Source organism: Schistocerca cancellata, chromosome 9 (assembly GCF_023864275.1).
Source record: "Schistocerca cancellata isolate TAMUIC-IGC-003103 chromosome 9, iqSchCanc2.1, whole genome shotgun sequence".
In the NCBI taxonomy this organism is placed as follows: Eukaryota; Metazoa; Arthropoda; class Insecta; order Orthoptera; family Acrididae; genus Schistocerca; species Schistocerca cancellata.
The window spans coordinates 514908546-515196903 of NC_064634.1; the positions used below are offsets into that span (position 1 = coordinate 514908546).

The 288358-nt window shown below is 43.0% G+C and overlaps 1 protein-coding gene and 1 non-coding gene across 4 annotated transcripts; one reads left to right on the top strand and one right to left on the bottom strand.

The window, feature by feature from the left end:
- Positions 1-1847: 1847 nt before the first annotated feature.
- Positions 1848-227068, top strand: LOC126100698 (putative fatty acyl-CoA reductase CG8306). 3 transcript variants are annotated; one of them, XM_049911314.1, is made up of 9 exons: positions 1848-1939; positions 135357-135609; positions 141233-141484; positions 145103-145248; positions 145369-145478; positions 167277-167469; positions 183553-183792; positions 205797-206054; positions 226545-227068. In XM_049911314.1, exons 2-9 carry the CDS (start codon positions 135406-135408, stop codon positions 226681-226683), a joined length of 1542 nt encoding a protein of 513 aa, XP_049767271.1. In that variant the 5' UTR covers positions 1848-1939; positions 135357-135405; the 3' UTR covers positions 226684-227068. The 3 variants fall into 3 exon arrangements, with proteins under 3 accessions (XP_049767271.1, XP_049767270.1, XP_049767272.1); XM_049911313.1 differs by lacking the exon at positions 1848-1939 and adding an exon at positions 134489-134643; XM_049911315.1 differs by lacking the exon at positions 1848-1939 and adding an exon at positions 134777-134906.
- Positions 227069-236964: 9896 nt separating this feature from the next.
- Positions 236965-237038, bottom strand: Trnat-ugu (transfer RNA threonine (anticodon UGU)). The gene has a single exon. It is a non-coding gene; the product is annotated as a tRNA-Thr (tRNA).
- Between the last annotated feature and the right edge of the window lie 51320 nt (positions 237039-288358).

The window sequence follows — 288358 nt, forward strand, 5'->3', positions numbered from 1 at the left end:
GTTTGAATACAATATATGCTCCAAAACCCTACTGCAAACCGACGTCAATGATATAGGTCTGTAGTTAGATGGATTACTCCTACTACCCTTATTAAACACTGGTGCGACCTGCGCAATTTTCCAATCTGTAGGTAGAAATCTGTCGGTGAGCGAGCGGTTGTATATGATTGGTAAGTAGGGAGCTATTGTATCAGCGTAATCTGAAAGGAACCTAATCGGTATACAATCTGGACCTGAAGACTTGCCCGTATCAATCGATTTGAGTAGCTTCGCAACCCCTAAGGTATCTACTTCTAAGAAACTCATGCTAGCAGCTGTTCGTGTTTCAAATTCTGGAATATTCCATTCGTCTTCCCTAGTGAAGGAATTTAGGAAAACTGCGTTCAATAACTCCGCTTTAGCGGCACAGTCGTCGGTAACAGTACCATCGGCACTGCGCAGCGAAGGTATTGACTGCGTCTTGCCGCTCGTGTACTTTACATACGACGAGAATTTCTGCGGATTTTCTACCAAATTTCGAGACAATGTTTCGTTGTGGAACCTATTAAAGGCATCTCGCATTGAAGTCCGTGCCAAATTTCGCGCGTCTGTAAATTTTAGCCAGTCTTTGGGATTTCGCGTCCTTCTGAACTTCTCATGCTTTTTCCGCTGCCTCTGCAACAGCGTTCGGACCTGTTTTGTGTACCATGGGGGATCAGTTCCATCTCTTACCAGTTTATGAGGTATGAATCTCTCAATTTCTGTTGCTACTATATCTTTGAATTTGAGCCACATCTCGTCTACATTTGCATAGTCAGTTCGGAAGGAATGGAGATTGTCTCTTAGAAAGGCTTCTAGTGACAATTTATCCTCTTTTTTAAATAAAATTATTTTGCGTTTGTTTCTGGTGGATTTGGAAGAAACGGTATTGAGCCTAGCTACAACGACCTTGTGATCACTAATCACTGTATCAGTCATGATGCTCTCTATTAGCTCTGGATTGTTTGTGGCTAAGAGGTCAAGTGTGTTTTCGGAACCATTTACAATTCGCGTGGGTTCGTGGACTAACTGCTCGGAAGATGTTTTCTGCCTACCACCGGTAAATATTTTTGCCAACATATCAAGGGAATGTTGAAGTTCCCACCAACTATAACCGTATGAGGGGGGATTTATTTATTACGAGACTCAAATTTTCTCTGAACTGTTAAGCAACTATACCTTATTTAAATTATTCAGGACAGCCAAAAGTCGTTCTTTCATTGGTCGGTTTCGCTCTTTAATTTAACAAAAACATCATCAGAAACTACGCAATTTCAAGTTTAAAGTACAGTAGTTGACTATCAAATTAAAGAGTGAGGACCAAACAGCGAGGTCATCGGTCCCATCGGGTTGGGGAAGTATGGGGAAGGTAATCGGCCGCACCCTTTCAAAGGAACCCTTGGCTGACGCATTTTAAGGACATCACGGTAAACCTAAGTCAGGATGGCCGGATGCGTGTTCGAACTGTCATCCTCCCGAGTGCGAATCCAGTGTGCTGTGCCACCCACTGCGCCACCTCGCTCCGTGGGTCGAGGCTCTGTCGTTCGTTGGCCTGGTATGTACGCTCCTTTAGCCGTATCTGAACAGCGTTTTCTCCCGCACGCAGTGACAGAAGACGAGCTGAAACATTCTTTTACGGACATGGTGCACTGTGTGCAGGCGATGTGGGTTTGAGCACGCTTGTAGGAGTCGCTCGTGGAGACTGGACGCTCGTGGTCGACCCAGACCAGCAGGCCAGGCCGCCACCTGCCCCGCCCTCCCTCCCCCTACCGCAGCCCCCCTCCCCCCGCACGTGCTCACCCATCGCGTTTCCCGGCAACTAACGCAGTCGCTGAGCGGTCGCAGCACGCATCGGCATTCCGCCGCAGGTCACGCCACACAGCGCGCTACGGTACGCCACGCCTTCGAGCCACTGCCGCAGGTGAGTCCGAACTTTCCACAAGTTTTCCATTTTCAAAAGCCTAAGGCGCACACAAACAAGGAGCATCGTTAAAGTTCATCACGTAACAGAACCCAGAGCGTTGACCTCGATGGGGAGTGCTCATCAGAGACAAGGGTATAGGAGTGACCCAGGCAAGTGACAGCCATTGTTTTCTACTTACGTAAACGATCTTGCGGACAGGATGGGCAACAGTCTGCGGCTGTTTGCTGAATCTTCTGTGGTTTGTGGGATGGTGTCGCGTCGAGTGGCTGTCGGAAGACGCAAGGTGAACAATACAAGGAAAAGATAGATTGCTACGCACCGTAAAGACGACACGCTGAGTTGCAAACGGGCACAATGAAAGGACACTTACATATTAGGTTTCGTCAAAAGCCTTCTTCAGAGAAGAAAACATACACACACTCATTCACACAAGCAAGCACACCTCACGCACACACAACCACCATCTCCGGCAGCTCGGACGAAAAGTGCAGGTAGAAGAGAATGAAACAAATAACCCTAGTGAACGTATGTCCGGAAACCAATGGTTTCCCCGGTAAGATGTCTTACGACTGTGTTCGTGAGCACCTTATAACAGATCATATTCGATTTGTTCGACACGTTCGACAGTGCAATCGTTATACGGCGAGAAGTTGAAACACGCAATGCACCGAGGAACCGTGTGGTACATTATCGTTTCGGTGGTATAGGTGTGGGGAAGTATAAACTTGTACTGACCTCTAAACCTCTGAACACGGCACACTCCGGCCAACGCCACTGTTACCCTCTGTTCCTTCCCCCAAGCGTCTTTTGAGGGGTGAATTCGGAACTCATTTGTACTCCGAATCTGGTGAGGTATCAAGCGGCAGAGCTGTTCTCGGCGCTTCAGTCCGGAACCGCGCAACTGCTACGGTCGCAGGTTCGAATCCTGCCTCTGTCATGGATGTGTCTGATGTCCTTAGGTTAGTTAGGTTTAAGTACTTCTAAGTTCTAGGGGACTGATGACCTCCGATGTTAAGTCCCATAGTGCTCAGAGCCATTTCAACTATTTTTTTTTTTGAGGTATCAGACTGACATTTATGTCACATGCTAAGGTCTAAGTCCCTCGGCGCCGTGAAAAATTTAACCTCATAAGTCAACGCAATCGAAAGATAAAACCGTAGGTGGCACATATTTTGATACTCGCTAAATCAGCCTTCAAAATCTATACGCGAAATGTATCTACAGATGTCAGGGGGGCTGTAAGACTGGAGGTTAAGCGCTTGCCTAAAAACAGACAAGTCGAGGCATCGAATCCCTCTCGGACAACGGAGTTTTCATTCCTCGCTTTGACTAACGTTAAACTCTCAAGGACGTTAGGTGTCGCCGGAAACAACACGCAGTTGAACTGTGGGTCCCTCTTCCCCGGCTGCAGAACTGTTGCAAGTTAGCGACACGTAAGCCGCCGGTGTGGTGTCCAGTAGAAAGACTTGCAACGGCTCGTTGAGCCACGTGAAATTATTACCACCTGTGTACGTAATTGTCTTAAGCACATCTCCAGGTTTGATGGATGACAATGCGCGATCGTATCTAAGGGCGCAGGTGTAGGAGCCCTTGGAAAAAAGAGGGATATTCGGAGAATGAATGGCCTGCCCTTTCTCACGACGTAAAGCACATCGAGCACGTGTAGAATGGGTTGGGGAGCAGTATTGCAGCACGTTCACGTGCGTCGAAATCCGTCGATCACTTCTCAACCGCGCTGGTGGAAGAACGGAACGCCCCACCGCTAGAACTCGTTACAAACCTTATGGCCATGCGCTCACAGACCCCGTTACGAAGCATTCACCACCTTTTGTAATGTGCAAGTGACCGTCATAAATTGCAGTGCCTTCAGAGTAATTATTGTCTCGAATAAGTTATTTCTCTCAATCTCATTGCACATTTCTTTCAGTTACTTTTTATATTTCACTGTAGCAGTATTTTCTATATACGACCCGAATTTCGTCTAGCTATGTGACTTGGCAGCGACAAATTATGCGAGAGTTGCTTTCGTCCTTACGTTTTGCACACCAGTGTCTTATTTATGAAACGACTACTCGCTTTATTAAAGCTGTTGAGTTTCACGTAGAATGATTTTACACTTATTAAGCTGACAGTGTAAATGTCCAGAGCTGGGTCTCCCAAACTCTGTTCCGCAGAACACTGTCTCCGAGAAAAACTATCAGTAACGTGGGGTCTCTTCTCCGACATTTTGACGACACTAATTAATGATACACAAATCGTGATATCCTTTTAAAAATCATGATTTCTGGGTCATTAGTTAAGTATTAAAATTGAAGTAATCAGTGAATAAAACAAGTTGTCTCATTTAAATTTTGTTAACCCTCAAAATAAACAAAGTGTTCCATCAGAGTACCGGAATTCTCAAAGTGTTCCGCCACAGGAGAGGTTTGGGAACCCCTGGTCTGTGATCCCAGCTACACTCAAAATCACTGTCACTCCATATCATCTCACTCTCCCTCACGCAATTTATGGCAGGAGTTACACTAACCGGCAGTGCTGCTATTGACAACGTTTCTGTAGGCACATCGAGAACGCAAAACCAGTACATAAATACTTGCAGTTAAACTGGAAGACTAGGAACGAAGGAGGAATTGGTGACTAATAAATGAAAAACGAAGTGTATTAGCACATTGGAAAGATGTACACATCCCACTTGGCGTCTTTAAAAATTGTAATGTATTCAGTAAAGTAACCTGCCCCTAAACAAATTACTGGCTGAAACTTCTCGGTAAATCGATCGTGTGTCGCACGGTCGAGGCGAGCGACCGATTGCAGGCGGTGTCGACCTTCGGAACTCGACACTCGGCGGTCAGCTGGTTTACACGCGAGCACGTGACACAGACGCACGACGCGTCGTCGTTTTTGACACGAAAGTCGCTCTCGTGAAACCGGTCGAAGGCGGCGATCTGGAACTCTGCCAGCTCTGCGTTTGAGTCACATCATTATCGATCTAAGCTTCCAGCAAACACTCTTATTGGTACAGCTAATCCTGTTTCATCAGAATGAAAGGCAGTAAGAGCAATAATCATCCTAGTGGAAAATTCGTGGCGAGGTTCGGTTTCATAATGCTTTCACGTTGTTGCAGTGCCAGAGTTGATATCTCCTGAAGATTACATCACTCTTAATTCCCTGCTACTGCATCTCTTTACAGTTCCGGTATTCATACTGAAATACGCATAATTTCCGGCAAAAATTACATGGCTGTTCTTTATAGATGTTGTGTTATATTTTCCGCTATCTTTATTAAAAATCAAATGCACGTGTTAGAAAGAGATATTCACAAAATGTCTGTACTCTTATGACAGCTACTACCTCAAATTCTGGCGGCCTACCAATGAAGAGGAAGAATTATAAACGTAATGACTTCCTGCGATAACAGTTCAATATGTGCATGGATGTATCGATAATTTAATGTTAATTTCACGATGATTTTTTTATTAAACTGCCGGTACACCTCACCACTGACATACCGCTATGATTGTTATTCTTCTTATTCCTCTTCTTCTCCTTTTACTGCCTCGTTGGACCACTTCAATCATTTTCCGGTCGTCTTGTTCAATAGATTTTCTTTTCGAACTGCCGAGTATTCGTTCCGATATTTGTTGTCGTTCCTCATCTGTAAATACCCATTTTATTGTTTGTCTATTTTCGGTTCAAGTCTTATTTTTATGTTTTTCAATTTCCTTGAACTTGCTGTTTGTTTTGCAAATCTTCCAGGGTTAATTCTTGCTCCTTTATATTCTCCCTGGATTTATTTATCCGGTCTACATGCTGGTTTTATTTTTCTTGGTAATCTGGTTTCTGATGTCTTCGTAATGTTAACAAAAAGTGATGTTATTTTTGTGTATAGTGACTGTAATGGACACTGGTTCACCGTACACCACTTCATTTCGAACTATCTGCCTTTGTCCATCTTTTTGACATTTCTGCATGTTCTAGCTGTTCTTCTCTCTACGTTTAGGATTTTGACGGTTCTGTTTTTCTGGGTGACACTGAAAAGTTTCACTTCCGCATGTCACCTCTGATTAAATCACCATCTTATAACGTTGTAATTTTGTTTTCATTGATAGACATTTTTTATTGTTTGTAGACCATGTTAATTTTTGAGCATTTTTATTTTGTTAGTTCTTTCTTGCTATGCAGGTTTCTACTCCAAATTGTATGTTATAATTTCTCATAGGTATTAAAATTGCTTCACTATTTTTACTTTCCTGTTATTTACTGTTATGTAGTTGATTACTGATATATCTGCTTCCATTATCTCAGTCTTTTCGAATAATATCCGGAGTCCTATTTTTATGCTACATTTTGTAGGCTAGTTATTTGATTTCTAGCTTCTTGAATGTTATTACCTAGTAACACTAAGTCATCAACGAATCCCAAGCAGTTGAAGTTTATTTGGTTTCTTTGTTACAATTCTTAGGCTTTTAGGATTTTCCATGTACCATTTCCTCATCTCGTACTCCAGAGGAAAGTTGAAAAGTAATGGCGATAAACCATCTCCCTGTCTTAGCTCTGTTTTAATCGTAAATGGCTCAGAAATTTCACCTCTAAACTTTACTTTAGATTTTATGTTTGTTAGAGTTTTTTAAATTTATAATTTTTATTAATTTGTGATGGAGCGTCTTCATCATTGAAGATCCGTGGATACAACCATAAGGTCTAAAAATGGTTCAAATGGCTCTGAGCACTATGGGACTCAACATCTTAGGTCATAAGTCCCCTAGAACTTAGAACTACTTAAACCTAACTAACCTAAGGACATCACACACACCCATGCCCGAGGCAGGATTCGAACCTGCGACCGTAGCAGTCCCGCGGTTCCGGACTGCAGCGCCAGAACCGCATGGCCACCGCGGCCGGCCAACCATAGGGTCATTTTGAAGACTACGAAGGTTATGACTCCTTATTTTTGTCTTTTTTTTGTACTAATTCATTACCAATTTCAAGATGATTATCTGCTCTGGGTAGCTTGTCCAGGGTCTAAATCCTCCTTGGTATTCTCGTAGTTGCACTTCAAGCTGATCTTTACGACGATTGTATAGAATTCTTGACATGACTTCATATGTGATATCCAAAATGGAAATTCCTCTATAGTTGACTAAATTTGATTTGTTGCCTTTTAAGCGTTCTACGCCTTTATTCCATATTTTCACTATCCATTGGTGTAATGATGTCTTCACTGGTTCTGCTGCATATTTCCAGTGTTCCGAAGTTTGACCTTACCCACTTGATTTGTAGTTTTTGAGCTCTTTCAGAGCTTTGTAGACTTCATGGATTGCCGGTGGGTTTATATTTTCTGCTGGTGTTTTAATAGAGGTATCTGTGTTTATTTGAAGTAGATCTGAGCGATCTTGTAAATTTAGTAATACGGTAAATGTTTCCGCTGAAATTCCTGTATTTCACTACTATTGTGGGCCATCTTATTCTTTTTATCATTTAACACAAATGTTGCAGGATCATATCTTTATAATTGTCTACTAAATATTTTGTAGTAATTCCCTAAGTCTGTTTTCTCGCTATTTGTTTCTATCATTAGAAGTATATCTTTTTGACAGAACGACAGAACGAAAACACCGTCACGAATTGTGAAGCACCTACGGACAATATGGCCGCACAAATGAAGACTATCTTTTTGATATTGGTGCTTAATGCTGCTTATTATTTTTGTGTAATCTTTCTGTGTGCTGTGAGTTCCAAATGCGATTTTTCTGTTTCATAACTCTGATACCTTAACCAGGCTTGGTGTCGGTGTGCCACTGTTTTAGCACGCGCTTCGTTTCACCACTGGTGTTTTTTCCCTGGGTTTGTTGAGGCCGTCTCTTCAACTATTTCCTCTAGACCATGTGCCATTTTTATATTCCTTGTTTCTTGTTCGTATTCCTTGTTACTTATGAATTTATGAGAGTCGTAGGTTCTCTTCTTTTTGGGGTGCGAGTTTTTCTTTGTCAGTGGGGTGAATTCAGCTTTTATTTCTGTAATGATCTGATCCAGTATCTCTCCCTTTCAGAACTTTCGCGTTGTAGATTTCCATATGGTAATTTTTATCCATACAGACATGATCCAGTTGCCATTCCCCCTTTTTTACGATTATCATTATTATTGATTACATTCCTGACCGAGAAATCCTGATACGTTATGTAAGACTAGGAAATAAAAATGACATGACTCGAATCCGGTATGGGCTGAAGTGTAGTTTGCCGCACTAAGATAGAGTCACATTCGGTGGAACACAAGGAAAGTTAAAAACATTCCACAGTGCATTATAGCGGTGGCATCCACACAGCCTGTCGACGGAACGGTACGCGACTTCAGTCGTCAACGCTTCTCGAGAGAAAGTTTTGTCGTTTGCGTTGGAGGGCGAGTGAGGGTGGGGGGTGGCGGCGGACAGAGCTGGGGAGGAGCGGTATCGCCTTCCGGAAAGTTAAACTACTCCCGCAGTGCTCACTCAAGTTACACCAATCGATCTCGTGCTTTTGCACTTTCTTCGCGTTTATTTTATTACTAGCTGAGGACCCAACGTTGCTCGGGTATGTATTTATTCCAATTCTTTTAGTCTATCTCCTCCTTCCCCACTCTTTGACCTCCTCCAGTCTCTCCCTGTCCATTCCCCACTCTCAATCTCCTCCTCTTTCCTTTCTCTCTCCATCTCCTCCTGCACCTCTCTCTGTCTCTCTCTTCTTCCCTTTCTCTGTACATTTCCCCCTTCACCTCTCTCTGTCTTCCTCTTCTTCCCTTTCTCTGTACAGTTCTCCCTCCCGCTCTCTCTGTCCATCTGCTCCTCCCTCATTTGCGCGTCCATCTCCTTCTCCCTCTCTGTATATTCATCTCCCCTCCCTCCTATTTCAGTAGGAGGTTGCTGGCTCTTACCCCAACAGTATTTCTTTCTGCGTTTGGTTGAAATCGATCCAGCGGTTTAGAGGGATTTTTTTCCCGTGGCTTTTCCCTCATACATATATATTTAACTTATTTCACTCATATTGATACACATATTTCCCCTGTATTTCTAACGAACTTGGCCCGGCAGTTTCGTTTCCATGCTTTATGACGTCATACCTCCTGACCTAGTGTCATACAATGATATAATTTTGCAGGTATATCCAGTGGTATACGTTGACACTGTTTTCGAAATGTGTTGCAAATAGAGTTAGTAGTGAGTAAGTAATAAATTAAAAGGTCATGTCTGGTGCGGCAGTTTTACTGCACGAACAGCGAAAATGTAGTAAGTGATAAACTTTTCTCCTTTCATCATTTTGTGGGTGGTGTGTGAGAGAAAAGGCCTCGTAAAGGTTTGAAATTACTTGTAAAGCTTGTTGTAGTTCAGTAAGCGCTCTCATTCTCAAACAGGGAATAAAAAATAAAGTCCGGCTATTCGCGCCTCGTGACCTGCGCTCACTTTTCACTCCCACCCGTTTGAGAGGTTGATTGTTCCTACCCCAGAGTGGTTCTTTCCAGACGGTAAATGAGGTGTTTACCAAATTTGGTTGAAATCAATCCAGTGGTTTCTGCTGTAAAACATACATGTGGTGTTAATGTTAGACCCCACGCTAGAGGTTGCGATAATCGATAGCGGTCCAGCACTTGCAGCCTCTCTGAACTCGCTGGCGCCTGTCACGGAGACAGACTTGCAGATCGCTCCGGCCGAGTCAGCTACAGGTCGTGAGCGACGTCAGATTAGAATAGCGTTCAGCTCGCTAGGTTCTCAGCCTCGAGTTCGCGCATGTACTACGCACATAATACCAGAATTGTGTTATCTTGCTTGTTGTATAATACAGTTAATGTTTGTTAATGAGTCATTCGTATTCAAGAAAGATAGTTGTTATTAGTCATGTTCCTGGAGTGCAGTAACAGGACAAAGTTAAGTAAAAGTTATTTACCAAAGTATTCCACTACTAATTATTATAGAATGTTCCAGATTCCTACAACCACCCCACTCGTGTTAGCCTCTATCATCCCTCTGCAAATCCCAGGGGTACCGATCGAAAAGCATCCTGCATTTGTGTGACGTCATGACATGCTGCCATCGACCTTCACATCAATACATAGTTTCATTTTTATAATATTTATATGTTTAGTTTCATTTTCCATGAAGACTGCGATATTTTTCCCAAGGGTGCTCTTTCACAAAAGAACGTAGATATTTCAAAGCGAAAATGATTTAGGTTTTGTAAAAATATAGACAAAGACTGCACTGTGCATAAATAATAACATCAACTGGTGAAAGAGTTGTTATTAAATAACCTTTTCTTTAACTGTGAGAAAGTAACCTTTCTTGAAGAAGGAAGTTGTCGTGACGTTATTTAGTACTTGTAAATAAAAAACACGCTCCACCGACGAGGGAGTGCTGAAAAGTAATGCATCCGAATATTAAATTAAAGTTTTTGAATAACACAAACGTTATTAACATTCTAATCTTTATTACTCGTGTCTACACATTTATTTCTCAATCTAATCACCAAGGCGACGAACTCATTTCACCCAAGGAGAGACCAGTCATTATAGAATGTTTATTGACGGAGCCACAATCTCATTTCTGCTTGCACTGCTTCACCACTATCGAGGTGAAGTCCTCGAAGGTGTTCTTAAAGTTTTGGAAACAGAAGAATATCGGATGGGGATGATTCGGGACAATGGACTCAAGACGTCGGACTGTTGCTAGTGTCGCAGCGCTCGCGTGTGCTCTGACGTTGTCGTGCTCCACGTGTGGACCAACTGTTTGAATTCGAAACTCGATTACAGCTCGCTGTACGCTACACACCGCCATGTTGCACGCTGCAATTCGGAGCCATCGAGCGGCACACGACTGCAAATATGTAGATATGAAGAATAAAGATGTAGAATGCTAATAATGTTGGTTTTATTTAAAAAGCTTTAAATGTTTTCACATAAAAAATTTGCAGGCATGAGTTTTCAGCACGCTCTCTTTTTCCTTTCTAAATATTGTTGGATGAGCTTCTATGTAATAAATGGCGATGTTTCAAAATCTTTGTACGATACTTTTCCGATTACTTCACTTCTCCTCAGCTTACCGTAGAAACACTGTCAAGATTAACCATTTTGAGGTTTGCTATGGATATCAATAAACTTTATCGTTGTGAGTTGCTTAATGCTGATGCTATATTTCGACTTTTTTGCAGGACACATGATATCTCATAACGTCACTTATACCATAAATTCGTTTTCAGTTAGTTCTGCCGTGAGTAAGCACAATTTTTCCTTCTTCTCCACCCAGACGTGTGGCGCGGCAGTTCAGCGTCATCAACGCTTTTCTTTTTTTTTAAAAAAAAAATATTTGAGCGGAGTGAAAATAAGTACTACATTATTACTGAATGGATTCTTGTACAATTTTTGGTAGCCAAACGAAGAGTGGAAGATGGACAACTGAGATGTTAAATGGACCAGCGTGAGGACTAATTTTAGCAAATGATATTTAATTGCTTGAAACTAATCAGGATAATTACCAAAATATTAATTAGTGATTTGAGAGAAAACTGAAAAATTTAACGATCAGTTGCTGCTCTCAAAGGCCTAGCTATTTTGCACCTAAAAGTTACATTGGTGTGTATTGGTGACATAAAGGCTTCCTTCGAATCAAATACTAAATTTAGCATGTGTCGAAAGCAGGAGACACTAAGAACACGAATGAGGAGTCGAAAAGTTTATTTAATCAAGGCAGAGCTATTTTGCGCACAGCCAGATAAGAGTTACATTTAACTGTCAAAATGGTTAGTTGATACCAAGTACTAAATTCAGGACACTAAGAAAAGAAAAGAAATGGTTCAAATGGCTCTGAGCACTATGGGACTTAACATATATGGTCATCAGTCCCCTAGAACTTAGAACTACTTAAACCTAACTAACCTAAGGACAGCACACAACACCCAGCCATCACGAGGCAGAGAAAATCTCTGACCCAGCCGGGAATCGAACCCGGGAACCCGGGCGGGGGAAGCGAGAACGCTACCGCACGACCACGAGATGCGGGCCAAAAGAAAAGACCGTAGGAAAAGAAATGAAGTGTCAAGATCAGGCTTTCTGATAAAAACCCTGAAAATTAAAAAGAATGTTGAAAACAATGGGTCAAATGTTTTGTGTAGACTAGAGAAATATTTCACGTGCATTTGAATGATGCTAGAAATCTTATACAGGAACTGGGGTGCGTCAAAATTTCCTCTAATCTTTTTTTATTCCTTACTTTTAGACAAATCATTTCAGACAGCATTTGATGGATATTTTCAAAAACGTTTGTTAACTCGTGTTGTGGTTTTGTGGCACAACATGTGTTAACACGAAAAGAAGTAAATCTACTACTGAGGATGCTGTAACTTCAGCTTAACGTGTCTGGCATAAAAGAAGGGAAAAAATGTTTGTTCAAGGCGGAACGTATCCAAAAACAAACTGACACAAGTGAGCTTCAGCGTCAGGGTGACTATCACTTTCAGCGTTTGCTATTGGACTAAGCGATGTGTTGTCGTTCGGTCGAGTGTGAATTCAGCGCCGTTTGACGGCGAGGTCGCCTTCCAGTTCTGTGAACTGTGTGTTCTCGGTTGCGCTAGCGCCGCTCCCCGACGCCTAACACCGCCCTGTGGTACACAACAGGCTGGTCAAACTTTGAACGTCGATTTGCTTCTGAAACGCGAGAGCAGCATTCTTTGTATGTGAGTATGCGCTACATTCGTGCAGAAATCGAGCACTATCGGTGTCCCGTTGTATTTATGCTTCCCCTGCGGGAATTAACACCATATCTGCCAGTCGCTTATTTTAGTTTTCCAGTCCCCGAAGAATTTTCACGAGGTGAGTGTACATCTTCAGCGGGGTTATGTAGTATTCGCATTTGACGTGACATACAGTTCCTTTATTCCATTAATCGTAAAAGGATTAAATAAAGGTCTTGCCGACGACGGCGTCATCAGGGATGAAACACAAGGGGCGGAAGTACATCGACTGCCTCCTTGCCAATGGAACCATCCCGGATTTCAGCTGTACACACTAACTAAAAAAATCACAACAGCAAGAAAGAGTTGTGCAACATAAACGAAAATTGGTAGGCATTTTATAAAAATGACTTTTTTTATAATATGAATATTTATATATGTGTTTGGAGAGAGAGAGAGAGATAGATTGATTTTTGATTGAGATTTTTACTTTAAGTCGTAACTGGTACCTGAATTTTGGTTGCTGCCTCCTTAAATGATCAGCTTCTGCACCAGTTGGTGATGTATTACAATTTGGAGGAAGTTATTGTTCTTTAAGGTTTAAAATACGACTCTGTTAGTTACTTGGCCGTATTGCGGATAGCCTTGAGCCCAAGTTTTCGTAGCTTTTCATACTTAAGGGACCACTGTTGTAAGTAAATAAGATCAAACAACTATCTGCTTTTCGTGAGAAAAGGAGATTGCTCGACACACAAACTTCCTTCAAAGTACACGTCCTGGTACATCAAAATTGGTCAGTGGAGTTCAGCACCATACTATTGTACAAGAACATAATCCAGTTACTGTAATTAAGAAATTATGAGAGCTTGTTACTTATTGAATGAAAACTGTAGAGGATGCATTTCTTTTCCTGTGTTTTAGTGAACTTTGTACAGTTACAATTCAGTCGATTGATAGACGGCGACGACAATGAAGTTGACATCCTTTTCCAAAAACAAGATATTTCTATTCTTCACTTCCAGAAAATTTGTATACATAAATGTTTGGCAACTCTTACGCATACTTTACTCGGTTTTATCACTAAAATATCAATTTTCATTAAATGTAACAATACGTTCTGAGCGACGGCCTAGCAACACGTCCTCTTTCCACAAGATACAAATGAACAGCTGTCCTTTTTTTAATAAATTAATTGTCTTTTTTTTTAGAGTCCATACTCAAAGATTCATAACTACTATCGTTGCAGGGATTGCGTGCTAAAGAGTTTGTTGCTGTCCAGCTCCGCTTCACTTCAAGTACTTTTTGAATCAAATTTACATTTACGGTATTTACATACATTACTGAGCTTCTCAGAATAAAATCAGACAGAAATTAGTTTAAAAAAAGCAGTGAGGCACACATAACATTACAGCATGTTTATACATGTGAAAGATGATGTCTTTCCAAATTTCCCGCCAGTTGCATAAGAGTGGTGATAGTAGCAACAATATACGGATACAAATCAGGTTTGTTTTACGTACGTACTATAACGGTCGTGAACGTTAGTTACCGTTGAGATTGTGCGTGGTGAGTTGATGTTACTCAAGAATGCCTTTACGGCGACAAAGACGCCGTTATCAACACCTCACTGAGGTCGTGTAATAAGGCTACAAAAGTTGGTTTTTCCATCTGCGATACTGGAGAAAGCTATGACAGGAAGATTGCTCGCAGCGGTGGTCACAGGAACGTACGGTTGCCAGAAGATCCGAGCGAGGTGGCGCAGTGGTAGCACACTGGACTCGCATTCGGGAGGACGACGGTTCACTCCAGCGTCCGGCCATCCTGATTTAGGTTTTCCGTGATTTCCCTAAATCGCTCCAGGCAAATGTTGGGATGGTTCCTTTGAAAGGGCACGGCCGATTTCCTTCCCCATCCTTCCCTAATCCGATGAGACCGATGACCTCGCTGTTTGGTCTCTTCCCCCAAACAACCCAACCCAACCAACTCGCTAGAAGACCGCGGCGCTACTGAGGGGAAGACCACCGCGCGCGGCATATAGTTCTGTCGCCTCGTATTGCATCTGCAGCAGCACTCTGAGCAGCATTTGGCAGCGACTGACTCCAAACCACTGCCATATAGGACTTCAGTGGTGTCATTCGAGAAAGAGTGGAAGTCAGTTGTGTTTTTCTGACAAAAGCTGGTTCTGTCTCAGTGCCAGGGGGAGGCCCCTGGAGGACCTGCAACTATCCTGTCTGCTACTAGCCACACTGGACCTACACTTAGAGTTATGGTCTGGTGTGCGACTTCGTGTGACGGCAGGAGCACTCTCGCGGTTATCGCACGCACTCTAACTGTAAAATTGTAGGTCGGTGTGGTGCTTCGACCTATTGTGCCCTCATTCGTGAAGAAAATTTCAGGGAATGTTTCCAACACGATAACACTCGCCCTCAAGCCGATGTTGTAGCCCGACACGCTGTACAGAGTGTTGACATGTTGCCTTGGTCGGCTCGTCCACCAGACCCGCCTCCATCATCGGATGAAAACTCCAACGCCATCCACAGGGCGTTAACTTTCCCTGTGTTGACCGACCAATTGGAACGAGCGTGGAACTTCATCCCAGAAACTGACATCCGGAACATGTACAACAAAATGCATGCCCTTTTGCACGCTTGCACTGAATATTCTGCTGGTTATAGCGGTTATTCAAAAGTTCAAATGTGTGTGAAATCTTATGGGACTTAACTGCTAAGGTCATCAGTCCCTAAGCTTACACACTACTTAACCTAAATTATCCTAAGGATAAACACACACACCCACGCCCGAGGAATGTCTCGAACCTCCGCCGGGACCAGCCGCACAGTCCATGACTGCAGCGCCTGAGACCGCTCGGCTAATCCCGCGCGGCACAGCGGTTATTAATGTACCAGCTTTTCACATTTGCAATGACTAATCTCGCGCATATATATTAACCTCTGATTTTACAATACATATCACTGAAATATGTTAGGTAGACAAATGTACTCTCGAAATTTCATTACTCTACATTATTTTTTGGCGTTTCAGTTCTTTTTTCTGGCGCTGTATGTTTAAGGAACCCAAATGCGGTGGCCTGAAAATGTCTCCTCCACTGGCGGGGCCAACTCGTATTTCGTTTTTTGGCTTTTATCCTGGTCTATAGTCGTTGTTGGGGTACTACTGGATAGGGCATGTTAATAAAAATGGCAGAGAGTGGTTCCAATGTTAAGTGATATATTTTGGGCCTCTTTAGTTTTAAGTCTTTTAAACACACGCATCTCAAGCTATTTTCGCAGGATCGCTAATAACCCCGCTGTTGCACACACGCATGCACGCACGCGCGTACACCTCGCTATGCAGTTCCGTGCAGGGTATAAATAGACGAACCTGAGAGTGGAAGAAATGCGCACGCATCTCAAGATTGTCTAATTTTCTCGCAAATAAACAGGCCAAATATACTCACATCGCGCCATCGTTTTTTTCTGCTGCTGCAAGGAATAAACAAACCTCCCATCAGAAACAGCGTTTCCGCCTATTTTAAGATCTAATTTAGTTCTGCGCAAAGTAAGATCCTCAAAAGGAAACAGCGGATATAGCTCCGGATGAAAAAAAAAAAAAAACTTGAGACATTCGTATCGACACTGTAGTGGGTGCTACAAACCCTAGATTTACTTCTGGAGGAGGTCCAACGGATACTATTAGTACACGAAAAATATTATATCACTGAAACACCGGTTGAGCAATATAAGAATAGTTAACCTGGAAACAGTCCATGTCAACAGGAATGTCACCATGTATTAATTGCTGTCGCTGAACACTACAGAGCCGTTATCACTTGATATCTCAATGGACACCTGACTATAAACTCTGGTATATAGATGTCAGGTCGCAGTGGGGTTTGACTGAAAACAATGCTGTCATCGTAGGCGGTGATTGTAGAGAGGGCAGAGCAGCGCTACGCTCTGACGTAAGTAGTCTTCCGGCAGCGGCGGCGTATGGAACCTCTCTCATTCACTGCTACCTCAGGCAGCGACTGTCCTTACCTGTGGCTGCGTCGTGAGGTACCAACTCTCTGACATGGGGCCTCGTTCTTAGGACGACACCACAGTGAATATCAGTTGTCGTGTATACGATGTGCGATATTTCGCGACTACATTCGTGACAGACATGAACAGAAACACCCATTTTCACATCTGTGCATATTGTTAGCGTCTCTTCCGTTTCGTCTCGTCAGGGCAAATTGGATTGGTGTGTGGTAGAGGGCACTATTCGCGCCAAAGTCATATTCCCCCCTCCCCCCTTTCTGATCCATTCGCGGATCGCGTGAGGGAAACACGACTGTCAGAACGTCTCAGTACGAGCGCTAATTTCCCTCATCTTTGAATGATGATCATTGCGTGATATGAAAGATGGTGGTAATAGTATATGCTCTACATCCTCGGCGATTTGGAAGTTATATCAGCACCCCCTTCGGTTTAGCGCGTCATCTATCTGCAAGTGTGTCCCATTTCAAACTTTCTGTGAGATTTGTAAAGCTCTCACGATGGTTAAATGTACCAATCACGAATCTTGCCGTTCTTCTCTGAACCTTCTCAATCTCTTCAATCAGACCCAGATGGTAAGGGCCCCCATACAGATGAACAATATTCTAAGACCAATAGGATGCCACGAAAAAAAAAGAAACGACACTATACATGTGAAGAATACCGATTTAATTAATTTGCATAAATTTTTTATATCAGTGTGGTGTTAGCGGTACAGTAGTTAATGGGAGGGAGTGCGTGAATGGGTGACGTGAAGCATAACAGCAAGTTATGTGCAGAACACTACGTTAATTTGCGTAATTTTTATGTAAAATGCAGTACAATAGCTTATGGGGGTGGGTGACAAAGAAGAATGCGCCAAAAATGGCGTTGAAAGCATGTGAAATTCGCAAAGTGCACCAGAAAATGGTGGGAGGACATAACTGATTACTTAATTTGGTATCAAAGGCGGTACGATAGTTTAAGTGCAGTGACATGGAAAACCACTTAACAGAACATTACGTTAAGTGTCGACAAAGGATTCGAAAAGTGTACCAGAAATTGGTGGGAGGACATAACTAATTACGTAATTTGGTACCAAAGGTGGTAAAATGGTTTAAGGAAATGGGGGTGACATGGAAAACCACTTAACAGTACAATAGGTTAAGTGCCGACAAAGGCCCAAACATTAGGTTAAGACACCCAGAGTACAGTGCCGAACATTAGGTTATGCAACATGTTTGCCCCCTGTAACTACTTCTTGCAAGACCTGCATGTCTCCAAACAGCAGAGAATGATGAGCAAGAGAAATGCAACACCTACTAATTTAATATTTTATAAATAAACAATATATCATTTCCATATATGCCATACACTGCCTTGAATCCTCTAAAACAATATTCCATACACACCAATCGATTTCCCTCCAAATGACCTATCAACTGAGTCTTTTTCCCGCCAATTTCCTGGAGGAAGGCATAGCGGTTGGGGATGGGGGTTTACCAGAGGGTGAAAGGTTAATTAATTGATCAATTTAATTAAGTAGTCAATCAAATTGGTAAGAGTGAGAGAGGGGCCTATTCCAATAACTCAGAGCTGAAAGTGTACCTGTAACAGCGAGGGGTGGGGAGTTCCTGAGGGGGGAGGGGAGTGGGAGAGGGTGGGGGGGGACAATAGGTAAAGTGCAGCGACATGGAAAACCAGTTAACAGAACAATAGGCTAAGGACCTGTCAATCAAAGGAGAACAATAGGTTTGCCCCTGAGTGCATACCTGCCCCTGATGTAGGCAACCCACACTAAAAAAATGGAGTCGTTCTTTCCTAGCCCCACTACTCATGTGGAGTGTCGTGAGAATTGTCCACACTGTGGTCAACAGTATGGGGAGTTTTGCGGTGTATTTTACACCAGTACTGGTACAAGATACAGACAATGCAGCAGCAGCTGAATCCTCATGATCCGCAGCAACGTTCTAGATTTGCTCTTTGGTTTCTGGCAAGGATCGAAGTTGACAACGTGTAATTCGGTAATGTTCTGTTGAATGAAGAGGCACATTCTACACTGAATGGTGCTGTCGATACGTGTAACTGTCAAATTCGGGGTGCTGCTAAGCCGCGTGTTGTGTATGAACAGCCATTGCACTCGCCGTATGTGACTGAGTGGTGTCAATTTTTAAGTACCTTTATTTTCGGTCCGTTATTCTTGGAAGATAGTGCAGACAGAGAGCCTGTCAGGTGTAGCGTGACAACTGCAAGTTGTCCAGATCTCACGTACAGTATGCGATTCCTGCTTTGGAAGCCTGGAAACCCCGGTTTTCATGCAAGAGGGGGCAGCACCTCATGTCGCTCGCCCAGTGAAAGATCTGCTCAATGCAACCTTCCACGAGCATGTTATCTCCAGAGGTTTTCCATATGCATGACCTGCAGGACCACCTGATCTGAATCCATGCTACTTTTGGCTCTCACGATACTTAAGAGAAAGCTTTTACCAGGAACACACTCGCTCTATACCTGACCTGAAGACCAGTATACAGAAAAACGTTGCTCAGATTCCACCGGAACTGCTGCAAGTAGCCGCAAATCACGCCGTTTCACGGATGGAGCATGTTTGTGTGGAATCGGACAGAACGTTGTCCGAGACAAAACAGATAGCATAAAAAAATTGTTCGATTTTTGTTTTTAACAGCAAAGATGGATGAAAATAAGATGAAGGTACCCATAGAAAAAGTCAGAGGCCATGCAATGGGAAACCATTATTGTCACGTCAGCATTAGAGTAATTGAGCTTAACAGGCGTTTGAAGCTAGCACTGATATTAATTAATTTTGACTACAATTTAATTAGGAATTTTACGAGTGTTGTTAGGGAGAGTGGGAGGCACCAAGTACACAATAATTATGCTCCTGTTGAAGGTATTTTCCATATTTTTTCCAGTATCATCATCATCATCACTGGGTTGTCCGCCTTGCGGCAGGTTTTGACTACACAGCCCTTCATGCTTCTGTCTTCTGCGTTCCTCCTCATTCTTTGGTACTCTCCTTGTGGCCGGCTGACGTCATCCGGCATCTGTAACCTTCTTCTGCCCTTCCTTCTCTTTCCCGGAACTGGCCTATCCAGTTTAGTTTCCTGTTCTTCGCCGTCAGCAGCATCCTCCGTTTATCTGCAACTCTCTACTTATTAATTTTAATTTTAATGACCAACAGCCTCAGTTGCAATGTTTACCTAGATCTACCTAGGTTTCAGTCGGGATAACCCAACCTCCTTCAGAATAACAGGAACTACCGTTAGTCCATAGTGGACATCGTCAAGCTAAAACTACAAATCCATAAAGTATCGTCAGAGTGTAAAAACGTGTCTGAAACTGCCTCGGCACCACTTCGCGACCGCGATGCGGCAGCCACGAGTGCTGTACTGGAACTGACCGCAGCGCCATGAGGCTCGCCGAGGCGGACACAATACCTTGCACCTGCGCGTAAACTGTGTGATAGTTACTTGTTGGGACGACAATTTACTAGTAAAGTGTAATAATGATGGCAGTGTTCCACACGCACTCTTTACAGTACGTGTGTGGATCACTTCCATGAAGGCAAATTGAGTACCTCATTACCTCCACATTATCCCCTACTTTAGTGTTTACTGTAACTCATAACCATAACTTCGTCATGAAGCTCAATCAGGCACGTGCATTAGTTTTTGACTTGATTGTAGACCATTTCAGGTTAAATATACTAATGTTGAATAATGACCATCTATTTTATATGGCCCGTATTGCCGGATGTTACAGAATAGATATAGACTTGTTCGTAAGTTCAATCATGACCATTTGTGTGCTAAGTCAATGGGATGTTCATGCGTTGTAACCATACCTAAGCAAGTGCTTAACATTTACGTCTCAAAAATGTTTAGACCTAGTCATAATAATGACGATGTTGGCTTTATATTATCCATCCCACTCCTAAGTTCTTTTTAGGTGATTAAACTTCGTGCTTAAGCACAAAATTTTCCTAGACAGGCCATACGTTGTAAGCACGTGATGTCTTCCTCATATCATGACCAACGAATACTTGATATATGTTAAGTCAGTCGATCTAAGCACGTTCTGCACAGGATAACATACACGCCCTTTTCCTCAGCTGTACCTTCATTTCACTTTAATAGTAAATTCACGGTTAGGAGTTAAGTTCGCGTCTTGTCACAACAAGTAACTATCACACAGTTTATGCGCAGGCGCAAGGTATTGTGTCCGCCTAGGCGGCCCTCACGACGCTACGGTCAGTTCCAGTACAGCACTCGTGGCCGCCGCATCGCGGTCACGAAGTGGGGTCGAGGCAGTTCCAGATAAATTTTTACAGTCTCACGATAATCTATGGATTTGTAGTTTTAGCTTGACGATGTCCACTATAGACAAACGGTAGTTACTTTTATTCTGAAGAAATATGATGTTCAAAAGCGTGTTGCTGACTACCAATAAGTATTCCTTACAAAATCTGACCATTGTAGCACCTCTTTCGTTTCTGTTACCCAATCCAAACTTTCCAACCACATCTCCGTCATTCCTTTCGCCAACCACCGCGTTCCAATCTCCCATTACTATGATGCATGTCTTTGTCTTCAAAAAAATTGGTTGAAATGGCTCTGAGCACTATGGGACTCAACATCTTAGGTCATAAGTCCCCTAGAACTTAGAACTACTTAAACCTAACTAACCTAAGGACATCACACACACCCATGCCCGAGGCAGGATTCGAACCTGCGACCGTAGCAGTCCCGCGGTTCCGGACTGCAGCGCCAGAACCGCACGGCCACCGCGGCCGGCTCTTTGTCTTCTCTCTCTCTTTCCACCAGTGATTCAGTTCTGCTGCAGCATTCTTCAATCCCATTGTCGCAGTGTTGGCTCATTGGTATGTAGACCTGTATCAGAACTACATCTTTCTTGTGACCTTTCAACCTCAGCATTATCAATCTGCTATTTACGTATTCCACCTACATTATCATGGTTTTTACCTTCTTCTTTACCGTGATAAGTCCGTAGCTCGTGCTCTCGCGGTAGCGTTCTCGCTTCCCGAGCGCGGGGTCCCGGCTTCGATTCCCGGCGGGGTCAGAGATTTTCATCTGCCTCGAGGTGACTGCGTGTTGTTGTGTCGTCCTCATCATCATCATTCATTCCCATTACGGTCGGAAGAAGGCAATGGCAAATCACCTCCGCTAGGACCTTGCCTAGTACGGCGGTGGGGGGTCTCCCGCATCGTTCCCCTACGCTCTGTCAAGGAGTATGTGACATCGTCATTCTGTTTTTTTCCTCGCCTGAATAAAATAGTTTATGGTCATCAGTCTGTAACACACCATTGCCTCCCCATTGCACCTCGCACATTCCGAGAATGTCTGTATTGCAGTGCTCCATCTCTTTTTTCGCATTTTCCAATTTGCCAGATTGTAAGAGGGTGCGAACGCTCCATGTACCAATCCGTAGCTTTTCCTCTTTCCTTTTCTTTATCTTTACACTTTCCATTAGCCTCGAAGTACTCCCCTCCCGGAGATCTGATTGAGGGGATATTTTACCTCCAGAATCATTATTTTCACATAGAGAGCCATGCCAAGTGTGCCTTGGGAATAGTAATGTGGTAGCTTCCCGTTGTTTTCCACATACGATACCAGCCGGCCACCCTGGGTCAGCCGCTGTTTGAAGTCGCTCACTCAGAGACTGCAGCTGCCTGTTGGTCCGCGCGAGTATACGGGCAGTTAATTCAGAAGTTAATCATTTTCACCAAGACGGAGTTTCCCACTGTAATTAGAGTTGTAAAACTACCATAGGCCACGGTCGGCTGTGAGCAGTAGGCATATACCACAGCAGTTCTCCTAGCATCCTTGGTCGCTTAAGATTCTAACTGAGTCACCTACGTGTTAGGTGTGTTGCGTGCCTATCAAACGTTACCTCGTTTCCATCGCTTTGTTTGTGCATTCGATCAGTAACCTATAAGATTCCCCTAGAAGCCGGAAGTGGTGAATCATCTAGAAACTGAGTGAGGATAGTAAAAGGGCTGCATATCTACATAGTCATCCTGCTACCTGTTATTTAAAAATAAACAGTATTTATAGCAAAATTGAAATTTTCAGTGTTTAATTCAGTTTTTATTAGAAAACAGTTGATTTGTAACGTGAAACAGAGGGACGTTGTAGTAAAAATTTAAAAACAATAGCAAAACGAAGCACTGTTTCCTCAATATAAAGGTAACATTTAAAAAAAAACGCGAAACAAAAATATATCAAAGATCGCTTCAATACGTCGTCGAGCTTATATAAAACTTGTTTCTGTATTTCACATTTATCACACTATCAGGAGAAACGAAACTGGCGTTCTACGGATCGGAGCGAGGAATGTCGGATCCCTTAATAGCGCAGGTAGGTTAGAACATTTAAAAAGGGAAATGGATAGGTAAAAGTTAGATGTCGAGAATTAGTGACGTTCAGTGGCAGGAGGAAGGAGACTTTTGGTTTGGTGAATACAGGGTTATAAATACAAAGTCAGATAACGGTAATGCAGGAGTAGGATTAATAACGAATAAAAAAAATAGGAACGCGCATAAGCTACTACGAACAGCATAGTGAAGGCATCATTGTAGTCATGATAGACACGAAGATGACGCCTACCACAGTACTACAAGTTTATATGACAACTAGCTCCGCAGATGATGAAGCGATTGAAGAAATGTATGATGCGATAAAATAAATTATTCAGGCAATTAAGGGAGACTAAATTTTAATAGTCGTGAGGAACTGGAATTCGATTGTAGGAAAGGGAAGAGAAGAAAACCTAGTAGGTGAATATGGACAGAGGGCAAGGAATGAAGGAGGAAGCCGCCTGGTAGAATTTTGGACAGAGCATAACTTAATCATAGCCAACACTTGGTTCAAGAATCATGAAAGAAGGTTGTATACGTGGAAGAGGCCTGGGGACACTGGAAGATTTCAGATAGATTATATGATGGTGAGACAGAGATTTAGGAACCAGGTTTTAAACTGTAAGACATTTCCAGGGGCAGATGAGGACTCTGATCACAATTTATTGGTTGTGAATTGTAGATTAAAACTGAAGAAACTGCAGAAAGGTAGGAATTTAATGCGATGGCACCTGGATAAACAGAAAGAATCAGGGGTTGTAGAGCAATTCAGAGAGAGCATTAGGGAACTTTTGACAAGAATGGGGGAAAGAAATACAGTACAAGAAGAATGGGTAGCTTTGTGAGATGAAATAGTGAAGGCAGCAGAAGATAAGGTAGGTAAAAAGACGAAGGCTGGTAGGAATCCTTGGGTAACAGAAGAGATATTGAATTTAATTGCTGAAACGAGAAAATATAAAAACGCAGTAAATTAAGCAGGCTAAAAGGAATACAAATAACTCAATAATGTGATCGAAAGGAACTGCAAAATGACTAAACGGGGATGGCTAGAGGACAGATGTAAGGATTAGAAGCATATATCAATAGGGGTAAGATAGATACCGCCTACAGGAAAATTAAAGAGACCTTTGGAGAAAAGAGAACCACTTGCATGAATATCAAGAGCTCAAACGGAAAACCAGTCCTAAGCAAAGAAGGGAAAGAAGAAAGATGGAAGGAGTATATAGAGGGTCTATACGAGGGCGCGATGTACTTAAGGGCAATATCATGGAAATGGAAGAGGACGTAGATGAAGATGAAACGGGAGATATGATACTGCGTGATGAATTTGAGAGAGCATTGAAAGACCAAAGTTGAAACAAGGCCCTGCGAGTAGATAATATTCCATTATGTAGCCTTGGGAGAGACAGAGACAAGCGAAATACCTTCAGACTTCAAGAAAAATTTAATAATTCCAAAGAAGGCAACTGTTGATGGCTGTGAAAATTACCGAACTATCAGTTTAATAAGTCATGATTGCAAAATACTAACACGAATTCCTCACTCACTGGTAGAAGCCGATCTCGGGGAAGATCAGTTTGGATTGCCCAGAAATGTTGGAATACGCGAGGCAGAACTGATTCTACGACTTGTCATCGAAGATAGGTCAAGGAAAGGCAAACCTACATTTATAGCATTTGTAGACGCAGAGAAAGCTATAGACGACGTTCACTGGAATACTCTCTTCAAATTCTGAAGGTGGCAGGTGTAAAATATAGGAAGCGAAAGGTAATTTACAATCTGTACAGAAACCAGGTGGCAGTTATAAGAGTCGAGGGGCATGAAAGGGAAGCAGTGGTTGAGAAGGGAGTGAGACAGGGTTGTAGCCTCCCCCCGATGTTATTCAATCTGTATATTGAGCAAGCAGTAAAGGAAACAAAAGAAAAATTCGAAGTAGGTATTAAAGTCCATGGAGAAGAAATAAAAACTTTGAGGTTCGCCGATGACATTGTAATTCTGTCAGAGACAGCAAAGGACTTGGAAGAGCAGTTGAACGGAATGGACAGTGTCTTGAAGGGAGGGTATAAGATGGACATCAACAAAAGAAAGACGAGTATAATGGAATGTAGTCGAATTAAATAGGGTGATACTGAGGGGATTAGATTAGGAAATGAGACACGTAAAGTAGTAAAGGAGTTTTGCTATTTGGGGAGGAAAATAACAGATGATGTTCGAAGTAGAGATGATAAAAAGTAGACTTGCTATGGTAAGGAAAGCGTTTCTGAAGAAGAGAAATTTGTGAACATCGAGTACAGATTTAAGTGTTAGGAAGTCTTTCCTGAAAGTATTTGTATGGAGTGTAGGCATGTATGGAAGTGAAGCAGTATAGACAAGAAGAGAGTAGAAGCTTTCGAAATATGGTGCTACAGAAGAATGCCGAAGATTATATGGTAGATCACGTAACTAATTAGGAGATACTGGATAGAATTGGGGAGAAGAGGAATTTGTGGCACAACTTGACTAAAAGATGGGATCGGTTGGTAGTACACGTTATGAGGCATCAAGAAATCAGTAATTGAATATTGGAGGGCAGTGTGGAGGGTAAAAATCGCAGAGGGAGACCAAGAGATGAATACACTAAGCAGATTCAGAAGGATGTAGGTTGCAGTAGTTATTCGGAGATGAAGAGGCTTGTACAGGATACAGTAGCATGGATAAGCGGCATCTGACCAGTCTCTGGGCTGAAGACCACAACAATATAAGGAAACTCTTATCTCTCATCATGACGAAAAACAGTCTATTGAGAGAAAATAAAAACAATAATTATATAGATTTTTTAAAATGTTTGTGCATGTAAACTGTACTTGTATAAGAAGTAATTGCTTTATTAGATAAAAGCGTAGAAGTTACACTATCAACTAATTTTTATTACTTATGAAATACAAATTATATTCTGTAAGGATGTAAAATACACAATGGACTAACACTGAACGAAGTGTGGTCCTAATTATGTGCAAAACAAACAAACAAACAAAGAGAAGTTGTTGGCTCCCATTTCTTCTCTCACACATTCATTCATGTTTCTTCCTCTACCAGTGCTTCACATAATACAGGCAATCCTTCCATTTACTTTGTCAGTTATTAGTGTATCTGTTGTGTACATAGTTCCGCGTAGTCAGCGCGAACACAACTTTCCCACTAGAGCGCGCCCCGCTAAGCACAACAACGCAGGCGCTGCACTCGTCCATCTCTGCACTACGAGATGGCGCTGCCTTAGAGACGGACCAAATTCTGCTTCCGCCGATCCGCGTATTAATATGTAACGGAGCCAATGAGATTGCTGCTAACGTAGAACCTTTTCTCCTCGCGGATCACACTCGCGCAGTGATACCTGAACGCTCGAGGTATTATAACAAGTGTACAGACCTCCGATTAGTCAGTCTGCATTAGTCTGCATTTGTTTGCACCAGTCTGTACCAGTCTACATTAGTCGGTAGTCAAGTTTCAGTTTGCGCCTAATAAGATTATCATATTCCTGTACATAGCCATGAAGAGAAATGAATAGAGTCAAGTATCAGAGATATGTGAGAATAAGATTAACGTACCAAGACCAAAGGAACCTGAGAATGTCAATTGTAAATAGCATCCAGAACCAAGTTAAATTATTTTTATGCTTTTTATTTATTTTAATAAATGTGTGTGGAAATTAATCAAGTTCTGTTTAAAGTTGGTCACCGTCAATCTGCTACTCTAAGCGTGCAAGTGGCATTTCTATGGTTTGACCTAACGGCAGAGGATAAAGACGCCACGATAAGACCACGAGACATATTGCTGACACTCGCCTACTTCGTTAGAGCGACAAGTCAGATAATCTGATGGTGTGTGTACCGAAGGTCTTTCAGTACGCACACCACAGTATCAAAACTATGGAACGGTAGTTTTTATAGAACGCTCCTCTAATTGTAGTGTAGCCTTTGTCCTAAGTCTGAATAATCGTTTGCGCAGGAACACACCAGAGGCCTAGAAAAGCGATTCCGACCTTTGAAAGAACTCGCTGTCCGCCGACCTAACTAAGTTAAGCAACTTGCTCAGAATCGCGCACATGAGCACAGTTTGGATGACCTACAATCGCACCAAAAAGTATTGGCACAGTTACATTTTAGTGGTTGTAGGTTAAACGAAACATATATTTCAGAACAGAACCCATACATGTGACACCTTACATTACATAGTTTACAAATATGTCAAAATCACCTGTCCTTAAAGTAACATACAGTGTCATGAAAAAAAACATCGCTCTTCTGCACCCAAAAAAGTATTGGCACACGCATATGAATCGGACAGTGTGTTCGTTTTCTTCATTGATGTTCACCATCTAATAGCTAGTGTGCATCCCTTTAGCATCTATAACAGCACGTAAACGCCTAGGAATGCTTTGTATTAAATTCCGGGTGATATCAGGGGTAATTTTCGACCATTCCTCCAGGAGCACTTTCTCCAAGTCGTTTTTACCGGACGGACGCCTTTTTCTGACTTGTGTGTCAAGATGAGCCCACAGGTTCTCAATGGGGTTCAAATCAGGGCTCTGAGGTGGTGTTAGAACCCTTCTGGGGGCATTGTACAGTAACCACTCCCGGGTTTTCATGGCGGTATGTTTTGGGTCGTTGTCTTGCTGGAACTGAAACACCCCAGTAAGGCCCAATTTCTGTGCACTAGCGTGTAAATTACCTCGCAACACGTCAATGTATCTCATATGATCCATTGTGCCGTGAATTACAGCTAGATTTCCAACGCCGGAAGCCGCCATACAGCCCCAGACCATGATACCGCCCCCACCGTGTTTGACTGTGGGATGCATGTGTTTGATGTCGAGGTGCGTATTCGGCTTGCGCCAAATTTTCTTTCTTGCATCAAATCCGAACACATTGAACTTCGATTCGTCGCTAAATATCACAGTGTTCCAAAACTCCATCGGCTTGCTGATGTAGTCCTTGGCAAACTGCAGGCGTTTCTGCCGGTTAATTTCCGAAATGTATGGCTTCTTCCTGGGAGAACGTCCATGCATGTCAGCCTCATTCAACACATTTCGTATAGTCTGAACACTAACCGTCTTGTCGGACGTTGTCTGAACAATCTCAGCAATAGTTGCTGCACTTGTAGCAGGTTCCTTCCGAGCAAGTGCGATGATATGGCGACGCTCTCGGGTTGTAAGCACTTTTGGACGTCCAGGACGACACTTATTCACTGTTGTTCCAGTCTCTTTATATTTCTGAATGATGGCTCTTACCGTGGTGTAGCTCACAGACACCTCTGCTCCGATTTGTCGATAGCTTCTCCCTTGTGAATGGAGCAATACCACTCTCTCACGCAACGCCACTGAATGTTCCTTCTTCTTCGGCCCCATGCTGACCACTATCGCGCACTACAGCAACATACTGGCGACCGGGCCGTCAACAACACGCAGTGTCTAATGTGTCAGCAGATGGCGTTCCGGTACCTGAAAACCCAGCAATATACCGAGATGCCATGCTCTGTGCCAATACTTTTTGTGTGCAGAGGAGATACGTGTTTGCCCATAACACTGCATTTCTTTGTTAATGGTAGGCACTATGGGCAGAATTGTAATGTCTGGTATGTGAGGTAGCACGTACATGTACTGTGTACCGGAAAGTGCGGCGTTTGTAACCAGCAACGATAAATACGCACGTGTGCCAATACTTTTTGGTGCGATTGTAGGAGAGTAAAGCCCTCAGCGCAGGCGGGAGTTTTGTTAGAAGCCCGGGCTGTTAAGTAAACCCTGCAGCAGGGGCTCTGTCTCCCTGGGCCCCCGAGTTGTACAGTCAAGACGCGTTTCTGTCGCTGGTGGGGGTCGCGCACAATTGCACAGTAAGCTACACTTCACAAGACTTTGTGCAAACGCGACGTCATTTTGACGTCATACACACGTATCCAAGGCCGCAGGAACTGCTATCGACTTTCGTTATCATGTGTGCTTGGGAAACATCATGTTTGATTCAGTAATTTCGTATGGTAACTTGCGTGTTATGAAAGTATGCAGTTTCAAGGCAATGGCACATTGAAGGTTAATGAAAACACGTCATTCTTGTACGATTTTCTGTAGTTAAAAGTTGCATAATGACGCATTGGCGTTAAAGCCTTCGTGAGATATAAGTTACAGTAAAAAGAAGCAAGCCCCAAAAGTGCACACGTCGTGCAGGACCAGCTGTTTGGCCCGCCAGATCTCCAGATATGAACCCCTGCACTTCTCACTTTGGGGTGTATGGTGTTGCGACTGAAGATGAAACACAACTACAGCAGCGAACTGAAAATGGTTGTGCGACTGTGCAGAATGAAATGAACGGAACCTGCAACATCCGGAGAGCGGTAAGGCGTCGAGCACGTCACTACCTTCGTCTGCACAGACACAGTATGTAGTTAAGTTGAATTTCAGGTCCCTTCGTGTCGTTGCTTCCTGGGAAGAATTAATTTTGTGTTGATTGTGTTGCACTTGTCATTCCTATTATGCTGCAAAACTCTGAAATAAAGCGATTTAAGATAAAACTTTATTTCACGTTCTGCTTTTACTTTGATGCGTACATTACACTCATGAAATGTGTGCAGTTACTTTTGAATCACCCTGTAGAGCAGTTTTCATCTTCACGTTTCTACAAGGTTCTGGGGCTACCTTATTAAGTTATCAGATCTCTCTCTCTCTCTGTGTCTCTCTAAGGAGTGAATTTGTACTATCAATGCCTTACAAATTAAGCATGAAACATGCAAAACCGAATAAATATTCAAAACACGTTCATCATCTGATGAAGAAACTCAATACCGACACGCTTTCGAGAGATCCTCAATGTATTGGTAGAGTATTTATTCATCGGACGTAAGAGAAATGATGTGCTGCTTTAAGACGTCCCTTCTAATCACAGACCAACTCCTGAAACTAGTTTACGGAATTTCTAAAAATTAGCTTATCTTGTTGAAACATCTTAATGAACGCGGTTGAACGTATACGTTATTGGATTCAATGCTAGCTGGCTTCAGGTTTTTTTTCCTTGTAAATCAGTAAGTCGTCTCACTTTCTGAGTTGGTAAAAGCATATTAGGAAAAAAACAGTACAACTTTTTCAGTAAGTTTCGACGTTAATTCTAGCTATTATTTCAATCTCTTCCTTATTCCCAGCGCAGTCCATACGAATGCAGAACTTCGCACATTTATAAACGACGTAACTTCGACATTAACGTACCGTGCAGTAAAGAAAAAGCGTAATCACCAGTTCACTCTACGTGGGGTGAATGTTATTGTTTTGAACGTCATGTTCGCCTCGCGTGCACTGAACCGAACTCAAGAGTCGACGATTGGCTCTTTTCGTCTCCGATGCAGCACGTGACGCCAAAATGACGTCATGTTTGCACGAAGTCTTTGTCAGCTGTAGGTTACCCACAATAACGTCGTAAAGGACGGAAGATAGTCAAAGAAATCATCGAACGTGTCTACTTATGCCATCGAGTTTAAGGATTCTCTTAAGTCATCTATCACAGTACTGTATTCTGCGAACAATGTTTCAGTACAACCTTCACAAAATACTATAATTTCGAAAAAGTTTGCCTGTCCGAGAATACCGGAGCTTGTCGCAAGGCATGCGGTTTAAGGCGACGCGACACAATCTCGTTATGCAGACAAGTTGTGGTGGCTGTGCACCCTGCTGCATTTAAAATAATAACACCAGCCACGCTTTAAAGACATAATTTTTAATAATTTCTGGTTTGCAGTGCCCGTTTCTGGGACACTGAAAAGGCCGTCAGGCCTTTCGTTCCTAATAAAGAGTCCAGTTTCTCACAGCTGGTCCGATCAAGGTTTCCGAGATGTTTCCCTTGGCTGTAGCGCAGTTCCAGAACTGGAAATTCCTACCGGAATATTCCTAGTCGCCCCACTCCTGAATCCAGGAGAAGAGGGGAGAGTGCGGGCAGGGGGGGGGGGGAGGGGAGGGAGAGAGGTTCGACAGTTCCTTACTTGCTCCTCTCCCACATCCTGCCCCAATGTAATTTGCTTTCGCCATTAATTTTAACGTTCCGTACCACAGATGCCTACGATATTAATAATAACAACAATAAAACATACAAAACGTTTTAATATAATAGTAATAATTTGTTTCCGTTAGTGCTTGGTATATTTGCTTTTGGCTTAATCTGCAAGAGGTTGGAAATCAGAAAAACATGGGCTGAGGTGACAAAAGTCGTGGAATACCTGCTAATACCGTTTCGGACGTCCTTTTCCCTGACGTAGAGCAGCAACTCGACGCGGCGTGGACTCAGCCGCTGGAAGTCCGCTGCAGACTTATTGAACCGTGCTGCATCTATGGGTTCGAAAGTGCTGCCAGTGTAGGATTTTGTGCACGGACTCATCTCTCGATTAGGTCCCATAAATGTTCGTTGGGATTTACGGCGGGCGATATGGGTGACCAAATCATTCGCCCGAGTTGTCCAGAATGTTCTTCCAACCAGTCGCGAGCAGTTGTGGCCCGATGACTTAGCGCATTGGTATCCATAACGTGAAGTCCATGAATAACTGTAAATAATCTGAACGTAGCCGAAGATAACCATTTCGTCAATGATCGATTCAGTTGGGCCAGAGGACCCAGACATTTCCAGGTACACACAACGGACATCATCGTGGGGCCATCACCAGTTTGCACAGTGCCTTGTCGAAAAATCCGTGGCCACATCCAAACCCTACCATCAGCCCTTACTAGCTAAAATCAGAACTCATCTGTCCAGGCCACGTTTTCCATTCGTCTAGTGTCCAAGCGACATGGTCACGAGGCGTTGCAAGCGATATCGTGCCGTCAAACAAAGGCACTCGCGCCATTCGTCTGGTGCCGTAGCCCATTAACGCCAAATTTCGCCACACTATTCTAATGTATACGTCCGTCGTACATACCACACCGATTTCTGCCGTTATTTCACGCACTGTTGCTTTTCTGTTAGCACTGGCAACTCGACGCAAACACCCCTGCTCTCGGTCGTTAAGTAAAGGAAGTTGGACGCTGCGTTCCCCGTGATGGCAGATAATGCCTGAAACTTAGTATTCTCAGCACACTCTTTACTCAGTGGTTCTCGGAATACAGAGTTCCCTTACGATTTCCGAAATGGAATATCCCATGCGTCTAGCTCCAGCTGCCATTCCGCATTCAAAGTCTGTTAACTAAGTACAAATGACTGCTCCGCCAATGCACTTCATACTTTGTATACGCGATACTACCGCCATCTGAATACGAGGTGTGGCTAGAAAAAAACCGGACTAGTACTTCTTCTTCTTCATGTGCCGTCTCCTCTAAGAAGGTTGGCTGTCATCATGGCAATTTCTGATCTTGATTTGGCTGATCTAAGGAGTTCTGACGTTGAGCAGTTGTACCATTTTTTTAAATTGTCAATCCAGGATGTCCGTCTTCTACCCCTCGTTCTCTTCCCACAAATTTTCCCTTCTAGTATTATTTGCAATATTTTGTAATTTACTCCCCTAATAACATGGCCTAAATATTGTAGCTTCCTTACTTTAATAGTTTTAATTAATTCTTTTTCCTTTCCCATTCTTCTTAGGACATCTTGATTAGTAATCCTCGACACCCAACTAATTCTAAGTATTCTTCTATATGCCCACATTTCAAAAGCTTCTAAACTGTTCATGTCCTTCTTTTTCAATGTCCACGCTTCCATTCTGTATAGTAATTTTGAGAATACATAGCATCTTAGCAACCTCATTTTTGTGTTTAAACAAATGTCTCTCGAACAGAATGCATTTTTCATCTTATTAAAGATACTTCTGGCCTGTCCTATTCTCGATTTAATTTCTTCTGAGCTTTCAATCTCCTCATTTACAATTGTTCCGAGATATTTAAATTTACGTACTTGATCGACTCTTTCCCTATTGATTGTAAGATTTTCTTGTTGGTGTGTTTTAGATATCACCATGAACTTAGTCTTGCTTACGTTAAGAGTCAAGCCAAATTCTTCACTTTTTTCTGCGACTTTGTCAAGAAGTAATTGTAGATCTTTGAGGTTTCCAGCTAGTAGTGCAGTGTCATCAGCAAACCTAACATTGTTAATGTTTAGCCCATTCACTTTAATGCCAGCTATTTCATCTGATAGAGCTGCCTGGAATATGTCTTCTGAATACATATTAAACAATAAGGGTGAGAGAACGCAACCTTGTCTCACACCCCTCTTTATTTCTATATCATTCGATAACTCATTTTCTACCTTCACGGTTGCGGTTTGATTGTAGTAGAGGTTATATATAATGCGGATGTCTTTCTTATCAAGTGTTTTCTTTTCTAACAATTCTATGAGATGATCATGACGAACTTTGTCAAATGCTTTATTATAATCCAGGAAGCACACATATAGTGGCTGATTAACCTCCATACATCGTTGCGCTAATATGTTAAAAGCAAACAATGCTTCTCTTGTACCAAGGGAACTTCTAAAACCGAATTGTGTTTCACTTATACCTTCTTCTACTTTTTTGTATATTCGTTGGTGTATAACTTTTAGAAATATCTTTAAGGTGTGACTCATTAAGCTTATTGTACGGTGATCATTACAAGTTTTGGCATTAGCCTTTTTGGGTAATGTAACAAAGGTAGATGTCAACCAATCCCTAGGAATAATTCCCGAATTATAAATATCATTAAACAATTGTACAAATATATCTATATGGTCTATTCCTATGAGTTTCAGGATGTCATTTGGTATCTTATCCGGTCCAGGGGCTTTTCCTGTCTTTGATTTGTTGATAACATGTAATATTTCTTCTTTCGATATGCTTGGTCCTCGTTCTCCGATCATGTTATCATAAAATTTTTGATCTTTTCTTGTATCTTCAAATAGTTCTTTGACATATTCTGTCCACCTGTCCAGTTTACCTTTAACATCAGGAATTATTTTGTCATTTTTATCTAACAATAAACCTGTACTTTTCTTTTTATTAAGTCCAGCTAAATCTTTAACTTTTTTGTGTAAGTTGAAACTATCATGTCTTGTTTCATAACTCTCAATTTCAGAGCATTGTTCCTTGTACCATTCTTCTTTTGCTCGCCGTGTTTCTTTTCGTATTTCTGCATGTAATCTTTTATACTCACTTTCATCTCTATTTTTAAGTATTCTTCTTTGTTCCATCAATTGTAATATCTTCTCTGTCATCCACTTCTTTTTCATGTTGTCGTGTTTGGTCGCCATTGTGTTTTTACATGCATTATTTAATGTGTCTTTTATAAGTTCCCATTTGCCATCAATGTCTTCTGTTTGATTATTCTTTATCCTAACTAATTCCTTATTAATCTCTTCAGAAGTCTTTTGTTTAGTCAAGGGGTCTCTTAGAATAGTTGTATTTATATAGTCCTTCTTTTGTTTCTTTTGTATGGCTCTCAGTTTCACATGGAACTTTGCTACTAAAGGGTTATGATCAGAAAATATATCAGCTCCTGGATATGTTTTCACACCATGAATAGAATTTTTGTACCTCTTGTTTATAAGTATGAAATCGATTTGATTTCTGCAAACTTCTTCATTACAGTCTCTTGGTGATTTCCAAGTATAAAGTCTTCGTTTAGGGAGTTTAAAAAATGTGTTTGTAATAGACAGATTGTTTTCCTGGCAAAATTGTGACAGCAAATCTCCTCTTTCATTTCTTGTTCCTAAACCAAAAGGTCCAATAAGATCACCTTCACTTCCTTCACCTATTTTGGCATTAAAATCTCCCATGATGATAATAATGTCTCTGCTTTTTGAGGTTCCTATTGCTTGTGTTAATTCTTCATAAAATTTTCCTATTTCTTCTTGGTCTTTGTCGGCTGTTGGAGCATAGATTTGGATTAAATTAATATTTGTTTGTTTCGTTTGTAAATGTAGACTGATTACTCTATCTGAGATTGGTAAAATGCTTTTGACAGATTTACTAGCATACTCATCTAAAATTATTCCTACCCCATTCGTGTGCTGGCTATCAGAATTTCCCGAGTAATATACTTTCATGTTGTCAATGGTCATTTCTCCTGAGTCAGGCCATCTTGTTTCACTTACACCCAAAATGTTAATTTTTAGGCGTTTCATTTCTTGTATAACATTATTTACTTTGCCTGGTTGGTATAATGATCATACATTCCAAGTTGCTATTGTTGCATTATTTTTGTATTTACTTGTGGCATTGTTCAAGGCTCTCCCCCCCGGAGATCCAAGTGGGGGAGTTGAAACTCCGGATAATTTGACATTGAACCCTGCCATGATGAGTTTTCCTGGGGATATCCATTGGATCTTTAATGCTGTGGTTTCCCACACCTTACCCCCCGGACTAGTACTGGTGAAACAATAAAACGAATGCAATAAGGCTGAAAGTCGCGTGGCCTGTCACGTGACTCTCGCTCCGCCTACTGCTCGAGTTTCATCTGCCTCCTGCACTCAGTCTGCCCGTGGCGTCTGTTTTAAGTAGTTGACGTTTTGTCTGTGCGTCGGAAAATGTTGAGTGTACAGAAAGAACAGTGTGTTAACATCAAATTTTGTTTCAAACTAGGAAAATCTGCAAGTGAAACGTTTGTAATGTTACAACAAGTGTACGGCAATGATTGTTTATCGCGAACACAAGTGTTTGAGTGGTTTAAACGATTTAAAGATGGCCGCGAAGACACCAGTGATGACACTCGCACACTTTGTTCATGTTGAAACTTTCATGAAGAATCTGCCGAACACTTTCCTTGTCAACTCCTGTTAACTCAGACACTGCTCTGATTGCTAAACGGCGATCTTGTCGAACAAGTATACCGATTTTTTCAATGTTTGCATCAGTTTCTGCTGACAATGGTCTGCCAGTGCGAGTGTCATCACTGGTGTCTTCGCGGCCATCTTTAAATCGTTTAAACCACTCAAACACTTGTGTTCGCGATAAACAATCATCGCCGTACACTTGTTGTAACATTACAAACGTTTCACTTGCAGATTTTCCTAGTTTGAAACAAAATTTGATGTTAACACGCTGTTCTTTCTGTACACTCAACATTTTCCGATGCACAGACAAAACGTCAACTACTTAAAACAGACACCACGGGCAGACTGAGTGCAGGAGGCAGATGAAACTCGAGCAGTAGGCGGAGCGAGAGTCACGTGACAGGCCACGCGACTTTCACCCTTATTGCATTCGTTTTATTGTTTCACCAGTACTAGTCCGGTTTTTTTCTAGCCACACCTCGTAGTGCATATCACTAACCCATGACTTTTGTCACCTCAGTGTGTATCATTTTAAAAGCATTTGTCCAAAAATTTGCGAAATTCCTGTGTCACTCTATTGCTTTAAGAAGTTTGATAAAAATACTCTCTCACAACTCTGGCAAAGTCCTGATGCGGGATCACTATAACCAAATTTCCCTCAGCGGTACGAGGGGTGACCACAGGTCTCCACACTATGGCTACATGAATGTGTCAATGAGAGCGCTGCCGTTTCACTCAGACATCTTTGGCGGTGTTCGAGAAGTCAGTCCTGGCTTTTCCCCCTGTCTCGTTACATTTACAGTCAAACTCCGCAAGCCATCTTATGGTGTTTGGCGGAGCGTACTTTGTGTACTACGATAATTTCCCCCCTTTCCTGTTCCAGCCGCAAATGGTTCTAGTAGAAAGCGATTGCTGGTAAGTCGCCTTGGGACCTGGAATCTTTCTACTTTTTCTCAATGATCTTTTCGCGAGCGAGGGTTTCGTAGGCTACATCCCTTATGGGAGGACTACATTTCCTGACGATTGTTCCAGTGAATCTGTCTGACACGGCCCAAACCTGTGAAATCAAATGATCGTATGGGATTAGTGGCAGGGAGTTCAAAAGAGAAGTTAATGAATGTTATTTAAAATATTAAATTTATAGACACCTCTAAAAAACAGCCCGAGAATGTACTAAATCAGCAATATGGATGTAGCAAGAACTCTTTTTAGTCCTTGTTCAAACACCTCCTTCGAGACTGACACCCTACTTTCTCACTGTTTTAAGATGGTGGATCAATAAATTAGTCGCACACTGGGATAAAGACGTCAGAGCTACGTGTACCTGTACCAGCCTGAAATTTATTTTTCCTTTCAACCTACACCCTTGTAAATTTAAGCACGTATCACATCGCTCGACAACGTTTTAGTTCCTGCAGCATAGAATTCTTGTAGCAGGGTTCGCATCTAACGAGTGACCTCTCGGGATATAATAAGTTGACGTTGGTTTCTTAAACTGCTGCAGTCCACAGCACCGATGCGTCCCGGGGGTAGCGAAACACCCCTAGAAGGGGAAAGAGCTTGCCGCTACTGTGTAACCACGACAGCCAAGACGCTCCTTGTTAATAATTTTTTCCTTGTTCTTTGCTGTATTCCTGTATCCAACTCAACACAAATTTCCAAGACATACAGTCCTAACCACGTACGGGACGAATGTCGCTATGGGTGTGCTCTGCGGATAGTCCCTGGACTCACAAAAATCGCCCACAGGGTTCTGCATTCAGTTTCAGACTCTTTCTCATCGCCATGGGCTCTCTCCCATGGCTTGCAGTTTTCTCCCTCCAAAACGCGGGTTTTGCATGTTTGCCGTAGACCTACAGTATACCCCGATGTAGATCTTTATTTAGGCGACCAGCTCGTCGATGCTGTGGCGCAGTTCCGTTTTTTGGGATTTCTTCTTGATAAAACGCTGACGTCGCTGTCCCATATTCGCCATCAGAAGACTCCCTGCTTTCGGAAGCTTAATGCTCTTCGCCTCCTGGGCCACACGTCTTGGTGTGAAGACTGTGCCGCTCTACTCCATCTTTACCGTGCTCTGGTTCTGTCCAGACTAGATTATGGTTGTCATGTTTATGGCTCGGCGGGTCCTTCCACTCTGTAACTACTTGACCGTGTTCATAATTGAGGCGTGCGTCTGGCTGTCGTTGCCTTTCGCACTAGTTCTGTCGACAGCCTCCTTGCAGAAGCGGGGTTTCCCCTCTACAATGCAACGCAGCCAATTCCTGGTTTCGTATGCAATCGCCATTCGACTATCCCTGACCATCCCTTGTACACCGTCCTCTTCGCAAACGAGGGATGTCACCTCACTGATGCCCGCCATCAGGTGGGATTCCCTATTGGAATACGTCTCACTTCATTATGTCGGCATCTCCATCTCCAGTCACTGGAATGTGTCCCGTGTATTTCCTCCCACCCCCACCCCTTCCCTCCACGCCCCTCTTGGATGGTGTCTCGACCACAGATTAGGACCAACTGGGGTCCTAAGGTTTCTGTTACCTCTGTGACATACTAGTGTCTTGCACTCCCCAACCTTCCAGGGTACTCCCATATTCTACAGTGATGGTTCCAAACCGATAGATAAGGTAGGATACGCTTCCACGTCTCAAACTGAAATGGAACACCATTTACTGCCGGGACCATGTAGTGTGTTCACAGCTAACCTAACCTAACCTAACCTAACCTGCTATCCATTAACAGGGCCCTCAGTTTTATTACTCAGGCTTCCCTCCAAAGTGTTTTAATATGTACCGACTCAGCCTATAGACGGATGCTACTCTCGTCTTCCTTTGCTCTGTGTTATCCACGACCTTCTCTCTGCCCTTGGCCGTGCCGCCTAATCAGTTGTCTTTCTCTGGGTCCCAAGTCATGTGGGCATCCCAGGGAATGAACCGGCTGACCGTTTGGCTAGAGAGGCAGACTTACCCTCCCCCCTCCTCCCTCTCCATTAGCTTTTATGATTCCAGGTGCTGATATGCGGATTCACGTCAAATCTCTTTTTTCCCAAAAATGGAATGACATCTGGTGCGCTACTGCTCTCAGTAATAAACGCCACACAATGAAGCAGATTACTGCAGTTTGCCGCTCTTCCTTCCGTTCGTCTCTGAAGGAGTCCACTGTCTTATACCTCATCGGTCATGCTAAGCTCACTCATTGTTTCCTCTTGCGTAACGAGCCACCCCCACAGTGTAGCTGTGGACCCAGACTGACTGTATCCAATGTACTGGTGGAATGTTCCCTTCCTTTGGCCCTTTGTACTAAGTACGGTCTGCCAGCCTCTAATATTAGCGGACGATTCACGTGTGGCTTAACTGGCCCTCAGTTTCCTCGGTGAAAGTGGTTTTTATTTTCAGTTGTAATGTTTTGCTTTGCTCCTGGAGGAGGGGCAGAATGCTTATGGTCGGGACCTTTCTTCGTGTTTTCTGCTTTCAAGTTTTTAGATGTGACCTACCCTTATATGCCTTCTACTGTGTATGTATTTAGCTTCCTCGCTTTATTGTTTGATTCCTCTGACAGAATCCATCCACTTTTCACCGAGACCTCTTACGCACGTACTTTTGAATTGCGGGACTGATGACCTGCCTGTTTAGTCCGATAACCACACTCACACAGTCAATGACAAGAATCGCGGTGCTCTAGTCGGGAAAATACTCATAGTACGCCTACTACCTCGGCCTGACCGCAGATCATTAAGCATGGCCGCGGAATACTGTGATATCGGGTACCTTCCACGCGCTGTGCGCTGCCACCTTCTTCATACAGACAGGCGCGAAATTTAAAACGGTGTGCGGTATTCTGGCGCCTGCGACTTATTTATTGACTCACTCTCATAGATCCGTGGCTGTCGTACACGTTTCATCTTTTTCTATCTGCCATTGTATCCATTCTATCGCACAGTCAGCGTATACGTGACACGTTTTCCAACATTAACGTACGTTATGTATTCCCCACTTCAACACATTAGGCACACCAGCCGTTGCCGAGCAACGCTCTGCAGCCAGTCGCTGCGGTGGTCACGTAGCATCCACGGAGACTTCACTGGCTGGTCGGCAGCATAGAAGTAACTCGCGTGACTCAGGCCTACGTGGACAGGTAGGGCAGGCTGTAAGTAGGCTGTTTATATTTTCTTATTGGCAACGTTACGTAGCGCTCTCTGTATGAAAATCACTGGCTGTGCTGTGTGCAGTCTGTGGCTAGTTTGCATTGTTGTCTGCCATTGTAGTGTTGGGCAGCTGGATGTGAACAGCGCGTAGCATTGCGCAGTTGGAGGTGAGCCGCCAGCAGTGGTGGATGTGGGGAGAGAAATGGCGGAGGTTTGATATTTGTAAGACTGGATGTCATGAACTGCTGTATACATTATGACTGTTAAGGTAAATACATTGTTTGTTCCCTATCAAAATCTTTCATTTGCTAATTATGCCTATCAGTAGTTAGTGCCTTCCGTAGTTTGAATCTTTTATTTAGCTGGCAGTAGTGGCGCTCGCTGTATTGCAGTAGTTCGAGTAACCAAGATTTTTGTGGGGTAGGTGATTTGTGAAACGTATAGGTTAATGTTAGTCAGGGCCATTCTTTTGTACGGATTTTTGAAAGTCAGACTGCGTTGCGCTAAAAATATTGTGTGTCAGTTTAAGCACAGTCGTATATAATTTTTTCTAAGGGGACGTTTCATAAGGCGTGGCGTAGCGTACTCCAGGGCGGCATTCGCCATCTGTACGATCAAGTGGATGGCAAACTCTGCGTCTGTATTGCCGCCCGTGGACGCTACACCACGTACTAATATGGGTGTTTCAGCACGGGTCGATACCCCGTACCTCAGAACCCTTCTGTTATTCATCTGCAAATGTAATCATTTCATGTACTCGACGTGCACTGTTGCAGCGGTGAATCTTGAATGAATTGGAAACCTCTGAAAGGGCACACTGACCTTCCCGACAGTGTATGTACGAGGTGTGGCTAGAAAAAAACCGGAGTAGTACTGGTGAAACAATAAAACGAATGCAATAAGACTGAAAGTCGCATGGCCTGTCACGTGACTCTCGCTCCGCCTACTGCTCGAGTTTCATCTTCTGCCTCCTGCACTCAGTCTGCCCGTGGCGTCTGTTGACGTTTTGTCTGTGCATCGGAAAATGTTGAGTGTACAGAAAGAACAGCGTGTTAACATCAAATTTTGTTTCAAACTAGGAAAATCTGCAAGTGAAACGTTTGTAATGTTACAACAAGTGTACGGCGATGATTGTTTATCGCGAACACAAGTGTTTGAGTGGTTTAAACGATTTAAAGATGGCCGCGAAGACACCATCTACATTTATACTCCGCAAGCCACCCAACGGCAGACCATTGTCAGCAAAAACTGATGCAAACATTGAAAAAATCGGTAAACTTGTTCGACAAGATCGCCGTTTAACAATCAGAGCAGTGTCTGAGTTAACAGGAGTTGACAAGGAAAGTGTTAGGCAGATTCTTCATGAAAGTTTCAACATGAACAAAGTGTGCGAGTGTCATCACTGGTGTCTTCGCGGCCATCTTTAAATCGTTTAAACCACTCAAACACTTGTGTTCGCGATAAACAATCATTGCCGTACACTTGTTGTAACATTACAAACGTTTCACTTGCAGATTTTCCTAGTTTGAAACAAAATTTGATGTTAACACGCTGTTCTTTCTGTACACTCAACATTTTCCGACGCACAGACAAAACGTCAACTACTTAAAACAGACGCCACCGGCAGACTGAGTGCAGGAGGCAGATGAAACTCGAGCAGTAGGCGGAGCGAGAGTCACGTGACAGGCCACGCGACTTTCAGCCTTATTGCATTCGTTTTATTGTTTCACCAGTACTAGTCCGGTTTTTTTCTAGCCACACCTCGTATGAGGATCACCCGCAAAGCAATGCCCCACTCTTTTGTTTCTCAGCAGACAACAATATTCCGAAAGCGAAATATTTGGTGTGAATTCTTTGTAGTTTCCCGAGCAGGCCTCCAGAATTTCTGTTTCGTTCGGCAGATAAAGTAGCTGCAGCAGTGCTTCAAAATAGCGCTAGTAAGTGATGTAAGTTGGGGTAGGCGATCAGGAGGCAGGTGAGCGGAAATACACGATTTGAAGCGAGCGGAGGGACCGTCCACGGCTGTCACATGTCGCGCGCTGCGAGGGAGCTGACCTTCCGACGCATTACGTCCCAGTAGCTGGCTCTGCTACGATCATCAGCGAAAAAAGTCTAGGTGCAAATTACAGGAGAGTTGCGGTCATTACACAGCGCCTCCGTGAGAATCGCTTCTTACCGGATAATCATTGACTATCAACACACATCCTAGCGATATTTCCATCGAAACGGCGTCTCTAGAACTACCACTGTTTCTATCGGTGTTGTTCAGCGAGTCTACAACTGTTTCTATTAGTATTTCAAAATATTTCATGAATTTGTAGCAAGGCTGTCAAATACTTGTATAATTTGTTTCAACAGTCACATCTGTGTAATGTTGTACATACAATTGTCCCGTAATTTTAACATTTTATTCACAAGTTACAATTTTTTACGTAAGTTAGATTGCCACTGACGTAATTCAGCAGATGCGTGCACCTTGGCACTCTACTTAACCCGTGGCAGAACAGCCACTAGGAGCAGTTCCCACGCATCCGTTCAAAATGTTTCAAATGGCTCTGAGCACTATGGGACTCAACTGCTGAGGTCATTAGTCCCCTAGAACTTAGAACTAGTTAAACCTAACTAACCTAAGGACATCACACACATTCATGCCCGAGGCAGGATTCGAATCTGCGAGCGTAGCGGTCACGTGGTTCCTGACTGAAGCGCCTAGAACCCACGCATCTATTCCAGTGATTGAACACAACGCTGTAGTACTTCCAGTGTTTTGTATAGTTTATGTAAAGCTCCAGCCAAATATCATGCTGTTATGTAAAGGCTGTATCCCACCTTCATATCTTCACAGTGAAGATGGCCGTTTAAACGTGCCGAAACCGGTCATTTTAATAAATGAGAGATTCTGCGATTCTGATTGTTTTCTTTATAAAGAACAGATCGCTGTCACCCCTTTACAATGTTGGTTAAAATGGCAAACTGTGAAGACACGTGCAGCTATATACAGATTTCCACCGGCTGGCACCACGCAGTGGTCTGGTGGGAGAACTGAGGCGAGGCTCGGTCCTGCCGCATTCTGATGCAGCTGTCGGCTAACAGATACCGGTTCACTGTTGAAGAGAAGGAAGGCAACCGGGATGTGCCGAGAGGGAAGCTACGCCGATAAAACCAGTGAAGCCTTTAGTCTCCTCTTGAATCGGGAATGGATTTGTTTAAGACGCAGGCTGACGTAGTCCATGTTGCATCTGCGGGGATCTTCTAGAATTTTGTAAGTCGCGAGTTACAGACCAGTTTATTCCAGTGTAGTTGGCCTGAAGTGGTGAAGAAGATGAGAAAGATCCAGTGTTATGCAAAGGCACAGCGAAAATGTTGGTCGTAACCGGTGTGGTGTTGCAGATCTGAAAAGATGACGGGTACTTGATGCGTGAGGAGAGCTATGGGAGACACCAGCGACTTAGAAGCAGACGCAGTGTGTGGAGGCGACGTCGCCCGTGTGGCCGCGTCCCGCCGAGAAGGGGGCTTCGCCACAGGCAGGACCGCCGTCACGCGGGTCCAACCGGTCAGCGTGATTCCGGACTCTCCAGCGGCTCTTGTCGGCTCCAGTTGACGCGAAAACCACGTAGGTTGCCACGAAAATCGACACGCCTTAAAATTCCTACCTTAGCTCTATTAAAACGCACATTCCCTCCCGTGCCACTATGCTAGTCGTGTTGTCCTGTCTGTATTACAGCCGGCCGAAGTGGCCGTGCGGTTAAAGGCGCTGCAGTCTGGAACTGTAAGACCGCTACGGTCGCAGGTTCGAATCCTGCCTCGGGCATGGATGTTTGTGATGTCCTTAGGTTAGTTAGGTTTAACTAGTTTTAAGTTCTAGGGGACTAATGACCTCAGCAGTTGAGTCCCATAGTGCTCAGAGCTATTTGAACCATTTCTGTATTACATACAAATAAAAACTTCAAACGTTTTTTATTCCAGTCTTTGACCACAATATCAATTCTTTTGACGATGACCTGTTTCAGTCCGTGATGACCATCCTCAGATCTTTTCTACACCATGTCCTAAAGCGATAAGGCCATAATGCCATCGTCAAAACATATAAAGATAGTCAACACAGCATCGTCACATAGATCTAAAATGAGGTGTAGAGCAGGCCACATCGTCCACACAGTCATTACTGCTGCTGCCCACTACACATGATTATAGATCTATGTGACGATGCTGTGCTGACTATATTTATGTTTTGACGATGGCATTATGGCCTTATCACTTTAGGACATGGTGTAGAAAAGATCTGAGGATGGTCATCACGGACTGAAGCCGGTCATTGTGAAAAAAATTGATATTGTGATCAAACACTGGAATAAAAAACATTTGACAGTATTGGATCACTGTTGGCATACGCGATTATGTCGCAGCTGGTGAAATAAAAACTTCAACATTCATGACCACGTAGTAAGACATAAAAGATAAATGTCTAGCCAGTAAGGAGATCAGCTTATAAAATTTCACAAAATTGAAACGATTCATTCCTGACAGAGGGCGCACTTATGTTTACATTACATCAAATATTACAGGAAATATTTCTATTAATTTAATAAGGAAGTACCACAGTCCCCTAGAAAAGACGAAGATAAAAAAAAAAGCGAATACGGCCGTACACTAAAGTTTCGCAGTGTGCGAGCTTGTATTTTATGCCACAGTCTTCTGAAGGCTTTTATATCCGATATGCTATTAACTGACATATAATTGCAATGTAACTTCCTGGGAGATAAAAACTGTGTGCGGGACCGAGACTCGAACTCGGGACCTTTGCCTTTCGCGGGCAAGTGCTCTACCAAATGAGCTACCCAAGCACGACTCACGCCCCGTCCTCACAGCTTTACTTCTGCCAGTACCTCGTCTCCTACCTTCCAAACTTTGCAGAAGCTCGCCTGCGAACCTTACAGAACTAGCACTCCTGGAAGAAACGATATTGCGGAGACATGGCTTAGCCACAGCCTAGAGGATGTTTCCAGAATGAGATTTTCACTCTGCAGCGGAGTGTGCGCTGATATGAAACTTCCTGGCAGATTAAAAATGTGTGTGCCGGACCGAGACTCGAACTCGGCACACAGTTTTAATCTGCCAGGAAGTTTCATATCAGTGCACACTCCACTGCAGAGTGAAAATCTCATTCTGAATATAATTACAATAATTCCTTCCAAGAAGGACACGTTTGCGATGAATCTTCAGCGTGCCGGTGCCTTAAAACGGCGTACTTTCATAACACGCGAACTTAGTCTGTCCAGTCACATCAACGTGACCTCCTGTCAAAAGCCTGAATAACCACCTCTAGTCTAGCACAGCGGACCGCTGGGAAGAGTCAGTGCAGCTGTGGAAGGTACCGACACCACTTTGGAGCCGTGCCGACTCCACTGCTGCGGCCAGATGTGCTGTTGGAGATTTCACGGGTGAAGGTCCACGACGCGCACAGCTCGAAAGAGGTGGCCCTGCAGATTCTCGACACTGTTTTAATCCGGGGAGTTTGGTGGCCAGTGGAGTACAGTAACCTCACGTTGGTGCTTTTCGAACCACGCACTTACTCTGCGAGCTGTGTGACACGCTGCATTGTCTTCCTGGGAGAGCCATCGTGCTGTGGAGAAACTATCTGCATATAGGAGAGGCTCTACATCTACGTGATTACTCTGCTATTCACAATAAAGTACCTGGCAGAGGGTTCAGTGAACTACCTTCAAGCTGTCTCTGCACCGTTCCACTCTCGAAAGGTTCTCGGGAAAAACGAGCACTTAAATTTTCTCTTATTTTATCGTGCTGATCATTTCTCCCTATGCAGGTAGGTGCCAACAGAATGTTCTCGCAATCGGAGGAGAAACTGGTAATTGAAATAGCACGAGAAGATCCCGCCGCAACGAAAAACGCCTTCATTTTAATGATTGCCACTCCAGTTTCCATATCATGTCTGTGGCACTATCTCCCCTATTTCGGGATAGTACAAAACGAGCCGCGCATCTTTGAACTTTTTCGATGACATCCATCAGTCTCAGCTGATGCGGATCCCACACCGCACTTCAGTACTCCAGAATATGGCGGACAAGCGTGGTGTAAGCAGTCTCTTTAGTAGACTTGTTGCACCTTTTAAGTGTTCTGCCAGTAAATCGCAGTCTTTGGTTGGTTCTACCCACAACATTAGCTATGTGATCTTTCCAATTTAGGTTATTTGTAATTGTAATCCCTAAGTATTTAGTTGAATTTACAGCCCTCAGATTTGTGTGACTTATCGCGTAATCGGAATTTAGCTGATTTCTTTCAGTACACATGTGAATAACTTCACACTTTTCTTTATTCAGGGTCAGTTGCCACTTTTCGCACCATACGAATATCTTACTAAATCATTTGCAATTCTTTTTGGTAATTTCATGACTCCACAAGTCGCTAAATGACAGCATCGTGCAAACAATCTGACAGCTACTCAGATTGTCTCCTACGTCGTTAACATAGATCAGGGACAATAGAGGGCCTACAACACTTCCTTGCGATACGCCGGATATTACTTCTGTTGTACTCGATGACTTTCCTTCTATTACTACGAACTGTGCCGATAGGAAATCACTAATCCAGTCGCACAACTGAGGCGATATTCCATAGGCACGCAGTTTGGTTAGAAAATGCTTCTGAGGAACGGTGTTGAAACCCTTCTGGAAATCTAAAAATATGGTATCAGTTCCTTGTCGATAGCACTCATAACTTCATGAATTTAAAGAGCTAGTTGTGTTTCACAAGAACGATGTTTCCTGAATCCGTGCTGACTGTGTGTCAATAAAGCGTTTTCTTCGAGGTACTTCATAGTGTTCGAATGCAGTATATGTTCCAAAACCCTACTGCAAATCGACGTTAGTGATATGGCCCTGTAATTGAGCAGATTACTCCTACTTCCCTTTTTTGGTGTCGGTGGGCATACAGAAGAGGATGTGTCCTCAAAGAACGATGCATACTTGTGTAGATCCATTGCGCCGTCAGAATGGCGAGGTCACCCAGGAAATGCCACGAAAACATTCCCGAGACCACAACGCCCCCTCTTCCAGCCTGGACCCGGGCGTTTTACGCCTTGTATGCCAGAGAATAAAACGCGATTCGCCTAGGAAGGCCACCTGCCGCCAGTCAGTTCCAGCCTCCGTCGCCGATGAGCGGCGCTCAACCTTGATGCAAGTACCGGCCACCTGCTGCAGAGGCCCGTACGCAAACAACATTCTCTGAACGGTCGTCGCGAAGACACTGCTGTCAGCTTCACGGTTCATCTGGGCGGTCACTTGCTCAACAGTCACTCGGCCGTACACACCTTGGCAGCCGCCGTTGTCCGCTGTCCTCTACGGCCCGTGGTGCACCGAAGTTACTTCGGCGCCGGTTTCGGATAGTGCCATTTTGCCATGCGGGGTGTACTTTAAACACGGCCGCACGTGAACGGTTTACAGGCTCGACCGTTTCCAAAACGCTTCCACCCTCGGCCCGAAAGTCAATGACCTTGTCCTTTTGGACGTGAGATAAGTCGCTCCGTTTCCGCATTACGACGGTGACTGCACCATATTTCTCGTCTCCTCCACACGTTTTATATGCCCACTACCGCTAGTGCTGCCACCCATCATCTGTGAGTGATGATCGCACGTTGACGTCGAACAGAGGCGGTAGTCACACTCATGTCACTGGCCAACACAAAAATAACTAAATACGAAAATTCTTTAACCACCAATATGACGTTTCCTCTCATTTAGTGACAACAAATCGTTCCAGCAGCGATGCGTTCTCGAGAGATCCTCAATGTGCTAGTGCTTAGAAGCAGCGTATATTCATTGGCTGTAAGCTACAACATAAAACCCACCAAATATGGGCTTGAACTAAACACGTCGAATACAGTTTGGCGTCTCTCAATTTCTGGTTCTCATTGGTTCTAATTCACGTGGCACGTGGCCGAAATATCGCAGAACTTATTTTGTGTTCATTCTGTGATAGGAGCCCGAACAACAGGGAACTGACGTACTAGAACACGTATTAAAAATCGGAAATACTACAATGATAATGGCTAGTTACTAGCCGAAATCTAGATTTGCTTTAATAAAGACTGAAAGGAAAGGATTACTGATCGCTGTGTTCCATCAAAGCCGTATCACAGTACTTGCGTGCATTCCGTATTCCTGATGGAAGGTAACTTATTTTGTGTTTCACGTCGCGAAATGCTTCCTCAATGTGAAATAACAGGAAGTGACGTCTCGGGACTCGCAGAACGCCACACCAACGTCAGCTAATTCACACCTTGTGACGAAACCTTAACGATGCATAGCTCGGAGTGGCGTGAGAAATAATCCTATGTTATAAACGTATCTTACCCAAGCATTGCTAGCTAGCTGAAGTCGTCTGAAGTTATCGCCATATTTTGTCCCGTGTTTCATTACGTCACAAAAGTAAAGATTTGGCCGGTCTAAGTTTTGTTTAATATCATGTCGAAATATTTTTCAACATTTTTGGACTGCGCGAAGGCAAGAGATTTCCTGCGTGCTGTGACTTTCTTCTTCCAATATAACGCCGATATCTTTTAATGTTTTCTTCGATACCACGAAGGATTATCGAAGGAACTATTTTACGAAAATATACACTGATCAGCTTTCGATGCAAAATGAACATAACCTATGACTCCTTAAGGTTTAGTTTAAAATCAGTGTTTTTCTCTGTATGACATGTAATTCACGACATTGCGTTTCAATACTCGACGCAAGGTCTGTTGTATTTCAGTCTCGATTATTTCACGGCTAGGGAGGCGTTGAAAACATTTATTTATGAATCAATGGAGGCTTGGTGGCCATAGTGCTAAAGCTTTATCTCAAATGTCCAATTTGGCATTTGTGTTTTGGTGTTCACCCCTGAGGACTTGCCCTTTCTTGTAGCTTGTGAATGGCAAAGTAAACATTTTGACTGTTTGACCTCTGCAAACACCTTGGGTTTGCTCTTAGTGTTCACAGGAACGGCTGGCTCTCACCAAGTTTTGCAGGCTATACATAACTCTTACAAAGCAGCCGATTTTCATCTCTACGGAAGACACCGAAATCTCGCTCAACACCTCGCAGTATCCCGTATTCTATTTTTTGAACATAATCGCCTTTGCAGTATTGCAATATCTTGAAAATACTTTCTGTCGCCTTTTCTTTTCTCTTCTCTTCGAAGAATTGCGATATTAAATGTGGAAGGGATATATAGAAGGGCTACACGAGGGAGATCAACATGAAAAGAATAGTATTAGAAAGAGTAAGTAGGTGAGGATGATACATAAGATGTGATACTCGGAGAGCGCTGAAAAACCGAAGTCGAAGAAAAGCCACTGGAGTAGACGATATAGCCTCAGAATTATTTAGATGTTAGGAGAGACAGAAAAGCCACAGCTGCAAAATACTAACACGAATTCTTTACAGACGAATAGAAAAACATGTAGAAGCCGACCTCGGGGAAGATCAGTTTGGATTCCGTAGAAATACTGGAACACGTGAGGCAATACTGACCTTACGACTTATCTTAGAAGAAAGATTAAGGAAAGGCAAACCTACGTTTCTAGCATTTGTAGACTTAGAGAAAGCTTTTGACAATGTTGACTGGAATACTCTCTTTCAAATTCTAGAGGTGGCAGGGGTAAAATACAGGGAGCGAAAGGCTATTTACAATTTGTACAGAAATTTACAATTTGTACAGAAACCAGATGGCAGTTATAAGAGTCGAGGGACATGAAAGGGAAGCAGTGGTTGGGAAGGGAGTAAGACAGGGTTGTAGCCTCTCCCCGATGTTATTCAATCTGTATATTGAGCAAGCAGTAAAGGAAACAAAAGAAAAATTCGGAGAAGGTATTAAAATCCATGGAGAAGAAATAAAAACTTTGAGGTTCGCCGATGACATTGTAATTCTGTCAGAGACAGCAAAGGACTTGGAAGAGCAGTTGAATGGAATGGATGGTGTCTTGAAGGGAGGATATAAGATGAACATCAACAAAAGCAAAACGAGGATAATGGAATGTAGTCTAATTAAGTCGGGTGATGTTGAAGGTATTAGATTAGGAAATGAGACACTTCAAGTAGTAAAGGAGTTTTGCTATTTGGGGAGCAAAATAACTGATGATGGTCGAAGTAGAGAGGATATAAAATGTAGACTGGCAATGGCAAGGAAAGCGTTTCTGAAGAAGAGAAAATTGTTAACATCGAGTATAGATTTAAGTGTCAGGAAGTCACTTCTGAAAGTATTTGTATGGAGTGTAGCCTTGTATGGAAGTGAAACGTGGACGGTAAATAGTTTGGACAAGAAGAGAATAGAAGCTTTCGAAATGTGGTGCTACAGGAGAATGCTGAAGATTAGATGGGTAGATCACGTAACTAATGAGGAGGTATTGAATAGGATTGGGGAGAAGAGACGTTTGTGGCACAACTTGACCAGAAGAAGGGATCGGTTGGTAGGACATGTTCTGAGGCATCAAGGGATCACCAATTTAGTATTGGAGGGCAGCGTGGAGGGTAAAAATCGTAGGGGGAGACCAAGAGATGAATACACTAAGCAGATTCAGAAGGATGTAGGTTGCAGTAGGTACTGGGAGATGAAGAAACTTGCACAGGATAGAGTAGCATGGAGAGCTGCATCAAACCAGTCTCAGGACTGAAGACCACAACAACAACAAGGAGAGACAGAACTATTGCACATGGTTCAGGAAATGAGACGTGCGTTCAATAAGTAATGCGATGCATTTTTGTCGGCTAATTTTGGTTGCAAACGAGGCAGAATTCGTTGTGGGACATGATGGAATATTCTCGCTTCATCGCCTGTAGTTTCATGAAGTTCCGATAGATGGCGGCGCTATAAGTAGCCTTCAAAATGGCTTCTGTAACGGACGTGCATTCCAAACAGATAGCTGCCATCGAGTTTCTTTTGGCGGGAAACCAGAGCACTGTAGGTACTCGTAAGCGCTTGCAGAATGTCTACGGAGACCTGGCGGCGAGTCGTTGGGCGACGCGTCTGTCACCATGGCAACAACGTCCTGCAGGCAGGTCTGATCTCCCGCACACAGCTGTGGTGTTGGAACGTGCGGACACTCTCATTCGAGGTAATCGACGGATCACAAGCAGAGCCCTCGCTGCGCAACTGGACATCTCTGCTGACACACTCGTCCAGCTGGGGTACTCGAAGGTGTGTGTCCGCAGGATTCCTCACCACAGAGTGCACTGAAGCTGTGCACTCCGGGGGAGGCAGTACGTGGATGATCGGGAGAATATTGATGCAGCAAGGCGTTGGCTCTGAAGTTGACCAGTAGAGTGGTACCGTGCAGGCATACAGTCTCTCTCAGTAAAGTGGCTGTCGCATTGAACGGAGATTATGTTTCAGAGTAGGGTTTCGTAGCCGAAAGAATTGGGAATAATGTGGTGTATTGGAATCCAGAATAAAACCAAGCTGCTCAAAAAAAATGTTGCATTAGTTATAGAAAGCCCCTCGTATACATGACAAGTGACATACCCACAGATTGCAAGAAAAATGTGTAATAATTCCGATGAAGGAAAAAAAAAGAGAGAAAAAGAAAGGCCAGGCGCTGGCAGGAGCGAATATTACCGACCTACCAGTTTAATAGGTCATGGTTGAAAAGTACTCACATGATTTGTTTACAGAAGTATAGAAAAAAAATGGTAGAAACCGACCTCGGGGAAGATAAGTTTGGGTCTCAGAGAAATGGACGAATACACAGGGCAGTACTGATCGTACGACTTACCTTAGAAGATAAATAAACCTATTGTAAATATCATTTGTAGATTTATAGAACGCTTTTATAAACGTTCACCAAATTACACTCTTGGAAATTCTCAACATATCATGGATAAAATATTGGCAGTGAAAGGATATTTACAGTAGCTGTAGAATACCAGATTGCAGGTACTAGAGGCGAAGCTCATAAAAGGGAAGCAGTAGATGAGAAGAGATGGAGACACCTACGTCCACATAGAGACTCCGCTAGCCACCTGACAGGGTGGTTCTGGTACCACTAACTGACCTGCTCTGCCTGTTCCACTCGCAAGTGGCGCGTGGACGGCACGACTGTCGCCAGACCTCTCTAGTTTCTCCAAGTTTCTCGTCGCGGTCGCTTCGCGAGACGTACGTGGGAGGAAGCAATATGTTGTCCGACTTTTCCCGGAAAGTGTTCTCTCGAAATTTCGGTAGCGCACCCCTCCGTGATGCACTAAGCCTCTCTGTTGTAGCTACCTGTACTACCACTGCAGTTCTTTGAACTCGGTAACGCTCTTGCGGCGAGCAAACGATTCCGTGACGAAACACTCCGCTCTTCGTCGGGTCGTATCTAGATCTTCTACGAGTCGCACCTGGTAAGGATCCCAGACTGATGAACAACGCTCAATAATCGGTCGAACAAGCACCATGTAAGCCACTTCTTTCGTGGATGAGTTCCATTTCCGGTAGATTCTTGCTGTGAATCTCAGTCAGGCATCTGTTTTTCCTACTATTCTTTTACGTGGTTTCTAGCGTCTCCCCGATTTATTAAATCATTTAGCAAACAGTAAAGGAACTCAAGGAGACAACTGCAAAAGGGGAGAAAAATAAAAGTTTGGGGTTTGCCGATAAGGACAGTGTAATACCCTCAGAGGTGGCAAATAACTAGGAGGGGTAGTTAAACGGAATCGATAGATTCTTGAAAAGAGGTTTTAAGGAAAACATCGAAAAAAATTAAACAAACAAGGGCAATGGAATGTACTGAAATTAAATCAGGCTATACTGATGGAATGAAATTCGCAAATGAGACATTAAAGGCAGCCTATATAGGCAGAAAACTGACGATGGGCAAAGAACCGGGGAAACAACTTGCAGACTGGGAACAGCAAAAGAAGCATTTTCGACAAAGAGGAATCTGTTGACATCGAAAATAAATTTCAGTATTAGAAACTCTTTCCTTAAAGTATTTGTCTGCAGTGTAGCCTATTACGAAGTGAAATGTGGGTGATAAGCAGTTCAGACAAGAAGAGAATAGAAGCTTTTGAAATGTGGTGCTGCAGAAGATTGCTGAAGATTAGATGGGTGGAACTGATAACTAACGAGGATATTAACTAAAACTCCGTCCGAACAGGCCATGAAGGCCCAACAGTACCGACCGGCCGCCGTGTCATCCTCAGCCCGCAGGCGTCACTGGATGCGGATATGGTGGGGCGTGTGGTCAGCACACCGCTCTCCCGGCCGTATGTCGCTTTACGAGACCGGAGCCGCTACTCCTCAATCAAGTAGCTCCTCAGTTTGCCTCACAGGGGCTGAGTGCACCCTGCTTGCCGACGCGCTCGGCGGACCGGATGATCACCCATCCAAGTGATGATGATGATGTTTGGTTTGTGGGGCGCTCAACTGCGTGGTTATCAGCGCCCGTACAATTATCCAACCTTTTCTCAGTCCAATTTCGCCACTTTCCTGGATGATGATGAAATGATGAGGACAACACAAACACCCAGTCATCTCGAGGCAGGTGAAAATCCCTGACCCCGCCCGGAATCGAACCCGGAACCCCGTGCTCGGGAAGCGAGAACGCTACCGCGAGACCACGAGCGGCGGACTGACCCATCCAAGTGGTAACCCAGCACGAGAGCGCTTAACTTCGGTGATCTGACGGGAACCGGTGTTACCACTGCGGCGAGGCCGTTGGCAACTAACGAGAATATACTGAATCTAAACGAGAAAAAAAGAAATTTGTGGGGCAGCCTCACTAAAAAACGGAGTCGGTTAATAGGACACGTATTGAAGCGTCGAGACATCGTCATTTTGGTAATGGAAGGAGGTGTGGAAGGCAGGAATTGTAGATGGAGACCTAGCCTTGAATCATAAGCAGGTTCAAATGGATGCAGGTTGCAATAGCCTTGAATAGAAGAGGTTAGCGCAAGACAGACTACATCTACATCTACATCTACGTGATTACTCTGCAATCTACAGTTAAGTGCCTAGCAGAGAGTTCACCAAGCTATTTCTCTACCTTTCCACACTCGAACAGCGCCCGGAAAAGGCGACCACTTACATCTTTCCGTGCGAGTTCACATTGCTCTTATTTTATTATGATGAGCCCTATGTAGCCGACGGCCAACAAAATATTTTCACACGTTGAGAAGAAAGTTGGTGCCTGAAATTTCGTGAGAAGGTCCTGACGCAGCGAAAAACGCCTTTGTTTTAATGACTGCCGTCCCAATTCGCGTATAATATCGGTGGAACTCTCTTCCCTACTTCGCGATGATACACAATGAGCTGCCCTTCTTTGAACTTTTTGGATGTCCTTCGTCAATCTTATCTGATGTAGATCCCACGCCGCACAACAATACTACGGAAGAGGGCGGACGAGCGTAGTGTAACCAGTCTCTTTAATAGACCAGTTACAGTTTCTACGTTTTCTACCAGTAAATCGCAGTCTTTCCCCACAACGTTATCTATGTGATCATTCCAATTTATGTTATTCGTAGTTGTAATCCCTAAGTATTTAGTCGAGTTTACAGCCTTTAGATTTGTGTAAGTTATCATGTAACCGAAATTTACCGGATTCCTTCTAGTACTCGTGTGGATGGCTTGACATTTTTCATTATTTCATGTCAATTACCGCTTTTAGCACCATACAGATATCTTGTTTAAATCATTTTGCATTTCGTTTTGATCATCTAAATGGTTCAAATGGCTCTGAGCACTATGGGACTTAACTTCTGAGGTCATCAGTGTCCTAGAACTTAGAACTACTTAAACCTGACTAACGTAAGGACATAACACACATCTACGCCCGAGGCAGGATTCGAACCTGCGACAGTAGCGGTCACGCGGTTCCAGACTGAAGCGCCCGGAACCGCATGGCCACACCGGCCGGCATTTGATCATCTGACGATCAGTACCTTCACTGGGCAGTAACAATGCTGATGCTGTTGCTGAAGTACCACTATAGGAGAATTACTGAACACAATTTTCCGAAATTCGCAATTTTCCGAAATTGCTTCACAAAAGAAGACGAAGTAAATATTTCAGAATTAGAATCAAGAACACCTGCCAACACGAGTTACTTATAAATGGATATCCTCGGTGTAGTGAAGCTTAGAACACTCAATAAAGCAAGGGCTCTGGTCCAACCAGGTTCCTTTCAGGGTATGCTCATGCAATAGCTCTATGCTTAGCAACCGTATACGAGCGATCGCTCATTGGAAGGTCCGTACGCAAAGACTGGAAAGCTGCACGCGTCACACCAATGCCTATGAAAGAAAACAGGAGTAACTCGCCGAATTACAGATCCATATCACTAACGTCGTTTTGCAGTAGTATTTTGTAGGATATATTCTGCGCTAACATTACGAATTACCTCGAGGAAAACGATTTATAGACAAACAGCCAACACGGATTCAGAAAACACAATTCTCGTGAAACACAATTAGTGCTACGACATGGGGCGTTGTAGTATCCGATTTCCAGAAGGCTTCTGACACCGTTCCTCACAAACGAGTTCTCCTAATCAAATTGCACGCTTATGGTATATCGTCTCAATTGTGTGACAGGATTCGTGATTTCCTGTCCGAAAGATCACAGTTCGTAATAAGTGACGGAAAATCGTCAGCAGACAATGTGAGCGGCCCTCGTAGATTGTTCGCAGATGATGCTGTCGTTTACCCACCCGCCGCACTGGGAAACAGCCCTCTGTCGTCCACGGATCTAAAGGCAGGAGTTCGCAGCTCGCGGCTGTAGCTACCCGACGGGTTGTACTTCCTGGCAACGAACGCAAGTGTGACGATTGTAAAGTAATCGGCGGAGGAAAGGCAGTGATCTGTTTGTCGGAACCGTGAACAAGACTGTGCAACGCGAGCGTACGAGAGGTAACTCACAGTTGTGCAGATGATCAGAGGGTACGCGGACATTTGCCACGCCGGACATTTGCCATGCCGGACATTTGCCACATTTGCCCCTTCGCCAGGTAGCGATCCCTCAGGTAAGGGACGCCCTTCCCCGCACTACCTCTGTCCGCTTTCAAACCGCTGTCTCCACATCTTACTCGATACAACCAATACGTAAGGGACCTTCTTCTTCGACATCTTGCCGAAATACAGAGCTTCTTTTCCGAAATCGAAATATTTATAACTTTTGGGAAACGAAAGCAATTCCGACGATTACGTCGGTATGTAATTAGTTCTGCCAAGTATAAATATAGAGCCCTCTGTCTCTACAGTAACTTCCTTTCAAGCTTACTGATTGCGATAGAAACAGTCCATCGCCATGGGAGCAACAAGAAAGGAACAATGTAAAGAGAATGCGAATGTACGCTAATCATTTCTTTTTGATCACTGCATTTGTGCTTACTTTAAGTACAACAGCTGCATGCCCAAAAGACAATAAGGACAGAAGAAATGGGAATGTGAATGTTTGAAAAGAAGAACGACATACTTCATATTAATTTACTCTCTAAAATCCGATGTCCCTTGCGGCGAAGCATTAGTTAATAAATTGTAGCGGGACAACGTTCGAAACATGACAGAAAATACGTTCACTAAACAGAGATAAGAACATCAAAGATTGACATGTCACCTAAAGTCGACGCACAATTTTGAAATGTTAGAAATAAGAAGTATTTACAGGGTCACAGAGAAAGCATCCTTGGTTTTGGAGGGAAAAGCCGTAATTGTAATGATCTGCACTACAAGAGAAACAAGAAGTACAGCTTAAGGAAAAATAATGTAATGTGTGTTTCAGCTCACAGCGACATTGAAGCAGATAGTTCCTGTGACTTAGTATGGGCAGAGGTTATATTCGACAACCGAAATAAACTAATAATTGGCTCCTTTTACCGACCCCCGGTCTCAGATGAAACAGTTGCTGAACAGTTCAAAGAAAAGTTGAGTTTTATAACAAATAGGTATGCTACTCACACAATTATAGTTGGCAGTGACTTCAATCTACCTTCCGTATGTTGACAAAAATACATTTTCAGACCCTATTCTAAATAGAAAACAACTTCCGTAACAAAGAAATTCAGCAAAACTAAACGCGAAATATATCTATTTATAAAAGCAGCTAAAAATTCGGTTGACGTCTTTCTAAGAGACAGTCTCCAATCCTTCCAAACTGTGTAAGTGAAGACCATATGTGGCTTAAGTTCAAAGAAATAGTATCAACAGCACTCGAGAGATTCATACCAAATAAATTTATAAGAGACGGAACTGATCCCCCACGGTACACAAAACACGACAGAAAGCTCCTGCAGGAGCACCGAAACAGGCACGTATAATGTAGACGGACGCAAAATCTCCAAGATTGGCGAAGTTTTAGTGAGGCTCGAAATTTGGTGCGGATTTCAATGCGAGATGCATTTAATAGTTTCCACTACGAAAGTCTCTCTAGAAATGTGGCAGAAAATCCAAAGTGATTCTGGTCCTATGTTAAGTAAACGAGCGGAAAGGCTCAGTAAGTACCGACGAGGAGGAGGAGGAGGAGGGAGAGACAAGGGGCCCAACCCTTTGGAGCAGGTGAAATCGTGGCAAATGTCCGGCATTCGATCAGAGAGAGCCAGGAAGAGGCGCGCGCCCGAGTCGGTCTTCTCGCCCGCTGGCGGCCGCGCAGTTCCGGGAAAGGCGAAGAGCAAACACTTGTCTAGCGCGGCGCGCACACAGCCCTCCCACTCCACTGCGGCCGGCTAGGGAGCCTCCCGAGGTCGCGCGCGAACAGCTCCTGCCGCAGGACGGGTTTCGTTTACAGCTAAAAGGAAATCCCGCTTCCGTCTCCCGCACTGCGAGAATCACAGGCCGTCCTGTACTCGCAGAGCGTGGAAGTAGAGAGGCTTTCCGCGTGGCGAAGAACCGAAGGGCGTATGTCCGGACCCCCCCCCCCCCCCCCCCAGTCAGGAACCGCGGGACTGCTGCGGTCGCAGGTTCGAATCCTGCCTCGGGCATGGGTGTGTGTGGTGTCCTTAGGTTAGTTAGGTTTAAGTAGTTCTAAGTTCTAGGGGACTTATGACCTAAGATGTTGAGTCCGATAGTGCTCAGAGCCATTTGAACCATTTGAACCTCCCCCCAGCCCCCCCTCCCCCCCCCCCCCCCGCACTCTTGGATACCTTCAGCGTCTAGCACAGCACCAGTTACCGCTGTTTCCTCTGTGTTTGCTTGTTTACTCATTACCTCATCTAGTCTCTCTATCGGGTGTGCTTCAGATAACTTGCTCATTTTACAACTGCCGACGGCAGAACGTGGAACTGAAGTCTGTTCACATACAGACTGAGCCAAACGCGTCCGACGGTACCCCACATTACACGACTGACGCACGTGTCTCGACGTTGTACAGCCACGTTATGGTCATAGCACGTTACTACTTTTGTGTATTCTTAGCGTCTTCTGAAGTGGATAGTCATCCCGCAAACATACATTATCGAACAGTACGCTTAGATGGAAAAATGATAATAACGTAGTTCCGTTCTGTCTAGGAAAGAAAAAAGAAAGGTCTACTTCGTTTTAAAAACTGTAAAAATAGAATATACATAAAGGATTTGGCTGACAGGGTGGGCGGCAATCAGCGGTTTTTTGCTGATGAAGCCATAGTGTACCATAAGGTTTCGAATTTGAGTGACTGTAGGAAGGCACAAGACAACTTAGACAAGGTTTCCAGTTGGTGTGACGAATGGCAGTTAGTCCTAAACGTAAAAATGCGGATGAATAGAAAGGTCAAACCTGTAATGTTACGATACAGTATAGCTAGTGTCCCGCTTGACACAGTCAAGTCTTTTAAATATCTGGGCATAACGTTGAAAACCATATGAAATGCAACGAGCATGTGAGAACTGTGGCAGAGAAGGCTAATGGACGACTTGAGTTTATTGGGAGAGTCTCAGGAAAGAGTGGTTCACCTGTAAAGGAGACCGCCTATAGGACGCCTGGTGCGACCTGTTCTTGAGTACTGCTCAAGTGTTTGGGATCCGTACCAGTTCGGACTGAAGGAAGCAGTTCAGGCTGCTAGATTTGTTACCCGTGGGTTAGAACAACACGTAAGTGCTACGGAGATGCTTCGCAAACTCAAATGGGAATCCCTGGAGGGAAGGCGACGTTCTTTTCGAGAAACACTGTTGAGGAAATTTAGGGAACCGACATATGAAGTTGACTGCCGAATGATTCCACTCCCTCCAACATACGAGGGTAATTCCAAAAGTAAGGTCTCCTATTTTTTTATAAGTACACAGACCTGTTTATTTCTACAATGGTTTACATCAGTTTAAAGCTTGAACATTTAGCTATTTTTGACATAATCACCATTTCTGTCGATGTATTTTTGTAGTCGCTGTGGCAATTTTTGTATGCCCATGTCATACCACCTTGCCACCATGCTGCTCACAAAGATACGAACCTCTTCCTTCTCCTCGCCGTCGGAGCTGAATCGCTGGGAACACAATTAACGCTGACAGGTGCCATGAGAGTCTGAAAATACTCAAACGGTCAATTCAGCACCGGAGAAGAGGAATGTTGAGCAAGGGCGTACACATTCTCCATGACAGCGCTCGCCCACAGATCGCTCGGCAAACCGTTCCTCTCCTGCAACAGTTTCAGTACAACATAATCACCCATACACCCTATAGTCCTGACTTGACGCACAGTGACTATCACCTGTTTCCTAGGTTAAAACAATATTTGGCCGCAAAGCGTCTACAAAAATGCATCGACAGGTTCAAGCCGTAAACTGGTGTAAACCATTGTAGAAATAAACAGGTCTATGTACTTATAAAAAAATAGGTGACCTTACTTTTGGGATTGCCCTCGTACATTTCGCGCAAGGAACACGAAGATGAAATACGAGAAATTAGGGCTCATACGGAGGCATACAGACAGCCGTTCTTCCCTCGCTTTATTTACGACTGGAACAGGAAAAGAAATGACAAGTGGTGGTGCAGCGTAACCTCCGTTCCGCATCATACGGTGCGGATTGTCTCTGTAGATGTACATGTAGATGTAGAATATTTCTGGTTAAGAGGGAAGACATTGTAGCATGGCATGCGCACAGTCTTAGAACAAAGAGAGAAAACGAGAAAGGTGCAAATAAACCTAAAACTGTGTTCTGAACTGCAGCTCTAGTTATTAGAATTTTAATTTTAATTTCGGGCGCTTCTATCTAGAAGAATGTATCAGTATCAATTGTATTTCATGTTCATTTTAGTTATTAGACAGTAACACGTGTTTTTTTTTCATTTCCTACGCTTTGACGTAGAATGTATTGAAAACGAAAGTACTATTGTCTCCTAAATACCCAGCTGCCTGTTCACGTTTTATTTCCCTACTGTTCATTTCGATTGTTTTTCTGTAGACATGCGATAACAGATTGTGTGTTTGCTCTACATGGTGCAGTTATGCCAGGTACAGTTCAGGAATCATGTCACATTTTGACAGAGCGCAATTATATCGCGACACGCGGAGTGGCCGCGTGATTTGAGGCGCCATGTCACAGATTGCGCGGCCGCTCCCGCCGGAGGTTCGAGCCCTGCCTCGGGCATGGGTGTGTGTGTGTGTGTTGTTCTTAGCGTAAGTTAGTTTAAGTAGTTTAAACGTCTAGGGACCGATGACCTCAGCAGTTTGGTCTCTTGGGAATTGACACACAATTGTATCCCATGTGCGTCATTCAAAACAGCCGTAGCAGAAAATTTCAACAGTTCGCAGCGCGCTTAGTTTAAACGGCAATTTTAAAGTGAGCAGAGAATCTTCAATATATCTCATGTATTTTCTCGGGAATGGAGGTATCACTCTCCTTCACCGTTAAAAATAATTCCGATATGGTAGCTACATTTCGTACGCAGTAATCTATGTACAAAAAACCCACCAAACGTAATTTGGCCAGCGACTACATTCTCACTGCACACTTCTCAGAATATGTGCCGTATTGTACTTTACTTCCAAGTATCACAATAACTATGCGCCCTAACGAAAAGAAAAAAAACGTTCATTATCAAGCTGCAATGTGCGGCTATAAGAAGTGCAAAAATAATATTTTCTTTTCCGAATAGTTTCCTCAAAATCGAATAAGAAAGACTGCATAGCCGAAAAAACGCGCGAATCCAAAACTATATTTCTTATTTTTTTATACATAAACTAAAAGCTTTACTGAGTAACTACTGTGACAGATGTAGCTTTCTTAATCTACGTAAAACAATTTTTTGAGGCAAATCGAATGACTTGAAATTATACTCCCGGTGCGTTGTGCGGTACGTGTTGTGTGGAGGGACCAGCAGTTCAGTGGTTGTGGCTACCCAGAAGGAGAAGCAAGCTTGACATTTCTGTGCTCTATGCCCGTATCACAGCCGTCGTCAAACCGAAGGTTTGTTTGAACTGCGTTTCATCGGCCCTACTGGTTTAATGACTTACCCGACAGCTCTGCCCGAAACGCAAATAACCAATAGCATTTTAGTACAGCGAGAGCCAATAAGATGGCTTCGTTTCGGATTAGTTTGTGTGCAGAATGGCCGAGACATTTTTATCTCTGGTGTTCTGTGAGCACTGTGGCAGACATAACGAAAGCTCAATGTTTACATGTGAAATATTTCGGGGATAATTTGTCCGCGAATGATTCTCAGAATGAGCCTTACTAGAGACCGAACTTGCGAACTCGCACTCGAGGGGTTCGTTATTATTAGTTTATCTCTGCGCTGTAGCCGTGCGGAATGCTTTGTAAACTGATATAGTTTTCCTGTGAAGAAAACGATGGATAATTGTTATTAAATATTCGTGTGAATTATTCACTTAACCTCGTCACTGAAATATTTAAGTCAGGAAAGGGATAATCTGGAAAAAGTTAAATAGACCTAAATTTCATGTGCAGCTCCGTCATCTTGTCTGGAAGACAGAATTACATAGCCGTTAGAGACCTGCTACACGTATCGGTTATTAAGGCCCACAATAATTGCAACATTTACCAATGAGAATCGCCCTGAGGTAAGACGGGTGTGATTGCCGTACTTAATATCAGCACTCAGAAGGAAAGCACAGGTTTCGCTACTCCGCTGGTACGTGAAACGTGGCAAGCGCTATTATAGCTCTCTGCTGTTCCTAATCCATATAAACCTTAAATTTTTTGCAGATGAAGATGTCACTTAGTGTCTAGGAAAGTTGTCACGTATTGAGGACGAATTGACTTGTACACTGTTACGCTGACGTCTGAATTGCAGACGCTCCGTACAGCTGTCCCAGGGCAGGAGTTTCGCTTCGGAGAAGTGGTTGGTACCTTCGTGCACCGCCCAGACGCTGTTGTAAGGCGTCACCGCGGAAGAGGGTTACAAGAAGGCGCGTCTCAGCAGAGGCAGCGGTCTCGATAGCTGCCCTGAGAATCGCATCGTCAGTGGCTTTACACAGGTTAGGGTGCTGCTTCATTCACGAGGGGCCTTAGGGCGGGGCCAGGTGACGTAAAACGCTGTTGTTGCTAGGCACAATAGGAAAGACAGCGGCGTTTAGCTTTCAGCTGAGCGCTCTTGCTACCAAACGTGAAGTTTGTTAATGTTGAGTCCAGAAACATCCCAACCTACAGACTAGAAGGAGGGAAAGGACATAAACGTCGTTGGCCAGTGGCATCAGCGAAGAGGCGAACCTCAAATTAGATCGTCTGAAGCCTGTAATGAGCCGGTAGATTGGTGGGCCGACTAGAGAAAGCGAGAAATAGTGCGCGGCCACAGCGCTTTAACGCTCGATGTTTTTGTATTCAGACAGAGTTCTCAGATGTTTGGGGCGCCAACTCTACGTCCCTCTTCGCCGGCATCGGGTGAACTCCGACAAGTCTGTCTTTCTCTCTCGGTGTGCTACGCTCAAAGTTCGTGCATTACGATGCTGCTAGTGTCTGCTATTGTGTGAGGTCTCGCCGCACGCACTCACTGGCTTCTGTTGTGCAACCTTTGCCTCCTTTGCTTTTACTAATATTAAGAATTAGGTTTCAGAGTCATAGCTAGTGTGACCGGAAATAAACAGTGTTAATCAGACCCCTCAGTACCTTCGACGAGTCTCCTACTGCGCATCCAAAAGTCAGTGCCACTCGTACATGCCCTGTGACATAGCTTGGCTCTAGTACGAGCAATTCATCTTTCACTGGACGCTTGTCTTTTTAGGACACGACAAAGTGATAAGAAGATCAAAAACAATTGCAAAAATGATTTAGACAAGATATCTGTAAGGTGTGAAAAGTAACAATTGACATTATTATGAAACGTGTGAAGTGATCCATACGAGTACTAAACAAAATTTCGTTAAATTTCAGTTATTCGATAAAACGTTCAAACCTAAACGTTCTCGATTCACATAACTACCTATATAATGTTATGGGAATGCAAACCAAGACTGTGATTTTTTGGCAGAACAGAACATGCAGCAAGTCTACTAAAGAGGCTGCATACACTACTCTTGTCTGTCCTCTTCCGAAGTTCTGCTGCGCAGTATGGAATCCTTACCGGATGGGATCGACGGAGGACACCGGAAAACTTCAAAGAAGGGTAGCACCTTTTGTATTATCGCAGTAGAGAAACGTACACGATAAGCGACCTGGGCTGGCAATCACTGAAAAAAGAGTTTCGTTGCGGTGAGATATAATGGTGACATTTCAGTCACCAGTTTCCTCCTCCGAATGCCATAACGTTTTTTTTTACTCCCACGTATGTAGAGAGAAACGGCCATCCTGATAAGGAGATATTAAAGCTCGGACGGGAAGGTGTAGGCGTCCGTTTTTCCTACGCTCTAGTCGAGAGTGGGACGATCGACAAATAGCCTGAAAGCTGTTCTATGAACCTTCTGCCGAGCGGTTGCGGTTGAATTGGAGAGTAGTTACGCAGCTGTAGGTACCAGTGTTTATGTCAGAGCATCGCTCTGAACCACGCATTGTAACGACCGAACGAGGTGGCGCAGCGGTTGGCACACCTGGACGCACACTCGGGAGGATGGCGGTTGGAAACCACGTCCCGCGATCCATATTTAGGTTCTCCGTGATTTCCCTAAATCACTCCGTGCAAATGGCGCGATGGTTTCTTTGGAAGTGCACCGCCTTTGAAACCCTCTGAGGCTGCGCTCTGTCTTCAATAACCTCGATATCGACAGGACACTAAACTCTAACATTCCTTCGCTCCTTTTTCCAATAACGAAACGATCGCAGCTTCGACATTCCTGATTGAGTTTATTTCGCTAATTCGTGAGGTTCCGGGCGTAACATACAAAGAATCAAAAGTGATGCCTAGCTTGTCAGAAGCCGTGACGGCAGTTGCGAGTCCAAGCACATGAAAGGGAGGCAGTGCTTGAGAAGAGGGTGAGACAGGGTCGAAGCCTCACACGGTGTTGTCCAATCTATACGTTGAGCAGCAAATGTAACCAAGCGGAAATGTGGAAACGGAAGTTAGGTTCAGCGCGAAAAAAATGAGAACTTTGGGGTTTCCCTACGACGCGGTGATTCCCACAGAGTCGGCAAAGGACGTGGAAGAGCAGTTGAATGGAATGAATAGTCTCTTGAAAAGATGTTATAAGAAGAAAGGTAACAAAAGTAGGACAAGGATAATGGACTGTAGTCGAATTAAATAAGCCGGTGAGTTGGGATTTAAATTAGGAAATGAGATACTTAAAGTGGTAGATGACTGCTATTTGGACAGAAAAATAACTGATGATGGAATAAAAATTAAAACACCTACAGCCTTTTCTTTCGCATTTAATTTATTTACACAACCAATTTCGATATTTCATTATGTTATCTTCAGGTCCCCCGACCGACGCAAACTGGGAGGTACGAAATCTCATATGCGGTCGCAACAGGAATCAGTATTACATAAATGCTGTCCGTAGATCTCCGGTTTATACAAAAAAAAAAATGGTTCAAATGGCTCTGAGCACTATGGGATTCAATTGCTGTGGTCACAAGTCCCCTAGAACTTAAAACTACTTAAACTTAACTAACCTAAGGACATCACACACATCCATGCCCGAGGCAGGATTCGAACCTGCGACCGTAGCCGTCGTGCGGTTCCAGACTGTAGCGCCTTTAACCGCTCGGCCACTACGGTCGGCGTTTATACAACACTATCCCGTCGTTCAACCGACGACTCTCAGGACAATATTGTCCTGAAAGTCGTCGGATTGCGTTCCCTACTCATCTGAATTTTCCTGTTCCATTCGAATAAAACTGCGAAACGAATCTCGACCTCGAAATGTATGTTATGAACTCCAATGCAACATCGAAAATATGGGCGTAATACTTTATTCTAAAACCGAAAATGTTGCGGAACTTCGACTTAGTTAACGAATAATGTCTATTAGTACGTATTTCTGATCGTCGTGCAGCGTACGAGCAGTTCGCTGTTGAAGCTCTCGACGAGTCCATAATCCTCTTCGTGATTTTCTCCGCCTTTCTCTTTCGGTAGAGCGCCAGATGCAACCAAATCACGGTAAAGAGCTCGTTATGTTCCGTGAGACGCAGCGGGTCGTTTCAGAGCGCGCAGCGACCACGACGGGCAGCACGTCTCGCGTTACTTCGCGATGAGAAACTCGTCCCGTCTGGGAACTTCGACCATAGATACTAGTAGACTGGCCTTGCTGTGCAGAAGCTATAGGGCTGGTGTGGCTCCAACATAAACCACGTGACTGTTGGCAAAACGTGGCGGGATTTCAAATGAGCGGTCTGCCATCCTGTGTTTGTATCGTATTTTACCCACATTTCTCAATCGACTGCCAAACGCTTGCAACAAAAATTACTTTTTTATTTGCGAAAAATTATGTCAGAACTACATTTGACCTGGATTTGTTCACAGTACCATTTATAAAATCTAAAAAATATATCGAAGGCCCCTCTGGTGGGCAGCAGGACTAAATTACTATAAACTATCAGTTAAAGTAAAATGTCGTAAAAATTCTTTTAAACAGTAAGAGTGGGCTCGTGTCAAAACTTTTAATATTGGATTCGCCGCGTTTTGAGCTCTAGTCACTTATAAAAGAAAATGGGATATGGGAATTATGTCAACTATAGGTCCCAAAATTGTCGACTTTAGGAGCAGGTCTATTTTAGAGTATCAATTTTAGGTGCACTTCAAAGGTTCAGTTCCTACTATTTTTGCAAAAGTTTGAACTATCAGTTTAAAAAAAATGATATTTTAGATGAAAGGTGAGACTCTGAAGTTTCAGAAAATAATTTTGGAACCTACATTTATTTAATAGTATTAGAAGGTAGAAAAAAATGCTCTTCATGTGTCAACTATAGGTGCTCTTACCTTACTATAATCTCACTTGTATATACAAAAAGGCGCGTATGTGCAGATGGCTTAAAGTTTTTCCGTTTCAGGGTCTGTATCCAAAGCTGTCTTCGGTTTTCATCCTTAGGGAACCTATGAGTGGGAACGAGAAACACTTATACTTACTTCTGTAACCGAATTATCACAGATACTTTCCAAAATGTAATATGAGTCTGACTTTACAGGCATCACTTTCAACACTTTAATTTACGTGATACTCTATTTCAAGTGTAAAAAACATATAAAAGTCACTTCAGCAGATTTCAATAAACGTATCTGCATTATCATAGAAACACACGTGAAATGTAATGCCATTTCCCCCGACAAAACGCTGAGTACAGCCATAAGCGCAACACGAAACAACCATGTTTTGGCAACATTCACGTGACTTTAGCCCAGAGATATTGGAGCCACGGAAATGACGTCAGGGCCACTCTATTATATTTATGGTCGAAGTCTGGGAACGACGGACTTGCTGGTATCGCAGGCCGCGAACCTCACACTGTGACTGCGTGAAGGCCGCGAGTTCAAAAGTAACGTGCAGTGAGACAAGTCAGTATTCCGAATGTGGATCCTCTGGCCGCAGTGCCACCTAGAATGGGCTCAAAGGAACTAACAAGGCGAGGCCACCACGCTGGGATCGCGGATTCACTTCAGACTTTGTAGTCCTCTAGTAGGCTATTAAGACAGCAGAATGTGCGAGTTGTCAGCTCCACTACTCTGGTAATTCCGAGAAAATCGCGAGAGAGTTTCTATAAGTATCTATTATGTAACTGATGTATCTGTGCGGAGGGTTTCCTGTGAGAAGTCGTTGTGGTTAGCGTTCGAACTGTGCAAGAGTATGCCGGACGAAGTGACAGAATTCTGCAAGCACTTATTTTGTAATCTACACTTTCTTCGACACTGGTCACATCATTTACTTAATACGACATTTGCGAGGCGATATAATGAAAGAAACCCACGCACATTTTCATCAAGTTTTAGTGAATTTCCTAATTTATTTGACTACTTACTGTTTTAATTAAATTTTCAAGGACAAGGGAAGGGCCTGGAAAGCCCAAGTCGAAGCTCAATAAGTAATGATGCTAATGACGTTATTGGCTAATACAGTAAGTCACAATGTGCCGGACTACAAGAGCCATGTACAATTACTCGTCGGATGTGCTACCGAGCGAGGTGGCGCAGTGGTCAGCACACTGGACTCGCATTCGGAAGGACGACGGTTCAATCCCGCGTCCGGCCATCCTGATTTAGGTTTTCCGTGATTACCCTAGATCACTTCAGGCAAATGCCGGGATGGTTCCTTTGAAAGGGCACGGCCGATTTCCTTCCCCATCCTTCCCTAAGCCGAGCTTGTGCTCCGTCTCTAATGACCTCGTTGTCGACGGGACGTTAAACACTACTCTCCCCCTCCTCGGATGTGCTCTCGACGTCATACGTTGCAGCACGGTATTTGCTACAGAGAAATGGAAAACGCAAATTCAGAACGCATCTAGCACATTGAATGAATGCATTGTTCCCGCATTTACAGGGAATGTTCAGAGTCCCTAAGGGAAACACACATCGTTGACATTTAGAAAAAATTAAGTCGGAGCGGTAGCCAAGCTGTCACCTCACACACGTTCGTTTTACGAAGCTCGAACACTATAACCACCACCAACCCCATAGTGTGGCACCTACTCACAGATACATCAGTTACACAACAGACGCGTAAAACTTCTCTCGTGATTTTCTCGGAATTGCCAGAGTAGTGCACGTTACAATTCTCGCGTTATGTTGTTTTAACGGCCCGCTAAATATGCACAAAGTCTGAAGGAAACCTGTGACCCCCGACGTCGTGGCTCCCCCTTGTAACTTGTACAAGAGCCCGATCTGTTTTTCTGGAGGAATGACAGACGAATTAATGGGAAAAAAGTGCAGTGGCAAGTCGCGCTCTCTAAGCCATCTGATCATCAATGAGCAGCCTGTGCTCGGTATCAAGTTCCTGGAGAAATTTATTGAGTGTCTTCCTCGCCAAGCTGCGGCCATTATCAAGGCGACACAGGCGTGTTGTCTGTTTGCAGTGATTAACTTTTTGTGCGCTTTCATTATCGTCGTTAGAAGAGATCCGCGTGGAAATGGGTGGAACTCTTACGAAACGCTGCAACAGCAAGGCCTGTGCAAGTACTGACGTCAACATCAGAGCTCCCGCGGAAAATCACAGACGGCCGTCAGCCGTGTTGTGCGCGACCGAGGACAGCCGCAGCGCTCGCGCCTCTTCGTGAAGGCAGCGGGCGCCCCGGAGTGAAGCCAGGCGTCCGCAGACGTGCCCGGCAGACTCTCGGAGGCCTGCAGTCGCCGCCGCCCGTCCGTCGGTCGGTTCCGCTACTCCGGCGCTGCTCGCAAAGCCGTGCTTACACGGGACCAGCTGGTCAGCGTGACCTGCGCCCACAGCGCTCTCCAGCGGCCGTCGTCGCCGTCACTTGGCTCTCTAACCGTACACTTTCTTTCCCACAACTCACCACACCAGCAGAGATCCGTACAATTATCCGGAAGACTCGGAATAATGCGCCGGGCAACGACTCCATAAGCAATACCGACTTGAAACAGTTGCCCAGGAAGCCAACTGTTCTCCTTACCCGAATTCTCAACAGCTGCCTTCTGCAAGGATATTTTCCTACGGCATGGAAGACGGCTCGAGTAGTTCCAATACCCAAGCCAGGTAAAGACCCAGCAGAACCCAACAGTTACCGGCCCATTAGCCTCTTGCCGACCCTTGGCAAGGTGCTCGAGAGAGTGCTGTTGCAGAGGCTCCATGACACGCTTACAGCGCATGATGTTATACGACCCGAACAATTCGGTTTCAAGGACAAGTTATCTGCCGAACTTCAACTTCTACGGATCACCGAACGGATACAAGAAGGATACAACAAGCAGCACTTCACGATTGGTGTCTTCCTTGACATCGAAAAAGCTTACGATAAGGTGTGGCGGCCCAACCTTATCGTCAAACTGCATCGCACTACCCCTATTGCGGATTGTTACATTACACTCATAGACAGCTTTCTGCAGGACAGAAAACTGTATGTCCGAGTCGACGATAAAAACTCCGAAATGAAACTGATCTCCGCAGGAATTCCGCAGGGCTCTGTCATTTCGCCTCTACTTTTCAACTTATATATAAATGACATCCCAACAGTCCCCCTTGTTACGGCGAGTTTTTATGCGGACGATACGGCCTTTCTGACAACTGGACGACACTTGGACCAGCTCATCGCTAGGATGCAACGGCAACTTCCTGTAATGGAATGCTGGGCGCTGCAAAATAAGATAACGATCAACCCGACGAAGACGGCAGCAGTTCCGTTCACACGGAGGAAACCAGTTCTGAACGACAGACTCCAAATAGCTGACCAATTTATCCCACGGTCACCGGGAGTGAAGTATCTCGGCGTCTACCTTGACAGAAAATTACTCTCTACGCAGCATATTGACGACAAGAAGACGGCAGCCCAGAAGATGACTAGGTCGTTGATTCCGTTCCTGAAGAGTAAGGATCTCAACCCTAAGAATAAACTCCAATTGTATAAGGCAACGGTGGAACCCACAATGTTGTATGGCTCCACCTCGTGGGGAACTACGTGCGTCTCCAACTACAACAAACTCCAAGCGCTGCACAACATCTGCTATCGATGGATCACAGGAGCTCCATGGTGGACAAGAAACGTCGACATCCGCACCGCACTCCACGAGACCACTATACAAGAGAAGGTCCATGACAAGGCTCTACGAGTTTTTGACAAGATCGATGCCCTTAGGGACGAAGTTCGACAATTACAATCGGTAGGAACGGTAAACCCCGCAAGATGGCACAAGTATCGCGTACCGAAGTCAATAACGTTTCACCCCCCATAGGCAATCTGTCATAACACGAGGAAGCAGTCACACATAACAGCCTTGACACATTTCACCCTCCACAGGAGATAGACATCACCAAAGACAGCAGGCTAACGGACCCATTGCGTGCCCAAGCCTAACTGAATGCGTAATAAATAAAGTGTTTCCTTTTATCCTTACATCCCATCCTAGAAGAATAAGTCATCAAGGATGATCTCTTCAGTCCACACTACACACACATTATTTAAAAAAAAAAAAACACTTTCTTCACGAAACTACGAATTGTCGAAGAAGAGCGGAGAAAATGTCAAGGAATATTCTTGACTCGTCGACGGCTCGAACAGCTAGTTTCTGGTGGAGGAGCATTACGTAGTGCTGTACAATGATCTGAGAGACATACCAGTAGAAGTCATACTTTAACTGAGTTGAATTTTCAACCCACTTCCGGTTTTCAATCAAATATTGCTACTGGATATTGTCTAACGTCAGCCAGCGAGTGCACGATATGCACATTCTTAATGTTCCATTTACTACCAACACTCTGAAATAACGTACTACCTTACATAGATTTGTAGATCGAGATTCGTATCGTAATTTCATTCGAGTGGAAAAGGAGATTTTTTCGAAGCTGCTCACCATAATTGAAAAAGATATTTACTGACAAGATGCAAACATGAACCAATCCAAGAGATTATATGTTTCACAGAAAGTTTCATAATAGCAAAAACTTCCATGGAGTAGCTTACGTTTACTTTTAGCCACAGACAGGCAATCGCTGTAAGATGTCTGGACACTGGGGAAATATTCCCGTCGTAGGTCTGTGCAACAACAACCGCAGCAAATACATTATTTATAATAAATAACATTTACTTTCGAAATAGTACATTAAATGAATAAGAATGACCTAAAATCTCTTAGAAAACAAAGGGTTAAAAAATTGGTAGAAGGCAAAGAAAACCTGATACCATGCTCCACACAACCCACAGCCCACGACGCTGTCAATAACGCTACAACTTTGACATCACATCCAAACCTCCCTATATAGCGTACAGCCAGTGTGAGAACATGGGAGGACATGAACACCCTAATTTTTGGCACCTTGCGGATTTATTGGTTATTATTCTTTGAATGTTCTTAAACGTAACGTGGATGCGGTGTTCTGAAACACACGACCCTAAATCTACCGCGCTATGCCACATCGCTACTCCTCTAGACTCCGTGAAACTTAGCATCACGTTCGCGAGCACATCTTCAGTTGTGCAAGTTTTAAGGACCTTCTGAGCATGCGCAACTGGCATTATGTAATTGTCTTGCCCGCCAAATGTATACGGATTTGATAAACAACGTACACAGTTTTCGGCATGCACACTAGCTCTTACCACTCAGCGACAAGTATACATCAATGCTAACAGCTGGTAGCACAACGAAGCAGACTTTTATCCCCATTCGCTTGGCATAAATCCCGCTAGATATGCCATTTCACTCATTATATGGTAAAATTCGATCGGGCGTCAGTATATGCTAGAGTCATACAGATAGGAAAACCTATTTTGTGGGATTCTGAATGAGATATAGTACAATTAAGTTCTGGATTTTATCATTCAGTAATCCATTTGAGACGCTGAGAACGATAATGCACATCAACATCAATTGTAAGTCTGTAGCATTTATCCACGATAATCTTACGCAAGTTTGTCTGTGGTGCACGCAACCAGATATTGTATATACGAACATTCACAAAAAGCAGTCTCACTGGTTTCTTTGATATTCACTCCCTGCCGCCGTTGGATAAGCAGCTGCAGCAGCAAGTCGTATACTCCTAGCTCACTCATTTGTTACATAGTTTAATTCTTAATTTCTTTGCGTGTTTTTGGTACTTGCATTGTTTAATTCATAAATTTCGGGCGTATTATAGTATTTGAGAGTTGTAGCATTGCGTTTTAGTACATGAATAATGTAAATTCGCGTAGTCGTCTGTCATCTGTTTTTGTTTTGAACGGCCAGTGTCGGTTGGTCACAGTGAGTGTGCTCCCTGCCGCCGTTGGATAAGCAGCTGCAGCAGCAAGTCGTATACTCCTAGCTCACTCATTTGTTACATAGTTTAATTCTTAATTTCTTTGCGTGTTTTTGGCACTTGCATTGTTTAATTCATAAATTTCGGGCGTATTATAGTATTTGAGAGTTGTAGCATCGCTTTTTAGTACTTGAATAGTGTTAAATCGCATAGTCTCCTTCCGCCGCCGAGCAGTGTGTCAGCAGTGCACAAGTGGCAGCATTACTGCATTTACTAGGCAATCTTGTATTTTAATAACCGTTTCAATTTTGTGTCGTTTTGTTTGCGCTCTCTGTAGATTAGTTCAGACGTTCTTTGCACAACAGTTTTTAGCATGGACAGGGACTGCAACTGCTGTGTTCGGATGCAGGCTGAGTTGGCATCCCTTCGCTCCCAGCTTCAGGCAGTGTTGGCTTCGGTCACACAGCTTGAGGCTGTTGCCAATGGGCATCACTGTGGGGGTCCGGATGGGGGTTTGTCGGGGACGGCCAGCTCGTCCCACGCATCCCCCGATCGGACTACGACTGTGGTTGCCCGGGATACTGCCCGCATTGAGGCTGATCCCTCACCTGTGGTAGAGTGGGAGGTCGTCTCAAGGTGTGGCAGGGGGCGAAAGACATTCCAGAGGGCTGAACGGAAGGCCTCTCCAGTTTGTCTGACGAACCGGTTTCAGGCTCTGTCTCAGGCTGATACTGATCTTCGGCCTGACATGGCTGCTTGTCCTGTTCCAGAGGTTGCCCCTCAGTCTGTAAGATCCGGGCAGTCGTAGAGGGTGGGCTTACTGGTAGTTGGGAGCTCCAACGTCAGGCGCGTAATGGGGCCCCTTAGGGATATGGCAGCAAGGGAGGGGAAGAAAACCAAAGTGCACTCCGTGTGCATACCGGGGCGAGTCATTCCAGATGTGGAAAGGGTCCTTCCGGATGCCATGAAGGGTACAGGGTGCACCCATCTGCAGGTGGTCGCTCATGTCGGCACCAATGATGTGTGTCGCTATGGATCGGAGGAAATCCTCTCTGGCTTCCGGCGGCTATCTGATTTGGTGAAGACTGCCAGTCTCGCTAGCGGGATGAAAGCAGAGCTCACCATCTGCAGCATCGTCGACAGGACTGACTGCGGACCTTTGGTACAGAGCCGAGTGGAGGGTCTGAATCAGAGGCTGAGACGGTTCTGCGACCGTGTGGGCTGCAGATTCCTCGACTTGCGCCATAGGGTGGTGGGGTTTCGGGTTCCGCTGGATAGGTCAGGAGTCCACTACACGCAACAAGCGGCTACACGGGTAGCAGGGGTTGTGTGGCGTGGGCTGGGCGGTTTTTTAGGTTAGATGGCCTCGGGCAAGTGCAGAAAGGGCAACAGCCTCAACAGGTGCGGGGCAAAGTCAGGACATGCGGGGACCAAGCAGCAATCGGTATTGTAATTGTAAACTGTCGAAGCTGCGTTGGTAAAGTACCGGAACTTCAAGCGCTGATAGAAAGCACCGAAGCTGAAATCGTTATAGGTACAGAAAGCTGGCTGAAGCCAGAGATAAATTCTGCCGAAATTTTTACAAAGGTACAGACGGTGTTTAGAAAGGATAGATTGCATGCAACCGGTGGTGGAGTGTTCGTCGCTGTTAGTAGTAGTTTATCCTGTAGTGAAGTAGAAGTGGATAGTTCCTGTGAATTATTATGGGTGGAGGTTACACTCAACAACCGAGCTAGGTTAATAATTGGCTCCTTTTACCGACCCCCCAACTCAGCAGCATTAGTGGCAGAACAACTGAGAGAAAATTTGGAATACATTTCACATAAATTTTCTCAGCATGTTATGGTCTTAGGTGGAGATTTCAATTTACCAGATATAGACTGGGACACTCAGATGTTTAGGACGTGTGGTAGGGACAGAGCATCGAGTGACATTATACTGAGTGCACTATCCGAAAATTACCTCGAGCAATTAAACAGAGAACCGACTCGTGGAGATAACATCTTAGACCTACTGATAACAAACAGACCCGAATTTTTCGACTCTGTAAGTGCAGAACAGGGAATCAGTGATCATAAGGCCGTTGCAGCATCCCTGAATATGGAAGTTAATAGGAATATAAAAAAAGGGAGGAAGGTTTATCTGTTTAGCAAGAGTAATAGAAGGCAGATTTCAGACTACGTAACAGATCAAAACGAAAATTTCTGTTCCTACACTGACAATGTTGAGTGTTTATGGAAAAAGTTCAAGGCAATCGTAAAATGCGTTTTAGACAGGTACGTGCCGAGTAAAACTGTGAGGGACGGGAAAAACCCACCGTGGTACAACAACAAAGTTAGGAAACTACTGCGAAAGCAAAGAGAGCTTCACTCCAAGTTTAAACGCAGCCAAAACCTCTCAGACAAACAGAAGCTAAACGATGTCAAAGTTAGCGTAAGGAGGGCTATGCGTGAAGCGTTCAGTGAATTCGAAAGTAAAATACTAGGTACCGACTTGACAGAAAATCCTAGGAAGTTCTGGTCTTACGTTAAATCAGTAAGTGGCTCGAAACATCATGTCCAGACACTCCGGGATGATGATGACATTGAAACAGAGGATGACAAGCGTAAAGCTGAAATACTAAACACCTTTTTCCAAAGCTGTTTTACAGAGGAAGACCGCACTGCAGTTCCTTCTCTAAATCCTCGCACCAACGAAAAAATGGCTGACATCGAAATAAGTGTCCAAGGAATAGAAAAGCAACTGGAATCACTCAACAGAGGAAAGTCCACTGGACCTGACGGGATACCAATTCGATTCTACACAGAGTACGCGAAAGAACTTGCCCCCCTTCTAACAGCCGTGTACCACAAGTCTCTAGAGGAACAGAAGGTTCCAAATGATTGAAAAAGAGCACAGGTAGTCCCAGTCTTCAAGAAGGGTCGTCGAGCAGATGCGCAAAACTATAGACCTATATCTCTGACGTCGATCTGTTGTAGAATTTTAGAACATGTGTTTTGCTCGAGTATCCTGTCGTTTTTGGAAACTCAGAATCTACTATGTAGGAATCAACATGGATTCCGGAAACAGCGATCGTGTGAAACCCAACTCACTTTATTTGTTCATGAGACCCAGAAAATATTAGATACAGGCTCCCAGGTAGATGCTATTTTTCTTGACTTCCGGAAGGCGTTCGATACAGTTCCGCACTGTCGCCTGATAAACAAAGTAAGAGCTTACGGAATATCAGACCAGCTGTGTGGCTGGATTGAAGAGTTTTTAGCAAACAGAACACAGCATGTTGTTATCAACGGAGAGACGTCTACAGACATTAAAGTAACCTCTGGCGTGCCACAGGGGAGTGTTATGGGACCATTGCTTTTCACAATATATATAAATGACCTAGTAGATAGATAGTGTCGGAAGTTCCATGCGGCTTTTCGCGGATGATGCTGTAGTATACAGAGAAGTTGCAGCATTAGAAAATTGTAGCGAAATGCAGGAAGATCTGCAGCGGATAGGCACTTGGTGCAGGGAGTGGCAACTGACCCTTAACATAGACAAATGTAATGTATTGCGAATACATAGAAAGAAGGATCCTTTATTGTATGATTATATGATAGCGGAACAAACACTGGTAGCAGTTACTTCTGTAAAATATCTGGGAGTATGCGTGCGGAACGATTTGAAGTGGAATGATCATATAAAATTAATTGTTGGTAAGGCGGGTACCAGGTTGAGATTCATTGGGAGAGTCCTTAGAAAATGTAGTCCATAAACAAAGGAGGTGGCTTACAAAACACTCGTTCGACCTATACTTGAGTATTGCTCATCAGTGTGGGATCCGTACCAGATCGGGTTGACGGAGGAGATAGAGAAGATCCAAAGAAGAGCGGCGCGTTTCGTCACAGGGTTATTTGGTAACCGTGATAGCGTTACGGAGATGTTTAACAAACTCAAGTGGCAGACTCTGCAAGAGAGGCGCTCTGCATCGCGGTGTAGCTTGCTCGCCAGGCTTCGAGAGGGTGAGTTTCTGGATGAGGTATCGAATATATTGCTTCCCCCTACTTATACCTCCCGAGGAGATCACGAATGTAAAATTAGAGAGATTAGAGCGCGCACAGAGGCTTTCAGACAGTCGTTCTTCCCGCGAACCATACGCGACTGGAACAGGAAAGGGAGATAATGACAGTGGCACGTAAAGTGCCCTCCGCCACACACCGTTGGGTGGCTTGCGGAGTATAAATGTAGATGTAGATGTAGATCGACAACTGTGTGCTTTCCGACCTTCTGATCCTCAGCGCCTCATTTCTATTCCAGTCCAGTGACCATGTTGGTAGATAGTCCTACTAGAATTTAATATTTTCCACGAACGGCCGTTTTTGTTTGGAGGTGGTTGTTCACGGTGCAGGAATTGGCTTTCGTGTGCAGTGTCAACGTGAACACTCACAGAAAAGAAAATTACTAGGAAAAGCTAGCTGCAGAGGACCTAGGGCCTCCCAGATCAGATCCGTTGACCGACAGAGTGACAGTCAAATAACCGTGCCTGCAAGCGAACATTTAACGAAGACGTGTATAATAGGCGTAGGTTGTCTGGGTGCAACGTGACGATGTCTCACTTTCAGTGCGGAAGTTAATTCACTGTCAATAATAATAATAATAATAATGATATGTGTAACTTGTCTGAAAAAAGAAAGAACTGTTTTTGTGGAATTCTGTTGTTTTATACATAATTACGTACAGTTTAGGGCAAGAACGAATTAATTTTTAAGCTTTCAATACGCTCTGTTTCGCATTTTTCTATATATGGAAGTTTTCATGCTTATATATACATATAGAAAACAACAAAATTCCACAAAAACAGTCCTTTCTTTTTCAGATAAGTTACACACATCATTATTATTATTATTATTATTATTATTATTACCGTTATTATTGTTGTCAGTGGCTCTCACATTTATATGAATCTAAAAATTTGTGAACACCCGGAATGTACGAGGGTTGGCCAGAAAGTAATGCATCGCATTTTTTTTTCTCAGCTGGAAAAAATGCTACGAATGCGAAACGTTACGTATGTATTATTTGAAGCCTCCTGAGAGAGCGCGGCAAGTTTGCATCACTTCCGACAGATAGCGTAGCTGCAGGACAGTTTCAAAATGGCGTCTGTAGGTGATGTACGTTACAGGCAACGTGCCGTCATTGAATCTTTCACTGCAGAGAAAGAAACTGCGGGGAATATTCACAAACGCTTGTGCAACGTCTATGGAGCGACTGCTATTGATAGAAGTACAGTTGGGTGCTGGGCACGGAGGGTGAGGTCATCAGAAGGCGGTTCGGCGGAGCTCCACTATTTGCAGCGGTCGGGGAGACAGACCATCCACGGCTGTCACACCCGACGTGTTGCAGCGAGCTGATGTCATTCGCGAGGACAGACGCATTCGTGGAAGACATTTTGGGGACCACGAAGAGGTGATTCACACAGCGAAGCACACGCTCAGCCACCAGGACAAGAAATGGTAACGACAGGCCACACTGGCCCTTGTTTCGCGCTGGAGGAAGGCCATAGAACGGGATGGAGAATGCGTGGAAAAATATGATGTGTAGACAAAAAACCATTTTTTCGTGTGTAGTTCTCATTATGTTCAATAAAGAATTGTTAAAGAAAAAAATGAGGTGCATTACTTTCTGGGCAACACTCGTATACTCACGGTCCGCCAATGCCTACGACGTCTAAAGACGATATCTACAAATGTCATTATTTGATATTTAATATGCAAGACGCGTTTTTAGTAGATCATCATCGTGCCGTAGGACTGAAACGGTATACTTTCGTAGTGCACAAGTTATAACAGTAAAAACGTCAACTAGAGAATGTACCTACCCATATGTAGTTTCCTGCTATTTTATTATAACAAATCGCAGCTAAAACGACGTGTTTTCGAGAGATCCTCAATTTCCTGATGGTTTGAAACAGCTTATATTCATACCGCGCACTCCTTGAGAAAGAAGATCCACTAAATACGATGTTTAACGCCATACAATATGGTGGTTCCTATGTTATGTTTGTAACGTAAAACGTTGTCGCGTCTCTTTCGGCACGCCTCTCTCCAGGAATGAAAATCTGACAACCCGATTCTTTATTTCACGTTCCGCATTGCAGTGGGACGTGGAATTCAACGTTTTGACTTCACCAGCTCCTCACCCGCGTGCGTTTTCAGGTACCGTGAGAGGACGGCTTAAGACTTGAACCTCGATTTGTGGGAGACGCTCGAGCAGCGCATCGCACTAGTGCAGCATTCGATAGACGTAAGTACGTACTAGAATCGCGTGAAAGGTAAATCCTGCGAGCCGTTTGGAGTATACTTCCCTCGCGAGCATTCGCCGCGCCGCAGCTGGGACTCACAAGGCTGGAGTATTCGTTCCGCTGCGAGTCGGCCCATAATCACAGCGCACGCCGTCAGCTAAGGGAGCGCGGTGTGGTAACAGCGGGCAATTACCGTGCCCGACGGCGCTGCGGGGGAATGTATGCGGTGTAGCGGGAGGGGGGGGGGGGCGAAGGAAACGTAAACAACGGGACCAAAACGGGACGGGAGTGGGGACGGACCGGCAACAGACGCGTTAACGAGATGTTGTGACGGCGATGCGTAGTGTGGGAGCTTTGTGTGACAGGGATGGGCTAATCTGTTATGGTAAACCTGCCTAACTTCGTGATATTATCGATTGTAAATGAAAAAGCAAAACAAATTTTCAGTCTAGGAATTGTATGTTTTACATGTAAGAGACATGATAAACAACATTTAAGAAATGAAAAACGCTTGAAGTTATAAAATGTAGTAACCAAAGTGGGCATGCTAGCCAACTTCGTCACAGTTTACGTAATACTGTGATACGAATTACTCAATTTCTTTATAATGTGCTTAATTCCATGATAATTTTCTTTTGCATTGTTAAAGTTCACTTAACGCTCGTTTCACTCACTTTCAACATCGCTGTCAGTGTCACTAACGTTTGTACAGATATTACACTTGAGTACCATAGCTTCTGCTGAATAACGTCAACTGACAACTTCCGTGGGCCCATCGCAGGGAAAAGCTGCACTCACTCTGAGCACTATTACACTTCCTACAGCTGTAGCTCTCTTTACAAGTGACACATACGTCATCATTTCTTTGTTCTTTGAGTTATGCTTTCTCTTAGACATTGATTTCACTGTGCTACAATGGTTAACGGATTATTCGGTTAACGTTCAGGACGAACCCTGTTTCTTGCATTTGTGTTATGACATTAACTAACTTCACTTCATTCGTAACGGTAAACGCTCTACCCATTTTGCCAATGTCTTTGTCACCATCACTGCAGTCTCATAGTCCTTTAAGAGACTCCATGGAATGGAGAAACGTTTAGCAGCTGTGTAGACTGTTGAGCGAAAACATTACGACCACCTGCTTAATAGCTCGTTTGTTCGCCTTTGGAACGAAATTCATGACTCAGTCTGCATATCAGGGATCCGGCAGTTTGTTGGTAGGTTTGTTGAGGCATGTAACTCAAATAAATGGTTCAAATGGCTCTGAGCACTATGGGACTTAACATCTGAGCTCACCAGTCCCCTAGACTTAGAACTACTTAAACCCAACTAACCTAAGGACATCACACACATCCATACCCGAGGCAGGACTCGAACCTGCGACCGTAGCAGCAGCGCGGTTCCAGACTGAAGCGTCTAGAACCGCTCGGTCACATCGGAGGTGTGTAGCATTGGATGTCATATACTTCGCGTAACCAATGGACCGCCGATTTCCGTACACGGTGATGGCGCCCGATAACGACCCAGATGGGTTCCATAGGATATAGAACACACGAAGTTGGTAGCCGAGAAAATGGTTCAAATGTCTCTGAGCACTATGGGACTCAACTGCTGTGGTCATAAGTCCCCTAGAACTTACAACTACTTAAACCTAACTAACCTAAGGGCAGCACACAACACCCAGCCATCACTAGGCAGAGAAAATCCCTGACCCCGCCGGGAATCGAACCCGGGCGTGGGAAGCGAGAACGCTACCGCACGACCACGAGATGCGGGCGGTCGCCGAGACATCAGCGTGACGTGAGTTCACTATGTTGCTCCTCAAAGAGACATACCCGCCAATTGCTGAATAAGGACAGTCAGTCGAGTAATGACTTTCACATTCAGCCTTTTCTCTAATAAAATAAAAAAATAAAAATGACCCTTCTGCTCTGTTTTCGTGATGTCACAAACATTTTTAACAATCACGTGTTTTTGCGCCCAGCAACTAGCCTCGCATCAGAGATTTTCGGAAAATAAATAAACAGCACCCGAGGCTAGGCTGCTAATTTTCCCGCAAGCCGTGTTTCTGTGGGAAAACATAAGAGTGCCACCTGCTGAAGGCACGGGAAGGCACTGGCCCCCCGCTGATGCCGCTGCTTCCCCGGCCTCCGCCCGGCCGCGTCCCGTGGAGGCCGACACCCCGGGCTGGCTGCCAGACCCAGCACTCTGCCCTCTTCCCACGCACTCGCAAGAGAGGACCCGCACCATGTCAAACGTAGTTAAGCTTTGAAGTTAGTTACAAGTCACTATGAACAGTCAGAAATGGCTCTGAGCACTATGGGACTCAACTTCTGAGGTCATTAGTCCCCTAGAACTTAGAACTAGTTAAACCTAACTAACCTAAGGACATCACACACATCCGTGCCCGAGGCAGGACTCGAACATGCGACCGTAGCGGTATCGCAGTTCCAGACTGCAGCGCCTAGAACCGCACGGTCACTTCGGCCGGCACTATGTACAGTCACTGCAGTCCAGTTCGCTTTTATAAACATTACGATCATATTGTGTCCCCCTCACCATACAGTGTAGTATTACTTCCACATTAAACTAAAAGAGACACAACAGAGGGCTTACCGATTTTTTATCCTGCTTTTCCTCCTTTTGTGATGCTTTCTAAGCCCTCTTAAAGTATTAATATAAAATTTTATAAAGTTCATATATCTTCCACTTGGCAACACCGATAATGATGTGGAGAATGATGATCAACATCGTTTTCACATTTTAATGTCATATCAAGAGGAAGTGTGCATGCAAGTGCTACGAGCGGAAGCTGAATCTCGTACATCTTTGTCACGTACGCGCAGAGTCCTAGCCTTTTAGTTGCTATGACGAAACAGGAGGAAAGGAAGTGTAGACTTTGACGTCCCATGGGCAGCGCAGTCTTTATAGATGGAGTGCAAGCTCAGGCAACGAAAGGATGGGGAACGAAATCGGGCATATCCTTTTCAAAGGAACTATCCCAACATTTGCCCGTAGTGATTTAAGAAAATCGTGGAGAACCTAAATCTTTATGGCCAGACGGGGATACGAACTGTTGTCCTCCCTAATGCGAGTCCATTGTGCTATTGAAGCACCCTCTAGCTCACTCAGTGCGCCATAGTGTCTTGTCTATGTCACATATGCTGATATATTGATATGAAGATCTTTTTTGAAACTGCGCCCAACAAGAAATTTTATGAAAGAAGCGATAGGATACTCACTGAGGCAGTGAGCAATCGTGAGCTGATAACTGAAGTAACTGTGGGGACAGTGGAGGTAGACAAGGGCTTGAATATTGTAAGCAAGTTTAAACGATCGTAGGTTTTATTACTTATGTGGACATGAATAGACTTGCATAAAATTGACAGACACGGAGAGCTGCATTAATGTTGCCTTCGGACTAAAAACGACAACAACAGCACGTGAGAATGAGTCTTTCTTAAGCATGAAATGAACGAAATATATTGTTCTTCGAAATTAGGAACGCTAATCGGACCAGGTCAACGTATGTAATGGAAGGTTTTTCACCGACAAACGGTTGTCTCCAAAAATTACTTGAAAGCTAGGAAGTTGTATAAATAATAGGTTGATTAACATCTAGCTAAGGTGCAGAAGTGAAGTAACTGAATACGGTGCCATCAAACATTTACCACATAACACGTGGAACGTGCCCAGGTGAGGCACCACGAGGCTCCACTAACTGTAGACGGTTGGGAAAGTCGTCTCCGTCAGTAGCAAAACACTGTGTAAGACCCCTTGTGTCTTCTACTGTTGCTCTTGTTGTGGAGGTGGATTAGTGGACCATTGCTGCTCAGAGATCTCACTGACTGCAATTCACAGGACACCATATAAACTGCGCTCGTCCTGTGCTGACGACGTGTACAGGGTGAACCAGAACTCCACCGACATAATTTCGGAGGTTCTCCAGGGATGTACCCTGAGTATTTTGGTGTACGTCCTGTTGTCTCCAGTGGCTCGTAATTGCGTTTCGTCTCATTCCTTCCCCCGACCATCTATTTTACCTGTATTGCACTGTAAGTATCTACATAACGCGCCAAATGTCGACGGTGAGCAGTGTGTGTCTTGTTTGCAAACACTTGTTCCACTCACTCAAGTCACTTGCTTTTGACAACAGTAAAGCCCACTCTAGTCGTCGACCTAAAGATTGCAAGCAGTTCCATGCTTTGTTGTACATTCCCGAAAAGTAAAATACGCTGCTCAGGTGTGGTTTTCTGCGTTGCTCTGTGTTTCGGCGCCTAACGGGCACACAGGGTACCAAAAATCAATTTTTTACAGACAGTTTCATGAAGAAAAGGTCTTGAAATTAGCATACAGTTTTTAGAGAGATCGGATAGTTTACCTTTACGAGTTCTTCAAGATCAGGAACCAGTTACTTATCACCCAAACGTGGACGCCTGTCATCTTTCAATTGATCACGCCTTCCATTGAACTGCCGGGCCCGTCTCCTTATTGCTGAATCACTTGCCGCATTTCTTCGATAACGTAACTACCGCACGTGCGCTGAACTGCAATTGTAGCGCTGATTTGGAAAGAAATACTAACGGATTTAGCGCTGTATTTGGCCTCAACATATACACAGCACTCTAAATTTTTTTCGGAGTTTCAACACGTAGTTGTTTGCTCTCATACTTTGGAGTTTTGTCAGCAAACACTGTCCGTTGAAGAAGTTCCGAAAGTGATTTTACTTGTGGCGTATAAGCGACGTCAGCGCACTCGCTACGATGGCAGCTTGAACTCGTAGCTGCAAACAACAGACGTGCATTCGACCAGTTTCGACCACTGTTAAGTAGTGGATGTGCGGCTGTAGTGTGTCAGTACTGTTGTGTCACAAATCGCAATAGAGCAACATGTTTAAATCAAGTTTTCAAGACATCCTCCAGGCTGTTTTTAAGAAGAAGAAAGTGTGTGCAAAGTTTGTCCCGCACACCTTGACTGACGAACGAAAACGACAAGTGGACACCTTGCACGACTTGAGTGAACGCAAAACGCGGACGTCGCATTATCATCGCGAACCTACGACAAAACCACGAAGTGCAAACATTCACATCAATGGTGAACACTTTGACGACATAACCAACATTCAAGGCAAATATAATCGCCATCCAAAAAAGGATATTTCTGGCAGTTTCGTACTTTTGCATGAACGTTCTGCGCTTTGTACTCAAGTGAGTGGAGGCTATGTAGAAAAACTGAAGCGTTAAAACCTTCTTAACTTCTATTTCTTTATTAATCCAGTCTCGCAACTCTTTGGACTTATGGGATTATGAACACGAATCTTTCCTATGTTCAAAAATCAAAGCGATACTGATTTCTTTGCGAGCGCGTATGTGTATGTATGTGTGTGTGTTCGGCTTCCCTGTCGTTGCCTGTTTGTGGATGTATGAGCGCAGCTGGCGGCGTCAGTCGGGTTTGCTGTAACATAGGGGTTCACCGGTACTACTCGTACAGTCTGTCTGCTTAGTTTCAGCTTGCTATAGGTGGCTAGAAACCCCTAAGGAAAAGCGTTGTGATTCCACCTAGCGTTATGATCGTGGTTCCCAGGTTTACGATAAAGGGTTTGATCGAGTGTCTAGAACTGCTGTGCGATCATGGAGAGAGTTTTTTGAATGTTTGCACGCGACTCACGAGGCGGAACTCATAGTACTTGTCCGCGAGGCGTGTGCGTCGTGGATACTAGAACTTTGTTCTGTGTGACCTGCGGACAGCGCAGACGGGTCTCAATTGCTTAACCCCAGATTGGCGCAGCGTACGTCATCACTGGTCTACTAAGTGGCGTGTAGACGGACCTCAGCAACATCGTGTTTACTTTGCCTGTTAAAAGTTGAATAGAGTTGTTTTTTTACCTCGTCTATACTTTATTAGCGACATACACTGAAAAGCCACAGAAACTGCTTCACCTGACTAATATCGTGTAGGGCCCCCCGCGAGCACGCAGAAGTGCCGCAACACGACGTGGCGTGGACTCGAGTAACGTCTGAAGCAGTGCCAAAGGAAATTGACACCATGAATCTTGCAGATATGTCCCTAAATCCGTAGGATTACGAGGGGGTGGAGATCTCTTTTGAACAGCACGTTGCAAAGCGTCCCACAAATGCTCAACAATGTTCATGTCTGCGGAGTTGGTGGGCAGTGGAAGTGTTTAAACTCATACGAGTGCTTCTGGACCCACTCTATAGCAATTCTGGAGGTGCTGGGTGTCGCATTGTCCTGCTGGAATTGGCCAAGTCAGTCAGGATGCACAATGGACATGAATGGGTGCCGGTGGTCAGACAGAAAGCTTACGTATGAGTCACTTGTCAGAGTCGTATCTGGAAGTATCAGTGGTCCTATATCACTCCAACAGCACACGCCCCACACTATTACAGAGCCTCCACCAGCTTGATTAGTCCCCTGCTGACATGCAGGGTCCATGGATTGATTAGGTTGTCTCCATATCCGTAGACGTCCATCCGCTCGATATAATTTGAAACCAGGCTCCTTCGACCAGGCACAAGTTTGCAGTCACCAACAGTCCAATGTCGGTGTTGACGGGCCCAAGCGAGGCGTAAAGCTTTGTCTCGTGCAGTCATCAAGAGTACACGATTGGGCATTCGGCTCCGAAAGCCCATATCGATGATGCTTCGTTGAACGGTTCGCACGCTGACATTTGTTGATGGCGCAGCATTGAAATCTGCAGCAATTCGCGGAAGGGTTAAACGGTTCTCTTTACTCATCGTTGGTCCCGTTCTTGCAGGATCTTTTCCCGGCCGCAGCGATGTCGGACATTTGATGTTTTACCGGATTTCTGATATTCACGCTACACTCGTGAAATGGTCGCACGAGAAAATCCCCATTTCATCGCTACCTCGAAGATGTTGTGTCTCGTCGCTCGTGCGCCGACTGTAACACCACGTTCAAACTCACTTAAGTCTTGATAACCTGCCACTGTAGCAGCAATACCGATCTAAGGACTGCGCCAGACACTTGCCGTCTTACATAGGCGTTGCCGACCGCAGCGCCGTATTCTGTCTGTTTACATGCCTCTGCATTTGAATATGCATGCCTAAACTCGTTTCTTCGGTGCTTAAGTGTGTTTGTATGTGGTCCCCCAAAGTCAGTTTGCGGTCGATCCAGACACCGAGGCGCCTGACTGCCTCAGGTAAACGCATTGGGGGTTGACTCGCCCCGCACGTTTACTCTAATGCGCCGTTTCTCCAGCCCAGGCTCCACAGTTCTGAGTGTCAATGTCTGCACCACGTTGGCCCTCTCTTTAGTGTAGATGACTACCCTCGTATTGCGTATTGGCCTACCGTTAATATTAGACACTACCTTGGGGCAGTCCGACTTTTGTATCATTTTGTATTGAATCCTTTCCCTTCAATGTGAGTGTTGGATTAAGTTAGCATTTACTTTATAGCAGTTCGTGCCGTTTCGCGTCAAATTCCCAGTGATGTCCAATCAAACGCAGGATGCTTTAGTTGGAAAAAATCACTCAGGACTTGTAAAATGACGCTTGACAGCATTTTGAAAGTTTGAAGTGCGCTCCGTTTCGTCGTAAGGCGATTTTTCAAAATGGTGTTGTTGAAGGTTAGTATCAGAAAATTTCCCAAGACACGGGGTATGAACGATAACTGTTACAATGTACCACAGTCATTTAGATGAAGTCGAGACGAACAGTTTGATGCAGGGCACTTGTGGTCTATCAAGTGGGGCAAATAACCACAAATTGTTCTAATAAAGCACATAAACTACAACGAATGCGCGGTGACAGAGATTTTCAATATTCTCTCGCTTTCTGTGCGCAAACTACTGGCCAGAGAGAAAAAAAGCATGGCTTTTTATGGAGGAAATTTAATTTTGTGTTGGAATACGTAACCGCTATAGGACGTAGTTGACGAGTTACACCAGAAACACGTACAAATGTGACCTTCAAACGCAGTGCCAACCGCACTCTTACCCCCCACCACTCAGGATGTCTAATATGCTTTTAATGGAACTCCCTCATACCACCGTACAAGAGAGCTTCACTGCAAGTCTAAAACGCAGCCAAAACCTCTCAGACAAACAGAAGCTAAACGATGTCAAAGTTAGCGTAAGGAGGGCTATGCGTGAAGCGTTCAGTGAATTAGAAAGTAAAATTCTATGTACCGACTTGACACAAAATCCTAGGAAGTTCTGATCTTACGTTAAATCAGTAAGTGGCTCGAAACAGCATATCCAGACACTGAAACAGAGGATGACGCGCGTAAAGCTGAAATGCTAAACACTTTTTTCCAAAGCTGTTTCACAGAGGAAGACCGCACTGCAGTTCCTTCTCTAAATCCTCGCACAAACGAAAAAAATGGCTGACATCGAAATAAGTGTCCAAGGAATAGAAAAGCAACTGGAAATACTCAACAGAGGAAAGTCCACTGGACCTGACGGGATACCAATTCGATTCTACACAGAGTACGCGAAAGAACTTGCCTCCCTTCTAACAGCCGTGTACCGAAAGTCTCTAGAGGAGCGGAAGCTTCAAAATGATTAAAAAATAGCACAGGTAGTCCCAGTCTTCAAGAAGGGTCGTCGAGCAGATGCGCAAAACTATAGACCTATATCTCTGACGTCGATTTTCAGAATTTTAGAACATGTTTTTTGGTCGTGTATCCTGTCGTTTCTGGAAACCCAGAATCTACTCTGTAGGAATCAACATGGATTCCGGAAACAGCAATCATGTGAGGCCCAACTCGCTTTATTTGTTCATGAGACCCAGAAAATATTAGATACAGGCTCCCAGGTAGAATGCTATTTTCCTTCACTTCCGGAAGGCGTTCGATACACTTCCGCACTGTCGCCTGATAAACAAAGTAAGAGCCTACGGAATATCAGACCAGCTGTGTGGTTGGATTGAAGAGTTTTTAACAAACAGAACACATGTTGTTCTCAATGGAGAGACGTTTACAGACGTTAAAGTAACCTCTGACGTTCCACAAGGGAGTGTTATGGGCCCATTGCTTTTCACAATATATATAAATGACCTAGTAGATAGATAGTGTCGGAAGTTCCATGCGGCTTTTCGCGGATGATGCTGTAGTATACAGAGAAGTTGCAGCATTAGAAAATTGTAGCGAAATGCAGGAAGATCTGCAGCGGATAGGCACTTGGTGCAAGGAGTGGCAACTGACCCTTAACATAGACAAATGTAATGTATTGCGAATACATAGAAAGAAGGATCCTTTATTGTATGATTATATGATAGCGGAACAAACACTGGTAGCAGTTACTTCTGTAAAATATCTGGGAGTATGCGTGCGGAACGATTTGATTGTTGGTAAGGCGGGTACCAGGTTGAGATTCATTGGGAGAGTCCTTAGAAAATGTAGTCCATCAACAAAGGAGGTTGCTTACGAAACACTCGTTCGCCCAATACTCGAGTATTGCTCATCAGTGTGGGATCCGTACCAGATCGGGTTGACAGAGGAGATAGAGAAGATCCAAAGAAGAGCGGCGCGTTTCGTCACTGGGTTATTTGGTAAGCGTGATAGCGTTACGGAGATGTTTAGCAAACTCAAGTGGCAGACTCTGCAAGAGAGGCGCTCTGCATCGCGGTGTAGCTTGCTCGCCAGGCTTCGAGAGGGTGAGTTTCTGGATGAGGTATCGAATATATTGCTTCCCCCTACTTATACCTCCCGAGGAGACCACGAATACAAAATTAGAGAGATTCGAGCGCGCACGAAGGCTTTCCGGCAGTCGTTCTTCCCGCGAACCATACGCGACTGGAACAGAAAAGGGAGGTAATGACAGTGGCACGTAAAGTGCCCTCCGCCACACACTGTTGGGTGGCTTGCGGAGTATAAATGTAGATGTAGAGATGTAGATGTAGAAATAGCTGTGACTACGCGAATTATTTTCCGTATTCGACCTTTATCTTCACTGAATGGGTAATTACTCCACTGCCTTACTCGACTATTTTGTTAATATCATTAACTTTAACTTACCTGTGATGGTATTGAAATAAACAAGACTTTCGTAAACATCATCAAAAAGTTAACTACGTTTGCTATTCGATAACGTAATCCTTGCTAGCACAGTATTTTCGTTATAAAAAGGCCAGATGAACAAAACGAAGTAATTGTTAATTTTGTACTGTCAAAATTCACAAAATTGTGAGGTAAAATTTACACAAACGTCAGCTTTACAATTTGTAAGCGCTCGACTAAGCCGCTCACTTGCTAATAGCACTGCCAATGAAGACCAAAAAAGGTCAAGTATGGGAAATTATTCGTATAGTTGCAAATTTTTGTATAGTGATACGAGGGAGTGGCATTAACAACATACTAAAGCTCCTGCCTGTGCGTGTGTGTGTGTGTGTGTGTGTGTGTGTGTGTGTGTGTGTGTGTATTGGGGGGGGGGGGGGGGGGTGCAGTCCGTTTGAAGGCCAGTTTTGTAGGTTTTACTTGAATACATCGAAAACAACGCCTCTAGCAATACCATATACCAACACAAAATTAAACTGTATTAAATTTCCTACAAGAAAAAAGGTCCAATTCCTTTTTTCTCTAGGACCAATAGTCTGAGTGCAGGGAGCGAGAGAAAGTTGGAAGCCTCGCGCGACGCACATGCGTTATAGTTTAGGTGTGGAGATTTGCGGACTCGGTGGACAAGTCGTGATACGTTGAAGACAATTGTCATTATCGCCCTGTATTGTTCCTAAATAAAGCGCAGGTGACAAAAGTCATGCGATATGGTCATGCTCACATGGACATGGCGGTGCTATGGCGTACACACGGTATAATACGGCACCGCATTGACGGAGCTCTCGTTTGTTCTCACCGTGATTAAAGTGAAAACGTTTCCGACGTGATTATCACCGGGCGAGGGAATTAACAGACTTTGAACGCTGGAGCTAGATGCATGGGTCATTCGGAGATGCTTAGTGTCAAGTGTGTGTCCAGAACAGGCGCGGCTCGTAATTAAAGGCTCTGAGGCGGAGCCACCCCAAAATATATGTTAAAGTAAATTTCGCAAGAACATATTACATAATTTAAATTATCAGGACGAATTTCGCACATTTCCCATTCCGATTAAAATAACGACGGTCAACGTTTTTGGAACTGTTTGTATCGATAGATGTTTTCCGAACGGTTAGTAGTGTTTAGGCTGCGCCTAGGAACGTCCGTAAGCTGCATGTAGTAGCGGTTTGGGGGCGTGGCTTCTACATAGTACAGCTGTTTATGGGCGACCCGAAGGCTCAGAGGTTGCAGCCTAAGGGTGTCATACCAACCACCACACGTTTTTCACGTTCCACTATCTATGTAATGAAGGAATGCAGAGTGGCCGAAACTTCGCTATCCAATCTCTGTCTCTGCACATCTCTACTACGCTTCGATGCGTCATTAATCGACGTTTAGTATTATTGTTTTGATAATGTTTTACATAGTTGTTTTGTTTCTACCATTGGCTATTTTATCCACATTTAGAATAAGTTTGCAATTATCCCGCCAGAGTGCACTAGACTACCGTAACTACAGGCTCTCTAACCATAACAACAGTACTGCCATCTAGCGAGAGTTTCATAAGTGATTAGAGGACAAAGCGCGCGAAATTTGTCCCGTGACTTTACTTTCCTTGCTTGCTGATGCTGACTGCTTTTGTTGATATCGTGTGATATTAGCAAGTTTCTTTTTCGGAGTGTATTTTGCAAGGTTTTAGTGAGTTTTATTTGCTTGTGAATATCTGCGACATACCGCGAGTGTGAAACCAGCGCAATATGAATTCAGTGTGCAATTTAATACGTAAAAACTTGGAACACGGCCATAGGATGCAAGTGAAAGAACTTGGTGCACCCAGACCCGATCTAACGATCAATCAAGAACAAAAACAGTGCAAATCTAGGCAAGGATACAAACGCAGTTTTAATAGAGCAATGTACGATGCAGCTGAGTGGTTGTGAAGTGAAAAATGCATTTTTCTGTTTCACCTGTCTTCGTACAAATAGTACTGATAGTGCCTGGACTGAAACTGGTATCACTGACTTAAAGAGTTTTCACGCAAAGGTGAAAATACATAATTCCAGCTAAAAACATTTAACTTCGAGCTTTGGAGGTAAACTACAATAAACGCCTTAAATTTAGAACTGAAAACACCAAAAATATTAAGCAGCTGCAAAGTTAACATTCATCGCATTAAAGACCTCTCCGAAACGCGTCTTTTCATATGATTTTCTGCAAAGTGTCAAAAAATGTAATGATGACGTATAAAAACACTAACCAAAGATTTTAACTCAAAGTTAGCTTCTAATGATATTTAATAAATACCTGATTATAGAAGACACAGTACGTAAAATTATGGGTAGAGAGTGATCTGCCCACCCCCCTCCCCCTGAATTCTTAGTTGTTTGTCAGACTAATCTGTAACGTAACCAGAGGTCTATATTGGCTCCGATTGATAAATGCCGCAGCCTTCCCCAGTATAGAAACCACGAGCCGCGCCTGGTCCAGAATATCAAATTTCAGGCATTATCTCTCACCATGGACAGCGTAGTGGCCGACGGCCTTCACTTAACGAGCGGGAGCAACGGCGTTGTCAGTGCTGACAGGCAAGCAACACAGCGTGGGACGTGCGACGGACGTATCCGCTGGGACAGTGGAGCGAAGTTTGGCGTTAATGAACTACGGCAGCAGCCATTGCTAACAGCACCACATCGCCCTCGACGTCTGTTCTGGGCTCCTGGCCATATCCTTTCGACCCCAGACGGCTGGAATACCGCGGCCTCTTTATCAGATTTCTTTCCCTAAGAGCTGACGGCAGGGTTCGAGTGTGGCGTAGACCCCAGGAAGCCATCGACCCGAGCTGTCAACAAGGTACAGCCCATAATGTTGCGGGCTGTGTTTACACGTAACGGACTGGTCCAACTCAACCGATCATTCACTGTATGAAACGTCCCCTTAGAACAAATTATAGATTTTTATATTGGTAATGCCACGTAGCGCTCTGTATGAAAATCACTGGCTGTGCTGTGTGCAGCCTGTGGCTAGTTTGCATTGTTGTCTGCCATTGTAGTGTTAGGCAGCGGCAGCTGGATGTGAACAGCGCGTAGCGTTGCACAGTTGGAGGTGAGCCGCCAGCAGTGGTGGATGTGGAGAGAGAGATGGCGAAGTTTTGTAATTTGTGATGAACTGCTACATATATTATGACTATTAAGGTAAATACATTGTTTGTTCTCTATTAAAATCTTTCATTTGATAACTATCCCTATCAGTAGTTAGTGCCTTCAGTAGTTTGAATCTTCTATTTAGCTGGCAGTAGTGGCGCTCGCTGTATTGCAGTAGTTCCAGTAAAGAAGATTTTTGTGAGGTAAGTGATTTGTGAAAGGTATAGGTTAAAGTTAGTCAGGGCCACTGTTTTGTAGGGATTATTGAAAGTCAGACTGCGTTGCGCTAAAAACATTGTGTGTCAGGTTAAGCACAGTCTTGTATAAGTTGTTCAAAGGGGACGTTTCAACTGGAGGTAGTTACGTTCGGCTTCGTGGAGATTGTGTGCAGACATTCGCGGACTTCGTGTACCCAAACAACGATGCAATTATGCGAATGCACCATTTCACTGGGCTACAATAGTTCGCTACCGGTTTGAAGAGCGTTCTGGACATTTCGCGGGAACGGTCTGGCCACCCATATCGCCCGACTCGAAACATTTATCGGACATAATGCAGAGGTCAGTTCGTGCACATAATCCTGCAGCGGCAACACTTTAGCCATTATGGACGGTTATAGAGGCAGCTTGGGTCAGTACCCTTCCAACGACTTGTTGAGTGCATGCCACACAGAGCTGCTGGCACGACGCCTGGCGTATGGAGGGCCGACACGGTACTGGGCGGTATCCCAGGACTTTTGTCAGCGCGGTGTGTCCTGGCGGCGAGAGCAGCACAGCGCCGGCAGTCGCGTCACGTCGCGCGCCTTTCTCAGCCGCTCACGCGGCGACTTCCGCTTCCTGCTGAACACACACGGCTATCCTTCTGCCGCCCGCGCGGCGCACCAGCGGCGCCCCGCCACCTTGTTCTTTTTGCGCCATTCACCACGTAAGCTGATGTCGTGAGTCCACTGTCACAGTGGAACACTACCTTTAGAAGCTGGGACACTATTCGTGGATAAAAACAGCGATTCAAAAAGTGTGTTTGTTACCTTAATTCCAGTCTACGATCACAACAATTGTCGTTAGACTATCCATTTCTGTCCACAGTGACCGTCTTGAGAGCTGTCACAATAAAGGCAAACCGACTGCAACTAATGGACAATCTACCTCTTCAGAATGAGATTTCCACTCTGCAGCGGAGAGTGCGCTGATATGAAACTTCCTGGCAGATTCTTTCAGGAGTGATAGCTCTGCAAGGTTCGCAGGAGAGCTTCTGTAAAGTTTGGAAAGTAGGAGACGAGGTACTGGCAGAAGTAAAGCTGTTAGGACGGAGCGTGTGAGTCGTGCTTGGGTAGTTCAGTTGGTAGAGCACTTGCCCGCGAAAGGCATAGGTCCCGAGTTCGAGTCTCGGTCCGTCACACAGTTTTAATCTGCCAGGAAGTTTCATATCAGCGCACATTCCGCTGCAGAGTGAAAACTGATTCTGAAAACATCCCCTAGGCTGTGGCTAAGCCATGTCTCGGCAATATCCTTTCTTTCAGGAGTGCTAGTTACGCAAGGTTCGCAGGAGAGCTTCTGTAAAGTTTGGAAGGTAGGAGACGAGGTACTGGCAGAAGTAAAGCTGTGAGGACGGAGCGTGAGTCGTGCTTGGGTAACTCAGTTGGTAGAGCACTTGCCCGCGAAAGGTAAAGGTCCCGAGTTCGAGTCTCGATCCGGCACACAGTTTTAATCTGCCAGGAAGTTTCAATCTACCTCTTGTTCACATTAAAATTTAGCGTAATGAAAAGGTACCATTTTCATACGTACCAAATTGAACTAAAAATATGGTACGATCTAGACCACGGTGCGGGCAGACTCGTAATGTGAATGGGATGCAGTCCCGACACAAGAAAGAGAGAAAAATTTCCGGGCGACGTTTGGGAAGAACATTCACTGTGAATTTTGCTTTTCTCATTAATAAATTGCATTACCACTGTTGTGCCTAGATCTTGTTACTGTGTTACGAATTTTTCCCTCGTTCAGGTGGCAAAATGCATAGCATACGGCTCTCACAAGAACTGCAACTTTGGCACTAGCGTGTAGATGCAAATGACAACTCGAGACAGACGTGACTAGTCGACTGAGACACGTGCAGTTGGGGTTTTGCTCGACGAAGTGACTCTGGACCCAGCGTTAGTGAGAACTGACTATGTGACGTTTCTGGCTACAGCTACAGCTACTCTCCACTTCAAAGGGGTGTGTGTTGTGAATCACGTAGTGCAAGCACGTGTAGTGATCCCAGAAAATTTCTACACGGTCTCGTGTGACGGCTCGCTATGAGATAGGACTGTTGATATGTTTAAAAATATCGGGAATCCGATATATTGATACTTAAAAGATGTGATTATCGGCTCTCGATATATCTAGGAAAAGTATCGATATATCGGCGGGAAGATATCGACAACGTGCCTATAAAAATATCGGCTGCGCATTGTAAATACACTGCCGGTTTTAGAGCCTTATATTATTTACCGTTAGATGCTCTGTACATCAACGAGCTACCAGGTTACCCATCCCCCTTAGAGCAAGAACTGAAAGAAAAACGATGCTCGTTCACACTTGGCGATAACCAGTATGCTAAGAATGGTAACTGCAGGTTGTAGTAGTTGTTGTTGTTGTTGTGGTCTTCAGTTCTGAGACTGGTTTGATGCAGCTCTCCATGCTACTCTATCCTGTGCAAACTTCTTCATCTCCCAGTGCCTACTGCAACCTACATCCTTCTGAATCTGCTTAGTGTATTCATCTCTTGGTCTCCGTCTACGATTTTTATCCTCCACGCTGCCCTCCAATACTAAATTGGTGATCCCTTGACGCCTCAGAACATGTCCTACCAACCGAAGGTAATGGCACACGATATAAGGTATCTAGTGGATCCGAGGTTCGGTTTTGTCACACATCGGATTTGTCCGGAACAGTTTATGTCGACTTGTCTGTCTTTTCATTTCTGCAAACGCCAGCGTGCTGGGAGCTGTAGTGTCAACACTGCGTGCCGAAGTTAAACGTTGCAGTTTCTGCTGGCAGCGCCCATTACGTCAGCATTTCCCCTCATACGTCTCCGCCCACTGCAACGACCAATCATGTCTTTTACATTATTGGTCATCATTTCTAGCAGCTGTGTTTGAAAAGTGCCCATTTGATTCAATAACACGCTAGTTGCGTCAAAAATTGTTATTTTTAGTCTTGACCAACCAATTACTCTCGGCAGAGGAAAATTAACAGTAGACTTCTTAGCATTTGCAGACTATCTATCCATCTTAACTTGCGATGTTTCAACAGACAAAAAACAGACTCAACTCCTGAAAGAAGCTGCGGAAAAAGCCGGCCTGCAAGTATCTTTTGAAAATACAGAATATACGACTTGCAACAAACAAGCACCAAAATTCATGGAGGCAAAATATGGGAAAATTAAACGAGTGCGACAGTTTACATACCTCGGTGAAACGATTCAGGAAAATGGAATAGAAACTGTTTATCGACTCACTCAAAATATCTACAGTAAAAAATGTGTCTCCAAGAACACAAAACTACGACATTACAATACCGTCTTAAACCAGAATGGCTGTATGGATCAGAGACACTAATTTTAAACAGGAAAACAGACATAGAAAACGTTCAGAAAAACGAACGGAAGATCACAAGAAAAATTTTAGGCCCAAAACTTGTAGATGAACAGTATCGGCTCACAGGCAAACAGCAAATCAAACAAAACTCTAATATTTACACTGACATTAGAAAACGCAGATTAAGATTCTATGGACACATCAAAAGAATGAATCCGGACATACTTACAAAGCAAATAATTGAATTCTATGAAAACAGGAGTAAGTCAAAAACGGACCCCATGAAACGGATTGGCGAAATCAAAACAGATTGAAACTAGCAGGAATTACATCACAGGATATCTAAAACAGGGAAATCTTCAAAATTCACAAGTCGCAAGTTGACCAAGAGAAGAAACCAAAGAAGAAGACTCGAACAACGTGGTCTCAAGAAATAAAAGAAGCCCACAGTAAAAGAATGAAAGAAGTATGGGCACAAAGAAAGGCAAATGCATACCACTAAGTACTTTTCGTAGTCCTAATGGGCTCATCGATATCGATATGTCGATATGTCGTGGCGGAAATATTGCCTATATGTGTTGCTATGGCTTGGAAAAAACGATAGAGCGATATGTTGACATTTTATCAACAGTCCTACTCTGAACGCATTAAATTTAACGCCATCGGCTACGGAACGAATGACTGCGAGCAGCGGATCATATGGAACACACGGACGACTACACTTCACAATAATTATTTAAATGAAAACTTTCTAAAATGACATGTTTTAAAAAATGAACTAACAGGCAGAAAATAATTTCCCCTGGCCCCATACACTCAGACAGTCGTGAAAATTTGTCCTGGTGAATTTTTAATGGCGATGACAGTACTTCTAAAATTTAAATTTAAAATGAGAAACGTAGGGCACGTGGCAGAGCTAACTGATGCCTGAATAGTTCACCCAAACCGCTAACAGTTTTTTGCACTGCAAATGATGTAAACTATTGGGCGACTTTTTTTCTCAGCAATTCCTAGTCCCTACAGTCCTAGCGATTATCTATTAATGCGCTCCAAGTTTTACGTTTTAAATTGTACAAATATTGCTACAGCTATTAAAAACGACAAGGACAAATTTTCAGGACTGTCTGTATGGGGTTAGGAATCTGTATGGTGTAGGAGAAATTGTTTTACGTTTTTTAGTCCGTTTTAAAAATGTACTACATTAAAAAATTATTTAAATAATTATTTTCTGCTTTTTACTCTCGTACGTGTGAAACACTTTGGTGAGACAGCAACATCGACATGTAGAAAATGTCGGGTTTATGTTACTTTCTGTCAGCTTGAGTCAGCCAAATGGTTCAAATGGCTCTGAGCACTATGGGACTTAACTTCTGAGGTCATCAGTCCCCTAGAACTTAGAACTACTTAAACCTAACTAACCTAAAGACATCACACACATCCACGCGCGAGGCAGGATTAGAACCTGCGACCGTAGCGGTCGCGCGGTTCCAGATTGTAGAGCCTAGAACCGTTCGGCCACCCCGGCCGGCGAGTCAGCCAATGTGCTGCTTCGTCCTACGTGTGTCTCGCGAAGGTGAGAAGTAGCAAGACTGGAACTCACGCAGAGGACCACCAGCAGTCATCCTTACCGCCACCCGTCAGACAACAAAGCGAATAAATACGGCACTGTCATCCAGTTCTGAGCTATGTCGAAACTTTCAAATCCCTAACGTATAGGGAAGTTAGTTTGAAACCAATTACAAAATTTATACAGAACAAAGCAACCTTATAGAAACGTGTTAAAATGAGCACAACGTCTTTAGTTGACGTGGGAGCCAGTGGTTACGCCTGGAGAAGAAAACGTGCCCAGTGTGAGTGAGCCTTGCCGAAATGCTGACCACCTTGTGAGAGCACGGCCACATCCAGCCGCAAGCGGTCCTTCAGGAAAGCCGGTCGGCCGACTGGCCCGCCTCTGCGCCGCCACCCTCCCAGGGCGCCAGTCGCCTCCACGGGGCGGTGGCGGCGGTTTGGTCAGTCGATTGTCTGTTTTTGTTCATTTAGTTTTTTTTTTAGCACTGAAAGACCTGAGTCGAAACAAACCTCGGGAGTAGAACTACTGACAGCCTTGGGAGAGCCAGTCCTGACAAACCTCTACCATCTGGTGACCAAGATGTATGAGACAGGCGAAATACGCTCAGACTTCAAGAAGAATATAATAATTCCAATCCCAAAGAAAGCAGGTGTTGACATGTGAAAATTACCGAACTATCAGTTTAATAAGTCATAGCTGCAAAATACTAACGCGAATTCCTTACAGACGAATGGAAAAACTGGTAGAAGCCGACCTCGGGGAAGATCAGTTTGGATTCCGTAGAAATATCGGAACACGTGAGGTAATACTGACCGTACGACTTATCTTAGAAGCTAGATTAAGGAAAGGCAAACCTACGTTTCTAGCATTTGTAGACTTAGAGAAAGCTTTTGACAATGTTGACTGGAATACTCTCTTTCAAATTCTAAAGGTGGCAGGGGTAAAATACAGGGAGCGAAAAGCTATTTAGGATTTGTACAGAAACCAGATGGCAGTTATAAGAGTTGAGAGGCATGAAAGGGAAGCAGTGGTTGGGAAGGGAGTGAGACAGGGTTGTAGCCTCTCCCCGATGTTATTCAATGTGTATATTGAGCAAGCAGTGAAGGAATCAAAAGAAAAATTCGGAGTAGGTATTAAAATCCATGGAGAAGAATTAAAAACTTTGAGGTTCGCCGATGACATTGTAATTCTCTCAGAGACAGTAAAGGACTTGGAAGATCAGATGAACGGAATGGATAGTGTCTTGAAAGGAGCATATAAGATGAACATCAAAAACGAGTATAATGGAATGTAGTTGAATTAAGTCAGGTGATGCTGAGGTAATTAGATTAGGAAATGAGACACTTAAAGTAGTAAAAGAGTTTTCCTATTTGGGGAGCAAAATAACTGATGATGGTCGAAGTAGAGAGGATATAAAATGTAGACTGGCAATGGCAAGGAAAGCATTTCTGAAGAAGAGAAATTTGTTACATCGAGTATAGATTTAAGTGTCAGGAAGTCGTTTCTGAAAGTATTTGTATGGAGTGTAGCCATGTATGGAAGTGAAACATGGACGATAAATAGTTTGGACAAGAAGAGAATAGGAGCTTTCGAAATGGAGTGCTACAGAAGAATGCTGAAGATTAGATGGGTAGATCACATAACTAATGAGGAAGTATTGAATAGGACTGGGGAGAAGAGAAGTTTGTGGCACAACTTGACTAGCCCGGGTTCCCGGGTTCGATTCCCGGCGGGGTCAGGGATTTTCTCTGCCTCGTGATGGCTGGGTGTTGTGTGATGTCCTTAGGTTAGTTAGGTTTAAGTAGTTCTAAGTTCTAGGGGACTGATGACCTCAGAAGTTAAGTCGCATAGTGCTCAGAGCTATTTGAACCATTTGAACAACTTGACTAGAAGAAGGGATCGGTTGGTAGGACATGTTCTGAGGCATCAAGGGATCACCAATTTAGTATTGGAGGGCAGCGTGGGGGGTAAAAATCGTAGAGGGAGACCAAGAGATGAATACACTAAGCAGATTCAGAAGGATGTAGGTTGCAGTAGGTACTGGGAGATGAAGAAGCCTGCACAGCATAGAGTAGCTTGGAGAGCTGCATCAAACCAGTCTCTGGACTGAAGACCACAACAACAGCAACAGTTTTTTTTTAGACGAATGAAGCTGTCTCTGTGGCCACGTCAGCCACGTCAGTCTTTTCCACTTGCCGTCTGCGCTTGAGGGGTTCCTTCAATATGAGACAACCAGCGAACACAGTTGTTTGACGAGAACAGGCGTTACGGTTCCACGTGGCCCTGACTATATAACATAAATAACGTATATCATTTCAAGGAGAGGTGCATAAAAACTATACTTCTAAAAATGAAGCATTTTCAAAATTTTTTTCGTTGGTTGGTTGATTTGGTGGAGAGGACCAAACAGCGAGGTCATCGGTCCCATCGGATTAGGAAAGGATGACGAACACTGCCGGCCGTCCTCTTTCAAAGGAACCATCCCAGCATTTGGCTGAAGCGATTTACAGAGAAACTAAATCAGTATGGCCTGACGTGGGTTTTAAGCATCGTCCTCCCGAATGTTACTCCAGTGTGGTAAAGACTGCGCCACCGCGACCGCTAAAAAGTATGTATTTTCTTAAATACGAATTTGTCGTAGTTCCAGCATTGAATACGAATTTTAAGTTGGTGTTGAAAGCTTAGTACCTGGTGCTACACTGTAAATGTGTGTGTTGTGGTCTTCAGTCCTGAGACTGGTTTGATGCAGCTCTCCATGCTACCCTATCCTGTGCAAGCTTCTTCATCTCCCAGTACTTACTGCAACCTACAGCCTTCTGAATCTGCTTAGTGTATTCATCTCTTGGTCTCCTACGATTTTTACCCTCAACGCTGCCCTCCAATACTAAATTGGTAATCCCTTGATGTCCTACCAATCGATCCCTTCTTCTAATCAAGTTGTGCCACAAATCCCTCTTCTCCTCAATTATATTCAGCGCCTCCTCATTAGTTAGGTGATCTACTCATTGTAAACATATGTTTAAACAAATGAACGGTACTTTCTAAATTTATAGTTATTGAAGCTCTGTCTCTCTCTGCCTGATCACATGTAATTCTCTTACGGTAAATACGCAGATGAGGTGAACAGAAAGTATAATAAATTTTTTAGTCGTACAGTAAACGAACCAGATGGTTTGTCGAAACTATTTGGTCCAAAATTTTGCTTCCGCCGTTTTGCAATAGTTACAAGCGGTTGTGGGCCGTAATCTTAGACATTTGTAAACATGACGCCATCAAGATATTAGTCGATTTGTGATTGCATCACAAGTTATTCTCGACTGAATATGGCAACTTAAGAGCGCAATTCTGGTCATTTGCGGAAAGTTTTAATTTTCTGCTTTAACGTGAAGAAAATGGCGGCTGCGGCTCATAAAGTGCTGGGTAAAACCTATGATGAGATACCATTTACTGAATGAACGTGCACAGAACGGTTTCAACGCGTGATTTTGTAGTCAAAGACCGGCATGGCGGAGAGAGAGAGGTTTCCAAACCCACTCAAACCGACGGAAACAATCACGGGAGATCGTTATGGAAAGCAAATGATGCGTTTGAGCAGAGCATTGGAAAGGCAAACGGCCGCAATAAAGCGATACACACGGAAAGGTGATTTTGCAGCATGGCAGTGCTCAACCCCTTCTTGCAAAACCCGTCAAAACGTACTCGGAAACGCTGAAATGGGAAGTCCAACCCCACTGGTCGTATTCTCCATTCTCCCTCTGACTTCCACTCTTTCCGGTCAGCGGCACACGGCCTGGCTGGCCAGCGCTTCCGATCGTGTGAACAAGTGTGAAACTGGACCGGTGCGTGGGTGGACCTCGTCAAAAGACGCCCAGCACTTCCGCCGCGGGGTCCGTGCGCTGCACGACAGATGGGAGAAAGTAGTGGCCAGCGGTGGGCAATACTTTGAATCGTAAACATTTCGTAAGATTTTCATAATAAAGCCTCGAATATCGAGAAAAAACGGCGGAAGCATGGTTATGGACCTAACACTTTTTCGTGAAAAAATTTCGTCATCTTTCATTAATATCCTTTCGATGTTTAAGCAACGCAGCGTGCGCATGGACGAGAGTGGGGGAACCGCTTGAAAACCGCACTCAGACTGGACAACGGAGCCCACAGAAAGACTACAGACCTGCTTCGTTTAAAAGATAAAGAGTGAACAATTCAGTCATCACGGAAAGTGACGATGGACTGTATCGATAGTTTTCATTGGGTTCTGGCCATAGACTGATTTCACTCGAAGAATGAATGAATAACTCAACCGATATGTGGAAGTACCAGAGCATACGGAGAAGTGATGTCTCCAAATTTGTATGTGAAAACTCCTAATGCTTTCTAAACGTTCTAGAGCTTTTTTCTCGCTGTTTCTCAAGTTCAAAAAACGGCTCTGAGCACTGTGGGACTTAACATCTGAGATCATCAGTCCCCTAGAAATTAGAACTACTTAAACCTAACTAACCTAAGGGCATCACACACATCCATGCCCGAGGCACGATTCGAACCTGCGACCGTAGCAGTCGCGCGGTTCCGGACTGAAGCGCCTAGAACCTCTCGGTCACTGCTTTCGGCGTTTCTCAAGTAATGAAATAGCTACATTACACACCGCCATGTTGCACGCTACAACTCAGGCCCTTTAGTGACAAAGGGCTGCTGTAGAACGTTAATAACATTTGTTTTATTCAAAAAGTTTAAAGAGTTTTCGCATAAAAAATTCGGAGACGTTACTTTTGAGCACAGTCTCGTACAACAGAATGATTCGATTGTTTTCTGACAATCGACTGGATCGCTTGTTTTCTTTCTGTTTTCCCATCTGTACGCGATGAAGTCATTGACCCTCCTACCTAATGCGACCCCTAGGTAGCCTATTCGCGCAGAAAGAGAACGTGAGGGTGGGGGAGGGGGGGTGGGGGGAGGAGAGAGAGAGAGAGAGAGAGAGAGAGAGAGAGAGAGAGAGAGAGAGAGAGGGAGGGAGGGAGAGAGTGAGCACAGAGGTGAAGTCGCACATGATTCTGATCAGCTGCAATGCTATGTTCATCTGCGATCGTCAGTCGATTCGTATGTCCACAATGCTTTCCGGTGTTCGAATATTGTTTTGAAGACTTCAAATCGATTGCAATATATCAGAGTTATTTTATGATTTGTTACGCACTCGGTATGTGTCTGCACCTTGGCCAGACGACAGATTTTGTACATTTTACTCATCTCAACGTAAATCATAGGTTTCATCAAGGAACTGTCTTTTCGAAGCTCAAATAAGGAAGTATTCGAGATGGAACTAGTACTGTTTTCAAGTAAGCACGGTGACATTTGTACTCACGTATTTCGCCATGCATCACTCATTCTACAGATACTGAGAAGAATGTCAGGAACTACGCGCATATTTCCACGGAATGAGGGCATTCCTAGTAAGCAGAACGAAACAGACCGTCGTCTCCCCTCCCCCTCCCTCTCTCCTCTCTCACTCTCTCTCTCTATCTCTCTCTCTCTCTCTCTCTCTCTCTCTCTCTCTCTCTCTCTCTCTCAGTCTTTGCTTTAACTTGCGACAGCTATAAATATCTCGGTCCCCATTTCCATCACATATCAGTATTCAGCACCAAAAAATATGTATGTTTTACTCAAATCATTCGAGACAAATATCAAATGTGCCTGTTTTTGCAATTAATAACCGACGCATTTGATTGTACATTGCGCTAACGATGTAAATGTAGATCTTTCAGTTCTAACGCTTGATATTTATGTTCGAAATTTACTTTAGTGCTGTAAATTTCGTTATACAGTCATGGTTAGCTGTTTCAATCTCTGGTTAGAAACTACGTTTAACGTAATCCAGGAACAATGACGTGGATGTAATAGTTTTCGTTGCCATCGGGATGCGAGAGATCGGTGAGTCGGCTTGCCTCTCACCACTGGGGTGCCCGATGTCGGTGAGAGTCCACGGCAGTTGCGCCTGTCACTGTCACCTCGTGGACATCTTACTCGTCACGATGGTTGTGGCTTGTGTTCCGCTGGTAGCCGCGCAGCGGCCAGCGCGAGAGTAAGAGCAGTTGAATAGAAACACACACCGCCGTCAGTTACCTTCACGAAGCGGTTGGAGGCGACCACCGAAATCAAGCCACTGTCAAGCCCTAGGAAACAGATAACTACGTTACCAGACAAGTAGCCTATTTGCCAGAAATGTCATTTGCTAGCCATACTCGTATTTGTACTGTAGAATCACATTTGCAACACTCAAATAACTTTGAACATAAATGTCAACCGATAGGATACAAAGTTTTACATTTACATCGTAATTGCAATGTAGAATCAAATTCGTCACTTCTTAAATTCAAAAACAGGCTCTCCTGACGTTTGTCGCTTATAGTGTCATCGAGCGCGAATGGGAAAAAATGGTTTCAGTAAACCGCACGTGTTTTTTGGCATCGAATACAAATATGCAATAAATATTGGGGTTCCCATATGAAAATGCAAAGTGGACCCCACCACGCAGAAGGGGTGGTTAGGAGGTGGCCAGTTGTTGCACAGACAATTGCCCCCTTTATTAATATAAAATTTTCACCTAGAACAGTTTTTTTCACACGACGCGTCGTTTTCGTGACACTTAGTTGTCTCAAGTTAAAACAAACCAACTCCCTGTATAGCCCTTGTAGCGACCCGGATCTAGGAGCGCCTCCGTCAGAGGCCATAAACCTTCATAAATACTCCACAAGCCGCTGTATAGCGCATGGCGGAGGGTACTTCGTACCAACATTACCAGTTATCTTTCCCATTTCATTCGTGTTCTGAGCGAAGTAATAACGACTGTCTACATGTCTTTAAGTTGCCGTAATATCTCTCATCTCATTCTCATGATCCCTGTGCGAGATACACTACGTGCACAGAATAATGGCCGCACAGCCTTCTCGCAAACAGGTTCTGTAAATTTACCCAACAGGCTTTCCCGAGAACTACGTGCTTCTTCCAGACATTCCCCTATAAGTTTACTGCGCGTTTCAGTTACACTTTCTACAGGCTATACCGAATGGTACTCACATTGATCACTTGAAAGAAAAACTATTCTAAGTTGCTTCTTCATTTGATGTATTATTTATATCTGTAAATTGAATGTAATAAATGCTACGAAACCATAAAACCCTTATATTCATGTTGGCATACACTGTACACTGGATGCCATTTGCCTCACTTACTTGGCAAGGTCTGAAAGCACTGTAACACTGCACTAGCGTCTTTGGTTGGCAGTCGACGCTGCTGATAGTGCGTTGCTGTCACTTGCCAGCTCTATTTCTCGCTGTAGCCCACCTCACATCGTCAACAACCCGCCTTATGTGCACAACCCCTTCCCCAATCGATCCTTTAAAAAAATCGTTTCAAGACAAGTTAATTTTCACGTATATTAATGTTTATGGTATCAAATATTGTGAACTACGTCTCGTACAATGATATAACTTTGCACCACATTAGTGGTGTAAGTCAATAATGTCTGCGAATAGAGTTAGTAGTAAAGAAGTAAAGAACTAAAATGTAGTGCCTGTGCTGAAGTTTTACTGCATGAACAGCGAAAATGTACCGTACTACACTTCTTTCCTCTCATAGTTTTGTGGGGGGTATCGGAAGGGAAACTTTTCGAAAAGGTTTGAATTTGTGTCCCAAGTTTGTAGGAAGTCGCAAAATGCCCTCATTCTCAAGTAATGAACGAATATGTTGTGGTCTTCAGTCCGAGGACTACTTTGGTGCAGATATACGTGCTATTCTATCATGTGCAAGCCTCTACATCTCAGAGTAAGTACTGCAACCTACAGCCTTCTGAATCTGCTTAGTGTATTCATTTCTTGGTCTCCCTCTATAATTTTTACACCCATACTTCCCTGCAATACTAAACTGACGATCCCTTGATGTCTCAGAATGTGTCCCATCAACAGATCCCTTCTTTCTGTCAAACTACGCCAAAAATTTCTTTTCTCCCCAATTGTGTTCAGTACGTTCTCATTAGTTACATGATCTACCCATATAATCTTTAGATTTATTCTGTAGCGTTAAATTTCGAAAGCTTATTTTCTCTTCCTGTCTGAACTCTTTATCGTCCGTGTTTCACTTCCATACAAGGCTACACTCCACACACATACATCCTCAAAAGACATCCTGACACTTAAATCTATGTTTTATGTCAACAAATTTCTCTTCTTCAGAAACGCTATTCTTGCCAGTTCCAGTCTACGTTTTACACTCCTGGAAATGGAAAAAAGAACACATTGACACCGGTGTGTCAGACCCACCACACTTGCTCCGGACACTGCGAGAGGGCTGTACAAGCAATGATCACACGCACGGCACAGCGGACACACCAGGAACCGCGGTGTTGGCCGTCGAATGGCGCTAGCTGCGCAGCATTTGTGCACCGCCGCCGTCAGTGTCAGCCAGTTCGCCGTGGCATACGGAGCTCCATCGCAGTCTTTAACACTGGTAGCATGCCGCGACAGCGTGGACGTGAACCGTATGTGCAGTTGACGGACTTTGAGCGAGGGCGTATAGTGGGCATGCGGGAGGCCGGGTGGACGTACCGCCGAATTGCTCAACACGTGGGGCGTGAGGTCTCCACAGTACATCGATGTTGTCGCCAGTGGTCGACGGAAGGTGCACGTGCCCGTCGACCTGGGACCGGACCGCAGCGACGCACGGATGCACGCCAAGACCGTAGGATCCTACGCAGTGCCGTAGGGGACCGCACCGCCACTTCCCAGCAAATTAGGGACACTGTTGCTCCTGGGGTATCGGCGAGGACCATTCGCAACCGTCTCCATGAAGCTGCGCTACGGTCCCGCACGCCGTTAGGCCGTCTTCCGCTCACGCCCCAACATCGTGCAGCCCGCCTCCAGTGGTGTCGCGACAGGCGTGAATGGAGGGACGAATGGAGACGTGTCGTCTTCAGCGATGAGAGTCGCTTCTGCCTTGGTGCCAATGATGGTCGTATGCGTGTTTGGCGCCGTGCAGGTGAGCGCCACAATCAGGACTGCATACGACCGAGGCACACAGGGCCAACACCCGGCATCATGGTGTGGGGAGCGATCTCCTACACTGGCCGTACACCACTGGTGATCGTCGAGGGGACACTGAATAGTGCACGGTACATCCAAACCGTCATCGAACCCATCGTTCTACCATTCCTAGACCGGCAAGGGAACTTGCTGTTCCAACAGGACAATGCACGTCCGCATGTATCCCGTGCCACCCAACGTGCTCAAGAAGGTGTAAGTCAACTACCCTGGCCAGCAAGATCTCCGGATCTATCCCCAATTGAGCATGTTTGGGACTGGATGAAGCGTCGTCTCACGCGGTCTGCACGTCCAGCACGAACGCTGGTCCAACTGAGGCGCCAGGTGGAAATGGCATGGCAAGCCGTTCCACAGGACTACATCCAGCATCTGTACGATCGTCTCCATGGGAGAATAGCAGCCTGCATTGCTGCGAAAGGTGGATATACACTGTACTAGTGCCGACATTGTGCATGCTCTGTTGCCTGTGTCTATGTGCCTGTGGTTCTGTCAGTGTGATCATGTGATGTATCTGACCCCAGGAATGTGTCAATAAAGTTTCCCCTTCCTGGGACAATGAATTCACGGTGTTCTTATTTCAATTTCCAGGAGTGTATATCCTGTCTACTTTGCCTAGATTGCAAACCTCACCTATGTCTCATTTCTCAATCTAGTTCCCTCATTATTACCTGATTTAATTTTACATTCCATTATGTTTATTTTGCTTTCGTTGGTGTTCATCTAATATCCTCCTTTCAAGACACCGTCCATGCCGTTCAACTGCTCTTCCAAGTCCTTTGCTGTCTCCTGCAGAATTACTATGTCATCGGCAAACGTCGAAGTTTTTATTTCTTCTCCCTAAACTTTAAATCCTACACCAAATTTTTCTTTGGTTTCCTGTACTGCTGGCTCAGTGTATAGACTGAATAAGACTGGGAATAGGCTAGGACCGTGTCTCACTACCCTGTCAACCACTGCCTCTCTTTCATGCCCTCGACTCTTACAACTACTGTCTGGTTTCTGTACAAACTGTAAATAGCCTTTAGATCCATGTATTTTTCACCTGCTCGTTTCAGGATTCAAAAGAGGGTATTCCAGCCGACATTGTCGAAAGCTTTCTCTGAGTCTACAAAAGTTATAAACGTAGATTTGCCTTTCTTTAGCCTATCTTCTAAGAGAAGTCGTAGGATCAATGTTGTCTCCCACGTTATACATTTCTCCAGAATCCAAAATGATCTTCAACGAGGTCGGTTTCTACAAGCTGATATAATCTTCTGTAAATAATTCGTGTCAGTTATTAAACTGATAACATTCACACCCTTCATCACGTATTTTCTTTGAATCGGAATTATTATATTATTCTGGAAGTCTGAGGGTACTTTGGCTATCTCATACATCTCGCAGACCATGAAGAATAGTTTTGTCGCGGCTGACTCACCAAAAGAGATAAGCAGTTCAGAAGGAATGTCGTCTACTCCAGGGGCTTTGTAGCCTGGATGATTTGCGTGCTGTCACTTACACTGCCTCAAGACACATACATAGTTTCTAACGGTAATACTTCACTTACCGTGTTAAATGTTTACCGTAAGATTATATTTCTTAATGAGTAAATTTTGACAGCATCTTAAATTTTAAATCCGCTCAGTCGGTATGCATGCGGCAGCATACATACCTAGTATGTTCCAAAACGCCGCGCATAAAAACGGGATTTTCCAGTGCACATACCTCGGGTTCTACAGGCTCTAGTATTTTGGACAGCCTCATTATGTGCCCCGCAGTAACATCGTCGTAGTGCCACTGTCCCGCAGTGTAGCGTCAAATAATGAATGTTACACACTCCCTTCTGCTTAGGTAAATGGAGCAAATCGGTTGGTTCTTTTTGTATCTAATGTGGTCTACCGTGGGCTTGATGAGACTTGTGGAGGCATCATTAGTTCATGGCCGGTTCCTCGGAAAACACGAAGAAAGGGCTTTTTTACCATATTTTTGGCATAACTATCGGACCAAAACCCAGCAAAGCATTCCAAAAGGGCTATTCACAACAAATGGCTGAAATTTTTACGAAATATTTCTAAGATCCCGATCTCAAACAACTTTAAAATTTTTTTGGTGTCTTTATCCGTTTCCAAGATACAGCGGTTCAAAGTTGCCCTACTTCTACACATAAAATGCGGTATGGGGCGAAATCTAAGTAGCAAATAACCGCAACAAATTGCTCAAATTTGAAAAGTATGTTCTCTCGGCATTTCTCTAGAAGAGCCATCTCCCCGTTTTCAAAAATCTTTATCCATTACCGAGAAACACCCTAAAAACTTCCACGTGGGAGTGGATGGGTATGAGAGACTTCCAGCGACGGACTAGGGAGTGTGAGTGAGCTACAGTTAGGAGAGCTCGTGGAAGTCATAGGTGAGTTTCAGGTTAGAAAAGCGCAAAATACGTTCGCATGCCCAAATTTTTGGGAAAATTTTTAAATATACTGAGGAACATAGAATAAGACACTTCTCAGTCTTTTAAAGAAAGAAGAACATATTCGCCTTTTTTGCACACACATAGGAGCAGTTTTCCTCTGGTAATTATATGAAATATAGAAAATCAAATTTTTGTTGTCTCTGGAAGCCGTTAGGTAAGCAGCTTGCAACTGAGACCAGCTGATCGGCTGACCGCCTTCGCTGTCGAGGAATGCAGACTACTCCCAGCCTGCCCCTCCACCTCTCCCGTTTCACCTCGCTCTCTGTTACAGTCTTTAACCGTTCCCTCTTTCTCTTCCTTATTTTTCATATTCCGCACACCTATCAGCTGTACTCGAAACATAACTTTCCTTGAATCTCTTCCTACTCGCAACATTTAAATGACTGGACGCTGACAGTTGTTTATTTTTATATAAAAAATACTCTTTTGCCTTCAACAACCCTTAGTACCTTGTTTCCCGTGAATCATGTCACTTTACCTGTTCCAGTCCGTGGACAACAATATTCGTTCGCTATTTAAACAGTCTCTTGTCCAAGTTTGACATTCAGCAGCCGCGCGGGATTAACCGAGCGGTCTTGGGCGCTGCAGTCATGTACTGTGCGGCTGGTCCCGGCGGAGGTTCGAGTCCTCCCTCGGACATGGGTGTGTGTGTTTGTCCTTAGGATAATTTAGGTTAAGTAGTGTGTAAGCTTAGGGACTGATGACCTAAGCAGTTAAGTCCCATAAGATTTCACACCTTTTTTTTTGACATTCAGCTTCCGGTTCTTCCTTCTGGCGCACACCTGACTACCCCAGATGGATTTTTCTTTGTGTGCATCCCGTAGCCACTCCGCTTACCCAACATTTACTGCTGCGTCATTTGCGAACCGTATCGCCCTGATGTTCTGTCCGCTGCAAACAACTGCAAGCCTAGGCAGCCCTCTACTCCTCTCATTACCACTTCAATATACATTTTAAATATTATTGATGGCAGTGAGCAGCTCTGTCGTACACTATTGCTGGTTTTGGCTTCTTGTGTGGTTCACAAGAGAAATCGTGGAGGGCCGCATCAAACCAGTCAGAAGACACGGCCGCTTACAGCGCAACCCCGCCCCCCCTCCCAACCACCCCCTCACCAAAGGAAAAAAATCCCCTAACGCCGTCGCTGTTGTCAACTTCGCGTAAACAGAGTGGATTAAACTTCTATCCCTCCCACACCGCCTTAAAAAAAAAAATCCGTTCCCCGTTATCAAAAGTCCTATCTAAATCTACGAATGAAAAGTATGTTTCCATATTCCCAAAAATGCGTCGTATGTTATTAACAGGAGAGTAAAGCTTGCTTCTCGAGAGCTGCTCCTCTCCTAAATTCCACTTTTAGTTTTCCCGCTCATTCTCTGATACTTCCTCTCATGAGTATTTTGCGCGTGAATTACACCAGACTGACTGTGTCATAATTTTCACATCAATCGGCTCTTGCTTTCTTAGGAAGCGTAATAATTACATTAGTATCAAACCTGATGTACCGGTAGCTTCCCCAATTACACAAATTTAATTTACGAGCGCATAAAGGGTAATTACTTAGAACTTGCACTCATTTTATTTCGTGAACGATTCGAGATATCGAAATGAGGATTTTAGCAAATTGATAGTAGACCGAGGGGAAGGAAATTTTATTGTTTGGGTAATAGTTGTACATCACGTACCAACAAAAATATTGAGGCGAGTGTCTTTTTTTTTAAATTGGAACTATTCGCTTTTTAACGTCATTGGCATCCTGTTAAAAATACATCTACGGTGATACAACGCTGCATGACGTTAGCGTTGAAATTATTCGCGACAACATCAGAAATGAGCAAAAGCGAAGTTAAAGCTACTGCGGTGTAAACACGGCCATGTGAGGCTTTCATGCGACTCCAGCACCATCTACTGTCAACTTGTTTTCAAAAAATTTGTTCGCTTTGATATTATGGAGACATTTGAAATAGTATTTAAAAGTCCTCTGATACGCTAGTAGTTAGCACACACACTGCATGACAAAAACAGAGAGGCTTCCAGAAGGCATTGTCGGATGTCTAGGTAGAACGACGAGCAATGTGCATTACTGCTGTTCGTATTATTGTTTTTACCGGAAAGAGTAGGGTATGTAAAAGGCGTGAACAGAGTCAGATGTTGAGTGATCGTTGTGAAGGAGATCCCGTGTACACATGTGAGAGAGCGTTATTAGTACCTGACAGCGCTCGACAAGGAAAACGGTATGACTCTCCATTTCGCCGGTGGTGCAATATCCAGATTTGTGGGCCGTTATCGTTTTTAATTTTGTCCTAGAGTGTCAACCTACAGCAACACCTCCAAAATCCCACCTCCATTAACAATAAGTTGTCTTATCTCTTTCAGCCTTTTCTCATGTTTCTGCCCCATACGTTGCTACAATTTCTACAATAGTTTTAAAAAAGCATAATCTTGATTTCTAATCTAATTTGTGTGCTCGATAAAACTCCGTTAAACGGTTCGGTTGCGTTTCTTCCTTCCCCAAAGATGGCTGGGCAGTACCGAGAAGCGTGCGGAGACGCTCAGCAATCGCTCTGCTGAAGGCAGCAGATGCCCGTGCCAGGGCTGACCACCTGTTCCCCGACATCCGAAGAGCGTTAGGTAAAGTTCAACATTGCCACCTACTGAGCAACACAGACCAGCTGTGTTATTGGACTGAAGAAGTTGTGTAACTAAACATCGAAAACATTGAGCAACTGTTTTCTTTGTGTAAAATGCTTTCGATGTTTAGACGTGTACAACAAGTTGTGTGTGATGTTTAGTGCGTGTGAGACTCTGCACAAATGGACCGTAAGGAAACTTATAAAGTCAACGAAATGAAGCAGACTCTCACAGATCGACAACATCACATAGAAATGACATAATGAATGAAATGAAGTCCCATGCTTCTTTACAGAGCGTAGGGGAACGATGCGGGAGACCCGCACCGCCTTACTAGGCAAGGTCCTAATGGAGGTGGTTTGCCGTTGCCTTCCTCCGACCGTAATGGGGATGAATGATGATGATGAAGACGACACAACACCCAGTCATCTCGAGGCAGGAAAAATCCCTGACCCCGCCGGGAATCGAACCCGGGACCCCGTGCTCGGGAAGCGAGAACGCTACCGCGTGACCACGAGGGCGGACATAACGAACACAAAAAACGCACTTGAAAATGGGAATCATTTCCCGAAACGCGTCGTGTGAAAAATAAAATAAATAAAATCGTGACTGGTAGCAGATGAGTTATTTATAAACAAACCTATTGTTTTCACAGTCGCAGGCTTTCAGAACCATTTCTAATGGATCAAATCAAAGTTAAAATTTCGTTACTTTCTACCAATCTTTGTGTTCTTGGTGCTGCAGCTTCATCATACAGCAGTGTACGTTGGTGAGACTACTCGTGTTTGTGTGCACACATTACGTCACCAACTCTCTCGCCTGCGACGTCGCCGAGTACACGCAACTGTCGAGCAAACAAACGTCGAGATAGGCTGAGCTGTGATGCGACGCATGATGCAGCTACTTTTCAGCGGCGTCCCTACAGACTCAACGCCCTGTTCGAAAGTTGCTTCATAGAATACGTGGACTGTGAGTGCGGGTCACTGATCGCGAGCAAGTAACCTGCTGTCCAGAGTTACGACTGAGTAGCCCGAAGATCGAGCATTCCTTCAGCGTTCGAGCGAAATTCTCGGGGGGCAGGGACTGATAAAAAATTTCACGCTGAAGCAGGTAAGGCAGACCACCGAAAATAGGAACCGAGTGAGTACATTAAGATGTGGTTTCGCCTTAATTCTGGCCGACAATGTGACGAAATGTACAGTTTGAACCGGGTGGTTATAATTAAAGTCCAGTGTGGGCTGTAATTATCGTATAAAAGCGAAACTTGGTAGATATTCTAAAGCGTTAATGCGGAACCGCTTTACGCTGGTAAGAAACTGGTTACAATTTTAGTCATCAGGCGCAAATACGGCGCTGTGAATGGAAGAAAAACGTATAGAAATGTTTCCATATATAATGGATTATGAATGGGGCGTGGGCAGGAAAGGTGAAAAAACTGAGAAAGGCTAATATTCAGAAAGGCTAATATTTTATCTTGTTATTAAACGCCGATTACATAATTTGTTCAATATGAACACTGCAGACGTCGACGAGATGCTGTACAGCGCCAGATTTGCACCTGGTGGCGAAAACTGGAACTGATTTTTTTTTTCAGCGTAAATCTGTTCCGCATTAGCATGTGTGCCATATGGTAATTACAACCTACACTGGACCTTCTGAGTAGCTGACCTCTTTATTTTTTATTTTTTTGGAACTATATTCCATTTTCGGTAACGGTGGGAAAAGCATTCGAAGAGGACTTTTACGACATAACATGTGTAGAACAAGTGTATGTAGAGGATCAAACATCTACAGGGATCAGTGCTTGGAACTCTTTATTTATTACATACCGGGTATGAGTGGTTTGCCCACTGCCCTGCCTTCTGTACCCGTGCTATAAGCAGATGATCTGGTTTACTAAATCTCTAGCCCGGAATGCGGTACCAGTTGCAGCACAGGGGCAACAAAAATTCGATTTTCAATATTTCGTGTAATTATTAACCGAACTAAAAAAATTAAATTTCTGTCGTAATTGACTCATTAAGAGGCATAATCTTACGTTAAGAACTTAACACAATAAGACACGTATTGTTCGTCTTGAGGCAGCCCAAGTGACGGCGCGGAAATACACGGACTTCATTCATCCACCACTTCAGAATGACAGCTCTTAGCGGCTTCCAACAAAGCAGGGGCCTGGAATCTCACTGTTGAGAGCAGAAGTGTCTTCAGTGATGAGTCCCACCTCCAACTGAGACCTGGTGACCAACGAAGACGTGTCTGGAGACACCCGAGACAGCGGTGGATTGCCGACCCGACTGTCAAGCGCCAAACGACCAGACCAACCAGGAGAGATGGTCTGAGGTGCCATAGCAGAACCCCTTTGGATATCATCCACGGCACCCTAACAACACAGTGGTACGTCGACGCCCTGTTTTGTTATCCATCATGGAAAGCCATCCTGGGCTTACACTTCAGCAAGATAATGTTGTGTTGTTGTGGTCTTCAGTTCTGAGACTGGTTTGATGCAGCTCTCCATCCTACTCTATCCTGTGCAAGCTTCTTCATCTCCCAGTACCTACTGCAACCTACATCCTTCTGAATCTGCTTAGTGTATTCAACTCTTGGTCTCCCTCTACGATTTTTACCCTCCACGCTGCCCTCCAATACTAAATTGGTGATCCCTTGATGCCTCAGAACATGTCCTACCAACCGATCCCTTCTTCTGGTCAAGTTGTGCCACAAACTTCTCTTCTCACCAATCCTATTCAGTACTTCCTCATTAGTTATGTGATCTACCCATCTAATCTTCAGCATTCTTCTGTAGCACCACATTTCGAAAGCTTCTATTCTCTTCTTGTCCAAACTATTTACCGTCCATGTTTCACTTCCATATATGGCTACACTCCATACAAATACTTTCAGAAATGACTTCCTGACACTTAAATCTATACTCGAAGTTAACAAATTTCTCTTCTTCAGAAACGCTTTCCTTGCCATTGCCAGTCTACATTTTCTATTCTCTCTACTTCGACCATCATCAGTTATTTTGCTCCCCAAATAGCAAAACTCCTTTGCTACTTTAAGTGTCTCATTTCCTAATCTAATTCCTTCAGCATCACCCGACTTAATTCGACTACATTCCATTATCCTTGTTTTGCTTTTGTTGATGTTCATCTTATATCCTCCTTTCAAGACACTGTCCATTCCATTCAACTGTTCTTCCAAGTCCTTTGCTGTGTCTGACAGAATTACAATGTCATCGGCGAACCTCAAAGTTTTTATTTCTTCTCCATGGATTTTAATACCTACTCCGAATTTTTCTTTTGTTTCCTTTACTGCTTGCTCAATATACAGGTTGAATAACATCGGGGAGAGGCTACAACCCTGTCTTACTCCCTTCCCAACCACTGCTTCCCTTTCATGCCCCTTGACTCTTATAACTGCCATCTTGTTTCTGTACAAATTGTAAATAGCCTTTCGCTCCCTGTATTTTACCCCTGCCACCTTTAGAATTTGAAAGAGAGTATTCCAGTCAACATTGTCAAAAGCTTTCTCTAAGTTTACAAATGCTAGAAACGTAGGTTTGTCTTTCCTTAATCTTTCTTCTAAGAGAAGTCGTAAGGTCAGTATTGCCTCACGTGTTCCAATATTTCTACGGAATCCAAACTGATCTTCCCCGAGGTCGACTTCTACTAGTTTTTCCATTCGTCTGTAAAGAATTCGTGTTAGGATTTTGCAACTGTGGCTTGTTCGGTAATTTTCACATCTGTCAACACCTGCTTTCTTTGGGATTGGAATTATTATATTCTTCTTGAAGTCTGAGAGTATTTCGCCTGTTTCGTACATCTTGCTCACCAGATGGTAGAGTTTTGTCAGGACTGGCTCTCCCAAGGCCGTCAGTAGTTCCAATGTAATGTTGTCTACTCCGGGGGCCTTGTTTCGACTTAGGTCTTTCAGTGCTCTGTCAAACTCTTCACGCAGTATCGTATCTCCCATTTCATCTTCATCTACATCCTCTTCCATTTCCATAATATTGTCCTCAAGTACATCGCCCTTGTATAGACCCTCTATATACTCCTTCCACCTTTCTGCTTTCCCTTCTTTGCTTAGAACTGGGTTTCCATCTGAGCTCTTGATGTTCATACAAGTGGTTCTCTTATCTCTAAAAGTCTCTTTAATTTTCCTGTAGGCAGTATCTATCTTACCCCTAGTGAGATAAGCATCTACATCCTTACATTTGTCCTCTAGCCATTCCTGCTTAGCCATTTTGCGCTTCCTGTCGATCTCATTTTTAAGACGTTTGTATTCCTTTTTGCTTGCTTCATTTACTGCATTTTTATATTTTCTCCTTTCATCAATTAAATTCAATATTTCTTCTGTTACCCAAGAATTTTTACCAGCCCTCGTTTTTTTACCTACTTGGTCCTCTGCTGCCTTCACTACTTCATCCCTCAAAGCTACCCATTCTTCTTCTACTGTATTTCTTTCCCCCATTCCTGTCAATTGTTCCCTTATGTTCTCCTTGAAACTCTGTACAACCACTGGTTCTTTCAGTTTATCCAGGTCCCATCTCCTTAAATTCCCACCTTTTTGCAGTTTCTTCAGTTTTAATCTACAGGTCATAACCACTAGATTGTGGTCAGAGTCCACATCTGCCCCTGGAAATGTCATACAATTTAGAACCTGGTTCCTAAATCTCTGTCTTACCATTATATAATCTATCTGATACCTTTTAGTATCTCCAGGGTTCTCCCATGTATACAACCTTCTATCATGATTCTTAAACCAAGTGTTAGCTATGATTAAGTTATGCTGCAAGATAATGCTAAGCCAAATAACTGCTTGTATAAGGTCGGGAGGTAGACCAACGCGTTATTGCCCTGCTCAACTTGTGAAGCTCTTTCTCTTGGATAAATCATCCATTTTTATCTGAAATTGTAATCATTCGGTTGTCTGTACATTTACATCACATCTACGGATTTCCGTCACGTTGGGTTAATTGCTTCGTGGTGCGTCGTTTGTTTGTCTTAAAGTATAAATTATTTAATGGATTACACAGGGGAAAGATTTCAACAAACCAAAGTGTGGGAGAAGAGTGTACTTTATCACCTGCTCTTCATAATAGTAATATGAAAGATACCATCTAAAAGTAGAAAGGGGTCCCAGAAGAGATCCACATAAACATGAATAAATATATTTACATGCTACTATACGCCTATGATATTGTATTAACAGTAAATTCTGAAGGCAAAGTGCAAAAATAAATCCATGCTATAAATTTTATCGGAGGGGATTATACACTCCTGGAAATTGAAATAAGAACACCGTGAATTCATTGTCCCAGGAAGGGGAAACTTTATTGACACATTCCTGGGGTCAGATACATCACATGATCACACTGACAGAACCACAGGCACATAGACACAGGCAACAGGGCATGCACAATGTCGGCACTAGTACAATGTATATCCACCTTTCGCAGCAATGCAGGCTGCTATTCTCCCATGGAGACGATCGTAGAGATGCTGGACGTAGTCCTGTGGAACGGCTTGCCATGCCATTTCCACCTGGCGCCTCAGTTGGACCAGCGTTCGTGCTGGACGTGCAGACCGCGTGAGACGACGCTTCATCCAGTCCCAAACATGCTCAATGGGGGACAGATCCGGAGATCTTGCTGGCCAGGGTAGTTGACTTACACCTTCTAGAGCACGTTGGGTGGCACGGGATACATGCGGACGTGCATTGTCCTGTTGGAACAGCAAGTTCCCTTTCCGGTCTAGGAATGGTAGAACGATGGGTTCGATGACGGTTTGGATGTACCGTGCACTATTCAGTGTCCCTTCGACGATCACCAATGGTGTACGGCTAGTGTAGGAGATCGCTCCCAACACCATCATGCCGGGTGTTGGCCCTGTGTGTCTCGGTCGTATGCAGTCCTGATTGTGGTGCTCACCTGCACGTCGCCAAACACGCATACGACCATCATTGGCACCAAGGCAGAAGCGACTCTCATCGCTGACGACGACACGTCTCAATTCGTCCCTCCATTCACGCCTGTCGCGACACCACTGGAGGCGGGCTGCACGATGTTGGGGCGTGAGCGGAAGACGGCCTAACGGTGTGCGGGACCGTAGCCCAGCTTCATGGAGACGGTTGCGAATGGTCCTCGCCGATACCCCAGGAGCAACAGTGTCCCTAATTTGCTGGGAAGTGGCGGTGCGGTCCCCTACGGCACTGCGTAGGATCCTACGGTCTTGGCGTGCATCCGTGCGTCGCTGCGGTCCGGTCCCAGGTCGACGGGCACGTGCACCTTTCGCCGACCACTGGCGACAACATCGATGTACTGTGGAGACCTCACGCCCCACGTGTTGAGCAATTCGGCGGTACGTCCACCCGGCCTCCCGCATGCCCACTATACGCCCTCGCTCAAAGTCCGTCAACTGCACATACGGTTCACGTCCACGCTGTCGCGGCATGCTACCAGTGTTAAAGACTGCGATGGAGCTCCGTATGCCACGGCAAACTGGCTGACACTGACGGCGGCGGTGCACAAATGCTGCGCAGCTAGCGTCATTCGACGGCCAACACCGCTGTTCCTGGTGTGTCCGCTGCGCCGTGCGTGTGATCATTGCTTGTACAGCCCTCTCGCAGTGTCCGGAGCAAGTATGGTGGGTCTGACACACCGGTGTCAATGTGTTCTTTTTTCCATTTCCAGGAGTGTAATTTTATGGTAGCAGTAGATAAAATTAAGACAGTGGTATTTCTTGGAAAATACCCAGTCATCATCATCATCATCATTTAAGACTCATTATGCCTTTCAGCGTTCAGTCTGGAGCATAGTCCCCCTTATAAAATTCCTCCATGATCCTCTATTCAGTGCTAACATTGGTGCCTCTCCTGATGTTAAGCCTATTACTTCAAAATCATTCTTAACCGAATCCAGGTACCTTCTCCTCGGTCTGCCCCGACTCCTCCTACCCTCTACTGCTGAACCCACGAGTCTCTTGGGTAACCTTGCTTCTCCCATGCGTGTAACGTGAGCCCTCTATCTAAGCCTGTTCGCCCTGACTGCTACATCTATAAAGTTCATTCCCAGTTTTTCTTTGACTTCTTCATTGTGGACACCCTTCTGCCATTGTTCCCATCTACTAGTACCTGCAATCATCCTAGCTACTTTCATATCCGTAACATCAAGGTTAATCCACCCAGCTTTCGCTCCCAAACAACGAAGTTGGTCGAAAGATTGAACGGTGCACAGATAACTTAGTCTTGGTACTGACTTCCTTCTTGCAGAAGAGAGTAGATCGTAGCTGAGCGCTTACTGCATTAGCTTTTCTACACCTCGCTTCCAGTTCTTTCACTATGTAGCCATCCTGTGAGAATATGTATCCTAAGTACTTGAAACCGTCCACCTGTTCTCACTTTGTTCCTCCTATTTGGCACTCAATCCGTTTATATCTCTTTCCCACACAAAGTACAAAAGAAAATTATAATTGAAGATCAGTTTTTGGAGCAAGTTCAGCACGTTAGTTACCTAGGTAGCTGTATTACTTCTAACGAAGATAAGGATATGGGGATTAAATTGCAGAGACATCAGAATATGTGTGGCACTACAAGCAAAATATAAAAAAAGAAAAACACGCATGCACACAGAAAAGCGACATTCTATAAGGGAATGGCTGTCTCTCTTCTGCTGTATGACAGTGAAAAGTGGGATATGAAAAGTAAATATCGCAGCCACGTTCAGGTGGCTGAAATGAAATTTTTACTAGCAGTCAAAAGCTGCAGTAAGCTGGACCGTTGGGAAATGAAAACACGAGACAAGATCTGAATATTTTTGCGGTAAATGACAATACAGAGGAACATAAACAAAACTGGAAGGAACATCAGAAACGAATGGAAGGAGCAAGTATTCCAAAGATTACCTTACAGTACAAATCCAAAGTAAAGAACGACATAGGACGGCCAGTTAAATGATGGAATTGAGGCCAAAAAATGTTCGATAGGACTATCTGTGAAACGCAGAAGAAGAGGAGAAGGTAATTTTTGGAAAGACTTCGTTCAGTGTAAACACTTTTTCATGTGTGAAAAGATCTTAAGCCAAGTCTCAACGCAATGACACTAACGTCCCAGGTGCGGGTGCGAATGCGATTAGAATTTCGTTTTAGCTGTGAGGTTTCTATGTTTTATACGGAGAAAGTATATGTTACGTCCTTGATATTCGCCAAGTATTACCACAACGACTGAGTTGGTGATGCTTGAATACTCAATGTTATTGAAGGTAATTGATTAGCTGTGAAACTTTAATTTCGCGTGAATCAATAGGTGATGAAATGATGCTCACATCCAGTGTGCAGATAAAATCGCACTAAAGGACACATTTTGGGCAGAACAAATGAAAAAGATTTACATTGAGGCAAGTGGCAACTGCTTCTGACTGTGAAATTTGTTTATAATGAACAAAAACTTATGTCCAGCCGAATGGTAGTCTCCAGCAAATACATTATTTCATGTCTGATTTCTCCCCTGTTGGAGATTTCGCGGGTAGCTGTTCAGATACTGGATATGGTCGACATTTCTAGGGGCAACACGTGACTTCCTTGCCGTAAGTAATCATCCACTTGTGGTGAACGCACGTTCAGATGAAGCTTAGGTAGCTGCTACGTATCCCCGAGATTTTTCGGGCCATGTTCACCAGTTTAGGGCAACGATATTTTTGTAAAAACAAATAATTGCCGAAAGCAGATAATATTTGTAAAAATAAAATTTGGAGGTCCTACCGAAAGAAGAGGTAGGTATCAGTGATCGTAAGGCTGTGACAGCATCTGTGAGGACGGGTCCTACAAGGAATGTTAAGAAAGGTAGGAAGATATACTTGCTCAGCAAGGATGACAGGACACAAATTTCAGAATATCTCACCAAATATTCGGTGATGAGGACGAGGATGTGGAAAACAAAATGAACATATCGTTCAATATGCCCTAGATAGGTATGTTCCAAGAAAGGTTTTAAGGGATGGGAAAGAGCCCTCATGGTTTAATAGCCGTGTTAGAAAAGCGCTACAAAAACAAAGTGTGGTGTCACCGCCAGACACCACACTTGCTAGGTGGTAGCCTTTAAATCGGCCGCGGTCCGCTAGTACATGTCTGACCCGCGTGTCGCCACTGTCAGTGATTGCAGACCGAGCGCCGCCACACGGCAGGTCTAGAGAGACTTCCTAGAACTCGCCCCAGTTGTACAGACGACTTTGCTAGCGATGCTACACTGACAACTACGCTCTCATTTGCCGAGACGATAGTTAGCATAGCCTTCAGCTACGTCAATTGCTTTGACCTAGCAAGGCGCCATTACCAGTTTATATTGAGATTGTACTTATGTATCATCAGACCGATGTACACCAATTATGGATTAAAGTTAAGTATTACTTCAACTACGTACTATTTTCGGCTACTATAATTCCTTGTGATTGTCCAGACCTCACGCCAGCCTGCGTGAGCTTAAAAGCGTGCATTTCGGCCTCCTCCAGCAACACGGTGTTGGCTTTTCTGCCAACACAATACAAAGAGTACTTCCATCTCAGATGCAAGAGAAGTAAAAACCCTGGTGACAAGCAAAAGCTGAACGAAGCGAAACTGAGCGTAAGGAGAGCAATGGGGGAAGCGTTCAATGATTTTGAAAGTAAGACGATGTCAACCGACCTGAGTAACAACCCTAAGAGATTTTGGTCGTATGTAAAATCAATAAGTGGGTCAAAATCATCTATTCATTCTCTCAGCGACCACACCGTCACCGAAACGGAAGATAACAGAGAGAAGACCGAAATACTGAATTCTGTCTTGCGAAGTTGTTTCAACGCGGAAGATCGTAACAATGTCCTTCCTTTCAATCGTCGTACGAACGTCGAAATGGCAGATATTGAGATAACCGATCGCGGAACTGAAAAGCAGCTACAATCGCTTAGTAGTGGAAAGGCTTCAGGACCAGATGAGATACCTATAAGATTCTACAAAGATTATGCGAAAGAACTTGCGCCCTTTCTAGCAGTAATTTATCGTACATCGCCTGAGCAACGAAAGGTACCTAACGACTGAAGAAAAGCGCAGGTCATTCCCGTTTTTAAGAAAGGCAGTAAGACAGATCCACACTATTACAGTCCTGTATTATTGACGTCAATCTGTTGTAAAATTATGAAACATGTTTTATGCTAAAAAATTATGACATTTATGGAAAATGAACATCTCCTCTATAAAAATTAACATGGAGTGTTCGAGTATAATGACTTTTCTGGAGACTAGAAATCTACTCTGTAGGAATCAGCATGGGTATCGAAAAAGACGGTCATGTGAAACCCAGCTCGCGCTATTCGTCCACGAGACTCAGAGGGCCATAGACACGGGTTCACAGGTAGATGCCGTGTTTCTTGACTTCCGCAAGGCGTTCGATACAGTTCCCCACAGTCGTTTAATGAACAAAGTAAGAGCATATGGACTATCAGACCAATTGTGTGATTGGGTTGAGGAGTTCCTAGATAACAGGACGCAGCATGTTATTCTCAATGGAGAGAAGTCTTCCGAAGTAAGAGTGATTTCAGGTGTGCCACAGGAGAGTGTCATAGGACCGTTGCTATTCACAATATACATAAATGACCTGGTGGATGACATCGGAAGTTCACTGAGGCTTTTTGCAGATGATGCTGTGGTGTATCGAGAGGTTGTAACAATGGAAAATTGCACTGAAATGCAGGAGGATCTGCAGCGAATTGACGCATGGTGCAGGGAATGGCAATTGAATCTCAATGTAGACAAGTGTAAAGTGCTGCGAATACACAGAAAGATAGATCCTTTATCATTTAGCTACAAAATAGCAGGTCAGCAACTGGAAGCAGTTAATACCATAAATTATCTGGGAGTACGCCTTAGGAGTGATTTAAAATGGAATGATCATATAATGTTGATCGTCGGTAAAGCAGATGCCAGACTGAGATTCATTGGAAGAATCCTAAGGAAATGCAATCCGAAAACAAAGGAAGTAGGTTACAGTACGCTTGTTCGCCCACTGCTTGAATACTGCTCAGCAGTGTGGGATCCGTACCAGATAGGGTTGATAGAAGATATAGAGAAGATCCAACGGAGAGCAGCGCGCTTCGTTACAGGATCATTTAGTAATCGCGAAAGCGTTACGGAGATGATAGATAAACTCCAGTGGAAGACTCTGCAGGAGAGACGCTCAGTAACTCGGTACGGGCTTTTGTCAAAGTTTCGAGAACATACCTTCACCGAAGAGTCAAGCAGTATATTGCTCCCTCCTACGTATATCTCGCGGAGAGACCATGAGGATAAAATCAGAGAGATTAGAGCCCACACAGAGGCATACCGACAATCCTTCTTTCCACGAACAATACGAGACTGGAATAGAAGGGAAAACCGATAGAGGTACTCAAGGTACCCTCCGCCACACACCGTCAGGTGGCTTGCGGAGTATGGATGTAGATGTAGATAGATGTAGATGTAGATTCCGCAAACAGAGGTCCTGCGAAACTCAGCTCGCCCTGCTCCTCCATGAAATCCACAGCGCAGCGGACAACGGCGCTCAAGTTGATGCCGTGTTCCTTGATTTCAATAAGGCATTTGACATCGCACCCCCTCCCCCCCTTTGCCGTTAAATGAAAAAAAAAAAAAACGAGCTTAAGGAGTATGGGAGTACCCTTGCTATTGTATTCAAGACTTTCTTGCAGGCAGAACTCAACACGTCGCTCTTAACGGAACTAAATATACAGATGTAAAGGTAATATCCGGAGTACCACAGGGAAGTGTGATAGAACCGTTGCTGTTTATAATATAATATATAAATGATCTAGTAGAAAGCGTCGGATGCTCTTTAGGGGTATTCGCAGATGATGCAGTTGTCTGGTTCAAATGGCTCTGAGCACTATGGGACTTACCATCTGAGGTCATCAGTCCCCTAGAACTCAGAACTACTTAAACCTACTTAACCTAAGGATATCACACACATCCATGCCCGAGGCAGGATTCGAACCTGCGACCGTAGCAGTCTCGCGGTTCCCGACCGATGCGCCTATAACCACTCGGCTACAGCAGCCGGCTCTTTGTGAGTTTGAGTGAATACAAGGTTCTTTAGTGAGTGCGCATGAGTTCTTATCGATGGTTGACAATTAAGTGCAGAGTTACGCTTGACACTAATCACTGTATTTAGAAGAATTTGAATTGTTTTCAGTTAAAAACAACAGTTTGCTATACGATCGCTTGTTGTACAAGCAGGCAACGAAAAAAGTTAGACATGAAGTATCATGCATTTCCTGGGGACAAAGAGTCGAAAGAAAAATTGATAATTGCATGTAAACATGACGATTCGTTTTGAGTTCGTAATGCTTGTGTGTGCTCAGTACACTTTGCTGATTCGGATAGTGAGACGAATTTGAAGATTGTAGTGTTGAATTTTCCTACGACGCATTAGTTGGTGCCTGACGCTGTACCAGCTGTATTTCTCCTAGTCTCCAGAGCTGATCTAAGGGCTAGTAATGAGCCTAATAATGAGAAAAATTTCAGGCAAAAAGAAAACATATTTGCCATTAAGAATATCGGAAGAGGTTTTACGGATAAATATACAACCAACTAACGAAGAAACTGCTAGTAGAGAAGAAAATTGACTATGAAATCAAACAACGCACGTTTGCACGAACATGTAGAAACTATGGAAAAAGAAATAAATGAACTTAGCCAAGAGCACACAGATTTAGGGAATCGTCCATCTCAGTGTAATGCTGAGTACATTAAAATAAAACCTTTTGAAACAGTGACTGAGGGTCCTTTTGCTGCCAGGAACAAATGGACATGTAAGGACGATATAGTAACTGGTGATTTGAAGATGATGCAAAGCGTTATGTTTTAGCATGGACGTACTGAAAATCCTTTCGCTAGTGCAGTCACTATAAAAGTATACTCGGTCAGTGTAGCATCTCATCAGGTTTTATTGATTTATGCCTTAATCTCATGGAAATACAGTCAAGGCTAATGAATAAATCTGAAAAAGATGCATTTCTTAGTTTCTCGTGGAATGGAAGTTAACAGTGACTTACGTCTACCGAAAATCAAGTAAAAGACGAAAGGAAAGACTCGTGTAAAGTGCTTCTGCTCTTAGAATATAAAAGCAGAAATTACAAACTTGGCACTGTTAAAGTAACATTTTTAGTGTCCCTCATTCATCTGCATCTACATCTGTGCTCCGCACACTTACGGTGAGTGGCGGAGGGTATTTCCACCACTGTTACTTCCGCCCTTTTTCTGTTCCAGTCGCGAATGGTGTGAGGGGAGATTGATTGCCGGCAGGCCTCTGTGTGAGCTCGCACCTCACCAATTTTTCCATTATATTAAGATAGATGTAAGTGGGAGGGGGGGGGGGGGGACACCAATACAGGGTATAAGTGCAGATATTTCTATTGGTGACTGAGGACTGTGTAAAGTACAACATTATACCAGTATTTACTTCATTTGCAGACTAATAATTACAGCTGTTAGGAGCAGTATGTTAGGTTGGTTAATACCTCGAAGTACATGTGGCAAGGCAAGCCATTAATGCTTATTTTCGCTTCCGCAGCAGGTCATGTGTTAGAAGTATGGACTCTTGGGCCCTAAACGGTAAGTGTACACTGGCAGGTGGAGTCCACTTAGTGGTGCAGCTCTGACCATGCAGAAAACATCAGGTAGTAAATTATGTGACATGTTTACTGGAAGACTCTTCGACGCAGAGAAAAGACAATGGAGACCCCGATGTGTGTACATGTTAAGGTGCTCCGTATGATAATATCTGTGTATACTGACCCACTCGTCCAGGAACGTACGCTGTCGTAATTTTAACAGGAAAGCGCATAGTGTTGCCTCTCTTGTAGCGTCTCTCACTGGAATCCGATTAAGATCTCTATGACACTTCGGGCTCACTAAACGAAATTTCCAAGAAACGCGCGGCTCTTCTTTATTTTCTCTACCCGGTAAGGGTGCCACACTGATGCGCTATGTTCAAGGAAGTTTCTGTAAGTGTGGGTGATATGCACTTTCTGGAGATTATTTCAGTAAAGCTAACTCTGTCATCTGGCTTCCCTACAGTTACTTTTATGTGGTTCTTCCTTATTAAATTGTTCAGCACGCATTCTCTCAGATGTTGAACTGATGTGACAGGTTACACTGATTGCTCGGCAATAACGGGGATGTTCACCTATTTGTAGGGTTGGAGCTTCAGTTCGTAGCGTTTTTCCCCAGGTTTAACAAATACAACATATATCTACATCTACATCTACATCCATACTCCGCAAGCTACCTGACGGTGTGTGGCGGAGCGTACCCTGAGTACCTCTATCGGTTCTCCCTTCTATTCCAGTCTCGTATTGTTCGTGGAAAGAAAGATTGTCGGTATGCTTCTGTGTGGGCTCTAATCTCTCTGATTTTATCCTCATGGTCTCTTCGCGAGATATACGTAGGAGGGAGCAATGTACTGCTTGACTCTTCGGTGAAGGTATGTTCTCGAAACTTTAACAAAAGCCCGTACCGAGCTACTGAGCGTCTCTCCTGCAGAGTCTTCCACTGGAGTTTATCTATCATCTCCGTAACGCTTTCGCGATTACTAAATGATCCTGTAACGAAGCGCGCTGCTCTCCATTGGATCTTCTCCATCTCTTCTATCAACCCTATCTGCTACGGATCCCACACTGCTGAGCAGTATTCAAGCAGTGGGCGAACAAGCGTACTGTAATCTACTTCCTTTGTTTTCGGATTGCATTTCCTTAGGATTCTTCCAATGAATCTCAGTCTGGCATCTGATTTACCGACAATCAACATTATATGATCATTCCATTTTAAATCACTCCTAATGCCTACTTCCAGATAATTTATGGAATTAACTGCTTCCAGTTGCTGACCTGCTATTTTGTAGCTAAATGATAAGGGATCTATCTTTCTATGTATTCGCAGCACATTACACTTGTCTACATTGAGATTCAATTGCCATTCCCTGCACCATGCGTCAATTCGCTGCAGATCCTCCTGCATTTCAGTACAATTTTCCATTGTTACAACCTCTCGATACACCACAGCATCATCTGCAAAAAGCCTCAGTGAACTTCCGATGTCATCCACCAGGTCATTTATGTATATTGTGAATAGCAACGGTCCTATGACACTCCCCTGCGGCACACCTGAAATTACTCTTACTTCGGAAGACTTCTCTCCATTGAGAATAACATGCTGCGTCCTGTTATCTAGGAACTCCTCAATCCAATCACACAATTGGTCTGATAGTCCATATGCTCTTACTTTGTTCGATAAACGACTGTGGGGAACTGTATCGAACGCCTTGCGGAAGTCAAGAAACACTGCATCTACCTGTGAACCCGTGTCTATGGCCCTCTGAGTCTCGTGGACGAATAGCGCCAGCTGGTTTTCACATGACCGTCTTTTTCGAAACCCATGCTGATTCTTACAGAGTAGATTTCTAGTCTCCAGAAAAGTCATTATATTCGAACATAACACGTGTTCCAAAATTCTACAACTGATCGACGTTAGAGATATAGGTCTATAGTTCTGCACATCTGTTCGACGTCCCTTCTTGAAAACGGGGATGGCCTGTGCCCTTTTCCAATGCTTTGGAAAGCTACGCTCTTCTAGAGACCTACGGTACACCGCTGCAAGAAGGGGGGGCAAGTTCCTTCGCGTACTCTGTGTAAAATTGAACTGGTATCCCATCAGGTCCAGCGGCCTTTCCTCTTTTGAGCGATTTTAATTGTATCTCTATCCCTCTGTCGTCTATTTCGATATCTTCCATTTTGTCATCTGTACGACAATCTAGAGAAGGAACTACAGTGCAGTCTTCCTCTGTGAAATAGTCTGCCAATGCTGGGGTAGCTTTTTGATTCCGCAACTGTAGAAATGACGTGGTTTTGAGGCGAAGTATTCGTCACGTTCGGAGTGCATTTTCATCCGGAAAGGAAGTCCCTTGAGGGTTTTTCGATAGAGAGCGGAAAAGATGAAAATTGAGGGAGGTAGATCGGAGGAATAAGGTGGCTGCGGAATGACTTCTCTACCCACTTCCTGTGCAGTGTTTTCTGTCAGTCTAGCAGAATGCGTAATCGTTGAGAAACATCACCTCGCGCATTGTTCCCGGTCGTTTTTCCGGGACTGATTCTGCAAGGTGTCTCAGTTGTTGACAGGTTACACGCCAGAGAAGCAATTCGTAGTACAACAGTACACCGTCGCTGTCCCACCAGAGGCTTCACGTTATCTTTTGTGCGGGGAGTTTGGGCTCAGCCACAACTTTCTTTTTCTTACGTTAACTTAAAGTAACGATACAGTACAGGAATGGTCGGCGTTGTTCACGAGCCAATTGACGGCAAGCAAGCAGAGATTCACATACGGCCACTCGCTGATTTTTTGCGGTTTTGGCTTAGAGCATACGGTACCCATATACCCGATTTTTGAACCTTCCCCATTGAATACAAATGCTGCAAGATGGTGAAATGATCACAGTTAATTACATTTTCCAGTACGCTGACTTGAATCTTCCTGGATTAATACGTTTAAACGAGTTTCATCAAAACCCGAAGCTCCTCCTGTATGTGAAGACTCACTAACGTGAAAAAAACGATCCTCCTTAAAACAAATCTATTTTCTTGCCGTGCTCTGCCCGATGTCCTTAAGGCCTGGCCAGACAGAATGCGCCCTGGCCGTCCGGCCTGTGGCCTTGAACCGCAGCCGGCAGGCCGCACTGTTGAATGCTCGTTACTAGAGATGGGCAAACTGAAACACGTAACTGTTTCGAAACAAATGAAACAGTACAATGTAATGTTCCGATACGTTGTTTCGAAACAGTGAAACAGTGTGTGTATTGTATTCTAAAAAACCTACACATTTTATCATCTTGAATGTCTACTGTATTGTTGTTGTTGTGGTCTTCAGTCCTGAGACTGGTTTGATGCAGCTCTCCATGCTACTCTATCCTGTGCAAGCTTCTTCATCTCCCAGTATCTACTGCAACCTACATCCTTCTGAATCTGCTTAGTGTATTCATCTCTTGGTCTCCCTCTACGATTTTTACCTTCCACACTGCCCTCCAATGCTAAATTTGTGATCCCTTGATGCCTCGAAACATGTCTTACCAAACGATCCCTTCTTCTAGTCAAGTTGTGCCACAAACTTCTCTTCTCCCCAATCCTATTCAATACCTCCTCATTAGTTACGTGATCCACCCACCTTATCTTCAGCATTCTTCTGTAGCACCACATTTCGAAAGTTTCTATTCTCTTCTTGTCCAAACTAGTTATCGTCCATGTTTCACTTCCATACATGGCTACACTCCATACAAATACTTTCAGAAACGACTTCCTGACACTTAAATCTATACTCGATGTCAACAAAGTCCTCTTCTTGAGAAAGGTGTATAAGTATGTCCATATAAACACAAATAAGGTGCGAGAGCGCTAATCATGTCGCAGAAAGTATGAAACTATCACTTAGGCGTCTTGGCAGTTCCGTATTTCCTGCAGCAAATGCGCTGCTTTCGTGTTGCGTGACTTTCATGCTTTTCAATTGGCTGAGGACAGCCATAGCTGAAGACAGAAGAACCACCACGAACGGAACTGGAGGTGGGAGCAAACTGCAGAAACACACATTCCGTTAGTATGGGTAATATACCCATCCTGCTAATTTCCATCTACACAAGGGGAATCATTGTGGATAATAGGCACAGTGACTATAGACTCACAAATAACGCCAAATAATTCGAATAAATAACCAAGTATAACAGAAAATTTTTTTGTCTTTCAAGGTGTTTCGAACCGTTACTATAAATTCACCATGCTTCCCAGCCCTTCCCGTACACCATTACACTATCAGTGATTTGTCAAACAGATTGCTTGCAATTATACCTACATCAAATTTATGTATATGTCTAATAACTGTCACTCTACGCCTTTTTTTATTCAAAATGTTGTAGGCTTACTTGCGTTTCTTAATATGATTACTGTACATGAACAGAGACGCGTATGTTATAAAAAAAAGTGTAATTTAGCTGAATGATTTTCACATATATTATTTTGAATGTGAATAGTATGCGTTGTTTTATTGTTTGGTTAGTGCTTATAAAGCAGATATTACGCCATTTCGAAACAGGACAGTCAGCTAGAAACGAAGCTTTATTTTCGGATATCTTAAGCTTCATGCTATTGCTGGTCAAAAATATTTCGACACTCTTGAAAGAGTTTCATGAAGTGGTATGTTGTGTTTCAGTACCTGTGCCGAGCCCGAATCTCGTCCGACACAGAGTGGAATGAAACATCACTGTTTCGATACAATCAGTCCGTTCCAGGCACAGGTGGACTGAAACAGCCTTATTTTGAAACAACGATACAGTTTCTGTGTCTGGCTCGAGATCAAATCTGGTCCGAGACAGGGGCGGAATGAAACACCACTGTTTCGAAACAGTGAACCACAACCGTTCCGAAACACTGAAACAGTTCCACGTGTCGATACACTGTATCGAAACATAGAAAAGTCTGCTCGTTACTGCACGGCGGCGGTCACGCAGAGTGCGGCTCTGACGCACCGGCCGCCGCCGGGTTGTCACAGATTACAGATTCGCCGCAAGCCGGAGCGGCTGCTTGCCTCTGTTGGCCCACTCAGCTGCTCTGCTGTCACACTGGAAGCGGCGACGTGAGGCAGTTTTTGGCTTGCAGCTAGTAGTGCACGCGTTATGGACACAGAAAGACTTACAGAGGAGATGAGAGAATACAACTTTTTGTATGGTACACGCGATCCTGATTACAAGAACATTCTGAAGAAGGCTGACTCTTGGAGGGATACAAATGCTAAACTGGATCAAAATGGTAGCTGTAGAACAGTCCATATTGCCTGGCACACTTCTTTCACGATTTCTGAGACTGTTGAAGGTCCAAACCGATAAGAAAAAGCTATGGTCTGGTGACTGTCGCCTGTAGCCAAGTATCTGGAAAAGATTAAAATAAATTATGCTGGTAGAACGAATAGATAAGTTAACGACTACAGATATGTTTGTTTAAATTCAGTGACAATGTTATCAATACAATGAAACAAAACAATCTATTTACTAGAAAGTTCTCTCTAGTGGGACATACGGAACTAGATGTTACTATCGTTTGCTGTATTCGTAAACACTGCAGATCAATTTATCACTCCACTCGTAACTACACTGTGGGATAGCACATTTTTCCGCCGAACCTTTCATATATTACAGCAAAACTGAAATGGAATAATTTATATGACTTCTGTATGAAGCACAAAGAGGCCACAAATAGTAAACTTACCTCAAACAAATGGGTAGTCTTTGCCTTGTATGAATAGGCTTTTTACAATTCGTTGTGCACTTCTCGGTGCTCCCTTTTATCAGGAGATGCAGTTCCTCGAAACATTCTCGCGACATACGAAAATATTTGATGAACCTATCTTCGTCAGACTCTAGTTCAATACACAGACGATGGTATTCTCCTAAGCTTTCTCTCCTGCTATTAATGTCGTGCACCCAACATCTCCTCTTCTTGGTGCCATTTCGTATCGCTAATGCGAGGAGAAGTTCTTCCTCGTCCAAGGTAATCATTTCTGCACTTAAAAAAAAAATGAACTCGCGCAAAGATAACGTGTCCCGCGTGAAGCTTCCAAATCGTCTAACGCCAAGACAATCGTGCTACGCATGCAAGCTCAATAATGTGGTTCGGCCCCATCCACAGTGTAACAGCTGACGCAGCAAGAGTCGCTGCGGCCGGCCGCTATGAACATATGTGCCAAGCTAATATATTTATAATATCTGTTTGCGCTGAGAGTCAACTGTCGTTCGTGCATTCATCAGGGTAATGGGGAATCCAGAACCGAAAGAGATATTCTAATCTAAGGCGATTTAAATATGGAAGAACTTAGTACGTCTAGTTTCAAATAAGAATAACACGCGTATAATCTACACATTGGTGAGAAAAGTGTACAAATTTACAATAAATTCATTCAGCCAACTGGTGAGGTTCAACAATTAAACACAGCAACCCACTGGACGGAAGTAAACAAACAGAAGAAAGCAAAATTGCCTCGAGTGCTTATGTTGAACTAAATTGAGTTTTCAATGCGAAACGATTTAAAAGTTGTGGGTGCTGTGAGACTAATCGAGAGATGCACGTGTGGAATTTATGAGAGACAGGAAAACAAATACCGGTACTTTACTCAGCAGGCAAACATAATTATAGGGATTGTAATGACACGTATGGGGACTGACACGGAATGTACCGAAGCGAATCTGGAACAAGGAAAACGTTCGCCACATTCCCTACCAAAACTGGAAGTTCAGCTGCTGCTTTCCGAGCATGCAGGCCAAGGGATTCTCGTACTTAATTTCTTGGCGTCCATGAAGTGTTGCTGGAATGTAAGAAAATTATTTCCGATTCTCCCCACGTCGGGTGTCCCAGATTTCCGAAGAGCGGAACGGACCTGTTTCGAAACTCGCACAGAGAAGGGCGACCATAATATAATTTTTTTGGGGGGGGAGGGGGGGGAGGGGGGAGGCGGAGTCTAGACCTAGAGCCACGCAGTGTCTGTAATGTTTTGGCGACTTGTAAGTAGCCGACCCGTTAAAAATCTGCGTAGTATCGACTTTTAAATCATTTTCTCGAAAGAAAAACACCTGACTACCAACATTTTTTTTCTTTCCACGAAAGCTCGGTGGGGGAGAGGGAGACTCCCCCTGTCCTCCCTTGAGCGCTTTGCGGAATGATGATAGTTCAACTCTTGATGATGAGGCAATTGAGATACCGATCGGGAAGTAAATCCTCCTTTATTTCACTCGTTCACACCATACGAGTCAACGCTATTAAATGTAGCAGAAATCAGTAAATTAGAAGATATGTTGGACGAACCTTCGAGTATGTCTATTTTGTAAAATCAGGTGTCGTAAACCGGCATTTCTCAATCTTTTTTTCTTTTGTGGCACACCAAAGTACGTTTCAAACGTTCGCAACACCCCATACATGTTATTTTTCCCTAGATGTAAAAAAAGTATCGCATACAGCGTTTTAGAATTGAATGCAAAAAAATATATGACTGTTATGATGCGACTCATGTTCAAATGCGTGTGAAATCATATGTGACTTAACTGCTAAGGTCATCAGTCCCTAAGCTTACACACTACTTAACCTAAATTATCCTAAGGACAAACACACACACCCATGCCCGAGGGAGGACTCGAACCTCCGCCGGGACCAGCCGCACAGTCCATGACTGTAGCGCCCCAGACCGCTCGGCTAATCCCGCGCGGCTTCAAATGCGTATAATAACGTACAGTGATGGGCGATTTCTTGCAAATTGTTTCTTCGAGAAACGATTTGGCGAATTTTTTTTGTTCTAGGTATTTTATCTCAAAAGATCAGAAGACAATATAAATCTCGAGACATTCCTGACGACACAGCGGGCCGGCCGGAGTGGCCGAGCGGTTCTAGCCGCTACAGTCTGGAACTGCGCGACCGCTACGGTCGCAGGTTCCAATCCTGCCTCGGGCATGGATGTGTGTGATGTCCTTAGGATAGTTAGGTTTAAGTAGTTCTAAGTTCTAGGGGACTGATGACCTCAGAAGTTAAGTCCCATAGTGCTCAGAGCCATTTGAATCATTTTGAACGACACGTTGGTCAACAAACGTTGGTAGTAAACAATGCAGACATCTCTTGAAGTTGACATTCTTTACTCAAAAATGGCACTGCTGATGATAAACAACTACGAATAAACTAAGAAGTTACTCTGTAGTTATAAGCTGACATTAAATTGTGAAAAGGTGCCTATTTCTCATACATGGTGAAAAAAATGTTTACATTCTTGGTATATCAAATGATGCATTGGTTGCTTGCTATTAGTTATGTAACCACTCAGTATGTTAATGACTGGCCGGCCGCGGTGGTCTAGCGGTTCTGGCGCTGCAGTCCGGAACCGCGGGACTGCTACGGTCGCAGGTTCGAATCCTGCCTCGGGCATGGGTGTGTGTGATGTCCTTAGGTTAGTTAGGTTTAAGTAGTTCTAAGTTCTAGGGGACTGATGACCTAAGATGTTGAGTCCCATAGTGCTCAGAGCCATTTTTTGTTAATGACTTTGTATTTCCCCTCAACAGTACATTAATTCTCGAGATTTCAGGAAGATTATCCTCTGCTTTGGTTACTGAACGTTGTCTGTTGCAACAACCGATACACATGGAGAAGGTGATGGATAGGGATTTTGGGAATACGTAGCGTTGTAAATGTTAGTCAGTTTCTAAAAAATTCACAACAAAGATATTAAGCACGAAAATATAAATGGGGTACTAACTTCATGAAACAAGCCACAGAATTGATTATAAAACATCGTGTATTATCTGAAGGAAGACATTATTCTGTTGCGTGGCCATCGTTTGACGAACTACTACAAGTCTGTGCTGATTTGATAAGTTTTCTATTTCACACGCCATTATAGTAACAAGAAATAAGTGAACAGCCCTTTATCGCATACAGAATGATGGAGAAACTTTGTGCCTAATTACAGTCTGGCAGACGACAATAAACTGCAGGCACTGTACGATCGGAAAAATGAGTTCTAGGAGGTACACCGAGCGATTTGACGCGGTGGTTAGAACACTGGACTCGCATTCGGGAAGACGACGGTTCAAACCTGCGTCCAGTCATCCGTCATTTCCCTAAATCGCTTCAGGCAAATGCCGGGGTGCTTTCTTTGAAAGGGTATGGCCGACTTCCGATCTTTCCTTAATCCTATGGCACCGATGACCTCGCTGTTTGGCCCCTTCCCCCGAACCAACCAACCAGTGAACCAGCTACGTGGCACAGAGATTACTGATTCCAAGCGATAAGACCAATTTAATGATCTAAAAGGAAGTGGGTAAAGAAAATAAAAAACATAGATGCGTATAACCGAATATTGTGAAGCATGGAAAAGTCTACGGGAAGCCATCTAGCAACAGAAGGCAAATAGCCGCTGCTGATGAAGAGACGTTTTACACCTGGAATCTCGCATCTCCCACCTACCCATTCATCTAGTGTCAGTCAGTACGTTGGCAGATAAACTGGCCCTATTGCTCCGTCGCTATTTAAGTAATGCGATTCTTGCAAGTATGTGCATCTTGCTCCTCAGGCAACGCTATTATTTTATTTTTATCTTGCACTGTTTGGACGATGTCTCATTGCAGTGGCCTTTTGAGTGTTCGCGCTTCAGCTGTAGAGGGCTGAGCTATACAAACGAAATTTCTTTCGAACATTTAGATATTATTTCACGTTATTATAATCTGTACCGGTATGCCTTACAAAGTTCTGTCAACACGCAGGAACTGTAATAAAACATAGTTTAATATTGCAGTTCGTATAAAAATGTAATTTGGGATTGAGGTGGATGGTAGTATTCGTAATGCACTATACCTTGCACTATACTCATCATAGTGATCTATCAGTCATGTATGAACTAAGAATATAGATGAAAATGTTTCATAATTTAATTTGTATTTTCTGGAATAAAGTACAAGGAACAATAAAATTAATACAGCAAAGAATAACTTCTAAAGATAAATGTAAGGGTGTTAAAATAAGAGCTTCATCTTATTTGTGGAAAGTTTGCCGCTGTTAAGGAATTTTCAGAAAAGTTGTGTTGGCTACCCTGGTTGTTTATGTGTTTTCTTGTTCCGTCAACAGTGTGTAAGCTGCCGGTTAGGGGGTGAACTGGTTGATTGTCCAACTTTTTTGAAACGGTGGACACGACGCGTTGGTTCATTCAGTTTGCATATTTAGAGTAAGACAGTAAGTATTGGTAGTACTTTGGAGTTTTGAATTACTCACAGTGCAGCGGTGTCGCATCCAATGCTTTGACGAACTTTCGTATTTCGTTTACTTGACACATGTGGCACGTTTTTAGAACGTACTCTTCAGTGACTGATTTTGTCGCCTCTGTCTTTACGTTCAGTGGAGTACTTGCGCACAAATACTGTGACAATCTCGAAAAACAAGCTAGTATTTCTGCCTTGCTGCTGCTTTTGTGTGACGCTATTTTGTAAGCCGTTACGGTAAGTGTAACCGTAGATACTTCTTGTTGTTCCCTAAAACTCGTTAATTGAATTGCCTTTTAAAAATAACATCGGATAGTTAAGAATTTGCTCACGAGCACTGTAAAACTGTTTTTCGAAGAACGCTCATATTTATGTTCTGTATACTTTAAAGTAGGACCATGGTTAACAAGAGATTCTCTTTTTGATGCCGATGTTGTTTCAGAGGGATTGAGAAAAGTGTCGTAGTGAATTAGAAGCGAGACTTGTTAAGGAAGACCTAGTTTCAAATCTTCGTCCAGCCATCTAGATTTACTATTTCCGTGGCGTCCCTTGTTCGCCTTTCCTTCTTGTTTAATATGCGACATTCGGCACGTTGGCTGCACAGATTTAAAGATTACTGCCTGTCCGTAACACGATGTTTGTTTACGTATTTTTATGTTGATGCTAAAAATTCCATTTCTCTTACAGGACTGGTGACTTTTTTCCTCCTATCTCTTCAACATAACTGTTCCTGATCATGGCTGGTGAGGGCAGTAACTCACCAATATTGGATTTCCTTCGCGGGAAAAAGATATTCTTGACTGGGGGCACTGGTTTTGTAGGTGTTGCCCTCATAGAAAAACTCCTTCGCACAACTGAAGTCGATACTATTTACCTTCTGATGAGACCGAAAAAGGGCAAGCAGATAGCAGAAAGACTCCAGGAACTTGAAAAAAATTCTGTAAGTATTGTGGGTAGAAATATTCTACAGTGTTAAAATTGGCCATAGGGAAAAGTTTTCTCTTATGTTTATATTAATAAGACATGTATGAGAAAAAAATGAAGTATTGCTTAAATATAAGGCTTCATTTTATATAATGTGTGTTGCTTTTATTGTCTTTTATCTGAATACTGAACATTTTTGTAGAATCTTTCAAAACATTTTAAGCTATGAGAAAGGTTTAGCTGAGCTGTGCTTGCCAGTAATTCACTTGATAAAGTTTTTTCATGCAGATATCCATGGTTTTCCTGAATTCAGTAACAGTAATTATTATTATTTCAGAACACAAAGGCAGCCAACCGCTTCCTTTATAATCATACCATTAACTTACTGCGATTTGTGCTGAGGACATAAATATCTTGTGAAGCGGTTCTTTATAATGTTTCTGCTTCTCAGTGAAATTAATCTGCAAAATCTTGTAACACTGAAATTTTTTTCTGAGTTTGGCTTTCAGTCGTTGAAGTGTCAGATGCACTGTTACTGGAAGAATAAACAGGGTGAGTCAGGAGGAGACGTACAGGTCTTGAAGGGTGATAGTATCAGTGATTCTGAACAAAAAAATTCATATTAACATGTGCCTTATTGCGAATGGTTTTTTGAGCTAGAGCACATGTAGTATCACTTTTGTACGATTTCTTGAATTACTCAATCCGCACCCTCCAGTGAAAACATGTTGCTGTGCAAAATCAAACTACATTCAGTTTCCTACAAAAACAGGACCTGTTCATGTTTCTCAAGGACTTAAATTTGCCCAAAGACAGCATGAGGATACTGACAATCTAGTGCTATGCACATGTGCTGTAGCTAGGTGCTCTTTGTAGCCCAATTTGAAGTAGTTTCACGGCCTGATAGAATACAAGTGTCCTTATAAAACTGTTCGTCTAAGCTTCCTCTACACTACTGCTGTACGCTGTGAACAATAACAATGTTGGAATAACACAGAAAATAAGTAGGCTTAACAAAGTAGGCCTATTATTACACATATTCTGTCAGAAACGATTGACAAAAAGTTCATATGAACTTTTTTTGTTCAGGATCACTGATACTATCACCCCTCAAGGCCTGTACCTTTCCGCCTGACTCGCCCTGTGTATCATTTAAATAAAATCCATGACTCTCATATGTAGTAAAGCTACCGTTGTTGGCAATTGTATTACATATGACGTGTTCACACACTCGAGAGGATTTTATTGAAATGGGTCCTGGCCACAAACTGTTTGCTTTAATATTATGGTGTGCAGTTGTCCCAGAGTGTCAAAATAGTGTCATGAAACATAAGTTACTTTTGGGTATCCTCAGTTAAGATGTACATTTAAAGTGTCTGGCTGCCACATAATGAAGTGTGGAGGAAAGTAAAATTTTTCGCAACATAGAAGCTAACAGATCATGAATTCAGGAAGGCTGTGAGGGACACATGTGTATTCAGGGGATTCTTTTATGACACTGATCATTATTTAATCTGCAGTGAAATTGGGATTGTGAGGCCGAAAGTGCAGGAGGTCAGGTCCATATGTAGGAAGATAAGAGTGGAGAAACTTCAGGATAAGGAAATCAGGCACAAGTACATAACAGCGATCTCAGAAAGGTACCAGTTAGTTGAATGTAGTCAATTACAGTCATTGGAAAAGGAATGGACAAGGTACATGGACACAGTACTAGAAGTGGCTAAAGAATGTCTTGGAACAGTAGTGTGTAAAAGTAGGACGAAGCAAACAGCTTGGTGGAATGATACAGTCAAGGCAGCCTGTAAAAGGAAAAAGAAGGCGTATCAAAAATGGCTACATACCAGAACCCAGGTAGACAGAGAAAGTTATGTTGAAGAAAGAAACAAAGCCAAACAGATAATTGCAGCATCCAAGAAGAAATCGTGGGAAGACTTTGGAAACAGGTTGGAGACTATGGGTCAAGCTGCTGGAAAATCATTCTGGAGTGTAATTAGCAGTCTTCGAAAGGGAGGTAAGAAGGAAATGACAAGCATTTTGGACAGGTCAGGAAAACTGCTGGTGAATCCTGTGGATGCCTTGGGCAGATGGAGGGAATATTTTGAAGAGTTGCTCAATGTAGGTGAAAATACGATCAGTAATGTTTCAGATTTCGAGGTAGAATGGGATAGGAATGATGATGGAAATAGGATCACATTTGAGGAAGTGGAAAAAATGGTCAATAGATTGCAGTGCAATAAAGCGGCTGGGGTGGATGAAATTAAGTCGGAACTCATCAAATATAGTGGAATGTCAGGTCTTAAATGGCTACACAGGATAATTGAAATGGCCTGGGAGTCGGGACAGGTTCCATCAGACTGGACAAAAGCAGTAATCACACCAATCTTTAAACATGGAAACAGAAAAGATTGTAACAACTACAGAGGTATCTATTTAATCAGTGTTGTGGGTAAAATCTTCTCAGGTATTGTTGAAAGGAAAGTGCGAGTATTAGTTGAGGACCAATTGGATGAAAATCAGTGTGGGTTTAGGCCTCTTAGAGGTTGTCAGGATCAGATCTTTAGCTTACGGCAAATAATGGAGAAGTGTTACGAGTGGAACATAGAATTGTATCTATGCTTTATAGATCTAGAAAAGGCATATGACCGGGTTCCTAGGAGGAAGTTATTGTCTGTTCTACTAGATTATGGAATAGGAGGCAAACTTTTGCAAGCAATTAAAGGTCTTTACATTGATAGTCAGGCAGCAGTTAGAGTTGACGGTAAATTGAGTTCATGGTTCAGAGTAGTTTCAGGGGTAAGACAAGGCTGCAACCTGTCTCCACTGTTGTTCATATTATTTATGGATCATATGTTGAAAACAATAGACTGGCTGGGTGAGATTAAGATATGTGAACACAAAATAAGCAGTCTTGCATATGCGGATGATTGAAAGTTTGCAAAGTAATATTTCAGAGCTAGATCAGAAATGTAAGGACTATGGTATGAAGATTAGCATCTCCAAAATGAAAGTAATTTCAGTGGGAAAGAAATATAAACGGATTGAGTGCCAAATAGGAGGAACAAAGTTAGAACAGGTGGACGGTTTCAAGTACTTAGGATGCATATTCTCACAGGATGGCAACATAGTGAAAGAACTGGAAGCGAGGTGTAGCAAAGCTAATGCTGTGAGCGCTCAGCTACGATCTACTCTCTTCTGCAAGAAGGAAGTCAGTACCAAGACTAAGTTATCTGTGCACCGTTCGATCTTTTGACCAACTTTGTTGTATGGGAGCGAAAGCTGGGTGGATTCAGGTTACCTTACCAACAAGGATGAGGTTACGGATATGAAAGTAGCTAGGATGATTGCAGGTACTAGTAGATGGGAACAATGGCAAGAGGGTGTCCACAATGAGGATATCAAAGAAAAACTGGGAATGAACTCTACAGATGTAGCAGTCAGGGCGAACAGGCTTAGATGGTAGGGTCATGTTACACGCATGGGGGAAGCAAGGTTACCCTAGAGACTCATGGATTCAGCAGTAGAGGGTAGTAGGAGTCGGGGCAGACCGAGGAGAAGGTACCTGGATTCGGTTAAGAATGATTTTGAAGTAATAGGTTTAACATCAGAAGAGGCACCAATGTTAGCACTGAATAGGGGATCGTGGAGGAACTGTATAAGGGGGGCTATGCTCCAGACTGAACACTGAAAGGCATAATCAGTCTTAAATGATGATGATGATGATGATGATGATGATGATGATGATGATAGAAGCTAATTGATGTAAGAAATTAAATGCAGCCCTATATTAATTTGATTATATTGATTCCTCATAAGGTAAGCTGTAGTGTGTGCCAAGATTTATGACAAGATAATTTTCAGCTCCCATTCAGAAGATTCAGTATCCAGACAGGGTAGGCCGACTGAAGTCTACTAACAGATTTTGACAGGTTGATCAAGGCCTCTTTCTCAGAATTTTTCCAGCAGAGACTACTGCTCTGCTGCTCTCCAGTGGACCATTGTGGAGCAGTTAATTCTGCTTGTCACCTCAGTCACCTGTGTGACTCTTGTTTCATAAGAATATCCACAGACTACAGATGTGCGTAGAATAGAATGTGTTGTACATAAAGTGTCATAAACTAGTGTCAATAAGTTTACAGTACTAGCTAATGACAAGATTTTTGAATGTCATCTTGCTTCTTTAGTTCTACACTTGGTTTATGGCAACAGTAAGACACCATTTTATGTAAGGCAATGGAAACAAAAATTTAAAAAAGAATAATGCAGTAATTCATTTATACCTTCAACATTTTCTGTAGAGCCCATCAAGAAGCAGGGATTAAAACAAGTCACAATACACATTAACATAAGATGAGGACAGAGAAACATATGTTTACTGTATCAACAGCACTGGTATTCACACTTACATTGTCGAAATTAAGTCGAGTGAATTACTAAGAAAGCTGTTACATTGAAGGGGGGGGGGGGGGGGGGAAGAAAGAAAAATAGCTGCTGCCGCCTCAGTTTTACTGTGTACCGTTTCATAATAAACATATCTGGTTGTCATGAAGCTAACAAAACTTTTCTGTTTCTGAATCCAGATATTCATATAATTTGTGGGAGGAGTGGGCAACAAGGTATGTGTATAATTTTCTTTTGAATTTGTAGGTTTTCCCAATTTCTTGATTTGTTAGATGGGGACTTGTTGACTATCTTACAATAACTGTATGTAACTTCATTCTGGACACTGGGCAAGCAGGCAGAGTCTACTCAGTAATTATTTTTGTGACTTATATTGTGACTGCATATATCACAGTACAAATGCTGATGCGCCACAGCTGATACAGGTCTCCACTGGAGTGCACTTGCTAACTGGAACAAAAATTGTGGATTAGCTGCTGTGTTATCATGATGGAATGCAGAGCAGTATGTTATGATTCTTGAAAACTGTAGGTCTGTCTGTGGTGTGTCATTGTAAAGCCTTTCATGATCATGGAGATGTACTTTTTAAACATCTCCTGTAAAGGAACTGTGTTGTTATTACTACTCGTGAGTATCCCACTGTTGCCAGTTTGAACCTGTCCCAAGAGAACATTTGTCTGTGTGGCCAGCAGTGACATATTTTCAAAAAGTACATACATTTTGTGTCAGAGTGTGTAAAATTACTATTACGTTGTGCATTGACAACAGATTTCTGAAATCCTTCGGGGATGTGGAGATCAGACATGCAATCCTTAATGGTTGGAACTCTTCAGATATCTTCTGATAAAGGATGTGAGATTTGAGTGACTGACACAGGTCTGCACTGGAACTGTATCAGTGCAATATAGTCACAAAAGTAACTAGAACTGAACATTGAATGAGTTGTTGTGTAACTTAGAATGATTTACCAGAGGTTGAGTACACTCTAAATCGATACACTTGGCACACGACCATGACCAATGCCCCAAGTTTTGTCAGCAAAATTGACTTATTCTGCTGATGCTATATTTGGTCATAATGTAGTCTATATAGTGGGCTAACACTATAGTCCACACAGTGATTGGGCCCAATTCATTGAGACAGCAACTCAGTCAGCAGTTCTGCCAGAAATTGTGGCTGTGTGCACTTTGTCATGTCACTAACTCAACCGGTTCTGCATCTGACTATTGCTTTTTCTGCAGGGATTTGAACGCCTCGTGAAGGAGTGCCCCGAGAAACCTTTTGCACGGTTGAAGGCTGTGGCCGGAGACGTCTCGGAGGAAGGCCTGGGTCTGCTGCCAGAGGATAGGCAGATGCTGACACGGGAGGTGCAGCTGGTATTTCACTCGGCCGCGACCCTCGACTTCGAGTCGCCTCTCAAGCCGACAGTGGCCACAAACCTGCTCGGCACTAGGCGCGTCATCGAACTGTGCCGAGAGATGAGCAAGCTCGAGGTGAGCGAGTAATTTGCTGACTTTCTCTGGGAGGAAAATATTGAGTTGACATCTTAATAGGACAGATCTCACTGTGGTTAGTGACTTGTCAATGAAATATATTTCGTACTAAGTACCATGTCTGTTTTTCATTCTTCATTTAACCTTTGTGGAGCATATCGTCCGGGAGATGCATTATTGGTACTGACAGTTCAGTAGCATTGTTCCATTGCCTGGTGAACGCAGGTAGCCAGCCAACATTGGACTGTACTCGAGCAGGCAGCAGGAGCCACGTTGCCTCTCTGGAAATCTGATGCATGCTTCAGAACATACCGTTGAGTGTCTTGCATGAAACTGGTGCTGTCGTTTGCTCATTTGTGTTAATAGTGCAGTTTGTAGTTTATTTTACTTTTGTTGTTGTTAGTGTTTATTTGCTCATGTTTCTTTTTAAACAATATCCAGTGCAACGAGTAGTGCCAGCCAAATTGTGAAGTGAAAGAAAGAAAAGTGTCCTACCCAGCCGAGCCCTGCGAATTCGTGTGTTCTGTGTGGGACTACTTTGAGAAAGAAAAGGAAAAGATTGATCCCTTATTTCCTGTTTCTCAGGTTGTTAAGAGGAGTGCAGCAGCATTGAAAATAAGCAAGAACACTGTTGTAACAATAGGGAAAGAACAGTGCGGTATAGGCTGTGGTGAGAGTGGCACAAAAAGGCTGCACACACTAAGAAGCACGTGATAGCTGTAGAGGGTTTCCAGAAAGACACTATTTGTCATCATATATATAGCTATTATAATAAGAGAAGGTAACATCCCACTCTATCCAAATTACTCGTGTCACTTCAGAAAGATAATATTTTTGAAGCGAGCAAATTTTCTTTACATATAGTGCTGAAAGGCATAGCCTTCAGCTATTCAGTGTTTAACAGATGCAAAATATTGATGGAAAGGGCAGCTGTAGTCACATTTCTATGCAGAATCATGGGTGTGAGATTCGAAAATATAGTGTGGCTAGATGAAATGTGGGTTAATGCCAGTCATTCTTTGTGTAGAGGCTTGAGTGATGGATCACCTGAGGGGGTCATGGCAGTGCCTGTTGGAAAAGGAGGGCGAATTATTGCAGTAAATGAGGATACTTTGGACAATTTCTGTTAACTGCTTATTAATGTTTCATACAAAAAAGACAGGTGATTACCACAAAGAGATGAACAGTGTGGTTTTTCAAAAATGATTTGAAACATTGCTTATGACAAATCTGACAAGTCCATCAGTGATAGAGGTGGACAATGCCCCATATCATTCCATTGTTCATGACAGGACACCAACTGTGGAAATGAAACAAGAAGAATTATTCAGTGGCTCAAATGACAAAAAGTGGATTTCAGAGAAGATTGAAGAAGGCAGAATTACTTGAAATTGTAGTACAAAAGGAACCACAATTTCCAACATATGTAATTGATGAGATTTCTAAAAGGTACGGGCATGAAAGTGTTAGGCTTCCTCCATACCATTGCCATGTCAGTGCCATTGAAGGGGTATGGGTGCAAATAAAAAATTATGTTGCTGCAGACAGTAAAAAATTCACGATCTCTGAAGTTGAAAATCTTCTTGTCGTTGCTGTCAATAAATTGACAAGCAAGACGTAGACAAAAATTTTGAACAGTACTGAACATGTCAACAGTGTCAGCCAAAAATGAAGACACTGTGGAAGAATGCGTAGAAAATTTAATTATGCAACTGGGAAAGAGCATTGAACAGTACTGAAGAAGACAATTTTAAATCAGATTCTGACAGTAATGAGAGTGGCGTTTTCCCATTAGCATAACACTACCACACCAGAGTGTGTAAGGAGTGAGCATGCCTTTGGCATATTGTCATATAATCTTCAGATTATAACCATTAATATAGTGCTAAATTATTCAGTCATTTGTTGTGTAACTAATTAATATTGTTAATATTTAGTAGTCATTTATTTTGCGAAGTTTAACAAGAACTTTGATATTTCACATATATTGCTATTTCATATATATTTACAAATATCATTGGAAAAGTTCTTGTAGAATCTAATTACTTTGGGATTAAAGAAGACCACTTACTGAGAAACAGAAGCATTGTTATCAATAGCCACACATGAAAGAAAGAAAGAAAGCTAGTAAGTTTCTCTTTATTTTTTGCTGTCTTTTGCGTGCGCCTGTCGACAATTCAACGCTTCTGTTTTTCAACACATTTACAGGTTAATTTTTAAATCTATCAGAGTAAAGCACTTGACCTCATCTTCATACAAATCTTTTAAAAATTCATTAGCAACATGGATCAGACAGTTCCCTACAGTGTCATATTGTTTATTCCTGCACACCACAGTCACACACAGCACTCTTCCAATAACCACATATCAAAATGTGGCCACATCTCCCTTGTGATGTAGTTGAGTTTTGACTACCCACAACAGGGAAGGTTACCATCACTGTTGGGTTATGAATTGGGTAGACATTCTGGAGTGGGTATTCATTCCAGTGTTCTGTCAATTTTTCAGTAACGTAGAAAAATTTTTGACCCAAAGGTCGACCCAGTTTGGCTTGCTGGACTTCAGGTGTAAAGCTGGTGGAATTTAAAAAGTGCTGATTACACCAGAATTTTTATGGGACTCTGTCTTAAGAATTTACACCTTCCTTTTGAGATGAGGTGTAGCAATATTGGATAGAACAGACAACCACTGGGTGAAAGTAGATATGACAGTGCCAGCTACCCTCCTTATGTCCTCGTTTAGCCATACACCTGCCTTTGTTATATTTTTGCTGGTTTGCCATGCAGTGCTACAATATCGAGAATCTGAGCACAAAAGTGAAATTGTATCATTGCATAGTTACATCCAGCTATTTTGGGTGGGGTGGATTTATTCTTGAGCTAAGCTTCTTTGACAGTTTCACACACTGCTGCTTAAATGACAGTGTCAGATTGAGGGTGAAATCCTGATATTTAGAGAAGTAGTTGTGGGAAATTTTAACCCATCAAATAGCATGTATAACCTGCTGTGTGCCTCTTTATTATGGAAGTGTGATGCTGCGACCTCTGTTTTGCTTGACTTTGGTGGGAGTCTCCACTTGCAAAAGTACTCATTCAGTATGTTGAGATCAGTGGAGTGTACACTCTCAATCCTTGAAATCTTTACCCTGATATTTTAATACCATGTCATGTGCTTACTGATTAGTAGCTGGCACACCATTGACATAAATAGTAAGCAGATGTAAAAGCAGGATTGATTACTGATATGGCACTAAAACTCAACAGCTTGAAAACACTTCAGTAGAGACACATCATCTCAAAATTTCAGTGTTCATGACTGCAGTTTCTGGAGAGCCATCTGCATACTGTACTTAAACCTAGTGCAGAGCAGATGGTGACAGTTTATTGCAATGCCAACATAAATATGCTTGTTTGTGTAGTCCACAAGATTAGGCAAAAGACTTCAAATTTTGTTCTAAGAGCAAAAATATTACTGATGTTGATGCAGTGGAGTGAAATAAACAAAATTTTGCTGTGGTACTAAGCATTGATTAGAAATGTATTTCATGCTATAATTATAATAATTTTGTTGATTTTTTCCCCTGAAGTTATATAAATTCATAAATGTAATTTGTTTCAGGCTATGGTTCATGTTTCTAGTGCGTATGTGAACAGTGATAAAAAGAAAGTGGAAGAAATTCTGTATGATCCTCCAGCTGATGTTGAAAAAGTAATAAATATTGCAACTACTCTTAATGATGAAGCAGTAGAGGCTATGACTCCAAAGTAAGTAACATATCTCTGGCATTTTATTCTGAAGGAAGTTATTATAAGAAAAGCTCAAAAACTATGGAACTATTGGTGTATTAAAATTTTGCGGAATACAGAGCTATTTCTTGTTAACAGGTTACTAGGGGAACTTCCTAATGCGTATGCACTGACAAAGAATTTAGCAGAACATGAGGTATCAAAAGCAGTTCAGTATTTCCCTGTTGCCATAGTGCGTCCCAGTATGAGTGAGTACAGACTTTACATCATATATTTTCTGAATGTGCCATTCCTTTACTAAATCAACGACAAATTTTTTAATGCATTAATGGTGTAAAAACAAAAGCATGTATAGAAGTTACTCCATATTGGCCAGATGGTTCCGTTCTCTGTTTTAGTGCCAAGCAGTTAATTTTATTTTGTTCAATTCAGTACAACTAAAAAGGCAAAAATATCTGCCTATAGCTTACACCTGTGCTCGTCTATTCTTCAGAATAAATGTTTCATTGGACTGTGTTGTGTGTCACCACTTACTGATGTCAAGTTCAATGAATCCTGTTTCCTGGCATAGAACTGCTTCTAATGACAATGATTCTTTTATCATAAGGTCCATCCTTGCTTCTGTTCCAGCTTTTGGTTGCAATTGATGCTCTAACATATCTGTGTCGAGGTAACGGAGGTAGATGTTATTAAAATGAATTAATTCTCAATTTGTGTCACTATTGATAGCCGACAAATCGAAAGTTTGTGCCACAAAAATCTCTTTCTTTTGTGTCTGTATGTGAAATACTGAATGCAAAATATGACTTAATTTTTGTGTAAAATTTATTGGTTGTTTTCTGTGTAGTACTGTGTGTTTTACTATTAGATGATCTGAAATTTACACAGCCTGGGCTTATTGCATAGCAGGAGTACAGACACAGTCGTGTAACTAGATTCTTTTTTGATGAGTAGTGATCCAAGTTTTAATTATCACATCAAAAAAATTATGTTTTTTAAATTGTTTACAGGTTTGTATGCGGCCTTGGTTCACTTTGAAACCCATGAGCCAAAGTACCGTAGCACACCACTAGACCAGGAAAACCAAAGTGACGCATCCCATTAATAAAGTGGAGCTCAGTCGTGCCATTTTATTTTCCCGCATCTGGTGGTGTGCTCTGGTACTTTGGCTCAGAAATTTCAAAGTGAACCAAGGATGCAGACATAAACCTGCAAACAGCAAAAAAAAAAAAAAAAAAAAAAAAAAAAAAAATTAATTATATAACTTTATTTTTTATTTATTTATTTTTTGGGTAATAATTAAAACTGTATCACTACCCCTTGTATTGTATTTCTCAGACTCGGGTGATATACTATTACCAAATCATCATCAGATGTTCTGTTTAACACTTTGAAGTCAACCCACTTAGGAGAATAGCAGGTCAAGGAAGCCAGCTGTTATGGCATTACGTAACGCTCAAGCGTCTGTGTATAAATTACGCCAACCACACATAAAATTGTCTTGAACCATTCTATTGTCGTTTTACAATTGTGGACCCATACCTATTCCATTTTCATTGCCTCTGCTAACACGGTAATAAGCTGTGTTGTGTCATATGCCCAAATGAGCAGATGTAATATAAAACAAACTGCGAACAACATGAGAAAAAATTACTATCTGTGCAAGAAAATGACCCACATTACAAATTACCAGCACAGTCTCATAATGAGGTAGTTCTCTGAGATGGGGATAAAATAAGTCGTTGGCTGGGATTTGATGCAGCTGCGCTGTTTAGTGCTTCAAGTGGGTCATTACTGTGTGGTAACACTTGTATGAGGCAACAGAGTGATATAGTGAATGTTTAGTTTATTATTTTTTAATTAAACAGTGCTTTAGCTCATGTAATGGGAGTTTATTACGTAGTTGTTGAATCAGGCTATGGTTAAATTCTGATTTTGATCATACATTTTTAGCTTGGTGACATAAACGTAGCTATTCTTTACATGTGTACAAAGTGTGCTGTGTGCCTGCTCGTGGTACAAAAAATGATGTGCCTGCTCAATGGGTAAAATTTTACTATCAAGTTTGTATTTCATATATCTGAAAAAGTAATACTTCTAAAAAAGACCAAGCTTCAAGATTTGTTTTTCTTATTTATAGAAGTTCTCTGATAGGTTACCTATTTTAAAATATTGGTATAACTATCGGAGAGGGAGGGCAAGTGTGATGTTAGTTATTGCGCAATTCCGTGTAGCTGCCTTTTGTATGGAAAAGTCTGAAGTATTATTGCATGCAGAGAAGTGTGTTGCAATCAGGGCAATACCTATTTGCTTCTTTCCTGCGTGCTTAGACAGTAAAACGTCTCATCTTCTTCACACACACTGTGGAAACCCATGTTGAATGCTGCTTTGTCATGAGATTCGTCTCTGAAAAAAGTGAGATTCAGACAAATAAAATTGAAGTAAATTGTCATTGCAATAGCAGTATTTGTAGAAACAATTTAAACGGTGAAAAAATATAGCAGACTGCAGCGTACTTGAGTATGAATTTTCTGCAGACAATTCCCTTTCAGATTATTCTCCCTTCAATCTAGAATCATTGAATTATTCCTCTTGAGCTTCCAAAATTTCTTCTTAACTCCCCAGATGACATATTTGCTAAGAAATTCCAGCTAACTACAAAACCTAACAGGTAAACACATGAAACTTGACAGTGTGAGCACACTTTTGCTCAGTCAGTCATGACAGCAGTTCCTAAGTTTTAGTTTCTTTCAAAATAATTTTATAGAAATTGGAAACAGAAGGTAGCACCAGTCAAATGGCAGGTAGTGGGACATCCGTATGTTGTTCTCATACAAAAGGAGTTCAGTTTGAATGATAGGAACCTTGCGTGGAAAAACTCACAGCCAATGATATAGTCAGGTGTGGCCTTTTAAGCACAACATTGTGGCCAGAGTTGCGCTCAGGCTGGATCATAAAGTTATTTAGACGAAATGAAAAATGAGGCAGTAAAATACTAAGAAACTGAATTACAAAGTAAACTAACAGCTATAAACAACTATATACACTTGAGTTCAATATGTAGTAACTCTTTCTCTTGGTGTGTTCAGTTGACAAGCAACTATTTGGTGAATTCAAACATGTATAATTGTATGCAGATGCTAGTTTGATTTGCAATTTAGTTTCTAGCATTTTACTATCACATTTTCTCCTTGTTCCTTGTGCTTATTTCCTAAGAAGTGTAAGTCAGTTGTCATAATATTTAAACAATGGAAAATCTAGTATGGAATGATGACAGTATTGTGAAAAGGATGGATTGCTACTCATCATATAGCGCAGATGTTGTAGACAGGCACAACAAAAAGATTATAAACATCTTTACACACACACACACACACACACACACACACACACACACACACAAGCACTGTGACCACTGTCTCTGGCTGCCTCGGCAGCAGTCTTTCCTTTTCGTAATATTCTCCTCATAGTATTTTTGTGACTTGAGACTAAAAAAGATAAATAGTATTGTAATGTTGTACAGACACAGCATCAGAAGTAACACCAACCAAATTTTATTCTGCTTCAACATGAAGAGATCAACAATGGCATTGAATGAAGTGTAGAACAGTACAAAGTCTCGTAACTGTATAATACATTGATATACGGTCTTGTAGGTGAATATACAATAAGCAATAAACACAAGGGAGACAGAGGGCACATGGCACAACACTTGCTGCTCCATCTGTCTAGATGACGAGGCGACATCTCTAGGCCACCCGTGGAGGCACGTGTATTGTATGCTGTTTGATTATGTGTGCGAACACTGTAAGGTCACAACAACAATAAAAAAAATTTTGTCTGAAATTTCTTTGTAATTTACAAGCCATCACGTTCTGTTAGAAGTTCCTCAATTCTTATACCGAGGCACATGGAATGAATTACTAAGAAAGCACGATTTGTGCCTGTAGTGGCAGTATGTGACTCCTCTGACACTGTTATTGTCTTCATTACCTGTCTGTGGTGCTGTCTTAAGGAATTCATGAAATATTTGTACAATTTTTCCCCGTGTTGTTAGTAAATGAATCATCTTAACTGGTAAAGTGTGCTATCTACCATTTTCTTGTTTTCGTTGTATCTTCAGAAAAATAATATATGTAACTGGCACAGACATCTGCATAAATATATCCTTGGGGGTGGGGTCAGAAAGGCTCTAAAATTGGCGTTTTTTAACATAAATGAGTGGCTTGCTTAGACATTTCATGTCACGACAACGAAATGTTATAAGTGAAATGAAAAAACTCATTATATCATAGGGAATTGATGGTTACCCACTCTATTCTAGAAGTGTAAGAGTATTCTGTAATGAATAACAACTCTGGGTTCCAGGGAGGAGAGACAAGTGCCCCCTCCCTCTCCCCATCCCCCCTCTCCCTTGTGGATCAATATGGTAACAGTGTGGAGCATTTCTCTGAACTAAATGTTGTTGTTGTTGTTGTTAGAAGACTGGTTTGATGTAGCTCCTCATGCTACTTTATACTGTGCAAGCCTTCCTGTCTCCAAATAACTACTGTAACCTACATTCTTCCGAATTGCTTACTGTATTCATCTCTTGGCTCCCTCTGATTTTTACACCCCCCCCCCCCCTCCCCATCCAATCTTCAGCATTCTTCTATAGCACCACATTACATTTCAAAAGCTTCTGTTCTGTTCTTTAAACTGTTTACTATCCATGTTTCACTTCAATACATGGCTACATTGCATACAAATACTTGAGAAAAGACTTCCTAGTACTTAAATCTGTTCTTCAGAAATGTCTCTCTTGCCATTGTAGGCTTACATGTTATATTCTCTCTACTTCGGCCAGCATTAGTTATTTTGCTGGCCAAATAGCAAAACTCATCCACTACTTTATCTTGTTTCCTAAGCTAATTTCCTCAGCATCACCTGATACAGTTCAGCTAGAGTACATTATTCTTGTGTAGGTATTGTTGGTGTTTATCTTATATCCCCCTTTTGAGACATTATCCATTCTGTTCAAATGTTCTTCCAAATCATTTGCTGTCTCTGATGGAATCACATTTTTTAGCAAACCTTAAAGTTTTTATTTCTTCTCCATTCCTATTCCAAATTTTTCCTTGGTGTCCTTTACTTCTTGCTCAGTGCACACTTTGAATAGAATAACATAGGTAATAGGCTACAATCCTGTCTAAAAACAGAGTACAGTGAAATTAGTCAAATAGACAAGAATGTAACAACTAGGGGAAAAATGTATCTCTCTGAGTACAAAAAATGTAAATATATTCCTGTTTATTTAGAAGACTGTGTCTGAAATGTGAGATACCAGCTTGCCTCACTACCTTCCTCAGTTGTTTAAAAATTTTCCCAAAACTTTTGGCACGTAAACATATTCACACTTTTTTTATGGTGCAACTCACCTCAAACTCCTACAAGCTTCCCAAACTAGCCAGCTCATACCCATTAGTCCATCACCGTAAGTTGCTCATACCCATCCACTGCGTCACTCTTTCTCACTCATTTATCCCAACTCAGTGTCATTATATCTTTGTTTCTGTAGGGCATTGTCTCCTATGTCACATCCACAGTCACCTTTATTCTGTTCTATTACCACAGTATTCCATTTTCTCTTCATTCCTCTCCTGCCCCCCCTCCCCCCCTCCTCCCCTTGCCACTCCGGCTCTCTCTCTCTCTCTCTCTCTCTCTCTCTCTCTCTCTCTCTCTCTCTCTCTCTCCCTCTCACACACACACACACACACACACACACACACACACACACACAAACATGGCCATTGTCTCCTTCGCTTTTTCAATACCACAGTCACTGTTTGCTATATTCCAGTATTTATTACAGGATGTATATGACCTGGGAGATCTGGGAAAAAACTGGGAATTTTTTCATCTGGGGGAAACCCAGGGAATTTTTTAGAATTCCGGGAATTTTTCATTGTTTTAGTTTTCAGTTAAATTTTTGTAATTTTGACTGGTAAGAACCGGTACTCTAACAAAGGATATTACTGTATCCCACTATTGCAGAATAATACTGCAGCAATAAAACATGAGAGAAAAAAACAAAAAAAAAACTTAAGTTTCAAAGGAAATGTGCATATACAACAAAACACAGTACTCATACAAGCGTCTACCAACAGCAAAATGTGTTGAAGGCTTTAGAAAGATTATGCAATGCTGCGTAACAACAAATTGCCTCCATTGAGTGTGACATCACAACTGTTTACCTTAGATTCGTTTGAGCAGTTGCGAACGGGCCCGTGTACCTGCGCTGTTCAGTCATGTACGAGTAGTACCTTCACCCGCTTCTGGATACAGAAGTGTGGTTGTAAGCTGTACAAGCAGTAGCAGCAAACAGCCAGATGCTACCTGGAAAAATTTTACTAGTACGTCCAAGCTGCCAGATGCACACATGCACAGCAGGCCTGGATCTAGGGGACGGGAGGTGACGGGGCATTTGATATTGGTACTTCGTGAATTGTATTCTGTCGTGCTATAAAAATGACCATTTGTGCCAAAACAGTCTTGTTAATTTCGCACCAATTGTCATCTATTGTTTTGAAGCTGGTGTTTGCATTAGCTTATTTGTTATTTTTTACTGCTTAATTATTACACGTTTATCTATTCTGCTCGTAGTGGTCAACAAATTGTGCATAATTGGCAAGCAGTCTGTACTGGGGGCCGGTTTTTTGTGCTCCACCTTATATTATTTCACTGTGATCAGCCACATAATGCTACAGTTGGCTAAATGAGAGGTTTTGCAGAATCACAAAAATTACTTTTACAAGTGTGTGAGAATTCTGTAATGAATAAAAACTCTGTACTCCAGAGGGGAGGCAAGTGCCCCCTCATGGTGCCTTCCATCTTCAATCACCTATGCTACTGATTTTCAATTTTTCATAAGGACTATATACCACACACAATTGAAAGGTGAAAGAGTAAAGTGAATGGTTCCCAAAAAAAGTCATCAGCAGTGAACTAATTCCCAAGGATGAAAAAGTTTGCCCATCTCATATTATGACCCTGTACTGTAGACTAGTGACACCAAAACAATCTTCCTGTTGGGTATACAAATGATCCCAGGCCCAAGGGCTTGAGCCTACCCTTTTACCACCAATAGAATCAGAGGTAACAGCACGGGAAAATGCTGGTTTTATGCGCGGTGTTTTGGAGCATGTTAGGCAAGCATGCTGTTTGTCGCATGCATACCAATAGGCATCATCTACAGCAAGTGTAATAAATTTCGTTTAGACTTCATAAAAGCAGCATAATAAAAAATAATGTTGTTAAAAAGTGTTCTTTCAAGCACTGAATGACAGATTAATTGTATTATGCCTAAATAATATAAAAACTAACAAAGAACCCAATACATTGTGCCATATTGCCTCCAGTTATGGCTATTATTGCTTTATAGTTTACATACATAATTCTCAACTTGAGGCTCTTCAGAATATAGGGTACAAATCTAGTGGCAAAACTGCAGAAAGATTAAAATATATTTTGTTTCCCTTTTATTGGAATGTGTCTTATAAACTCAGTGCATTGCTGTGAAGATGTCATGTTAGAATAGCCTTCAAGACTGATAACATCTTGTCAGCTGCTTGTTCACGATATTAAAAATTTAAAAAATCAAATTTACAACTGCAGGCATTTATAAAATCTGCTGCACTCAATGCAAAACCTTTCATATCGGGCAAACACACAGAAACTTTAATGCTATGGTTGAGAGAGAGATCAAGCTTTGCTTCTCAGTTAATTTCGAAAGGACACAGTCACTTGTATTGTCCCGGGACAACCGGGAAATCCTGGAAATACCCGGGAATTTTTTCATCTGGGAGAAAACCAGGAAAATCCCTGGAATTTTTAATCGCTTCAGCTTTCAGTTAAATTAACTGGTAGGAATTGAGTCACTAGCATAGAATGTTACTGTATCCTGCTACCGGAGAATGATACTGCAGCAATAAAATATAAACGAGAGAAAAAAATAAAACTTTACTGGCAAAGGAAATGTGCCATTTAAAACAACAAAACACTGTGCACAGACAAGTGTCGGCAAACAGCAAAAATATGTCCAAACACTTAGGGCGAAGACTATGTAATACTTCGTAACAATAAACTGCTTTCTATGAGCGTGACGTCACAACTATTTACATAAGGTTCGTTTAACCAGTTGCCAGTGGGCTCATGTGCATGCGCAGTTGCCTCGCGTACGAGCAATACCTTCTCCTGCATCCCGCTACTTGAAGTGTGGCTGTTAGCTATATCAGCAGTAGCAGCCAAGCAGCCAGATGCTAAAGAGAAAAATTTTTCTCGCGCGCTCTATCTGCCAGATTCACGCAAGCGCGGGTTTGTCCGAGTTGTTGTGGGAAGGGGGTTAGTCTCCATTTGACCCGTGTTTGAGTTAAGTGATTTCGCTGTTTCCTCTTCGTTTACAGCTCCCACATCAAATGAAAACAATACGAATTTCTGTGGTCGGTAGCTATCAAGTGAATTAAAGTACATTCACGTACTTACGGAGGGCAGAAATATATTATTGGTTTCAGTTTTCTGATTTTATTTTATTTCCAAGTTATTAGCAGTCAATCATTAATCACCTTGCTGAACAATGAAGTTATTTTTGTCAGTTTGCTAAAGAAATTTGGCTTTATTAATTTTTCGGCTGAGGCAATCAATTTATTTGAAACGAAGTGTTTCACTCCACAGTATTGGCTAGTTCCAAGTGTTCGCTGAATTTAAAGTGCACGTTTTCATCTTCTGCCACGTATGGCATTATGCCATAATAAAGAACCAAGTATGACGTAGTACAGTACTGGTACTCTCAGAAAATTTACATCTCAAAAACCATACTAAAAAGCTTAATATCAGATGGGACCTACTTCATTGCAAATCCGGAAAAAACCAATGTGCGCTTCAAGCCGAATTTTGCATTTCAGTATGTCTACGAAATTCCGATACTTTTTGAGTATCCTCTGATGTCCTGTTTCTTTTCTGGCGTAATGTGAGCTTTCCTAGTGCTTTATAGATACGAACATGCAGGCTTCCTACACCACTGCAGCTGGGCATGCGCAATAACGCCTGTTTTCTGGCCCTCTCTGGCAGCTGCTAAATCGAACCTATTTCTAACAGTCTCGGGATAGTGCTGCAAACGGTGGTTCAAAAAGCATAACTTTCAAAGTAAATTTCTTTTTACACAAGATGAATCATGTTACATGTGAAAGTGGGATGAATTTCTTAAATCATAGTGTTTAAAACTGAACGCCTTGAGAAGCAGCCACTTAACAAGAATTTCGAGCTCAGAAGACCAGACATTTATGTCATTATTTTAAATTTACTGGCACATTTGTGTGCTGTTTCTTAAAGTATAACACTCGCAAAAAATAGCAATATTACATGTGAAAGCTTAGCTTCTCTTGTAGCTTATTAATCTTAGAGACCAATATCATATGTGAAAGCTTAGCAGTTCTTGTAGTTATACTCTATATATTAATGTAAACCACTAACTTTTCCTCTTTGTGTGTTTGCACTACGTAATCTTGCTATTGGCTGACTATAACACTTGTCCTGTGCTCTGAATATTTGCTGTCATCGGCTGGCGAAATCACGTGCCGTGAGATACGACTGGCTTACAAAAGGACTTCGCAATCTCGATTTCAACGCTCTCGAAACTAACATCAAGTGTTTGCTGCAATTCAAATTTATACTTTTGTAATACGAAAATATGCAGCGTATATGTTGCTGCACATGAAAGGGCTTTCCAAAACTTCTCTCCTTTTTCTTTATGAAAAGTCTTTCCAAAACTTCTCTCCCCACCCTTTTTTTCCGGGAAGTTCTACGCCAGTGTATAAAACGTTAACCATTCAAAGGATTGATAAGTTTTACAGTTCCAAGGAAAAATCTATGGAAAACCTACTGTCACGTAGTACGGGAAACTTGTATTTTCGCCCGGGATATCCAGGAATAATCCGGGAACTTTTTTTCCTTGTTCGCGTATACACCCTGAATAAGCTCACAGTTGTTTTGTGTAAAATGTAGAAAGGCACCTCTATGGACATTGTGGAGGAAACACAAATTTACAACAGCATGTGCCATAACAATAAAATTCATAAAAATGCTGGATGCCTGAAAAACTGTTTGATGTTTTATGATATGAATTTATGAATTAATTTAGTGCTGGAACATTTTGTTATGTTATTTGATAGGCCAACATTTTGTTTTAAAAAAAGAACCTCTCAGTTTCTCAGGCTGCAAGTCATATAAACATTGTGTTTATATACAAAGATACCATTTGCTGCTCCCACTGGTTTCCCGGAATATATTATTTGTTTGTTTTAAGATCTCTGAGCATCATCTGTTGTCCTTTCTTTTCCAATAATAGTACTTTTTTATGTATGATGCTTATTTATCTACGTCATTCTCTTAAATACCACATCCGTATTTAATTTTCCTTTTAAAGCATCATATCAGTATTCTTCCCACTACTTTCCTCTGTCTACATCCCTCCCCCTTCCCAGAAGACTCGCCACTTTTTGGCGGAGTCATGCTTGGCTACCACAGGGCCCCAGCCTTTGCACCATCTTTGCCTATCCATGCTTCATGTCTGTTCTCTTGCTGTTCTTCTTCCCCTCCCTTAGGGAACATATCTGGGCTGTTTTTGGAAATTTATTCTGCATTTTTGGTAGTCAATATCAGAATACTCTCCACTGTTTTTCGTTCCTTTTTTCTTCGTTCACCTTCTCCTATCCTTGCTCCACTTTGGCGTTCGAGGTCCCTATTTTTCTTCTTCCTGTGCACTCCTGAAGGCCAGCCCATGTGTCTGACATGTAACAGGTGACTGGGTAACTCGTAATTTCCAGCCCCGGGTCAACAAGTAAGGTTCGCATGTACCCCATGGTACAGGCCAGGCCCAGGCAGGGATGAGTGCCTGAGCTGTTACCTTCCCAGATTGCTGATTGGTGCCTTTGTCAGGTGTTTGGGAGGTATGAACAATCACCTAAGGTGGGTGCGCCCCCTTTTGAATGGGGCCCCCAGTTGGAAGAGTGTGGCATCAGGGACACTGGCTATCGGCAATTTTCCCGCAATGAGCCAATCATCTTCAGTCAACGACTACATAACATAAATTGAATGAGGCTAATGATTCAAAAGACTGTCCCAGCTGCACCTCTGTTCCTCGTGGTTTCATGTACTCGCTGCAGCTAGTCTGTTTATCATTCACAAAGGTGTTGATGCAATTGCTCACCATGTGAAATCTTGCTCTCGTTTACTCAATGGAACTTTGATTTTGGAGACTACTTCTGATTCTCAGGCATAACAATTGCTTGAGCTTTGCTCCTCCATGGCTATCCTGTACGTGTCGAGGCCCATTGAACCCTGAATTCTTCCCATGGTGTTTTTTACAGTAGACTGCTGATGGTCTGACCGAGGCAGAAATCCAAACATACCTCTCTGAACAGGGTGTCATTGCAGACACGATCGGGTGATGAAAAAAGTAGATGCCTCCTTAGTGCCCACATGCACTGTCTTTCTCACATTTAGGGTGGTTCTTCCATCAGATCGATGCATGTTGTGAAGTTATCACAGTCATATTATATATTGTAAACCCGATGTTACCAGTGTCATCGTTACAACCACACTTGAGTCCTGTCGATGCCCTGCCTGTGGTAGGGATGCTCATGAGGGTGATTGTTCGCTTCCTTCTCCCCGCCGGATGAACTGCAGTGGCGACCATGCTACCTCCTCCCACGGTAGTCCCCTGTATCTCGATGAGTGAGCTGCCCAGAAGATCTGTGTGAACAAAAAAGTGCTTTACGCAATCATTTGCTAGTTGTTCGCTAGTTGGAAACTCTGTGTTCTACCATCTGGTATCTACAGTACTCTTCTTGCTACATCTTGCTCCTCGGACATGGCCGTGCAGACATGCGACCTCAAATTTGGCACCACAGTAGCAAAATTGCCCAGCATCACAGTAGCATCACCATCTCATCCTACAGCTGTGCTACATGCCAACAAACTTTCGCCTCATGGGGCGAAGTCACCAGCTACACAACCGGCAGGCTGGAAAGGACAGAGGAAATACTCCCATGAAGACTTCGTACATCCCTCCAGCCAACCATCCTCAGTCTTCTTCTGCCAACGGGAAAGGCTCCAAACAGTCAAAGGCAAATGGTCTCCTCCTTTGCCGAGTCATCACGTGATACCCCTGCCTGGCAAACCTCGGTTTCGGTGCGCACCACCAACCATTTTTGCGCCCTGGGCTCTGCAGACTGACAGGAGGAGAATGCCAAAGCTTATGAAGACCTCAGGGAACAGGATCCTCCTGCCTCTGTGCCCTGTAGCACCGAGTCTTCAAAGGCCGGTACTCGGCAGCCGCCGAGGTGACATCCCTTCATTTTTTCCTCATCATGACTCTTCTCCAGCAAAGAGGATTTATGGCTGCTCTTAAAATTGCAGTGTCTACATCTACATCTACATCTACATGGATACTCTGCAAATCATACTTCAGTGCCTGGCAGAGGGTTCGTCGAACCACCTTCACAATTCTCTATAGCGCGCGGAAAGAATGAACGCCTATATCTTTCCGTATGAGCTCTGATTTCCCTTATTTTATCATGGTGATCGTTCCGCCCTATGTAGGTCGGTGTCAACAAAATATTTTAGCATTCGGAGGAGGAAGTTGGTGATTGAAATTTCGTGAGAAGATTCCGTCACAATGAAAAACGCCTTTCTTTTAATGATTTCGAGCCCATATCATGTATCATTTCTATGACACTCTTTCCCGTATTTCGCGATAATACAAAACGTGCTGCCTTTCTTTGAACTTTTTCAGTGTACTCCGTGGTAAGGATCCCATGCTGCGCAGCAGTATTCTAAAAGAGGACGGACAAGTGTAGTGTAGGCAGTCTCCTTAGTGGGTTTGTTACATTTTTTAAGTGTCCTGCCAATAAAACGCAGCCTTTGGTTAACCATCCCCCACAACATTTTCTGTGTGTCCTTTCCAATTTAAGTTGTTCGTAATTGTAATACCTAGGTATTGAGTTGAATTTACAGCTTTTAGATTAGATTGTTTTATCGTGTAACTGAAGTTTAACGAGTTCCTTTTAATACTCGTGTTGATGATCTCACACTTTTTGTTATTTAGGGTCAACTGCCACTTTTCGTACCATTCAGATATTTTTTCTAAATCTTTTTGCAGTTTGTTTTGATCTTCTGATGACTTTATTAGTCGATAAACGACAGCTTCATCTGCAAACAACCGAAGACGGCTGCTTAGATTGTCTTCCAAATTGTTTATATAGATGAGGAACAGCAAAGGGCCCATAACATTACCTTGGGGAATGCCTGAAATCACTTCTGTTTTACTCAATGACTTTCTGTCAATTACTACGAACTGTGACCTCTGTCACGTGTTCCCTGCCTGCAGGAAACAAAATAGCATCCTCATGACTGCTTTGAGCTTTTGCATTTCTTCCCAGTCTGTTTTGATCTCCCCCCCCCTCCCCAGAGGACGCATTCCATCTCATGGGCGAGTCATGCTGCTCACACAGGATGACATTCATATTCCACCCATCTCCCTCACTGCCTGCCATCAAGCTGTTGCAGTTTGCCTTTTCCTTCCTCACTTGACCTTTTCCCTTTCTACTATTTACATCCCTCTGTCATTCGATGTCACCAGGGCAGATTTCCCCCAGGTTATTGTGCAGCTATCTCACCCCTTACTGCTGCTTGGAGACTTGAATGCGCATCATCCCCTTTGGGTTTCTCCCAGAACTTGTCAGAGAGGTTCTCTCTTGGCTGTGACCTCAATCAACTTAACCTCTTCTGCTCAAACGCAGGCATATCCACTTTCCTTTCAGACTCCACGCATACCTGTTCCCATTTGGACCTATCGTTCTGCACTGCCCATCTTACCCATCGTCTTGAGTGGTCAATTCTCACTGACACCTTCTTGAGGGACTATTTCCTGTGTGCTATCCGTCTGCTGACTCCTACCCCATCTACGTGCACACACAAATGGCAGTTACCTGGCCGGCTGGAGGCTTCACTCCTCCCTGGTGACCTTCAATGAACAACATTGCTGCAGTTGTGATGACCAGGTAGAACATCTTACAAACGCTATCCTTACCACTGCAGAATGTTCCATTCCTTGCACTTCCTCTTTACCACTCTGTGTCCTGGTCTCTTGGTGGACTGAGGCATGCTGTGGTGCAATTTGCACGCAGAGACGTGCTCTCCACGTTTTTAACCATCATCCTATGATGGCAAACTGCATTCATTATAAACAGTTGCATACACAGTTCACTAGTTCTTTTAACAATTCCACTTCCACTTTCTTTGTGTTGTCCAGTCTGAGACAGCTCTCTGAGACCAAGATCCTGTCCCCAATTTCCGGCCTGATGTTAGCGGAGGATGCCATCGTGGACCATTTTACTATCTCCAGCACCTTATGCCACCATTTTGTGGAGATTTTAGAGCTCCTCCCACTCTTGCCCTGCCTTCCTCCATCAGAATGAAGCGGAGATGACTTGGGCAGTACCATTCTCTTCTCAGATTCAGGAGTGCTGCAGTGCCGCCTTTACTATAAGTGAGCTAGATCATGCTCTCACATCACCCTGATCCTCCACCCAAGGACCAGACGATGTTCACATTCAGATGTTGCTGCACCTTTCTTGCTCGGGCAAGCACTGTCTGCTTCATATATTCAACTTGTTCAACTGCATCTGGGCAGAGGGCACGTTTCCCAGATACTGGCATGAAGCCACTGTTGTACCCATACCTAAGCCCAGTAAGGACAAACCTTCCTTCTAGCTATTGCCCCATTTCTCTCAGCAGCTGTGTTTGCAAGTTGATGGAACGTATGATTCACGCCCGGCTGGTATGGTGGCTCGAGTCTCTCAATTTACTAACCACTACACAGTGTGGATTTAGAGTGCGCAGTTCTGCAGTTGACCATCTTGTTACTTTGTCCACCCATGTCATGAATGTTTTTCTGCAGAAATTCCAGACTGTGGCCATGTTTTTAGATTTGGACAAGCCTACACCACCTGCTGGAGGACTGGTATCGGTACTCTCTACACTTGGGGCTTCCATGACCACCTGCCCCGTTTTTATTTTTTTCCCCCCAGTAATTTTTAGAAGATTGAGTTTTCAAGGTACATGTGGGTTCTGCCTTGCTGGGCACCTTTATCCAGGAAAATTGTGTGCCTCAGGGTTCCATCCTCAGCATCATCCTCTTTGCTATCACCATTAACCCTATTATGGCCTGTCTTCCACCGAACATCTCCGGTTCCCTTTTCGTTGACAATTTTGCCATCTATTGCAGTTCTCCACAGACCTGTCTCATTGAGTGGCATCTTCAGCAGTGTCTCAATTATCTTTACTCGTGTAGCATCAAATTTGGTTTTTCATTTTTCCAGTGACATAACCATTCATATGAATTTCTGGCAATGCAGTTGGTCTCTTCCACTTTCTTTACATCTTGGGCCTGTTGCTCTTCCATTTGTTGAAACTATGAAGTTCTTGAGTTCATGCTCGATAGGAAACTTTCTGGGTCCTCCCACATATCTTATGTGGCAGCCTGCTGTATGTGGTCCCTCAATGTCCTACGTGTCCTCAGTGGTACATCCTGGGGAATGGATCAAACCACCCTCTGTTTGCACTGGTCTCTTTTCCATTTAAAACTAGACTATGGTTATTTCGTTTGTGCAACTGCATGTCTGTCCCTCTTATGCTGTCTCAGTACTATCCACCATGGTGGCATCCCTTTGGCCAATGGCACTTTTTACGTTAGCGTGGTTGAGAGCCTATGTGCAGAAGTTGCCAAACTACCACTGTGACTTTCTGCCCCACAGATATGCATGCTGTTTGTCTGCCATGCGTGACCACCCATCCTATGCCTCCTTCTTTGAAGACTCCTTTGATTGCCAGTATGGGGCACATCTGCTTCTCTGTCAGCTCGTGGAGTTCGCTTTCGGCTCTTGCTCCAACAGCTTAATTTTGCGTTACTTGCAGCTTTCCTGGTGGGTTTATACCCCTCACCATCTTGGCTTCATGCATTGGCGCACATTCATCTTGGCATTCATTTGCTTCCTACTCCAGTCTCACTCTATCACCTTCAGTTTCACTGTCTTTGCACAGAACTTTGCTGTAGTAGCTTTGTATACACAATGGCTCTCGGACTGACTGTGGTGTCTCGTGTGCCTTTGTCATTGGCAATGACAATTTTCAGTATCAGCTTTCGGAACACTGCTCAGTATTTAAAGCAGAGCTCTTTGCCCTGTATTAGGCCACACAGTATACATCCGGTGACACAGTGCTTTCAATTGCGTCATCTGCACAGACTTTCTCAGTGCCCTTCAAAGCCTCTGTGTGCTGTACAATGTACATCCCTTGCTGCAGTGGGTCCCCGAAATCTGTCACTTGCTCTTTCTTGATGGAGCCACTGTGATGTTTATGTGCATTCTTGGTCATGTCAGTCTGACAGAAAACAAGGCCACTGATGCTGCTGCCAAGGCTGCAGTCCTCATACCTCAGTACGCCATTTCTTACATTCCCTCTGACACTGTGTGTTGCTGTGTGTTTGCAGGTTTTGTCACCTTGGCATCAGCACTGGTCCTCCCTTCATAGGAATAAGCTGTGGGTTATTAAGCCTCTCCCAGTGGCTTGGACAATTTCCTCTCAGCCCTCTAGCCATGAGATCGTTTTAGGTAGGTCGTGTATTGGGTACTGTCTTTTTTAGGTATCGCCATTTGTTCAGTGGTCTCCCACCCCACTGTGTACTCATAGTGCTCAACCTGTGACGGTCTGCCATTTCCTTATAGGATGACCTTTTTTTTTCAACACGTATGTTCTCGTTTGTATTTGCCGTCTGAGTTATCAGCCATTTTAGCGAACAACATGTGGGCTGTTGACTGCGTTTTACTTTATATCTGTCGCAGCAATATGGCAAAGGCCATTTAATTTTTAATTTATGACCTCTGTTTTTCTATGACATATTTTACAGATCTTTTTCAATGTCCCTGTTTTTAGCTGTCTGCTCTTCCGTCAATTGGGATTGACTAGTAGTCGTTTTTAACTCCTCTCTTTGTCTTCGTGTTCTACACTTGTGATGTGGGTGTGAGTGACCCTAGTTCGTGTGTGTGGTGTGTGTGTGTGTGTGTGTGTGTGTGTGTGTGTGTGTGTGTGTGTGTGTGTGTGTGAGAGAGAGAGAGAGAGAGAGAGAGAGAGAGAGAGAGAGAGAGATCAATCCTCCCATCCTCCCTGCTGTCTGCAGGTCGTCTCTCTAACTTGCCCACCGCCTTCTGTGTGTCCATGTGTCATAAAACTTGTTCAGTGTTGTCATGATGGCTGACATGTAAGTTCATGTTACATTCATCAATTTCTTAAATTATAAGAGTTTATTCAATATGTATGTTGTTATACTCTTTTATGATGTTTGTAGATGAGCTGTTTTTCAGTATTATTTAGTTTGTTACATATTTCTACCTTTTAATAGCAGACAAGTTGCACTGTGTTTTTCGGTGCTATGTGGGTACCACTGGATAATGAGCTTGGGGATCAAAACCAGTCGTCTGAATTAAAATTAAAAGAAATGGAACCGGTGTTGAAGAGGTGAAATATTATGACCATAGTCCACTGCCTCCTTGCATTGCTGGCATGTGAGGCTTTAAGGAAAGTGCATAAGAGGTGTGGAAATTAATGGTGAATTAGTCTAGCAATCATACATGAAGCAAATGGGAAAAGCCACTGATGTAAGCGTCTTTAACAAGAGGAGATTGTTGTGGCCCAGCACCTGGGACTGAACACCACAGAAACATTGAAGCTCTGTAGTCACTTGCATGCTATTGCCATGAGTGTCTGAAAAGTGATTGAATAGTGGTGAACCACAAGTAAGCAGCAAAGCATGGGATCTTCGTGCCTCAACACAGAATGTGCTTGTTGGATACTTACCTACTCTGTAGTCTGTTGTGGATCTGAGGACAGAGAGTAATGCTGGCACAATTATTTAGGAACACAGCATTCAGCACATATTGTTAAATGTGGGTTTCCACAGAAGATGCCCCTGTGTGTTTCATCATTTTCCGATCATCATCATCAGTTAAGATTTCAGTGGACACAGGATTGTTGAGAAAGGACTGTGGATCAGAGGAGACAGTGTTGCCTGGTCAGGTGAATCACATGTCAGAGGTCATGGCCGAATACGCTGTCATAAAGGCGAACGGCTGCTCAAAATATGCATTGCACACAGGTCAGTGGGGACAGTATTATGCTAAGGGGGACATACATCTAGACTTCCAGCTCCCCTGTCATGGTAATCTAACAAGGCGCTGTGATGGCTATGGACTATGTAAACATGATTGTGAACCACCTGCATTGCTTCACGCTTAATATTCTCCTAGTCGGCGATGGTATCTTCCAGCAGGATGACTGACTGTCATGAATGCAGAGTCATGCTACGGTAGCTTGGTTTGAAGAGTTTGATCGTGAACTCACATTTATGTCTTGGTCAGCAAATTCACTTTATTTCAACTGGTTGAAACACATATGAGATGCTATCACGTGTCTGCTCTTTACCCTCAAACCACAACCTCATGATTTATGGGAAATGCTCAGCCTGTGCATGGACATGTGGTACCATGAATCTTCGAAAACGAGCCATGCAACTGTTGAACCTATGCCACACAGAACTCCTGCTGTATTGCATTCCCAAGGTAGAGTAACTATTACGAAGGTGAACTTAATGCTTTTCTCTTTCTGTGCCTGCTTTCAGCCGGTTGATGACGTGGTGTCTGACAGAATCGAAGAACACGTCCTGCAGTTTGCCAAACAATTTCACAGATACTATTAGGTAACAAATAAATCATTTTTAGGGTTTCGTATCTCAATTGATAAAAACTGAGCCTTTATAGGATCACTTTCTTGTCTGTCCATCTGTCTGTCTGTTACAAACACTTTTTCTCAGGAGTGGATAGACATATCAAGGTGAAATTTGTCATGTACTAAGGTCTACGGTCCCTTGGCAATGTAATAAACTTTAGCTTCTAAGTCAAAGTAATCAACAGAGATGGCAATTTATGTCGTATATTTTGATAGCTTCAAACTTGCTCTTCAGAACCTGTAGAGTACTTTCCATTGAACTATAATCATGAAATTCGGCAAGAAGCAAGGTATCACACTAAAAATAAAGGAAAAAATCCAAAAATTATCAGTTTGTAATTACATATAGGAAAAAATATTTCTTTTGTCATGTGTAATCCAACATCAAACTTGAAATTAAAACTTTTCAAAAATCTTGGAATCCCTGGGGCCGATATCTTGCCAGTATCAGTGGCGATAATAGCCAAAATGGTAGAGATTCTTGATTGCTACAATGGATGAACTGTCTATACACACAATAAAGTTTGTATGGTACCCACACTGCACGGACCCTACTTGCACCTGGCCAATTTTGTGTTGCTTATAGCTTCGTGTGTCAGCTTCTTCATTTTGTTAATGGTTGTAGTTATTGTGATACTATTTAAGGAAGACACTGTGTGAAGTTCGAAAAAGTTTGCAATGAGAAATAGGGCTCACGACAACTTTGCGTCAGATTCATATTACATTGTATGTTACTGTGTGTGAAATTTAGCTAACGTATTGAATTTTCCTTTAGACTTGGGTAGAGGTCTCTGTCACCAATCTCGAGAAAATTGGTTTTATGTACTGTAGTACACTCATTTGTGATCGTGTGTGCCAGCTGTAAAGCCAGAACGAAATATCCGTGATATACCTTGTAACCCACAAACGGTTTGATGTATCGAAACAAGATTTTAGCAAACAATAACACACAAAGGTAGAGTAGTAGGCATGTAGTTTATATGTGAAACTTAATTATCTACCATGTTATTCCACTAACTATAGATTTTTTGATGAAATAACATAATTTTCAAGGGCCGTCAATAAATGGTGGAAAGAGAATTGCTGTGGGCTGTGGAACAACATAGATGAAGACATTACTAATTTATTTTTGTTCTGATTATGTGCTTTTTCATAAGCAACTGACTTTGCTTGTCCTCAGGTCCCCACTTACGAAACTGAGTAACCACTGTTTCAGGATTCTGTCACAGTTGTGTATGCCCAATGTCTTTTTGAGGAGACGTGTGTAACACTGTTGTGTTATCGCAAAAGAAGCGGATTTTAGTGTGACAACAAGAGAAATGTAGGTTTTACTCAAAATTTGTCACTCTATATGCATGTCTGAAATTGACAAATGGTTAACAGGTCAGGCAAAAATAAATTGCTGTTTTTGTTGTATTTTCAGTGGAATTATTTTTAGATACCAACCAAAGCAGATGTGACAATAGATCTTTTTGGATGTTCACCACTGAAGTGCAGGTGTGGAGGGGTTACTATTATTATTTACAAAAATGTGAATGTAGATTTCAGTTTAGAACGGCACTTCCCTTCAAGTGCTCAGCATTTCCATCACAGTGTGTTGACAGCTTGAACTGCTCTCCCCTGCTTTCTCAGACAACTGCACATCTATTGGCCATGTTATTTTACATATACTCTACTACCAATAGTCACATATTAAGACTGTCATACACTTTTGAACCTAATTGCTTCTTTGGAGAGGAAAGAAGCATAGGTCGGGAAGGCAGGGCATGCGACCCCAGGACGAGAGGGATCCAAATGTTGTAAGAACGAGCAAGTGCAGTCAAATTAAATGCTGAGGGAATTAGATTAGCAAATGATTTACAGAAACTCAGAGTTTTACCTGTTGCACAGCAAAATAAAATACAATGGCAGATGTAAAGAGGATGTAAAATGTAGATTAGGTAATGGCAAGAAAAGCCTCCCTGAAAAAGAGAAATTTGTTAACATCTAATACAGTTGTAAGTAGTAGGAAGTCTTTTGAGTGTAGATTTTATGTGAAAGTCAAATGTGAATAATAAACAGTACAGATGAGGAGATCGTAAAAGCTTTTGAGATGTGGTGTTACAGAAGAATGCTGAACATTTGAAGGGTGTATTGTATAACTAATGAAGATGTATTGATTCTACTGGGATTAGAAATACCTTTATGGCATATCATGCCAAAAAGAGAGGATGGATTGATGGGAACATCCTAAGGCATCAAGGAATAGTTAATTTGGTAATGGAAGGAAAAAAGAGTGAGGAGGGGGAAGGGGCCATAAAAATTATGGAGAAATTGTACAACAAGACTTAGGCATGTGAACTGGCTGCAGGTGGATTGGATGTGGGCTGCAGTGGTTACACAGTGATGATGGGGCTTGCATGGGATAGACTAGAGTGGAGAGCTGCATCGCACCAATCTCCAGATGGGAGGCTGCAATAAAAATAATAAGTAACCATTGTTCTCACACAGTGCCATTATTTTGTAATTAGAATCCTGTATTGCTCTATAAAGCTTCTGAACTTGCAATTTGTAATTCCTGCAAAGAATAAGAGTATTTTTCTATTGAATATTTTTTAAAAATAGAAACACTGTACATGTTCTTTTCAAGGTTGAACCTTCGTTATACCATATAATAGATTTATTATAAGTACCTGCAACTGTATTGCCCCCCCCCCCCCTCCCCACACACACACACACACACACACACACACACACACAGAGGCAGTTCAGGCCGCAGCAACCAGAGACAGCTGTGCAGATTTCTGAAGAAGACCTTTTGGTCAAGAGCTTAAATGATTAGTAGTCTGGCCATTGTGCTCACGTGTGATGAAACACCTCTTCTATGGGGTGCAGCAATCTATCCGTTTCATAATATTTTTGTTATTCCTTCCAGACTTTTCCATTGTTTGACACGTTGCTTAAGATTTCGTAGGTTTATGGTTAAAAACTGGATGTATGAATCATTGATATTAATACTGTAGGATAGTGTTTCCTGCATCAGATCTAAAAGTTAACTTATTGTTTTGCCTTGTCAAACTGTATACTTCATGGAAGAATTGTGTGGCTTTTGTATTTAAGATTTTTCTTAAAATTGTGCTGTGGTTCTATAAGAAATTAGTGTCTCAGAGTGTTGTAATATTTAATTTCAGTCACTGCTGCATGGAAAGAGCCAGTACCTGGGTGGACAATATCCAAGAATGGACCAACCGGTTTCATGATGGGAGCTGCGAAAGGTGTGGTTAGGAGACTGCCTATGAAGACAGATTTAGTCTGTGATTACATACCAGTTGACTGTGTGGTGAATGAGCTAATTGCAGCGAGTTGGGAGGCAGCTACGACGAGGTGGGTTACATATAGCTTATGTCTCTTTTTGATAACTGTTCCCCATTTTACCAGAAGTTTTGTGTGTAGAATCTCATACTTTCCATTTCCATTAATTTTGCCTCATAATCTAATAATCACACCCTATAGTGTGGTTTACTGCGCTCTTTGAGTAGCTGTGTACTGTTGAAGTGGAAAGGTTTCAATGTCCTCATTTATAGATAAATTTTAATTTCTAGTGACGTTGGAGAGTGTAGTGTACTAGCTATTACCCAAGGCCGCACACTCATATAATTAATTTTGTAATGATGAGTCGGTAAGTTATTGTACATGCAATAACATCAGCTGCCCTCGCATATCTGCTTGGTCAGGTAAGCATTGCTCCTGATGGATGCCCCCCGCCTGTCCCCTTCCAACAGCCCCAGTACACGACGTGCTGGGATGTGCAGTCACATTGTGCTATTGAAGTAGCTATACACTGAGGTGACATCATACCATGATGAATATACACAGATGTCGGTAGTATCGGATACAAAAGATATAAAAGGACAATGCATTGGAGGAGCTGTCGTTCGTACTCAGGTGAGTCAAGTCAGAAGGTTTCCAATGTGATTATGGCAGCATTATGGGAATTAGTAGACTTTCAAGATGGAGTGGTAGTTTTACCTAGATGCAGAAGACATTCCATTTTGGAAATGATTAGAGAATATGATATTCTAAGATCCACAGTGTCAAGAATGTACTGAGAATACAAAATACAAAATTTCAGGAATTACCTCCCACTGCGAACAATGCGTTGGCCGACGGCTGTAACTTAACAACTAAGAGCTGTGGTGCTCGCGTCAATTTGTCAGTGCTAACAGACAAGCAACACTGCATGAAATAACAGCAGAAATCAGTATGGAACGTATGACAAACATATCCATTATGACAGTGCGTCAAAATTTGGCGTTAATGGGCTGTGACAGCAGACAGACGAGAGTACATTTGATAACAGTATGACACTGCATACAATGCCTCTCCTTGGGTCGTGACAGTATGGGCTGGACCATAGACTGGAAAACTGTAGTCTGGTCAGATGAGTCCAGATTTCATTTGCTAAGAACTGATGGTAGGGTTTGAGTGTGGTGCGTACCCCAGTTGTCAGCAAGGCATTGTGCAAGCTGGTGGTGCTTCCATAATGGTATGGGCTGTGTTTACATGGAATGGACAGGATCCTCTAGTCCAACTGAACTGACCATTTACTGGAAATGGTTATGTGCGGATACTTGGAGATCATTTGCAGCCATTCATTGACTTCATGTTCCCTGAAAATTGGGATTTTCATGGATGACAATGCACCATACCATTGGGGGTCAATCTTTTGTGATTGGTTTGAAGAACATTCTGGGCAGTTTGAGTGAATGATGTGGCCCCACAGATTGCCCGGCATGAATCCCATCGGACATTTATGGGACGTAATCGAGAGATCAGTTCGTGCACAAAACCCTAAACTAGCAACATTTTGTAATTATGGATGACCATGGAGGCAGCATGGCTTAATATTTATGAGGGGACTTCCAACAACTTGTTGAGTCCATGCCACATCACATTGCTGCACTGCATCCGGCAGGAGAAGGTCTGACACGATATTAGGAAGTATCCCATGACTTTTGTCACCTTAGTGTACATTATGCAACAAATGTGGTGATTTTTCAACATGGTTTATGTTCACCGATGTAAAAAAGAAGTCATTCCCTAAATCATAGTCTTTGGGATTGATTTTTTAAAAAGTAGCATATGACCTTTGTCAGGTTTCAAGCTATTTCTACACCAAATTTCAGGGAAATCAGTTCTGTGGTTTAGTTGTGAAAACAGAAGAAACATAGTTACTTTTGCATTTATAATACTGGTATGGAAACAGTATGGATGTTGCATTTAGGCAGCTTGAGATACCACCACAGTACAGAAGCTAGTACCTTTGAGGCTTTAGTTTCAAACACAAAGTACGAATAAAAGTGGTGTCTGAAGACATAAATCTTAAATAGTTTCCTCTATTCTGCCAGTGTCCTTATTGAAGTAGGTGAAGGAGTTTCACTTTGGGGTAACTGCTAAAGTCACTTATAGTGTGTAGAAGGCAGTGGAAGCGACTGCAACACACACACACACACACACACACACACACACACACACACACACACACACACATTTTTCGCAGGCCAAGAAGTCTCTTTAAAATATTGTTTTCCTGACAACCTCCACCATAAAAAAGTTTTGGAGGCAATTTAGTATGCCATTTGCATCTCCAGGTGGGGGTCTGTTGAAAAAGATGTTATAAACCCTTGATTTTTCTAGGACACCACCCACACATGTGGATAGGCACTTGTATCTGTTACATCCTCCATGGAAATTTGGAAATTTGTGGTAATGTGTTGTGGGACCAAACTGCTGAGGTCATCAGTCTCTAAACTTATGCACTACTTAGTCTAACACCCACACACCCGTGCAGAGGGAGGACTCGAACCTCCGACGGAGGGAGCCGCGTGGACCGTGACGAGACACCTCGGACACCGCGTGGCTACCCCGCGCGGCTGTCCTGCCTGTAAAAAAAATTCAGAATTCAGTCACAGGTTCAGACAGCAGGGACAATTAAAAGCCTAATGACAAAAATTGTGGGTTGATTGCATGATTATTACTTGAGTTAGAGAAGTTTAATATGCAAATTTTCCCTGTTAAATCAATTTTACATGAGATTCTAGAATCACCAATGTAATCCAAAAGCGTATGACTGCTGTGTGATAAGGTCAGAATAAATCTGTTATACCCCAAAAGCGTGTTATTAAAAAAGTCCCAAGATGACATTATTTTTTAAGTGAAAGGCAAAGCAGTTTCATTAAAATTTGCTTAGTGACTGTGCTGTTATGGAAGAACATATTTCTTGGTACCTTGGAAGACACCATTGCCGTCACCACAATAGATGAGAAAGATCAGGACAGCCTCCCATGAAATTTAGGTGGCACAGACTATGTTTTAACAGGAGGCACTCCATCTAGAAGAGCACGAAAAGTTTCAAAGAATACACTTGTCTACAGAATACAAAGACCTCATATGGAGAACATCTAAGTGTTTACACACAGCACCTAAGGGATATTTTTTGAACATTTTGGAAATGTGTGGACATCATCTGAAAACACCAGTTAAAATACTCAATTTTCAGTGTGACTTCAAAAATTCAGTGTAGTTCCAGAATTTTGATAACATACTCTGGTAGTACAGTCAGGAGAAACCCCCCAGCTGTGCTACAGCCTCACTCAGCAGAAGATCACTGCAACAGCGCACACTTGATGATGGCAGACTCACTCAGTGGCAATGTGGCCTCAGGCTAAGCTCAGTGCACACAAGCAGGAAACATACCGCACATGCCCTCTGGTGAAAACTGTGTGCACTCAATATTTTAGTCAGTGTTGTAATTTAATGAGAGTTTGAATTTTAATGAAATGCTTCATGTATCATTGTTTGGTGCATTATCTAAATTGATTTTTAGTTTTAAGTTACTTTTATTAAATTTTAATACCACACAGTGTAATTGCTTTCCCTCTCTGTCTCCCCCATTTCTCCTCCACTACCCACCAACCATGATACATGGCTCTGTATGATGCATAGTGGGTTTAGTAAAATGATGCCATGGAATATTGCCAGAAGTGTGCTCTACTGCTGTTGCTTTCCTGTTGAAACATGTGATTAATAAGGTACAGCTTAACTATTTTAAATATTTTAAATCTATGTTATCTATAGAAATGGTTATTTGGTGTTTATTCTGTTTCATTTGTATATCTAAAGATCATCATTAAATGTGAACGAAACTAGTTACGAAGTGAGACTATTTACAAATGAGACTTTTAGAATAATTATTTAAAAAAGTTCATACAGTTGCAGTGTCTCTCATGACAATATGTCATCCATTATAAAAGGCCATATTTTAGTTAATCGCACATTGATGGCTCAGTGGTAAAGTGCCAGACTATGTATCCAAAGGTACCACATCCAGTCTCCAGTCAGTCGTAAGATTTTTATATGTCACTTATTACTGCTTTCGCCTCGGCAATGCTTATTAATGTGAAAAAAAACTGAGTTGCACCTCAGCTCGTAGTTAGTGTAGGTCCCACTATAACTGGCAAAGGAAGTCATTTCAAAGGTCAGAGGAAGGCAGTGGCATACCACCCCCAGTTAGATGACGCCTAGCAAAGCGTGGTGGTCCCCCCAGGGGGCTCGCCGCTCTTTGGCAGGTTTGTGCTTGGCTACCATTCGGCCCCAACATTTGTAGCATCTTTTGCCTTCCATGCTGCATGTCTGTCCTCTTGCGGTTTTTTCCCTCTCCCTTGGGGAAACATGTCTGGGCTGTTTGTGGAAATGTATTCTGCGTTTTTGGTTGTCAATATCAGAATACTCTCCATTGTTTTTCATTCCTTTTTTCTTTCTTCGTTCACCTCTTCCTATCTTTCGTCCGCTTCGGCATTTGAGGTTCTTCTTTCTCTTTTTCCTCCCTGTGCGCTCCTGAAGGCCAGCCCACGCATCTGATGCATAATAAGTGACTGGGTTATGCGTAATTCCCAGCCCTGGGTCAACAGATAGGGTTCGCACATACGCCCTGGTACAGGCCGGGCCCAGGGAGGGGTGATTTCCTGAGCTGCTACCTTCCCAGATTGCCAATTGGTCCCTCTGTTAGGTGTTTGGGAGGTGTGATCTTAGGTACGAACAATCACCCAAGGTGGGTGTGCCCCCTTCTGGAGGGGATCCCCAGTGGGAAGGAGTGCACCATTAGAGTCGTTGGCAATCGTGGGTGATTTTCTCGCAATGACCACTCATCTTCACAATCGACGGCTGTAAAACGCGCATGGAATGAGGCCAATGATCAATTGCTGGCCCTGAAAAATACTGCTCTGATTTACGCAATGACACTTTGCTTCTGGAGACTACGTCCTGCCTCCTTCTCCCCGCTGGATCAAATGCAGTGGCGACCGAGCCACCTGCTCCTGCAGTTGTCCCACATATCTCAATAAGTGGGCAGTCCAGGAGATCCAGGTGAAGGAAAAAGTGCTTTACCCAGTTGCTTACAAGTCGGCTAGTCAGATACCTCGTGTTCTACAATTTGGCACCTGCAGTACTGTTATTGCTACGTCTCGCTCCACGAAGGACGTGGCCATGCAAACAATCGACCTCAAATTTAGCACTGCGGTGGTGAAATCGCCTAGCGTCACGGTACCGTCCCCATCTCATCCTCCCGCTGTGCAACACGCCACCAAACTTTCGCCTCAAGGGGTGAACTCACCAGCTACACAACTGGCAGGCCGGAAAGGACAGAAGGGATACTCTCGTGAAGACTTCCTAAGTCCATCCATCCACCCAGCATCTGAGTCTTCCTCTGCCATCTGGAAAGACTCCAAGAAGTCAAACAAAGGCAAATGGTCTACTGCTTCACTGATTTGAAGATCCTCTTTGATGGTGTCAGCCATGTGATCCCCCCTGCGGGTCCGGGGATTAGAATAGGCCCGAGGTATTCCTGCCTGTCGTAAGAGGCGACTAAAAGGAGTCCATCCCCCTCACGGGGGTAGTTAGCGCCTGCGTCCGGAGACGGACGGTTCCACGACCTATAATTGTGGTCTTTTTGGTTTTTCACTTCTCGTTTCTTCCTTCCTTTGGTTGGTTCCTTTCTTTGCTCTTCTCCACCTCACTGTCTTCCTTACTCTTTCCCTTGACTTCTCCTTGCCTCCTCATTGCCTTCTTCTCCTTGCCTTCTCTGGTCTCCGCCTCGGCGTTTGAGACAGTCTGTCCTCTTCCTCCCTCTCTCTCTTCTTTTTCCTCTTCTTCGTTCCTTCCTCCCTGTGCGTGCCTGAAGGCCGACCCACGCGTTCGCACGCGTAGCCGGTGACGGGGTAACGCGTAATTCCCCGCCCTGGGTAGACATGTAAGGCACGCGCGTACCCCATGGTAAAGGCCAGGCCCGGGGAGGGGTGATTGCCTGAGCTGATACCTTCTGACCATGCCGATTGGTCCCTCCGTCTGTTTCTCGGGAGGTGTGACCTGAGGTGTAAACATTCACCTAAGGCGGGAGTGCCCTCTGAGAGGGTCCCCACAAGGAAGGAGCGCGCCATCGGAGACGCTGGCAATCATGGGGGATTCCTCCGCAATGGATTTCACTCCATCTCTCTCGACTTCTGCCCAAAAACGGAAATGTGACCAGCCACCAGTGACAAAAGTACTACCGCCTGCCCCACAGTTCCTCGTCGTTTCTCGATCTGAGGACGGAAAGGATTTTTCCTCTGTCAACCCTTTCGTTATCCAGAAGGGCGTAGATGCCATAGCCGGATCTGTCAAATCTTGTACCAGGTTGCGTAACGGTACCTTATTACTAGAAACTGAGAGCGCCTTTCAGGCACAAAAACTGCTTCGGGCCACACTCCTGTACACGTTCCCTGTCTGGGTGGAGGCCAACCGAACTTTGAATTCGTCTCGTGGTGTAGTCTATACTAGCTCCCTCGACGGATTGACTGACGAGGAGATTCAATCTTTCCTCGCTGAGCAGGGCGTGACGGCTGTCCATAGGGTCATGAAAAAGGTCAACAATGACCTTGTACCGACCCGGACACTTTTCTTGACCTTCGATAGTGTTAAGCTGCCATCGCGCATCAAGGCGGGCTACGAGGTTATTTCTGTTCGCCCCTATGTCCCGACACCTACGCGCTGCTACCAGTGTCAGCGTTTCAATCACACTCGACAGTCTTGTTCCAATGCGGCTAAATGTGTCACTTGTGGCAGGGATGCCCATGAGGGTGACTGTCCACCTCTGTCTCCTCGTTGTGTGAACTGTCAGGGTGACCATGCCGCATCCTCCCGCGACTGTCCTGTCTATAAGGAAGAACGCTGTATCCAAGAAATTCGGGTCAAAGAGAAAGTGTCCACCTCGGCTGCTCGCAAGCTATTGGCTAGTAGGAAGCCCACGCTGCTCCCAGCGGGGAAATACAGTACTGTCCTCGCCTCTCCTCGGACTACCGGGAGGTGGCAACCCAGACATGCGATCTGACCTTCAGCACCACGGTCGTCCGTTCGGCCAGTGCTAAGATCGCGCGGTCGACGTCTCCTCTTCCTCCCATCACCCCACAGACACCAGCCCCTTCATCAGCTTCTGCTAAGGCGAAGACCCAGAAGTCTGATGCACGGGCCTTCAAGAAGGAACCATCCCGTGCAGACTTCCTATGTACCTCGACCTTCCAGCCTTCGACCGGTACCGGTACTTCCACCAAACGTCCTTCCAAGAAGGCTCATAGGAAGCACAGTTCTCCTTCTCTGCCACGGCGCATTTCTTCTCCTGCACCACCCAGCCCCAGGCCGTCATCCGTTTCGCCTGGCCGCACCGCTGGTAGCCGAACATTTAGGAACATCTGGCCGTTCACCGGCGGAGGAAGCTCCCCCTCCCGGCCATCCTCCCAAGATGGCCGATGAACCTATAGACCCAATGGACGATGACTGTCCGCCTACTGATAGCGGCGGCAGTGCTCGCTCGAAGCCAGGCCCTCAGCAGCCTTCGAGGTGACCCCTTCTTTCTTACGATGGCGCTTATTCACTGGAATATTCGCAGCATTCGCTCCAACCGAGAGGACTTGAAGTTGCTGCTCCGCTTGCACCGTCCGCTCGTCGTAGCCCTCCAGGAAACGAAGCTACGCCCATGCGATCAAATTGCCTTGGCACACTACACCTCTGTGCGTTTTGACCTACCCCCTGTGGTAGGTATCCCAGCTCATGGAGGGGTTATGTTGCTGGTCCGGGATGATATTTACTATGATCCCATCACGTTGCACACCGGCCTGCAGGCAGTTGCCATCCGCATTACTCTCCCCACTTTTACATTTTCCATTTGTACCGTTTACACTCCATCGTCATCTGCCGTTACCAGGGCAGACATGATGCAACTTATTGCTCAGCTACCTGCACCATTTTTGTTAACTGGAGACTTCAATGCCCACCATCCCCTTTGGGGCTCTCCAGCATCCTGCCCGAGGGGCTCCCTGTTAGCAGACCTTTTCAACCAGCTCAATCTTGTCTGCCTCAATACTGGCGCCCCTACTTTTCTTTCGGACACATCTCACACCTATTCCCATTTAGACCTCTCTATATGTACTCACCAACTTGCACGCCGGTTTGAGTGGTATGCCCTTTCTGATACATATTCGAGCGACCACTTCCCATGTGTTATCCATCTCCTGCAGCATACCCGCTCTCCGTGTTCCTCTAGTTGGACCATCTCCAAGGCAGACTGGGGGCTCTTCTCTTCCAGGGAGACCTTTCAGGATCAAACCTTCACAAGCTGCGATCGTCAGGTCGCACACCTCACGGAAGTCATTCTCGCTGCTGCTGAATATTCCATCCCTCACCCTACTTCTTCTCCACGTCGCGTACCGGTCCCCTGGTGGACCGCAGCATGTACAGACGCTTTACGTGCTCGTCGACGTGCTTTACGCACCTTTAAACGCTACCCTACAGTGGCGAATTGTATCAATTATAAACGATTACATGCTCAGTGTCGTCGTATTATTAAAGAAAGCAAGAAATCCAGCTGGGCTGCTTTCACAAGCACCTTCAACAGTTTTACTCCTTCTTCTGTTGTCTGGGGTAGCGTGCGCCGGCTATCTGGCACTAAGGTCCGCTCACCAGTTTCTGGCTTGACGGTCGCGAATGACGTCCTTGTGGCCCCTGAGGATGTCTCCAATGCCTTCGGCCGCTTTTTCGCAGAGGTTTCGAGCTCCGCTCATTACCACCCTGCCTTCCTCCCCCGCAAACAGGCAGAGGAGGCTAGGCCACCTAACTTCCGCTCCTCGAATCGTGAAAGTTATAATGCCCCATTCACCATGCGGGAACTCGAAAACGCACTTGGCCGATCACGGTCCTCCGCTCCAGGGCCTGATTCTATTCATATTCAGATGCTGAAGAACCTTTCTCCTGCAGGTAAAGGTTTTCTTCTTCGTACATACAATCGCATCTGGATTGAGGGACTTGTTCCCGCATGCTGGCGCGAGTCTATTGTTGTCCCGATTCCTAAGCCGGGGAAGGACAAGCACTTGCCTTCCAGTTATCGACCTATCTCGCTTACCAGCTGTGTCTGTAAAGTGATGGAGCGAATGGTTAACTCTCGATTGGTTTGGCTGCTAGAGTCTCGACGCCTACTTACCAATGTACAATGTGGATTTCGTAGGCGCCGCTCTGCTGTTGACCATCTGGTTACCTTGTCGACCTTCATTATGAATAACTTCTTGCGGAAGCGCCCGACCGCGGCTGTGTTCTTTGATTTGGAAAAGGCTTACGACACCTGTTGGAGGGCGGGCATTCTCCACACCATGTATACATGGGGCCTTCGCGGTCGCCTCCCACTTTTTATTCGTTCCTTTTTAATGGATCGACAGTTCAGGGTACGTGTGGGTTCTGTCCTGTCAGACACCTTTTGCCAGGAGAATGGGGTGCCACAGGGCTCAGTTTTGAGCGTCGCTCTCTTCGCCATCGCGATCAATCCAATAATGGATTGCCTCCCAGCTGATGTATAAGGCTCCCTTTTCGTGGACGATTTTACCATCTATTGCAGCGCGCAGTGTACACGTGTCCTGGAGCGCTGTCTTCAGCGTTCTCTTGACCGTCTTTACTCCTGGAGTGTCGCCAGTGGCTTCCGTTTTTCTGCTGAGAAGACGGTCTGTATAAACTTCTGGCGCTACAAAGAGTTTCTCCCACCGTCCTTACGACTCGGTCCCGTTGCTCTCCCAATCGTGGAGACAACCAAATTTTTAGGCCTTACATTTGACAGGAAACTTAGCTGGTCTCCACATGTGTCATATTTGGCCGCCCGTTGTACTCGTTCTTTAAATGTCCTCCATGTTCTCAGTGGTATGTTGTGGGGAGCGGATCGAACCGTCCTACTTCGTCTATATCGGTCGATCGTCCGCTCCAAGCTGGATTATGGGAGCTTCGTATACTCCTCTGCACGGCCATCCATCTTACGCCGCCTCAACTCCATACAACATCGGGGTTTACGACTTGCGATCGGAGCATTTTATACTAGTCCTATAGAGAGTCTTCATGCTGACGCTGGCGAATTGCCACTCACCTACTGGCGCGATATACTGCTTTGTCGGTATGCCTGTCGGCTACTGTCAATGCCCGACCATCCGTCTTATCTTTCCTTTTTTGACGACTCTCTCGACCGTCAATACGGGTTGTATGTCTCTGCCCTGCTACCCCCTGGAGTTCGCTTTCGTCGCCTCCTTCAACACCTTAATTTTTCACTCCCTGCAACCTTTCGAGTGGGCGAGAGCCACACGCCACCTTGGCTCCAGGCTCAGGTCCGCGTTCACCTTGACCTCGGCTCGCTCCCAAAAGAGGTTACCCCCGGTTCGGTCTACCACTCCCGTTTTGTGGAACTTCGTTCGAAGTTCATCAATATGACTTTCATTTATACAGATGGCTCTAAGACCAATGAAGGGGTCGGGTGTTCTTTTATTGTCGGGGCACAAAGTTTCAAATACCGGCTCCATGGCCATTGTTCGGTCTTCAGAGCTGAGCTCTTTGCCCTCTACCAGGCTGTTCTTTACATCTGCCGCCACCGACATTCTGCTTATGTCATCTGCTCCGATTCCCTGAGCGCCCTCCAGAGCCTCAGTGATCCGAATCCGGTTCACGCTTTCGTGCACCGGATCCAACGCTCTCTTCGGCAGCTGGTGGACGTCGGTTCTCCGGTTAGCTTTATGTGGGTCCCTGGCCATGTCGGTATCCCTGGGAACGAAGTTGCAGGTGCTGCGGCCAAGGCTGCGGTCCTCCAGCCTCGGACAGCTTCTTGTTGTGTCCCTTTGTCAGATTTTAGCAGGGTTATTTGTTGGCGCATTTTATCGCTGTGGCATGCCGATTGGGCTGCCCTTACAGCCAACAAGCTTCGGGCCTTGAAACCTCTTCCCGTGGCTTGGACATCCTCCTCACACCCTTCTCGGCGGGAGGAGGTAGTTTTGGCCCGGCTAAGAATTGGACACTGCCGGTTCAGCCATCGCCATCTGCTGACGGCTGCGCCAGCGCCGTTCTGCCCATGTGGGCAATTGCTGACGGTCCGCCACATTTTAATGTCCTGTCCGGATTTTAACGCACTGCGTCTCGATCTTAACCTGCCATGTACTTTAGATGCCGTTTTAGCGGATGACCCACGAGCAGCTGCTCGTGTTCTTCGTTTTATCAATTTGACAAACCTCACTAAGGACATTTGATGATGCTGTTTTTTAATCCTATGCCTGTCAGTCTGTCTTTTATCGTGTTTTCCCTTTTAGTTGTTGTTTTAAACTTGTGCCACGCGGTGCATTCTTAACGTCGTCAGGGCGCTAATGACCATTGAAGTTGTGCGCCCTAAAACAAAAAACAAAAAACAAAAAAAAAAAAAAAAACCATGTGATACCCTCGCCCGGCCGACCTCTGTATCTCCTCTGCACACCACCATCTGTTTTACTGCCCTGAACACTTAAGGCCAACAGAGTAATGCAGACACTTATGTGGACCTCGTAGATCGGGATCCTCCTGCCTCTGGCCCTGTAGCAGCGAGGCTTTGCAGGTGGGCACTCGTCAGCCGCCGAGGTCACATCCCTTCATTTTTTCCTCATCACGATTCTCCTCCAATGTAAAGTTCACAGTCTTCGCTCCAACAAAGAGGATTTACAGCTGCTCTTAGAATTACAGTGCCCACTTGCTCTATGCCTTCGGGAAACAAAATTGCATCCTCATGCCCGCTTAGAGCTCTCGTATTTCTTCCCGGTCCGTTGTTCTGTCTGCAAGAAAGTCTTGAATCCAATTTTCTGCTTAATACATCCAACAGCATCTAGGCAGGGGGCATGTGTGCCAGACACTGATGTGAAGCCAGTGTCATACCCATACCTACTGTATTTACTCGAATTTAAGCCGCACCTGAAAAATGACTCGAAATCGAGGGGGGGAAAAAAAATTCACGAATCTAAGCCGCACCTGAAATCTGAGACTCGAAATTCGAGGTGAGAGAAAAGTTTTAGGCCACACCTCCAAATCGAAACAAAGTTGGTCCATTGTAATATGAGACACAATTTAGGTCGAATGAATGACGATACAGTTTGGTTCGAGTCGTAAGCTTAGCAGTTAAGCTTTATCAGGTAGCCATTGCTATGAGTCAGGCGCTCTGTCCGTATTTATATGAGTACCCTTACTTTTTCACGTGCTTCGTCTGGTTTGAATTGATTGCTTTTTTTTCTTTGATCTGATAAGTGCTGTTCTCTTTGTTATACGTGTTTATGTCCCTCATAGCTGAAAATGCATTACTATACTGAGTCATGCATTGTTTGTCGCATTTTGATAATGAGTGTTTATGACCTGTCGCCGCTCGCAGCATAGCTTGCTTTTGTGCGCGCTAACGCCACTTAAAATTTAAAAAAGAGAGAGAGAGAGAGAGAGAGGAATCATCTCATTAGCGAAACAATGGCAAAAGACTGCTATTTGTTGTTACTTACACTGCTGCTTTCTTTGATAATGATCAACAAGAACCAAATAATAGACTGCGTATGATAGATGATGTTCTGAACGAGAGTTTAGCAAAAAATTTTCTCCATTTGACAATCTTTGCAGACACCTCTTTAGTACATTACATTCTGCACAGAAATTAGTCATCTTAGATTTAAAAATCTAATCAGTTGCCTTGCTTCATTTCTGACTGTATCACTATTCGGCATAAGAATAATACGAATATAAACAGGACATGATATGTATATTCTTCCACGTTTGTTGTTGTCTCACTCTGGTTTCGTAGTTTATTAGACAGACAGGATTTAAATGAGATAGCAGCAAACATGAAAGAATACATGGCAAAATGTTTATATTATTATTATTATTATTATTATGGTGAAGAGGATACTGCATGTGATTCACAATTCATAAAAGTTCCTATTAGCAACCACCTCTTCTCACAGGTAGGAAAAAATTCAGAACGCAGAGTTGGCCATATTGACAAACATCCCAAACAGTCTTGCCAGTTGGATTTTTGTAGTACATTGAAATGCTGCTACATTCGAAGATAACAATGTGGAATTTGTATTTACTTCATTGGATAATGTATGAAAATGCAGTGGTCGAAACTCAGGGCGGAGAAAAAAAGCTCGTCTTCCACCCTTCTTTCTTAAATTTATTTACTGACACAGAGGGTTTGGTGCTAGTATTTATCTTTGTGCCTGAGAAGCTCTACATATATTCGATGACAGAAGTTAGTTGTGGCGGCACCTACCAACATTTTTCAGTACTTCCGCTTTGCACTCGATTCTAAGCCGCAGGCGGTTTTTGGATTACAAAAACCGGAAAAAAAGTGCAGCTTAGATTCGAGTAAATACGTTAAGCCCAGTAAGGATAAACACCTTCCTTCTAGCTATCGCCCCATTTCTCTTAGCAGCTGTGTTTGCAAATTGATGGAACTTATGATTCATGCCCGACTGTTCTGGTGGCTGTAGTCTCCCAATTTACTAACAACTGCACAGTGTGGATTTCGAGTGCACCATTCGGCAGTTGACCATCTCGTCACTTTGTCCACCCATGTCATCAGTGGTTTTCTGTGGAAATCCCAGATGGTGGCTGTGTGTTTAGATTTAGAGAAAGCCTAAGACACCTGCTGGAGGACTGGTATCCTCTGTACTCTGTACACTTGGGGCTTCTGTGGCCACCTGCCCCGTTTCCTTGAGGGTAGGAAACTTTCTTGGTCCTCACACGTCTTACCTGACAGCCCGCTGTACTCGGTGACTCACTGTTCTAAGTGTCCTCAGTGGTACTTTCTTGGGAGCAGATTGAACGACCCTCCTCTGTTTGTACTGGCCTTTCTCCATTTGAAAGTAGATTATGGGTGCTCTGTTTATCCATCTGCACGTCCGTCCCTCTTACACTGTCTCAGCACCATCTATAATCGTGACATCCATCTGGCCACTGGTGCCTTTTACGCTAGCCCAGTTGTGAGTCTGTATGCAGAAGCTACTGAACTACCACTGTCCTGCCGCTATGATTTTCTTCTCAGCAGATATGCATGCAGTTTGTCTGCCATACATGGCCACCCATCCTATGCTGCCTCCTTGAGTGACTCCCTTGATTGACAGTATGTGGTGCATCCTTCTTCTCTGTTACCTCCTGGAGTTCACTTTTGCTCTGGCTCCAGCAGCTTAACATCACGCCACCTGCAACTTTCTTGGTGGCTGTAAACCCTTCACCGCCTTGGCTTCGTGTGGTGGCATGTGCTCACCTTGGCCTTTGTTTGCTTCCTAAGGACACTACTCCATTGCTTTTAGTTTCGTGACCTCCGCATGGAGGTTCATGACAGTGCCTTTATATACCTTGATGGCTCTTGGACTGAGTGTGGTGTCGTGTGTGTGCCTTTGTAATTGGCACCACCATTTTTCACTATCGGTCTCCGGAACACTGTTCAGTATTTACAGTAGAGCTCTTCGCGCAGTATCATGCCACACAGTACATCCGGCGGCACAGGGTTTTCAATTGCATCATCTGATCAGATGCTCTCAGTGCACTTCAAAGTTTGTGTGCTGTACACTGTCCATCCCTTATTGCAGTGGGTCCAGAAAAGCTGTCACTTGCTCACTCTTGGAGCAGCCACTGTGACGTTCATGTGGGATGCAGGACACATCAATCTGACAAGTAATGAGGTTGCTGATGCTGATGCCAAGGCTGCAGTCATCAACCTCAGCCTGCTAGTTGTTACATTCCCTCTAATGATTTCTGTGTTGCTGTCTTTTAGCAGGTGGGATCACTTTGGCATCACCACTGACCTTCCCTTCACAGGAACAAGCTCTGAGTCGTTAAGCCTCTCCCAGCGATTTGGACGAACTGCTCTCAGCTCTTTTGTCATGAGGAGATAATTTTAGCTAGGTTGCATAGTAGGCACTGTCTTTTTAGCCATCGCCATTTGTTAAGTGGTGCTTCCCCACCACTTTGTGCACATTGCGACAACTGTTTGTGGTCCACAATGCCCCCCCCCCCCCCCCCCCCCCGCCCCCACCTTTTGGGGAAAAAAAACTGCTTACGTTCTCGCGTGTGTTCTCTGAATTATAGGCCATTTTAGCAAACGAACTGCGGCCTGTTGACCATGTTTTACTTTTTCTGTCATAACAATATGGCTAATCCCATTTAATTTTCAGTTCAGGACCTTCGTTTTTTTCTCCATATGGCGCAATTTATTGACCTTTCTCTATGTCCCTGGTTTTAGCTGTCCACTCTTCCGTTGATTGGCAGTGACATGTAGTCACTTTTAACTCCTCCTTGTTTTCGTGTTCTACAGTTTTGACATGGGCGCATGTGACCCAAGTTGTTTTTGTGCCCTAAAACAAAACAATACAAAGTGAAGCATGGTGGTGTCCAAAATAATTTCCTTATTGATGACGGCTTCATTCTTATTTTATTATTTTATTTATTTACGTATTTAGTGTGTGATAAATTTGCTAACTTCTGTGGTTTAAAAATACTTGGCTTCTGTTTCTGGGTGTCTTCAGCGTCATAATTGAGCTGAAACTCTTTTTAAGGAAAACATAGTTTGAGGAAACAGTATTGTTGTCCCCAGAGATTTGTAAATGGGGTTGTGTGTGAATGTCAATTAAGTCTGAATTTTGTTCTGTGTTCATTAAATAGTGTTACTGTGTGAATATGAACTGTGGCTAATGTCTGTATGTCCCCCATTCCTGCTTACATTTTTGTTTTACAGGTAATATTTTGTGTGTTGCGTCATTAGTCTTACAGTACTACGTATAATGACACACATTGTGTGTTCATATTTTTCTTTTTTTTCTCTTGATTTAATCTAGATTAACCTTCTTTACATAGTAAATAGTTCTTTTTTATCAAATTTAGGAGCAAAGGTAACAGTTCACCCAATATTAGAGGCCATGACGTATCGACAGGCATCTAAGTGAGACCGAAAACTTGCTAGCTTTGGGATGACTCAGATGGTTCAGTGAGTTGTTACCATTGCTCCTAAATTATTTACGTTCTAGGAAGATTTTCCATTATTGTGTTGTTTTGTATGACTTGTTTTTGTTTTGACAGGCCCAATAAGGTACTGGTGTACCACTGCACGTCGAGCACACGCAATCCTTTCCGCTGGGCAAAGATAGAGAATCAAGTGAACACCTACCTCCACAAGTATCCTCTCAACTCAGCTGTGTGGTACCCTCACCTGAAGTTTCTGCCCAGTTTGCTTCTCTTCCGAATTTCGGCAATTTTTGTGCACTTCGCTCCAGCTTATGTGCTAGATACAGTCATGCGTGTAGCTGGCGGTAGACCAATGTGAGTATTTTTATGGAATTAATGTGTCCATTCATTAAGTCAATAGTGTGTCATTGAAGGTAACGTATTTTCTGTTTGTGTAGCTTAGGAATCTGAGAAATCCTTGGAAATACACACAGCGTGGCCAAAACTTCTATGTGCATGTTCCTCGTTGCCCCAAAAGATACCAGCTAATGCAACTCGTGGAATTGAGGTCTTGCCTTTTTGCTAATGCAGTGTGTAATTTTAGGGGGAACATTGTAATGTAACTTGGTGTATACAAAAGTGAGATTTATATTTCAATTGTAGCACAGTGATTACTTAACACGGGGCAGTTAATGTTATTGCTCACCTCAGTGATGTGCCTTCAGCTGGGCGCTTGAGAAAATCCACAGGTTTCCTTGAAGCAGCCCTTATTTTGTAGACAAACTGTTATCGCATTGTGAAAAACGTACTATGTACAGTAAACATTCTGTTAAACATTCACATTGCTTACCATATTTACCCAAATGCAAGCGAGCCCTTTCTTCTGATTTTCATGGTGTTATTTTCTGTTGCTCAGATTCATGCGTAAAGCCTGAGTTTTGCCACAAAAGCTGCTGGATTAGTGGTATTCATATCAGTAAAAATTAAACTCTTTGTGTATATACCATCAATATTGACATTTTTAAGAAACGTGAAGAAGTTGACAAATATGGTAAATACAATTTTATGTTTTGACAGCTCCAATTCCATTTGGAAGTTGTTGGCACACATCGGTGTACATAAAGCCATTTCTCAATGCAGGATTTTGGAAATTACTACAGTCAGTCATCTCATTTTATTCTTCAATTTTTTATTTTCCATTACCAGTTCCGAATAGCCTACCGATCATCAGGCATCATATATATATATATATATATATATATACATATATATATATATATATAATAGAGGGAAACATTCCACGTGGGAAAAATATATTTAAAAAGAAAGATGATGAGACTTACCCAACAAAAGCGCTGGCAGGTCGATAGACACACAAATAAACACAAACATACACACAAAACTCTAGCTTTCGCAACCAACGGTTGCCTCGTCAGGAAAGAGGGAAGGAGAAGGAAAGACAAAAGGATATGGGTTTTAAGGGAGAGGGTAAGGAGTCATTCCAATCCCGGGAGCGGAAAGACTTACCTTAGGGGGAAAAAAGGACAGGTATACACTCGCACACACACACATATCCATCCATACATACAAGACACAAGCAGACATTTGTAAAGGCAAAGAGTTTGAGCAGAGATGTCAGTCGGGACGGAAGTATAGAGGCAAAGATGATGTTGAAAGACAGGTGAGGTATGAGCGGCGGCAGATTGAAATTAGGAATTAGCGGAGATTGAGGCCTGGCGGATAGCGAGAAGAGAGGATATGCTGAAGGGCAAGTTCCCATCTCCGGAGTTCTGACAGGTTGGTGTTAGTGGGAAGTATCCAGATAACCCGGACGGTGTAACACTGTGCCAAGATGTGCTGGCCGTGCACCAAGGCATGTTTAGCCACAGGGTGATCCTCATTACCAACAAACACTGTCTGCCTGTGTCCATTCATGCGAATGGACAGTTTGTTGCTGGTCATTCCCACATAGAACGCTTCACAGTGTAGGCAGGTCAGTTGGTAAATCACGTGGGTGCTTTCACACGTGGCTCTGCCTTTGATCGTGTACACCTTCCGGGTTACAGGACTGGAATAGGTGGTGGTGGGAGGGTGCATGGGACAGGTTTTACACCGGGGGCGGTTACAGGGGTAGGAGCCAGAGGGTAGGGAAGGTGGTTTGGGGATTTCATAGGGATGAACTAAGAGGTTACGAAGGTTAGGTGGACGGCGGAAAGACACTCTTGGTGGAGTGGGGAGGATTTCATGAAGGATGGATCTCATTTCAGGGCAGGATTTGAGGAAGTCGTATCCCTGCTGGAGAGCCACATTCAGAATCTGATCCAGTCCCGGAAAGTATCCTGTCACAAGTGGGGCACTTTTGGGGTTCTTCTGTGGAAGGTTCCGGGTTTGAGGAGATGAGGAAGTGGCTCTGGTTATTTGCTTCTGTACCAGGTCGGGAGGGTAGTTACGGGATGCAAAAGCTGTTTTCAGGTTGTTGGTGTAATGGTTCAAGGATTCCGGACTGGAGCAGATTCGTTTGCCACGAAGACCTAGGCTGTAGGGAAGGGACCGTTTGATGTGGAATGGGTGGCAGCTGTCATAATGGAGGTACTGTTGCTTGTTGGTGGGTTTGATGTGAACGGACGTGTGAAGCTGGCCATTGGACAGGTGGAGGTCAACGTCAAGGAAAGTGGCATGGGATTTAGAGTAGGACCAGGTGAATCTGATGGAACCAAAGGAGTTGAGGTTGGAGAGGAAATTCTGGAGTTCTTCTTCACTGTGAGTCCAGATCATGAAAATGTCATCAATAAATCTGTACCAAACTTTGGGTTGGCAGGCCTGGGTAACCAAGAAGGCTTCCTCTAAGCGACCCATGAATAGGTTGGCGTACGAGGGGGCCATCCTGGTACCCATGGCTGTTCCCTTTAATTGTTGGTATGTCTGGCCTTCAAAAGTGAAGAAGTTGTGGGTCAGGATGAAGCTGGCTAAGGTAATGAGGAAAGAAGTTTTAGGTAGGGCGGCAGGTGATCGGCGTGAAAGGAAGTGCTCCATCGCAGCGAGGCCCTGGACATGCGGAATATTTGTGTATAAGGAAGTGGCATCAATGGTTAAAAGGATGATTTCCGGGGGTAACAGACTGGGTAGGGATTCCAGGCGTTCGAGAACGCAAAGAGTTTGGGCAGAGATGTCAGTCGGGACGGAAGTACAGAGGCAAAGATGATGTTGAAAGACAGGTGAGGTATGAGCGGCGGCAGATTGAAATTAGAAATTAGCGGAGATTGAGGCCTGGCGGATAGCGAGAAGAGAGGATATGCTGAAGGGCAAGTTCCCATCTCCGGAGTTCAGACAGGTTGGTGTTAGTGGGAAGTATCCAGATAACCCGGACGGTGTAACACTGTGCCAAGATGTGCTGGCCGTGCACCAAGGCATGTTTAGCCACAGGGTGATCCTCATTACCAACAAACACTGTCTGCCTGTGTCCATTCATGCGAATGGACAGTTTGTTGCTGGTCATTCCCACATAGAACGCTTCACAGTGTAGGCAGGTCAGTTGGTAAATCACGTGGGTGCTTTCACACGTGGCTCTGCCTTTGATCATGTACACCTTCCGGGTTACAGGACTGGAATAGGTGGTGGTGGGAGGGTGCATGGGACAGGTTTTACACCGGGGGCGGTTACAGGGGTAGGAGCCAGAGGGTAGGGAAGGTGGTTTGGGGATTTCATGGGGATGAACTAAGAGGTTACGAAGGTTAGGTGGACGGCGGAAAGACACTCTTGGTGGAGTGGGGAGGATTTCATGAAGGATGGATCTCATTTCAGGGCAGGATTTGAGGAAGTCGTATCCCTGCTGGAGAGTCACATTCAGAATCTGATCCAGTCCCGGAAAGTATCCTGTCACAAGTGGGGCACTTTTGGGGTTCTTCTGTGGAAGGTTCCGGGTTTGAGGAGATGAGGAAGTGGCTCTGGTTATTTGCTTCTGTACCAGGTCGGGAGGGTAGTTACGGGATGCAAAAGCTGTTTTCAGGTTGTTGGTGTAATGATTCAAGGATTCCGGACTGGAGCAGATTCGTTTGCCACGAAGACCTAGGCTGTAGGGAAGGGACCGTTTGATGTGGAATGGGTGGCAGCTGTCATAATGGAGGTACTGTTGCTTGTTGGTGGGTTTGATGTGGACGGACGTGTGAAGCTGGCCATTGGACAGGTGGAGGTCAACGTCAAGGAAAGTGGCATGGGATTTAGAGTAGGACCAGGTGAATCTGATGGAACCAAAGGAGTTGAGGTTGGAGAGGAAATTCTGGAGTTCTTCTTCACTGAGAGTCCAGATCATGAAAATGTCATCAATAAATCTGTACCAAACTTTGGGTTGGCAGGCCTGGGTAACCAAGAAGGCTTCCTCTAAGCGACCCATGAATAGGTTGGCGTACGAGGGGGCCATCCTGGTACCCATGGCTGTTCCCTTTAATTGTTGGTATGTCTGGCCTTCAAAAGTGAAGAAGTAGTTGGTCATGATGAAGCTGGCTAAGGTAATGAGGAAAGAGGTTTTAGGTAAGGCGGCAGGTGATCGGCGTGAAAGGAAGTGCTCCATCGCAGCGAGGCCCTGGACATGCGGAATATTTGTGTATAAGGAAGTGGAATCAATGGTTACAAGGATGGTTTCCGGGGGTAAGAGACTGGGTAGGGATTCCAGGCGTTCGAGAAAGTGGTTGGTGTCTTTGATGAAGGATGGGAGACTGCATGTAATGGGTTGAAGGTGTTGATCTACGTAGGCAGAGATGCGTTCTGTGGGGGCTTGGTAACCAGCTACAATGGGACGGCCGGGATGATTGGGTTTGTGAATTTTGGGAAGAAGGTAGAAGGTAGGGGTGCGGGGTGTTGGTGGGGTCAGGTGAAAGGTTTTGTAGGGGGCCTAAGGTTCTGAGGATTCCTTGAAGCTCCGCCTGGACATCAGGAATGGGATTACCATGGCAAACTTTGTAAGTAGTGTTGTCTGAAAGCTGACACAGTCCCTCAGCCACGTACTCCCGACGATCAAGTACCACAGTCGTGGAACCCTTGTCCGCCGGAAGAATGACGATGGATTGGTCAGCCTTCAGATCACGGATAGCCTGGGCTTCAGCAGTGGTGATGTTGGGAGTAGGATTAAGGTTTTTTAAGAAGGATTGAGAGGCAAGGCTGGAAGTCAGAAATTCCTGGAAGGTTAGGAGAGGGTGATTTTGAGGAAGAGGAGGTGGGTCCCGCTGTGACGGAGGACGGAACTGTTCCAGGCATGGTTCAATTTGGATAGTATCTTGGGGAGTTGGATCATTAGGAGTAGGATTAGGATCATTTTTCTTCGTGGCAAAGTGATATTTCCAGCAGAGAGTACGGGTGTAGGACAGTAAATCTTTGACAAGGGCTGTTTGGTTAAATCTGAGAGTGGGGCTGAAGGTGAGGCCTTTGGATAGGACAGAGGTTTCGGATTGGGAGAGAGGTTTGGAGGAGAGGTTAACTACTGAATTGGGGTGTTGTGGTTTCAGATTGTGTTGATTGGAATTTTGAGGTTTTGGAGGGAGTGGAGCTGGAAGTGGGAGATTGAGTAGATGGGAGAGACTAGGTTTGTGTGCAATGAGAGGAGGTTGAGGTTTGCTGGAATGGTTGTGAAGGGTGAGTGAGTTGCCTTTCCGGAGGTGGGAAACCAGAAGATTGGATAGTTCTTTAAGGTGGAGGGTGGCATGCTGTTCTAATTTGCGGTTGGCCTGTAGGAGGATGCTCTGAACAACCGGTGTGGATGTGGGAGAGGAAAGATTGAGGACTTTTATTAGGGACAGGAGTTGATGGGTGTGTTGCTTGGCTGAGTGGATGTGTAGGTGAAGGATTAGGTGGGTGAGGGCAATGGATTGTTCGGTTTGGAACTGGTATAGGGACTGATGGAAAGAAGGGTTGCAGCCAGAGATGGGAACTTTAAGTGTGAGGCCTTTGGGGGTGATGCCCAATGTCAGACAAGCCTGAGAAAATAAAATATGGGAGTGTAATCTGGCTAGGGCGAAGGCATGTTTGCGGAGGGAATGTAAATAAAACTTAATGGGGTCGTTGTGGAGGTGTTGTGAGGGTGACATGGTACTAGAAGGTGGAAAGTGGAACACGAGGCTGAAATGAAAATGAAAATAAATATAAAAATATATGGGGAGAGATAAAGGTAAAACTAGAAATCAAATGGAGATCTGGTGTGAAAAAAGGCGAAAAAGGGTTGGTTAGAGCTGGGCTATGTTGATCCTATGGTGAACTTGTGTAGGTAGATAATGATGTGCATAAAGGTTAGGTGGTTATGTTGCCGCCAAAACACGTTAAAGGGTGGAGAAATACGGGAAAATTTCGAAAAAACTACGTGAGGATGTATTAAAAGGGTGGTTTGGTGGTGGCAGATTATGGAAATGGGTTTTAAGGGAGAGGGTAAGGAGTCATTCCAATCCCGGGAGCGGAAAGACTTACCTTAGGGGGAAAAAAGGACAGGTATACACTTGCACACACCCACATATCCATCCGCATATACACAGACACAAGCAGACATTTGTAAAGGCAAAGAGTTTGGGCAGAGATGTCAGTCGGGACGGAAGTACAGAGGCAAAGATGATGTTGAAAGACAGGTGAGGTATGAGCGGCGGCAGATTGAAATTAGAAATTAGCGGAGATTGAGGCCTGGCGGATAGCGAGAAGAGAGGATATGCTGAAGGGCAAGTTCCCATCTCCGGAGTTCAGACAGGTTGGTGTTAGTGGGAAGTATCCAGATAACCCGGACGGTGTAACACTGTGCCAAGATGTGCTGGCCGTGCACCAAGGCATGTTTAGCCACAGGGTGATCCTCATTACCAACAAACATATATATATATATATATAATAGAGGGAAACATTCCACGTGGGAAAAATATATTTAAAAAGAAAGATGATGAGACTTACCAAACAAAAGCGCTGGCAGGTTGATAGACACACAAACAAACACAAACATACACACAAAATCTAGCTTTCGCAACCAATGGTTGCCTCGTCAGGAAAGAGGGAAGGAGAGGGAAAGACAAAAGGATTTGGGTTTTAAGGGAGAGGGTAAGGAGTCATCCCAATCCCGGGAGCGGAAAGACTTACCTTAGGGGGAAAAAAGGAGGGAAATAAGGACAGGTATACACTCGCGCACACACACACATATCCATCCTCATATACACAGACACAGGCAGACATTTTGCCTTTACAAATGTCTGCCTGTGTCTGTGTATATGAGGATGGATATGTGTGTGTGTGCGAGTGTATACCTGTCCTTATTTCCCTCCTTTTTTCCCCCTAAGGTAAGTCTTTCCGCTCCCGGGATTGGGATGACTCCTTACCCTCTCCCTTAAAACCCAAATCCTTTTGTCTTTCCCTCTCCTTCCCTCTTTCCTGACGAGGCAACCATTGGTTGCGAAAGCTAGATTTTGTGTGTATGTTTGTGTTTGTCTGTGTGTCTATCGACCTGCCAGCGCTTTTGTTTGGTAAGTCTCATCATCTTTCTTTTTAAATATATATATATATATATATATATATATATATATATATATATATATATATAGATGATGAGACTTACCAAACAAAAGCGCTGGCATTCCCACGTGGAATGTTTCCCTCTATTATATATATATATATATATATATATATATATATATATATATATATATATATGACTATAATAGAGGGAAACGTTCCACGTGGGAAAAATATATTTAAAAAGAAAGATGATGAGACTTACCAAACAAAAGCGCTGGCAGGTCGATAGACACACAGACAAACACAAACATACACACAAAATCTAGCTTTCGCAACCAATGGTTGCCTCGTCAGGAAAGAGGGAAGGAGAGGGAAAGACAAAAGGATTTGGGTTTTAAGGGAGAGGGTAAGGAGTCATCCCAATCCCGGGAGCGGAAAGACTTACCTTAGGGGGAAAAAAGGAGGGAAATAAGGACAGGTATACACTCGCGCACACACACACATATCCATCCTCATATACACAGACACAGGCAGACATTTTGCCTTTACAAATGTCTGCCTGTGTCTGTGTATATGAGGATGGATATGTGTGTGTGTGCGAGTGTATACCTGTCCTTATTTCCCTCCTTTTTTCCCCCTAAGGTAAGTCTTTCCGCTCCCGGGATTGGGATGACTCCTTACCCTCTCCCTTAAAACCCAAATCCTTTTGTCTTTCCCTCTCCTTCCCTCTTTCCTGACGAGGCAACCATTGGTTGCGAAAGCTAGATTTTGTGTGTATGTTTGTGTTTGTCTGTGTGTCTATCGACCTGCCAGCGCTTTTGTTTGGTAAGTCTCATCATCTTTCTTTTTAAATATATATATATATATATATATATATATATATATATATATTTTGCATGTCTGCAGCATTTTCGGTGTCATGTAGTGGTGGCAAGGTGCAAAAACGAAACATGTAAGCAGTGAATGTGGTGCAAATTATTTACATTATGAGATTGATGAATATGCATTACTTACACTTACTAAATATGTAACTGTAAATAGTGCATGTAAATTTGAACTTGTAAGGTAAATAATTCTTGCCACATTCAGTGCTTGCGTGTTTAATTTTTAGATCTTGCCAAAGCTACACAGTGCTGCAGACATGCAGTAAATATGTACCATTTGATGATGGATCTCTAGATGATTCAGAATGGGCAATAGAAAATAAAAATTGAAGAATAAAACAAAAGGCAACTGATTGCAGAAATTTCTGAGATCCTGTATTCATCACAGTCGCAGAATTACGCATGCATTATGGATAAAATTTTTATTCCTCAATGCTGCCAATATTTGCGACATAACAATAAGTCCCAACTGTGTTCAGCAGTGCAGTACAGTGAGATTCGCCTGGGACATCACCAATCACAACCCACCTGCGTGGAAGTCCCAGCTACAGCTGCCTTTGTTCTAGGCGGCTCTGTCCTTATGTGTTCATCAAACAACATTGACAGACGTAGGAGACACTGCAGGAGACAGATTTTTTGCGGTGATGATGATACTTACAGTTCGCATTTTGTACAGATCACTAGTGTTGGAAATGATTTTTGTACACCAGTTATGTTGGCTAGAATCTTAAAAAAGTAGTATAACGAAGTATCAGTACCAGAAAAGATACAAATCAGCGTCTTGAATATGTGGCTTGCTCTTCGCCCAGTTTATGTCCTTTAAGCAAAGTGTGATTCTGTCAAGTCAAAATGTAACATTCTTGGATGATAACACTATATCTCATTGACAGAAAAAATGCTTCAAAATTGTAAAGGCTTTTGTGGTCACTTGTTGACAAACTACCTGTTGGCTTCTGTCTCGGGTTCTTCGGCCGACATTCATCTGATGATTTCACTGGCATATTCACCACTAGCAATGGAAGGTGAAGCTTTGACCATGCCAGCCACTTGTGCTGGTGAAATGTCAGTAAAATCATTAGACAAATGTCTGCCAAAGAACCCAAGACAGAAGCCAATATGTAATTTGTAAAAAATGCTTCAAATGACATTCGTGTAATATGGAAAGAGTGACATGCAACTCGAACACATTCCGGTACAGCCTATAAAAGTAACAGTGGCCTTAGCTACTCTAGTTCCACTTGGAATATTGCGGGACAACCAGGAGATCCAGGAAAAACACAGGAATTTTTTCATCTGAGAGAAACCCGGGATAAACCCTGGTTTTTTTAGAATTCCAGGAATTTATTTTTTGTTTCTGTTTTCAGTTAAATTTTTGTAATTTTGACTGGTAAGAAACAATGCTCTAACAAAGGCTATTATGTATCCAACTACTGCAGAATAATACTGCAGGAATAAAACGTGAAAGAGAGAAAAAAAAGAAAATAAAACTTAAGTTACAAAGGAAATGTGCCATATACAACAACAAAACTGTCCTCATACAAGTGTCTGCCAACAGCAAAATATGTCAAAGGCCTTGGAAAAACCATGCAATGCTTCATAACAACAAATTGCCTCTGATGAGTATGACGTCACAACTGTTTACTTTAGATTCATTTGAGTAGTTGCGGGCGAGCACATGCGCATACGCAGTTGAGTCACGCATGTGTAGTACCTTCTCCAGCTTCTGGCTACAGAAGTGTGGCTGTTAGCTGTATAAGCAGCAGCAGCAGCAAGCACAAGATGCTACCCGGAAAAACTTTGCTGTCACATGTAAGCTACCAGATTCAGTGGGGGCAAACCAGGGTATGTACCTCAGATGGCAATTTCAGGGAAGGGGAGGGAGGCTGCCAAATTCATAATCTTGAGGAAAAAACCTTTCCACAAAGCGCCTAGTATCCAGTGCATGTTGGTCTGTCGATTATTTGTATGATTTTGAAACATATCCCTGTTGGTTTTTTAACATTTTTGAACATATTCTAAGTTTATTTCTGAATGATTCATAAGTTGATTTTTGAATGTAAGCGTAGTGTACGTCATGTCTCTGCCAGGGAATCCCCGTCGCAATTAGAAATAACTGTTGAAAATATTTTTAATAATCATTTTCTAAATGTTGTGGATATAGTAGGATCCAGGTGTTCATTAGAAGATGCTAGGCTGTTAATGGAAGAGGCCATACCTATGCAATTTGATAAAATTGAAATCTCACCCACTTCTCCCTATGAAATTAGGAAAATAATAAACTTGCTTAAAACCAAAAACTCACATGGAATTGATGGCATTTCCAGCAAAATACTAAAAGCTTGTTCTCAACAGATAAGTAAGATTCTCAGCCACCCGTGTAATAGCTCTCTGGAACAGGGCATTTTCCCTGATAGACTGAAATATGCTATTGTTATACCTTTGCATAAAAAGGGGGATAGATCTGATGTCAACAATTACCGTCCAATCTCCCTTCTAACAGCTTTATCCAAAATTTTTGAGAAAGTGATGTGTTCAAGAGTAGCTTCACATATCTGTAACAATGAAGTACTAACAAAATGTCAGTTTGGTTTTCAGAAAGGCTTTTCAACAGAAAATGTCACATATGCTTTCGCTAATCAAATTTTGAATGATCTGAATAACCGAACACCACCCATTGGGATTTTTTGTGATCTCTCAAAGGCTTTTGATTGTGTAAATCATGAAATTCTGCTAGACAAGCTCAAGTATTGTGGCATGAGTGGGACAGTGCACAAATGGTTTAATTCGTACGTAACTGGAAGAGTGCAGAAAGTTGAAATAAGTAGTTCTCATAATATGCAAAGATCAGCACATTCCTCAAACTGGGGAACTATCAAGAATGGGGTTCCACAAGGGTCAGTCTTGGGTCCTTTGTTGTTCTTAATATATATTAATGACTTGCCATTCTATATTCATGAAGAGGCAAAGTTAGTTCTCTTTGCTGATGATACAAGTATAGTAATCACACCTGACAAACAAGAATTAACTGATGAAATTGTCAATATTGTCTTTCAGAAAATTACTAAGTGGTTCCTTGTAAACGGACTCTCACTGAATTTTGATAAGACACAGTACATATAGTTCCGTACAGTGAATGGTATGACGCCATTAATAAATATAGACCTTAATCAGAAGCATATAGCTAAGGTAGAATATTCAAAATTTTTGGATGTGTCCATTGATGAGAGATTAAATTGGAAGAAACACATTGATGATCTGCTGAAACATTTGACATCAGCTACTTATGCAATAAGGGTCATTGCAAATTTTAGTGATAAACATCTTAGTAAATTAGCTTACTACTCCTATTTTCACTCATTGCTTTCATATGACATCATATTTTGGGGTAATTCATCACTGAGGAATAAAGTATTTATTGCACAAAAGCGTGTAATCAGAATAATAGCTGGAGTCCACCCAAGATCATCCTGCAGACATTTATTTAAGGATCTAGGGATATTCACAGTAGCTTCTCAGTATATATACTCCCTTATGAAATTTGTTATTAACAACCAAACCCAATTCAAAAGTAATAGCAGTGTGCATAACTACAATACTAGGAGAAAGGATGATCTTCACTATTCAAGATTAAATCTAACTTTGGCACAGAGAGGGGTGAATTATACTGGCACTAAAGTCTTTGGTCACTTACCAAATAGTATCAAAAGTCTGACAGATAACCAACAAGTATTTAAGAAGAAATTAAAAGAATTTCTGAATGACAACTCCTTCTACTCCATAGAGGAATTTTTAGATATAAATTAAAAAAAAAATATTAAAAAAAATAAAAAAAAAAATAAAAACACAAAAAAATGAAAAAGTTGTTATATTAACTTAAGTATGTTGTTAAATTAACTTATGTCATGTATTGAAAAATTTGACTCGTTCCACATCATTACGAAATACCGTATTCATGATCCATGGAACTAGTATTAATCTAATCTAATCTAATCTAATCTGTCCTGCAGACAGAAGGGGGCTATATGAGCTGAGCGGAATAAAGCCAAACGGGTGAATGGCAATTGCTGTTTGTTTATGTGGTTGACTGGGTTTGTGGATGATCAGTGTTGTTATAATTGCCAGCGAAATCCATAGATTCAGACTACCAGAGTGGAAGTAAACGACTAACAGGAATAATACAGGTAGGTAAGAAAGATGACATATTATCTTCTTGGTGTATCCAAGAAAATGAAATTTTAGTAGAAAAATTTTGGCCAGACTGCTACACTGATAAGGACTAGTTGTACTTTCCCAGGTAGCAGCTGCCTGAGTTCTATTCTGGGAGTAACGTGGAAAACGCATTGTATGAAAACGTAATAACGCCTAACAGGAGAATAAAAGTGGGATAAATAAACCATTGATACCGGTACTTTGTGAATTATATTCTGTCATGTTATAAAAATGACCATCTGTGCCAAAACAGTCTCGTTTATTTGATGTGTGTTACAATTGTTGCAGTATTAGACAGGCCTATTTCGTTTTATTTAGCAGACAGTGACAAAATACACGTAATCAGATTGAGAAACCACACCAGTCTTGGGTACTGTTTGTATTAACAGCGTTTTCAGTATTAGACAATGACATTTTGTTTTTTCGTGTAGCAAAACATTTAACAAACTTTGATGAGGTAATGGATCCTCTCGCAGAAAGGCAGGCACGCCATGTAAAGCTGTAGCAAGGTTTGAGAGAAAAAAAATGGTCGGACTTAAGGATTGAAGAAATGTGTACTGTCTCGCTTGTCTCTTCTAAAGGTTTCATGTATCCTATATTTAATTTTGTCACTCACAAAAGCAAGTTATTAGCTATAGGCAATAAACAATGCAAATTTTTCTGAAGAGTTCTTGTTCTCCCGGTTACAAATTATCCCATCCAATATTAATTGAGAGGGTCCCCCCCCCCTCCCCCCCTCTCCAGATGCACAGAGCAGTTTGAGTTATAGTGGGGTGGTGGAAATCTCCACGTGACCTGCATTTGCGTTTAGTGATTTAGCTGTTTCCTCTTCGTCTGTTGCTCTCACATCAAATGAAAATAAAATGGATTTTTGTGGCCAGGAGCTATCAAGTGAATTAAAATACATTGACATGAGTACGGAAGGCTAAAATATGTTATTAGTTTCAGATTTTATTTTATTTCCACTTTTCTGACAGTCAAGCATTAATCGCCTTGCAGAACAATGAAGTTATTTTTGTTGGTTTGCTAAAGAAATTTAGCTTTTATTAATGTTTTTTGCTGAGGCAGTCAATTTTGAAATGAAGCGTTAAATTCCACGCTATTGGCTAGTTTCAACTGCTTGCTGCATTTCAAAAGTGCATGTTTTCATCATCTAGCGCGTATGGCATTATGCCATAATAAAGAACCAAACATGAGATACTACAGTACTAGTACTCAAGAAAATTTACATCCGGATCTGGACATACGAATGTGCACTTTAAGCCGAATTACGCATTTTAGTATGGTTTTGTGAAATTCCGACGCTCTTGAAGTATCCTCTGATGTCTTGTTTTTTTTTTTATGAGGTAATGTAAGATCTTTTAATGTTTTACACGTACGAACACATGGTCTTCGTGCATCATCGTAGCTGCACAAGCGCAGTGACGCCTGTTATCTGGTGCTCTCTGGCAGCTACTGAAACGAACCTATTTCTAACAGATTGCGGGAAAATATTGTGAATGGTTGTTTGAAAAGTGTTACTTTACAAGTAAATTTCCTTTTATGCAAGATCAACTACATGCAAAAATGTGAGATGAATTTCTTAAATCAGAGAGCGTTTGATTCTCATTTAAAAATCAAGTCTTTGAGGACGTACATTTAGGAAAACTTCGAGCGAGTTCAGACATTTATGTCTTTATTAAATTATGTTACTGACACATTTGTGATATATATCTTAAAGTGTAACATGCACCAAAAATGATCAATATTATATGTGAAAGCTTAGCTTCTTTTGCAGCTTATTAATCGTAGAGACCAATATTATATGTGAAAGCTTTGCTTTCCTCGTAGTAACGCTGTGTATATTAATTTAAACCATTAACTTTTCCTATTTGAGTGTACGCTCTACTTAATAGTGATATTGCTATTGACTGACTAAATCACGTGTCCTATGCTAGAATATCCACTGTCATCGGCTGGCGAGATCATGTGACGAGCTATGACTGGTACAAAAGCGCTTTGCAATCTCGATTTCAATGCTTCGGAAAATAACATGCGGTGTTTGGTGGAATTTAAATTTACACTTTCGTAATACGAAAATATTCAGCGTACATGTTGCTGCACATCAAAGATACCCAAAACACTCTCTCTCTCTCTCTCTCTCTCTCTCTCTCTCTCTCTCTTGTTGTTGTTGTTTTTGTTGTTTTGTTCCCTCCTCCCTATTGAGTTTGGTTCTACGCCGGTGTATAAAACCATAACCATTCATAGGATTGATAAGTTTTACAGTTCCGAGGAAAAGTATACTGTCACTTAACATGGAAAAGTATATTTTCACCTAGGAGAAAGTGTAATTTTAACCAGGAAATCCGGGATTTTTTTTTTTTTTTTTTTTTTTTTTTTTTTTTCTTGACCACGTATACACCCTGTTATTGCTGTCGGTGTTTGCGATGTAACAGTAATTTTAAGTATCAGACAGGCTAAATTCAGTTCCATGCACATTGCTACAAGTATTGCTCCCTGCAAATCCCTGAGAGGGATTTTATACCTTATCCATCATATGAGCCATATTTGATTTTATTTTAAACGCAACGTGAAATGAGGGTGATTTTAGTTTTCTCAAAGTCCCATTTCTGGGATGTAGCTTGCATTGAGATCAGCTTACCTTTGAGTAAATACAGTAGTGTTAAAGTTTTCCGGGAATGATGCTGCATCAATTGTACAAGTGTGTGTTGAAAAGTAACATCTCCGTATATATTATGTGAAATTTTTAATGTTTGTCAAATAAAACAAATATTATTGACATTGTACATATATATTTGCAGCCCTCTGCCACTAGACAGCTTGGAATTGTAGCATGTAACATGTCAGTGTGTAATGAGCTGTCAGTGAACCCTCCCACTTGTTGGGAGAAACGTTTGTTGCCAGGGTGACTGTGTTGAGAAATAAACATGTAGATGTTAAGAATAAACATGTAGAATGTTAATTAAGTTTGTTTTATTTAAAAAGCTGTAAGAGTTGTCACATAAAAAATTTGGAGGCATTACTTTTTAGCAAATCTTCATAAACTGTCACTGGGCAAAATCAGTATTTTGGCCATTGTCTCAACTCCTCCAGTGATGTGACATTATGTCAAAATTCTGATACTATTGGTCACCTGTGGTGGAAGTAGTGGGAAACTTAATTGTAACATTACATGCCATGAACTGTTATCAGCGTATGATGTGGGGACCCTGTTTTTCTCTAGGATATGGGTTGGTCTGTAGCAGTTTGTCACCACTAACACTCACATCTAGAGTTGTTTATGTGGCCAGTGGGTTTTTTGATGCCTGTCAGCCAATACAGTGCAACCTCTCTTCATACTGTTAGTACGATTTCATATTTCAGCGACATCTTCGATCTCGCGTTTTGTCATCCCAGAGTGTGTGACAAGTACGTGGGTTTCATTGAAATTTTATTTTGTTGCTGCAGTATTTGTTGTGTTTGGTCACTGTAGATCTTTTGTGCTGTACAAGCGAAATGTAGCACTCGTATTCCTCGATTCATGCTGCTACTGTCTCATGTAGGCTTCTCTAGACTCCACAACTCACCTGGAAAACATACACAGTGCACACTGTGTCTATCTTGTCCTCGGTGGATCCCATCACATACTAGATCTCACGGGTGCTGTAGAAGACAAGCGAGATGTCAACTTGGTGAATGTGCTTACTTAGTTGGTCAGTAACACTCTTCAAGTGATGTAAGTTGGCTGCTGGCTGCAGCTTGTCTATACCATGCACATGTCGTGATCATTTATTTCTTGCTGTGGCTCTGCATATCAACTTGTGGTGGCAACCAATGGCTAAAAATGTTGTCTGCAGCCTTTCAAGCTCAGCTGTTATGTTGGGAGCATCACTTAGGTGCTGTGCGTGGATAGTCAGCAAACAGATGTCAGAGATATGCAGGTGGTGGTGGTGGTGGTGGTGGTGGTGAGGAGGAGGAAACCAGTTGCAATAAAATTTCCCACTCCTTGAGCCACAGAAGACCAATAGTATCAACAGTTTTAAGATTGCGAAGTAATATCATGATTACTAGATAAGTATAGGTGAAATGTGGTGAATCATGTACTACAAAGTGCACCAATAAACCCAGAAGGAAGCCACACTTAACATGTTTTTTATCCAGTGACTGTTACCTGCAATATGATGTGACACTGTACACTGAAAGGCTTTTATGTTAACTGACTGGACTCTGAAGCCTACACAATTATGTCTGCATTTCTTGTTTCTTCTCCAATGATAAACTGACTGTGTCCAAACTGATGACCTGTCAAATTGAAATATTGCCACAGGGTGCCAGGGTGTATAATGTTCACCAGTCTCTGTTAGAGAGCTGTATCATGTACATTATCTGCACCTGTGACACTGTGTGCTTCTGGGCCATGACTTACGTGTGGCTCTCAACATGGAAGCATTCTTATTGCCTCTCAACAAGTACTTCTGGCACTGACTTCTGTACCTTTGCTGCAGTGGAAGTCTCCTGAAATAGGACACAGTATTCCTCAGTGTTTGGCAATTGCTGTCAGTTCAAATTTTCACTTACAGGTATAGTGAGCCTCTTTTGACATTATTGTGCCAGGCGACTGATGACCATAGCTGTTAAGTCCCATAGTGCTCAGAACCATTTGAGCTATTGTGCCAGGAAATTTTAGTTTAAAGTATTAAATAACCACAAACCCTATTCACTGCCCCATGTTTCCATCCAACGAGAAAGTCCAAAAGTTATATAATTTGTGGTAATTTTTGCATTTCCTGCTATTTTAAACCTGACTTCATATAGGTGGCATTTTTCCCATGCCAGAAATTGAGGCCATTTTTAAAAATATCCCGATTTTGGTCTTTATTTCATGTGACTGGAAGTGATTTGTTACTTTTCCGATGCCCAGCACATTTGGGCATTCTTGAGAGCCGCATTCTGGTTTTTCATGACTTTTGACTCCATTTTCGCATCTGGGCCTTGCCGAAATGAAACCGATGCTATCTTTACATGAATTGTGTGCCAAATGAATTTGAGTGCAAAAAGTAATTGTAGATAGGAATATATGCTGATTTGTGTGCTGTCGACAATTAAAAAAAATTGTTCACGTTAATAAACAAAAATCTGCATTCAAACTTAGATTTGATAGCATCATTATGAATTACTGCAGTGGTTATATGAAACTGGATGATTGGCATGCTTTCTGTGCCATGTTGGAATTACTGTTTCAGTACTACTCTTGACATATAAATCTGTATTAACAAAACCATTCAGTAGGATGAGAGGGGATGGAAAATGTTGGTGGTGTGTAAAAAAGGGGAAGGGGGACAAGTACAGAACAATGCTGCAAAGGTATGCGATGTGCAGTTGGTGGTATACTGTTACTTCAATTTTTTCACATCTTGTTGCCAGGGATCATATTTTGTAATGCTGTTACATGTTTGAGTTTTTTATACTATAGTGATGAGACAAGTAGTTCGAAGTCCGCTGTTAACATTATGTAAAACTCATTCTTGCCAAGGAAAGTGTTTAAACTAGCCTACAGCTTAGATGACTCAACTTTTATAGTAGTCTACCAACAGTGGATGTTAATCTGACTTTGAAGCAACTAACATTCTTTCTTTTTTTTTTTTTTTTTTTTTTTTTTTTTTTTTTTTTTTTTTTTTTTTTTTTTTTTCCGCTTGTTTTGCATTTTGGACAAATGTGACATTGTAATTAATGAAATAATTTATCATATACGGCACATATTTAGAATGAACTGGTATAGAGTTAATGTTACAAAAGTTGAATTAGAACTGATCTTCATGTGGACATTGCCATACCATTTAAATACACTTGAAATATTGATTTACATTCCTTTGCATTATTACAAACATTATTTTGTCAAACTTATGATTGAAAATTTTAAGATTTGCAGAAATTACATATGCTATAATTTATCATATGTTGTAAAGTATTTCCTCAGACAGTAATATTATGAAATGTACTAAATGTTTCAAGAGAAATTGCGTTAAGTTTTCCTAACACTAATACTTTTAATTGATAGTAATATTACAGCAGTCAATTCAATGCTAAAATGAATGCGACTTCTGAGTGATATATTTATTCTCAACTGATTTTGATCATTGATCATCTTCACAATGGAAAAATATTGTGACAACTTCATACGTCATACATGCTATTTAACCAGAAAAGATGCCATACCTTACTTGCAAACATAAGAAAATGATACTTCATGCCATAATACTGGCTTGAGCAAATAGAAAACATTGAAAAATGAAACCGTGTGTCAGAAGTTAGTGTGTGAGCAATGGTGCTTTGTGATGCAGGAGCCATGAATTGCTCACCACATATCAAGGTGTTTACTTCTCACATTTTCTTGTATGCATCACGACGTGTCCTGATAGTACCATCAATTAGCAGTTTGTCCCTTTGGCACGAATTCGTGGTGAACTAATCCTTTAAAATGGAAGAAAACTATCAACTTGACTTTGACATTTGACCTGATAAGCTTTTTTGGTCTTTGAGAGCCTTTCCTGACTAGTTGTGAAAATTGAACCTTGGTCTCAACATCATAGTCATAGAACCACGTCTCATCACCAGTTATGATCCTCTTAAGGAATGTCTCATTCTCATTTGCGCGATCCAACAACTCTTCAGATTGTGAGGCGAAGGTCTTTCTTGTCTTGACTTGTAAACTATGGGACCAACTCAGTGGCAACACGATTCAGTCCAAGATGCTGTGTCAGGATTTCATGATGTGATCCACCTGAAATGTTAGATTCTTGTGCATTCTCTCATTCAGTCAATGTTTGATAGGCATGCACAATATCATTGATGTTCCTGACACGAGCATAGTCGGTAGACATTGAAGGGCATCCTGAATGAGGGTCGTCATCATTCCACTCAATACAATGCTGAATAATAAGTAACGGACATACAACAATGAAACTTCTGGCAGTTACACATTAAATACAGGCATGTGCAGGGATGCCAATCGCATTTCGCTCCAATACACCATTGACGCGAGATTACGAATGTTCTGGAATTTTTGAATAGACCTCATAAATTGCAGTTTTGCAACTGTATGAATACTGCAGGAAGTTGAGTTTCTCTTTAAAATCTACTGGCATTCTCTGTGCTAATGTTGTACTTCGTTAGAGAGCAATAGCATTTCTCTGCATTAGCTGATGACACCAAGCGATACTCCCACAAAATTCTCCTTAGGCTAGGCATCCTATCTTTCCTCTGTCTTGCATGTAGGAAAGGACCTTAGCTTCAGGTTCCTGATATTTGCCACATTTCAGTCCCTCAAGTGCTTTTCTCATTGAAGCTGCCTTCTTCCATTTCTCTTCTGAAGCAACCCAGCATCACGCATTAGATTTGTCCAGTCTGTACTTACTTCCAGCACCTCTGTTGGTTGTGATTATTGTGTAACACACAAATGTAAGTTTGAAGCTTGCATCATAACTGTGCCAGATTCCTTGTCTTTATGCTGATTTTCACTCTAAATGGTCTTTCATATCGGCATAAATCAGGCTTTCTTACCAGTATCCAATTGAAACTGAATTATAAGGTAATGAAACAATGAAACAATATCTGTAGCCCGACACAATGTTAATGCCAATAAAATACTAGTAAAAGTTCGCATTGTGGCATACTAAAATTTCTTGCCACCTGTTTTGCTTACACACTTGTTGTATTGTTGCAAATGTACACTCTTTTTACAACAGTTATGTGAAAAGGCCAGCTAGTGGATATAAGCCGCATCCAGACTCTTTTGAGTGTGAAATTTGGATTAAAAGTGCGGCTAATTTTCAGAATGATACGAGGTGCATTCAAGTTCTAAGGTCTCCGATTTTTTTTCTCTGGACTGGAAAGAGATAGAAACATGCGCATTGTTTTAAAATGAGGCCGCGTTCATTGTCAATACGTCCCAGAGATGGCAGCACCCTATGGCAGATGGAATTGTACCGCCAGCGGCGAGAATGAGAACTGTTTTAAATACTTAAAATGGCGACGTTTTTCCTTACTTGAACAGCGTGCAATCATTCGTTTTCTGAATTTGCGTGGTGTGAAACCAATTGAAATTCATCGACAGTTGAAGGAGAAATGGGTGATGGAGTTATGGATGTGTCGAAAGTGCGTTCGTGGGTGCGACAGTTTAATGAAGGCAGAACATCATGTGACAACAAACCAAAACAACCTCGGGCTCGCACAAGCCGGTCTGACGTCATGATCGAGAAAGTGGAGAGAATTGTTTTGGGGGATTGCCGAATGACTGTTGAACAGATCGCCTCCAGAGTTGGCATTTCTGTGGGTTCTGTGCACACAATCCTGCATGACGACATGAAAATGCGAAAAGTGTCATCCAGGTGGGTGCCACGAATGCTGACGGCCGACCACATGGCTGCCCGTGTGGCATGTTGCCAAGCAATGTTGATGCGCAACGACAGCATGAATGGGACTTTCTTTCCGTTGGTTGTGACAATGGATGAGATGTGGATGCCATTTTTCAATCCAGAAACAAAGCGCCAGTCAGCTCAATGGAAGCACACAGATTCACCGCCACCAAAAAAATTTTGGGTAACCGCCAGTGCTGAAAAAATGATGGTGTCTCATTTCTGGGACAGCAAGGGCGTAATCCTTACCCATTGCATTCCAAAGGGCACTACGGTAACAGGTGCATCCTACGAAAATGTTTTGAAGAACAAATTCCTTCCTGCACTGCAACAAAAACGTCTGCGAAGGGCTGCTCGTGTGCTGTTTCACCAAGACAACGCACCCGCACATCGAGCTAACGTTACGCAACAGTTTCTTCGTGATAACAACTTTGAAGTGATACCTCATGCTCCCTACTCACCTGACCTGGTTCCTAGTGAGTTTTGGCTTTTTCCAACAATGAAATACACTTTCCGTGGCTGCACATTCACCAGCCGTGCTGCTATTGCCTCAGTGATTTTCCAGTGGTCAAAACAGACTCCTAAAGAAGCCTTCGCCGCTGCCATGGAATCATGGCATCAGCGTTGTGAAAAATGTGTACGTCTGCAGGGCAATTACGTCGAGAAGTAACGCCAGTTTCATCGATTTCGGGTGAGTAGTTAATTAGAAAAAAAATCGGAGGTCTTAGAACTTGAATGCACCTCGTATATTAATCTCTGTTTTTCAAGACACTACCCATTACATTCAGGTGCTCGTTCAAATCCTTGGCCATCACCAACAGAGTTACATTGTCCTCAGTATACCTTAATGTTTTAGTTTCTTATCCTTGAACTTTAATCCTGTTACGAAATTTCTCTTTGGTCTCATTTACTGCTTGCTGAGAGCACTGATGGAATAACATTGGGCATGTGCCACAATACTGTCTCACTCCTTTCTTAGCCACTGCATCCCCTTCATGTCCTTGAACTTGTATAATTGTAGTCTGGTTTCTGTACAAATTGTAACCGTATGTTCCCCGTATTTTATCCACACTTGCATCAAAATGTAGACACTGTCAAAAACTTTCTCCAAATCCTTAAAAGCTGTATATATAGATGTGTCTTTCTTCTCCTAAGATAAGTTGTACAGTCATCTTTGCTGTGCATGTGTAGTAAGTAGAAAAGCTACTTAGTTTTGGCAAGCCCGCTTTTCTGCCTAATACTTTTGTAGCGGGTTGAAAAGCTAATTGGCAGTGGAGTGAGGAAGATGGGAGATAGTACGTTGGGTGTAGGTAGGGGTGGAATGATGTGGGGCAGAGCAGTATTGTCTTCACAGAGAGACAGTGTGCTTGCAGTAATTTACTTTGGTTTGTAAGGTAACCACTGTAGACTGTTTACTCCACAGCTTGGTGCGTCTGCACACAAACGTGAGCCGCTCGCTGTCCCGGCTGGAACCTTTCATCTTCTCCGAGTGGTTCTTCGATAACAAGAACACGCTGGCACTACAGAAAAAGCTTTCGGAGAAGGACGCAGATTTATTCAACGTGGATGTTGGACCACTGCAGTGGGAGAACTACTTTATCGACTTAGCACAAGGAGTGCGTCAGTACCTGAACAACGAACTGCCGAAGACACTTCCTGCTGCACGTCGCAAGGACACAATGTGAGTCTGACTGCGCTAGTTAGTTACGTTGAAAGTAGGGCACAGAACTCTGTCTCAAAGTAGCCAATGCCAGATCGATAGACGTCACTAATGAAAGATCTGGAAACGAATAATGTATCTTTTTTTATTCTTCTTCCCAGATAACAATTGTAATTAAATCTACAGTTATCAAGAATCTTAGTTTCAAATGTTTGCTTTAGAAATATATCTTATTATGTTGATTTGGATGCAGAAATGCTATTTCATTTTGCATATTTTCACACATTATAGTCTTACAGAATTATTCATTGGAGCTTTGCATCTAAAGTAAAGAATTCGTTCAGCAAAGGTGAGTTGTAAGAAAATGGTATAAAGTGAAGAAACACACGTTAAGCAAAGGAATAAACTTCAAAGATCTGAGAATGTGTACACTAATTACCAGCAGATTTAATTATTGGTAGCATTTATTGCCAGTAATGAAGATCAGTGTCAGGTTAACTGTGATTTTCTCAACGACAATAAAATTTACAAAAATAATTTCCATTTACACTGTACGTTTTTTTCTATGGTGTATATTAGAATTCTTATTCTGGTGAAAATTCCAACAAATTACAACAAACTCGTCTGAAGAGTGAAATCTAGATAACATGCAGATTCAATAGAAAACTGCCTACCCTGTTCACAACTTTTATTGACAACATTCCTCTCTTCTCAGACAGTATACGCTGCATGACAAGAATGAGGCACTCAGAAGGGGGGGGAAGAAACAAAAAGTTGCACAGGTTCAGAGGGTATGTGATGTTATTTCAGTGATTACAAAATTGAGTCAAATTTAGAAAGTACTTTGCACATGAGAAACCAGTTATCAGTATGGTGTTGCACCCCCTCCCCGGCCTGAAAGAATGCTTTTCTTTGGTTGGGAAGGGTGTCACAAAGCTTTAGCATTTCACAACTGTTGTAGCTTGTGATCGGTATCCCCGTTACTGTTATCGGACAGTCGATGCCAGAGTCGGTCCCACACGTGTTCTATCGGGGACAGATCAGGGGATCCTGCTCGCCACAGTAGTGCCTCGACATCACACAGGCAGTTCATGAAGATACATTCAGTATGTGGACGAGCATTGTCCTGCTGAAAAATGGCACATTGATACTGTCACCTGAGCGGTAGCATATGAGGATACAGGATTTCTGTGACATAGCACTGTGCCATCACAGTTCCCTCAGTCACTACCAGCTGTAAACTGAAATCATGCCCAATAGCTCATCACACCGGAATACCTAGAGTAACACCTCTGTGCCTCTCCAAAACATTGCAAGAAGAGGGCCTCTGATCAGGTCACTGCATTACTCACAGACGGTGATCATCTGTAGTATTGCAGAACTGCAGCAGATTAATCATCAGTAGTCTGTACTTCCTGGTCATCGAACCAGTTCAAATGCAGCCATTTCTGTTATGATATTAATGGCAGCCTACGTTTTCATGCACAAACTTACATTGACAGCTAAGCGTGTCTTTTGGGTGATTCAGTTTTTTGTTAGGCAATGTAGATAGCTGCTATTTGTTAAGAAATGTCATTCACATCTCCAGAGAGAAATGTTTAGAGTTTCTTACTGAGATACGACAACTGTCTCTTTACCTAGTATGCTGAACATCTAAAGCCATGGTGTGATGAGCCATTGGGTATGACTTCAGTTTACAGTACTTTCATAATTATTGTTGATACAACTGCCTCATGATCTTTAATACCAGTCTCAATATAAACATCCACAAGAGGTCAGGTAGGTTTGTTGTTATTTCAAAAATATATTTCCATCATGAGTGGGGTTCCAAATATATATCTGACAGAAGACTTGGCAAAAGAAGATCCATAACAGTTGCAGTGGGCGTGGCAATGTTATTTCATGTGCCTACCCCCAAATAGTCACATTAAAGAAATTTAAACATATCTCTATGGTAATGCTTTAGTTGTCACAGCCCCGTAAAATACTATTGCTTCACCAGCAGCCATTTGTGGTTTGCAGTTGAAAGCTGGCAGCAGCACTATAGCAGTCACGGATCTTATGCTATGTGTATGTAGGTAGCTTTTACAGAAAACTAGTATTCTTTTGCAGCATGTCTCATTACTCCTACTACTTACAAAATTTTAATTATCCCAGTTGATTTATGGATGATTAAAGTCTCCCGTCAATTATGACAATATGATTGGGACCACACATAATAGTGCAAGCTGAGGTCTTCTCTTAAAATTTTCGCTTTTGTTTGAGGATGAATCTGGTGCTCGATAGTAAGGTCCAGTTATAAGTTTGTGCTCGCGTGACTGACGCACACATGGCAACTGTCTACAGACACTCAGGCCCGTCAGTGGACTGCGCCTGTTTGTGATGTGAGCAGCAATCTGGGATGGATTGTGGGGGTAGGGATTAGGTGTGGAGTGAGGAGGGGGACGGATGGCAATGTAGAGTTGGAGAAGATATGCTGCTGTGGAAGCAAGCAGGGCCAGGACAGTGGAGCTTTATCCTGTCCCCACCATGTCCTTGCTCATACACAAGCGGCATATTATCTTTCCCCACCTCTACCTTCCTGTCCCTCTCCCTCCTCGCCCCATGCCTAATCCTTAACCCACCACCCACCCCAAATTGCTGCTCACATCACAAACAGGCGCAGCCCGCTGTCAGCCCAGAGTGGCCATAGACAGTAGCCATGTGTGTGTGTGTGTGTGGGGGGGGGGGGGGGGGGGGGTTAAGAAAGAGTTCTTTGCCTGAAAGCTGCAATTTTAGCAGTCTTTTCATTGTGTCTACCTACGACTGAACACCATCTTTGTGTGTTGAGTAGCAATCTACCCTTTTCATATTGCTGTTATTCCATCTGGACTTTTTAATTATTTTGTTTCACATGTAGCTTCAATCTCTGTATATCTAGATTTGAGTTTCTTGTCTGTTGTGACAAATGCACCATCTCCATTGCCCATTAGCCTGTTGTTTCAATTTTGAACCTTCCATAAGACTCAGATCAGGGAGCTTACATTGAGTTCTGGTAACAGTGCTGCATATTGTGAGCATGTTGAAACTCTGTAAGCAAGCCTGGTCTCCTCAAACTTTTGTCAGTTGTTGGAATGATCAATGTTTGACCTCAAAGCCTAGATGACAGGCATTGCTTGTTCGGTGTGCCAGTCTGCAATGACTGCACCCTCTTACTTCATTGGTTGCTGGCACAGGCCATTCAACACGTTGAATGAGGCTTGCAAGCATACACACTGAGTACATAGTTGAGCTGCTGAAAGAACATCCATGGCAGTTAGCCACTGGTACTACGTGGGTGTTTGTTGTTATGCCATGTTGGTTGCCTGTCTGCGAATATCACATCTGAAAATTTTAGAGCTGTTGGAATGCAGCACGACTGAAGTGTGAAAAAAAAATACTAATACCTTGGGGGGGGGGGCATTGGAAAACTTTCTTTGTAATTAAAAGGAAAAGATGTGGAAACATATTTCATATGTTGAGATAAATCAAAAAATGGCGGTGTTTCAGTGTTTTATTAATATATTTTAATGCATAAATTCGTTTCTTACCTGTGTTTTAAGGAAGAGGGTAGACTTCAGTCTTTAGAGTGCATCCACATCTTGTATTTCATTGTCAGTATCTTCACCATTTCTGTTGCTGCTGCTATCATCCTCTAATCTTGTTATTAACTCTTCCAGCCTTTCCCCCAATGCACCTTCTTGTTGCCATGCCTCTTCCAAGACGTGCCAAGTATGTTTGATAATAGAAGTGATACTGCCCAGTTCATCACTCACTATCAATTCAGAGCCTTTTAATTAAAAACTTTTATTTCCATCTGTAACATATAATTCCAGCTGAACCTACAGGAATTCTATTGCATTAAAATGGCAGTGAAAGTGGAAGGCACAACACACTAGCCCATTTTCTTCTGCAATTTTGTCACTTTCGTAAACGATATATGCAATCTGTGCTCTTTAACAGTATCCGTCAGTTCTACCTTTCTCATTTCTTCTCTAGCCAGTCCACTATGTCACTCTTCCTGCTGCTGCGAGCAGGGTCTTTGTTTAACTGAATCGAGTGATATGGTTTATCATCCAGTATTATAATGGAATTCTTTTCCATGTTCAGAAGCAAAGGGTGTATGAACTACTCTTTAAATTTCGTTTCTGTCATTTCCTCATGGTATTCTGTAGATTCCTTCAATGCAAACAGCAACAAAGCATTTGGTACAAATCACCAATTGTTTCAGCTTGTAAAAGAATGAGTCAGCTGCCTTTTCCAACCAGAGCTTTTGTTGTTCCTCGTGCTGTGTCATCAGTCCATGCATTTGGTCTGAAATGACCAGCATTTGGCTACATTTTGTCCAACGAATTGATTTTGTGAGATGTACTCTTAGATACTTCCCCAAAAAAACATTATCTCCAGGCAATGATATTCTTTCCCAGCAGAACTAGTCTTCCTGAAAAAATTTTGCATCAAAACCATATCTTCTTCAGTACAACTGCAAAACTGGCTTTTACTCTGAAAGACAACTCACTATCTCGTAGCCAGAGAAGCCGCTTCGTCTGGGTTGGATATTCTTTCCATGCGCAATAGTCATATATTTGTCACCAAATTGTGTTTTCTTGAAATTATCCTGCTCTGTTGCTTTAGCAGCACAGACTCTGGTTTTGCCTGTAGTCGAAAGAGGAGCAGTTGGCTCCTGTAGATCTCCAGCACAGTTGTCCCTCATTATTTTCTCCACAGAAGTCATTCCAGTTTTCAGAGCAGCAACTAGTGGTTCAACGACTTTAGACAACTATATAAGAGGCCTGCTGCCTGCTGTTTGCTCTTTGTGACTGAAAATAGTGTTGTATGTTATATATGAGTTCATGAGGTTATATATGACATTGACACTTTAAGTTAGCACCAGTATCTACTTCCATACAGCTAGAGAAATAACCACATCATGTAAGTTTGAAATTAATGACAATGTGCACAGCACTGTTACCATGAAGTGAGTGGGTAACTCACGACCTGTGACAAATGATGAACACGTGGCAGATGCTTTGTGGTCACTGAGAAAACATGGCAGCATGTGTGATCTTGGATGATAGGGGTGGCAACTCGACACCATTATCATGGCAACATTTACGAATTAGGGAGCTCAGATTTGCAATTGGTTCCCTTCCACACAATGTGATCCAACAAGTGGAGTGTCAGGGACATTCCTTTAATGGCCCGACTGTAGGTGTTCTTTGTTATCTCGTGCTTCCATTTTTATAAATTTGCTGTATGTTCAGACTGCCAATACAAATTGATCCATACCCTTCTGACATAGCTTCTACTTGACACTGGACATATCAGGCTTGCCAACAGGTGTCGTGTTCACACTGGCTCTTTTTCAGTTACAGCAAGAGACAGCACTCAAATGTCATTATAATGGGGTAAAGGAAGATTCTGTGGCATCTACTACATAATTATCAGTTACAGGATCTGTCACTTATACACGCATCTTGGCAGATGCAGTAATTACTTATGTGACATTAAGGAACCCCAAATTAACCTGATGTAATAGTATCTATGGCTTGGAGGTGGTCACTGGATGAAAATTGGTTGCTCATAAATGAGGGCACATTGCAGCAGTTTTCAGTGGTTTTGCCGTGCTGTTGTTTAAATACATTGCAGCTGTGCTGCACTTTTTAAAGGAGACAGATCCTGTACTTACTTTAGAGGGTACATTTCCCACTGCAAGGGATAGTACTTGAGGTACCTTTTGGTATTTTTTGTATATCTCTCCTGTTAGCCCTCTCAGCATGCCAGCCACTTGGCAGTAACTGGACATCAGTGAGTTCCACTTCCAGCTGCTAACAATCAGCAACTAACTTGTCCCACACTCAAGAACAGCATTCACAGTGGGGCTGCATTGCGGCTGGTTTTTAGTTTTACCAAACTAACACTGTTGCAGTTAATGACCAACACATTTATTTTTGTTACAAAAAAGAGTAAAATTTGGGATAAAATTTACTGATTTCTTAAAGCTTGCTAGGAACTCAAGATTCTTGTCACTAACCAACTCACTACAGTGAAATCTCCTTAGCTTATTTTTGAAAGGACTACCAGTTCTGAATGTCATAAGCAGGAGAATTTACTATGTAAAAATGCTTAATTTGGTAATGATTCGATATTTTTATCTTTGAAAATGCAGAACTAAGAGTGCCGTGTTTGGGCTAATACAGGATGTCAAAATGCGACAAGTCCTGTTGTGATGTAACATTAAATTATAATTCAAAACATACCTTTTAGAAATCACATTTGAAGTATCAAGCCCAGAAACTCTCAGAATTATGTATCGGTATACAAGAAGCAAAAATGAGACAAACGTGGTGACACTGGCTAAATCCAGTGTATCGAAAGTGTACACTTGTGCCATCAGCCATGCAGGAGAGTCATGTGACTTGAAAGACAACCTTGCATGTGATTAGAATAAATAAAAACACAATAAAATTTCAGAATTTGTACACTCCCTTTTAAAAAGTGAATGTCATTTGATTTAGCATCTCTTCACTAGTGAATCACCTCTGCTAACCAAAAAAGGGTCGTCATTCAAACTAACTGTTGGTGTATTGTACAGCCTAACTACACTACAGCATGATAATCTACTTAGTCCTGTGATCACAAAGGTTTGAAAAACATATCAATTATTGACTGTTTCTTTTGTCTTGATTTTAATATTGTATTGTCTATCTTAGTTAATATGTCCCTCACTTCTCCATCAATTTCAAAACTCGAAACGTAGCTCTTAACTGTGTCCATTGCTTCAGTAGTTTTGGATAGTGTATTAACAGTTCATCCTCATCTTCATTTTCCTCTTGTTTCTCTGCCATCTGTTCCAGCAACACTTTAGTTGTCATGGACTGACAGACGGCAACACTTCCATCGTACTCAAAATATTCATCGAAGCTAAGGTACTAAGTTTTTTCCCTCGCCCCATTATTTGCTACCATTGTTCAGCTGCTATTATTTGATTTTCTGGAGCGATGTCAACTGCAAGTACCCGATCAAGACTAGCCTCCTGGGAGCATTTTGAGATTGTGCTTTCTTCCTCAAAATTCCATACTCTTCATACAAAATGCCTAGCGTCAAAGATCATAACTTTTCTGGTTGTGAAATGAAGACAAGTTAGCCTCTGCTGTGCAAGAATCTTCCTGTATTTTTGTGTCAGGCATTTTATGATGCTTTGGTCAAGTGGCTGAAGGTGGCTTGTACAACTGGGAGGAAGAAACACTACATTTGTGTTACGTAGATTGGTGATACAGAACTTTACCCATGGTCTAGTGGTAGTGTCTTTGATTTGTAATCAAAATGTCCTTGGTCCCAGGCTCAAACCCTGCCATTGCATAAATTTTGAATAAAAATCATCAGCAATTGTGGTCAAAGACATGTGGCGTAAGAAGTCACCCTCATTCTGCCAATGGCTTTGTCAAAGAGGGCGGAGGATTGGACAGGGATTTAGGGCACTTTCTTACCCTTGGGGTGGGAAATTACTTCTAAAGGCAGAAGTATCAGCATGATCAATGGTATGGGGATGCAGAAGGCAGTGGAAACCACTTAATTAAGAACACGTAATGAGTATTCACAGGACATGTATCGTTTAATTGAAAAAGTGTCGTAATGAACTGTTCATTGGCAAAAGATTCTGGAATAGTCCCCCATTTGGATGTCCGGGAGGGGACTGCCGAGGGGGAGGTGACAGTCAGAAAAAGATTGAATAACCAATGAAAGGATAACATTCTGTGAGTCAGGGCATGGAATGTAAGAAGTTTGAATGTGTTAGGAAAGCTAGAAAATCTGGAAAGGGAAATGTGAAACCTCAGTCTAGATATAGTGGTGGGTATAAGTGAAGTGAAGTGAAGTGGAAAGAGGACAAGGATTTCTAGTCAGATGTGTACAGGGTAATACCAACAGCAGCAGAAAAATGGCATAAAGGGAGTAGGATTCATTATGGATAGCAGTGCCAGCTCTTGAATATACATTCTGGGTGTTCACAAATTTTTAGTCAGATAAATTTGAGAGTACAAAGTTAATAGTGTCTGTTGTATAACAGGTATGCTTGTCAACAAGCTTATTGAACTACAGCCATTTTCAATAACAACAACATTAGTACTATTAATAATAATAATAATAATAATAATAATAATAATAATAATAATAATAATAATAAATATGTGTAACTTATCTGACAAAAGAAAGAATTGTTTTTTGGAATTTTTTTTCATTTTGTATGTAATTAAGGACAGTTTAGGGCAATAAGGAAATAATGTATAAGCTTTTGCAGTTCTCAATTTTTTTTTTTTTTTTTTTTTTTTGTGCAAGTGGGCATTTTTGTGCTTTTCATTATTTCGGAGAGTTGTACAAGATCCCTAACAGATTTATTACTTCACGAATTTACTTGTGGGCTCAAAATCGGATATCCTTATGCTGCAACCACACAGCAACTTGTGCTAACTGTAACTTTGCGTTTAATGTTCGCTTGTAGTCACACTTATTTGATTTTGCGCTCTCTCAATTAGAGGATTTTTTTCTCAGTTCCTTCTTGGGTAATTTTCCCTGGTAATTTATTTTTCTGTTCCCAGAATGAGATTTTCACTGTGCAGCAGAGTACATGATGTTATGAAACTTCTTGGCAGATAAAAGATGTGGACAGGAGCGAGACGTGAAGTTGGGACCTTTACCTTTAGAGGTCAAATGCTCTTACCATCTCAGCTACCCAAGCGCGTCTCACATCACATCCTCACAGTTTTACTTTTCTGTTAGCATTTAAAATACATTCAACATAGTTCATGTTTACACTGCACAAGAAAGCTTATTCCTGCTCAGTAAAACGGTAAACAATAAACTCCAAACGATTTCTATAATTATCACCTAATGGCAAAGAAGGGAGAAAGAGAATGACCCATGGGAGGAATATCTATCCTACTGAAACCCTGGATGACGCCCACCAAAAAAATCATAAAACAAGAAAATAGTATGCTAATAGAAGTGGCAAACATAAATATAATTGCAGCCTATTTTAAACCGCACACAAATGCTGTAGAAATAATTGACGAAATAATCACACTCATCAAACAATGCGACAGCAAACCCACCATTATTGCAGGCGATATCAACTGCAGAATAGACACAGAAAACTATAAAACAAAACTAGTCGTTGAAACCCTAGAAGAAGATGGTTTCACCCTACTTAACGATCGGCAGATACCTACATACATATGCCACAATGGGAAGAGCACCATTGATATCGCATTAACAAGAGGAGACATAGAAGGAAGTATTCAACCAATATGGCATGACTCCATTACTCCTATACGAAAGCACGTTCCAATGAAGATAAAAATAAATATCGTCACGTCACCGCCAGCAAGAAAGACCCACCAAATCACACAAAGAAAAATTGATATAGAAAAATTAACAAACGAGCAAGAACAATTAACAGAAATAGAAACTTTCATAGAGGAAGGAGACCTTGAAAAAGCAACAGACCAAATAGAAGACGTCCTAAAACATTCAGTGATACAAACAATCTCCAAAACAAGGACGGCCAAAAGATGGTTCGATGCTAAATGCTACGGCAAAAGGAACACTGTTCTAAGAATCCTCCACAGACTAAGAAACCAGCATGACGAGGAAACGTGAACTGTACGCAGAAGAGAGGAGAATCTACAAAAAACTAATAAAAGAGAAGGAAAAAAAATACATAGAAAGTGAGGCAAAAAGAGAAGCGGATGAAGCAGAGAGAGACCCATACATAGCAGCAAGACCAAGAAAAATGGCTCTTACACCAAATATAGACCTGAAGGAATGGGAAGACCACTTCAGTAAGATACTGAACAAACAAGGACTCAGAATACCCGCAAAGAAAGAGAAACAACATCAAACTAAGGAAAAAGACAATACATGGGAACCCCTAAATGAAGATGATGTGAAAGAAGTAATAAAAGCACTGAAGAACAAGAAAGCAGCAGGACCTGATAATATATATAATGAACATATAAAAGATGCAAAAGAGGCCCTCCAACACATATGGACCAAACTGTTTAACAAATGCCTGGAACTTGGAAGAATTCCGACACAATGGAGACACTCGACAATAAAAGTTCTCTACAAAGGTAGAGGAGACCCAATGGACCCAAACAAGTACAGAGGCATAGCCCTGGAAAATAGTCAATTCAAGATGTTTTCAAAGATAACACAAAAAATCCAAGCCTCTGTGGACAGTCATCTCCCAGAACGACAAATGGGTTTCAGATCTGGAAGATCAACACTTACGGCAGTCAGGCTTCTTCTAAACAACATCGACAAAGTGCTACAAAAGAAACAAATGTTGTACACAGTGTTCATACACTTTACCAAAGCCTTTGGCCTATTGGAAAGAGATCTCATAGTCCGAAAACTGAAAAACACAATGGGAGACGATAGCGTATGGGCAAGAATAATCAAATCAATCCTCGAATACAATTTAATTACAATATCAGACAACCTCCCTTTTTCGAACCCCATTCTGCAATCGAACGGAGTCTTACAGGGTGACCAAATGAGCTCTTTGCTGTACATTCTTGCCACTGAAGAAGTACTCCAAATTGGAGAAAATGAAGAAGATGTGTATGTATATGCATACACTGACGACATAGCCGTAGGTTCAACAGATATACAGAAGCTGCAGAGAATCATTGAGAAAATAGACAGATGGTGCAGTGAACACAAACTACACATAAACATAACAAAGATAGAAATGGTAATTTGCAGAAAAGGAGGCAAAACACCCAAGAATGCGGAAATCAGTATCAGAGGACAAAAAATAAAAATCTCATCAGACTTTAAATACCTAGGAGTGACATAGCAACCAACAGCCAAATGCTTCACAAAACATACAACAGAATGTGCAGCCCAAGCAATAATAGCAATACAGGACATCGAAAACATCCACCTACTCAGTCTAGAAACGGCCATGAAATTATTCAACGCAAAAATCTTGCCAATCCTGGCCTATGGGATGGAGGTTATATGGGACCACCTGACAGAAAAAAATCTAGAAACACTAGAAAAGGTAAAATCGACCTATCTAAAAAGAGCACTAGGTCTCTCAAAGACAACAAGATCTAGACTAGTGTACCTGCTAGCGAGAGAGACATTCCTAATTGAAGCCATCAGACTTAGATATATGATGCCACACACCAGGGCTTCCAGAAAGCAACTGAAGATCATGGAGGACAAATGAGAAAAAATATGGCCAAGAGTTTTATGGCACCAAAGCAATGACGAACCGCTCATGGACAGCACCAAACTTCGAACAGCGACATGTTGTAACTAGACTTTCTACTCACGGCTTTCATCATCTAATCTGCAAAAACAAAACTTATCATGACCCAACCGCAACATGTGTATGTGAACTGTGTAACGAAGCCTGTGAACGATATCACATAGAACTGTGCAGTAAAAGAGTGAAATCGATAAATGAATATGCAAAAATGTAAATGTAAAATGTTAAGCAAAGTAACTGTATATGGCTATTTGGCTGCAATTTTATTAAATAAAAAAATAAACTCCAAACATTTGTGGAAATGGTGAAACTCAAGTAGTAATGTCTACAAACTTGGTCACTTGACTAGAATACAAATGAGGTGGAGGGATCCATAAGGGCCTAAACTGTGCCGCCGCTGATCCCACATTTAAGTGAATATCAGAGAGACCAATGATAACAGCTTTTTCCTGAATTCTCGTATGTGCAGTGTGGGCCTGCAACACAGCTAAATGTGACTCACCATAAGATGAACAGATTTCAGAAGCGGTGTTACAATCTCACAATCAACAGTGATGTGCTTTATCACCTTATGATTCTCAGTGTCTCATATGGTTTATTGTGTGATAAAATTCGTAACTTAATATACTATAACTCATTCAGAAAGCCACAAAATAGGTTTACTGTCAGTATGACTTTAACATATATTGACATCTGATCTAATTTTACTACAGTATATAGTGAGTGAATTAGCACAACTGTGGTAGTGCTAACATTTAGCAGGATTTATGCCGAGCGAATGGGGATAAAAGTCTGCCGCTGTGTGTTACCACCTGCTGGCACTCACATACATTACTAGTTGAGTGGCAAGGGCTTCCTGTGCACAGTGTGAACTGTGCACATTGTTCGTCAAATCCATATGTATTTAGCCCATAAGGCAATTATCCCACAAGAATTGCGCATTTGCAAAAGCTCTTTAAAACATGGACAACTGAATGTGTGCTCGCGACCCTGATCACAAGTTTCATGGAGTCTAGAGGAGCAGTAGCAGTAGCGTGGTAGATTTAAGGGCCGTATCTTTCAGATTACATTTAACAGCATTCAAAGAAAAATAACCACTAAATCCACAAGGTGTCGAAAGTTAGGGTGTTCACATGTTCTTGTGCTCTCACACAGCAGCCGCCACTGGTGGATAGGAAGGTAGGACAGAGTGCGTGATACTACGAACAGTTCAGCCGTAGGATTGTTCTCATCACAGTTGACAGCAAAGCAACACCGACAACGATAGTTCAAGTGTACATGCTGACACTGCAAGTCAGAGATGAACAGATGAAGTATATGAGGATACTGAATGGGTAATTCAGTACATAAAGGCAGGTGAAAATCTAATAGTCATTGGGGATTGGAATGCAGTGGTAGTGGAAGGAGTAGAAGAAAGGGTTATGAGAGAACATGGGCTTGGCACTAGGAATGAGTGAAGAAAAGAACCAATTGAATTCTGCAATAAATTTCAGCTATTAATAACGAATACGCTGTTCACGAATCACAAAAGGAACATATACCTGGAAGAGGTCGGGAGATATGGGAAGATTTCAATTAGAATAAATCATGGTCAGGTAGGGATTCCGGAATCATATACTTGATTGTAAGGCATACACAGGAACATATATGGACTCGGATCACAAATTAGTAGTGATGAAGAGTCTAGTCAGGAAGAATTAGTATGCAGTGAAGTGGGATACAAAAGTACCAAGGAATGAAGAGATATGCTTGAAGTTTTCTGAGGTTATAGATACTGTGATAAGAAATAGCTCAGTAGGCAGTTCAGTTAAAGAGGAATGAACATATCTAAAAAGGGCAATCACAGAAGTTGGAAAGAAAAATATAGGTACAAAGGAGGTAACTGCGAAGAAACTATGGGTAATATAAGAAACACTTCATCTGATAGATTCAGGAAATTTCAGGGAAATTCTGAAGTACAGAAATGAAGTAAATTTGGAAGTCCAGGGAAGCAAAGGTGAAATGGTGGCATGACAAATGCAAACTAACTGAAATAGAAATGATTGTTGGAAGGACTGGCTCAGCTCATAGGAAAGTGGCAGCAACCTTCTGTGAAATTAAAAGCGAGGGTAGTAACATCATGACTGAAATGGCAATTCCATTGTCTAATGAAGAGGAGATTGTGGATAGGTGGAAAGAATGTTAAAAGCTTCTATGAAGGAGAAGACTTACCTGATGACGTGATATAAGAAGAAGAAACCAGAGTCGATGTAGAAGAGGTAGGGGATCTAGTATTAGAATAAGAATTTAAGACAGATATGAATGACTTAAGATTGAATAAGGCAGAAGCAATAGAGAACATTCCATCAGAATTTCTAAAATCATTGGGAGAAGTTGCAACAAAGTGGCTGTCCACGTTGGTGTGTAGAATGTATGAGTTTGGCTATATGCCATCTGACCTGCAGAAAAACTTCTGAAGATTGCAAGAGCTGACAAGTGCAAGAATCATCCCACAATCATCCTAACAGCTCATGCATCCAAGTTGCTGACAAGAATAATGTATAGAAGAATGGAAAAGAAAATTGAGAGTACGTTACATGACAATCAGTTTGGCTTTAGGAAAGATAAAGGCACCAGAGAGGCAGTTCCGATGTTGCAGTTGATGATGGAAGTAAGACTAAAGAAAAATCAACACACCTTCTTAGGATGTGGTGACCTAAAAAAAAGCATTTGACAATTTCAAATCATGCAAGGAGTTTGAAGTTCTGAGAAGAGTAGAAGAAACAGAATGAAGTGCTTTGATTAGAAAGGGTGTAAGACAGGTATGTAGTCTTGTGCCCCTTTATCCAATCTGTACATTGAAGAAACAACGACAGAAACAAAAGAAAGGTTCTGAGTGGAATTAAAGTCCAGGGTGAAAGGATTCAGTGATAAGGTTCGCTGATCATTGCTGTCCTTAGTGAAAGAGAAGAAGAATTAAGATTTGCTGAATGGAATGAACAGTTTAATGAGTATGGTATATGGTGTGAGAGTAAATTGAAGAAAGAGGAAAGTAACGAGAAGTAGCAGAAATGAGAACAATGAGGAACTTAAAATCAGGATTGATGGTCACGAAGTAGATGAAGTTAAGGAATACGCCTCCCTAGGCAGCCAAATAACCAAGGAGCAAAGTGGACATCAAAGGCAGACTAGCACTGGCAAAAAGGGCTGTTCCTGGCCAAGAGAAGTTTAATCAATAAACTTAATTTGTGGAAGACATTACTGAGAATGTATGTATGGAGCACAGCATTGTATGGAAATAAAATGTGGGGTGTGGGAAAATCAGAACAGAAGAGAATCAAAGCATCTGAGATGTGGACTACCGAAGAATGTTGAAACTTAAATGAAATGATAAAATAAGGCACGAGGAGGTTTTGCGGAGAATTGGTGGGGAAAGGAATTATGGGAAACACTGACAAGAAGTACAGACAGGATGGTAGAACATATGTTAAGACATCACGAAATAACTTCCAAGTTGGTAGAGGAAGCTGTAGAGCGTAAAAAATATATAGAGGAAGACATAGATTAGAATACATCCAGTGAATGATTAAGGATGTAGGTTGCAAATGCTGCTGACAAGGGAACCTCCCCATCGCACCCCCCCTCAGATTTAGTTATAAGTTAGCACAGTGGATAGGCCTTGAAGAACTGAACACAGATCGATCGAGAAACCAGGAAGAAGTTGTGTGGAACTATGAAAAAATAAGCAAAATGTACAAACTGGGTAGTCCATGCGCAAGATAGGCAATATTAAGGACAATGTGAGCTCAGGAGTGCCGTGGTCCCGTGGTTAGCGTGAGCAGCCGCAGAATGAGAGGTCCTCGGTTCAAGTCTTCCCTTGGGTGAAAAGTTTAACTTTTTATTTTCAGTTATGTGACAAACTCTTATGTTTTCATCACTTTTTTTGGAGTGATTATCACATCCACAAGAAAACCTAAATCGGGCAAGGTAGAAGAGTCTTTTTACCCATTCGCCAAGTGTACTAGTTAGGTGGGTCGACAACATATTTAACGCATATGCTGTCACCAGTGTCGTATAGAATATATCAGACGTGTTTTCTTGTGAAGGAATAGGTTGACCTATGACCTTGCGATGAAATGTCTTCGGTTCCCATTGGAGAGGCACGTCCTTTCGTCAACTAATCACATGGTTTTGCGTTGCGGTCGCAAAACACAGACACTAAACTTATTACAGTGAACAGAGACATCAGTGAACGAACGGACAGATCATAACTTTGCGAAAATAAAGACAGTAAAATTTTCAGTCGAGGGAAGATTTGAACTAAAGGCCTCTCGTTCCGCAGCTGCTCACACTAAACATGGGACCACGGTGCCCCTGACCTCACATTGTCCTTAATATTGCCTATCTTGCGCATGGACTACTCAGTTTGTATATTTTGTTTATTTCTTTATAGTTCCACACAACTTCTTCCTGTTTTCTCAACTGATCTGTGTTCAGTTTTTCAAGGCCTATCCACTGTGCGAGCTTATAACTAAATCTGTGGGGGGTGCGATGGGGATGTTCCCTTGTCAGAGATGAAGAGGCTGCCATAGGAGAGGAATTTGTGGTGGGCTCCATCAAACCAGTCAGAAGACTGGTGACTCAAAATAGAAAAGAAACGAAAAGGCATAGCATATCTTGCAGATGCACTCACACTGGTCAATAAACAGGATGATTTTCCATTTGTAACAACCAACATTGCATCCCAGGCACTGAAGGATTGTCCGAATATAGTTTTTATCACCCATGCATTTGCTTTACATATACAGGGTGATTTATGAAGATATGCAAATTGTTTAATATGTTTCTTAACTTTGAAACGAGTTAGTTTTCTTTATTGTTCAGTGAAAGAACATTAGACAAAATTATGAACAATCTTGTGAAACTGAAACAAGCAACAAAATCTGTTCATACACGTACAGCTAAAAGCATTGAACTTGGTGGAGACATTTTTGAACATTTATTGTGAATGTTCTGTGAAATTGTATGTTCACTGTACAACTTACTTAACTCTGAGCTTTGTTTTTTTACAGTTTACCATTAATTCACATGTGCTGTGGTATTAATACAAGCAGATTATCTGACACATTCATACAGTTTCAGTTAACATTATTACCATCATTTTTCCAAAATTAAATTATCTACAACTTCTGTTGAAAACTTTGTGCACTTGTCTGGAATTTAAAAAACAAATTGCGCCAAGTAGTTAATAAATTATAAATTTTAGGAAATTACTTCTTTGCTTCTCTGGATGTTCTAGAAACTACTGCAGATACACATCTGGCTCATATTTTATTAGATTCACTAGACTAATAATAACAAAGTAAGTGGAAATCGTGCTTTACTTTAACCTCGTGCAGTTTTGCGATGGCTTCATATTAGTGAAGCTGCTAAATTTCAGGCAAAGTCTTTTATTAGCTGTAACTCCATAACTAAACATTTGCAGACCTATGTTTATATGAACTTTTTTCTTTAGTTTTACTTGTAGAATAACATTTTAAAATATTTGCATATCTTTGTGAATCACCACGTATATCGACAGAAAAATGTCTTAAAATTTTTGAAGTAGCATGGACTCTTCACCTTTCCAGTTATCAGTGGCACCAACGTTTCCGTTCCACTTTCATTACAATATAACAAAACAGTTAGTGTTTCTTTACTAAGTTTTTCATAGTGCAAGTGATAAAATAAGGCTGTCTCATCTGCATTAAAAACATTACCTATGGCTGATGGAAATTTTTCCGTGATCGAACAGTGTCAATGTTCGTGCTTCCAGATTTACCTTAAATACATTAATACACCAAATTATGTCTCTTCTTGAATCTTTCGATCCTAACGATGCCATAAAATCTGCAAGCCCCAACTTTTGTGTCAAATATATTGCTTTAGCACGAACTGTTATATTGTCAATTGCAATGTTTGAAACACGAGCTTTTTTTTGTCTACTGTAGCAGCATGTTCTCCAGTTCTGGAAACTGACTAACATGAACAAAGGAGCCTGGCAACTGAAGTACACACTGTTTAGTTTGTTTGGCCTCTACGGAAGCCGGAAGTCGTCAGAGCGACTGCCGACCTACATGAACTACTTCTTTGCTTAATTGCTACCACAGCGAATGATCTGTATGAGCTGCAGATCGCCTGCACGGAACAGCGATGTCTCCCTGTGCACATTTTTGCAGCATGTGACCACAAACTTTCTACTCCCACCATTCTCATAATGCTCGGCAGCAAAAGTTCAGTGTTCAAACAATACTGATATCATCAAATTTGAACTTGAAAAGCTGGGAGGGAGAACACACACACAAGTCGGTTTAGGATGGAACTGTGACTACACTGGACAAGTGCAGTCCTCAACAATCAGTCATTCTTTCTCAGCCTGTCTGGTATGTCTCCCCTGATCTGGGGTTCTGGGTGAATTACCCGAACTCTACTTCTTTTCCAAAACATCTCCAGTCCTTTTCCTTCATCCCTCTTCCTTCCCCGTCAACCCTCTGTCAGAAGAAGGCTGCAAAATCATGCAAATGTAAAATCTTTTTTTATGTGTGTTCGCCGCAACCACTTGGTGAGTAGATTTTTTATCTACCAAATTACATTATATTGTCAAAAATTGATTATTTTCTTTGTTACCACCAGAATACTGTATGAGCTGTAATGCCTCATTTCTAACTGGGGTTTGGATATTTGCAGATTGTCATTAACTGCCCCAACCCTTTAAAAATCCTATTGGAAACATATGCTATAGAGTGCTGGATACCTTGTCAAACAGTACTTACTTACGGATGGATGGGTGGGTGGGTGGATGGATGGATGGATGGATGGATGGATGTAAGATGTAAAGATTGTTTCTGCGTCTTGCTTGTACTGGCTAGCTGCTGCTGTTGACACTGAGTGAGAGTGTGAAGTAAGTGGCATAAGCCAGTGGCTGTACTGTGGCATAATTGTGAGAATCCTGAATTTGGTAATCATTGCCTCATTTAATTACCAGCCTTTGAGTTATAAATATTGTTTGTGGTTGTACTGAGTTGATGCAAAACAAATTGCAAAACAATTTAGAAAAGATATCTGAATGGTGCAAAACTTGGCAATTTACCTTAAATAATGAAAAGTGTGAGTTCATCCACATGAATGCTAAAAGGAATCCATTAACCTTTGGTTACACAATAAGTCAGTCTAGTCTAAAAGCCATAAATTCAACTAAATATCTAGGAACTACAATTGTGAACAATTTAAATTGGAACGAACATATAGAAAATGTTGCGTGGAATGCAAACCGAAGACTGCGTTCTATTTCCAGAACACTTAGAAAATGTAACAGATCTACTATAGAGCCTGTTTACACTATGCTTGTCCATCATTTTTTGGAGTACTGCTGCACAGTCTGGGATCCTTACCAGAAAGGATTAATGGAGTACATCGAGAAAGTTCAGAGAAGAGGAGCACATTTTGTATTATTGTGAAGTAGGGGAGAGTGTGTCAAGGGCATGATATAGGATTTGGATTGGACGGTATTAAAATAAAGCCATTTTTTTGTTGCAGTGGAATCTTCTCATGAAATTTCAGTCACTAACTTTCTCCTCTGAATGCGAAAATATTTTGTTGACGCCAATCTACATAAACGGTCATCATAATCAAGTAAGGGAAATCGGAGCTTGCACGGAAAGATATAGGTGTTTGTCTTTTCCGCACACTGTTCAAGAGTGGAATAGTACAGAATTATTGTGAATGTGGTTTGATGTACCCTGTGCCACCCTCTGAAGTGTGATTTCAGAGTATCAATGTAGGTGCAGATTATCGCACATTGTGGTGAGGAATCACGTTAAGTGAAGTAAAAAAGTTTGATCATCTTGTGCAGTAAATGTGGACATATTCTAATTGTAAAGATAGCATTCATATCCTAAAGGAGGCCACAAATAAGTGCCTCTTGTGAGATTTTCTTTTCTGCTCTTAGCCTCAGATGTCTAGTGTCTCCTGCTTCACTAAACGTACCACCATTGTAAGCGTGCTGTATGCCACTATGAACAGAATTCTGTGTAACAAATCTTGACTCCGGAACTCTTACGCTCAAGTGTGTGTGGAACCTGTCTGAAGTAGGTCTAACACGAGATGAACTTACAGCAGGAACGATCTCGTCTGGAACAGTCTGATGTAACCATCGTGAGAGACTCAGCAATCATTTAGATATTTAGAGTGTATCATATATTTTGCTGTCACAATTGGATATTTTTATGTGGTTTGATTAGTTTCATTCGCCTGTGTAGCCAAGTGGACCTGGATTCGATTCGTGGTACTGCCAGACATTTTTCCTCAGTGGGAGAACTGGACTGGGATGCACTCAGTTGTGTGACGCCAAGTGACGAGCTATCCGATTGAGAGACAGTGACTCCAAGGTAGAAACATTGACAACAGCCCAGCATGTGGTGTGCTAACCCCATGCCCCTCCGTACTGCATCTAGTGAAGAGTTACTGAGGATGGCACGGCATTCGGTCAATTATTGCATGGTCTTCAGGGCCTGATTGTAGGGTTCTTACAACTAGTATTGTTCAGATCTGTGTAGTTATGTAAGCAACTTGTCATACCCATACGGAACAACTGTAATTCCATATGATTGCAACTAGTTGCTTACACAACCTCGTAGATGTGAAGATGGTCTATTGTGATCAATACTAGTCACAACAAAAACTGATGTGGAAGTGTGAAGGAAAAATAAAACATACATTTTTAAAGGCCACATGTCTGTCTGACCCACAGGAGAGCGTCACAGAGCTGCTGAAAAATTTGAACGGCACACGCTTGAAGATAAATGTCAGCTGTCCTGTGAAAGATTGCTTACAAATATTCAAGAACCAGTCTCAAGTGAGGACTCTTAAGAACATGCTGCGGACTCCTATGTATTGCTCCTGTACAGACGAAAAGACGAGACACATTGCAATGCGCAAAGATGCATTCAGGCAGTCATTCTTCCTGCACTTCATATGTGATTGGAACAGGAAGAAACCTTAACACGTGCTTTTGACATCTGCCATGCACTTCATAGTTCTTTGCTGAGTATGGATGTGGATGTAAACTGTCCTGAAGATAGCACTATTTTGTGTGTTTAATATTGTCAAGTTCTTCACTTTGAAATTTTAGTCTTTAGGAAATGAGCTACTTATTTTGTACCATGGAAGTGACAGGCCTGGTGTTTTCTTTGCAGCCTGCTGGTGGCCCACCTGTCCCTGCAGGCAGTGCTATACGGTCTGCTGTGGTGGGCGGTGTCCAGTGCGCTCAACGCGTCGTTCGCCGGCACAGGCTGGGCTGTCATCATCGCGTACATCCTGTTCAGTTTCTTATAAATAATTTGCTTAGCATGAGAGCTGTTGCTGTGCACTCCAGTGATTTGTTATTAGGAAGAGTTTAGATCTGGGGGATGTGGCCAGAGAGAGAGAGAGAGAGAGAGAGAGAGAGAGAGAGAGAGAGAGAGAGAGATGAGGGGGGAGTGGGTAGTGTGTTTGTGGCTGTTTTTATCTTTCAGCAATATAGGAACAAGGTGAGGGAGGCAATAAGAATTTCCTAATACAGTTTTGTTATATGGATGGTATTTAGAACAGTGTTAATGCTTTTTATTTGTTATATATCATTCTGTTTCCTTTAACAGATACAGATAATAAACATTTCTGTAACTACATTTTTACTGGTTATCTCAGTAATTGATTTGTACCAATTTTTGTAAGTAAATATGTTCAAGAAAACTTGTGGGTGTCTCTTTTTTCAAAGCTAAGTAAAATGTGGCTGACTCCTGTAGTTACATGCACACAGAAAAATACTTGGCTTCTGGATCCACGCAGTACAGCAAGCAGTAAGGTGATTTCAGTAATTGACAACCATCATAATTTCAAATCTATTTAAGGTAGTTGACAGACAGGATCTGTTTTAATAATCATTTCTTTCTACATATTTCTTTTTCATTTGAGAGAGAACCAAGTATATAGGTGTTAAGTTTTCCACTTTGCCAAAGGATGACATTAAGATGGAGGGAGAGAGAGAGAGAGAGAGAGAGAGAGAGAGAGAGAGAGAGAGAGAGATCTGTAACATACAACTGCAGATAGGCACTTCCTAACGGCTGCAATCTTCTCCCGTCAGATGTTGTATCTGAGGGTATTGACCTCAGCGATATGCAGGAGCTGATGGAAAAGGAGTGGGTATGGAGGGAACCGCTCGTGGGCACGCACAGAACCAAGTGGGCCACACTGTGGCATAGAAGCTGCTGTTTTGCTTCACTACATGGTTGCATGTTACTGTTCAGTTCCTATGTTACCTTTTTATACAGGGTGTTTCAAAAATGACCGATATATTTGAAATGGCAATAAAAACTAAACGAGCGGCGATAGAAATACACCGTTTGTTGCAATATGCTTGGGACAACAGTACATTTTCAGGCGGACAAACTTTCGAAATTACAGTAGTTACAATTTTCAACAACAGATGGCGCTGCAAGTGATGTGAAAGATATAGAAGACAACGCAGTCTGTGGGTGCGCAATTCTGTACGTCGTCTTTCTGCTGTAAGCGTGTGCTGTTCACAACGTGCAAGTGTGCTGTAGACAACATGGTTTATTCCTTAGAACAGAGGATTTTTCTGGTGTTGGAATTCCACCGCCTAGAACACAGTGTTGTTGCAACAAGACGAAGTTTTCAACGGAGGTTTAATGTAACCAAAGGACCGAAAAGCGATACAATAAAGGATCTGTTTGAAAAATTTCAACGGACTGGGAACGTGACGGATGAACGTGCTGGAAAGGTAGGGCGACCGCGTACAGCAACCACAGAGGGCAACGCGCAGCTAGTGCAGCAGGTGATCCTACAGTGGCCTCGGGTTTCCGTTCGTCGTGTTGCAGCTCCGGTCCAAATGACGCCAACGTCCACATATCGTCTCATGCGCCAGAGTTTACACCTCTATCCGTACAAAATTCAAACGCGGCAACTCCTCAGCGCCGCTACCATTGCTGCACGAGAGACATTCGCTAACGATATAGTGCACAGGATTGATGACGGCGATATGCATGTGGGCAGCATTTGGTTTACTGACGAAGATTATTTTTACCTGGACGGCTTCATCAATAAACAGAACTGGCGCATATGGGGAACCGAAAAGCACCATGTTGCAGTCCCATCGTCCCTGCATCCTCAAAAAGTACTGGTCTGGGCCGCCATTTCTTCCAAAGGAATCATTGGCCCATTTTTCAGATCCGAAACGATTACTGCATCACGCTATCTGGACATTCTTCGTGAATTTGTGCCGGTACAAACTGCCTTAGACGACACTGCGAACACCTCGTGGTTTATGCAAGATGGTGCCCGGCCACATCGCATGGCCGACGTCTTTAATTTCCTGAATGAATATTTCGATGATCGTGTGATTGCTTTGGGCTATCCGAAACATACAGGAGGCGGCGTGGATTGGCCTCCCTATTCGCCAGACATGAACCCCTGTGACTTCTTTCTGTGGGGACACTTGAAAGATCAGGTGTACCGCCAGAATCCAGAAACAATTGAACAGCTGAAGCAGTACATCTCATCTGCATGTGAAGCCATTCCGCCAGACACGTTGTCAAAGGTTTCGGGTAATTTCATTCAGAGACTACGCCATATTATTGCTACGCATGGTGGATATGTGGAAAATATCGTACTATAGAGTTTCCCAGACCGCAGCGCCATCTGTTGTTGAAAATTGTAACTACTGTAATTTCGAAAGTTTGTCTGCCTGAAAATGTACTGTTGTCCCAAGCATATTGCAACAAACGGTGTATTTCTATCGCTGCTCATTTAGTTTTTATTGCCGTTTCAAATATACCGGTCATTTTTGAAACACCCTGTAGAATTTAACATGTGCATTTCTCAGTCCAACCTGATTTTTGCTGATGGGAATGATGCCACTGGCATTTTCAACAAGAGGAGATTGTAGATAGCAGTAGAGTTGGTTTAATGGGTAACACATTCAGACTCATAAATTTATGAAGCTAGTCACTCGCCATTTTTAATTTGTATTTATATGCAAATGAGCCCATTAGGATTACGCAAAGTACTTAGTGGCATGCATTTGCCTTTCTTTGTGCCCATACTTCTTTCATTCTTTTGCTGCGGGCTTCTTTTCTTTCTTGAGACCACATTGTTCCAGTCTTCTTCTTTGGTTTCTGGTCTTGGTCAACTTGCCACTTGTGAATTTTGGATCTGAAGATTTCCCTGTTTTGGATATCCTCTGGTGTAATTCCTGCTAGTTTCAAATCTGTTTTGATTTCGGCAATCCATTTCATTGGGTCTGTTTTAGATTCGTAGAATTCAACTATTTGATTTGTAAGTCTGTCCGGATTCATTCTTTTGATGTGACCATAGAATCTTAATCTGCATTTTCTAATATCACTGTGAATATTAGAGCATTGTTTTATTTTCTGTTTACCTCTGAGCCGATACTTTTCATCTAAAAGTTTTGGGCCTAAAATTTTTCTTATGATCTTCCGTTCCTTTTTCTGAATGTGTCCTGTGTCTGTTTCCCTGTTTAAAATTAGTCTCTGTGATCCGTATAGGCATTCTGGTTTTATGACAGTATTGTAATGTCGTAGTTTTGTGTTCTTGGAGACATATTTTTTATTGTAGATATTTTGAGTGAGTGTATAAGCAGTGTCCATCCTTTGGCATCTGACTTCGTTGGCTTTTGTTTCTTTTCCATTTTCCTGAATCGTTTCACCAAGATATTTAAATTGTGGGACTCATTTAATTTTGCCATATTTTGTCCATAGATTTTGGTGCTTGTTTGTTGCAGGTAAAATATTCTGTCTTTTTAAAAGATACTTCCAGGCCGACTTTTTCCGCAGTTTTCTTTCAGTTCAATCTGTTTTTTGGCTGTTGAAACATCACGACTTAAGATGGCTGGATCGTCTGCAAATGCTAAGCAATCTACTGTTAATTTTCTTGTGCAGAGAATAATTGGTTGGTCAATCTTGAGGACTGATTTTTAATTTATATATAATAAACAAAATTGGTTGTTAAACAAACCACATGACTACAGAAACAAGCAACTAAAGCAGGCCTACAGATCTCTATCAAGAAGACACAGTATGCGAGAAACATCAAGGCAGCTCTTAGTTGGATGACAATAGGAGGGGGGAAAATTCTACAACTGAATTTCTAAACACATGGGTCATATAGACCCAAGGGATTAAAAGTGTAATAAGGAAAGCTGTAACAAGGGCGGAGAGCCTATTTTTTTCCCCCCGTTTTAGCCTTAAGCTATGTAAAACGTATAGAGAAACAGTGGTTAACTTTCCAGTGCTTGATTTTAAATATGAGGCATCTGTTATCAAAACTGTTTATGTCTATTCAGTTTGAAGTTGAGAAAAAGCATGAAACCTATGTAGGACATGGAAGATGTGAGATTTGTTCAACATTGCTGGCTTTTGTTGCATTGTTATGTTTGCTAATGAATAGATAGCAAAATTGAACCATTGAAATTCATAATATGGTGATACATAGGAAAATAAAATGGACTTGTCCAGTTTTCAAGCCAACTTGTGGCCACGTCTGTTTTTGAAACTATTCCATCAGAATTGTCCATTTATGACACTTACTCTTTGGACTTCTCTGACATTGTCTGCCTTGTAAGGGGTTTTACATGACCGACTGACTCGAAAGATTTTCAATTATGACATTTATTACACATTCACATATTAGAACAGCATAACAAAAAATAGAAAATACTGATGAGTAAAAGAGGAATTAAATCATTGTGATATGTACAAAAGACATAGTTTGAAAGCCAACATAATCTCTCAATAGTGGTGATCACACAGAAAGTCTGGTTTCATGGCAGCTACCTTCACAAAAGTGTGATTTATCAATGTCATCAGATACTCTTTACATAGAAGTAATGTAAAAACTTCATTTGTCTAGGCTTTGCCAGTGTTGTCCAAGATGGCTTTGAAAAAGCTTACCCACACCATCAGTCTTCTTTTTTCACTTTATTTCCACCAATGAGTAATACAGCAGGATTTACCATGTCACTTCTTTTTTCTTTCGTTATAATCATGCCTTCCACTACTACATTCTAGCTATAAAATTGCTCTCCTCTAATGTGAATATTGTTTTCCCTTTCTCTTCAGCTCTTTCTCAATTTGTCCAAGCTCTGCCAGGAGACAGAAACAAATGGCAAGTTGCTGGAAAGTAAATGTCAGTATTCGCAAGAGAACCACTGAAGAGCCATTTAGACAACATTGTCAGCAAAATTAAATTTTGATCGTGGCCTTGGCATCCATCAGTGAAAAGCCTTATGAAATTTATCCCTTGCAGATCTAGCATTCAGAGTTCATTGTAAATATCAGACATCACTTCATTTGAAGTTGTAGAGCATTCGTCCTCTGTCCAAGTGCGCCTTGATACTTTGGATCTAGGCATAGTGCTCTTCAAACTGCCAATAACAATTGTCAAATTATACAGATTTACGCTGCCTGATCTGGAAGTTTATGTAGCACCTGGTGTTTTTTTTTTTGTGTGTAGTCAAACGATATACGGCCATGTCACCCTTCCCCTCCTGGCAATTGTATACCGTCTTCCCTGTATTTAGATGTACTATGGTTATTGATAATGAAAATACACTTTCAACTGATTCAAAAGTGAGACATTTTTCAGACAGTGATCTGTCCTGAAGCTTTATACAGAGCAGAAAACCTGATATTTGTAAGGACAAGATTACTTAGGAGACTAGAACTCGCAAAATGGGTTCTCGGGTGGATATTGAGATTTGAAGATGGTCAATATAGAAGCAGACTAAAAGTTGTATACTGAGGTAGAGAGGATCCAGGACATCTGCAGTATATACGATTCCAAATGAAGTGCCAACATGACCTTTTGTGATGATTGAGGATATACATATGTGCCGCAGAATTCCACTAGAGGCATTCATTTAAATTCTTTTAACACCAAAGCATATGTCAGTTTCATAAACAGTTCAAATTCTTCTGCTGAGATGGTTGAAGGTTGTGCATTGCCAATAAGTAATTTTTAATTCACAATTCATTTTCATGTTTAAATTAGGACTATGATCTGTTCAAATTCTTAGAATGGACCAGGGGATGTTGACACATCAGACAAGGCAGTTTCTCGTGAACATCAGAAACAAAGTACACTGTTCAAGAGGTGCAAAGGAATATGGAAGAAATGGAAAAGACAGGAAACAGACAACTAGAACAGAGTAATGTTCAAATTAAAAAGATGAGGCTGCCATAGGTTTTTGGGACACAGACGCAACAAGATAGCCAGAAGGGTGAAGAAGGTTTGCAGAGTAGGAGAATCAGAGTGCTGAATGAGGATGAAGATCAGACCAAAAGAAAAAAAAAAATGAAAATTGTATTAGTTGTTTGAATTTGCTTTAGTTTCTGTTAAAAATTGAAAACCACTATTTATGGAGTTACATGTTTTCTTCCCTATGAATTTGTTATCAAGAAATTTTAAAGAAATCATAGTGCTACAAGAATGATTCTTCTGCACCTTAAACTCTCACTCTACATCTTCAAATCACTCACAGAGTTGAAGTTTACAAGTTTTTTCAGTTTGTTTACATGTTAGTTAATGATGGACTATTGGGTATTGATAGATGTATCTATCTGTATTGTGAATCACCTGATTCATGAGATACAAAGCATTTCTTAATCAGACTGATCAAGGCGTTTGTGTGAAGTAACAATATGTAAACGTTTTTCTGTCTGCATGGATGGAGCAACTTTCCATGATGAATTACTGGGATTTGAGAGTTCATAAACAGAACATTACAATGATACATCAGCTGTCATTATTAACTGTGTAACTTTCCACTTTTTTACTGGCACCAAGCCTCTGATTCTTGTCCATGTATCTACATTGCAGGAGTTACGAAAAATATTATGTAGTTCAGACAAATTTTGTCACCTCTCAAGAAGAAATGAGTGGAAAGTTGTGGTTTTGATTGTGGCAGCACATCAATGCCATTTTAGTTGTAAAGGCTCAGACTAAGAGATATGAGGAATAGAAAATGTAGGTTTGCATAAACAAAACAATTGAAAAGGAATATTGCAAACCAAACTTTGTTATTAGAATGGCATAATGCTGTGAAACAGACACAAGAAATAGTAATGCAACTGTGGGAGAATGAATGTGTTTGTGGAAAATATGTTGAATATCTCATCCATTATTTTGTTAAATTTTGACAGCCATTTTAGTGAACACCCAACTGAATGTGAAAGTGATTATTTCATAAGTGAAGTACATCTACTGATGGTATAGCCCTTTCTACCAGTAACTCAGTTGTGGTTTTGATGTACAATTTTTTCTACTGTGTTACGGTAGTTGTTACTTCATGATGAATGTGGTTTCCTCAGTGGTTAGACTAAACGGCAGCTTTGATGTGAAAATGGCCATTAACAGCCAAAACCAGCAATTTCACACTGAAATTGCCGTAACTGTGCCAGACAATAACTTATATTCCAAGGAAGTGATAACTGGTGTCTTCACTACAACTGATATGAAATGTTATTGTGAATTAAAATCTATTGTATAATTTTGCTCCCCATAATTGATATTTTCAACTAAGTGAGACATAAACTGAAAGTAGTCTGATGATTGAATACATAGGTACTTTCCTCTGTTTGTACAAATGTGTACCTTGCAATAAAGAGCTGTTAATAAAGAGTACAGTCTGGTTTCTTTTTTACTAATATATTTCAATGACAATCGGACTTGAAGTGACTGTCCAGCCAACAGAGTTATTGCTGCTGCCTGCCTTCACTGTACAATGCATAGCAGATGTGAGGAAATGTGGCAATGCTTCACAAAGGCAACTGCTCCATCAGTATCTCATGCTGTAAAGCTTCCAACAATCTACAGTACTCTGGAAACATGCCCTTGTTTCCTGGTTACCTTGCACTCAGTAATACAGTATTTATAAATGAAAGTGCAGGCACATGGGGTTTTGAATAAATTGTATAGGTGCAGTTCAAGAACATTTCCCCCCATAAATGACACAGCATTCATGTGCCCCCCCCCCCCTCCTCCCCTCTGCCCCCCTCGACACATGTTGCCTTTCCTTGGCCTCTTGATACCTTTAAAAATACATGTAAATCTTGGAGAAGAAACAATTTGTTTCAATGTAAAGTAATTCCTGAGGATCTTTCAAAAACTGTTAAGTGAAAAAAATTGTTAACCTATGTAGGTTGGATTATAGTGGCAGAAACTGACTGTATGAAAGTATACAGTAACAAGCAAAAACATTCCAATTAATGTGGGTCTACAGGTGAGCCATTTGTGAGATAAATGCAGCTGTGTGGTTACGAGCGGCCACCAACTTCAGTATGAAATATTGGAAATTTCTGGTAAGGTCTTATGGGACCAAACTGCTGACGTCATCTGTCCCTAAGCCTACCTACACCTCCGATGGGGAGAGCCCAATGGACCATGACAAGGCGCCTGAGACAGCATGGCTACACTGTGCTGGTAGTAGTTCGTGAAAAAGTATTTGAAATGTAAAATTTTCCTTTAAATCCCCATGTAATTGTGTTGAAATTTCACCCATAGCCCCACATTGCATGATGTTGGAGAATGTAGTACATGCATGAAAAGGCAGAGACATTTTGCTGCAGATATAAGATATCTATCATGCCTATATGGTCCTAGTTAAATAGGTCAAGAACACCTGTACCTTGGCCTCTAAAGCCACATGACCTCAATCCTCTGGAGTTTCCTCCTTGAGGACATCTCAGAATTGAACCGTACAGTAGTCTGATTAATATTACAGAGAAGTCATCATAATGGAAAAACAATGCAATCAGAGCTTGCACAGAAAGATTTAAGTGCTTATTTTCCCCAAGTGCCTTATGAGAATGGAAGGGCAGAGAAATGGGTTGATGGTCATTCGATGAACACTCTACTAGGCTCTTAATTATGAAGTGCAGAGTAATCATATAGATACAGAATATGGTTGAAGAACTAGAGCAGCAAATTGTTTAATCTTGTCAAGATTTATGAGGTGATAAGAGGGTACCAGACACAATATCTGGATATAAAACTTTTATTCACACAACACTATTCCATGCTTACATATCGTAACATGTTCTAGAATGAAATGCCAGTCACAGTTGCAGATATTCTGCTCCTCCATGTGAGAACACAGGACAGTTATACTATTTGTGGTGGAGTCCCCATAACCAACCCCCTCTTCATGGAGTGTGGAGCACCGAAGAGTGTACTGTAAGATCAATATCACCAAGTGGCAAGCCCTGCTTGTACTTGTTGATGGCTGTCGCCTGAATATCAAATACAGGTGGTAAGGCACAAGCCACGGCAGGAGTTGATGAGGCAGGCTGTAGCACGAGGTACTGGGCTCAAGGCAATTATGCACCTGCAATTGATGATAGTGGACCACATTTGAGCAGTGTCAATAGTGGTGCCTTAGCCATGGGTGGCACAAGGAGTGCGGAGTCAACTGGAAGACTGACAGTAAGGTCGCCTGCTGAGAGCGCAACAGCAAAATCCACAGTTGGCAGCAGGCATAAGATACGGCTGATATGGGTAGTGATTGGCGTAGACAGGGAGTCCAGTGACAGCAGCACCTGACGCCAGGCCAACCGAAGCACGCGGTGGCAAGCCACAGCATCAGTCAAACTTCTGGATGAGTGAGATTGTCGATAATCGGCCTTTGCATTGATGTGGTGAGAAGTGGTCAAATCGGGATTTAACTGGCAGTCTGTATTGAGATTTAAGGAATTTTCATTGAGTAAGGCATTCTGTATTGAAGTTCGAGGAATTGTCATTGAGTGAGGCAGAAATTGACGAGTCCAGTCTGCTGTAATCAAGAGTAAGGGAGATCATAGCCACAAGTGAGATGTAATCGGCAACGATGTTGTCCGCTCTGTGCATATGATGGACGCTGATGAAGTACTGGGCAACGAGACTGAGATGGGAAAACTGTTGTGGGTTGACAGTTGTTTTTGGGTGATATATGGCATCTGCCAGTTGTTTGTAGTTAGTGTAGATTATGACATGGCAACCTTAGAATGTCTTCCCAAAAGTAGCACACAACCTCGTACATAGCAAACAACTTAACTTGAAAGCAGACCATTTTGTTTGAGAGGCTGAGAGATTCCTGAGAAGAAACGTGGGCTGTGTGTCATCTGCCACCTCTTGAGAGGTTGCATGTCATCTGCCAACCCTTGTTGGAGGATTCTCTGAAGATCGAATCACTCATGTCTGTGGTAATGGGAGGCTGCGTGCCTGGTATGGGGCATGCCAGGGAAATAGCCATTGTGAGGCATTCTTGGAGCGGTCTAACACCATTTTCATCTCCTTAGGCCAGACAAATTTTCATATCCCCTGTGTGTATGGGCTCGCAAGGATGCAGTCAGCGGTGCTAGAATCTCTGTGGTGTGTGGAAAGTGTTCGCAGTAGAAACTGAGGATGCCCAGTAATCAATGAAATTCATGATAGTTTCAAGGTGGTGGCAGCTGACGAACGAGTTCCGCATGGTCTGGTGTTGGTTTGATCTAAATTACAATGAAATGAACACCCTTAGCTGCTTACAGTCGTTGACGTATGTCAACGGGGACAGATGAAAATGTGTGCCCCGACTGGGACTCGAACCCAGGATCTCCTGCTTACATGGCAGACGCTCTATCCATCTGAGCCACCGAGGACACAGAGGATAGCGCGACTGCAGGGATTAATTTCTGGCACACCTCCCGTGAAACCCACATTCTCAACGTATTGTCTCGCACTACATTCATAGTGCCCCCACCCGTTATACTCATTACTTGCAGCGTGTTGCCGATTCCCGTAAGAGTTCGGGCACTGTTTGTGCATTCACACAGAAGAAGAAGATGGTCAAGTGGCCGGTGAGCCTTACCTGTATATTTACTAAGATGTATGTTCAGGAAATGTTACCTTCGACTTTCACAATTGTTTCTTCTCATTGGTGGTCACCCTTGCATCACAGAGGGCAGCAAGAACGAGTCTGAGATGCCAGTCTTGGCTTTGAGAGTTGATGGGGAAGATTAAGAATTCATCCAGATGCATGTGACAACACTCTGTCAATAAATTGTGGCCACATTTGAGCTGCATTCTTCAGTCCATAGGGCGTGACAAGAACCTCGAACAGGCCAAAAGGCATAATAATAGCCATCTCAGCAACATTGAATGGGTGCATGGGGATTTAATAATAGACCTTCTGGCAATTGATCACACTTCAAATAGTAGCACCCTTGGGTAAGGGCATGGCGTTTTGTATGTTTGGTACGGATACCTGTCATGAACAGTGTGGGAGTTAAGAATCTTGTAGTCACCACAGAGCCAGAGACCAACTTTATAGGAGAAATGTCAGTGGCAGCAGGTGTGGACAGCAAGTCAGGAGGGCTGTGCACCAAGTCCATTGAAGGACTTAGTGCTGGTATCAGTTGCAGCCCCGTCTTGAAACCATGGCTGTTGCTGGCAATGCCCAGTCGTCTTGCTCTCCAGCATAGCTTTGACATCATAGAGGTGATACAGGTCTCTGTCAACGAGAAGTGTCCCTGCCTTTAAATTCAGACTTCTTTATATGCCCCTGACAAGTGTTTATTTTACTAACATCCAGCACCTAGTCATGTTGCTTACAACAAGAGAGACCTCCTGGTGTGGTGACATCAACCTACTTGTGACACAGTTACTGCTGTATGCTGTGCTCGGCTGTACTCATCTTGCAATTCCCTCTGGTGTATGTTATTGCGACCCAGATGTTGGGACACTGGCACCTACTAGCCCACGCTTGCTAAAGCAACACTCTGTCGAATCTGTACCTCTGCTTCTAATTACTTTTGCTAAAGACTTATTACTTTGGCTCAGAAACTGGGTAGGAACACTATATTGTCCCCCTCTATGCAGAAGACCTGGTCCTTCAAGTGTTACTTCGACCTAAACCTCTATTGCAATTATCAGACTTTTAGCCTTAATCTGTGAAATAAATATGTACTATTTGACGTGTTACTGTTAAACGCTACACAATTGCTACATTAATACTAAACTCCATAAACGTCTTTCATGTTTCTTGCTCACATTGCTGAATCTCACATCATTTGACAAGGGTCTCTCACTCTGCTCATTTACTCATACTATGAAACATTTTCTCTGATAGGTCTTGTGCAGGAATCTCAAAATAGTGAGCATGGAGGACGTGGACAGGGACTGCAGATAGATGGTGCTGGCTGGGAACGTGGAGCGGCCGGGAGATGGGCAAAGATAGTCCACGCAATTGCGATAAATGCTGTGTCCAAATGGCATTGTGGCTAATGCAACTACCTACTAGCAGGAGAACCTGGGTTCGAATCGCTAGCCTGACACCCATTTTCGCTCATTGCCACTGATTCAGCATAAAGTTCCAATGCAGCTGACATCAATAGTACCTCCCCTTTCTTTTCCTATCTCCCCATCCACCTTCAATTTACATACTTATATTTACTTCAACTACTGTCTGCATTCACCTACTGTCCACTGAACTTACAAACACAACTCAACTTCTGGAAATACCTAGTGACCTGCCCTGCTCTTGCTGTCCACAAAAACAAAACAAAACTAAACAACTTCATTCACTCCACAATGAAGAGATTATAGGTGTTGTTGCACCTTCTGTTGTCACCAAATGGCATGATGACAAGCTTTAAGATCCCCTTCTGACACCAGTGAAGAGTCAGAGGGCTCAAGGACCCAGTAGAAACATTGCTAGATATTAAAGAATGACTTTACTTATCTCCAAGACACGAGATGTCATGGCATAGCAACGCAAATATGCCTCCCTCTGTTTACCCTGGCCAGCGCTGACATGTGGGTGACAGCTTCCACCCTGGATGCTGAGCTGGCACCTTGCAATGCTCTCGGTAGGTCTGTGGTAGGTCGGTGTCCCTTGGAAGCTGTGGCCATTGACATCAGCAGCACATCCCTTCCCTCAGCACTGTGGACACCCGGTGACCCCTCACTTTAGGTTACGACTCGTTGCCTTCTGGCAGGAGTTGGCTGGTGGTTGGTGAAGGCCCACTAGGGTTGATGGTAGTAGGCATGGACTGCAGGTTAGTGGGGCTGTGGCACCAAGTCCTGTCAAGAACTTAGGGCTGGTGGGACACACAGTGTGGTCTTAATTATGTCTGCTGCTGCAGATGCCCAGTCGTCTGGCTATCCAGCATAGCTCTAACGTCATAGTGGTCCTGGTTTCTGGCAACAAGAAGTCCCACTGCCTTCGAATTCAGACTTACTTATACGCCTCTGGTGCGCATTACAACCTGACGCCTAATTGTGCTGCCCGTAACAAGAGACTTGCTGAGGTATGGTGACACTGATCTACTTTCTATGCAGTTACCACTGTGCAGTGCAGTTTACTGATGTGCAGGGCTATCCTCATCTGACAATCCCCTAGTGTGTCTGTAGGTTGCCCCACTGGTGCCTACTAGCCCATGGCTGCTAATGCAATGCTCTGCGCTGGATTTCTCACGGTTGGCGGCACTACGTACTGTCCCTGATATCACACTGATAGATTTTAATGCACATTTGTAATGTGAGAGATTAGAATGTAATTGCTGAACTGGGAAGACAATGCAGAAAGTGCTCTGACCTGTTGCGGGTGTCGCTGTGGTGGGTCCTGTGGGATAACTTCAACAGGTCGTGGTAAGGGGTCATGCCCAGACATCAAGGGTGTGATCTTGTTGTCCGAGGTAACCACAGGATGTGATATGCATCTGAGATGCTTGTATGCATGTACGAGAGACTTTTCATGTATCTATCAGTAGTAGTTGCAGGGGCAACAGTCTGGATGATTGACTGATCTGGCCTTGCAACACTAACCAAAACGGCCTTGCTGTGCTGGTACCACGAATGGCTGAAAGCAAGGGGAAACTAGAGCCGTAATTTTTCCCGAGGGCATGCAGCCTTACTGTACGGTTAAATGATGATGGCGTCCTCTTGGGTAAAATATTCCGGAAGTAAAATAGTCCCCCATTCGGACCTCCGGGCGGGGACTACTCAGGAGGATGTCGTTATCAGGAAAAAGACAACTGGCGTTCTACGGATCGGAGCGTGGAATGTCAGATCCCTTAATCGGGTAGGTAGGTTTGAAAATTTAAAAAGGGAAATGGATAGGTTGAAGTTAGATATAGTGGGAATTAGTGAAGTTCGGTGGTGGGAGAAACAAGACTTTTGGTCAGGTGAATACAGGGTTATAAACACAAAATCAAATAGGGGTAATGCAGGTTTAATAATGAATAGGGAAATAGGAATGCAGGTAAGCTACTACAAACAGCATAGTGAACACATTATTGTGGCCAAGATAGACACGAAGCCCACGCCTACTACAGTAGTACAAGTTTATATGCCAACTAGCTCTGCAGATGATGAAGAAATTGATGAAATGTATGATGAGATAAAAGAAATTATTCAGGTAGTGAAGGGAGACGAAAATTTAATAGTCATGGGCGACTGGAATTCGAGAGTAGGAAAAGGGAGAGAAGGAAACATAGTGGGTGAATATGGATTGGGGGAGAGAAATGAAAGAGGAAGCCATCTGGTAGAATTTTGCACAGAGCATAACTTAATCATAGCTAACACTTGGTTCAAGAATCATAAAAGAAGGTTGTATACATGGAAGAATCCTGGAGATACTAGAAGGTATCAGATAGATTATATAATGGTAAGACAGAGATTTAGGAACCAGGTTTTAAATTGTAAGACATTTCCAGGGGCAGATGTGGACTCTGACCACAATCTATTGGTTATGAACTGTAGATTAAAACTGAAGAAACTGCAAAAAGGTGGGAATTTAAGGAGCTGGGACCTGGATAAACTGACTAAACCAGAGGTTGTACAGAATTTCAGGGAGAGCATAAGGGAACAATTGACAGGAATGGGGGAAAGAAATGCAGTAGAGGAAGAATGGGTAGCTCTGAGGGATGAAGTAGTGAAGGCAGCAGAGGATCAAGTAGGTAAAAAGACTAGGGCTAGTAGAAATCCTTGGGTAACAGAAGAAATATTGAATTTAATTGATGAAAGGAGAAAATATAAAAATGCAGTAAATGAAGCAGACAAAAGGGAATACAAAGATGTCAAAATGTGATCGACAGTAAGTGCAAAATGGCTAAGCAGGGATGGCTAGAGGACAAATGTAAGGATGTAGAGGCTTACCTCACTAGGGGTAAGATAGATACTGCCTACAGGAAAATTAAAGAGACCTTTGGAGAAAAGAGAGCCACTTGTATGAATATAAAGAGCTCAGATGGAAACCCAGTTCTAAGCAAAGAAGGGAAAGCAGAAAGGTGGAAGGAGTATATAGAGGGTCTATACAAGGGCGATGTACTTGAGAACAATATTATGGAAATGGAAGTATATGAAGATGAAATGGGAGATAGGATACTGTGTGAAAAGTCTGACAGAGCACAGAAAGACCCAGGAGTAGACAACATTCCATTGGAACTACGGACAGCCTTGGGAGAGCCAGTCCTGACAAAACTCTACCATCTGGTGAGCAAGATGTATGAGACAGGCGAAATACCTTCAGACTTCAAGAAGAATATAATAAATCCAATCCCAAATAAAGCAGGCATTGACAGATGTGAAAATTACCGAACTATCAGTTTAATAAGTCATGGCTGCAAAATACTAACGCGAATTCTTTACAGACGAATGGAAAAACTGGTAGAAGCTGACCTCGGGGAAGATCAGTTTGGATTCCGCAGAAATGTTGAAACACGTGAGGCAATACTGACCCTACGACTTACCTTAGAAAATAGATTAAGGAATAGCAAACTTACATTTCTAGCATTTGTAGACTTAGAGAAAGCTTTTGACAATGTTGACTGGAATACTCTCTTTCAGATTCTAAAGGTGGCAGGGGTAAAATACAGGGAGAGAAAGTCTATTTACAATTTGTACAGCAAGCAGATGGCACTCATACGTGTCGAGGGGCATGAAAGGGAAGCAACGGTCGGGAAGGGAGTGAGACAGGGTTGTAGCCTGTCCCCAATGTTATTCAATCTGTATATTGAGCAGGCAGTAAAGGAAACAAAAGAAAAATTCGGAGTAGGTATTAAAATCCGTGGAGAAGAAAAAAAAAACGTTGAGGTTCGCCGATGACATTGTAATTCTGTCGGAGACAGCAAAGGACTTGGAAGAGCAGTTGAATGGAATGGACAGTGTCTTGAAAGGAGGATATAAGATGAACGTCAACCAAAGCAAAATGAGGATAATGGAATGTAGTCGAATTAAGTCGGGTGATGATGAGGGAATTAGATTAGGGAATGAGACACTTAAAGTAGTGAATGAGTTTTGCTATTTGGGGAGCAAAATAACTGATGATGGTTGAAGTGGAGAGGATATAAAATGTAGACTGGCAATGGCAAGGAAAGCATTTCTGAAGAAGAGAAATTTGTTAACATCGAGTATAGATTTAAGTGTCAGGAAGTCGTTTCTGAAAGTATTTGTATGGAGTGTAGCCATGTATGGAAGTGAAACATGGACGATAAATAGTTTGGACAAGAAGAGAATAGAAGCTTTCGAAATGTGGTGCTACAGAAGAATGCTGAAGATTAGATGGGTAGATCACATAACTAATGAGGAGGTGTTGAATAGAATTGGGGAGAAGAGGAGTTTGTGGCACAACTTGACAAGAAGAAGGGACCGGTTGGTAGGACATGTTCTGAGGCATCAAGGGATCACAAATTTAGCATTGGAGGGCAGCGTGGAGGGTAAAAATCTTTGAGGGAGACCAAGAGATGAATACACTAAACAGATTCAGAAGGATGTAGGTTGCAGTAAGTACTGGGAGATGAAGAAGCTTGCACAGGATAGAGTAGTATGGAGAGCTGTATCAAACCAGTCTCAGGACTAAAGACAACAACAACAAAATCAGTGTAGGTCGTTTTGGCAGAGCATAGGAGCCATGAGTCATTGCGGGTTGCAAGGAGACGTTCCTGGACTGTGGTGATAGCTTCAAACATCAAAATGCTCTCTTGAACAATTGAAGAATGGTAAGTGCAGCAACAATGTGTCTTGGGTAGGTGTGGGCACTGCCTCTTGGCCTGTGGCAGTCAGGGCAAAAAGTACTGGAACAGACTGATGCATTGTGAGATGGAATAAGCTACCATAGTCGAGATTGGGAGAGGGACAAAATCTGTGGAGGAAGTAGATTCCCAGCACAGTTCAGCAACATCAGTGATTTAGAAAGTCCAAGGGCATAGCTCATTCTATTGTGGGGCACTCTTGATGTATGGGAAATAGAAGGCCTGCCAACAGTTGTGGATGGTGGCATCAAACTGCAAGTGGTACCAATAGCAGTGTGACTGTGAAGCGGTGGAATCAGCTGACACAGAGTTTCCTGCTACCGGTGTGGTGCCATGTGCATTCTGCAGTCTGGCACTCGAGAGAGGATCTATGATAGATCTTTTCAGGACTGAGTTTATTCGAGGTGTGTGCAGGCTAATAGAGTAGTGAGGGGGGGGGAGGGGGGCACTCACATTAATTTGTTGCCTGTGCTGCAGAACTGTAAATAATCTTTTAACTAAGGCGAGTGTCTTGTCCAATAGTTGCATTTCATGTGCGATCATGGCTAGCTGTTGTTGAGATAGAGCTTTAATGATCGACAGCATCCACAGTGAAGCATCCAGCATCAAAGCAGGCTACACCAACAAACATAGTCAGCACCACAGTCGAGGAGAGTATTAGGGCAAGATTGGCATGGGTGCATATTGTTTGTGCATGTTGCCCACATTGGGATGAAGTATACATTAAGGGGCAAACATGGTTGATTTATGACCACTCCCACTCCTCTTATCCTCTTGTTATGGTAATTGATTCATGACCCCCTGGCGATAATCCATACTACTGAGAAGCCCCAACCTCTCCCCCTCCCAATAACCTATATTTATGTCAGTCGATTTATGGCCCCCTGGGGATAATCTGTCCTTACGAGAAACCTCCCAAGCCCTTCATATCTGGGAAATCCCTAACCTCTCCCCCCTCCCCCCTTGACAATACACAAACACTTTTGATATCAAATTAGTTGACTAATTAATCAAATTAATCAGTTAATTATGCCCTCCCCCTGGGGAATCCCCCAGCCATCTCCTCCCCTCCTCCCACTTCGCCCCTCCCTACTCAGAAAAAATTGACAGGAAAATCACTCAGTATGTGCAGAGTTGTTGGTGTGGAAGGTGCAAGTATTACCACGTCTAGCGACTACATGCCTGAATCACGCAGTTATACGGCTGTAGATTGGAGGTGTCATCTTGTTGGAAAATTTTTGTGTGTGCGGTCACTGTGACGTGCAGGGGTCAATTGAACTAGAGCACAATGCCACCACCAGAGGACATCCCATCATTGCTTCCTCCTTTCACACACATCCCAGAAAAAATTGCCTGGAAAAATCGCTGAGCTGAAGGACTGGAAGGATCCCACATCAGGAAATTCTGCTACACTATGAAGGATATAACAATATATTGGTTATTTATAAAATTCAGTTTCCAGAGGTTGGATCCCTCTTTTATTTGGCGGGGAAAGCTCATGATTCTCTGCTGTTTTAGAAGATGCAGGTCTTGTAAAATACATTGAAAAGAAGTAATTAAATCGGGAAATGCCCAGTCTGTGCTGGAAGGTGCAAGTATTATCTTGTTCTGCAACTACATGTCCCAGTTATGTAATTACACCGTTGCAGATTGGATATATATTGTTGGAAGATTTTCGTGCGTGTGCTCACCTCGATGTGCAGGGATTGAGTGAGCTAGTGCACACTGCCACCACAAGAGGACGTCCCACATCCTCCTCCCCAGTTCTTTCCCCCTCACTTCCCAGCTCCTAAAAAAATTCGCGAGAAAAAGACTCAGTCTGTGCTGGAGATCTCACGACACATAATTCAAAACAATGTCAATAATATATTGATGCATATTCTTTATTTAATCAGTTTGTGGGAGCCAAGGCTGCCCCACTTGGGTGGAGCTCATGTCTGTACCCTCCATCCCCACTTCCTGTGAAATGATAACTGTAAGCGCCGAGGACTGGAATGAAGTGCGGTATAGTAGCTGTGGTTTGAGGTCTCCAATGTCCGAATTACAGATCACGAGCCGGCCGCGGTGGTCTAGCGGTTCTGGCGCTGCAGTTCGGAACCGCGGGACTGCTACGGTCGCAGGTTCGAATCCTGCCTCGGGCATGGGTGTGTGTGATGTCCTTAGGTTAGTTATGTTTAAGTAGTTCTCAGTTAAAAAAATAAAAAATAACAAAAAATAAAAAAAAATAAAAATAAAAAAAATAAAAAAAAGTCCTAGGGGACTTATGACCTAAGATGTTGAGTCCCATAGTGCTCAGAGGCATTTGAACCATTTTACAGATCACGATACTAAATACCATAGACCGGATATCAGCAGCCTTTCATCTCGTAGCTCCAAACAAAGCACCAAGTGGTGGCATTCTGTTTATCGGGAAATTCCAGGCTCACTTCCTGTCCTCTCTCAAGAGGCTGCTTCCTGTTTGTGAGTGTGAATCATCGTCTCCAAACATGCAGACAGAGGTTTTCATCCTCAGAATACTGTGTTCCCATTGGCTAATTCTGGGGACAAAGGGAGAGCTGACGCAATTTTGATATCGAAACTAGAGGGCAAAAGGCGATTTGCACTATCCTATCAAATTAATTGTTTAAAATTTACGGGAGCCAAATAGGTCACTTAAAACACTCACCACGACTTTATGGTGATATTTATTCGTAATAAAAACATAGTCTTAACGTTTGAGAATCACACACAAATATTCTGCAAATCAAGTAATAAAACTTCCGCCACAAATAGATCGTAATGATAAATTGTGTGCACCGATCTTTGACAACACAAGCACCCTCGTCCACAACGTTGTTTCCACTAAACATATCTGGTGAAAAAATCCCACTGAACACACTCACTCGCTATTGCGAAGAGTGCATTGTCCACCGACTGCTGAGAGCGACAGCTGCATTCCCACGTCACTGAAATGTTGTTACTTCTTGCGAAATTCCTGTAGCAGTATGGTATGCGCTATATTTCTTCTAATTATTCTCTCATGAGGTAAAAAAAAATCTGTTGTAATCAGCTTAATGTCTGTTACTTACAGCATCACAAGACTGGATTATTGAGCTCATTATTGGCCCATGGCAGTGTGCTAAGATCTACAGGGTGTCCGAAAAGACTTTCCCTGATTACATAAATTGATAACACAGGCTAGAAGTAAGATACAAATATGAAACTTGTGTCGAATTGTTTACAACAATCAAAGTTTTTTTCTGTTTTAGGTTCGCAGTACGTAAGTAGTGGATGAGGTGCAGTGCCCAAGAAGCCATGTTGACTAATCAGGAGAAAGCACAGTGTGTCCTGTGGTACCATGAGACACGATCACCAACCACAGTGCAGAGACACTTCCAGACAACATTTGGAAGGAATCCACCTGATGTCAAGAGCATTAAAGCCTGGTATGAGAAGTTCAAGATCACAGGATCGGTTGCTGACCTTCCGAGGTCTGGTCGACCAAGAACCTCAGCAGACAGGCTGGAAGCTGTTATGCAGTCTTTTCTGCAAAGTCCGAAGAAATCGGTGCGCAGGGCCTCACGTGAATTACAGATGCCAAAAAGCTCTCTCCATGACATTTTACACAAATGTTTATTGTTTCGTGCATACAAAGTGCAAATCGTTCAGACCTTGTTGCCCAATGACAGTACACGTCGATATGACATTGCGGTCGAAATGCTATCACGCATTAAGGACAATGATGGTTATCTCAGACGAATTGCCTTTTCCGACGAAGCGACCTTTTTTGTCAGTGGAGTAGTGAATCGCCATAATGTGCCCTGGCGAGGTCATGGGGGGCACCAGAGGCAGTCCGTAGGGGAACGTTTGGTGCGCGCTATTGCACGACCGAATTATCGGGCCATTCTTCTTCGCTGAGGCTACCATCACATCTGCAGTGTATCTGGACATGTTGAAACTCTATGCTGTTCCTCAGCTGCTTCAGTATGACCCCGATGTCATGTTTCAGCAAGACGGTGCACCGCCTCATTGGGGTTTGGACGTCCGTGCCTATCTCGATATGACCTTTCCTGGGCGATGGATTGGTCGTGATGGGCCAACGGTTTGGCCTCCACGCTCTCCTGACATAACCCCATTAGACTTCTTTTTATGGAGTTATGTCAAGGACGAGGTCTGCCGAACACGTGTACCAGATCTTGAAACCCTGCAGCAGCGGATAACCACAGTCGTTGAATCGATCCCTCCAGTGATGTTGGCTAATGTGTGGACAGAAATTGAACATCGCCTAGATGTGCTACGTGCTACACCAAGGGTGCTCATGTGGAAACTGATGTGTGAAAAACTTTGATAGTTTTTAAACAATTAGACACCAATTTCATATTTGTATCTTACTTCTAGCCTGAGTTATCAATTTATGTAATCAGGGAAAGACTTTTCGGACACCCTGTACAACTGTCACAGGATGATTCCTCACTTTCAAACTGTCATAAAGAAGCAAATGCTTTGTCACAAGGAATGTCTCTTGAAGTAACAGCATAGAGTTGTAAATACGAGGGTTGGAACTTAAACAGTGGCAACTATTTATTCATAACTGATACGAAGGAGTTAAATGTTTGCGCCTGTTACTGTCCTTCAAAGTTGTCACCAGCGTTGTGTATAACCCGTTGCCAGCAATATGGAAAGCGTAGTATACTGTCAGCAGAGCCTGTTCTGTTGATGGTGCGAATGTAGTGGCCTACTGCCTGTCGAATCTCTGGAGCAGTTCTGAAGCGAATGCCACGAAGTGGTTCCTTTACCTTCGGAATCAAATCGAAGTTACAAGGACTTTAAATCCGGGGAGTATGGTGAATGGTAAAGTACTTCCCAGTCCCGTCAACCGAACAGAGCAGCCATAGCTTGCGGTGTATGCGCCCGCGCATTGTCGTGCAAAATGATGGGTGGGTTGCGCAGAAAGTGTCGCCACTTCTTTCGCAAAGCTGGTCGCAGGTGATGCTCCAAAAACGAACAGTAATACGACTTAAGTCCTTGTGACTTTTATTTGATTCCGAATATGAAGGAACCACTTCGTGGCATTCGCTTCAGAACTGTTCCAGAGATTCGACAGGCAGTAGACCTCCCCATTCGCACCATCAACAGAACAGGCTCTGATAATGGAATACTACGCCTTCCACATCGCTGGCAACGGGTTCTACACAACGCTGTTGACTACTTTGAAGGACAGTAACAGGTGCAAACACGTAACTTTTTTGTATCGGTTGTGAATAAATAGTTGCCACTATTTAAGCTCCAATCCTCGTATTAGATTTATACTATGTATTACTTTATAAATTCGGTAATATATCTGATTTTATTACAATAGTCATCGCTTTCTCTGTAGGTGGGAGATTAAATTTCGTTAAAAGATATCGCCACAACAGAAAAACGCCTGATTACAGCTCCAACTCCCAAATCATATCTACATCTACATCTACATCCATACTCCGCAAGCCACCTGACGGTGTGTGGCGGAGGGTACCTTGAGTACCTCTATCGGTTCTCCCTTCTATTCCAGTCTCGTATTGTTCGTGGAAAGAAGGATTGTCGGTATGCCTCTGTGTGGGATCTAATCTCTCTGATTTTATCCTCATGGTCTCTTCGCGAGATATACGTAGGAGGGAGCAATATACTGCTTGACTCTTCGGTGAAGGTATGTTCTCGAAACTTTGACAAAAGCCCGTACCGAGCTACTGAGCGTCTCTCCTGCAGAGTCTTCCACTGGAGTTTATCTATCATCTCCGTAACGCTTTCGCGATTGCTAAATGATCCTGTAACGAAGCGCGCTGCTCTCCGTTGGATCTTCTCTATATCTTCTATCAACCCTATCTGGTACGGATCCCACACTGCTGAGCAGTATTCAAGCAGTGGGCGAACAAGCGTACTGTAACCTACTTCGTTTGTTTTCGGATTGCATTTCCTTAGGATTCTTCCAATGAATCTCAGTCTGGCATCTGCTTTACCGACGATCAACATTATATGATCATTCCATTTTAAATCACTCCTAATGCGTACTCCCAGATAATTTATGGTATTAACTGCTTCCAGTTGCTGACCTGATATTTTGTAGCTAAATGATAAAGGATCTATCTTTCTGTGTATTCTCAGCACATTACCATTGTCTACATTGAGATTCAATTGCCATTCCCTGCACCATGCGTCAATTCGCTGCAGATCCTCCTGCATTTCAGTACAATTTTCCATTGTTACAACCTCTCGATACACCACAGCATCATCTGCAAAAAGCCTCAGTGAACTTCCGATGTCATCCACTAGGTCATTTATGTATATTGTGAATAGCAACGGTCCTATGACACTCCCCTGCGGCACACCTGAAATCACTCTTACTTAGGATGACTTCTCTCCATTGAGAATGACATGCTGCGTCCTGTTATCTAGGAACTCCTCAATCCAATCACACAATTGGTCTGATAGTTCATATGCTCTTACTTTGTTCATTAAACGACTGTGGGGAACTGTATCTGTGGTACCCTAGCCCTCACTTCCACTCTCCCAGTGGCACGTCGCTGATATCAACGCTAATTATTTAAACTGATCATGAGAGCCACTTTACACGGGGAATATTCTTTTTTCCAGCATTCAGATTACACTCAGTAGGTAGCTCAGAATGGAATCCCTGGAAGAAAGAGGACGTTCTTTACGAGGAATACTATTGAGAAATGACATTTGAAGCTGACGACAGAAGGATCTATCACTGGCAATGTAAATTCCGCATGAGGACCACGAAGATAAGATACAAGAAATTACTGCTGATAAGGAGGCATATAAGTCAATCTTTTTCCCTCGCTGTAATTGTGATGACGGGCCCCCAGACCGTACTCTGAGCCTACCATCAGTGAACCCACCTTCAGACACTGCCCCAGAGATACAGTGAGTGGATTGATATCCGAACCCTGTTCCGTCTGTAACGTGTGGTGGAACCACCTCCGAACCATATCCCAGCCATAACGCATGGTGGATAAACTTTTGAATATTATCCCAGCCTTGGAAAAGCCTCGGAACCCCATCCTCGGCTGTAACATATGGTGGTTCGACCTTCGAGCTCTATCCCAACCACTATGCATATCGCAAACCTCCACTTCAAACCGATACAGTCGCATAAACACGTTCAGATGAATAGCATTGTTGTGCCAGGTGTTGATAACTGTACTACATTTACAAGCAATTCTAGAATACGTGGCTAGAGAGGTGATGTCATCATCACATGACCAGAAGTGACATAAAATCAGTAAAATTACGAAAATTGACTGAAAAAACATATAAATTGAGGGAAAATACACCAAAATGCAGGGAAATTGAGAGAGAATGAGGGAGTACTTACATGTCTGCTTGGTGCACGAAAATTCTTGAACGTGGGAATGAGCGTGTGATAGCAAGAGGAATATGACAGAAAGTTGACATGAAAGCACCGGGAACCAGAGAAACAGTCATTTTTCGTAGACAGTGGTAAGACGACTAGAATAGACTGTTTAACTTGGACAACCACCAAATGTTGTTTATATATGCAGGATCACGAATCCACTTGTGATCCCAAAGTTATCGGCAATCACCTTATAAATAGTGTCCTTAGCCTAAGAGCATCGTATTACCAGCTTGAGAGCTGAAATATAGGACAGCAGAATGAATCACAGTGTTTGACCCTGTGCAAGACTGTTTTCCTGTTTTAAACTCTAACAAACAGTATTTATAATGTGTTTCTCTGTAGACCCTTCCAACCACAAATGTGCAGTGTAAGCTAACAAATACTTTACAGATGAGTTGCTGCATGGTTTTGGACAATATTCTGCTGTATGTCGATTGAGGTAATAGAGATACAAACAAATTGTGTGCTGTCTGTGATGCTTTCCTGGGAAAGAGAACCATCTGCTCTAAATTGACATGGATCCGCGTTAAAGGATGATAGAAAGTAGGTGGAGTAATCGGTTGAGAGGAGTTGTAATGAGGTGGGAATTAATGGTAGATTGATGATGCAGTCTGGAGAGAGGGAGATGTTGCAGCAGGTCATTTATCACAGATTTAATTATTTTTTCCGTTGTTCTCTCAGCGTGTATGAATTGTGTGATATAACCTGGGTTCGACTCATATACAATTGTGTGTTCTGTGTGAGTGCTATCTACCTGCGATCATTAACACAAAAAATTTCTGCATAGCGCAGACATCAGAGAACTTCCAATGCATGTGTGATGAATCATGTCGACCAAACCTATGAAAAACCTATTTTGGCACCCTCCTCTAGAATACAAAGTTGTATGCTACACTATGTGATCAAAAGTATCCGGACACCTGGCTGAAAATGACTTACAACTTCGTGGCGCCTTCCATCGGTAATGCTGGAATTCAATATGGTGTTGGCCCACCCTTAGCCTTGACGACAGTTCCACTCTCGCAGACATACGCTAAATCAGGTGCTGGAAGGTTTTCTGGCGAACTGCAGCCCGTTATTCACGGAGTGCTGCACTGAGGAGAGGTATCGGCATCAGTTGGTTAGGCCTGGCACGAAGTCGACATTCCAAAACATCCCAAAGGTGTTCTATAGGATTCAGTTCAGCACTCTGTGCAGACCAGTCCATTACGGGGACGTTATTGACGTGTAACTACTCCGCCACAGGCCGTGCGTTATGAACAGGTGCTCGATCGTGTTGAAAGATGCAGTCGCTATCCCCGAATTGCTCTTCAACAGTGGGAAGCAAGAAGGTGCTTAAAACATCAATGTAGGCCTGGGCTGTGATAGTTCCACTCAAAACAACAAGGGGTCCATGAAAAACACGACCACTTCATAACACCACCGCCTCCGAACTTATACTGTTTGCGCTAGACACGCTGGCAGATGACGTTCACCGGGCATTCGCCATACCCACACCCTGCCATCGGATTGTTACATCGTGTACCGTGATTCAACACTCCACACAACGTTTTTCCACTGCTCAATCGTCCAATGTTTACGCTCCTTACACCAACCGAAGCGTCATTTGGCATTTACCGGTCTGATACGTGGCTTATGAGTAGCCGCTCGACCATGAAATCCAAGTTTTCTCACCTGCCACCTAAGTGTTACAGTACTTGCAGTGGATCCTGATGCAGTTTGGAATTCCTGTGTGATGGTCTGGATAGATGTCTGCCTATTACACATTACGTCCCTCTTCAACTGTCGGCAGTCTCTGTCAGTCAACAGACGAGTTCGGCCTGTACACTTTTGTGCTGTCCGTGTCCCTTCACATTTCCACTTCACTATCACATTGGAAACAGTGGACCTTGGGATGGCCGGCCGCGGTGGTCTAGCGGTTCTGGCGCTGCAGTCCGGAACCGCGGGACTGCTACGGTCGCAGGTTCGAATCCTGCCTCGGGCATGGGTGTGTGTGATGTCCTTAGGTTAGTTAGGTTTAAGTAGTTCTAAGTTCTAGGGGACTTATGACCTAAGATGTTGAGTCCCATAGTGCTCAGAGCCATTTGAACCATTTCTGACCTTGGGATGTTTAGGAGTGCGAAAGTCCCACGTACAGAAGTATGACGCAAGTGACACCCAATCACCTGACTACGATCGAAGTCCTTGAGTTCCGCGGAGCGCCCCATTATGCTCTCTCACGATCTTTAAATCACTACTAAGGTCGCTGATATGGAGTAACTGTCAGTAGGTGGCAGCACAATTCATCTAATACCGTACGAAAAACATATGTTTTTGTGGGTGTCCGGATACTTCTTATCACATATTACAAGTACTCCATTCCTCTACCACATCTTGGACATAAATCGAGGCTTCAGTTTCATAACTGCAGTAATTCTAAGTTAGTGATGGGTGTCTGTGACGTACTGCAATCGCTGTCTATACATTTTCTTGACAGATGATGTGTGTGGCAGAGACTGTTTTGTTCATGGAATTAGAGCAGCGTGTAATTTCACATGTCAGAGATTGCTGCTACGCATTTGTCTATTTCCTCTTAAGATGTCGTTGTTTCGTGTTTTCAGAACGGCAGTTACAGTACTGGAAGGAGAATTCTGGTCTACATGATTAGTGTTGGTCGATACAAGTTTGGTACACGTGTTATGAAAATGGAAATGAAGTCCCATGCTTCTTTACAGAGCGTAGGGGAACGATGCGGGAGACCCTCACCGCATTACTAGGCAAGGTCCTAATGGAGGTGGTTTGCCGTTGCCTTCCTCCGACCGTAATGGGGATGAATGATGACGATGAAGACGACACAACAACACCCAGTCATCTCGAGGCAGGAAAAATCCCTGACCCCGCCGGGAATCGAACCCGGGACCCCGTGCTCGGGAAGCGAGAACGCTACCGCGAGACCACGAGGGCGGACCACACGTGTTATACTGTATTGCAAAATGTACACGATGAAACGTTTTGTTGACTTGACAACTCGTTGAGAGTGGTGGTTTGGACCGTGATTAATTGAGTAAAAGAAGTTGAAATTACGGAAAACCTGGTAAAATTACGAAAATTGATGAAAAATACGTAAAATTAATGGAAACACAACAAAAAATGTGGAGGGATGAGGGTAATTACATGCTCGCCTGGTGTATGAAAATGATTCCATCCCTCCAGTGGTGGGATTGAAAACTCATGGTGCATACTATCCATGCTCTATGGGTTTAAGTGCTGCACAAGACCCCTTGTTTCACATGCGGTTATGCACTGTAAGTCATTAAGCTGCAAGACGCAATGCCCAAAGATTTGAGGGTCGGGGTGGCTGCCACTTATAACAACAACACAGCGATTACATACCTGAGTACAATTTGTACCATTAATATGAGGAATCAATGCTCTGGATCTCTTTAAAAATGGAGCACCGAGACATGCACTACCCCATCAATGTAGAAGATGAGGTAAAATGTAGAGGTCATCATCACCTTCGGACAGCTGTTTGGAAACACATTACAATGCCGCAAACTCTTCCAGTTTTCATAAATCGATCGAAATGTGTTAATGTCGGTTTAGCATCTGACACAGACCTCGATGTCATAATAGAGAAAGAAAATGTATGACTGTGTACATAGCTGTAGTCGTACACTGCTGCAGTAGGTAAAAAAAAAAAAAAAAAAAAAACAGGGTATCAAATTGCTTATGAAACAACCACACAAGGACCCTCGATTGTGACTGATAGTCTGTGGGATATGGTCCTCCTAATCAAAAAGTCAGTATAAATTTGAAAACTGAATAAATCACGGAATAATGTAGATAGAGAGGTACAAAATGACACCCATGCTTGGAATGACGTGGGGTTTTATTAAAACCAAAAAAATAAAGTTCAAAAAATGTCCTACAGATGGCGCTTCATCTGATCAGAATAGCAATAATTAGCATAACAAAGTAAGACAAAGCAAAGATGATGTTCTTTACAGGAAATGCTCAATATGTCCACCATCATTCCTCAACAATAGCTGTAGTCGAGGAATAATATTGTGAATAGCACTGCAAAGCATGTCCGGAGTTATATTGAGGCATTGACGTCGGATGTTGTCTTTCAGCATCCCTAGAGATGTCGGTCGATCACGATACACTTGCGACTTCAGGTAACCCCAAAGCCAATAATCGCACGGACTGAGGTCTGGGGACCTGGGAGGCCAAGCATGACGAAAGTGGCGGCTAAGCACACGATCATCACCAAACGACGCGCGCAAGAGATCTTTCACGCGTCTAGCAATATGGGGTGGAGCGCCATCCTGCATGAACATCGTACGTTCCAGCAGGTGTTTATCAGCTAGGCTGGGGACGATGCGATTCTGTAACATATCGGCGTACCTCTCACCCGTCACGGTAGCAGTTACAAAACCAGAATCACGCATTTCCTCGAAGAAAAAAGGCCCGATAACGGTAGATGTGGTAAATCCAACCCATACCGCGACTTTCTCGTCGTGCAATGGAGTTTCCACGACAGTTCTAGGATTTTCGGTAGCCCAAATTCTGCAGTTGTGGGCGTTGACAGACCCTCGAAGCGTGAAATGAGCTTCGTCGCTCCACAACACGTTACTCAACGAATCGTCATCTTCCGCCATCTTTTGAAACGCCCACACCGCAAATGCCCTCCGCTTCACTAAATCGCCAGGTAACAGTTCAAGATGCCGATGGATTTTGTACGGATAGCATCGGAGGGTACGCCTAAGTGCCAACTAAATAGTAGTGTATGGAATGCCGGTGCGACGTGCGACTGCACGAGCGCTGACTTCCCTGTGCATAGACGAACCCGCTACAGTGTCTATTTCTTGCTGAACTGTCTAGCAGCATTCGCCTTGTGCTCGGTCGGCCTCTACAGGGTCTATCGTCTGAACAACCCGTGGCTTCGAACTTCTAAATCATTCTCGCCACAGCTGCATTTGTCAACGGACCTTTACCCGTTCGAATCCCCTTCCTATGGCGATAGGATCGTAACGCTGAACTAGCACATCCTGATAACACAGCTTCACTAAAGGTGCCTTTTCAGGTAACGTCAACATGCTGCGACTGCTGGCGCATCTGATTCTCTCTCTTTTTTTTCCTTTATGGTATTTCGATTCCCCCCGAAGGGGGTGGGCTGGCAGCAGCTTATTACGCTGCTCTGCAGCCTACAGACTTTTTAAAACGTAAGAAAGAAGATAAGAAACAATAAAAGCAGGCGATAAAACGGCGACTGAAATTGTAAAACGGCGGAAAATTGTGGAAAGATAAAACATAAAGCAAAGGGTTGGCAAAGCTAATAAAATACACAGGAAGCAGACAGGGAACAATTAAAAACCTTGGCGGCAGTCTGGTTTCCGTTCGCAAGAGATATAAGAATCCCACCCAGCGACAGTATGATGTCCGTTCGCAACACTTCGGAGAAGACACACAACACTGAACACTCACTGTAAACACTGTACTAAAATGTCGGCACAAAGATAACACACCATAGCCGAGGGCAGATGGGGGAGGGACCTGGGCAGATGGGGGTGGGGCGATTCTCTCTCTCATTACAGCCCCTTTTATACACGATAGTCATGCACAGTCACTGACGTTTTGCTGTCCAGCGCCATCTGTCGGACATTTTGTGAACTTTGTTTTTTTCTTTTTTTTGGTTCTAATAAAACCCCATGTCATTCCAAGCATATGTGTCAATTTTGACCCCTCTATCTACATTATTCCGTGGTTCATTAAGTTTTCAAATTTATACTGACTTTTTGATCACCCGGTATATTTAATGTGCTCGATATTACTATGCAGATGGTACTTGTTTCTTATATATCAAAACATAGAGATGTGGTAATATCTTATCGAGTTCTGTGACGGGTTATGTTAGCGAAGTTTTAGTTTGTAGTTTTCTCCGTCAGAAATTATAAAAATGTCGAGGGGTGAGTGAGACAGAGAGAGAGAGAGAGAGAGAGAGAGAGAGAGAGAGAGAGAGAGACTGACTGACTGTGCTGTCAGCGAAGCCTCTGACACGATTACACTGTTGTATTTCTAACGTAGTAATCATAGAAATACGATATTGGGACAAGTAGAGGGTGATGTTTCTAGACTCTCATTCGATATTAATGAATTATATGTGTTATTCTTCTGAATTTCTTTGTGCAGTCCGCATATACTCTGCATGGTGTTGAATTTCCTCCTGGATGGCAGTGTGCTATTTTTCTCATTGTGATAACCCTCTGACTAGTCTGTGATAAGTGCAGGACTAGAGAGTCTTCTAAGTATTGGAGCAACGCTGTCGGAACGTGATGGGATTTCGAGAGAATTAGCAGAGGTCTATGACTTGTCAGGGGACTTCTCTTACTCGTGGAAATCATGTGTAATTCAAATGCTATACAAGTATGTAGAAGACTGAAAGCTTCATGAGAACTTGGCAGGTAAGTGATACTCTGACGAAAGAGGAGTTGTGAGGTAAACTCTATACTGCTGATTCTAACTGTTGTGTTCAGACATACACTATGTGATCAAAAGTATCCGGACACCCCCAGTAGCATGCATTTTCCATATTAGGTGCATTGTGCTGCCCCCTACTGCCAGGTAGTCCACATCAGCGACCTCAGTAGTCATTAGACATCGTGAGAGATCAATTGGGGTGTTCCATGGAACTCATGGTCTTCGAACGTCGTCAGGTGACTGGATGTCACTTGTGTCATACGTCTGCATGCGAGATTTCTACACTCCTGAAGACCCTAGGTCCACTGTTTCCGTTGTGATAGTGAAGAGGAAACGTGAAGGGACACGTACAGCATAAAAGCGTACGGGCTAACCTCATCTGTTGACTGGCAGAGTGTGCCGACAGTTGAAGAGGGTCGTAATTTCAAACTGCATCAGGATCCATTGCAAGTACTATGACAGATAGGCGGGAGGTGAGGAAACTTGGATTTCATGGTCGAGTGGTTGCTCATAAGCCACGAATCACGCCGGTAAATGCCAAACGACTCTTCGCTTGTTGTAAGGAGTGTAAACATCGGACGACTGAACAGTGGAAAAACGTTGTGTGGAGTGACGAATCACAGTACACAGTGTAGTAATCCGATGGCAGGGTGTGGGTATGGCGAATGCCTGGTGAACGTCATCTGTCAGCGTGTGTAGTGCAAACCAGTAAAATTATTTACAAAGAATGTTCCGTCTGTTGGCTCCTGCCCGCGGGCGCAGCGATACGTCCCGGCAGTGGCACACTCTGGACAACTGACTAGCGAAGTGAGTGGCGATAGGGGTGGACGTGAGAAGATCCAGTATGATGGCTGTTTGCACTGGACAATTATCGCCCGTTGTAAACTGATGGGTTGATTGTTGGGTAACAGTCTCTCCGACCTCTGAGCGTTTGGTAGGGCCAGTGTGTGGATGCAGGGGGATGTGCGTGCAGTGAGGGTCTCTCCTGACGGTTCCCGAGATAATGTGGTGTCCTGGGTGCCTATTCTGTATCTTTCCGCCATTGTGCCATTCGTTTCGGTACTCAAGAGCACCGAACGGTCTAGTACTCGAATTAGAGCCCCTGCGCTATTCAGTATGCATTTCGGTAGCGATACCGTTCGGGTCAAGAGAACCGAAGCGCTGTTGTCGGTTCGTGTCGCGCAAGCCAATCAAAAGCAAGCGGCCGCATATGCGCGCATGCGCACTACAGCACGCACAGCGCCATGAACACAAAGCTGCTAGCAGACAACACAGGCGCGCTATTCTTCGCAGTACCGAACTTGCGTTTTCGCAGTACGAAGTGTTGCAGCTGAAATGCATAGAAATTTTTACAATTTCCCTGATGTTTCCATGTATGCATAATAACGATAGTGTTTTTGACTATATTCTGCAAATTGTCGTAAATTCCGCATTATGTCATCTTACTCTCATTCATACTGACATCGTGTTTTGGATTTTACGTTTCGGAAAATGAGTTAGGGTTAGTGTGTAGTACCACATTGCACTGATACATCTATAAAAACACCTGAAAAATTGATTGAGAGTTTGGTTATAACTCGCTCCTAGAGATCCAAATGATTAAGTAGCCCATTTCCCTATATGACATGTCAACGATTTCGGTCTTAAAAACAAAGTTGAAAAAACGTGTTTTTGAGAGCTCCTGCAGTTCATCGAAGTTTATAACATGCATCTCATGAATGAAAATGTTTCGTGTATGGTTATATGGTGCTACAGTCTAAAAATATTACGGCGGAGATCTTTCATCTCTGTTTACTGTTGTTGAGGATTCGATCGCAGATAAAGACTTGTGACAAGCAAGATTATGAAGATAACTGCTGATAGTTACATTCCCAGTAATTTAAGTTGTGGTCTTAGATTCCTGTCTAACCACATACTCAGAAATAGCTTCTTATTCAGAAAAAATGGTGAATTATTTCTGACAAGAAAAAATATAAAGGTCACTGTCAGTTGTTTCACTCACAGCAATTTCATCTCCAAGAATTTCATATTTCGTATTTTAAACACACAGAAATCACGAAATCATTACTGAGGAAGTGGGCTCTTACATGTAAGTAATATTGCAAAAAAATCTTAACTTACACGAATAACAATGTCCCAGAACGTGTTGCACATATGAAGAAGAAAAAAATTTTTTTGCACACATCCGTGCGCGAACCTGTGTCCTTATGTGCAAGCAATCCCGCGCGCTAACCACTTCGCTTCGCTAAACAACAGCTACGCGTCGCTGAATTCTTTTACTATTGCGGGGGACGTAGGCTGACTTCATTGCCAAACGATGCTGCGTAAGTCAGAAATGCGTAATAGTTTGGAAGGTTTCTAATATCAGGCTTCACGTAATTGCTTTCCATTGTTACTTGAAAGTTGTAAACACGTTTCGATAATTGCTAACTAAACCATTTGTGGGAAAAAGTACACAAAGTCACTAGTAACGTCAGTTCACACTCATATAATATACATAAGCAGAGCCGATGTCTTGCTATTTAATGATCTTTAAACTCTTATTTGCATTAAATAAGACGTATTTTGAGAGAATATTGACCGAAAACGTTTTCTTTTTGGATCTAATCATTCACAGTAACAACCTAACCTAACCATATTTCTAACAAAGGAAAATAGTCTATTACGAACTTACTTTCCAACCGGATGCGTCCTCTGGTGATTCTTTAGTAACACAGTCACTAAATCCAAAGCTAAAACCGCTAAATATGTTTAAAATAACAAATTATAGGTGTATGTAAACCACAGCTCACCGATCGACAGGGCCACACCGAAATGTAAAACCTCTCGGTACAATTGTCGTAAAATCGGTGGGAGGGCCGTTCGGTAACAGGTCTCAGAAGCTTACTGAGTAGGATATTTCGATAAATAACCGAAAATGACGTCACTACCGAAACGAACCAACTACATCGATCGATATGAACGATACAGAATAGGGCCCCTGCACGCCAGTGCAGCTGCAGCTCTCAGCAGTTGATAGACAGTGCATTCTTTGTGATCGCAAGTGTGTGAGCTTGGTTGGATATGTTTAGTGGAAACGATGTGATGTCAAACGTTGGTGCATACGAGACATTCGATATATTTAGCACTGTGATCTAATCTATTTACGGTGGCAATTTAATTACTTGATTTGGAGGATGATTGTGTGTGATTCTCAAATGTTGAAAGTATGTTTTCATTATGAAAACAGTAAGGTGGTGGTGAGTGCTTTAAATGATCTTTTTGACTCCTGTAAATTTTTAAACAATTAATTTCATAGGATACTGCGAGTGGACTGTTTACCTCTGTCTTTTTGATTTATAAATTGCGTCAGCTTTCCAATTGTTCCCGGTGTCTAGTATTGTGCACTGTAATTAGGACATTGATAAGTTATTGACCTCTGTGGCGGCGCCTGAACGAGAACACATGTGTAGGAGACCCCAAACCACGGCTGCCGTACTGCACTGCATTCCATTCCTCGGTGCTTACAGTTATTGTGTAATGGAAGGGGGGTTGAGGGTGCAGACAGAGCATTACCAAAGGTGGAGGGGGGGGGGCGAGGGCAGGGGGAGCTCTGTCTCCTGTGTACTGATCAAATAAAGAATATACATCAATATGTTATTGATACTGATTTGAATTTCGTGTCGTGAGATCCTTCCTCTCCAGCACAGACTGAGTCTTTTTCCGCCAATTTTTTCTGGGCAGTGTGGGGGGGTGAAGGGGCGAGGGGCGGGGAGGAGGTTGGGTGGGGCGTTCTCTGGTGGTGGCAGTGTGCACTAGCTCACTAATCCCTGCACATCGAGGTGAGCACATGCACGAAAATCTTCCAATGGGACAACACCTCCAATCTGCAGCAGTGTAATTACTTGCCCCTACCAGTCCAACAGCTCAGTGCAGACTGAGCATTTTCCCATTTTATTACTTGTACTCGGTGTATTTGACAAGACAAAACAGCAGAGTATCGTGATCTTTTCCCATCAAAGAAAAGAGAGGTCCAAGCCCTGTAAATTGAATTATACAAATAAACAAAAAATATATTACTGTTCCCTCTGCAGTGTAGTTGAATACCCTGTCGTGATCCCTGCAGTCCACCAGCTCAGCGACTTTTCCCATCAATTTCTTTATATAGTGGTCGACCTCTGTGTCTGTCAATGGGTGGCACACAAGAAAAGTCCTCCTGCAAATTGTTTAAATAAAGAATATTCCCATAAATTGTTTAAATAAACATTGGTATTAGGGGCATGCAAAGACTTTCCAGCAATATTTGGTGGTGTGTGTGAAATCCATCCCTCAAATTGTTTAAATAAGTAAACGGCATAAAATTGTTCCTAATTTTCAACTAAATAAGTAAACAGGGTGAAAATTATTTAAATATACACTATATTGATCCACTCAGTCCGGCAGCTCAACACAGACTGAGCGAGTTTGCCGCTTCTTTTCATTCGTTTCTGAGTATGGTGTGGGAGGGGGAAGGGACGGGCTAGAAGTCAGGATTTCCCATAGAGATGGGTTAAGGGACACACATACCAGGTGGGCAAAATCCACAACGATATCAGGGGGTGGGGGGATTAATTAATTTGATATCAAAAGTGCACTTGTAACGCAATTCCCCTCCCCCCCACCCCTCCCGGCAAGTTGTTCTTCATAGATAACTTGTCACACACGTCGCTCCAGGGTTCGAGCGGCCTGTTGTAGTAAGGTTGCCTTCTCATTATCATACTTATACGTGTGATGTCACTAATTAGTTCAGCATTTTTGGAAAGATGGTAGCTTAGCACATCAAACTTCGAAATGTCATCCACTATGGCCAGCAAAGAAGGAGACTCACTATGCTGTCGCAAACCATAATATCGCTCGGTCAGAACAGAAAGACAGAAGTTTAGGTTGAGGCGTAGGTCACTGCTGTGTTGTATAGTCCATTGTGCTGTGGGGACTGAGTAGTAAGGTACGACAAGAGACACCGACGGCATGAACGTCGCGATGTTGGCACCAAGCGTGACGCCGGCTGTCCATGGGAAGTGTTTGTGTCGAATGCGGAAGATGCGGCTGCCGCCAAATCCCTCCGCACAAACACCGAACGCAGAGTATCACTGAAACTAGCCGGAGTAGGTTCACACAGTGAGTTCATTAATAACGGTTCCGTTGTTGTGTGTCACTCACGGTGTCTGACGAAGCAACATGTCTGCTGCTAAAGACAATGAAGAGACCGAGAAGCGGCAGGTAACGATGAAATCAGAGGCCTGGGATAGCTAAAAAAACTGGTTTTTTTCCAATGGCTTATTGTTAATACGCAGTAAGACGACTCGGGACGAAATTATGTGGTTATAGCGGCGTTCACAGTAGTACGGGTCACCAGTGTAGGTAGTTCCCTCGTATAGGATAGGTGAACATACCAGTAATATACTGGACGGGACATGCTGACAAAAAGCTTGTGTTGGCACACGACACAATACAGTGGCCACACCTCATAACACAGTCTAGGACGAACTGCCACTCACAGCCACACACATTCCACTCCTCTGTCAGAGAATACTGGTCACTGATCCTATTTGTGGCGATCTCCCCACAAACACTTTCTTTAACAGGTACGAGTGTACAGTAATTTGTAACGTGCTGAAGTTGTATTATATTGCTTGTTAAAGTGGGCCTTATGTTAAATTTGAATCCCATTAGATGAGGACTTAATCAAAAAGTTTATACTTCAAATACATTTGTATTAACCACGACAATATTTAACACTGAAGTCAGTGGGGGATCATAACCACACATTCCCAGTTACCTCACAAATGGCTCATTTGCGTACCCATGTTTGCTGGAATATTTTTGCCAGTGGAGGCTGGTGATAATGTGATAATGTGCTACAGCACACTGTAAATTATGCACTAAAACTATGCCACTTCTCTTCGAATGCGAGCCAGAAATAGCACTAAAATTATACTAACTCACTTGTGCTGGTAGGCAAATAAAACAGACGAAAATATGTTTGGTAGTGTTCTCTTCGTGATAACTAGAAACCAGTGTCGAGTGCTGAAATGATGGCCAGCTGGGCTGCGATCAACTCAGAGAAGGGACACAGCTGCCTGTTTTCGAATGCACGTACTCTAAAATGTCATCATCCCTGCTAGCACCTAGGCTGCTACGTTGCTACAGCACCAAGTAGGTATTTTTCTTTGACCACTGCTTGTAAAGTATTGTGCAAGTGTAGAGTATGAGGGATTTAGAGGACCAGCTGGTACATCGGTGCCATAACTCAGAATGGAACTGCTGTTACTTGTGGCCAAGTACACTAAGTGGCAGTTTCTCAGGTCAGGTTCTATTCCCATTGCTACTATAATTTTTTTCATGTTATTTTATTTTATTCCTCACAGTGTTAAAGAATTCACTATAAAATGTAAATATGCTTAAACAGTTCAGTTTATATAAGTAAAATGAATATATTCAATTTAGTTCCGATTACCACCCTCAGATGGCTATTGGCCAGCTCATTTTAGCACGTGGGTAAAATTTTAGACGAGCCACCACTTGTTTTTACCTCTATTGTCATATGCAGTGTGGTTCTGTGATAGGGATGATGGAGAAAGGTAAATGAATCAGTGTGAGGTGTGGGACCCTGACTGGAACGACAAAGACGGAAGTTCTAAGAAAATTTATCCTGATACCTCTGACAGTGGAATACATGCTGCTGTTGCTAAGATGGTAGTGTAGAGGTCGTAGTACGGTCCAAAGCAAGAAGAAACGTCCAATAAACATGAGCTCTAAAATGCATACCTTATGAGCTACGAGTGCTTATTCATCTTCGATAGTGTGATACACATCTCTTCTACTGCAAGCTCTTTGGCTTCCTTATTTTTGGAGGAGATATTGTGGACCAAAACAAGAAAAAAATGTCCGGTAAATATGGACTCTAAAATGGACTCTGAAGAGCTATGGGTACTTGGCAGTAGAAGACATGTGTCTCACCATAGCTCACGAGTATGCTCTAAGCATGCTAGTGGTTTATAGTTTCACAGTAGTGAAGATGAACAAGTGCTCAGAGCTATTAAGGTGTGCACTTTAATTCCCATGCTTACGAGACATTTTTTACGTGTTGTGCCAGCCGGTGTGGCCGAGCGGTTCTAAGCGCTTCAGTCTGGAACCGCGTCACCGCTACGGTCGCAGGTTCGAATCCTGCCTCGGGCATGGATGTATGTGATGTCCTTAGGTTAGTTAGGTTTAAGTAGTTCTAAGTTCTAGGGGACTGATGACCTCAGATGTTAAGTCCCATAGTGCTCAGAGGCATTTGAACCATTTTGCGTGCTGTGGTCCATATTAGCGCGTCTGAAAGTTGCCTATCCTACAGTCTTACCAACAACAATACCAGTACGTGTATTCCACTGACAGAGGAATTAGAATGATTTTTGCCTTTAACTTCAGAGTTGGTCGTTTCTGGACCACGGCCCCATACCTCGTAACATCATCACGGAATCACCTTGTACTTTCACTGCCAATTATGATACACCCAGTACACAAATTTCGCACTTGGGCATGCTGGCGCCCCTCTCAGCTTGACATCCCAAGCGACCACTTGTGTCGCTTGGGCCTTAAACCGACCCTGGAGACATATACCTGATTTGAAAAATTCTTGATCGGGAGGATGCAGCATGTTATGTTAGATGGAGAGTCACTGAAAGATGTAAAAGTTACTTTAGATGTGCCTTAGGAAAGTGCATTGGGACCATTGCTGTTTGTGTTGTATGTTGTAGATGTCGCATATATTATTAATAGTAACCACATACTTCATCAGATGATGCAGCTATCTGTTATGAAGTACTCTCTGGAAAAAAAAACTGCGAAAATGTTCAATCAAGTGGCAGCAGGAGAAAACACTTAAGGTTTAGAAACTGTGTAAGCTTTCGGAGCGATGGGCTCCTTCTGGCAAAAAGCTTGAGGGGAAAGGAAGAGAGATGAAGGAAAAGAAGTGGTGTGGTTTAGGAAGTGCGGAGGATTATGCAAAGTCGCTCAGAACGTTGGGTCATGGGAGAGTTACCGAATGGGATGAGAAGGAATGACTGACTCTTAAGGACTCGACAGGTCGAGATTTGAAAACCTGAGAACTCGGAGACGGAAGTTACAGTAATAAGCAATATATAGTACTGACAAAACGTCGGGCAAAAGTTAATAGGAACAAAAAGCTTAGTATGTTATACGTGGTAGACAGGCGGAGATGGGGATGAGGAAAAACAGACAGCTCATAAAATAAAATACATGGAAGACTTTAGAGAGTGAAGAAAGGAATAGCTGCTGAAAAGAAGTGCCGAGACCAGAGAAATTAACATAAATTACGGTCAGGTGGGTGACGAGAACCAAGGACATGTCGTAATGTCAGTTCCCACCTGCAGAGTTCGGAGAAACTGGTGTTGGGGGTAGAATTCAGATGGTATATGTGGTGAAACAGGTACCAAGTTGACGTCTGTCATGTTCCAGGGCGTGCCATGCTACAGAAAATTTTGTATTGCCAGTATACAGAGTCTATGCCAGCTTTCTGACACTTCTTTGTACTGCACCTGCCATCAGGATCCCATCCCTGTCATACGAAGTGATCTTCAGTCCCTCCTTAAAACCACAGGCCACTCACTAGAACTAACACACTGACCCATAAAATTTCTTGCCTGACCCAATCCACGCACTTCCAACTGTCACCTTCTTCCTGAGTACCACAAATACAATCATCCTGACTGTTCCATAGTTGGTGGCTTCAAAGCACCTATTAAATATATATCTATCTGCCTTAGTTGATCAACACCTGCAAGCTATAGTACAAAGATTCCCCTCCCTTATCAAAGACAACAGCCACTTCTTAGATCATCTGAACGCTGTGCCAGTCCCACTCCTACCACACCCTTTTCTTGTCATCACTGATGCCACCTTCCTCTATATCACAATTTCTCATGTACGTGGCCTGTCTGCTGCTGAGCATTACCTCAACCAGCGTCTACCTGATCCCAAACGTATGACATCCTTCCTGCACACCTTAATCAACTTTATAATTTTTCCCTTTGAGGGGCAGACGTGCAAACAGATCAGGGACACAGCAATGGGAACTGGGATGGTTTCTTCCTATGCGAACGTTTTCATAGGTTGCTTGGAGAGGGCTTTCCTGGGATCCACAAGCTTTTACCCCCTAGTTTGGTTTAAATACATGGATGACATCTTTGTCATATGCACACATATTGAGTCTGACGTATTATAATTTTTGGAATCTCTAAATACATTCTCCCAATTAAGTTTCACGTGGTCATATTCTGAATCCCACGCCACATTTCTTGTTGATGGTCTCAGCTTCACCAAGGGCCAGCTACACACTTCTTTTTGCATTAAACCCGCTAACAAGCAACAGCACTTCCATTCTGGCAGTTGCCTTCCTTTCCATGTCAAACGTTCACTTCCATACAGCCTTTGCATTCGAGGCAAAAATTTTTGTTCAGATGCAAACTGTTTACAGCATCACTAACCATTCTCGCCTCAGCCTTCACTCGACATAATTATCCCACTAGCCTAGTTCAAAAGCATATTTCGTGGGCCATCGCTGATCCCACCAAAAAGACAACTTCAGAGCACACTACATGTCACTCAGTATTATCCAGGTCCTGAATGTATTAAACAGTTACTTTGACAAGGCCATGACTTCCTAAAATCATGCCCTGAAATAAGATCCATTCTGTCTGACATTTTGCCCAGCACACCTAGAATAGGTTTTAGCCCCCTTCTCCTCCCGCACCCCTCCCTCCCAGTAATGGCAATATCCTGGTCAAAAGACTTGCTCTGTGCACCCTCCTACCACCACCTATACCAGCCCTGTAACAGACAAAACATTTACCATCAAAGTGAGAGCCACCTGTGAAACTATACGTGTCGTGTAGCAGCTGTTAATGAAACTCTGTTCGGCCTTTTACATCGGTATGACTACCACCAAGTTATCAGTTACGGTGAATGTGCATAGGCAGAGGTTGTATGCTGGCAGTACACAACTACTTGGTTGCAGAGCATACTCTACTACATGACAGTCGTGAGCCTGGTGTCTGTTTCATCACATGTGCGCCTGAAATGTCCCCCTTGATACCTGTGTCTTAGAACTCCACGGGTGGGAACTAGCGTTACAGCATGTCCTTGGTTCTCGCCTGGCCTTAGTTTACGTTCCTAGTTCTCAACATTTCTTTTCAGTAACTATTCCTTTCATCGCTCTCTTTCAGTTTCCTATATGTTTTATTAAATGACCTGTCTATTTTTCCTTACCCCACCTCCCCCCTCCTGCGACCTTCATCAGTCTACCAAGCGTAGTGCACTTAGCTCTTATTGACTCTCGCACGATGTTTCTCTGTTTTGCTTATTGCCCTATCTTCCACATTTTCAAATTTCGTCTGATGCAGTCCACAACACTTAGTCTTCGTTCTCATTCTGTTCGGTAAGTCTTATCTGGCTCAGGATTCTGGGCGACTTTTTTGTAACCTTTCCCATTTCCTAAAACTCACCAGTCGTTTCCCTTCATCCCTCTTCTTTCCCTGTCAACCGTTCTGCCAAAAAAGGAAGCCACAGGCTCGGAAAGATTGCACATTTCCTTAATTTTTATGTGTTTCCTCTCTCCACCGCTTGGTGAGTAGATGTTTTATCTACTCAACATATTTTCAAAAATTCTTTTTGTGCGTGATTATTCAGATATTAATACAATCTCAAAGTGGTAGAAAGAGTACCAGCTTGCTTCAACATGTTGGCGGCCATGGCAGAGCTTGACACCTAACTCTGTGTGCTTGTCCTGCTGTGGCAATTTAACAACCATCACTAAGCATGTGGCAGTTAACTTGTTAAATGTTCAAAAGTTTGAAACTGTGCACTTCACAAAATACAGAAGCATAGCTTCCTATAACTGCAATATCAATGAATCACAACTGGAACCAGTCAGTTGATACAAATACTTGGGTGTAACTGTTGACTTCAGTTCACTGACAGAATGTTGGGAAAATGCAGTCAGTCTATAAAAGGCTCCTTATGAAATACTTGTGTAACACCAATAAATAACAAATAAGTTGTATGGGGATATTGAACTTTATGTGAAGAAGGTCACCATGGCTGGTCACAGGTTTTCTCGACCATGGAAGACTGTTGTGAGGAACAAACTGAACTGGCAGAATTTGAAGATAGCGTTCAAAAGCCTACTTTCACATAATCAAGCACACTATTACGAGAAACCCACAGTGGCCGCAAAGACGAGGCGAGGCTAATCACATAAGCAGATATACGGTACTTGTTGTACAGTGGGAAGTACCCCATGACATGCGGTTCGGTAGTTGATGGAGTATAGTTGTAAGTCGTGTATGTTCTCTTGTTCACACTGTGGGAATATCAATAGTGACAACCATCGCGGGCCAGAGAGAAGAGGAATATATGTTGCTGAGCCAAAGAGAGAAGTGCTTTCTGAGTCATAATTATGTAGACATATGGCTGTACTATACTTTGTGAATGAAATATATCTGCTATCCAGCATCTTGACTTCATTATTGGAATGTTCCTTGTCACCTGGTAGGGAAATAAAAGAGACCCCTTGTCAACCGAGAAATGTATCATGCAAGGTTTCGTACAAATCGTTTTAACGTGCATTAACAATGTGGCACGAATTCTTTACAGACGAATGGAATAACTGGTAGAAGCCGACCTCGGGGAAGATCAGTTTGGATTCCGTAGAAATATTGAAACACGTGAGGCAATACTGACCTTACGACATCTTAGAAGAAAGATTAAGGAAAGGCAAACCTACGTTTCTAGCATTTGTAGACTTACAGAGAGCTTTTGACAATGTTGACTGGAAAACTCTCTTTCAAATTCTAAAGGTGGCGTGGGTAAAAATACAGGGAGCGAAAGGCTATTTACAATTTGTACAGAAACCAGATGGCAGTTATAAGAGTCGAGGAACATGAAAGGGAAGCAGTGGTTGGGAAGGAAGTGAGACAAGGTTGTAGCCTCTCCCCGATGTTATTCAATATTGAACAAGTAGTAAAGGAAACAAAAGAAGAATTCGGAGTAGGTATTAAAATCCATGGAGAAGAAATAGAAACTTTGAGGTTCGCCGATGACATTGTGTCAGAGACAGCAAAGGTCTTGGAAGAGCAGTTGAACGGAATGGACAATGTCTTGAAAGGAGAATATAAGATGAACATCAACAAAAGCAAAACGAGGATAATGGAATGTAGTCAATTAAGTCGGGTGATGATGAGGGAATTAGATTAGGGAATGAGACACTTAAAGTAGTAAAGGAGTTTTGCTATTTGGGGAGCAAAATAACTGATCATGGTCGAAGTGGGGAGGATATCAAATGTAGACTGGCAATGGCAAGGAAAGCGTTTCTGAAGAAGAGAGATTTGTTAACATCGAGTATAGATTTAAGTGTCAGGAAGTCATTTCTGAAAGTATTTGTATGGAGTGTAGCCATGTATGGAAGTGAAACATGGACGATAAATAGTTTGGACAAGAAGAGAATAGAAGCTTTCGAAATGTGGTGCTACAGAAGAATGATGAAAATTAGATGGGTAGATCACATAACTATTGATGAAGTATTGAATAGAATTGGGGAGAAGAGGAGCTTGTGGCACAACTTGACTAGAGCCGGCCGAAGTGGCCGTGCGGTTAAAGGCGCTGCAGTCTGGAACCGCAAGACCGCTACGGTCCCAGGTTCGAATCCTGCCTCGGGCATGGATGTTTGTGATGTCCTTAGGTTAGTTAGGTTTAACTAGTTCTAAGTTCTAGGGGACTAATAACCTCAGCAGTTGAGTCCCATAGTGCTCAGAGCCATTTGAACCAACTTGACTAGAAGAAGGGATCGGTTGGTAGGACATGTTCTGAGGCATCAAGGGATCACAAATTAAGCATTGGAGGGCAGCTTGGAGGGCAAAAATCGTAGAGGGAGACCAAGAGATGAATACGCTAAGCATATTCACAAGGATGTAGGTTTCGGTACGTACTGGGAGATGAAGAAGCTTGCACAGGATAGGGTAGCATGGAGAGCTGCATCAAACCAGTCTCAGGACTGAATACCACAACAACAACAACAACAGCAATGTGGCCATCTTTGGTTGTGAACACAGCTCCGCGGAACATCACTTCTGGGATTAAAGCGAGTGAAGTGTACCGGCAGTGCAATCACTGCTATGAGTGTAGTGCTACCAACCAACACAACTCCTACTAAACTACGACAGTGGCAGTCAACAGACAACTTGTTGCTTGACATGGCACAGATGGAATCCATCACAAATTCACAACGCTGTGCACGAAATCAACAAGTAGAACTTATTTCAAACTGTGGTATGCTTCAGGAATCGACTGAGATGTCCAGACTGCGTAATGTGAGTGGATGTTCAGCCAATTCCCACTTTCCCACACAGTCTTATGGGTACTATGACAATCCGAGAGCTGTGTTTCCTACCGCTCCAAGATCGAAGCAAATTCTCTAGTCGCCACTACCAGGTCAGCCTACTGTAACCGAGCCATACCACAACCATTATCTACCTCTCAAGGTCAGCTCCCAGCCTAAACTGCCACTGAGCAGAACAACCTGCATGATGGTTCGCCACGGAGGAGTGTGTATTCATTTTATAAGACATTTCAGATGATGACACCCCATTAGTCACCCTGACTGTTTATCTGGTGGAACACGCCGACCTCATCAGTGATGTCATATTAGTGCTGCCTACTCACAACAAGTGTAATACAGCCAAATCTGCACTGTTACGACGACTCTCACAGACACCCGAGCAACAGCTAAAACAAGCTATGATGAACAACTGGCTTGCAGAATTCTGTCTCAACTTTGGTGATGACTCTGAACTACTCTGAATGTTAACTTCATGCTGGATACTGCCCTTTGGACGCTCTGAATTGTTAATGTTCCACCACAACTGACAATGGTAGCACATGAAATCAACAACGCGAATAATTCCACACCATGCAGGATGTGACCGTGGCCAGGCATTCAGCCTGCCAACCTGAGATGACTCTCCAGGGCTATGCCCAAAGAATATATCACCACTCCCCTCCAGTCACTCCACCTGAAAGGAGGAATGAACAGCCCACACACCATGTCAGCACTAACAGGGAACAAAGCCACAAATGTCATGGACACTTCAAGGTCGCAGCTATGCTGACACCATAGTCAGTTTGGCACCATTGCACGTAACTGTGATGCACCATGTGTGTTCCCAAACTCCAGATACAGATCGCAATAGGCACACCAGCTTCCATCACACTATCTAGTTGCCTGCAGTCCCTACAGGTAACTCGACTACACATGCGAGAGGCCGACTGTACATCTTCAAACTGTTCAACAAAGCACTTTCTGGTGGACATCAGGTGTGACATCAACTTCATGTGGTTTATAATTCAAAGATCACAGTGCACGGACCTACCAAATGCACCATACAACTAAAACATCATCGACCAAGATTAACCCTTTACATCATGGAATTAGTAGTGGGAATCGACTTCTGACATCGTTTCCGTCTCTGTCTGAATATACGTCACCATGCTTTGCTCCTGCACGGTGGTACAAGCCACTGCACCCGAGGGCTACTCTCCCCAACAGCCCCATTCCTACACAACACATTGCACTGCCCATCTGAGCAGTAGCACGACGATTTTGCATGTGTCAACACACTCAGGGAGTCTGTCACGATGGCAGAAAATCTGCTGTCAGCACTTGAGCGGTACAATGACTCTTGCGCTAATTCTGAGGCAGTCCACACTGAGAACACGTCTCTCGTCCAGTGTGTCAAGGACACGTACATTGCACGTGAGTCAGAGTGTGAGCTTCTCGAGGTCACCCCATACACCAGTCTCTCCGACGTGACTTAGGAGGCATGCACGCCATCCACCTCGCCCCTCTGCCCAAGCACCCAGCACCTGCAAGGCCGACGACCCTAAGTGTGCAGTACAATACAAAGCTTAGTACAGAGCGTCCTGCCTTGATGCGCACTCCCTCGGATGTAGGCCTCAGCACCCTTTCTAATCACCCTTGCATGAAGGCACATGCTTGTGGGATATGTAAGCGCGTGGTGTATTGTATCTTGACAACCAATGGACTGCCAGTATGTATAACATGCGCTTAGAAACGATGAATAGTAAATAGTAACGTAAATGTTTTTTCTAACGCTAAGAATCACTGTATGTTGAAAATGTAGTATGCTTTTTATTTATAAAAAATTGTTTTTAGTAATTAATGTAATCATCGAAGAGTGAATATATATGAAAAATGATGCATCTTAGAGTTACATTACAGTAATATCTGAGGTAATGTTAAGTTTTGTTACTAAAAGAAAAAAAGCGCCATTAGAGGTTTCGGTCTCTCTTCTCTTTGCTTTCGATGTTAACGGTTGAACTGTATCTGTTGGAGCAATCAGGTGTGTGTGTGTGTGTGTGTATGTGTGTATAAATCTGTTAAATGTTTCAATCTATGCTTATAGAGCATTTGTTGGAATTATTAAGCAGTGTTAATACCGTTCCACGTCAGATTCATTAAGATTTTTCAGAATTTAGCATTTTTAGTTGTTCGAGCATTATCGCTGATGAGCAACAACCACCGCCATTATGTGGCAAATATGAATTTAAACTAATTGTGCAAAAGGTGCATGACCTGGAAGGATTTAAATTGCTTCATTATCAGAACAGCAGGGAATCTGAGTAGTTCATTTTCTTACTGAATTTTGATTCAAGCCCAACTTGAAATTTGGCCTCGACTAACATAGGCACTTATAATATTTTTGTGAACAGTAAAGGGTTTTGCTGTACAAAGATAATGAAAGCAATAACTAATACGACAGTAAAGCATTTCCCTCGCAGTGAATATTACTACAGATGCTAAATATGTCGTACGCAGGTCGATTTTTAAAGACAATCTGCAAGAACAATTAACAATTTTCAAATCTCACTTTATAGAAAAATTAATATTTGAATGGAGAGATGGCATATAAAGTGCGCCGACTGGCACCAGCTAACTTATGCATCGCTAAGACGGCAATTGATGAAATGTTAAGAGAACTTTGGGAGTCTTTGATGACTGCAGAGTTCTCAATAACTGTACGATGCATGACAGAAAACAGGGTTCCAGCACAGGAGGTTGCGGTAAAGGTTGAAAAGTATTACACTCATTGGAACTCTGTGCAAATTTATTGTGCAGAAGTACAAATGGAATAAAAATGGATTTGAATCAACTATTGTCCTTCAAAATAGTACCCCAGTGCATACACATAGCGTTGTCAAAGATGTGGAAGGTGTTGAACGGCAATGGCATTGCCATCAATGAGTACCGTCTGTCCCTGAAGTACCGTAAGGATATTCGCCTTGTTTGCGAAGCTCCTCTCATGCAATGCTTTCCTCAGTTCAGGGGTGAGATCGAAGTCACGTGGACTGAGGTCTGGTCAGTAGGATGGGTGGGTGGGGGAGGGTCCATATTGTAGCGTGGTAACCTCACACAAAATGTTTCAGGCACTGGTACTGACCAATTCTAACATAGGGTCACAATCTCTTGGATGAGTTTGATAATGTTTGCCATGGGCTTTCGAGAGCATTTAGTGTGCTTAAAGTGATGGCACACATTTGCACTACATATAGTTGACATGACCTATACAATGACCCTCATATAAGATTTCATGCACTCACTAGCAGGTGTAACTATATTCAGTGTGACTGTTAAAAGAGGTACCTACAAAAACCAATGCACAAAAACGATATCGCAGAAACTGCGATTATCACGCTGTCCAGTCTCTTTGAATATCTTTTCACGGCCCATGGACTGAAGAACGTAGCTCGGACGTGGCAGTGCTTCATTGAAGGGATGTGTTTTTGGTTTGATTTCTGCTGTGCCTATTTGGGCGATATTCTCATTTTTTCGGCTGTGTCCGAAGACCACAACCGACACCGTGAACAAGATCTCACTGCTCTAAAAAAGCGGGGGCGTGGTGATGAAACAGGACAAATCTCAGTTACAGAAGACAGAAGTTATCTTTCTCGGGCAGACAGTTAATGCTTTAGGGATCAGATCGATCCCGGATCAAGCCGACACCAGAAGATAGTCTCCGCTCCTCAGAATTATCGTGAGCTCCGTCAGGTCTTAGGAATTTTTAACTTTATCAGTGACACCTGCCGCAGGCAACAGATTGACAAGCACCACTGCACGATGTGTGGGCAGGATTTAATAAGAAAAAAGGATCAGGAAAATTGAATCGACTGCAAAGATGAAGGGTGCGTTTGAACTCGACAAGGATCGCCTTGCACATTTAATCACCATGGCCTACCCTATACCAATTGTGCAACCCACAGTCACCACTAACTCAAGTGACACTGCAATTGATGGCACACTACAACAGCTAGTGGCTGCGGGGGCACAGCCCCTTCGATTCTTCTTGCAGAAACTTGCATCCTGTCAGTCCAAATGGTCGACCTTTGAGGTCTTCTCCCTGTTTATGAAGTGGTGATGCACTTTTTTGAAGATTTTGGAGGGCGACATATTACAGTGTTTTCAGACCATAAACCTCTTGTTGCCCCCAATATTACCGACAACTGGACCTTATCTCTTAGTACACTATGGATATCCGCCACATGCACAGGGCTCATAATCTCCTTGACGACTACCTATAATGAGTTACTGTCATCACTCTTCAATTAGATTATGAGAAACTAGCTTCTGACCAGTGCAATGACTCAGGTATCGCAGAACCGATGCATGACGACGCTGCCATCTTACAAATCGAATGATGTCCTATTCCAATGACTAAAATGCTGATCCCATGTGTCTCTCAACAGGATCTGGCTGCTGGTGCCACAAACAATGCATTGCACAATTTTCGACCATCTCGCAACTCCACCAGGACGTTAGACCCAAAGTCTGCAACATTACAGAACGCCCAGCGTGACCCAACATCAAGTGGGAATGCCACATCTGGGCACAGGCATGCGTACTGTGTCAACGCAGTGCAGTCGTAAGGCATGCACGATCATAATTAGGTCGTTTTGAAATCCCAAAAGCTCACATTCAGGAGATCATGTAATTCTTCCTCACTTTCACTTAGGATACCAATGTCATTGGCGAATCGTGCCAATGATATCCTTTCACCTCGAATTTTAATTCCGCTTATGAATCTCTCTTTTATTTCATCATTGCTTCTTCGATGTACACATTAAACAGTAAGGGCGAAAGACTACATCCCTGTCTTACATACTTTTTATCCCAGCACCCAGTTCATGGTCGTCCACTCTTATTATTCCCTCTTGGCTCTTATACATATTGTGTATTACCTGTCTCTGCCTATAGTTTACCCCTATTTTTCTCAGAATATTCGAACATCTTGCACGAATGCCTTCTCCAGGTCGACAGATCCTATGAACATGTCTTGACTTTCCTGTAGTCTCCGTTATCGACGGCAACGCCAGAACTGCCTCTCTGGTGTCTTAACGTTTCCTAAAGCCAAACGGACCGTCATCTAGCAGCATACCCTCAATTTCTATGTCCGTTCTTTTGTACATTATTCTTGCTTGGATGCAGGAGCTGTTAAGCTGATTGTGCGACAATTCTCGCACTTGTCAGCTCTTGGAGTCTTCAGAATTGTGTAGATGATGTTTTTTCGAAGGTCGGACTCATACACTGTACACACCAACTTCAACAGTTGGTTTGTTGCCACTTTCCCCAATGATATTAGAAATTCTGATGGAATGTTATCTATCCCTTCTGCCTCATTCGATCTTAAGTCCTCCAAAGCTCTTTTAAATTCCGATTCTAATACTGGATCCCCTATCTCTTCTAAATCGACTCCTGTTTCTTCTTCTATCACATCAGACAAATCTACCCCCTCATAGAGGCCTTCACTGTATTCTTTTCGTCGATCCGTTCTCTCCTCTGCATTTAGCAGCGGAATTCCCGCTGCACTTTTAATGTTACCACCTTTGCTTTTAATTTCACCGAAGGTTATTTTGACTTTCATATATGCTGAGTCAGTCCTTCCGACAACCATTTCTTTTTCGATTTCTTCACATTTTTCGTACAGCCATTTCGTTTTAGCTTCCATGCACTTCCTATTTATTTCATTTCTCAGCGACGTGTATTTCTGTATGCCTGAATTACCCTGAACATTTTTGTACTTCCTTCTTTCGTCGATCAACTGAAGTATTTCTATTTTACCTAAGGTTTCTTCGCAGTTACTTTCTCTGTACCTATGTTTGTCTTTCCAACTTCCATGATGGCCGTTTGTAGAGATGTCCATTCCTCTTCAACTGTACTGCCTACTGAGCTATTCCTTATTGCTGTTTCTATAGCGATAGAGAACTTCGAGTGTATTCATTCCTTAGTACTTATGTATCTCACTTCTTCACGTATTGATTCTCTTCAACTTCAGCCTATTCTTCATCACTGCTACATTGTGATCTGAGTCTATACCAACTCCCTAATATGCCTTACAATCCAGTGTCTGATTTCGGAATCTCTGTCTGACCATGATGTAATCTATCTGAAATCTTCCGTATCATCCGGCCTTTTCCAAGTACACCTCCTTCTCTTGTGATTCTTGAACTGAGTATTCGCTATTATTAGGTGAAATTTATTACAGAACTCAAGGAGCCTGTCTCCTCTGTCATTCCTTGTCCAAAGCCCATATTCTCCTGTAACCATTTCTTCTACCCCTTCTCCTACAACTGCATTCCAGTCCCGCATGAATATTAGATTTTCATCTCCCGTTACGTACTGTATTACTCTTTCAGTATCCTCATATACTTTCTCTGTTTCCTCGTCTTCAGCTTGCTACGTCGGCATGTATACTTGAACTAACGTTGTCGGTGCTGGTTTGCTGTCGACTCTCATAAGAATAACCCTATGATTGAACTGTTCATAGTAACACATTTTCTGCCCTAACTTCCTATTCATAACAAATCCTACTCCTGTTATACCATTTTCTCGCTGCTGTTGATGTCATCCTTTACTCATAAGGCCAGAAATCCTTGTCTTTTTACATTTCACTTCACTGACCCCTACTGTATCTATCCTGAGCCTTTGCATTTCCCTTTTCAGATTTTCTAGCTTTTCTGCCGCGTTCAAGCTTCTTACATTCCACGCCCCGACTCGTAGAGCATTATCCTATCGTTTGTTATTCGTTCTTTTTCTCATGGTCACCTCCACTTGGCAGTCTCTTCCCGGAGATCCGAATGAGAGACTAGTCCGGAATCTTTTTCCAATGGAGAGATCATCATGACACTTTTTCAGTTACAGACAACATGTCCTGTGGGTACACGTTACCTGTCTTTAATGCAATGGTTTCTATTGCCATCTGATTTCTTATGTCAGAAATCTTCGGGCGCCAATGCTGATTGCTAACCAAAATTTAAGCGGTGTCAGGTTTTGATTATCCATCATAGACGCTACCGTTTCTTTTTAAATTTACACCGCCACTTTTTCCCTAAATAAAAAAACAACATTTCAGGCGTTGGCCCCTATCTACTCCTACTCCCAGTACGACTAACCTAGGGTTATGAGGGGGCGACAAAGGATAAAGGAAAGGAAACCACAGGGGAGCGATGAAAATGAAACATAGTTAGGTTTTTCGTTTTTTCAATTTTTTTTTTTTTTTTTTTTTTTTGTTTTAAATATGAGCACCTTGAGTAGCAAGTCCTGCGTCAGCCAGCATGTCCAAGCGTGTCTTCTCGTTGAGTGGGTGAAGATTCCGGTATCGGTTCTGTTCGGTTCGGGTAGGTTCAGGTCAGTTTTGAGTTTCTTATGGTTTTGACATTCCAGCTGCGATCTGGATCATTAAAAGTGCTCCCTAAGAAATTGGAGAAATACTGCTGATAGCGTGGGTTGCGTGTTAGGAGACAGTGTGGTTCGTTGAGATAATTCCAATATCCTAGAACTGACTTATAGCCAGAATTAAAAAGTTAACGCATCGTGTGACCACAGATCCAGTTCTCGGAGTGAGTTTTGTTGGTGGGATAAAAAGTTCTGTGTGGGAATAAAGGTGCGTGGATGTCGATCTCAGGGGGAGCCGAGACATTCGACGTTGGACCACAGTGGAACCAGTGGTCGTCTGTGTCGTCCTCTACAGCGGCTGCAAAGGGAATAGTCGGCTACATGGATGCGATGCAGTCGATGTTGGTTAACTTGTTTGCCATTCACTGTGATATGCCACGCTGATTGAGCGTCGGATTCGAGAAAGCACCGCACACATACTGGTGGTGCTTAACTTCGACGGGGTTGGGCGGGCGGCACTGTTGTAACACTTCTACATCTACATCTACATCCATACTCCGCAAGCCACCTGACGGTGTGTGGCGGAGGGTACCTTGAGTACCTCTATCGGTTCTCTCTTCTATTCCAGTCTCGTATTGTTCGTGAAAAGAAGGATTGTCGGTATGCCTCTGTGTGGGCTCTAATCTCTCTGATTTTATCCTCATGGTCTCTTCGCGAGATATACGTAGGGGGGAGCAATATACTGCTTGACTCTTCGGTGAAGGTATGTTCTCGAAACTTTGACAAAAGCCCGTACCGAGCTACTGAGCGTCTCTCCTGCAGAGTCTTCCACTGGAGTTTATCTATCATCTGCGTAACGCTTTCGCGATTACTAAATGATCCTGTAACGAAGCGCGCTGCTCTCCGTTGGATCTTCTCTATATCTTCTATCAACCCTATCTGGTACGGATCCCACACTGCTGAGCAGTATTCAAGCAGTGGGCGAACAAGCGTACTGTATCCTACTTCCTTTGTTTTCGGATTGAATTTCCTTAGGATTCTTCCAATGAATCTCAGTCTGGCATCTGCTTTACCGACGATCAACATTATATGATCATTTCATTTTAAATCACTCCTAATGCGCAATCCCAGATAATTTATGGTATTAACTGCTTCCAGTTGCTGACCTGCTATTTTGTAGCTAAATGATAAAGGATCTATCTTCCTGTGTATTCGCAGCACATTACACTTGTCTACATTGAGATTCAATTGCCATTCCCCGCACCATGCGTCAATTCGCTGCAGATCCTCCTGCATTTCAGTACAATTTTCGATTGTTACAACTTCTCGATACACCACAGCATCATCTGCAAAAAGCCTCAGTGAACTTCCGATGTCATCCACCAGGTCATTTATGTAAATGACACTTGGTAAACTGTTTTGTCTGAAACGAGCGTGTATATGGTAAAGTCCGGTAGGCATAACTACAGTCCATGAAAAATCGCCGGATATGATAAAACATGATGGGATGGTCGATACCAAAGCTGGGGCAGACAAAGAGTCGGGCACATAGTCTTGGAATATGTGTCCAGTGAGGCTCTGTGGGCAACGATGCCAGAGTTTGAGTTGGGAGCTGATGGACAGCGCCGTGACTCTGGTCGGCAGATGTACTGGTCCCATCTTACCACAGTCCCCTGGGAGTGCAAGGGAGTCATATCGAACTTTGAACGACATCCCTGAGTTGGTGAAGGAGCACAATGCCATCAACAGACGTCGGGCCAGGAGAGTTCGGATCGGTAGTACCAGAGCCATATGTGGTATATGGGAGACATGATAGATATTCACACATTTTGCGTGTTAGAGAATGTTGAGGGCTCATAGCTGGTGATCTGCAACGCTAGCTCTGATGGTCTGCAGCAAACGCCTACCGTTAATCGCCGCTGAGCGACGGAGATGGGCTGTGAATTCAGTGCCAAGACGTCGAACGATGGCGCCGACACTAAGGGGGGCGACGCTTGTGTCTGGTGGGTCCTTTGCAGGACCTTCGATTGGGACACACTGGGGGAGCTACCCGATCCTTCACCGTAAGTTGTCACCCATATAACGGCTGTTCGAATTTCATCCTCACTGCGCACATAAAGAACGAGGTCTTCTGTATAGGCCGTGCAAGAAACGGTGCCCATGCAACGCCATATCTTACAAACGTTGGCGCAGTCTCTGGAGAATCAAAGCGAAAGCATATAAAAAAGAGGAAAGAGGGCAGCCTTGCCGGACACAGCGTGCCATGACCAGGGGCGGCGTGAGGCGGCCGTTGTACATGATTCTGGAGGTCGCTCCGCTCAAAAGGCGCGAAATTACCGTGACAAAAACGCTGGGGAAACCCATATGTTGAAGAACTGTCCGAAAATAGCACTGATCTACACTGTCGAGGGCCTGGCTAAAGTCCAGCGATGCCAAGGAACCAGGGATATACTGGTGACGAGCAAATACTATCATGTCTCGGTAATGGCAAAGGACCACACAGACATTGCTGTCGTCTTAAGGTAACGTAACATTCCAACTTTTCGTGTCGCAATGCCAGCAGCCTTGTAAATATTTTCATATCACTGTTGAGCAACGTGACTCGTCGATAATCATGGACCTTGATCGCCCGTTCAGTTTGTGAAAGGGTATAATGATGCCATCAAGAAAGGTGTTAGGGCCCACTGTCAGCTCTTGTGCGAGAGTCGCCCATGTGGAAGCCAACAAAGAGTTAACACTTCGATGCGGATTTATTATCGGATCCCGCAAAGATAGCACCGAGTACTTCAGCTGTGATGACGTCTTCCTGGAGTACATGCTGACAGTAAGTCGTGGGACCTCTGTGATCAGTTCCATGGAATGTGGTACAGATGTATACTATCCGGCGAAATGATTGAGGAGAGCATGGTCGATAGTTTGTGGTATCACACGCCAGTGGCCTTACACATCAGTGAAGACGTGGATCAGAGTCCTACATCGTCATTGTATTTCCTGATGGAGGAGGTACAGTGACTGATGTTCTTGAGGTACACAATTAGAGGTCCCAGATCTGTGCCTTCCAGGTAACGGCGCATGATCAAGGAGATCTGCGCCTTTGTTCGGTGTACCACCGTCCGTCTGTCTGGCGAAAAATGCATCATACCACAGTCATGAAGAAGGGAATAATAAAAGTGCAAGGTATAAGTGTGTCACACATTGGCTTCCTTACTGTAGTTCATCAATGTTTTACGGAGGGTCGGCTTTGCACAGGAGAGCCTCAAAATAAGACGGAGTTATAGGCATCGACATCATGCCCCTGCACCTTCGACCATGCGGCGACAGTCTGGGGCGACATTTAAGTTCCACAGACCACGACTATGCCACACATGCTGTCAGGCAAGAGTGACGTCGCAGATGTATCCATCGTGGTCTGAATAGACCATTGGCTAGACTTCTGCATGGCAAGTGCCATCAGCAAGTGGGCACGTGAGGTAGATGCGGTCTGTGCGGCTCGACGAGTGAGCGGTGTAAAATGTGTAATCCGGTTGGATTTCACAGAGCTTCATCCAAGTGTCAATGAGTCACAGGTGATTAATGACCATCGAGAGAGCCGCACAAGGTGAATGCCACTGGAGCTGGTCAGTGGGTCCCTGTCACACGCTGAAGTTCCCACCCAGCGCCAAATCATCTTGTGAGCCTGTGAAGAGTGGTGTGACCTCCTCGACGAAAAATGTATGACGCTCATGACGGAGGCTAGAGGCAGATGGTGCGTAGATGATAATGATACGCACGTGAAACAGGGTGAGTGGCAGACCCCGTGCAGTGGGGAGGTTTGCGACATCCCTGCCGGGAGCCCGTCGTGTAGGAGGATGGCGATGCCACTACCAACGTCGGAGGGGTGACAAACATAGGCGCTGTACTCTGTGGGCACTTGGAAGTCAGTGACGAACGCGTCCTATAGGAGTGCAATATCAAAATCTGCAAAGTAGATGTTATCTTGGAACATGATCAGTTTGTGACGGGCTCGGATGATGGCAAGATTCATTGCTGTGTGTGGTTCCTGGCAGTCGATGCAGAATCCGTGGTGGAATCATCCAGCGGGTGCAGACGCACTGGGTCTGCCACGTTGGTCACCATTACTGACAGCTCGCCGGTTCAGGTGCCTCCGTGGGATGCTCGAACACACTGGTGGTGTGATCCGCTCCTTCTTAGACATCATTGGCCCAGGATGCTGACGTCGAAGAGATGTGACAGACGTTTACTGTCGGAGTGGGGGAAGCAGGCGATGCAACAATAGCTGTGGGGGAATCATGTACTGGCCACATATAGTTCATGTTCTGGATTCAGAGAGGATCTGTCACAAGGGGGGCGTGATGAGTGGTTGTTGCCTCATATGACTGGACGCAATATGGAAGGTCACCATCAGACATCCAGTCATCACCTCGCGAGTCAATCTGAAGGAGGCTGCCGTCGGACAGTGTTCGTCGGCGTTCCTTGCGCTTCCTGGGTGACTGCTGTTTTCTCACGTGTCGTTCTAAATCAGAATGTGGTCGACTATCATCTGGATAAAAGCAGCAGTCGACACGACATCTAGTTCGACGTCCACGGTTAGAGCAGGGTCGTCCGTCACGGCCCTGAGATTGAATGGTCCCGCTGCGAGCACTGGTGCTGATGATGTGCTGGTCTCGTCGGCGTGTTGTGCTGCAGTGGTGGCGTTGACAAGGCTTCAGGCGTATCCTGAAGAGGCGTCGCAGGGCTCCGTGCTGCTGTTGCACAGGTAACGGCTAGGGACGTGTATGTCGACGCTAGGATCAGCAGAGAGTGGAGGAATATCTGTGGGCGAGTCAAAGACAACAGTGCTTTCTGGGACATGGTATAAAGTAGACATGAAGATGTTGTGAATAAAGTATCTTCCCTGTCATGCATCTCGACTCCGTTATCAGGACGTTCGCTGGCACATGGTAGGAGAAATACTTCAATAACTTTATAGCGCCCTTTAGACAGAAGCGAAGGTGCAACAACGAACGAGAATTCTCTCTGGTTTAAACGCTAGGCACGCGTAACGGCATTCGGTTATGTTAGGTCCTCATTCGTCTGTGTTCGCTAGTCTTCCGCTGGTTGTCGGTCTTTTAGCGAACTATCAGAGGAAGTTCGCGACCTTTCTGCTTCGTCGCTAGCAGTGCAGAAAACTGCCTTGTGCGGCCTTGTCTACTTTTGTTGTTGTTGACGTGGGTTGCGTGAGTGATAGAGTGGTCAGAAGAGAACACAGTGTTGCTAGTAGAAACTTGTAGATATCATATGTGCTGCTGGAATCCAAGAGATTCATAGCAAAATAAAAATTATTAATAGAAAATTGCTGAAGGATTTAAAGGTCTCACTGAGGACGCGAGAAATACAATAAATTAATTAGATACACGTATCAGGCGGGACTCGAGTGAATAGGCGCAAGCTTCGTAATTCTTTTCATTAATACGAAAAGCACAATAAATTTCCTCGAAAGCAAATAAGCGCAAATATGTATCTATTACGCTGATTAAATTTAATAAATATGAAAGACCTGATCGTTCTCGTTGCTCATGTTTATGTAATCTTCAACTACATGGCCGATGTGTCGCCGTTATTTTAGAAATTCATGATGATAAATAAAAATGGTTTACCCATGAACACGCTGTCTGCCGTCTAACAAACTGTACAGCAGATTTTATCGATGTACGCGACTGGCTACATGTGGAAATCGCATTTAATTAACCATATTTTAATGACATTATTTTCCTTATATGTAGTTTAATAAAATCCTTAAAATCCATACGGACTACGTCACTGAAGACACCCGCCACTATGAAGCGAGGGCATGCGATGCTGTTGATGGTGACCGGTCCATCGGATGAGGACGTAAAGCTCGGCGGCCACCTTGGTGCTCTCTGAGAGGAGTGGGGTATGTGTCGGCATCCTCTGCCTTCTCTCAACGTCATCACACAACACAAACATTACACTACACTACGCACGCACACAGACACACACACACACACACACACACACACACACACACACACACACACACACACACAAATATTGTAATGGAACATGCTGTAAGAAATAAATAAATAAATCAGACACTGTGCAGTATGTAAAAGCTATTGAAATCCGAAACAATCACTAACATCAGTGACTCCGGTTGCTAATAATCAGGTTGTGATGGACGTCAGTAATTAGTGTTCAGCTCTTAAATTTCCTCCTCAGTTATACTGAGAGGACAGAGAAGGGTGTCAGCCGACATATGTGCGCAGCAGTTTTGGACTAATGCTGAGGAACTAGAGCTGGTGTTAAGTGAACTACTGTACCCGCACACATTTCATGTTTGCGTACGAGGAGACTTCAAAATGTGACATGTACACGTCCTTCCACGCTACGACTATTACGCAGCGAGGGTACGTCAGAAGAGAGAGCACATGTTCTGGGTTTGCTACTACTGTGCGTATAACAGGTGTGTCACGCATAGAACCCGGCCGTCTATGAAGTGAGCATTCGGATGCCTAGGGCATAATCCCGTCAGCAACATTTCTTGCACTCAAGTCACGCGATTTTGGGGCGGCACATGTTAGCCCGTATAGCGCTTAGCGTACTTTTTAATGTTATTGCTTCGCTGCTGCAGACCGATCACAAGTACCGTGAAACTTTGTATACGCATTTTACATGACATCTTAACAAATTGATACCAACACCTGAAACTGGCTTGAAGTTGTAAAGGGGAATGGTACTGTGCATTTTCGCCACAGATTCACAGCTTACATTCCTCTTCATTGACGTTTTTTCGATAACAGGATAAGAAACGACAGCCAACAATACTTTTTTGTTTTCTGTTGCACTTATTCATATTGTGGAATCTCTGTTCAAATTAATTATGTTGCAATGACATTGTAGCCGGTGCCGAACTGTCACGCAGAAACAACACACCTGAAAGTATGAAATCGTTGCAGTAAATACGGTAAACTATTTATACCACCTGCTTATCCTTTATTATTTTAAGTTTTTCGTTATTTAGCCTTCTGATTTTTGTAGACAAGTAAAATATCTATAACAGTTTTTCGCTATCCCACCAGAAAAGTAAAACCATACCCTACACACAAAAAAGTAGAAGGTCAATGCTCGAATTTTGGAGCAATAAATGAAGTGACAGCCAATAAAATTTTTTTACGTTTTACATTGCACTGATTCACATCGTCGAATCCCTTCTAATTAATTACGTCACAATGACACTATATAGGAAACTATTTTATGCAGAAATACTTACACACAAGGATTTTGAGGTCCTCCATAAAATGGAGGGAACTAATCAGATTGTCTTGTGTAAAGTTTATCTGCATACTAACATAGCAGCAATATGTTAGTATGCAGATAAACTTTATACAAGAAAAACTGACGAGTTCCCCCATTTTATGGAGGGACTGGCAGTTTACTCAAAAACAAGTGAAGATTTATCTAGTACTTGTCTCGTAAACACAGGCCCATAAAACTGGAGACATTGTTTCTCGACATTTTTCAACATGTGAAATTCCTCATATCGGTTTGACGTGTACAATTATACAGTTGCTGTACATACCTACGAAAAGTAACTGGTCCTCAATTCACATGCATCTCGTTACAACCAAAGAAACGATGATACTGTACTGTTACAAAAAATGTATTTACACAAAGATGCTATAACTTACCAAACGGGAAAGCGTTGGTTGTTCATAGACACAATAAAAAACACACAAACACAAAATTCAAGCTTTCGCAACCCAAGGTTGCTTCATCAGGAAAGAGGGAAGGAGAGGGAAAGACGGAAGGATGTGGGTTTTAAGGGAGAGGGTAAGGAGTCATTCCAATCCCGGGTGAGGAAAGACTTACCTTAGGGGGAAAAAAGGACAGGTATACACTCACACACACTGACACCAACGTATCAGAACTCTGGAGGTGGGAACTTGCCCTTCAGTATATTCTCTCCTGCCATTACCCACCAGGCCTCAACTTCCGCTAATTTCAAGTTGCCGCCGCTCGTACCTCACCTGTCATTCAACACCATCTTTGCCTCTGTACTTCCGCCTCGACTGACATCAGGGATATGTGTGTGTGTGCGAGTGTATAGCTGTTCTTTTTTCCCCCTAAGGTAAGTCTTTCCGCTCCTGGGATTGGAATGACTCCTTACCCTCTCCATTAAAACCGACATCCTTTCGTATTTCCCTCTCCATCCCTCTTTCCTGATGAAGCAACTTTGGGCTGCGAAAGCTTGAAATTTGTGTGTGTGTTTGTGTGTTTTTTATTGTGTCTATCAACAATCAACGCTTTCCCGTTTGGTAAGTTACAGCATCTTTGTTTTTAAATATATTTTTCCCACTTGGAATGTTTCCCTCTATTATATTCATATACAGTGACGTGTACAATTATACAGTTGCTGTACACACCTACGAAAAGTAACTGGTCTCAATTCACATGCTTCTCGTTACAACCAAAGAAACGATAATACTTCTTATGGTGTGAGGTTGAAGTGACGTGGTAAGTCCAAACATACTCCAAAGATGCAGTATGCAGGACAACACGACTGTTGTGGGTAAACTGTCTAACTGCACACTGGATCCAGTGACATTTGGGCCTTCGAACTCTGTGGACCACACGTAGCGTCGCGTCCAGCCCTAGTGAAGCAGTGCCAACAGTTCAACCGAGGAAGCACAGACGTGGGTGCGATCCTAAGCGGGAAGGAAGGCCCCCGACATCCACCAGCAACGACCGTGTCCAGTCCGCAGCTCGTGGTCGCCCGGCTTCCCGGGTTCGATTCCCGACGGGGTCAGGGATTTTCTCTGCCTCGTGATGACTGGGTGTTGTGTGCTGTCCTTAGGTTAGTTAGGTTTAAGACCATAGATGTTAAGTCCCATAGTGCTCAGAGCCATCGACAGTGTCCAGGAAGTCGACGAACCGATTCGCAGGAGTTACAGGTTGTCCGACGATTAGAACATTCACACAGCGGTTCTCGAATGGCTCCGCGGTCGAGGAACTGATTTCTGTCGCCGAGGAACTGAAATGTTGCGACCGTTGTTTGCAAGACCTGGTGACTTACGTCTCCTGTATCTGTGTCACTCTGAGAACAGTGCAGCATTCACTAAAATTTGCTGGCCTGCCATAATAATATGTAGCTTACTCCTTAAAGCCTCTCTGTACAAATTCAGACACCTAAACTCTTCTCCTTCTCTGTTCTGCTTACTTCATCAAAAGCAGTGCTCCCTCCATGCAAAATAATCTTCTCTGAATATCAAAGCTTTGCATCGTGTCTGTAACTATGTAGTGTTGTATCCTGCGCGCCGAATGCAGAGATCGTAGGCTGTGTTCGTTATGTCGTGTTCGTTTCCGTTCCCTGGGGCACAGGACCTAAGCCCCCCCCCCCCCCCTGCAGTAAGAACAATCTACATCTACATCTACATCTACATCCATACTCCGCAAGCCACCTGACGGTGTGTGGCGGAGGGTACCTTGAGTACCTCTATCGGTTCTCCCTTCTATTCCAGTCTCGTATTGTTCGTGGAAAGAAGGATTGTCGGTATGCCTCTGTGTGGGCTCTAATCTCTCTGATTTTATCCTCATGGTCTCTTCGCGAGATATACGTAGGGGGGAGCAATATACTGCTTGACTCTTCGGTGAAGGTATGTTCTCGGAACTTTGACAAAAGCCCGTACCGAGCTACTGAGCGTCTCTCCTGCAGAGTCTTCCACTGGAGTTTATCTATCATCTCCGTAACGCTTTCGCGATTACTAAATGATCCTGTAACGAAGCGCGCTGCTCTCCGTTGGATCTTCTCTATCTCTTCTATCAACACTATCTGGTACGGATCCCACACTGCTGAGCAGTATTCAAGCAGTGGGCGAACAAGCGTACTGTAACCTACTTCCTTTGTTTTCGGATTGCATTTCCTTAGGATTCTTCCAATGAATCTCAGTCTGGCATCTGCTTTACCGACGATCAACATTATATGATCATTCCATTTTAAATCACTCCTAATGCGTAGTCCCAGATAATTTATGGTATTAACTGCTTCCAGTTGCTGACCTGCTATTTTGTAGCTAAATGATAAAGGATCTATCTTTCTGTGTATTCGCAGCACCTTACACTTGTCTACATTGAGATTCAATTGCCATTCCCTGCATCATGCGTCAATTCGCTGCAGATCCTCCTGCATTTCAGTACAATTTTCCATCGTTACAACCTCTCGATACACCACAGCATCATCTGCAAAAAGCCTCAGTGAACTTCCGATGTCATCCACCAGGTCATTTATGTATATTGTGAATAGCAACGGTCGTATGACACTCCCCTGCG

Coding starts and splice junctions, on each gene's coding strand:
- LOC126100698 (XM_049911314.1), top strand. CDS start 135,406: ATGGCTGGTGAGGGCAGTAACTCACCAATATTGGATTTCCTTCGCGGG. Junction 145,249..145,368: donor GTAGAGGCTATGACTCCAAA/GTAAGTAACATA, acceptor TCTTGTTAACAG/GTTACTAGGGGAACTTCCTA. Junction 167,470..183,552: donor TGGGAGGCAGCTACGACGAG/GTGGGTTACATA, acceptor TTGTTTTGACAG/GCCCAATAAGGTACTGGTGT.